General features: G+C 39.0%; 1 pseudogene; it reads right to left on the reverse strand.

Moving 5' to 3' along the window:
* Window positions 1-39,202: 39,202 nt before the first annotated feature.
* Window positions 39,203-230,978, reverse strand: LOC134738988 (double homeobox protein 4C-like; annotated as a pseudogene).
* Between the last annotated feature and the right edge of the window lie 57,380 nt (window positions 230,979-288,358).

Here is a 288,358-nt window from a genome sequence, read left to right on the forward strand (position 1 = left end):
ATCTGTAGAAGACTATAGATAACAATGGCACCTTGACAAGATTTTGTCTTCCAGTCCATAAACACATGATGTCTTTTCATTTATTTGTGTCATCTTTAATACTTTCATGCCATGTTTATAGTTTTTGTTGTACAGGTTTTTCATTTCCTTGGTTAAATGGGTTTTTAAGTATTTTATTCTTTTGATGCTATCATACAGGATACTGTTGTCTTGATTTCTTCTTCAGATAGTTTATTGTTATTGTAGAAATACAACTGATTTTTGTGTATTATTTTGTATCATGCAGCTTTGCTGAATTTTATTTATTGCATCTGAAAGTTTATTTCACAGAAACTAAAAGATTTTTAATATATAAAGTTATGTCATCTGCAAACAGATAATTTTACTTTCTAAAAAAATTGGAATATCTTTAATTATTATACTCACCTTACGGTTTTAACTAACTAGAACCTTCAGTACTATATTAAATAGAAGTAGTAAAAGCAGGCATCCTTGTTTTTGCTCTTAGGGTAAAAGCTTTCAGTCTTTCACCAGGTTAGCTGTGTTTTTTTCTTTTGTTTTGTTTTTTGTATAGCATTATGTTAAGGTGTTTTCTTTCTTTTTATAGTGTATATTTTATCATGAATGTGGGTTAAATTTTGACAAATGATATTTCTTCTTTGATTAAGATGATGACATGAGGGTTTTTTCCTTCTTTATGTTAATGTGATATTATGCTGATTTTCATGTGTTGGAACATACTTTTATTTCAGGAGTCAGTTATACTCATTCATAGTGTATAATCCTTTTAATGTACTGCTAAGATTGAGTTCCTGGTATTTCGTTGAGGATTTTTGCATCAGCGTTTATAAGGGATGTTTGTTTGTAGTTTTCTTATGGTGCCTTTGTCTGGCTTGGTGTCAGGGTAATACTGGACTCATAGAATAAGTTAGAAAAAATTATCTCCTCTTCAAAGTTCTGAAAAAGTGGTGTTAATTCTGCTTTAAACATTGGGTAGAATTCAACAGTGAAGCCCTCTGCTCCAGGCTTTTCTTTGTTGCTGGGTTTTTGATTACTGATGCAATCTTCCTGCTGAATCTCCTTGCTGAATAGGTTTAGGTTTATTCAACTTTTCTGATTCAGTCTTAGTAGGTTATTTCTAGGAATTTGTTCATTTTATTTAGACTATTCAATTTTTTAATGTATAGTTCCTTATGGTACTCTCCTACATCCCTTTTTTACTCCAAAAATTTGTTAGTAATGTACCCATTTTATTTTTGAGTTTAGTAATTTGAATATTGCCTTTTTTTCTTAGTCAATCTAGATAAAATTTTGTCAGTTTTGATCTTTTTCAGAGAACAAACTAGGTTTTGTAGAGTTTTGATATTGTTTTTCTATTCTCTATTTCACTTGTTTCCACTGTTATCTTTATCATTTTTTAAATTTTGCTAGCTTTTAGTAGTCCCTCTTTAATAGTCCCTCTTTTTCCCTCTGTTTTTAGTTCCTTAGGATTAAAGTTGTTGATTCGGTATCTTATTTTTTATAATCACTTATAGCTATAAATTTTTCCCTTATGGTACTGTTTTTGATGTATTTCTTAACTTTTGGGATTTCATGTTTTTAATTGTCTCTAGATATTTTCTATTTTCTCTTGTGATTTCTTCTTTTATCCATCCTTGAGTGTTTCATACCTATATTTTTAGACATAAAATGTGTTACCTACAAAATTTTCTTGATTTGTTAGTTTTATTTGTTGTAAGTTTTTATTTCAGAATTAAATGTGTGTATCAACATTTGTTATGTTCTCATAAACTTTGTAATACCTGGAGATTCCTGGTCCACATATGTAAGTCTCTACATGAATGTTATTTTGAAGCATTTAACCTTCTGTTTTAATATTTCAAAGGTCTAAATGAAATTGAGATTTTGGTTTCTGAGATGAAATCATGGTAGGTGACTGAGAAATGCTTAAAAATTAGCCAGAACTTAAAATTAAGTTGAAGTTTACCTTCAACATTCAACCTGAATAAGTCACCCTGTATTGCTGCAATAAAGAATAAGTCTTTAATGGTATAAAAGGAAACTTCAAAGAATGTTTTTCTTTCCCCAGTTGACATATAAATTAAAAGATGTAAAAAATTTTTATGGCCTCATGCATTTTTTATTTTAGAATTCCAACTTTTTCTGGTTAAAATTTTTCCAAACATATTCCTGTGTATTTGAAAGACAATTTTTTAGTTGAAATGCTTAAGCAGTTAAATAAGGCCATGAAAGTTTCTTGAACTTGTGGGAATCCATGAGAAAATCTGACATTATGTTCTATTCTCTTGGAAGGTAGAAATATCGTTTGACTTCTGTTTTGCTGACAAGAAATGTCCTGAGCAAGACTACCTGGGCCAATGACCTCACACATGGAAAACGTTGGAACTCATCTGTTTCCAATCTGCTTTTTTCCAAAAATTAGGGAAGTTCAGTTTTCCCTTCGATACTCTCTGTTACTACAAATCCCAATGCCAGGGCTGTCCTGCTACTACAAGTGACAATGACAAATATAGGCCTGAAGAAAGATGAACTGATGGCATTCCCAGCTTATTACCTCTCCTTGGGGGCCTTATCTCACGTACATGGATTCAACTCATAGACTCAGCTGGGTGAGGATCTATTATTCAGCTACATTAGAAGTGACTGCTTAAGACTCAGGTGTGTGGTGAAATGAGGCAGAATTTTCTCAATGAAGAGTTAGGATAATTTTCTCTTCAGAATTACCATCTTACTATCACCAAATCATAGCTAAAATGGGGAAATTATTCAAGAAGAAATAGAAATGTAATCTTATGAGGACATAAATTTAGAGATTTGTTGAGAGCACTTCATAATTTTATGGTGTTCTCTTTGAGCTGAGATTATTGTTGACTTTTCATTATAATGTATTAGCTGTTCTAGACTTTATGTATTTATGTAAAGTTTTCTTTGTTGTACTTTATGTTCTGTGATACATGGGCAGACCATGCAGGTTTGTTACATAGTTATACAAGTGCCATGGTGGTTTGCTGCTCCTATCAACCCGTCATCTACATAGGTATTTCTCTTAACGCTATTCCTCCTCTAGCTTCCCACCCCACGACAGGCCCCAGTGTGTGATGTTCCCCTCCCTGTGTCCATGTGTCCTCATTGTTCAACTCCCATTTATGAGTGGGAAAATACAGTGTTTGGTATTCTTTTCTTTTTTCTTTTTCTTTCTCTCTCTCTCTCTCTCTCTTTTTTTGAGACAATGTTTCAAGCTTGTTGCCCAGGTTGGAGTGTAATGGCATGATCTCGGCTCAACCCAGCCTCTGCATCCTGGGTTCAAGCGATTCTCCTGCCTCAGCCTCCCAAGTAGCTATGATTACAGGTATGTGCCAACATGCCTGGCTAATTGTTTGTATTTTTAGTAGAGACGGGTTTTCTCCATGTTGGTCAGGCTGATCTCAAACTCACCTCCTCAGCCTCCCAAAGTTCGGAGACTACAGGCATGAGTCACTCCTCCTGGCCTGGTTTTCTTTTCTTGTGTTAGTTTGCTGAGAATGATGGTTTCCAGCTTCATCCATGTCCCTGGAAAAGACATAAATGCATAGTATTCCATGGTGTATATGTGCCACATTTTCTTTATCCAGTTTATCATTAATGGGCATTTGGGTTGGTTCCAAGTCTTTGCTATTGTGAATAGCGCTGAAATAAACATGCAGTGCTGAAATAAACATAAAGTGCATGTGTCTTTATAGTATAATAATTTATAATGCTTTGGGTATATACCCTATAATGGGATTGCTGGGTCAAATGTTATTTATGGTTCTATATCTTTGAGGAATTTTCACACTGTCTTCCACAATGACTGAACTAATTTACACTCCTACCAACAGTGTAAAAGCATTCCTATTTCTCCACAGCCTCATCAGCATCTGCTGTTTCCTGACTTTAACAATCGCCATTCTAACTGGCGTGAGATGGTATCTCATTGTGGTTTTGATTTGCATTCATCTAATGACCAGTGATGATGAGCTTTTTTTCATGTTTGTTGGCCGCATAAATGTCTTCTTTTGAGAAGTGTCTGCTTGTTTCCTTTGGCCACTTTTTGATGGGGCTTTTTTTTTTCCTTGTAAATTTGTTTAAGTTCTTTGTAGATTCTGGATATTAGCCCTTTGTCAGACAGATAGATTGCAAAAATATTCTCCCAATCTGTAGGTTGTCTGTTCACGCTGATGATAGTTTATTTTGCTGTGCAAAAGCTCTTTAGTTTAATTAGATCCCATTTGTCAATTTGGGCTTTTGTTGCCATTGCTTTTGGTGTTTTAGTCACAAAGTCTTTGTCCATGCCTATGTCCTGAATGGTATTGCCTAGGTTTTCTTCAATGGTTTTTATGGTTTTAGGTCTTATGTTCAAGTCTTTATTCCATCTTGAGTTATTTTTTGTGTAAGGTATAAGGAAGAAGTCCAGTTTCAGTTTCTGCATATGGCTAACCAGTTTTCCCAACATGATTTATTAAATAAGGAATCATTTCCCCATTGCTTGTGTTTGTCAGATTTGTCAAAGATCAGATAGTTGTATGTGTATGGTCTTATTTCAGAGTTCTCTATTCTGTTTCATTGGTTGTTTTTGTACCAGTAACATGTTGTTTTGGTTACTCTAGCATTATAGTGTAGTTTGAAGTTGGGTAGTGTAATGCTTCCAGCTTTGTTCTTTTTGCTTAGAATTGCCTTGGCTATTTGGGGTCTTTTTTGGTTCATGAGAATTTAAAAATACTTTCTTCTAATTCTGTGAAGAATTTCATTGGTAGTTTAATGGGAATAGCATTGAATTCTTTTATAAATTACTTTGGGCAGTATGGACATTTTCAGGAATGAATTCTTCCCTATCTATGATCGTGGAATGATTCTCCATTTGTTTGTGCCCTATCTGACTTCTCTGAGCAGTGGTTTGTAGTCCTCCTTGAAGAGGTTCTTCACTTTTCTTGTTAGCTGTATTCCTATGTGTTTTATTCTTTTTGTAGCAATTGTGAATGAATTTCATTCACGATTTGGCTCTCTACTTGCCTATTGTTTGTTTATAGGAATACTAGCAATTTTTGCGCACTGATTTTGTATCCTGAGATTCTGTTGATGTGGTTTATCAGCTTAAGAAGCTCTTGGGCTGAGATGATCGGGTTTTCTAGATATAGGATCATGCCATCTGCAAACAAAGATAATTTGACTTCATCTCTTCCTATTTAAATACATTTATTTCTTTCTCCTGCCTGATTGCCCTGGCCAGAAATTCCAGTACTACGTTGAATAGGAGTGGTGAGAGAGGCCATGCTTTTCTTGTGTCAGTTTTCAAGGGGAACGCTTCCAGCTTTTGCTCACTCAGTATGATATTGGCTGTGGGTCTGTCATATATGGCTCTTATTATTTTGAGTAGTGATCTTTCAATACCTAGCTTATTGAGAGTTTTTAACATGAAGGGATGTTGAATTTTACTGAAGGCCTTTCCTGCATCTATTGAGATAACCGTGTTGTTTTTGTGTTTAGTTCTGTTTATGTGATGAATTACATTTATAGATTTGCCTGTGTTGAACCGACTTTGTATCCCAGGGATGAAGCCGTCTTGATCATGGTGGGTCAAGTTACCCTTATCAGTCTTAAGTTCAGTCTGTTTACATAATCTCGTATTTCTTGAAGGTTTTGTTGCTCTTTCTTTTTTATTCTTCTTTCTCTATACTTCTCTTCCTGTCTTATATCAGACAGATAGTTTTGAAGCTCTGAGATTCTTTCCTCCACTTGGCCTATTCTGTGAGTGATAGTTGTGGTTGTGTTGTGAAGTTCTCATGTTGTGTTTTTCAGCTCCATCATGTCAGTTATGTTCCTCTCTAAACTGAATATTCTGGTTATCAGCTACTGTGTTCTTTTATGATTTTTAGCTACATGCATTAAGTTAGAACGTGCTCCCTCAGCTCAGAGAAATTTGTTATTACCCACTTCCTAAAGCCTAGTTTTGTCAATTCAGCCATCTCAGCCTCGGGTCAGTTCTGTGCCCTTGCTTGGGAGGTGTTGTTGTCATTTAGAGGAGAAGAGGCATTCTGCCTTTTTGAGTTTTCAGCATTTTTGTGTTGATGCTTTCTCTTCTTTGTGGGCTTATCTACCTTTGATCTTTGACGTTGCTGACTTTGTACAGAGTTTTTCATGGGGTCGTTTTGTTGATGATGTTGTTGTTGTTTTCTGTTTGTTTTTAACAGTCAGACCTCTCTTCCCTAGGGCTAGGGCTGCTGTGGTTTTTGGGGGTCCACTGTGGACACTAGTCACATCAGTCTCTCCTGCACCTGGAGATATCACCAGTGAAGGCTGTAAAACAACAAAGATGGCAACCTGTTCCTTCCTCTGGGAGCACCAGTCCAAGGGATTACTGACTTGATGCCAGCTGGAACCCTCCTGTAGGAGGTGTCTGGAGACCCCGGTTGGGAGGTCTCACCCAGTCAGGAGGAGCAGGATCAGCGACTGCTTAAAGAAGCAGTCTGGCTGACCTTTGGCAGAGCAAGTGTGTTGTTCTGACCCCCAGGACTCTCCAGAGCCAGCAGGCTGGAAAAGTTCAGTTGGCTGAAATGGAGAGACAGCAACTACCCCTCTCCCTGTGGACTTCATCCCAGGGAAAAATTAGAGTTCTGTCCATAGAACTCTGGCTGGAGTTGCTAAAATTCTATGGGGAGGCCCTGTCCAGTGAGGAGGGATGGATTTTGGTCTCACTTAAAGAAGCAGCCTGGCCACGATCAGTCACAACAGCTGTACTATGTTATAGGGGACTCTTCCTGTTCCCTGGTGCCAGCAGGCTAGAGTGGTCAACTCAAACCAAAGATAGAGCAGCTGCCTCTCTCCCTGCAAACTCGGTCCTCCTCTGGCTTTCTCCAGCCTGCTGCGACTGGCCAGCTGGAATTCCAAGCCAATGGGTATAGTGAGGTGCTGTGGGAGTGGGGCCTCAGAATGATGTCACCTGGCTCCCTGGATTCATCCCCCTTCCTAAGGGAATGCAGAGATGTATCTCCCGCTTTGCTGGAATTCTCGGGGCAGAGTATGCAAAATTCCTGGGTTTCCATGCATGCCCCAGTAAGCCAGCAAGCACTCTGCTGAGACTCCACACAGCTTTTGCTTCAGGCCCAAGGCCGTGGTGGCTGAGCTCATGAAGGGACTTCCTGGTTTGCAGGTTACAAAAATCCATTGCAGAAGCATGGTTTCCCGGGCAGAGTCACACAATTACTCATAGCCTCCCTTGCCTGGGAGTGAGGGCTCAGCTAGCTCCGTGCCACACCTGGGTGGATCATTGACTCACTTGCTTTTCCTGACTCTCTGTGAGTCGAGCTGTCTGCCTAGTCAGTCCCAATGCAAGAACCTGAATACCTCAATTGAAGGTGCTGAATTCACTCACAGTTTTCATTGCTCTCTGTGAAAGCCACGGGCCACAGCTGCTTCTAATCGGCCAGCTTGGCCCCATCTAAAGTATGATTTTGCAATACATGGGATGTTTTAAGTACGTAACAATAATGATATTTATTACAAATGTATTTTGTCTCAATGTGATACACAAATTGCTAATAAATCAATTCTTTTTTGGTTACCACAAAGCTATCTGGAAATGTAACGTCTGCCATTTATAAAATTTTTGTAGTGATAATAGAACTTTACTTGAAGGAAAGCTGGCAATATGCATCAAGACTTCAAGCACTGGCAGTGAATTTGTAGAATTTGAAGTGTTACTCACATCTTGTTACTGGGATTATAAATTAGTACAAACTATATCAATTGTGATTAAACAATATATACCAAAATTATAAATGGAAACACCCTCTGATTCAGCAATTTCGTTTCCAGAAACTTACCCTACAGACATACTCATGATGCCTGGAATTATGTATGAATGGGAGAAAGTATTATACCATCTTTTTAATTAACAAAAGTCTAGAAATCACCTTAATGTTTATCAATCACATTAATGATTATCACCTTACTGTTTATTGAAATTATGGTTATTCATATGATAGAATACTATGCAGCTATTTGAAAAAATAAATTTTAAAAGGATGCTCAAAAATGATGTCCAAGATATGTTACAAAGTAATAATTCTGGGTGCAGAGGCAATTGTGTGATATGCCTCCATTCCTATAAAATCAGAATGTATATAAATTCATAGAGTATCTCTATTAACTTGTAACTGTTACAAAATTCAAAGTTAATGCAAGCAAGGCCTTTCTTTTTTAATGCTAAGACTCCAAGGAACTGCACAACATTTGAGAATTTCCAACACATGCCAATCTACCTTTGATCCTACAGATTTTAGGAAATGAAGCTCTTGAAAAATCAAGCATTAATATTCCTAGCTACAGTTGTTTGGGACATCATAATTAGAATGATCCATTCTTTGAAAGTCTGTAAAATTTGCTCATACAATCATCTGGGCCTTGTCCTTCCTTTGTGAAAGATTTTATTTTACTAGAGGTTTTATGTTCTTCATGTTATAATACTTCTTAGGTTTTCTATTTCTTCTTGATTTTTGAGTCAATTTTGGTACCACTTACCACCCCACAGGGTGCTTGGGCTCAGAACACATCAGTCAAAGAAAGAGAGAAGAAAGGAAGGCAGGAAGGAGGAAGGAAGAAAGGAAGGAAAGAAGGGGGCAAAGAAGGAAAGAGAGAAGGAAGGAAAGAATGAGAGAAGGAAGGATGGAGGGAGAGAAAGATGGAGAGAGACAGAAAGAAAGAGAGAGGGAAATGAGAGAGAAAGAAGGAAGGAGGGAGAGAAACAGGGAAATGGAAAGAAGGAAAGAAACAAGGAAGCAGGGAGGGAGAGAAAGAAGAAAGCAGAGGAAGGAAGAAAGGAAGGAATGAGGGACGGAAGGAAGGGAGAGAGAGAGGGAGGGAGGGAAAGAAAGAGAGAAAGTTGAAAGGTGGAGATGGGAAGAGAAGAGGAGCCAGCCACAGGCTACAGGCTCTTTGTTCACTCTTTTAGTTGACCCAGGCAGTTCTGCTTTTTAAATATTCCACCTTCTGCCATGAGTTACACTGTTCAATATTCATTCCTCAGAGCATTCAAAGGTCTATGTGTGCCCTGCCATGATGGAGCATGGCTTCAGCTCCCAAACAAAACTCTCAGCCAAAATATTCATGACTGGTCCCTCCCATATACTCATCAATCCCCCATGTACGGTCTGCATTTGTCCCCCAGAGCTCAATTGTTGGAAACTTAATCCTCTATGTGACAGTGTTGAGACGTGGGGCCTAATAAGAGTGATTGGTTTATGAGATTCTGTCCCCATGCATGGATTAATGTCACTATCTCAGGAATAGGTTAGTTATCTTGGAGGTAGGTTAGTTACCTTGGGAGTGGGCTTGTGTAAAAAGCAAGTTCAGCCCCTTTTGCTCTCTTTCTTTCTCCAAGTCTTGCTCAGCTGCCTTCAGCCATGAGATAACACAGCAAGAAGGCCCTCACCAGATGCAGAGCCCTCATCCTTGGACTTCCTAGCCTCCAGAACTCTAAGAAATAAATTTCTTTTCTTTATAGATTCTCTAGTGTATGGTATTCTGTTATAGCAGCACAAAATGGGTTAAGATGTCCCATTACAGGGAGAGTGCTGTATCCACAGGTTTGAGATCATTGACTTAGGAATTGGAGTCTTATACAACATCCCTATGGGAGTTGGCCTCCATATTCCCTAACTTCCAGGAATCTCAAATGGTTATCTCAGAACAAAATATAGCCCAGATATTTTGCATTTGGCAATATTGCCCACTTTTCTACAACTTTATCATGGCAGCTTTGATGTGATCACTTCTATGATCCCTGAAAGGATATGAGTCCAAGATCCTGCAAGGTTACAATCCAAGGATAGAAGAGCCTAGAAAAGAGTCCCATCACCTAGGTGATCAGTGCAGCGATATGTCACAAAGCCCCCGTAGGCAGAGCCTAGACAAGAGTTACATCACCTGGGTGACAGGCAAACAACAATGGCAACTTATTTTCATCCCCACTTCAGTCTTTGAGGTTAGACAGACCTGGATTCAAATCCAAGCTCCACCCCTCGCTGTGTGACCTTGCTCATGCTCCTAACGTCTCTGAGACTTGACTCTTCATTTGTGAAATGAGGATGAAGCCCCTTCTCTCAAGGGCTGTGGCAAGGATGAAATGAGTCATGCATTCATCAGGACAGGTGACGCAGTGTGACAAAAAAGCCCCCAAACCTCAGTGGCTTCAACAGCAAAGTTGACTTCTTTTCTTTTTTTTTTTTTCAGGGTGTGGGGTGCGGTGGATGGAATCTCGCTGTGTCGCCCATGCTGGAGTTCAGTGGTGCAATCTCAGCTCACTTCAAACTCCACCTCCTGAGTTCAAGAGATTCTCCTGCCTCAGCCTCCTGAGTAGCTGGGGCTACAGGCGCCTGCCACCACACCCGGCTAATTTTTTTGTATTTTTAGTAGAGACTGGATTTCACTATCTTAGTCAAATGGTCTTGATTACCTGACCTTATGATCTGCCCACCTCAGCCTCTCAAGGTGCTGGGATTACAGGTGTGAGCCACCGCACCCGGCCTTGACTTCTCAATTAATTTCACATCCATCATGGGTCAACAAGGGGGCTCTGGTGGTCGTAGTCATTCAGAGACTCAAACAGATAGACCTTATCCCAGAAGATGCTCCCACAGTTCCAGAAACAGAGCAAAGAAAACACAATCAGCCATGAACCACTTCTTAAATCCCCTGCCCGGAAGGGATACACATTTCATCTGTCAGAGCTGTTGCCCAAAATGTCTCAGGTGGCCGGACACAGTGGCTCACATCTGCAATCTCAGCCTTTTGGGAGGCATAGGCGGGCAGATATCCTGATGTCAGGAGTTGAAGACCAGTCTGACCAACATGGAGAAACCCTATCTCTACCAATAATACGAAAGTTTGCCGGTCATTGTGGTGGGTGCCTGTTAGCCCCAGCTACTCTGGAAGCTGAGGCAGAAGAATCACTTGGACCTGGGAGGCAGAGATTTCAATGAGCTGAGACCAGGCCACTGCACCCCAGCCTGAGTGACAGAGTGAGACTTCATCTCAAAAAAAAAATAAAAGTCTCAGGCTGTGTCTGAACTAGGAAGGTAGAAAGAATAGTCCTTTCAGTTGCCCCAAACCATCGAAACAAAGATGCAGATCGTTGATGTAAAATTACAATTAGTTCCTACTCACTCCTTTTCAGCTTCTCTTCGTTGCTATGAGCCAGCGTCTCCAGTGTCAGTTTTCAGTCTGTTGCCTCCCAGCTCCTAGTGCACGTTTCAATAAGTGCACTGTGATAAACTGGGAAACACCGTTCAATATACCCTCTGGAAATGAACATTCTGCAGGCATCTAGGTAGAGGATGGAGAGACTGCAGGGGTCAAGAGCTCTCTGGCTGGGCCTTGATCATGTTCAAGCCCCAACCACAGACCTAGGCATGGTCCCTCAGCCACCTTGTAGCCTTGGCTTGCAATATCTTGACATGGAAACCAAAACGCAGCAGGGACCATGTGATCAGAAAGTTCCTGAAATTTTCCCAGACCCCCTATAGTACCCCTTGTGCAATCTGCACACAGTGACCTGTATTCTAGAGGATGCACACAGAACTGCCATTTCTTCTGCCAGACACTGCGGGACTCACGCATTCTGGAGGCTTCCTTCCCTACAAAGGCAGCCAGACTCCCGCCATGCATCCCTGCACCAGCGATTCACGGCCAGCTCCCTCACCTGCACTCCAGTGGCTCGTGGCCAGCTCCCTCACCTGCCCCAACGGCTCATGGCCTGCTCCCTCCCCTGCACAACAGCGGTTCATGGCCAGCTCCCTCCCCTGCATTCCAGCAGCTCACGGCTGGCTCCCTCACCTGCACCAGTGGCTGACAGCAGGCTCCCACACCTGCACTCCAGTGGGTGGCCTAGTGCTTGTGCAAAAGCTGCTGACGAGCTCCAGCCTGCCCAAATCCACAAACGTCTCATATGTGGTGGCTGAACCATATTTTATGACGTCCGAACACCTTTGAAATCTGTACTTCCTTGGGTGCCTCCCTCTGCACTAGGGCACAAGGCAGAGTTGCTTTATGTCTTACGGTGACTCTTTTATCATAGTTGCAATCCTTTATACTACACTTCCCCTTTAGACACACTATGTGGTTTCTATCTCTTGATGGAACCCAGGCTGCTACACAACTTAACCCATGCAATTGCACTTCATTGGTTCTTCACCATTGGCCCAAGCTCATGCTCCACCACCCCTCTCTGCCCCCTGGCTTTCTTTCCTTAAGTGAAATCCCTAAACGCCCTCTTTGTGCTCAAAGCTTACCTGCTCTTCCTTCCCTATATTCTTGTCCAGACACAAAAATCTGATGCTCTGGCAAATGCAGAATTGGGGAGAAGGCAGGGGAATCATTTATCCTCCTTTAGGTAAGCACTGAGGGTTATGTCATTCCATTGTGTGAGGAATAAATAAATGGGGCATAGAGAGCTGCCATGATTTGCCTAGACCAATGAAGTTGTCATGGCTGAAGTGGAACAAAGATTTAGGTGTCCCGAATATCAGTCCAGCTCCTATGCCTTCAGCACATGCCATGGAGGGAGTCACCAAGGGACCCCACTTATGCTGAGCACTCAGGGGTACCCAGGTTCTGAGAGTGGGGATGTGACAGGCTGAGTTGACTCAGTCCAGTCCTCCTACACCAAATAAGGATGGAAACCCTCACCTAATAGAGAGGGAACAAAGCCAGGAACTATTAAGAGGCTGATGCCTGGAAGGCCTGGGAAGAATGACAGGGAGATTGGAGCAGAACAGAGGCCCTAAATGGGGACAAGGGGAAGGAAGTGGCCTCAGTGGCCAAATGGCACCTGCCCAATGCACAGAGGCTGGAGACTTGAGTTCCATCTAGTCCTTATCAACTACAATCATTCTGCCCTATGGCTCAACGAGTCCTGGAGAAAATGTGTTTTCTGCAGTCTGGGGAGGTGAGAATAAAACAATTCAGCCTTAAGAAGTTGAAAGCCCAGGAAATCATAGCACGTGGAGATGAGATTCATATGTAAACTTCCTGCCCTTGACTTCTGGTTTGGCCACGTGACTCACTTTGGCCAGTGGATGTGGTAAAGTGGTAGTCTGCCCATTCTCAGCCTGGGTGGTGAGCTAAGAGACATTCACATTTCCCTTTGTTCTTTGCACTCCTGCCATTGCCATGAGAAGAAGGCACCCTGGCAGGCCCCAAACCCAGGAGGATCAGAGACACTTGGAGCAGATCCAGCTCAGCCACCACAGTTCGAGCTGAAACCTCCCAAGAAACCCATGCCCATGAGTGAGAAATGGTGACCTATGGTCGTAGGCCTCTGAGTTGTGGGGTTATTTGTTACAAAACGAGAGTTAACTAATAGAGATTTCTACCTCATATCCCTATGAATCAAAGAACAAAGGAAATAAAACGTGAAAAGCAGATTTCCAATTTTTAGAAGAAAACAGAGGACAGATCTTATGACACTAAGCAGAGAAAAGCTTTTTTTAATATGACACAAAACACAGACACCATAAAAGAAATTACTGATAAATTCAATCGTATTAAATGTAGAAGCTTTGATGTGACAAAAGAGGCAATGAATAAAGTTAAAAGACAAAGACAGTGCATGATATGGTTTGGCTGTGTGTCCCCACCCAAATCTCATCTTGAATTGTCCTCCCATAATTCTCCTGTGTCGTGTGAGGGACCTGGTGGGAGATAATTGGAATCATGGGGGCGGCTCCCCCATACTGTTCTCCTGGTAGTGAATAAGTCTCATGAGAACTGACAGTTTTATCAGGGGGTTCCACTTTTGCATCGTCCTCATTTTTCTCTGGCCAACGCCATGTAAGAAGTGCCTTTCAGCTCCCACCATGATTCTGAGGCCTCTTCAGTCATGTGGAACTGTAAGTCCAATTAAACCTCTTTTTCTTCCCAGTCTGGGGTATCTCTTTATTGGCAGTGTGAAAATGGACTAATATAGTGCACCAAAAGGGAAAACATATTTGTAAGGTATTTGGCCAAAAAAGCATTGATATCCAGATCATTAAAATCAAAATTGGCCAGACGTGGTGAGTCATGCCTGTAATCCCAGCACTTTGGGAAGCTGAGGCAGGTGGATCACCTGAGGTCGGGAGTTCGAGACCAGTCTGACCAACGTGGAGAAACCCTGTCTCTACTAAAAATACAAAATTAGCCAGGCGTGGTGGCACTTACCTGTAATCCCAGCTACTCAGTAGGCTGAGGCAGGAGAATAACTTGAACCCAGGAGGCAGAAGTCGTGGTGAGTTGCAATCATGCCATTGCACTCCCACCTAGGCATCAAGTGCAAAACAGCATCTAAAAAAAAAAAAAAAAAAGCACTTACAAGTCAGCAAGGAGAAGCCAAAGACCCAACAGACATATGGGACAGGAGCAATTCACAGAGGAGGAGACCCGAAAGGCTGGGAAAATCAAGGCAGACATTCAGCTGCACAGCAAAATCCACAAACAATATCAGAAAGTGCGATAACAAATATTGACGAAGATGAGTGAAGACGGATGTGCGCACTGCTGGCGAGGGTCATAGTGAGGTCTCCAGCCCCAAGGTCATCTGGCTGTGCTTCCTAGGAAGAAAGGGCTGACAACAGACCTGTCCCAAGACTCCAAGCCTCACCAGGTTGTGTGCAGGCCTTGGACCAGAACATCAGCATCACCTTGGGGTGGGGGTTGCAAGGGGGGTCGCTCGTCCTCTCCTCACCAGAAATGCAGAATTCTAGATTCATCTGGAAGACATAGTTGAAGGGAAAAGCAACTTTCAGGAGAGTATGTACGGACTGATATTTGTATAAAATTGCAAAAACAGACCAAAGAGCACTATCTATTCTTCATGGACAGGCACACTAGGTATTAAACATGGATGTAAAGACACACATTGACTTCAGGATAGTGGGGAAGGAGGCGGTAACTGGCTTAGAAAAGGGACATATAACTCGAGAGTCAGCATAAACAAGGCTGAATCCGTAGTTTTCTTCCCTTAAACTCTGGAGCAAACGCATCCAAAAGCTGCCACGTTTGAATTTTAACTGGGAGGTACATGAAAGTTTGATGTCATTATCCTCTACATAGTCCTGTGTGTTTATAATATTGAGCCATATTTTTTAAACAATTGACACAGCATGAAAGGAAGCTTGCCTACATGGTAACAATGGTTATCTTTAGGTAGCAGAATTCAAGACTGCTTATTTTTCTTTTTTTCCTACTTGTATATTATCTCTATTTCCCTGTGTGAGGATTTAAGACTGTTGTGATGAAAAGGCTAGTATCCTAACTCCATGCATCATAAGCACACACCATGCCCTGGCTGGCAGGATGGGGAGGAGGGAGCATGTCTGTTCACCTGGCCAGCCCTGGGAAACTCTGCAGAGAAAGACACAGACACTTTCTCTCTGCAGCCAAAGAGTTAAGAAGGCTTGATGTGAAATGAATTATTCCAGGGGAGCTAAATCCCAGCCTTATCTAATTCTGTATCCTGAGGCTGATTAATTTCAACTCTAAAATAAAATAAACATCATCTTTAAATAGGGATTAAATACTCAGCTGGGTCCTTATTTGAACAAACTGACATACATTTTATGGTATGGATTCAGGGGGCCTGTGGTGGGGCGAGGGGTATCTGTGGGGATGCTCTCTGAGCTAAGGTGAGAAAATCGCCAGTGCTCCTGGATTCCGGAGTGCATTCACGTTTAGCTTCTTGTCTGGATGCCTGCAGAAAACCAAAGAGCCACCCTGTGGCAGGATCTTCACACAGGAATTGGGCTTGTGCCCTGTGTCCCTGAGGGAGAAGGGATTAGTGGAGGGAGTAGGTGAAGATTTTGGAGGAAGCCCCTGATGTTCTTAGAAAACAGTAGGAAAGAGATACCCTTGCCTGGGCATTGTTCCCAAATAGGAGACAAGAGCATCAACTAAAAACAGAGACTCCCAGCTCCCTCCATGGTCCCTGAGTTCAGAAGGGTACCCATGGAGGTGGGGCAACTAAAAAATTGAGTGTGCTATCTGACATGTGCCTGGAGGGACCCACGAACCTGAATCAGGCATGAGAGTGGGCAGCTGGTGGATTCTTCCAGGCTGGCAGCACAAAGCCAGGCCGAAGTCCCAAGAACAAGCCATGTCTGCAGAGGCCTCTACTGCATCCCTGCCTCATGGGCACAATGTCACAGGACAGAATTACATCATGTGGGAGACCATGGGCAGTGTGGGTGTCATAATGGAGCTGGACCCAGAAGGTCCCAGACCCAAGTACATCTATGTCTTTGCTATAGTCAATGTTTTTGTGCCCCTAAAATCCGAGTGTTGAAACCTAACCCCTGATAGGTTAGGTTTGAATTAGGAGGCAAAGACTTTAGGAAGTGATTTAATCATGAAAGCAAAGACCCCATGAATGGGATAAGTGGCCTTGTAAAAGGGAACCAAGGGAGCTTGTTCTCTCCTTCCACCATGTGAGGACACAGCTAGGAGGTGCCCTGCATAAGGAACAGGCCCTCAACAGACACCCAATCTGCCACTACCTTGACCTTCCACTTGCCAGCATCCAGACCTATGAGATATATATTTCTGCTGCTTATAAGCCCCCTAGGCTAAGGTATTTTGTTACGGTAGCCCAAATGGAATAAGAGAGCCTCTGACCATCTTGAGCAACTCACTTATCTGCTGAACTCTCCACAGATTTAACTGTGATGAAATCCCTTCAATAGATGTATATTGAATACTTACTTTGTATAAGGACACACTGTGTTATTAGATAGGGTGTAAAACAATTCACAGTTCCCCAGGGGTAGGTACTGACATAACTGAAGAGCAAACCCAAGTTGCTGTGGCCAATGGGGGAAGGGGTGGGTGTCAGAGAAGAAGAGAACATGCTAGAGTCCCTGTCTGCAGCAATATTAGAACGTCTAATGGATGGTTCCCAAAGTGGTGACTTCTCATCTTCTTACAAAAACTCATAGTTGTCCCTGTGTAAAGTCTTCCCATAAATGCAGAACAGCTGAGAATATGCAGATCACAAAAGAGAAGAGGACAGAGAGAGCACATTCTTGGCATCAGCAACCACGGACTTCTTGCAGAAAGGAAAGCATTTCTCCTGGATCCCTGGGTAGCAGATAAACGTACAGAAATACATTTGTTGGCTATTTTGTTCATGGACATTGAACATTTGCAGACTGGGAGGCTGAGAATCTTCTCCAACTAGATGGTGTGGGACGTGGAAGTACAGGAAGGGATCAAAGTAGGAGGAAAACAGAGCAATGAGAAGGGAGCTCTCAGCATGACCAATACAGAGACCTGTGTCTCTCCTACCAACATTACGAGCTAATGTATAATGATTGCAGGTCTGCAAAAGGCAGGGTTTCCATATCACATGTGGCAAGTTCTGATGACTACCCTGTGTGACAGGTATTGTTGTCAGAGGTAGAGAGTTGCTAAATAACCACACGCAACTGGTGGAATGCCGGAGAGTTTGTTTTAATTGGTCATCTTCCTGTTTGCTTTCTATTTGTCCCATCTGTAGTTTGTTGTCCTTTTCCTCTTTCTCTGACTTCTTTTGAATTTGTTGAGTATTTTTATTTCATTTAATCTTCTTTGTTGGCCTTTTACATATAACTATTTTTGCTTGGTTTGGTTTTGAGCTTTAATCATTACTCTATGGTTTATGGTATATCATATGGTTTGGATCTGCGTCCCTACCCAAATCTCATGTGGAAATCTAATCCCCAATGCCAAACGTGGGGACTGCAGGGATGTGATTGCATCATGGAGCCAGTTTCTCATGGTTTAACACCATCCCCGCTTGGTACCACATAGCAAGTGAGTTTTCACAAGATCTGGTTGTTTAATAGTGTGTGGCAACTCCTCCTCTCTCTCATCCTCCTGCTCCAGTCACATAAGATGTGCCCGCTTCCCCTTTGCCTTCTGTCATGATTGTAAGCTCCCTGAGGCCTCCCCAGAAGCCAAGCAGATGACAGAATCACGTTTCCTGTACAGCCTGCAGAACTGTGAGCCAATTAAACCTCTTTTCATCATAAATTCCCCAGTCTCAGACTTTTTTTTTTTTTTTGAGACGTAGTCTCACTCTGTCGCCCAGGCTGCAGTGCAGTGGTGCGATCTTGGCTCACTGCAACCTCTGCCTCCCTGGTTCAAGTGATTCTGCTACCTCAGCCTCCCAAGTGGCTTAGCTGGAACTACAGGCATATGCCACCAAGCCCACCTAATATTTTTTGTATTTTTAGTAGAGACAGGGTTTCACCATGTTGGCCAGGATGGTCTCAATCTCTTGAATTCATAATACACCTGCCTCAGCCTCCCAAAGTGCTGGGATTACAGGCATAAACCACCATGCCTAGCCCCAGTCTCAGACATCTCTTTTTTTTTTAGTTTATTTATTATTTTTTAAAATTATTATTATACTTTAAGTTTTAGGGTACACGTGCACAATGTGCAAGTCTGTTACATATGAATACATGTGTCATGTTGGTGTGCTGCACCCATTAACTCGTCATTTAGCATTAGGTATGTTTCCTAATGCCATTACTCCCCCCTTCCCCCAACCCACAACAGTCCCCGGTGTGTGATGTCCCCCTTCCTGTGTCCATGTGTTCTCATTGTTCAATTCCTACCTATGAGTGAGAACGTGGAGTTTCCTTTTTTATCCTTGCGATAGTTTGCTCAGAATGATGGTTTCCAGCTTTATCCATGTCTCTACAATAGACATGAACTCAACATTTTTTATGGCTGCATAGTATTCCATGGTGTATATGTGCCACATTCTCTTAATCCAGTCTATCATTGTTGGACATTTGTGTTGACTCCAAGTCTTTGCTATTGGGAATAGCATGGCAATAAACATAAGTGTGCATGTGTCTTTATAGCAGCATGATTTATAATCCTTTGGGTATACACCCAGTAATGGGATGGCTGGGTCAAATGGTATTTCTAGAAGAATTGCCACCCTGACTTCCACAATGGTTGAGCTAGTTTACAGTCCCTCCAACAGCATAAAAGTGTTCCTATTTCTCCGCATCCTCTCCAGCGCCTGTTGTTTCCTGACTTTTTAATGATCTCCATTCTAACTGGTGTGAGATGGTATCTCATTGTGGTTTTGATTTGCATTTCTCTGATGGCCAGTGATGATGAGCATTTTTCCATGTGTTTTTTTGCTGCATAAATGTCTTATTTTGAGAAGTGTCAGACATTTCTTTATAACTGTTCAAGAACTGACTAATACAGTATATGTTTTTAACTTAGCATTGGCTGCCATCTACATTATACCACTTCACATAGCGGATAAGAACCTTAAAACAGTGCCCATTCATTTCCCTCTTTTTGGGTTTTGTGTTATTGTTTTCATGCATTTTACTTCTATATGTGCTCTAAACTCACATTAATTTGTTATCATTTTTTGCCTTAGACAGTCAATTATCTTTTAAAAAAGCTTTTTATTTTTTATTTTATTTATTTATTTTTTTGAACAGGCAACCTACAAAATGGGAGAAAATTTTTGCAACCTACTCATCTGACAAAGGGCTAATATCCAGAATCTACAATGAACCCCAACAAATTTACAAGAAAAAAACAAACAACCCCATCAAAAAGTGGGCGAAGGACATGAACAGACACTTCTCAAAAGAAGACATTTATGCAGCCAAAAAACACAGGAAAAAATGCTCACCATCACTGGCCATCAGAGAAATGCAAATCAAAACCACAATGAGATACCATCTCACAGCAGTTAGAATGGCAATCATTAAAAAGTCAGGAAACAACAGGTGCTGGAGAGGATGTGGAGAAATAGGAACACTTTTACACTGTTGGTGGGACTGTAAACTAGTTCAACCCTTGTGGAAGTCAGTGTGGCGATTCCTCAAGGACCTAGAACTAGAAATTCCATTTGACCCAGCCATCCCATTACTGGGTATATACCCAAAGGACTATAAATCATGCTCCTATAAAGACACATGCACATGTATGTTTATTGCAGCATTATTCACAATAGCAAAGACTTGGAACCAACCCAAATGTCCAACAATGATAGTCTGGATTAAGAAAATGTGGCACTTATACACCATGGAATACTATGCAGCCATAAAAAATGACGAGTTCATGTCCTTTGTAGGGACATGGATGAAATTGGAAATCATCATTCTCAGTAAACTATCGCAAGAACAAAAAACCAAACACCGCATATTCTCACTCATAGGTGGGAATTGAACAATGAGAACACATGGTCACTGGAAGGGGAACATCACACTTCGGGGACTGTTGTGGGGTGGGGGGAGGGGGGAGGGATAGCATTGGGAGATATACCTAATGCTAGATGACGAGTTGGTGGGTGCAGCGCACCAGCATGGCACATGTATACATATGTAACTTACCTGCACGTTGCGCACATGTACCATAGAGCCTAAAGTATAATAATAATAATAATAATAATAATAATAAAGAAAAAAATGCTTTTTAATGTTGCATTTTTGCTCAAACATTTGCCATCTCAGGTGCTCTACATTCTTTGGTGTACATCTAGACTTCTATCTGGTTTCACTTTCCCTCTGCCTGAAGGATTTCCTTTAATATTCCTTGCAGTGAGGACTTGCTGGTAATGTATTCTTCAAGCTTTTCAATGTCTGAAAGTCTTTACTGCACTATCATCTTTGAAAGATATTTTTGCTGGGTGTAGAATTCTATACTGACAATCGTTTTATCCTTAAGTATTTTATAGAAGTCACTCTACAATCCTTTGGTTTGCATTGTTTCTGTTTTTTTTTTTTTTTTTTTTTTGAGACAGGGTCTCACTCTGTCACCCAGGCTGCAGCGCAGTGTCATGATTTCAGCTCACTGAAACTTTTACTTCCTGGTTTCAAGCAATCCTCTCACCCCAGCCTCCCAAGTAGCTGGGACTAAAGGCATGCGCCACCACAGCCAGCTAATTTTTTCATTTTATGTAGAGGCCAGGTTTTGCCATATTGCCCAGGCTGGTCTAGAACTCCTGGGCTCAAGTGATCATCCTGCCTTGGCCTCCCAAAGTGCTGGGATAACAGGCATGCGCCAACACATCTGGCATTGTGTTGTTTCTAACCAGAATCTGCCATCTTTTTTTTTTTTTTTTTTTTTTCTTGAGACAGAATCTCGCTCTGTTGCCCAGGCTGGAGTGCAATAGCACCATATCAGCTCACTGCAACCTCTGCCTCACAGGGTCAAGCGATTCTCGCTGCCTCAGCCTCCTGAGTACCTGCGGTTACAGATGCATGTCACCATGCCCTGCTAATTTTTGTGTGTTTAGTAGAGACGGGGTTTTCCCATGTTGCCCAGGGTGGTCTTGAACTCCTAGGCTAAAGTGATCATCCTGCCTCAGCCTCCCAAAGTGCTGGGATTACAGGTGTGAGCCACCATGCTCAGCCCATTTTCATCCTTGTTCCTCTCTGTATAATGTCCTTTTCCCTTTGGTAACTTTTCAGATTTTCTTTTTGTCACTGGTTTGGGGCAATTTGATTATGATGTGCTTCAGTGTGTCATCCTCATGTCTCTTGTGCTAAGGGTCCATTGGTTCTTAGATCTCTGGGATTACAGTTTTTCTCAAATTTAAAATTTTTCAGCCACAGTTTTTTCAAATATTTTTTCTCCTACTCCGCCCCACCTTCTTCAGGAACTGCAATTACACATATATTAGTCCTGTTGGTGCTGATTTTCTGTTCAATTTTTTCCATTATTTTCTCCATGTTCCATTTTTGATAGTTTCTACTGCTACATCTTCCAGTTGACTAATCCTTTTTTGTATAACATCTACTCTATTTTAAATGCCATTTAGTATATTTTTCATCTCAGACATTGTATTTTTCATCTCTAGAAGTTCAAGCTGGGTCTTCCATGTCTCTACTTCCATGTTGTAGCTTCCCTTTACTTTCTTATTGTGGAATGTTATCATTACAATAACTGTTTTAATATCGTTGCCTACTAATTCCATCTTATTTGCAATTTCTGCATCTATTGATCAAGTTTTCTTCTCATTATTGAGACATTTCCTTTTTCTTCACATGCCTGGTAATTTTCAGCTGGATGGCAGACAACATGAAATATATCTTATTGTGTGTTGGTTATTTTTGGGTTCCTATAAATATTATTGAGCTATGTTCTAAGATGCAGTTAAATTATCTGGAAAGATTTTGGTTCTTTGAGGGTTTTCTTTTAGGTCTTGTTATTTAGGACCTTAGCAGCCTCGGCCTAGATCTAATCTTTCACACTGCTGAGGCAATTCTTTTCTGAGTGTTCCATCCAATCGTCCGGGAAGTATAAGATTTGTCCGCTGTTGCTGGTGGGAACACCAAATATGCCTGGTTCCGTGGGAGGTTCAATCATTGTTCTTTCTGTTTCCTTCAGGTATTTTTTCCCCCAGACTTGTAGTTTACACACATACATGTGCTGATCTGTATCTAACTGAAGACTCTGGAGCGTTTTCATTTTGTGACTTTGTCCTTTTCATGCCCTGCATACTCTGCCCTGCAGAGTTTATCTGAGCTTCTTTGGTCTCCCTGGACTCCGAGGTTATCTCCTCAACTCAGGACCATCACCAGGCTCAGCATGGGTTCTCCCTCCCTGAGCTGTGGCCAAGAAATGGTCTCCACTCCCTGATTCCCTTCTGTTCACCGCACCTGGGCAGTCCAGAGTCACGAGAAACCCTAGGCCATGTGGCAGAATGCCCACTATCCCCACTTCACCACACTGTACTCTCTCCATCCAGTGCTAGCTGCAGCCATGCTGTCTCACAGTCCAGAATGCTAGCCATAGACCAGGCTTTCTGCAGTGCCTTGGCTGGGGCCCACAGATAAGGATGGCCAAGCAGTGCTCCCAGAAACCAACAGATGCCAACAATCGGTTTTACATCCGCCAGGCACTGAGAATCTCTGGACACCAGAAGTGTCCTCTGTTGCCAGAGCTGAACTCTCAGGTGAAGACTCCAGAAGGCCCTGAAATGTGGGCAGGCTCCCATCATTGTCTATCTGTGGCCACAAGGACAAAGACTCTTTCCAGGGCTGGTGAGATGTCCAGCACACGTGGGACTCTGGAAAGCCCCTTTTCAACTTTATGCCTTAGCTGGGCTCTCCATTTACCTCATGCCAGGCAGTGCACATTATGGGGGACACCACTGGGTCCTGGGATGAGAATGGCAGTTGGCATGTGAGCTAGGATTGAGAGCCCACTGCTGTCTTCCCCCACCAGGCAGTGGGCCTGTTACCATCTCTGGCTTCTGTCCCCTTACCAGCCTCCTCTGCTACAATTGCATTTCTGGCAGTCAGAGGATCAGGGAAGCACTGGCAGTTGAGGACCATGTGGAGAACCTCTACTGGCCAAGCATTCCCAACCTGACATCAGAACAGGAGTACAGCAGTGCTGAGGTGAACTTGACAGGGAACTTTGAGACCATGAAGGCAGCCAACACTTCCAACTTACGACAACCTGCCTCTCCCATAGATTTATTGTAGACCAACTCAACCATCTCCATGTCAACAAGAAATGGTCCTCACTCTAAGCCATCACCCTTGGATTTAGATCATGGGGCTCTCCTCTCTTTAGTATGGAAATGAAAAGCTTCAATTTCCACAAAAATGTAAGGTTTGGGGCTACAGCCTTATTAAAACAAAGAAATATGAGCATAGTGGTCTATAGATGGAATATCTGGGGCTCTACACAAACTGCTACTTCAAAGTATGATCACTGTCTTTTTGTCTGTTTCTTTAGCGTGGTAGGAAAATATCAGAAATTTCCTTGGTCATAGGGAATATAAACCATAGTTTGAACAAAAGCAGCAATAAAGCTACAAACTATTTTTTGGTGAATTTGTTTAAGTATAAGATAGCTGATTGGGGCTTTATCATGTAATGCTAGTTTGCTTAGTTTTCATTAAGTTTGTTAAACTTGAATTGTGATAAATATATGGCTGATTCATATTGTAATTAAACTGCACATTGACATAAACTATACATTAAAAGTTGCTGCACATTGTCATCCAAAATAATACTTAGTTAAAACCAAAAATACTATAAACCAATGTCAATGAACCTACCCTAAAATAAAAATACAATTAACATGGAATTGCAAAACTAGAATGGGAGAAACATTTACCCATAAAATCTTGTTTGGAACATTGATATAACACTAGAAAATATTTTTTCTAAATAACTACAATGTTCAACTGTGACTGTGCATCTGTGAAGACCAGGCATTTTGAATCATTGCCCTGTAGTGTGTGGCAGTACAATTTTACAGAAATACACTACAATAATTAATGAAATTCTCTAATGGGAAGATTTTAATGAATAAGTATTTACACTATAAATATTTATAATATTGGTGCTATTATTTCACAAAATAAAAAAGCTGTATTACAGCCTTTAAAAGCAAATAATAGCCTTACATTTCTAAATAAAGAAAAAATATAAATTTTATGAAATATTGTTAAAAGTAATTGATAAAATAAAAATTGGGGCACAAATTACATTATAGTTTGGATAGAGGTTGAAAAAAGTGAATGAAAGTTTTAAGGAGCCCTTTTTGCCTGCACTAAACTTAATCTTATAGGAGAACATTATAATATATATAGGGTTCCTACTGGCTATCTAATTTACTTTTCACACAATGTATAAATCCTAGCCTATTGGTCTTAATATTTGAACCTAAAATAACACAAAAACATACAAGAGAACAAAATTAGGAAGAAATGTATGGAGACAGTGACATTATCAAGGTGGTGGAATAGGAGGTCCCTACTTTTGTATTCTCCTGCAGCAATAAAAACTAGTCAGCCATCCATCAACCAAAGTAACTTTATGAGAGATCCAGGCACAGTGGCTCTTGACAGTAATCTCCATTCAGGAGCCTGAGGTGGGAGGACTGCCAGGCCAGGAGTTCAAGAACAGCCTGGGCAATATAGTGAGCTTTGGGATAAAGGGCATTATGAAACCTTGCTAAAACCCAAGATCGAAAAGTGTCATTTTGAGAAGGCAGGCCCTTTGGTTAATAAGGTGTCATATTATCCAAAGCAATCTGTAAGTTAACTCAAATCCTTATCAAAATCCCTGTCCCACTTTTTATAGTAATAGAAAATGTAAGCCTACAATGTAGGCTGAATGGCCAAGCCAATCATGAGGAATAAGAAAAAAGCTGGGGACGTCATACTTCTGACTCACACAAAACAGTTCAAAAATCACTGTTTGTAGATAAACTGAGGAAACCGTTCTAGGTACTCAGTGGGAGCCACACTCACCCACACATCTGCTATTAGGCCCAGCAGAACCTGCCCTAGTGCCTGCTCCACAGAACAAAGCCCTGAAGACAATCCAGCCTGCCAAAAAACATGACAGAACTCACAACCACACGTGCTCCTGGCAACAAACCCACTAAAAGTAAAACTCACTTCAGATTCGGCAGCCACCTTGTGACGCAGCTACAAGACTTTTTACTGCAAACCCAGTAAAGATCTCATCAGCCTTGAGACCCAACAGATGAAGATCTTTACCTACTAAAAGCAGTTTATAAAAATGAAAAGAGGTGGCTGGGCACTGTGGCCGAAACCTGTAATCCCAGCATTTTGGGAGGCCAAAGTCAGGCGTTCAAGACCAGCCTGGACAAGATGGCGAAACACTGTCCCTACTAAAAATACAAAAATTAACCAGGCATGGTGGTTGGCGCCTGTAATCCCAGCTACTCGGGATGCTGAGGCAGAGAATTGCTTGAACCCAGTAGGTGAAGATTGCAGTGAGCCAAGATCGTGCCACAGCACTCCAGCCTGGGTGACAAAGCGAGACTCCATCTGAAAAACAAAATAACAACAACAAAAAAATGAAAAAAGGTGTTTTCTAATTCAAATGCACAAACACCAATGCAAGTCTATATTATGACCATTCTAACGGTTGTATTTTAACATAGAACTGGAAGTCCAACATAGACTAATTAAGTCCTACGTCAAAAAATTGAGCAAGAAAAGCTAAAAGATCCAAATTGAAAAGAAGAAATAACGTCACTGTTTATAGATGACATAATATTATATATAAAAAACATAAATAATACATTTAAATAGTGCATTTAGTGCATCTGTATATAAATAGTGCATCTAATAAATGCACTCAGTAAAGAAGCAGAATATACAATTAACATACAAATATCAGTTTTGCTTCTATATGCTAGCAACAAACCAATAAAAAAGAAAAAAAATCTCATTTACAATAGCAACAAAAAAATAGATTTCTCAGCAGTAAATTTAACCAGTGTGGTGAAAGATCTTTACAATAAAAAATAAAATATATTGATGAAAAAAATTAAAAAAACACAAATAAATGTAAATATATTGCATGTTTATGGATTAGAAGAATATTGTCTAAGAGCCACATTATCCAAAGCAATCTGTAGATTAATTCAACTTCCTATCAAAATTCCTGTGCCACTTTTTACAGTAATACAAAATAAATTCTGCAATGTATATAAAACTATAAGAAATATTGAAAGGCCAAAGCAATCATGAGGAATAAAACGAAAACTGGGGACATTATACTTTATTATTTCAAACTACATTTCAAGACTACAGTAATCATAATAGAATGGTAAGTTTATAGGAACCCACACAAAAACCAATGGAACAGAATACAGAGCCCAGAAGTAAAACTATGCATCTAAAGTTAATCTTTGACTAGGGCCCTATGAATAAGCAATACAAAAAGTGTAGCCTTTTCAATACTTAGTGCTGGGAAAACTGGATACTCAGAAGCACAATGATAAAACTTGATCATATTTCTTACGCCAGACACAAAAATTGACTTGAATTTAATACATAAATCCTTAAAAGAAAATCTTTAAAAAAGCATATGAAAAGCCTCCATGATACCGGCCTTGGCAATTTTTTTAAATATGATATCAAAATTATAGCAATAAAACCAGACATAAAGCTGCAGTGTATTAAACAATTGTGCACAGCAAAAAATAAGAAAACAATTAAGGTGGGATAAAATATTTGCAAACCATATATGATAAGAGGATAGTATTCAAAATACAGCAGAAACTCATACAAATCAGAAACTAAACAATAATAATTATAATACCCAACTAAAAAATAGGCAAAAGACTAAACATTATTTTTTAATATTATTATACTTTAACTTTTAGGGTACATGTGCACAACGTGCAAGTTTGTTACATATGTATACATGTGCCATGTTGTTGTGCTGCACCCATTAACTCGTCATTTAGCATTAGGAATATCTCCTAATGCCATCCCTCCCCCCTTCCACCATCCCACAACCGTCCCCAGTGTGTGATGTTCCCCTTCCTCTGTCCATGTGTTCTCATTGTTCAATTCCCACCTATGAGTGAGAACATGCGGTGTTTGGTTTTTTGTCCTTGAGATAGTTTGCTGAGAATGATGGTTTCCAGATTCATCCATGTCCCTACAAAGGACATGAACTCATCGTTTTTCATGTCTGCCTAGTACTCCATGGTGTATATGTGCCACATTTTCTTAACCCACTGTATCATTGTTGGACATTCTGTTGGTTCCAAGTCTTTGCTATTGTGAATAGTGCTGCAATAAACATACGTGTGCATGTGTCTTTATAGCAGCATGATTTACAATCCTTTGAGTATATACCCAGTAATGGGATTGCTGGGTCAAAAGGTATTTCTAGTTCTAGATCCCTGAGGAAACGCCACACTGCCTTCCACAATGGTGGAACTAGTTTACGGTCTCACCAGCAGTGTGAAAGTGTTCCTATTTCTCCACATCCTCTCCAGCACCTGTTGTTTCCTAACTTTTTAATGATCGCCATTCTAACTGGCGTGAGATGGTATCTCATTGTGGTTTTGATTTGCATTTCTCTGATGGCCAGTGATGATGACCTTTTTTTCATCTGTTTTTTGGATGCATACACATCTTCTTTTGAGAAGTGTCTGTTCATATCCTTCACCCACTTTTTGATGGGTTGTTTGTTTTTTTCTTGTAAATTTGTTTGCGTTCGTTGTAGATTCTGGATATTAGCCCTTTGTCAGATGAGTAGATTGCAAAAATTTTCTCCCATTCTGTAGGTTGCCTGTTCACTCTGATGGTGGTTTCTTTTGCTCTACAGAAGCTGTTTGGTTTAATTAGATCCTGTTTGCCAATTTTGGCCTCTGTTGTCATTCATTTTGGTGTTTTAGACATGAGGACCTTGCCCATGCCTATGTCCTGAATGGTATTGCCTAAGTTTTCCCCTAGTGTTATTATGGTTTTAAGTCTAACATGTAAGTCTTTAATCCATCTTGAATTAATTTTTGTATAAGGTGTAAAGAAGGGATCAATTTTCAGCTTTCTACATATGTCTAGCTAGTTTTCCCAGCACCATTTGTTAAATAGGGAATACTTTCCCCATTGCTTGTTTTTCTCAGGTTTGTCAAAGATCAGATAGTTGTAGATATGCGGCATTATGAGGGCTCTATTCTGTTCCATTGGTCTATATCTCTGTTTTGGTACCAGTACCATGCTGTTTTGGTGACTGTAGACTTGTAGTATGGTTTGAAGTCAGGCAGTGTGATGCCTCCAGCTTTGTTCTTTTGGCTTAGGATTGACTTGGTGATGCGGGCTCTTTTTTGGTTCCATATGGCCTTTAAAGTAGTTTTTTCTAATACTGTGAAGAAAGTCACTATTAGCTTGATGGGGATGGCATTGAATCTATAAATTACCTTGGGCAGTATGGCAATTTTCACAATATTTGTTCTTCCTACCCATGAGCATGGAATGTTCTTCCATTCTTTGTATCCTATTTTATTTCATTGAGCAGTGGTTTGTAGTTCCCCTTGAAGAGGTCCTTCCTATCCCTTGTAAGTTGGATTCCTAGGTATTTTATTCTCTTCGAATCAATTGTGAATGGGAGTTCACTCATGATTTGGTTCTCTGTTTGTTTGTTATTGGTGTATAAGAATGCTTGTGATTTTTGCACATCGATTTTGTATCCTGAGACTTTGCTGAAGTTGCTTATCAGCTTAAGGAAGTTTTGGGCTGAGATGATGGGGTTTTCTGGATATACAATCATGTCATCTGAAAACAGGGACTGTGTGACTTCCTCTTTTCCTAATTGAATGCCTTTTATTCCCTTCTTCTGCCTGATTGCCCTGGCCAGAACTTCCAACTCTATGTTGAATAGGAGTGGTGAGAGAGGGCATCCCTGTCTTGTGCCAGTTTTCAAAGGGAATGCTTCCAGTTTTTGTCCATTCAGTATGATATTGGCTGTGGGTTTGTCATAGTTAGCTCTTGTTATTTTGAGAAAAGTCCCAACAATACCTAATTTATTGAGAGTTCTTAGCATGAAATGTTGAATTTTTTTCAAAGGTCTTTTCTGCATCTATTGAGATAATCAAGTGGTTTTTGTCTTTCGTTCTGTTTATATGCTAGATTTTGTTTATTGATTTTCGTATGTTGAACCAGCCTTGTATCCCCAAAGATGAAGCCAACTTGATCATGGTAGATAAGGTTTTTGACATGTTGCTGGATTTGGTTTGCCAGTATTTTATTGAGGATTTTTTCATCAATGTTCATCAAGGGTATTGGTCTAAAATTCTCTTCTTTCGTTGTGTCTCTGCCCGGCTTTAGTAACAGGATGATGCTGGCCTCATAAAATGAGTTAGGGAGGATTCCCTCTTTTTTATTGATTGGAATCATTTCAGAAGGAATGGTACGAGCTCCTCCTTGTACGTCTGGTAGAATTCGGCTGTGAATCCATCTGGTCCTGGACTTTTTTTGGTTGGTAAGCTATTAATTATTGCCTCAATTTCAGAGCCTTTTATTGGTGTATTCAGAGATTCCACTTCTTCCTGGTTTAGTCTTGGGAGGGTGTATGTGTCCAGGAATTTATCCATTTCCTCTAGATTTTCTAGTTTATTTATGTGGAGGTGTTTATAGTATTCTCTGATGCTAGTTTGTATTTCTGTGGGATCCATGGTGATATCCCCTTTGTCATTTTTTTTTTTTGCGTCTATTTGATTTTTCTCTCTTTTCTTCTTTATTAGTCTTGCTAGTGGTATATCAATTTTGTTGATCTTTTCAAAAAACCAGCTCCTGGATTCATTAATTTTTTGAAGGGTTTTTTGTGTCTCTATTTCCTTCAGTTCTGCTCTGATTTTAGTTACTTCTTGCCTTCCACCAGCTTTTGAATGTGTTTACTCTTGTTTCTCTAGTTCTTTCAATTGTGATGTTAGGGTGTCAATTTTAGATCTTTCTTGCTTTCTCTTGTGGGAATTTAGTGCTATAAATTTCCCTCTACACACTGCTTTGAAGGTGTCCCAGAGATTCTGGTATGTTGTGTCTCGGTTCTTGTTGGTTTCAAAGAACATCTTTATTTCTGCCTTCATATCGTTAAATACCCAGTAGTCATTCAGGAGCAGGTTATTCAGTTTCCATGTAGTTGAGCGGTTTTGAGTGAGTTTCTTAATCCTGAGTTCTAGTTTGATTGCACTGTGGTCTGAGAGACAGTTTGTTATGATTTCCGTTCTTTTACATTTGCTGAGGAGTGCTTTACTTCCAACTATGTGGTCAATTTTGGAATAGGTGTGGTGTGGTGCTGAAAATAATGTATATTCTGTTAATTTGGGGTGGAGAGTTCTGTAATTGCCTATGAGGTCCGCTTGGTGCAGAGCTGAGTTCAATTCCTAGGTATCCTTGTTAACTTTCTGTCTCGTTGATCTGTCTAATGTTGACAATGGGGTGTTAAAATCTCCCATTATTATTGTGTGGGAGTGTAAGTCTCTTTGTAGGTCACTAAGGACTTGCTTTATGAATCTGGGTACTCCTGTATTGGGTGCATATATATTTAGGATAGTTAGCTCTTCTTTTTGAATTGATCCCTTTACCATTATGTAATGGCCTTCTTTGTCTCTTTTGATCTTTGTTGTTTTAAAGTCTGTTTTATCAGAGACTAGGATTGCAACCCCTGCCTTTTTTGTTTTCCATTTGTTTGGTAGATCTTCCTCTATCCCTTTATTTTGAGCCTATGTGTGTCTCTGCACGTGAGATTGGTTTCCTGAATACAGCACACTGATTGGTCTTCACTCTTTTCCAATTTGGCAGTCTGTTCCTTTTAATTCAAGAATTTAGCCCATTTACATTTAAGTTTAGTATTGTTAAGTGTGAACTTGAGCCTATCATTATGATGTTAGCTGGTTATTTTGCTCGTTAGTTGATGCAGTTTCTTCCTAGCCTGGATGGTCTTTACAATTTGGCATGTTTTTTCAGTGACTGTTACCGGTTGTTCCTTTCCATGTTTAGTGCTTCCTTCAGGAGCTCTTTTACGGCATTTCTGGTGCTGACAAAATCTCTCAGCATTTGCCTGTCTGTAAAGGATTTTATTTCTCCTTCACTTCTGAAGCTTAGTTTGGCTGGATATGACATTCTGGGTCCAAATTCTTTTCTTTAAGAATGTTGACCATTGGCCTCCACTCTCTTCTTTCCTATAGAGTTTCTGCTACCAGATCTGCTGTTAGTCTGATATGCTTCCGTTTGTGGGTAATCCGACCTTTCTGGCTGCCCTTAACATTTTTTCCTTCATTTCAACTTTGGTGAATCTGATAATGTTGTGTCTTAAAGTTCACTTCTCGAGGAGTATCTTTGTGGTGTTCTCTGTATTTCCTGAATTTGAATGTTGGCCTGCCTTGCTTGATTTGGGAATTTCTCCTGTATAATATCCTGCTGATTGTTTTGCAACTTGTTTCAATTCTCCCCGTCACCTTCAGGTCCACCAATTAGACGTAGATTTGGTCTTTACACATTGTCCCATATTTCTTGGAGGCTTTGTTCGTTTCTTTTTATTCTTTTTTCTCTACACTTCTCTTCATGCTTCATTCCATTCATTTCATCTTCTATCGCTGATACCATTTCTTCCAGTTGATGGCGTTGGTTACGGAGGCTTGTTTATTCATCACGTAGTTCTGGTGTCATGGTTTTCAGCTCCATCAGGTCCTTTAAGGACTTCTCTGCATTGGTTATTCTAGTTATCCATTTGTCTAATTTTTTTTCAAAGTTTTTATCTTCTTTGCCATTGGTTTGAACTTCCTCCTTTAGCTTGGAGTAGTTTGATCTTCTGAAGTCTTCCTCTGTCAACTCGTCAAAGTCATTCTCTATCCAGCTACGTTCCATTGCTGGTGAAAAGCTGCGTTCCTTTGAAGGAGGAGAGGTGCTATGATTTTTAGAGTTTCCAGTTTTTCTGCTCTTTTTTTCCTCATCTTTGTGGTTTTATCTACCTTTGGTCTTTGATGATGGTGATGTACAGATGGGCTTTTGGTGTGGATGTCCTTTCTGTTTGTTAGTTTTCCTTCTAACAGTCAGGACCCTCAGTTGCAGGTCTGTTGGAGTTTACTGGAGGTCCACCCCAGACCCTGTTTGCCTGGGTATTGGCAGTGGTAGTTGCAGAAAAACGGATATTGTTGAACCAAAAATGCTGCTGCCTGATCTTTCCCCTGGAAGTTTTGTCTCAGAGGAGTACCTGGCCGTGTGAGGTGTCAGTCCAACCCTACTGGGGGGTGCCTCCCAATTAGGCTACTCAGGGGTCTCAGACCCACTTGAAGAGGCAATCTTCCCATTCTCAGATCTTAAGCTGCATGCTAGGAGAATGACTACTCTCTTCAAAGCTGTGGGACAGGGACATTAATATCTGCAGAGGTTATTGCTGTCTTTTGTTTGTCTGTGCCCTGCTTCCAGAGGGGGAGCCTACAGAGGCAGGCAGACCTCCTTGAGCTGTGGTGGGCTCCACCCAGTTCGAGATTCCCAGCCACATTGTTTACCTACTCAAGCTTGAGCAATGGCAGGCACACCTCCCACAGCCTCACTGCCACCTTGCAGTTTGATCTCAGACTGCTGTGCTAGCAATGAGCGAGGTTCTGTGGGCATAGGAACCTCTGAGCCAGGTGCAGGATATAATCTCCTGGTGTGATATTTGTGAAGCCCATTGGAAAAGTGCAGTATTAGGGTGGGAATGACCCAATTTTCCAGGTGCCATCTGTCTCCCCTTTCTTTGACTAGGAAAGGGAATTCCCTGACCCCTTGCAGTTCCCAGGTGACACGATGCCTCACCCTGCTTTGGTTTATGTGTGGCGCACTGTACCCACTGTCCAGTACCCACTGACCAGCACTCCCCAGTGAGATGAGCCTGGTACCTTAGTTGGAAATGCAGAAATCACCCATCTTCTGCGTCACTCAAGCTGGGATCTGTAGACTGGAGCTGTTCCTATTTAGCCATCTTGGCTCCACCGAGCAAGACTAAATATTTTTTACAAACATATTCAAATGTCCAACAGGTGTGTAGAAATATGCTAAACATTACCATTCATGAGAAAATTGCAAATCAAAAGATATCACTTTACAGCAGTTGGAATGGCTAATATCAAAAAAAGAAATATGACAAGTGTTAACAAGGATGTGACAAAATATTTCTGTACAGTCTTAATGAGTTGTAAATTGGAAGAGTCATTATGAAAATTAGTATGCAGGTTATTTTAAAAAATTGAACTATCATACAATCCCGAAATTCCACTTCTGTCTATAAACAAAATAAAATCAGCATCTCAAAAATAATCTGCACCCCTGTATTCAATGAAGCGTTATTCACAACTGTCAAGGGTAGTTTTTTTTTTTTAAATGACTTATCTGTAGATGATGAATGGATAAGGAAAATGTGGTATAAATAGACAACCACATATTATTCACCCATAAAAAAGAATGAAATTCTGCTATTTCAACAACATGAATGGACCTGAGTACATTATGCTACACAAAATAAGTTGGGCACAGAAAAACAAACAGTGTATGTTCTCACTTAAATTGAGAATTTAAAAAGCCTGAACTCACAGAAGCTGAGAGTACAATGGTAAAGACCAGGCCTGGAGGTAGAAAAAATGATAAGGTGTTCAAACAGTACAAACTTTCAGTTATAAGATAAATAAGTTTTGGTGGTCTAATGTATAGCTTTAAAATGTAGTTAATAACAGTGTTTTTTATGCTTAGAATTTGCTACAACAGTAGGAGACCTCAAATGCTCTCACTGCAAAATCATAACCATGTGAGGTGACATAACTTTTCATCAACTTAATTGTATTAAACATTTTACAATATATATACCTATCAAATTATTATAATGTAGTCAAAACATAATTATGCAATTTTTATTGGTCAAAAAATTAGTGTTATGTACACATGCATATATTCACATAAGTGTGTACATACACATATATAAAACATATACGTATATATCAATTACATAAGTTGTTATGTATATACTTGTGTGTGTTTATATATATATATATATATATACACATACATATCAATGACAAAATCCTAGTAAGCTTCAAACTAAACAAGAGAAAATTATAAAATGATAACTATTTAAAAATCAGGAAACAAATGGGTATTTAATACATGCTCAGCAATATTCTAAGTTACTCAATGGCAAAGTACATGTTTTAAATGTAGAAAGTAGATACATTAAACCATATTACAGTTTAGGAATTATGGCACAGAGTGTTTACAGTTTTAGCCTCAATATATACCAAAAACTTAAAATTTTGAAGTAAAATAACATTAGGTTTTATTATATGGGGCAGATGCTTAGTGTTCTGATAAAATTATTGAGTATGAATTTCCGTAGAATCACATTTGAAACCTTCACAGGATATGAAATTATAAAGCAGAAAACATATGACACCTGGATGTGGTGTCTCTGCAATTTCTAAACCAAATCCCAATATCTCCACTACTCTTACACATTTTAGACAAGATTCAAAATGGAAATTAGAAAATGTTTAACATAGAGTTCCTTAAAAATCACAGATGGTCCCATGTCCTCAAAAGCAATAAAAGAGCAAGCAGTCAGGTCCTCCAGTCACTTGCAAGCCATGCAAAGGGTTTGATTTTCTTTGTAACTTAGATGAATGATCATTGAAGTGGAAGTCCAGTCCTAGAAAATTGAAGAGCATGGGGCAGAAGATGTTTGTCTCTAATGAAAGCAAGAGAAAGAATTCAGGGCTTCTCAGAAAAGATTTCCATTGGAGCATAACTTCGCAAACCACACTTTAAGATCTGGCTTTCTCCTTGACCTTTGGATATCTCATCCGTGTCATCTGCCTTATTCACTCCCACCTCTTTGGATGTTTGGCTACTATCTCCTGTCTCCTCACACTCTGGGGCTTTTTCTTTTTCTCAATGTAGGTGATCAAGTTTAGCTTAGAGAACAGCGAAGGACTCTGTATTAGAAAAAGTAATATGACTTATGCTGTGATTTTCCAATTACTACTTAGTCCTGTGCTCAGTGGAAAAAAACAGAACATTATAAAAGAGTCTAAAAATGTAATACCAAATACTATTTCCTCACAGAGAAATTATGATATTTAAAAACTTTTCTAAATTTCTGGGTCCTTAGCTCCACGACCCAGTGCTGCTGAATCAAAACTTGGTGGTGGTTGTCTGGCCATGGGGACTCACACCTCTGATCCCAGCACTTTGAGAAGCCAAGGCAGGCATATCACTTAAGCCCAGGAGTTTGAGGCCAGCCTGGGCAACATGGCGAGACCTAGTCTACGGGTTGAGGGTGGTGAGGAGGGGGAAAGGTGATGGTAATGCGAGGTGGTAATGCGATTATAAGGTGTGGGCAATCATATTTTGTGCCTGTAAATTTGTGCAGTTACCACTAATCTAAAATTAAGGATACATATCAGCTGAAGAAAGAAAAATATTTATGTCGAGATGAAACCTCCTCGTGGGGATCCGCAGCTGCAATACCGCCAGGGGGCAACATCCCACCTCTTCCGCCTGGCTACAGCCCCACCAGGAGCCCGGCTCCAGCCGGGGCGCTGTGGCAGGTAGTAGACCCTGAAGGCACAGGCTAGGGTTTACTGCCCTCTGCGTTGTCTTCCCACTCCCCGGACCCCAGGCAATTCAATTCATTGATCAAGCGCCACTGCAACCATCCAAGCTGGGGCAGCGGGTCCCAGAGTCGCTAGCCAAGACCTCCGCTCCAGAACACGTGGGCTGCTTTCCCTGAGGGAAGGACATTGTCTTTACCAGCCACGAAGAAATCCGTCCGTGTGCACCCTATTTCCCATTGCCACTGACTTTGTGTAAACTCTAGTCCTCAGGACACGAGAGAGACCCAGGCCTGACCACATGGACATGCTCAGTGTCACTGCTTCCACCAGATGGACGGGTGCACTCTACAAATCTCAGGGACCACCACACCAAGGAGACAGAAGGACCCTACGAAATGCATCCCCAAAGCAACCAACCAATCCAAGAAAAAAAAAAATCACGTCTCAGGGCTCCATTGGTTTTCCCGCTTGGGCAGTCCTGACCCCCTGTTCTAGCCTGGCCCAAGCACCCTCCACCTCACCCCGGCCTGCTCAAAGGTGCCCTGTCTACCTGAGCAGAGCCTCCCTCTCCAAGGCTCTGTCTCTCTTGCTCTACAACTCCCTCACCATCTCCCTTTCTCTATTTCCCCCTCCACCTCTCACTCTTCTGTCACCTTCTGTCTCTCTCCTCCTCCACCTTTCTCTCTCTCCCCACATTCCTATCTCTCCATCCCAGTCTCCCTAGCTCTCTTTCAAGCTGTGTCTGTGTCTTTGTCTGTATGTCCTTGTGTGTGTGTCCGAGTGTGTGCTTGTGTGCCTGTGCACGTGCACCTATGTGTATCTGTGTGTGTGTCGTGGTGGGTTTGCTCGTACTGTTGGTGTGGTGTGTCTGGGTATCCGTCAGCCCCTCTTTCCCGGGATCAGGCTGCTGGGGCTCTAGTGCCACCTGGAGCAAAGCAGGGCCTTCTAGTCCCGTTGGCCACAGGCGGGTCCTCTTCGGGACAAGCGATGATGGTGTGGGCATTGTGAGAAAAACGGCTGAGCAGGCTGTTCGACCCTGGGCAGCCCTGGCGGCTCTGGGTGTGTGGGGCAAGAGCGGGCCTTGCAGGACGGGCAGCGAGGGATCCAAAACAATTTTTCCGCGGTAAGGCAGAGGACCAGAGGGGATCCCAGGACTGTGGGCCTTGAGCCCTAACGCCTCCAAATACACCCTCTCCTGAGCCGGACCCATGTGTTGTAATCTTGGGACCTCGTGAGCCAGTGGAAGGCCTGGAGTGTCAGTGAAAGGGAGGCCGCCTGGTGGGCCTGGAGCCAGGGCAGGGGACTGTGGCATCACAGCCTGACAACGGATTCCTGTTTCCTGCAACATGGGGAGTCTCCAAAATGGCCTGTTTGGAAACTGGAAAGGAGAGCAAAGACACGATGCCGCCTTTCCACGCTTCGCTGGAGGTTTCTGTGTCCCCACAGAGCTCGGGAAACAAACAGTCAACATGGTCATGCTTTCGGGGGCCAGAGGCCAGTGAGCAACAGACCACTTTGCAGAGGGCAAAGGAACGTGGAATCCGGAATCATGGTTCACTCGGCTTGAGTGTGACTCCTGTGTGGATGGGAGTATCTGCCTCGCACTCTGTTGCAGGCTTAGCGTGGGGATATGTCATCTGTGAACCATGTGGATGAAAAACATACAACCATTCGAGTCTCAGCTCTGCTCTTTCAGGAATTCGCTCATTCCTTGGGAGGCGGAATTCGTCTGAATCGCTCCCAGTTGATGTAACCCAGGCTGGTAATCCTGAGGGCCGGTGAGGGCACTGTCGGCCTACGCGGCCTTTGGCCGAGCACTCAGCCTGCACTGGGCACCCAACATTTTCCCGGAGTTCGAGGTGCTGCTGGTCCTGGAGGCAGAAGACGGCTTTTCTCTTTGCCTTCCTTTCTCTGTTTCTTGCTTCTTTTCTCCCTCTGTCCATCCTTCCCTCTATTCTTCCTTCTCTCCCTCTCTCCCTCCCTCCCTCTGTTCTTCTCTCCTTCCCTCTCTCCGTCTATCCATACCTCCCTTTCTCCCTCCTTCCCTCCCTCCCTTTTTCTCTTTTACTTTCCTTCCCTCCCTCCATCCCTTCCAAGGTCCCTCCGTTCATCCGCCCTTTCCTCCCTCTGTCACTCCCACTCACTTTGTCTCCATTCCTTTCCCCATCTCTGGCTGGCTTCCATCCCGCCTAGAAAGGGCAGAACCACAGGTTGTGAGAGATCTCGAGGTCTACATTTAGTTGCCAGGCACTCCACATGATGCCGGGGAAGATGGCAGTGCACGGGTGGGTGAGTGATGGTGGAGCAGGGAGGCTGTGGAGTTGAGCTGCAGAAAGGAGAGCAGGCCTGGCCGCTGCCCCGGCCGGTGTTTCCCAGGGTGGAGATCTCCGCCTACACAACTGAAGAACGCGAGGGCGGGGGGAGTATACGGTGTGGGGGGGCTGGGGAAGGGAGGAGAGCCCTGCCTGGGCTGGTCCCAAACCCTAGCTGGCTGCCTGCGGACCCACGCATGCACAGTAGACGGCCCATCTCTGAGTACCTGTGCTGGCTCTGAAATCCCTGAGATGCTCAGGAAAGAATGACAGCCCTCCTTTCTGTGGAGTCTCTCGCTGGACCTGGACTCAGGGATCCTAGACAAGTCAGCTGGAAGGGAAGACACAGGTCTCCATACCGAGCCAGAGATTCACTGCAAAAGAAGGGCCAGCCCCCTGCCCCCATCCTGTCCCAACCCCGCATCCTAAAGCTCCTCCAGCTGAGCCCAGTGTTCTTCCTGGCTGACGAGTGGTTACAGAAAAGTGGGATCTTCCACGTCCTTCAACTCCCCCAATGGCTCTGTTGCTAGGAAAGGATGTGCCTTTTGCTGAAATTCTGGGGTCGACAGGAGCTCATATAACAGGGTGGATGTGAGTGCAGATGAATGCTTCAGCTCCTGTAGTGGTTGGGAGGGTGCCTGGATGGCTTACATCTGCTTCTGACATGCAGAGGTCTCCACGGGCGTCAGCTGTGGAGGTAGATGTGCCTCGGCTTCGTGTCCCCAAGTGCCCTGGCGACCTGGAGACCCTGGCCCCAGCCCCAATATGGACTCACTTGGGACGTGTGCGGTACAAGCACACCTTGCTCCTGTGACTCAGCCTGAGTGGCTCAAGTTGTCCCACTGAGCAGGCACCCAGAAGGCCGCCTTGCTGTGGGTCCTGGTACCCCTGCCATCTGTTTGACTCAACGTGAGCAGCCCAAGCTGTCCCATTGAGCACACACCCAGAAAGACACAGTAGTGCGGATCCTGGTCCCCCTGCCATCAGTTTGGGTGCGGAGGTCTTCCAGGTGTCTGAGGGTGGGACAGCGCCACTTCTGAAGAAGGCAGGGCAGCAAACCCAAAATCTCCGTGTGCCACGGCAGGTTGGGAGATTCCTTCTGCATGTGAAGCCTCACTGGGCTGCAGCAGAGGGGCGAGCCTTGCTGTCTGACTCAAGAAAGCCCCCTGTTCCCTACGCCCTGGTGGGGATGAATGTGACAAAGGAGGGAGGGTGGCACCTTGGTGGGCCATGTTGCACAGGCTGCCTGCATGCACGGGTTCCCTGCCACCCTGGCCTGGATGCCTGAACTTTCGATTCTGACACGAAAACTGAATCCTGGACTCTAAAAGGCAGGTCTCTCTGGCCAGTTCGGGTAAGGGTTCTGCTCAAAGCATGCTGGCAGGGCATCTATTTTGTTCAGGTTACAAACGAGTCTCCTTTGCTGTCCTCGTCCTCAGGCTTCCGGAGGGAAGGGGCTGTCAGAAGGTGTTGGGAGAGCTATCGCGAGGGCACCTGGCCAGAATGTCATGGACAGACATGGGCAGAGAGTGGCTGGTGGCTCCCACGTGCCTCTGTTGGCCTTTGTGCTGCACACAGGCCAGTCAGGAGTCCAATCCCGCCAGTGGCCCTTATAAAGACCCACCAGCTTCACCCCTTCACGAATATGCATGAGCACCTAAGGGCCATGGGTAATCCTCCCTCTGAAGCCAGAAACCACAGACCAGGGCCTTGTGTGGTAGGTGAAGGTGGGGCCAGATCAGCCGGGAAAGGGGGGCTTCCGGGGCTGGCTCTCTGAGTTCTCCAGAATTCTACAGAAACTGGAAGTTTCTCTCTGGGCTCACACACGATTTCAGGGAGAAACCACCTTGGAAGCGTGGCGTGTAGAACTGAACCTCCATGATATCTTGAGTTTTCCATGCCCACTCCATGAAGGCAGCAATGCTTGTGGGTGTCGCTGTTGCCGTGATAGTCTCACACAGGCAGGTGTGTGGATCTCATTTATTTTCGTTTTTTTAAATTTTCATTTCTTATTTCTACCTCTTAAAGTCAACAATAAAGTCACAAGTGCAAAATGAATGCATTTAAAAATATAAAAATACATTTCAGTTACAAGAAGTATGCAATGATCACGAAAATCTACTGTACACTTTGCCAAAGTCAAAGAATGAAAGACAATACGGAAAAGCCTATCTTCAAATATATTCTTAACAAAAACTCTCTCCTACATAGTAAAAGCATCATCTAAACAGCAGTTCCAACAGAGAAAAAAAAAAAAAAAAAGCAGGGTAGATGGGACAGACAACTTTCCCCAGGTTTTCCAGATAAATACGTGTGGTCACCAGGAATTCAAGGTAACTTCAAAAGCCACATTTAATTCAGAATAAAGTGAACATTTCTGACAGATGACAACAGTATGATACTGATTTTTTTCTTTCCTAGATACAAATGATATGGGACATTTCTTAACCGTTTACTAATCATCTAAGAATAACTGTAGAAATAACCCCAGTTCCACCATCCTAGCCACTGGTATAAAACAAATAACCTTCCATTGATACTGTCTTTCACATAACTAAAATATCCTCAGTTACTTGGAACAATTTCATGTTTACACATGATCACAAACACTTGTTTTCAGATGTTGTGGAATTACTGGGGCTGAGATTTTTGAAACTGTATCTGAATCTTAGCAGACAGATAATAATCCTTTCACTATACATTGATTGGGCTTCCTTAAACTGATCTGAGCAACTACTGTAATAATAATCCTGGTGGTAATCCATGATACTCTCAAATTATTCCCTTTAAGAAATATATAATCCATGTAACTCTAGCAAATATATTACATTGCACACTTTCTTAATAAGGAATGGCTGTTTTCAGGCCTTATTAGGAAAACAAACAAACAAACAACGGCAGTTACTACCTGTTTTTTATCACTGATAAGCTACAAGAAAGCTCAAATATGGACAGTTTAATTGTGTGATATTAAGTAAAAAATGAAAACCATTATAATTTTACCAAAAGAAACATAAAAAATATGGGAAGAAGTCAAATGAGCATGGCATGAGTCCCAAAGATTACATTATGATTCTGAACAGGATTTTCCAAAAAAAAAAAAAAGCTATCTACATACAATTTCTGTGAATATTTCTTGTACTAGAAAGATCCAAAGCAAATGTAGGCTCAGCCCTACCTTGTCAAGGATGAATATTCAGGGAAACTAGAAGTTCCATCTGCTAAAGTGCATCTGCTGACCAGGTCTACCATGGCCCTTCTACTTACAGACATCTAAGAAAGTGGCCTCACTCATGCTCATTCACTCGTTCTGTGGCCTATCAAGAGTCACACATAACGATGATTTTGCTTTTCTAAAAAAAACAAATACTTTATACAGTGAACTATAGAAAAAACATTTCTAAATATAATTTAAAATTCTAGAGAGTGGGGGCAGCCAACATGGAGGAATAGGTACAGCTGAGGTCTACAGCTCCCAGTGTGAGTGACACAGAAGATGGGTGATTTCCGAATTTCCATCTGAGGTACCGGTTTCATCTCACTAGGGAGTGCCAGACAGTGGGCACAGGACAGTGGGTAGAGTGCACCGTGTGTGAGCCGAAGCAGGGCTAGGCATTGCCTCATATGGGAAGTGCAAGGGGTCAGGGAGTTCCCTTTCCTAGTCAAAGGAAGGAGTGACAGACAGCACCTGGAAAATCGGTTCACTCCCACCCTAATACTGCACTTTTCTGACAGGCTTAAAAAACGGCTCACCAGGAGATTATATCCTGCACCTGGCTCAGAGGGTCCTACACCCATGGAGTCTCGCTGATTTCTAGCACAGCAGTCTGAGATCAAACTGCAAGGCAGCAGTGAGGCTGGGGGAGGGGTGCCGCCATTGCTCAGGTTCGCTTAGATAAACAAAGCAGACGGGAAACTCGAACTGGGTTGAGACAACAACAGCTCAAGGAGGTCTGCCTGCCTCTGTAGGCTCCACCTCTGGGGGCAGGGCACAGACAAACAAAAAGACAGCAGTAACCTCTGCAGACTTAAATATCCCTGTCTGACAGCTTTGAAGAGAGCAATGGTTCTCCCAGCATGCAGATGGAGATCTGAGAACAGGCAGACTGCCTCCTTAAGTGGGTCTCTGATCCCTGACCTCCAAGCAGCCTAAGTGTGAGGCACCCCACAGTAGGTGCAGACTGACACCTCACACGGCCGGCTACTCCTCTGAGGCAAAACTTCCAGAGGAACGATCAGACAGCAGCATTCGCGGTTCATGAAAATCCGCTGTTCTGCAGCCACTGTTGCTGTTATAAAGGCAAACAGAGTCTGGAGTGGACCTCTAGCAAACTCCAACAGACCTGCAGCTGAGGGTCCCGTCTGACAGAAGGAAAACTAACAAACATAAAGGACATCCACACCAAAAACCCATCTGTACATCACCATCATCAAAGACCAAAAGTAGATAAAACCAAAAAGATGGGGAAAAAACAGAGCAGAAAAACTGAAAATTCTAAAAAGCAGAGTGCCTCTCCTCCTCCAGAGGAACACAGTTCCTCACCAGTAATGGAAAAAATCTGGACAGAGAATGATTTTGATGAGTTGAGAGAAGAAGTCTTCATATGATCAAACTACTCCGAGCTACAGGACGAAATTCAAACCAAAGGCAAATAAGTTAAAAAACTTTGAAAAAAATTTAGACGAATGTATAACTAGAATAAACAATACAGAGAAGTGCTTAAAGGAGCTGATGGAGCTGAAATTCAAGGCTCAAGAACTAGGTGAAGAATGCAGAAGTCCCAGGAGCCGATGCAATCAACTGGAAGAAAGGGTATCAGTGATGGAAGATGAAATGAATGAAATGAAGCGAGAATGGAAGTTTAGAGAAAAAATAATAAAAAGAAACAAACAAACCCTCCAAGAAATATGGGACTATGTGGAAAGACCAAATCTACATCTGATTGGTGTACCTGAAAGTGACGGGGAGAATGGAACCAAGTTGGAAAACACTCTGCAGGATATTTTCCAAGAGAACTTCCCCAATCTATCAAGGCAGGCCAACATTCAGATTCAGGAAATACAGATAACACTGCAAAGATACTCCTCGAGAAGAGCAACTCCAAGACACATAATTTTCAGATGCACCAAAGATGAAATGAAGGAAAAAATGTTAAGGGCAGCCAGAGAGAAAGGTCGGGTTATGCACAAAGGGAAGTCCATCAGACTAACAGCAGATCTGTCAGCATAAACTCCACAAGCCAGAAGAGAGTGGGGGCCAATATTCCTCATTCTTAAAGAAAAGAATTTTCAACCCAGAATGTCATATCCAGGCAAACTAAGCTTCGTAAGTGAAGGAGAAATAAAATACATTACAGAGAAGTAAATGCTGAGGGATTTTTGTCACCACCAGACCTGCCCTAAAAGAGCTCCTGAACGAAGCACTAAACATGGAAAGGAACAACCAGTACCAGCAACTGCAAAATCATGCCAAATTGTAAAGACCATCGAGGCTAGGAAGAAACTGCATCAACTAACGAGCAAAATAACCAGCTAACATCATAATGACAAGAACAAATTCACAGATAACCATATAACTTTCAATGTAAATGGACTAAATGCTCCAATTAAAAGACAGAGACTGGCAAATTGGATAAAGAGTGATGACCCATCAGGGTGTTGTATTCAGGAAACCTATGTCACGTGCAGAGACACACATAAGCTCAAAATAAAAGGATGGAGGAAGATCTACCAAGCAGATGGAAAACAAGAAAAGGCAGGGGTTGCAATCCTACTCTCTGATAAAACAGACTTTAAAACAACAAAGATCAAAAGAGACAAAGAAGCTCATTACATAATGGTAAAGGGATCAATTAAAAAAGAAGAGCTAACTATCCTAAATATATATGCACCCAATACAGGAGCACTCAGATTCATAAAGCAAGTCCTGATTTACTTACAAAGAGACTTAGACTCCCACACAATAATAATGGGAGACTTTAACACTCCACTGTCAACATTAGACAGATCAATGAGACAGAAAGTCGACAAGGATACCTAGGAATTGAACTCAGCTCTGCACCAAGCGGACCTAATAGACATCTACAGAACTCTCCACCCCAAATCAACAGAATATACATTATTTTCAGCACCACACCACACATATTCTAAAATTGACCACATAGTTGGAAGTAAAGCTCTCCTCAGCAAATGTAAAAAAGAGAAATCATAACAACCGGTCTCTCAGACCACAGTGCAATTAAACTAGAACTCAGGATTAAGAAACTCACTCAAAACCACTCAACTACATGGAAACTGAACAACCTGCTCCTGAATGACTACTGGGTACATAATGAAATGAAGGCAGAAATGAAGATGTTCTTTGAAACCAACGAAAACAAAGACACAACATACCAGAATCTCTGGGACACATTCAAAGCAGTGTATAGGGAAATTTATAGCACTAAATGCCCACAGGAGAAAGCAGAAAAGATCCAAAATTGACACCCTAACATCAAGATTAAAAGAACTAGAAAAGCAAGAGCAAACACATTCAAAAGCTAGCGGAAGGCAAGAAATAAGTAAAATCAGAGCAGAACTGAAGGAAATAGAGAAACAAAAATCCTTCAAAAAATCAATGAATCCAGGAGCTGGTTTTTTGAAAACATCAATAAAATTGATAGACCGCTAGCAAGACTAATAAAGAAGAAAATAGAGAAGAATCAAAAAGGCGTAATAAAAAATGATAAAGGGGTTATCATCTCCGATCCCACAGAAATACAAACTACCATCAGAGAATACTACAAACACCTCTATGCAAATAAACTAGAAAATCTATTAGAAATGGATAAATTCCTCGACACATACACCCTCCCAAGACTAAACCAGGAAGAAGTTGAATCTCTGAATAGACCAATAATAGGCTCTGAAATTGAGGAAAAATCAATAGCTTACCAACCAGAAAGAGTCCAGGACCAGATGGATTCACAGCCGAATTCTACCAGAGGTACAAGGAGGAACTGGTACCATTCCTTCTGAAACTATTCCAATCAATAGAAAAAGAGGGAATCCTACCAAACTCATTTTATGAGGCCTGCATCATCGTGATACCAAAGCTGGGCAGAGACACAACCAAAAAAGAGAATTTTAGACCAATATCCTTGATGAATATTTATGCAAAACTCCTCAATATAATACTGGCAAACCAAATATAGCAGCACATCAAAAAGCTTATCCACCATGATCAAGTTGGCTTCATCCCTGGGATGCAAGCCTGGTTCAATATACACAAATGAATAAATGTAATCCAGCTTATAAACACAACGAAAGACAAAAACCACATGATTATCTCAATAGATGCAGAAAAGGCCTTTGACAAAATTCAACAACCCTCCATGATAAAAACTCTCAATAAATTAGGTATTGATGGGGTATATCTCAAAATAATAAGAGCTATCAATGACAAACCCACAGCCAATATCATACTGAATGGGCAAAAACTGGAAGCATTCCCTTTGAAAACTAACAGAAGACAGGGATGCCCTCTCTCACCACTCCTATTCAACATAGTGTTGGAAGTTCTGGCCAGGGCAATGAGGCAGGAGAAGGAAATAAAGGGTATTCAATTAGGAAAAGAGGAAGTCAAACTGTCCCTGTTTGCAGATGACACGATTGTATATCTAGAAAACCCCACTTTCTCATTCCAAAATCTCCTTAAGCTGTTAAGCAACTTCAGCAAAGTCTCAGGATACAAAATCAATGTACAAAAATCACAAGCATTCTTATACACCAATAAAAGACAAACAGAGAGCCAAATCATGAGTGAACTCCCATTCACAATTGCTTCAAAGAGAATAAAATACCTAGGAATCCAACTTACAAGGGATGTGATGGACCTCTTCAAGGAGAACTATAAACCACAGCTCAATGAAATAAAAGAGGATACAAACAAATGGAAGAACATTCCAAGCTCATGGTTAGGAAGAATAAGTATCGTGAAAATTGCCATACTGCCCAAGGTAATTTATAGATTCAATGCCATCACCATCAAGCTAACAATGACTTTCTTCACGGAATTGGAAAATCTAGTTTACAGTTCATATGGAACCAAAAAAGAGCCCACATCGCCAAGTCAATCCTAAGCCAAAAGAACAAAGCTGGAGGCATCACGCTATCTGACTTCAAACCATACTACAAGCCTACAGTAACCAAAACAGCATGGTACTGGTACCAAAACAGAGATGCAGATCAATGGAACAGAACAGAGACCTCAGAAATAACACCGCATATCTACAACCATCTGATCTTTGACAAACCTGAGAAAAACAAGCAATGGGGAAAGGATTCCCTATTTAATAAATGGTTCTGAGAAAACTGGCTAACCACATGTAGAAAGCTGAATCTGGATCCCTTCATTACACCTTATACAAAAAAATAATTCAAGATGGATTAAAGACTTAAACTTTAGACCTAAAACCATAAAAACCCTAGAAGAAAACCTAGGCATTACCATTCAGGACACAGGCATGAGCAAGGACTTCATGTCTAAAACACCAAAAGCAATGGCAACAAAAGCCAAAATTGACAAATGGGATCTAATTAAACTAAAGAGCTTCTTCACAGAAAAAGAAACTACCATCAGAGTGAGCAAGCAACCTACAAAATGGGAGAAAATTTTCGCAACCTACTCATCTGACAAAGGGCTAATATCCAGAATCTACAATGAACTCAAACAAATTTACAAGAAAAAAACAAACAATCCCATCAAAAAGTGGGTGAAAGACATGAACAGATACTTCTCAAAAGAAGACATTCATGCAGCCAAAAAACACAAGAAAAAATGCTCACCATCACTGGCCATCAGAGAAATGCAAATCAAAAACACAATGAGATACCATCTCACACCAGTTAGAATGGCGATCATTAAAAAGTCAGGAAACAACAGGTGCTGGAGAGGATGTGGAGAAATAGGAACACTTTCACACTGTTGGTGGGACTGTAAACTAGTTCAACCATTGTGGAAGTCAGTGTGGCGATTCGTCAGGGATCTAGAACTAGAAATACCATTTGACCCAGCCATCCCATTACTGGGTATATACCCAAAGGACTATAAATCATGCTGCTATAAAGACCCATGCACACGTATGTTTATTGTGGCACTATTCGCAATAGCAAAGACTTGGAACCAACCCAAATGTCCAACAATCATATACTGGATTAAGCAAATGTGGCACATATACACCATGGAATACAATGCAGTCATAAAAAATGATGAGTTCATGTCCTTTGTAGGGTCATGGATGAAATTGGAAATCATCATTCTCAGTTAGCTATCGCAAGGACAAAAATCCAAACACCACATGTTCTCACTCATAAGTGGGAACTGAACAATGAGAACACAGGGACACAGGAAGGTGAACATCACACTCTGGGGACTGTCGTAGGGTGGGCGGAGGGTGGAGGGATAACTTTAGAAGATTTACCTACTTGTAAATGACGAGTTAATGACTACAGCACACCAGCATGACAAATGTATACATATGTAACTAACCTGCACATTGTGCACATGTACGCTAAAACTTAGAGTATAATAAAAATAAAAAAAATTCTAGAGAGTTAAGATAACCTCATTTTTAAAAATACTGAAATTGTAAAGGGTCCATATAAAAAGCTGCATTAAGTACATACTTCCTATTTTAATAATTCACTTGCTTTGCTCTTAAAATCTGTGTGAGAGAAGTCAATATTTTACTCATGTCTTTTGGAAAGAGATTCAAAAGCAAAAGTAGCAGTGCTGTAAAATTTCATGAAGTTTTTGGGACTTTTAAAATCTAAATTATTCAATATTTTGTATTGTTATTCCACTCATATATTGCCCGGAATATATATACAGCAACACAGCAACAGTGATTGCAACAAAAGTAAGGTAAATAGGTCTACAATCATTTGATTTCCTTATTAGATAAATGAAGTTTTCATAGAGGAAATGCAAATTCAGATCAGGTTACATAAGCTTAACTATTATTTAACCCTTATATAAAATTAAATCTAACACTCACCACTACAAATCTGTAAGGAATCACTGTCAGGAATCTATAGGACTTGGCTTGTATTTACATTCGACCCACACTTAGAAATTTCATAAATGATGAGATGCAGGCCAAGGGGATTCCTCAAAGGGCTCCACCCAAAAGGAAAAGAAATAGTTAAACAGAGAATTACCACTTATGTATTTGTGGGTAATCAGCTTATTCTTCAGCCTCTAGACAGTGAGGAGGATGAAAAAATGGAAGAAGATAGCAAAGAAGAGGAAGAAAAAGATCACAGTGAAGCGATGAAGCCAGAGGAGCCACCTCAAAGTTTTCTGAGTGAAAAAAATCATGAAACTGCCCCTCCCTGAATCTTTAAAAGCTAACTTGACATATTTTAGAGACAAATAACTGAGATCAAGAAGAAAGAATGCCTACTGATAATTCCTTTAGTCCTCAAAATGAAGCATTTGTGAGGAGTTAAAAGAATTATTTCTTTCATCAGAGCAAATTATAGTGGAAAAAATATCACTTGTTACTCTCAGTAACTTAAATTATGTATTGAGTGAATAAAAGAATCCCTTTTATAAAATCTATTTTTCTTTAAATCTCGGAAAACTGTTGTTTTAGCTCAAAGTGATTTCAAAATGGAATGCAACAGTAGTCAAGACTTGTGTACCACAAATTCTTTTCTGATTCCTTACGAATCTCGTTCATTTTCATGTAGAAAACGAGAGCGAAACTACAGAGAAAAGAAACGCCCGGTGCATCACGGCCTGACGATGGTTTCCTGTTTCGTAAGAAATGGGGAGTCTCCACTATGACCTGTTTCCAAAGAGGAAACTGGAAAGGAGAGCGAAAACACAATGCTGCTTTTCCACTATTCTCTGGAGGTTTCTGTGTCCCCACAGAGCTCGGGAAACAAACAGTCAAAATGGTCACGCTTTCGGGGGCTAGAGACACATGAGCAAAAGGTCCCCTTGCAGAAGACAAAGGAACGTGGAACCCGAAGCCATGCTTCAGTCGGCCTGAGTGTGACTCCTGTGTGGGCGGGACTATCCACCTCGCACTCCGTTGCAGGCTCAACGTGGGGCTATCTCATCTGTGAACGATGTGGATGAAAAATGGACAATCACCCGAATCTCGGCTCATTGCTCCCTGGGTAATTCGCTTATTCCTTTGGAGACGAAATTCGTCTGAATCGCTCCCAGATGAAGTAACCCAGGCTGGCGATCCAGAGGGCCGGTGAGAGCCCCGCAGGCCGACGCGGCTGTGGGCCGAGCACTTAGCCTGCCCTGGGCACCCAACATCTTCCCGGAGTGCAAGATCCTGCTGGTCCTGGAGGAAGAAGACCGCTTTTCTCTCTGCCTTCCCCCCTTTGTTTCTTGCTCCCACCCTCCCTCCCTCTTTCCCTCCGTCCCTCCCTCAGTTCCTCCCTTCCTCCCTCCCTCCCTCCTTCCCTCTCTCCCTCCTATCCTTCCAAAACTTCCAAGGTCCCTGGGTCCATCCGTTCTTTTCTCCCTCCATCGCTCCTTCCCTCTCTGTCTCCGTTCCTCTCCCCATATCTGCCTGAGTTCCCTCCCGCGTATAAAGGGCAGCACCCCAGTTTGCGTGGGGTCTCGGGTCTGCATTTAGCTATCAGGCACTCCACGGTGAAGCCGAGGAAGCTGGCTGGGCAAGGGTAGGCGAGTGACGGTGTGGCAGGGAGACAGAGGTGGCGAGACGCGGAAAGAAGAGTAGGCTTGGCACCTGCCCAGGCCAGTGTTTCCCGGGATGGAGGTCTCCGCCCGCCCCACTGAAGAACGCGGCGGGTGCACAAGAGGGAAGGGATGAGAGCTCTGCCTGAGCTGGTTAGAAAACGTAGGCTGCTGCCTGCTCACCCGCGCATGAGCAGTAGACACTCCATCTCCCGGTACCTGGACGGGCCCTGGGATCCCCAGGATGCTCAAGAAAGAATGACAGCCCTCCTCTTAGTGGAGTCTCTCATGGGACCTGGAACTCAGCGATCCTAGGCAGGTCAGCTGGAAGGGAAGACACGCCTCTCCATACCGAGTCAGAGGTTCACCACGAAAGAGAGGCGGCCGCCCTGCCCCCACCCCGCCCCCACCCCGCTTCCTAAAGCTTCTCCAGCAGAGCCCGGTGTTCTTCCTGGCTGAGGAGTGGTTCCAGCGGAATGGGCTCTTCCACTTCCTTCAGCTTCCCCAGTGGCGCCGGGCCTAGGAAAGGTTGTGCCTTTTGCTGAAACTCTGGGGTTGACAGGAGCTTATCTAACAAGCTGGAGGTGAGTGTAGAAGAGTGCCCCGGCTCCCGGAGCGGTTGAGAGGTGCCTGGATGGCTTGCATCTGTGCTTGATGCGGAGGAGTCCGGGGTCGCTAGCTTCGGAGGTGGAGGTGCCCCATCTTTGGTTTCCCACCCCGCCCTGGCGACCTGGGGCTCCAGACCCACCGCGGACTCCGGTGGGACGTGGGTGGTGCAAACACACCTTGCCCCTGTGACTCAGCTTGAGGGGGCCCAAGCTGTCCCACTGAGCACACGCCCAGCAGGCTGCCGTGCTGGGATCCTCGTCCTCCTGGCATTTGTTGGGGTGTGGAGGCCACCGAGGTGTCTGAGGGTGAGACAGTCCTACTTCCAGAGGAGCCAGGGCAGTGAACACAAAAATTCCCACGTGCAATGGCAGGTTGAGAGATTCCTTCTGCCTGCACAGCCTGGCTGGGCTGGAGCGGGGGGACGGCCCTTGCTACCTGGCTCACGAAAGCCCCCTGTGGGAGAGCCCCAGGCATGCAGGGCGTGTGTGGTGCAGAAAGTCCCGTTCCCCACGCAGAGATGTGGGTGAACTCGATTGAGGAGGGATGAGGATGACACCCACTGGGGGTGTTAATTAGTAACCACAGTGGCCTCAAAGAGCTCAAATGGAAGGAAGAATTGCACGTCTCTCACTTTAAGTAAAAAGCTAGAAATGATTAAGCTTACTGAAGATGTAAAATTTTCATCGCTAGAGAGACGTCAACACATGGCTTCAAAACTTCAAAGGATGGGCTGACTGTCTTTGAGGACCACTGCAGTTGGTGGCTTTAAGTTACAGCCAATGCTCATTGACCACTCTGAAAATCTCAGGGCTCTTAAGAATTATTCAAAATCTATTCTTTCTGTGCTCTAGAAATGGAATATCACAGTCTGAGTGACAACATAACTGTTAACAGTATGGTTTACTGAATATTTTAATCCCACTATTGAGACCTACTGCTCAGAAAAAAAAAAAAAAACACGAGTCCTTTAAAGGGATTGCTGCTTGGCCTGGTGCAGTGGCTAACACCTATAATCCCTGCACTTTGGGAGGCCGAGGTGGTTGGATCGCCTGAGGTCAGAAGTTGGAGACCAGCCTGGCGAAATTTATGAAACCCCATGTCTAATAAAAATACAAAAAAATTAGCTGGGCCTGGTGGTGGTACTTGTAATTTCAGCTACTTGGGAGGCTGACACAGAAGAATGGCTTGGACCCTGGAGGCGGAAGTTGCAGTGAGCCAAGACCACGCCACTGCCCTCCATCCTGGGCAACAATAGGGAAACTATATAAAGGAGAAAAAAAAGGAAAGAAAAGAAAAAAGGAAAAAAGATTGCTGCTTATTAATAATTCTCCTAGCTACCCAGAAGCTTAGATGGAGATGTACTTGGAAATTAATGTTATGTTCATGGCTGCTAATACAATATCTATCCTTCAGCCTGTGGATCAAAGAGTGGTTTTGACTTTCAAGTGTTTTTATTAAATAATAAATGCATTTTGTAAAGGTATAGCTGTCATAGATAGTAATTTCTTTGATGAGTCTGGATAAACTGAATTGAAAACCTTTTGGAAAGGTTTCACCATTAATCCCTTCATGATATTTCAAACTCCTCCTGTGAATCACAAATGTCCTTAAAAGCAAATGCCATTAAGGACATTTGTGTTTGATGGGAGGAGGTTGAAATATCAACATTAAAAGGAGTTTTGAAGAAGTTGATTCCAGCCCTCATGGATGACTTTGAGGGCTCAGGATGTCAGTGGAAGAAGTCCCTACAGATGTGGTAGAAATTGCACGACAATCAGAATTAGAATTAGGGCCTTAAGATGAGATTAAATTGCTGTAAACTCATAATGAAACTTGAACAAGTGGCGAGTTGCTTGTTATGGATGAGCAAAGAAAATATTTTCTTGAGATGGAATCTACTCCAGGTGGAGATGCTATGAACATTGTTGAAATAATAACAAAGGATTTAGAATATTCCATAAACCTAGTGGATAAAGCAGCAGCAGGGTTTGAGAGGGTTTACTCCAATTTTGAAGGAAGTTCTACTGTGGAAAAAATGTTATCAAACAGCATCACATGCTATAGGGAAATCTTTTGTGAAAGGAACAAACTTCATTGTTTTAAGAAATTGACACAGGTACCCAAACTTCAGCATCCCCCATACTGATCAGTCAGCAGCCATCAACATAGAGGCAAGACCCTCACTGTAGAGAAAAGAAAGAGAGATCAGACTGTTACTGTGTCTATATAGAAAGAAAAGACATAAGAGACTCCATTTTGAAAAAGACTTGTACTTTAAACAATTGCTTTGGTGAAATGTTGTTAATTTGTAGCTTTGCCCCAGCCGCTTTGCCCCTGCCACTTTGCCCCAGCCACTCAGACCCAACCTGGAGCTCACAAAAGCATGCGTTGTATGAAATCAAGGTTTAAGGGATCTAGGGCTGTGCAGGACGTGCCTTGTTAACAAAATGTTTACAAGCAGTATACTTGGTAAAAGTCATCGCCATTCTCTAATCTTAATAAGCGAGGGGCAAAATGCACTGCAGAAAGCCGCAGGGACCTCTGCCCTTGAAAGCGGGATATTGTCCAAGGTTTCTCCCCATGTGAAAGTCTGAAATATGACCTCATGGGATGAGAAAGACGTGACTGTCCCGCAGCCCGACACCCGTTAAGGGTCTGTGCTGAGGTGGATTAGTAAAAGAGGAAAGCCTCTTGCAGTTGAGATAGAGGAAGGCCACTGTCTCCTGGTTGCCCCTGGGAACTGAATGTCTCAGTATAAAACCCGATTGTACATTTATTCAATTCTGAGATAGGAGAAAATCCGCCCTATGATGGGAGGGCAGACATGTTTGCAGTAATGTGCTTTGTTATTCTTTACTCCACTGAGATGTTTGGGTGGAGAGAAACATAAATCTGGCTTACGTGCACGTCCAGTCATAGTACCTTCCCTTGAACTTAATTGACATAGATTATTTTGCTCACATGTTTTTTGCTGACCTTCTCCTTATTATCACCCTGCTCTCCTACTACATTCCTTTTTGCTGAAATAATGAAAATAATAAGCAATAAAAACTTCTCCTTATTATCACCCTGCTCTCCTACTACATTCCTTTTCGCTCAAATAATGAAAATAATAAGCAATAAAAACTGAGGGAACTCAGAGGCCGGTGCCTGTGCAGGTCCTTGGTATGCTGAGTGCTGGTCCCCTGGGCTTACTAGTGCTTCTCTATACTTTGTCTCTGTGTCTTAATTATTTTCTCAGTCTCTCGTCCCACTTGACTAGAAATACCCACAAGTGTGGAGGAGCAGGCTGCCCCTTCACTCACCAGCAAAAAGATTATGACTTGGTAAGGTTCAGATATTCATTAGTATTTTTCAGCAATGAGATATTTTAAGTTAAGGTATGTACATGGATTTTTAGACATAATGTGATTACTAATTAATTAATTAATAATTATTGAATACTCATTAGACTACAACACAGTTTAAGCACAACTTTTATAAGTACTGGGAAACAAAATGTTTATGTGACTAATTTGATTGTAACATTTGCCTTATTGTGGTTGTCTGGAACCAAACCTACACTATCTCTGAGTATTCTTGAAAGTTTTTGGTTGTTCTTTGTTTTGAGAAGGGGTTTCTCTCTGTCACCCAGGCCAGAGTGCAGTGGTATGATCATAGCTCACTGCAGCCTCAAACTGCTGGGTGAAGTGATTGTTCTACCACAGCCTCCTGAGTAGCTGGGACTACAGGCATGCAGCACTATGCTTGGATATATATATATATTTTTTTGAGATGGAGTCTCGCTCTTTAGCCCAGGCCAGAGTGTAGTGGCTCTATCTCGGCTCACTGCAAGTTGTGCTTCCCGGGTTCATACCATCCTCCTGCCTCAGCCTCCCGAGTAGCTGGGACTACAGACGCCCACACCAGGCCCAGCTAATTTTCTGTATTTTTAGTAGAGATGGGGTTTCACCGTGTTAGCCAGGATGGTCTCGATCTCCTGACCTCGTGATCCACCTGCCTCAGCCTCCCAAAGTGCTGGGATGACAGGAATGAGCCACCGCGCCCGACCTGTCTTTTCTTTCTAGTGGCACAAGCCCCATGGAGTGTGGTGCGTCTGATCTACGATGCTTTTGAACAGTGTAGAAAGTGTTGCTGTCTGTATTTAATTTTTTCCTACATGTATGGCCACGATCGATCACAAGATCAATAAGCCCTTCTCCTTATTCTACTTCCCTTTCTAGCAATGGAGAACATTGATTGGATTTTTCCTGCCTACAGGCAGGAATGAGTCTGCCGTTTTCTTTTTTAAACCCGAGGGGACTGAGCCTGAGGGCTTGGAGCGCGGCCACCCTCCCCCAACCCCCAACTGGTGATTGTGGTGGTGGTGGTGGTGGTTTTGTGTTCCAGCTTCTGTTCTGTTGTTGTTGTTGCTGCTGCTGCTGCTGATGCTGTCGTCGTTGTTTTGGTATTTTACAGACTTAGGGGGTGTACCTGCTTGTTTGTTAGATCAGCATACTACTGCCTCCGGATGTAGAAGTGGACCTCCAGTGTATCCGATACCCACGTGGCAAACGTTGTCTCTGACGGGCGATTTATTCATCCCTCATCCCCCTGTTGTTCTCCTCCTCCCTTTTGGAGTGTCTTTTATTTCCATCTTGATGACCTTGTGCGTACTCACTGTTTACCTCCCACTTTTAAGCAGAAGGCAGTTCACTGGGTACATACTTGCTTCCAGCTCTATCCATGTTGTGGGAAAAGACGTGAAATCACTCTTTTTTGTGCCTACACCATTACAGAATTTTAACTTTCTTGGTGATTGTTTTTCTTTTTTCTTTTCTTTTCTTTCCCCCTCCTCCCCCTTTTTTTTCATTTTTTTCAGCTGGGCTCTCCTACTTGTGTTGCTCAGTTGATCAGGTTGGTCTCCTGGCCTTGACACTTCTCCCATCACATCCACCACCTGGTTGTTGAAATGAGCATCTCTTGTAAAATGGAAAAGACAAAAAAAAAAAAGAGAAAGACAAAAATATGGGGTGAACGTTTCTCTTGCCGCCTCCCAGGGTGTACCTTGGAACCGATAGGAGGGAGGGAGCTTGCCTGGGTGGGTTTTCTGTGCTAAATCCTCCCGGGGACCTCCTTCCCTCTCCCCCTTGTCCCTGCTTCTCCCCCAGCCAAGGCTCCCACCGCCGCTGTGGGATTTTCCGTGGGAGAGGTATGGGAGAGGACTGATGCACCTTCCAGATCTATATCCTGCCAGACGTCTCTGGCTCAGCGTCCCCCACCGGCTGCCTGCCACCTTCCAGGGAGCTCTGAGGCTGATGCCCCGCCCCCGTTCATGTCCCACCACCCTCCCCTGGCGGGCCGTTGCCTGGTGACCCCAAGGGAACTGCGATGACGCTTTCTTTTTTCTTTTTTTAAAATTTTATTATTATTATACTTTAAGTTTTAGGGTACATGTGCACAACGTACAGGTTTTTTACATATGTATACGTGTGCCATGTTGTTGTGCTGCACCCATTAACTCGTCATTTAGAATTACGTATATCTCCTAATGCTGTCCTTCCCCCCTTCCCCCACCTCACAACAGTCCCTGGTGTGTGATGTTCCCCTTCCTGTGTCCATGTGTTCTCATTGTTCAATTCCCACCTATGAGTGAAAACATGCGGTGTTTGGTTTTTTGTCCTTGCGATAGTTTGCTGAGAATGATGGTTTCCAGTTTCATCCATGTCTCTACAAATGACATTAACTCATCATTTTTTATGACTGCATAGTATTCCATGGTGTCGAATCCTCCAGTGAAGACTTCCACCAGATTCCCTGGGTGGGCCGGATGGGATGAGACTGGACCACCCCGTACCATGCTGTTCTTGGGGATATGTTGACATACAGGGTGGACTGGCAGCCCCAGCATTGTAAAGGGTGTCCAGGTATGGAAATGTCACATAGGATGTCCTCCGTCCTGTCAGCCTGCCTTCAGCTTCCTCAGGCATGAAGACAACTTCCCATCAGAACCTCTTTTCTTTCCTTTCTCCACCACACACATGAGACGCATGAGAGGGAGAAACAGCTCAATAGGTACTGCTGACCTTCATTTGTGGAGTCTTCAGTCATCTACACACAGACAGGTGAATAGGCAGGTACCCAAATCAAACACCATTTCCGCGTCCTCATGGTGGGATTGGTCTCTCTCTCTCTCTCACACACACACACAATTTCCACATCTAGCTCACAAACCACACTAATTTACTGTTTTCACAGTACGCAGTCTGAGTAAAACCCACCCCACACTCCACCCGGCGGTTGACAAAACTCCTTCTCTACAATTTATAAAAAAGATCATCTGGGCTGGGCACAGTGGCTCACGCCTGTCATTCCAGCACTTTGGGAGGCCAAGGTGGGTTGATCACTTGAGGCCAGGAATTCAAGACCAGGCTGGCCAACATAGTGAAACCCCATCTCTATGAAAAATAGAACAATTACCAGTTCTGGTGGCATAGACTTGTAATCACAACTACTCAGGAGACTGAGGCAGGCGAGTTGCTTGAATTAGGGAGGCCGAAGTTGCAGTGAGCTGACATCCTGCCATGGCAATTATTGAGACTGAGCGAGACTCTGTCTCAATAATAATTATAATATTATTATAAGATTAGTTTTGCGTGGTAATACCTGCATGTAGTCTCAGCTACTCGGGAGGCTGAGGTAAGGAGAAGAACACTTGAGGCCCCACAGGTCGAGGCTTCAGTCAGCTGTATCCTGGGCAGTCACCAGTCAAGGAGATATGCCCCTCCCCGTTTTCTTTTCTTTTCTTTTTCTTCTCTTTTCTTCTCTCTTCTTCTCCTTCCCTCCCTCCCTCCCTCTCTCCCTCTCTTTCTTTCTTTCTTTCTTCCTTCCTTCCTTCCTTCCTTTCCTGCCTGACTGCCCTCCTGCCTTTCTTCTTTCCTCCCTTCCTCCCTTTCTTCTTTCCTCCTGCCTCAGCCTTCCAAAGTGCCGGGATTACTGGCATGAGGCACCATGCCTGCTTGGCCTAAAGAGACACCCTTTGAAAGTAAGACACAGACAGCGCCTTCCAGTGATCTGATTGATTCATTGACTGATTTAGAGGCAGCGTCTCACTCTGTCACCCTGGCAGTGGTGCCATCATAACTCACTCACTGCAGCATGGATGCTCCTGGACTCAAGTGATCCTTCCACCTCAGCCTCCAGAGTAGAGTACCTGGGACCACAGGCATGCGCCACTGTGCCTAGATAATTTTTATTTATTTATTTATTTTATTTCCCGAGACAGAGTTTCTCTCTGGTTGCCCAGACTGGAGTGCAATGGCTTGATCTTGGCCCACCACAACCTCTGCCTCCTGGGTTCAAGCAATTCTCCTGCGTCAGCCTCCCCAGCAGCTGGGACTGCAGGCATGCGCCACCACGTCTGGCTGATTTTGTATTTTTAGTGCAGACGGGGCTTCTCCATGTTGGTCAGGCTGGTCTTGAACTCCCGACCTCAGGTGATCCGCCCTCCCCAGCCTCCCGAAGTGCTGGGATGGCAGGCATGAGCCACCGAGCCTGGCCTTCATTTTTCAATGTTTTTCCACAGACAGGGTCTCATCATTTTGTTGCAACCCTCCTGACCCAGTGCCTCAAAGTGCTGGCGTGACAGGTGTGAGCCACTGCGCCTGGACTCCGGGGAATGATTCACGACCATGACCACTGTACTGATTCTTTCTTTCTTTTTTCTTTCTTTCTTTCTTTCTTTCTTTCTTTCTTTCTTTCTTTCTTTCTTTTCTTTCTTTCTTTCTTTCTTTCTTTCTTTCTTTCTTTCTTTCTTTTCTTTCTTTCTTTCTTTCATTGATGATTTTTTTATTATTGGTTGATTGATTGATTGATTTTGAGATGGAGTCTCACTCTGGGCGAGGTGAGGCAAGGCGAGGTGCAATGCTTTGGAAGCCGCAGCACCGCCTTCTAAAGCCCCATTCAAATGCACAAAGCCCTATTGACTTCCTGGACTTGGAGCTGATGCCTTCCATTGCCTGGGGTTTCTCTCCATTCAGAAGTTTTACAGGCAAAACCCCACCCAGAGGCTGGCTACGGCTGAGGATTACGGGATGTGGTGGGGCTGGAAACTCTTTCTCCCATTGTTGCAAGCTCAGCCAAGATATCCCCTGACCCCCATCGCTTGCTCACCCTTTGAGATCCCCTCCCTCCACCACCTTGGAGGCTGACCTCTTACTTTAATTTCTGTCTTTCTTCCTTTCCTGCTTTTGAGGAGTGTGTGCAGGAATGAGGGTGTGTAGGGGGAGGGGGTGTGGGGTGGGGACAGAGGGGAACGTCCTAAGGGTCGATTTAGTGTCATGCCTCTTTCACCGCCACCACCGAAGATGAAAGCAACAATCAGTTAAATACCGCGTGTTCTCATCCATAAGTGGGAACTTATAGATGAAAGTTCTGCGTGGGCAGAACGAGGGACACGAGGGACGCGGGAGCCTACTTGAGGGAGGACGGGTGGACAGAGAGACAGCTTCAGGAGAAACCAAAACAAAATGAAACATGAAAACTGTCGAGTACTGCGCTCAGTGTCTGGGTGATGAAATCATCTGCACACTGAACTTCATATCAGAAGTTTACCTACGTAACAATCTTGCACGTGTATGCTTGAACAAGAAATGAAAGTTAGAGGAGAAAGAGAGAGAGAGGGAGAGAAGGAAAGAGAGAGAGAGAGAAGTGAAACGAAACACCACCTCCTTGACCTGAGTCGGGGGTTTCCGGCCTTTTGGGGGAACATTCAGCGACAATGTAGTATTTGGGCCTGTTCTTTCTTTTTTTCTTCGTTTCTTTTTTTTGGACTGAGTCTCTCTCACTCTGTCACCCAGGCTGCGGTGCAGTGGCGCTCTCTTGGCTCACTGAAACCTCTGCTTTCCGGGTTCCAGTGATTCTTCTTCGGTAGCTGGGATTACAGACGCGCACCATGACAGACGGCTAATTTTTCTATTTTTAGTGGAGATGGTGTTTCTCCATGTTGGCCGCATTGGTATTGAACTCCTGACCTGAAGTGATTTGCCCTCCTGGTCCTCCCAAAGTGCTGCGACGACAGGTCTGAGCCGCAGGGATTTAAGCCTTTAAAAGTGCCGGCCCTGCAACCTTTCGCTGCGGCCCTTACACTCAGAATGACGTGTCCTCTCTGCCATGGGTTGACTCTTTGCGTCCCCTATGCCATTGCACTCTAGCCTGGGCAGCAAGAGCGAAACTCCGTCCCCCCACCTTCCCGTGCAAAAAATAAATAAGTAAATAAGTAAATAAATAAATAAATAAAATATCTACACATGACCTATAAGTGCGTGTTCCCATGAGTGATTTCTAATAAATGGCACTGTACACTGAAAGTAGTGGCTCACGTCTGTCATCCCAGCACTTTGGGAGGCCGAGTTGGGTGGGTCACGAGGTCAGGAGTTGAAGACCAGCCTAGCCAACATGGTGAAACACCCTCTGTACTGAAAATACGAAACTGAGTCGGGCGCGGTGGGGCAGGCACCTGTAATCCCAGCTACTCGGGAGGTTGAGGCAGGATAATCACTTGAACCTGGCAGGCAGAGGTTGCAGTGACCCGGGATGGCGCCACTGCACTACAGCCTGGATGACAGAGTGAGATTTGGTCTCTAAATAAATAAATAGAAAGAAAGAAAGAAAAGAAAAGAAAGAAAAGAAAAGAGAAGAGAAGAAAACAAAAAAAGAAAAGAAAAGAAAAGAAAACCAGAAAAGAAAGAGAAAATGAAAGAAAAGGCACTATATCACTACTCGGCTAGGACCTTCTCTATTTCTGTGTTTCTCTCTGTCTCTCTCTGTCTGTCTTTGTCTTTCTCTATCTGTCTCTTTCTCTGTCTCTTTCTTTCTCTCTATCTCTGTCTCTCTCTCTCTGCCTGTCTCACTGTGTCTGTCTTCTGTCCAACTTTCTTTCTCTGCCTGTCTATCTCTCTCTGTCTCCCTCCCTGTCTGTTTCTCTCTCTCTGTCTCTCTCTTTCTGTCTGTTTCTCTCTATCTCTGTCTGTCTCTGTTTCTCTCTGTCTGTCTCTGTCTGTCTCTGTTTTTGTCTTTCTATCTCTCTCTTTCTTTTTCTGAGTCTCTCTGTCTGTCTCTTTCACTCTCTCTCTCTCTGTGCCTATCTTGTCTTACTGTCTTTCTCTACCCGTCTGTCTCTCTTTCTGTCTGTCCCTCTTCCTCCCTTTCTGTCTCTCTCCCTCTCTCTCTCACTCTCTGTCTGTCAGTCTCCCTTTCTGTCTGTTTCAGTCTCTCTGTCTCATCTCTGTCAGTCTCTCTTTCTGTCTGTCTCTCTCTGCCTGTCTCTCTCACTGTGTCTGTCTTCTGTCTTGCTCTCTTTCTCTGCCTGTCTGTCTCTCTCTCTGCCTGCCTTTCTGTTCTCTCTCGCTCTGTCTCTCTTTCTGTCTGTTTCTCTCTGTCTGTCTCTGCCTGTCTCTTTCTCTGTCTGTCTGTCTCTCTCTCCCTTTTTTTTTTTCACATCGAGTCTCACTGTGTTGCCAACACTAGAGTGCAGTGGCACCATCTCGGCTCACTGCAAACTCCACCTCCCAGGTTCACGCCATTCTCCTGCCTCAGCCTCCCGAGTAATTGGGACTATAGGCGCCTGCCACCAAGCCCGACTAATTTTTTGTATTTTTAGTAAAGACGGGATTTCACCGAGTTAGCCAGTATGGTCTCGATCTCCTGACCTCGTGATCCACCCGCCTCAGCCTCCCAAAGTGCTGGGATGACAGGAATGAGCCACCACACCCGGCCTGTCTCTCTCTTTCTTTCTTTCCTCTCTCTATCTCTCTCTCTGTGCCTATCTTCTGTCTTACTCTCTTCTCTGCCTGTCGGTCTCTCTCTCTCTGTCTGTCTCTCTCCCTCCCTGTCTTTCTCTCTCTCTCTGTCTCTCTCACTCTCACTCTCTCTGTCTCTCTCTCTTGCTGTTTCTCTCTGTCCATCTCTGTCTCTCTCTTTCTCTGTCTGTCTCTCTCTTTCTTTCTCTCTGTATCTGTCTCTCTCTCCCTCTGCCTGTCTCTCTCACTGTGTCTCTCTTCTGTCTTACTCTCTGTCTCTGCCTGCCTGTCTCTCTCTCCCCCCTCTTTCTGTTTCTCTCTATATATCTCTCACTCTCTCCCTCTATCTCTGTCTGTTTCTCTCTGTCTCTGTCTTTCTCTCTCTGTCTCTGTCTCTCTCCCTCCCTGTCTGTCTGTTTCTGTCTCTTTCTCTATCTCTGTCTCTCTCTTTCTGTTTCTCTCTGTCCATCTCTGTCTCTCTCTGTCTGTCTCTTTCTCTGTCTGTATCTCTTTCTCTCTGTCTCTTTCTCTCTCTCTGCCTGTCTCTCTCACTGTGTCTGTCTTCTGTCTTACTCTCTTTCTCTGCCTGTCTGTCTGTCTCTCTCTCCCTCCCTTTCTCTCTCTCTCTGTCTCTCTCTTTCTCTTTCTCTCTGTCTGTCTCTGTGTGTCTGTCTGTTTCTCTCTTTCTCTGTCTCTCTCTCTGTTTCCTCTCCGTCTGTTTCTGTCTGTCTGTCTCTCTCTCTGTCTCTCTCCCTCCCTGTCTGTTTCTCTATGTCTCTGTCTCTGTCTCTTTCTCTTTCTGTCTGTTTCTCTCTGTCTCTCTCTGTCCATCTCTGTCTTTCTATGTCTGTCTCTTTCTCTGTCAGTCTGTCAGACCCCTCATGATGGAGAGGGCCCTGCCCCTTCCACGAAAGTGAGAAGGGCCTGCTTAGAGAGGCCGAGAGGAATCCAGACAGACGGTCCTTGCTATGCTTCATCACTCGGTGTATGACTCTGGGAGGTCAAGGTCGGGTCCCCACTTGGATGGAAGGGGCATTTTCAGACTTTTCTCTCTGTCACGTGTGGCGTCCCTACTTCTCGTATTTCCGTGATAAGCTCCTCGACTCAAAAATACATGGTTAAGGCCGGGCGTGGTGGCTCACGTCTGTCATCCCAGAACTTCCGGAGGCCGAGGTGGGGGATCACTTGAGGTTGGGAGTTCGAGACCAGCCTTGCCACCACGGTAAAACCCCGTCTCTACAAGAAATACTAAACTGAGTAGGGCATGGCGGGGTATGCACCTGTAATGCCAGCTACTCAGGAGGCTGAGGTGGGAGAATCACTTGAACCTGGGAGGCGGAGACTGCAGTGAGCCGAGATCGTGCCACTGCACTACAGCCCGGGCTGTAGAGTGAGTAGGACTCTGTCTCTAAACAAACAAATAAATAAATAAATAAATAAATAAATAAATAAATAAATGCATTCTTTTCCATGCTGACTGACACTTGCAGGCATCGGCTGTCTTCGGGCATCATCTAGCGGCCACTGTTATTGAAAGTCTAGGTGATATGGAGGGAGGTCTTGCTTACTTCACTAAGCGTGGGCAACAGGTTTCTCTCTCTCCCTTCTGGAGGTCCCGCCCTCTCTCCCTGGTTGCCTAGGGAACCTCCGCCCTGGCGGGGACCTATTGTTCTTTTATCAGCGCTTTAGTTTTCTTTGTGTGTTGGTTTCTTTCATGCGCATAGACTCCTCTACTTGGGTTTTAGGAGGGGTCACTTTAATTTTCAAGTCGCCCCCCAGCTCCCCTCACTACCCACGTCCCTTTACCTTCATTTAGTGAGTCAGTTAGGCGGGTTCCCACCAAACCCCCCACCCCCCGCCTCCCAACACCCTGCTTGGAAACCTTCCGGAGCCACCCTGATGTGCCTCCCTCTTCTTTCCCCTTCCCCCACCCCTTACCGGCAATCTCATTCTTGCCAGGCTGACATTTGCAACGGTGGTCATCAGGCCTCACTCAGTGGCCACCGTTTTTGAAGATGGGGGTGGCACGGTCCCACTTCCCTGGAGGGAGCTCAGACCAATGGCATAGCCCTTGACCCACGTGGGCAAGTGGGCGGGCCAGCTGTTGTGGGGTTTTTCCCCCCACTTCCCTCCTCAGGCCTCCCTCCCTAGGAAAGCTTCACCCTGGCTGGGTCTCCATCACCTTATAACATGATGTTTTAGTTTCTCCGCCCTCCAGCCAGTATAGTTTCACAATGGGAATGGCGTCACAGCTCTAGTCTGGGCGTTCTTAGTATTTGCCCATAATAGAAACGTTTTCTGAAAACTAATACTTTGCTCACTTAAGATTTCCAGGGATGGTGCCTTGGCCCGTGTTTGTTGTTTTGTTTTGTTTTGTTCTTGTTTTTCCTTTTTCGTATGTATTTCTTTTCAGGTGAAGTAGAAATCCCTAATTTTCAGGAAGACGTATCTTTTCCCCAAGACATGTTAGCTGCTGTTTTCTCCTGTTGTTAACTAGCGCTTTTGTGAATCTCTCAACGTGTAGTGAGAGCCGGTTGATGTTTACTTCAGAACATCTTATTTTCTAGAAATCCATAAGCGAATGCTGCTGCTGCTCTTGTTGCTGTTGTTGTTGTTTTCAAATCACACTCCGGCCACCCTTTACGGAATCAAAAGCGTTATAAAATATGTGTATTTATTTCCTGACCACGTCATTCCTCCTCCTCTCTCTGTCTCTCTGTCTCTCTTTCTCTGTCTCTCTCTCTCTCTCTGCCTGTCTGTCTATTTTTCTCTCTCTCTCTTTGCCTGTCTCTCTCACTGTGTCTGTCTTCTCTCTTACTCCCTTTCTTTGCCTTTCTGTCTCTCTCTCTCTGCCTGTCTGTCTCTCTCTCTCCCTGTCTGTCTGTTTCTCTCTGTCTGTCTCTGTTTTTATCTCTGTCTGTCTCTTTCTTTCTCTCTGTCTCTCTGTCTCTGTGCGTCTCTCTCTCTCTGCCTGTCTCTCTCATGGTGTTTGTCTTCTTTCTTTCTTTCTCTGCCTGCCTCTCTCTCTCTCTCTTTCTCTCTCTCTGTTTCTCTCTGTCCGTCTCGCCTTTTCTGTCTGTCTCTTTGTCTGTCTGTATCTCTCTTTCTTTCTTTGTCTCACTGTCTCTGTCTCTCTATCTGTCTCTCTCACTGTGTCTGTCTTCTGTCTTATTCTCTTTCTCTGCCTGTCTGTCAGTATCTCTCTCTTTCTCTCCCTGTCTGTCTCTCTCTCTCCCTGTCTGTCTGTTTTTTTCTCTCTCTTTGCCTGTCTGTCTCTCTGTCTCTGTCTCTCTGTCTCTCTCTCTCTGTGTCTGTCTTCTGTCTTACTGTCTTTATCTTCCTGTCTGTCTGTCTCTCTCTCCTTATCTGTTTCTCTCTGTCTCTGTCTCTGTCTGTCTCTCTCTCTGTCTGTTTTTGTCTCTCCCTCTGTCTGTCTCTTTCTCTCTCTGTCTCTTTCCCTCTGTCTGTCTCTCTCTTTCTTTCTCTCTGTCTCTCCAACTGTCTCTGTCTCTGTGTGTGTGTGTGTCTGCTTTCTGTGTTACTCTCTTTCTCTGCCTGTCTGGCTGCCTGTCAGTCTGTCTCTCTCTCTGTCTATCTCTCTCTCTTTCTGTCTCTGTCTGTCTTTCAGTTTCTTTCTGTCTCTTTCCATCTGTGTCTTTCTCTGTGTCTTTATCTCTCTGTCTCTCTCTGTCTTTCTCTTTTTGTGTATCTTTGTGTCTCTCTGTCTGTCTCTCTGTCTCTGTCTCTGTGTCTCTCTCTCTCTCTTGCTCACTCACTCTCTGGCTCTCTCTATCTCCTGCCTTCTCTTTCTTGGCAAAATAAGTTCAAGTACATCTAATTTAATTCATTACCACGGCCTGAATTCTTAACTTTAGACATCCCAGATTTGATCTCCTTACAAAATGCTGTACAGAACTGGAGAGTTGATTTCTGGACTTTGATACCTCATAGATACTACATATTAATAAAGATCCAACCCTAAAATCTGGGGTTGCATCTAGCTCAACTGTCTCAAAAAATCATACCTCTGTTCACCTAGGATGCTGGGAGGGTTTTCTCAATGTGCATCTGCTCATGTCCTTCATGACCTATGACCAAACCCTGTCCGTTCTGTCTGAAATATGTATCTGCAAACACTTCTCTCCATTTCCACAACTACCCATGGCCCATTGTGGAACCACTGCCTCTTTGAAAAAAAATCCCAGAAGTGGCTTTAGCTTTTTGGCTAGGAGGTCTAAACCTGCTGAGAACTTTCCTGCCCAGGATTCTGTGTGAAAAAAAGTGCTTCTGCTGGGAGCTGGGATCCTCGGGACCATGCTTGCTAGCACTGGATGAGTCTCTGGAAGGAAGCACGGGACTCCACAAAGCTGACCTGTCCCACTGAGGTCAAATGGATACGTCTGCATTGGCCCGAGACCTCCAACTTACATACTGTCACCAACCGTTACCTTCAGCATCCTTGTGAGCCTGCCCAAGGCCCCGACTGCGGGGAGACTCTTGGGAGCCCGGCCTTCCTCGTCTAAAGTCCAAAGGGATGGTGACTTCCACCCACAAGATCCCCACTGAACTGCAGAGATGTGGAGCGTAGGTCAGAGAGGGAACCAGGAGGGGAGATGTCCTGACAGGCAATGAGTTCCCTAGGCTCTGGCCACCCCACCCACGTCCCACGTACTGGGCACCCACGGGACAACACCACTTTTTCCCCTTCTCTCTCCACAGCCGCCACAACCCCACCGCACAACCCAGGCACACACGCTGGAGGTTACAAAACCACACGGCCTGAATAGAGCCTGATGGAGTGAGAGCTCATTTCACGAAGCGGGGGCGTGGTTTGGGGTGGGGTGGGGTGGGGGTTGGGGGTCTGTAGAGAGCCTGATTCTCCCTCGTGGGTGGCTACAGGATACAAATGAATATCGCTTCTTGGGCGGAGGGGCTTCTTTAGGCCGTCACGTTTGTGGGACTGTCTCTCAAACCCTTCCTTGAGGCCACAAAATAGATTCCATCCCACCCATCAACGTTTCCCTGGGTGCTGGATGTATCCTGTCAAGAGACCTGAGCCTGACACGTTTAGTTAAACAACTTTATTGGCTTTCTGTGTTTGTTTGCTTCTGAGACGGAGTCTTGCTCTGTCCCCCCATGGCTGGAGTACAGTGGTGTGATCACAGCTCACTGCAACCTCTGTCTCCTGGGTTAGAGTGATTCTCCTGCCTCAGCACCACCACGCCTGGCTCATTTTTTTATTTTTAGTAGACACGGGATTTGACTCTGTTTCATTGGTTTTCACTGGAGATTCTAGATTTGAGTCACACCTCATTGTGTGCCATATAATGACTTCTTTTTTTTTTTTAAGCACAAAATATCTGCTTTATTTGAGTGGCTTTGTATATCGTTATAATTGTGTTATAGATGAAGAAAAGGTATTAAATGATAGTGAAAGTGAAAAGAAAAGAAAGACTATCTATTTTGTAGATAGAATAAAGTTGCTCAGTATTTAGAGTTACCTAAATGCGTCAGCATTTAAACTCCTCCTACTAAAAGCATGCCAGTCTGAATAATCCTCCTTTAAATACAATTTTTGATATGGTTAAGGTTTTTAAGAATATGACTCCTGCAGAATAGCTGGACAGACAATACACATTTAAAAAAGAACAGCACAAGGATCCACCAGACTTGGGAAAAAATCAAAAACAACACAAGCCTTATGAAGAACTGAGTTCTTAAAATATTATGGAGAACATAGTTATTGGAAGAGATGGCAATATTGGCAAGTTGATTGTTACATTGGTCAGCAATAGCTAGCACTATTTTTTTTGGCAATCTTTCAGGCACTGCAACTACTACTGCAAAATGATATATAATCCATTAAACAACATAATCACAAATCAAAAGAAATTTTAGTAATATAATGCTTCAGATTTAGAAGCAAATCAAGTGTTAAAACCCAATTGCTATAATAACTAACCCCAAAGATAACCGTATCTGACAAAAAAGCTTCTGCAGAGTTACTACTTCAGAATTATACTTTCTCTTGATATTTATTTTATTTTATTTTATTTTATTTTATTTTTATTTTATTTTTTTCTTGAGACGGCGTCTCACTCTGTTGCCCAGGCTGGAGTGCAATGGCATAATCTTGGCTCATTGCAACCTCCACTTCCCAGGTTCAAGTGATTATCCTTCCTCAGCCTCCTGAGTAGCTGGGACTACAGGCGCCTGCCACCATGCCCAGCTAATTTTTATACTTTTAATATAGGCGGTGTTTCACCATATGGTCTCGAACTCTTGACGTTGTGATCTGCCCGACTTGGCCTCCCAAAGTGCTGGGATGACAGGCATGAGCCACCATGCCTGGCCTTCTCTTGATATTTAAACTTTTAAGTCAGTCCAGAGAAATACAATAAATGTCAACAGTAAGTATGGTGTTGAGGCAGAAGTAGAACCAAACTTTTTCATATGTTATCCAGTTGATAACAATATGACCTGGGTAGTAATTTCCTATGTGTCTACTTATACACAAATACAAAAAAGTAAAACAGAGATACTGCTAAATAAAGGATACATTAAGTTCTTAATAGTAACTCAATAAACTGGAACGTTGTCAAAAAGCAACTAGTGAACTTTTTCAGTGTTTTTTTCTATTATCCAATAAGTGAATTATGCTATTCCTTTCCAATTTCCCAAGCACTTTTTGTCCCAATCACCAATTTTGTGTTCGAAGAAAAAGTAACAAATCAAGTAACAAAACTAAACAAGCAAACAAACAAAACACAACTACAGTATCTGCAAAAGTTTTGTAGAAGACTGAAACTGTTGAGTATAAGCATCACGTATTCTATTATCATTAGTTAACTGAAGAGTTTGTTAAAGACATACATTTCATAAAAAAAGTTAGTTTGAAGTTATTGACCAGTATGTACCATTCTTAAGTATTAGTAACAAAGTTCATGACAATAAAAAGCTATCTAACAAGAAAAATCAGTGACTACCAGCACCATCAACAAGACTTTGTCTTTACAATTCATTACCACTTACCATGCAGTGCAATGTCTAGGATTGACTCTGATAGCATTTCGAAAACAAGCTAACACTTTGTCCAATTCTTCAGTTAAGACAAACTCTCGCCCTAATAAAGTATAGGCATAAGAATAATTTGGATCCACTTGGATAGCTGTCTGGAAGAATTTAAGTGCAATATCGTGTTCCTGTTGCAGACTGAAACAGTTCCCTGCAGCACACCAGGCCTCTGGCGAATTTTTATCCATGTCTGTTAAGTCTTTTGACAGAAATGAAAGAGCGACATCTTTTTGAAGATGCCAAAGTGTTGTAGAGTAGATTTCCATGCCTTTGACTCTATAATTCTCAATTCTTCTAACCTCTGAGAATATTCTTTCAGCTTGCATGTACTCTGAAAGTTCAAAATAGGACCTTCCAATTTGGCACAGTACCCAACCAGTATTGTAGTGGTGAGAAGGTAGATGGCTCAAAATATTTTTAGCTTCTTTGCAGTGGTATGAACATAAAGCTAAATAACCTTTCCCCCTTTCACGAAGAAGGCTCATCAAGCCTTCTGCTGCTGCTTTTTTAGATTAAAAGCCTGAATCTGAGGTGTGATTGTGGATATTTCCTCTTCTGAATTGATGGAAGAGTCCAATTTTGTAATTTCCAGGTTGTCATTTATATTAGATTGAGTTATTCCTCCTTTATTAGTTTTACTTTTTGTTTTTCTGTTTAGGATTTTAGGTGGAAACTTCATTTTTAATTTCTTCCTATTCTCCTTGGTTGTGGAACTGTCACTAGTAAAGAGTCATGAACTTCTTCGATGCAGTGCATTTGGGGGAGATGTCATAGTGGGGCTCATTACCTGAGGTGTTGTAGTTATTTATGGACCAGAACTTTCTGTTAGTGGAAGAATTGGAGTTACCTCTTGGCTATTTCCACTCTGTGAGAAGACAGACTTTGTTCCAGTTTGGCCAATTCTGGCAACAGACTTTTTTGAAGGGGCTCTGGTGGATGGCACATCAATTACAGAAGGTGTATTAGTGTAGTTTTGTAAATAAGATCCATCTCCAGGACTTGGGGTTTCTAATGGCAAAATCCCAAAACGTGGGGTAAATGGACTAAGAGCTGCTGGTCCTGTTAATAAACTTCGACCAGTGTTTGGTTTATTTTGAACCTGTTTAGATAATATGGAAGTTCCTCTTCCCAGTGGGACAGTTTCAGGTGAAATTACAGCTGAATCAATAAAAGACACTGGGGAATCTGTATTCAAGGAGTACTTTGAATTGGAAGATTCTAAATTGACTCTGTTTAATTCAGTTGTGTCCTGGGGTGTTTCCATAAGAATGGTCTCAGGTTGTCTGTGACATAAACTGTGATTAGGTACTTGTGTTGTGCAAGAGTTGGGCAGACAGTTGCTAAAGCTCTGTAAAGATGTGAATTTAAATGTTTGGTCAGGATCTGGCTTTTCACCTATTTCACATAATGATTCAAAGGGATACCAGAGGAAAGGATTTAAACTAAGCCTCTTTTGGTAACAATCTTTTCCTTTAGCAAGCCGATCTGTCTTGCAATATACACGTCCCAACAATGGAAGGGGAAAGCAAACTGAATCACCAAACTCAGTAACAATATCATCATGGCTTTTCTGTTTATTAAACGCTCCCCCAGATAAGATTTGTTCCCAGTCTGCAAGCTTACTGAGATCAACACAACATTTTGCAAGCAGGTATTTGTATTGTGGTGTAGGACAACTGTGTCTTTTCAAGAGTCTATATGCTTTATAGGCCTTTCCTGGGAGGTAAGAACAGGTCGCCATTAAAAACAAGGCTTCTTCTGAGTGTACTTCTGCATAAAGGCGTTCTGTGAGGAAAACCCCATCTCGGTAAGCATAGTGGTTTAGTGCTTGCCATATAGCAGCCTGGACGGGTTCCTGCAGCACTGTCATCCTCTAGGCAAAGGCACAATTTCTGCAGTGCCTTAGGAAAACCCCACCCCATCCACCCCCCTCCCCCCTGTAGCGGCTCCAGCCCGGCCAGCCTCGTCTCATTTAAATTCACCAGTTACCGGGGGAATGGGGTGGCCAAGCCAGAATGACTTCTTTATCTGGCTGACTCTGGAAAGCCTGGCCCCTTGTGATCCATTGCAAAGCGAAAGTCACCTTATGTTTGGGAAACAGATCCACTCCCAAGTTCAGTGGAGGGATGTGGCATGTAGGACGAAGGTGTCTCTTCCTTCTGATTTGGTCTGCACAGCGGAGCCTAGGGCTGGAGTCCTCTCTGTGAGGACTGCTGACTCCCTCTACCTTGGGTTCCATCGGCCCCACCCTGGGACATGGGCCTTGGCAGATTCTGGACCTTCCTGGCCATTAAGTTGCTGTCAGAAACCCCATCTCGTGTTCCGATGCCCCGAATAACTGTGGCTCGTGCCTCTCTGGAAACATTGGAAATCTCTCCTCTACACATGGTCACCTAAAACCCCAGGAGCTCGGGACACACGTCTGCCATCCACCTCACTGCTTTCGGGAGAGAATGCTGAGAGTCTCTTGCCAACTCTCTCTTGAGTTGAGTTCTTCATGGGTGTGTGGTTAAGACGTAGTGAGACCAGATGTATTAACTCAGGCCGGGTGCTGGTGGCTCACGCCTGTAACCCCAACACTTTGGGAGGCTGAGGCTGTAGGATCCCTTGAGGAATCGCCTAACCCTCGGGAGGTTGAGGCTGCAGTGTGTGAGCCATAATGGTGTAATTTGTATCCAGCAGTTTTCTAAACAGTCATTTTGTAGAATCTGCAAAAAGATATTTCTGAGCCCATTGAGGCCTATGGTGAAAAGGGAAATATTTTCAAATAAAAAGAAAACGGAAGCTTTCTGAGAAACTTCTTTTTGATGTGTGTATTCATCTCACAGTGTTGAAACTTTTTTTTATTGAGCAGTTTGGAAACAGTCTTTTTGTAAAATCTGGAAAGGGATATTTCTTAGCCATTTGAGACTTAACGTGAAAAAGAGATATCTTCACATAAAAACTAGACAGAAGCATTCTGAGAAAGTTCTTTCTGATGCATGCATTCATCTCACAGATTTGAACCTTTCTTTTCTTTGAGCAGTTTGGAAACAGTCTTTTTTTAAAATATGCAAATGGATATTTGTGAGCCCTTCACAGCCTATGATGAAACAGGAAGCACCTTGACATAAAAACTAGACAGAATATTTCTGAGAAAATGCTTTGCAATGTGTGCTTTCATCTCACAGACTTGAACTTTTCTTTTGATTGAGCAGTTTCAAAACAGTCTTTTTGTAGAATCCACAAATGGATATTTGCAGCTCTTTTAGGCCTATGGTGAAAAAGGAAATATTTTCACAAAAACACAAAAAGAAGCTTTCTGAGAATCTTCTTTGTGATGCCTGGATTCATATCACAGAGCAGAACCTTTCTTTTGATTGAGCAGATTGGAAACAGTATTTTTGTACAATCTGCAAATGGATATTTCTGAGCCATTTGATGCCTGTAGTGAAAAAGAATTATCTTCACATAAAAACTAGACAGAATCATTCCGAGAAACTTCTTCCTTATGTGTGCATTCATCTCACAGAGTTGAACATTTCTTTTCATGGAGCAGTTTGGAAACAGTCTTTTTGTAGTATCTGCAGAGGGATATTTGTGAATGGTTTAAGGACTATGGTGAAAAAGGAAATATCTTCACATAAAAACTAGACAGAAGCATTCTGAGAAACTTCTTTTTTATGTGTGCATTCATCTCACACAGATGAATCTTTCTTTTCATTGAGCAGTATGGAAAGAGTCTTTTGGTTCAACCTGCAAAGGGATATTTCTGAGCAGTTTGAGGCCTATGGTGAAAAAGTAATATCTTCACATAAAATCTAGACAGAAGCATTCTGAGAAACTTCTTTTTTATGTGTGCATTCACCTCACAGGGTTGAAACTTTCATTTCATTGAGAAGTTCAGAAACACTCTTTTTGTAGAATCTGAAAGGGATATTTTTGAGTCCATTGAGGCCTGTGGTGAAATAGGGAATATCGTTGCATAAAAACTAGACAGAAGCTTTGTGAGAAACTTCTTTGTGATGTGTGCTGTCATCTCACAGAGTTGAACCTTTGTTTTGATAGAGCAGCTTGGAAACAGTATTTTTGTGGAATCTGCAAATGGATGTTTGGAGTGCTTTGAGGCCTATGGTGAAAAAAGGAAATATCTTCACATTAAAACAAGACAGAAGCATTCTGAGAAACTTATTTGTGATGCGTGCATTCATCTCACGTTGTTGAGCCTATCTTTTGATTTAGTAGATTGGAAACAGTCCTTTTGTTGTATCTGCAGAGGGATATTTGTGAACGGTTTGAGGCCTATGGTGAAAAAGGAAATACCTTCACATACAAAGTAGACAGAAGCATTCTGGGAAACTTCTCTGTGATGTGTGCATTCAACTCATGGAGGTGAACCTTTCTTTAGATTGAGCAGTTTGGAAACAGTTCTTTTTTAGAATCTGCAAAGGGATATTTCTGAGCCCATTGAGGCCTAGGATGAAAAAGAAATATCTTCACATAAAACTGGATAGATGCATTCTGAGAAACTTCTTTGCAATGTGTCCATTCACTTCACAGAGTTGAACCTTTCTTTGGATTGGGCAGTTTGGAAACAGTCTTTTTGAAGAATCTGCAAAAAAAATTTGTGAGCTCTTTATGGCCTACGGTGAAATAGGAAATATCTTCACATAAAAACTAGACAGAAGCTTTCTGAGAAACTACTTTGTGATGTGTGCTTTCATCTCACAGAGTTGAACCTTTCTTTTGAATGAGCAGTTTGGAAAAACTCTTTTTGTAGAGTCTGTAAATGGATATTTGGAGCACTTTGAGGCCCATGGTGAAAAAGGAAATATCTTCACATGAAAACCAGACAGGAGCATTCTGAGAAACTTCTTTGTGATGGGTGTATTCATCTCACAGAGTTGAACATTTCTTTGGATGCAGCAGTTTGGAAACAGTCTTTTTGTAGTATCTGCAGGGGGATATTCATGAGTAGTTTATGACATATGGTTGAAAAGGTTATATCTTCACAAAAAAAAACTCGACAGATCCGTTATGAGAAACTTCTTTGAGATGTATGCATTCAACTCACAGAGTTGAACATTTCTTTGGATTAAGCAGTTTTCTAAACAGTCCTTTTGTAGAATCTGCAAAGGGATATTTCTGAGCCCATTGAGGCCTATGGTGAAAAAGGATATATCTTCACATGAATGCTAAACAGAAGCTTTCTGAGAAACTTCTTTCTGATGTATGCATTCATCTCACAGTGTTGAAACTTTCTTTTGATTGAGCAGTTTGGAAACAGTCTTTTTGTACAAGCTGCAAAGGGATATTTCTGAGCCATTTGAGGCCTATGGTGAAAGAGAAATATCTTCACATAAAAACTAGTCAAAAACATTCTGAAAAATTTCTTTGTGATGTGTGCATTCATCACACATATTTGAACCTCTCTATTGATTGAGTAGTTTGGAAACAGTCTTTTTTTAGAATATGCAAAAGGATATTTGTGAGCCTTTTCAGGCCTATGGTGAAATAGGGAAAATCTTCAAATAAAAACTGGACAGAAGCTTTCTGAGAAACTTATTTGTCATGTGTGCCTTCATCTCACAGAGTTGAACTTTTCTTTTGATTGAGCAGGTTGGAAACAGTCTTTTTGTAGAATCTGCAAATGGATATTTGCAAAGTTTTATGCCTATGGTGAACAGGAAATATTTTCACATAAAAACTAGACAGAAGCATTCTGAGAAACTTCTTTATGATGTGTGCATTCATGTCACAGGGTTGAAACTTTCCTTGGATTCAGCAGTTTGGAAAGAGTCCTTTTGAAGTATCTGCAAAGGGATATTTGTGAGCCCATTGAGGCCTATGGTGAAATAGGAAATATCTTCACATAAAAACTAGACAAAAGCTTTCTGAAAATCTTCTTTGTACTGTGTGCTTTCACCTCAAAGAGTTGAAACTCTCTTTTGATTGAGCAGTTTGGAAACACTCTTTTTGTAGAATCTGCAAAGGGATATTTGGAGTGCTTTGAGGCCTATGGTGAAAAAGGAAATATCTGCACATAAAAACTAGACATAAACTTCTGAGAAACTTCTTTGTGATGCATGCTTTCATCTCAGATTTGGACCTTCCTTTTCATTGAGCAGTTTGGCAACAAGTCATCTTGTAGAATCTGCAAAGGGATATTTGTGAGCAGTTTGAGGCCTATGGTGAGAAATTAAATATCTTCACATAATACCTAAACAGAAGTATTTTGAGAAAACTCTTTGTGATGTTTGCATTCATATCACTGAGTTGAAACTTCCTATTCATTGAGCAGTGTGGAAACATACTTTTTGTGCAATCTGCAAAGGAATATCTGTTTGCAGTTTGAGACCTATGGTGAAAAAGTAATATCTTCACATAAAAACAAGACAGAAGCATTCTGAGAAACTAATTTTTTATGTGTGCATTCATCTCACAGAATTGAACCTTTCCTTTGATGAAGCAGTTCGGAAAGAGTTTTCTGTAGAATCTGAAAAGGGATAGTTGTGATCCCTTTGAGGACTAAGGTGAAATAGGAAATATCTTCACATAAAAACTAGACAGAAACTTTCTGAGAAACTTCTTTGTGACGTGGGCTTTCATCTTAAAGATTTGAACCTTTATTTTGATTGAGCAGTTTGGAAAGACTCTTTTTCTAGTATCTGCAGAGGGCTATTAATGAGCAGACTGAGGCCTATAGTGAAAAAGGAAATGGCTTCTCAAAAAAACTAGACAGAAACATTATGAGAGACTTCTATGTAATGTGTGCATTCATCTCACCAAGTTAAGATTTCTTTTGATAGAGCTGTTTGGAAACACTCTTTTTTTGTAGAATCTGCAAAGGTATACTTCTGAGCCCTTTGAGGCCTATTTTGAAATATGAAATATCTTCACATATAAACTAGACAGAAGGTTTCTAAGAAACTTCTTTGTGATGTGTGCTTTCACCTCACAGAGCTGAACTTTTCTTTTGATTGAGCAGATTGGAAACACTCTTTTTGTAGAATCTGAAGTGGATATTTGGAGTGCTTTGAGTCCCATGGTGAAAAAGGAAATGTCTTCACCAAAAACTAAACAGAAGTTTTCTGAGAAACTTCTTTGGGATGTGTGCATTCATCCCACACATTTGAACCGTTCTTTTGATTGCTATGGTGAAAAAGGAAACTTCCTCACACAAAACTATACAAAAGCATTCTGAGAAACTTCTTTGTGATGTGTGCTTTCATCTCACAGAGTTTAACCTTTCTTTTCATTGTGCAGTTTGGAAACAGTCTTTTTGTAGAATCTGCAAAGGGATGTTTGTGAGCAGTTTGAGGTCTATGGTGAGAAAGGAAATACCTTCACATAAAAACCAGACAGAAGCTTTTTGAGAAACTTCTTTGTGATGTTTGCATTCATCTCCCAGAGTTGAATCTTCCTTTTCATTGAGCTGTTTAGAAACAGTCTTTTTGCACAATCTGTAAAGGGATATTTCTGAGTGGTTTGGGGCCTATGGTGAAAGAAATATCTTCACATAAAAATCAGACAGAAGCATTCCGGGAAACTTCTCTGTGATGTGTGCATTCATCCCACAGATTTGAAACTTTCATTTCATTCAGTAGTTTGGAAAGAGCCTTTTCATAGAATCTGCAAAGGGATATTTCTGAGCCCTTTGAGACCTATGGTGAAATAGGAAATATCTTCACATAAAAACTAGACAGAAGATTTTTGAGAAACTTCTTTGTGATGTTTGCAAACCTTCTTTTTGATTGAGCAGTTTGGAAACAGTTCTTTTGTAGAATCTGCAAAGGGATATTTCTGAGCCCTTTGAGTCCTATAGTGAAATAGAAAATGTCTTCACATAATAACTAGACAGAAGGATTCTGAGAAACTTCTTTGTGATGTGTGCTTTCATTTCACAGAGTTGAACGTTTCCTTTGATTGAGCAGTTTGGAAACACTCTTTTTGTAGAATCGGTAAATGGATATTTGGAGCGCTTTGAGGCATAAGGTGAAAAAGGAAGTATCTGTACCTAAAAACTAGACAGAAACTTTCTGAGAAACTTCTTTGTGATGCGTGCTTTCATCTCACAGATTTGAACATTACTTTTCATTGAGCAGTTTGGGAACAAGTCATTGTATAGAATCTGCAAGTGTATATTTGTGAGCGGTTTGATGCCTATGCTGAAAAACTAAATATTCACGTAAAAACCAGACAGAAGCTTTTAGAGATAACTTTTTGTGATGTTTGCATTCATATCAAAGAGTTGAACCTTTCTGTTCTTTGAAGAGTTTGGAAACATTCTTTTTGTGCAATCTGCAAAGGAATATTTCTGAGTGGTTTCAGGCCTGTGGTGAAAAAGAAATATCTTCACATGAAAACTAGACAGAAGCATTCTGAGAAACTTCTTTTTTATCTGTGCATTCACCTCACGGAGTTGATCCTTTCTTTTCATTGAGCAGTTTGGAAACAGTCTTCTTGTAGTATCTGCAAAGGGATAGTTGTGATCCCCTTTAGGCCTATGGAGAAATAGGAAATATCTTCACATAAATACTAGACAGAATCTTTCTGAGAAACTTCTTTGTGATGTGTGCTTTCATCCTACACAGTTGAGCCTTTCTTTTGATTGATCACTTTGGAAACAGTCTTTTTGAAGAGTCTACAAATGGATATTTGGAGAGCTTTGAGGCCTAAGGTCAAAAAGGAAATATATTCACATAAAAACTAGACAGAATCATTTTGAGAAACTTCTTTGTGATGTGAGCTTTCATTTCAGAGAGTTGAATCTTTCTTTTGTTTGAGCAGTTTGGAAATAGTCTTTTTGTAGAATCTGCAAAGGGATATTTCTGAGCAATTTGAGGTCTATGGTGAAAACGAAATATCTGTACATTAAAAGTAGACAGAAGCATCTGAAAAACTTCTTTGTGATGTGTCCATTCATGTCACAGAGTTGAACATTTCTTTTGATTGAGCAGTTTGGAAACAGTCGTATTGTAGAATCTGCAAAGAGATATTTGTGAGCTCTTTATGGCCTGTGATGAAATACGAAATATCTCCACATAAAGACTAGACATAAGATTTCTGAGAAACTTCTCTGTGATGTGTGCTTTATTCTCACAGTACTGAACCTTTCTTTTGATTGAGCAGTTTGGAAAGTCTTTTTGTAGAATCTGCTAATGGATATTTGGAGCTATTTGAGGCCCATGGTGAAAAAGGAAGAATCTTCACATAAAAACTAGACAGAAGATTTCTGAGAAACTTCTTTGTGATGTGTGAATTCACATCACAGAATTCAACTTTTATTTCGATTGAGCAGTTTGGAAACAGTCTTTTGTAGAAGCTGCAAAGGGAAATTTCTTAGCCTTTTGTGGCTTATGGTGAAAAAGAAATATCTTCACATAAAAACTAGACAGAAGCTTTCTGAGAAACTACTTTGTGACGTGTCCATTCATCTCACAGAGTTAAACCTTTCTTTTGATTTAGCAGTTTGGAACATGTATTTTCTTAGAATCTGCAAATGGATATTTGTGAGCCCCATATGGCCTATGTTGAAATATGAAATATCTTCACATAAAAACTAGATAGAAGCTTTCTGAGAAACTTCTTTGTGATGTGCACTTTCCTCTCACAGAGTTGAACCTTTCTTTTTATGGGGTGGTTTGGAAACAGTCTTTTTGTAGAATCTGCAAATGGATATTTGGAGCGTTTTGAGGCCTATAGAGGAAAAGGAAATATCTTCACATAAAAACTAGACAGTAGATTTTTGAGAAAACTATTTGTGACATTTCCATTCATCTCTAATAGTTGACCATTTCTTTTCATTGAGCAGTTTGGAAACGTCTTTTTGTACAAACTGCAAAGGGATATTTCAGAGTGGTTTGAGGCCAATGGTGAAAAATAAATATCTTCACATGAAAACTAGACAGAAGCATTTTGAGAAACTTCTTTGTGATGTGTGCATTCATCTCACAAATTTGAACGTTTCTTTTGATTTAGCAATTTGGAGAAAGTCTCTTGGAAGTATAAGCGGAGCTATATTTGTGAGCAGTTTAAGGCCTATTGTGCAAAAGGAAATACCTTCATATAAAAAGTAAACAGAAGCTTTTTGAGAAACTTCTTTGTGATGTGTGCTTTCGTCTCACAAAGTTTCACCTTTCTTTTGATTAAGAAGTATGGAAACATTCTTTTTGTAGAATCTGCAAATGGATATTTGGAACAATTTGGGTCCTATGGTGAAAAAGGGAATATGTTCACATAAAAACTAGACAGAAGAATTCTGAGAAACTTCTTTGTGATGAGTCCATTCATCTCACAGAGTTGAAATTTTCTTTGATGGACCAGTTTGGAAACAGTCTTTTTGTAGTATCTGCAGAGGGATATTTTTGAGTGGTTTATAGACTATAGTGAAAAAGGAAATATCTTCACATAATAACTAGACAGAAGCATTTTGGGAAACTTCTTTGTGATATGTGCATTCATCTCACAAGGTCGAACGTTTCTTTTGATTTAGCAATTTGGAGAAAGTCTCTTGGAAGTATAAGCGGAGTTATATTTGTGAGCAGTTTAAGGCCCATGGTGCCAAAGGAAATACCTTCATATAAAAAGTAGACAGAAGCTTTCTGAGAAACTTCTTTGTGATGTGTGCTTTCATCTCACAGAGTTGCACCTATCTTTTGATTGAGCAGTTTGGAAACATTCTTTTTGTAGGATCTGCAAATGGATATTTGGAGCAATTTGAGTCCTACAGTGAAAAAGGAAATATGTTCACATAAAAACTAGACAGAAGAATTCTGAGAAACTACTTTGTGATGGGTCCATTCATCTCACAGAGTTGAAACTTTCTTTGATGGACCAGTTTGGAAATAGTCTTTTTGTAGTATCTGCAGAGGGATATTTTTCAGCAGTTTAAAGACTATGGTGAAAAAGGAAATATCTTCACATAATAACTAGACAGAAGTATTCTGAGAAACTTCTTTGTGATGTGTGCATTCATCTCACAGAGTTGAACCTTTCTTTTGATTGAGCACTTTGGAAACAGTCTTTTTGTAGAAACTTCAAAGGAATATTACTGAGCCCTTTATGGCCTCAGGTGAAATGGAAATATCTTCACTTACAAACTAGAGAAAAGCTGTCTGAGTAACTTCATTTTTATGTGTGCTTTCATCTCAGAGAGTTAAAAATTAGTTTTGATTGATCAGTTTGGAAACAGTCTTTTTGTAGAATCTGCAAATGGATATTTGGATCACGTTGAGGCCTATGTTGAGAAAGGAAATATCTTCACATAAAAACACGACAGAAGATTTCTGAGAAACTTCTTTGTTATATGTGCATTCATCTCACAGGGTTGAACCTTTCTTTTGATTGAGCAGTTTGGAAACAGTCTTTTTGTAGAATCTACAAAGGCATACTTCTGAACGGTTTTATGCCTATGGTGAAAAAGAAATATCTTCACATAAAAACTAGACAGAAGCATTATGAGAAATTAATTTATTATTTGTGCATTCATCTCACAGAGTTGAAATTTTCTTTTCATGGAGCAGTTCAAAAACTGTCTTTTTTGTAGAGTCTACAAAGGGATATTTGTGAACCCTTTGAGGCTTATATTGAAATAGAAAATATCTTCACAAAACAAGTAGACAGAAGCATTATGGGAAACTTCTTTGTGATGTGTGCTTTCATCTCTCAGATTTGAATCTATCTTTTCATTGAACAGTTTGGAAACTCTCTTTTTGTAGATTCTGCAAAAGGATATTTGGAGGGCTTTGAGGCCTATGGTGAAAAAGGAAATATTTTCACTTAAAAACTAAACAGAAGCTTTCTGAAAAACTTCTTTGTGATGTGCATATTCATGTCACAGAGTTGAACCTTTCTTTTCATTGAGCAGTTTGGAAACCATCTTTTCATACAATCTGCAAAGGGATATTTCTGAGTGGTTTGAGGTCTACAGTGAAAAAGAAATATCTTAGCATAAAAACTACACAGAGGCATTCTGAGAAACTTCTTTTTCATGTGTGCATTCATCTCCCAGAGTTGAACATTTCTTTTCATTGAGAAGTTCAGAAACAGTCTTTCTGTAGACTCTGCGAAAGGATATATGTGAACCCATTGACAGCCATGGTGAAATAGGAAATATCTTCACAGAAAAACTAGACAGAAGCATTCTGAGAAACTTCTTTGTGATGTTTGCATTCATCTCACAGAGTTGAAACTTTCTTTTGATTGATCCGTTTGGAAACAGTCTTTTTGAAAAATCTGCAAATGGATATTTGGAGCGCTTTGTGGCCTGTGGTGAAAAACTAAATATCTTCACATAAAATCTAGTGAGAAACTTTCTGAAGAACGTCTTTGTGATGTGTGCTTTTATCCCACAGAGTTGAACTTTCTTTTCATTGAGCAGTTTGGAAGCAGTCTTTTTGTATAATATGCAGAGGGATATTTGGGAGCGGTTTAAGGCCTATGGTGAAAAAGTAAATATCTTCACATAAAAACTAGACAGAAGCATTCTGAGAAAGTTCTTTGTGATGTGTACATTCATCACACAGAGTTGAAAATTTCTTTTGATTGAGAAGTTTGGAAACAGTCTTTATGTCCAATCTGCAAAGGGATATTTCTTAGATGTTTGAGGCCTATGGTGAAAGAAATATCTTCACATAAAAACTAGACAGAAGCTTTCTGAGAAACTGCTTTGTGATGCATCCATTAGTCTCATACAGTTGAAATTTTCTTTTGGTGGAGCAGTTTGGAAAGAGTCTTTTTGTAGATTCTGTAAAGGGATATTTGTTATCCCTTTATGGCCTAAGGTGAAATAGGAAATATCTTCCCATGAAAACTAGACAGAAGCTTTCTGAGAAACTTATTTGTGATGTGTGATTTCGCCTCACAGAGTTGAAACTTTCCTTTGTTAGAGCAGTTTGGAAAGAGGCCTTTTGTAGGATCTGCAAAGAGATATTTTTGAGCCCACTGAAGCATATGGTGAAAAAGGAAATATCTTCATATTAAAACTAGAAAGAAACCATCTGAGAAACTTGTTTGTGATGTGCACTTTCATTTCACATGTTGAACGTTTCCTTTGATTGAGCAGTTTGGAAAGAGTCTCTTTGGACAATCTGCAAAGGCATATTTCTAAGCCCATTGAGGCCTTTGTTGAAATATGAAATATCTTCACATAAAAACTAGACAGAAGCTTTCTGAGAAACTTCTTTTTGATGAGTGCTTGCAGAGTTGAACCTTTCTTTTGATTGAGCAGTTTGGAAACGGTCTTTTTGTAATATCTGCAGAGGGATATTTGTGAGCAGTTTAAGGCCTATGATGAAAAAGGAAATATCTTCACATAAAAATTAGACAGAAGCATTCTGAGAAACTGCTTTGTGATGTTTGCATTCATCTCACAGAGTCTAATCTTTCTTTTGATTGAGCAGTTTGGAAACACTCTTTTTGCAGAATCTGCAAATGGATATTTGGAGTCCTTTGAGGTCTATGGTGAAAAAGGAAATATCTTCACATAAAAACTAAACAGAAGCGTTCTGAGAAACGTCTTTGTGATGTGTGCATTCATCTCAGTGTTGAACCTTTGTTTTGACTGAGCAGTTTGGAAACTGTCTTTTTGTACAATCTGCAACAGGATATTTCTGAGTGGTTTGAGGCCTACGGTGAAAAAGAAATGTCTTCACATAATAACTAAACAGATGAACTTTGAGAAACTTCTTTGTGATGTGTCCATTCCTTGCAGAGGGTTGAACTTTTCTTTTCATCGATCAGTTCAGAAACCATCTTACTGTAGAATCTGCAAAGGGATATTTGTCAGCCCTTTGAGGCCTAAGGTGAAATAGGAAATATCTTCACATAAAAACTAGACAGAACATTCTGAGAAACTTTCTTATGATGTGTGCTTTCTTCTCACAGAGTAGAAGCTTTGTTTTTATTGAGCAGATTGGAAACAGTCTTTTTGTAGTATCTGCAGTGGGATATATCTGAGCGTTTTGAGCCCTATGGAGATAAAGAAATATCTTCACATAAAAAATAGACAGAAGCATTCTGAGAAACTTATTTCTGACGTGTGTATTAATCTCACACAGTAGAACCTTATGAATGCACAATTCAGAAACAGTCTTTTTGTACTATCTGCAGAGGGATATTTGTGTGCAGTTTGCAGCTTATGGTGAAAAAGTAAATATCTTCACAGAAAACTAGACAGAAGCATTCTGATAAACTTCCTTATGACGTGTGCTTTCTTCTCACAGAGTAGAAGCTTTCTTTTGATTGATCAGTTTGGAAGCAGTCTTTTTGTAGAATGTGCAAAGGGATATTTTTGAGCCCTTTGAGGCCTATGGCAAAATAGGAAGTATCCTCATATGAAAACTAGACAGAAACTTTTTGAGAAACTTCTTTGTGATTTTTTCCATTCATCTGATAGAGTTGAACCTTACTATTCATAGAGCAGTTTGGGGACGGTATTTTTGTGGAATCTGCAAAGGGATAGTTTTGATCCCTTTGAGGACTATGGTGAAATAGGGAATAACTTCACATAAAAACTATACAGAAGCATTCCTAGAAAGTTTTTTTGTGATGTGTGCATTTATCCCAAAGAGCTTAACCTTTCTTTTGATTGAGCAATTGGAAACAGTATTTTTTTGGAATCTGCAAAGGGCCCTTTGAGGCCTATGGTGGAATAGGAAATATCTTCACATAAAAACTAGACATAAGTTTTATGCGAAACAACTTTGTGATGTGTGCTTTCATCTCACAGAGTTGAACTTTTCTTTTGATTGAGCAGTTGGGAAACAGTCTGTTTGTGGAATCTGCAAAGGGATTTTTTTTCTTATTTTTTATTTTTATATTTATTTTTATTTTATTATTATTATAATTAAAGTTTTAGGGTACATGTGCACAATGTGCAGGTTAGCTACATATGTATATATGTGCCATGCTGAGGTTTTGCACCCATTAACTTGTCATTTAGCATTAGGTATATCTCCTAATGCTATCCCTCATCCCTCCCCACATCCCACAACAGTCCCCAGAGTGTGATGTTCCCCTTCCTGTGTCCACGTGTTCTCATTGTTCAGTTCCCACCTATGAGTGAGAATATGCGGTGTTTGGTTTTTTGTTCTTGCGATAGTTTACTGAGAAAGATGATTTCCAATTTCATCCATGTCCCTACAAAGACATGAACTCATCATTTTTTATGGCTGCATAGCTTCAAGGAGAATAAAATACCTAGGAATCCAACTTACAAGGGACATGAAGGACCTCTTCAAGGAGAAATACAAACCACTGCTCAATGAAATAAAAAAGGATACAAAGAAATTTAAGAACATTCCTTGCTTATGGGTAGGAAGAATCAATATCATGAAAATGGCCATACTGCCCAAGGTAATTTATAGATTCAATGCCATCCCCATCAAGCTACCAATGACTTTCTTCACAGAATTTTAAAGGGATATTTGAGAGCGCTTTGAGGCCTATGGTGAAACAGGAAATATCTTCATATAAAAACTAGACAGAGGCTTTCAGAGAAACTCCTTTGTGGTGTGTTCATTCATTTCAGAGAGTTGAACCATTCTTTGGATTGAGCAGTTTGGAAACAGTCTTTTTGTATAATCTGCAAATGGATATTTTGTGGGCTTTGAGGCCTATGGTGAAAAAGGAAATATCTTCACATGAAAACTAGACAGACGCTTTCTGAGAAACTTTTTTGTGATGTTTGCATTCACCTCACAGAGTTGAAACTTTCTTTTCATTGAGTAGTTAGGAAATAGTGTTTTTGTTCAATATGCAAAGGGATATTTCTGAGTGGTTTGAGCCCTATGGTGAAAAAGAAATATCTTCACATGAAACCTAGATAGAAGCATTCTGAGAAACGTATTTGTGATGTGTTCATTTATCTCACAGTGTTGAAACCTTCTTTAGACAGAGGAGCTTGGAAAAGGTCTTTTTATAAAATCTGCAAAGGGATATTTGCGAGCACTTTGAGGCCTACAGTGAAATAGGAAATATCTTCACACAAAAACTAGACAGAAGCATTCTCATAAACTTCTTTGTGATGTGTGTGCTCATCTCATGGAGTTAAAACTTGCTTTTGACTGAGCAGTTTGGAAACAGTCTTTTTTTAGAATATGCATAGGGATATTTGTGAACCCATTGAGGCTTATGGTGAAATAGGAAATAGCTTCACATAAAAACTAGATAGAAGCTTTCTGAGAAACTTCTTTGGGATGTGTGGTTTCCTCTCACAGAGTTGAACCTTTCTTTTGATTAAGCAGTTGGGAAACAGTTTTTTGTAGAATCCAGAAAGGGATGTTTGTGAGCCCTTTGAGGTTTATGGTGAAACAGGAAATATCTTCACATAAAAAGTAGACAGAAGCTTTCTCAGAAACTTCTTTGTGATGTGTGCATTCATCTCACACAGTTGAACTTTCCTTTGATTTAGCAGTTTAGAAGCAGTATTTTTGTAGAATCTGTAAGTGGATATTTGCAGTGCTTTGAGGCCTATGGTGAAAAAGAAATAACTTCCCATAAAAATTAGACAAAAGATTTCTAAGAAAATTCTTTGTGATGTGTGCATTCATATCATGGAGTTGAACCTTTGTTTTGATTTTGAGCAGTTTGGAAACAGTCTATTCATAGAATATGCAAATGGATGTTTGTAGCACTTTGAGGCAAGTGGTGAAAAAATTCCTCTCACAGAGTTTAAACTTTCTTTTGACTGAGCAGTTTTGAAACAGTCTATTTGTAGAATCTGCAAGGGCAATTCTGATCACTTTGAGGCCTATTCTGAAAAAGGAAATATCTACACATAAAATTAGACAAAAGCTTTCTAAGAAATTTTTGTGATGTGTGCTTTCATATCACAGAGTTGAGACTTTCTTTTGATTGAGCAGTTTGGAAACAATCTTTTTGTGGAATCTGCAAATGGATATTTGGAAGGATTTGAGGCCTATGGAGAAAAAGGAAATATCGTCACATAAAAACAAGACCGAAACATTCCGAGAAACTTCTAGGGATGTGTGCTTTCGTCTCACACAGTTGAAGGTTTCTTTTCATTGAGCAGTTTGCAAACAGTCTTTTTGTAGAATCTGCAAAGGGATATTTGTGAGCAGTTTGAGGCCTATGGTGAAAAAGGTAATATCTTCACATAAAAACTAGACCAAGGCATTCTGAGAAACTTCTTTGTAATGTTTTCATTCACGTCACAGAATTGAAGTTTCTTTTCATTGAGCAGTTTGGAACAGTCTCTTTGTGCGATCTGCAAAGGGATATTTCTAAGTGGTTTGAAGCCTATGCTGAGAAAGAAATATCTTCACATAAAAACCAGACAGAAGCATTCTGAGAATCTCCTTTGTGATGTGTGCATTCATCTTACAGATTTAAACATTTCTTTTGATTGAGGAGTTTGGAAAAAGTCTTTTTGTATAATCTGCAAAGGGATGTTTGTGAGCCCTTTGAGGCCTGTGGTGAAAAAGGAACTATCTTCACATAAAAACTAGACACATATTTCTGAGAAACTTCTTTGAGATGTGCACTTTCATCTCACAGAGTTGAAACTTTCTTTTGATTGAGCAGTTTGGAAAAAGTCTTTTAGTAGAATGTGCAATTGGATATTTGGAGCGCTTTGAGGCCTATGTTGAACAAGGAAATATCTTCACATAAAAACTGGACAGAATATTTCTGAGAACCTTGTTTGTGATGTGTGCATTCATCACACAGAGCTGAATGTTTCTTTTGATTGAGCAGTTTGTAAACAGTCTTTTTAAAGATTCTGCCAAAGGATATTTGTGAGCCCTTTCAGGCTTATGGTGAAAAAGGAAATATCCACTAATAAAATCTGGACAGAATCTTTCTGTGACACTTCTTTGTGATGCACACATTCAACTCACAGAGTTTAACCATTATTTTCATTGAGCAGTTTGGAAACAGTCTTTTTGTAGAATCTTCAAAGGGATATTTTTAAGTGATTTATGGCTTAAAGTGAAAAAGGGAATATCAACAAATAAAATCTAGACAGAAGCTTACTGAGACACTTTTTTGTGATGTGAGCATTCATCTCACAGAGTTGAAACTTTCTTTTGATTGAGCAGTTTGTAAATTGTCTTTCTGTAGAATCTGCAAAGGGATATTTTTAAGCAGTTTATAGCTTATGGAGAAAAAGGAAATATCCACAAATAAAATCTAGACAGAAGATTTCTGAGACACTTTTTTTTTGATGTGAGCATTCATATCACAGTGTTGAAACTTACTTTTGATTGAACAGTTTGTAAAGTGTCTTTTTGGAAAATCTGCAAAGGGATATTTCTGAGTGGTTTGAGGCCAAAGGTGAGAAAGTAAATATATTCAGGTAAAAACTAGACAGAATCTTTCTGAGAAACTTCTTTGTGATGTCAGCATGCATCTCACAGTTTGGAACTGATCTTTAGATTGAGCAGTTAGGAAACAGTCTTTTTGTAAAATCTGCAAAGGGACATTTGTGAAAGCTTTGAGGCTAATGGTGAAAAAGGAAATACATTCACATAAAAACTAGACAGAAGCTTTCTGAGAAACCTCTATTTGATGTGTGCATTCATCTCAAGAGTTGAACCTTTCTTTTAATTGAGCTGTTTGGAAAGAGTCTTTTGTAGATCTATAAATGGATATTTGTGAGCGGTTTGAGCCCTATGGTGAGAAGGGAAATGTCTACAAATACATACTAGAAAGAATCTTCCTGAGAAACTTCTTTGTGATGTTTGCATTCATCTCATGGAGTTGAACCTTTCTTTTGATTGAGCAGTTTGGAAACAGTCTTTTTGTAGAATCTTCAAAATGATATTTGTGAACGATTTGAGGCTTATGTTGAAAAAGGAAATATCTTCACATAAAAAATAGACAGAAACTTTCTGAGAAGCTTTTTTGTGATGTGTGCATTCATCTCACAGATTTCAACATTGCTGTTGATTGAGCAGTTTGCAAACGGTCTTTTTGTAGATTCTGTAAAGGGATATTTGTGAGCAGTTTGAGGCTTATGGTGAAAAAGGAAATATCTACAAATAAAATGTACACAGAAACTTTCTGAGAAACTTCTTTGTCATGTGTGCATTCATTTCACAGAGTTGAATTTTCTTTTGATTGAGCAGTTTGGAAACCATCTTTTTGGAGCATCTCCAAAGGGATATTTGTGAGTGTCTTAAGGCATATGGTGAGAAAGTAAATATATTCACATAAAAACTAGACAGAATATTTCTGAGAAACTTCTTTGTGGTGTGTGCCTTCGTGTCACAGAGTTGAACCATTCTCTTGATTGAGCAGTTTGGAAACAGTCTTTTTGTAGAATCTGCAAATGGATATTTGTGAGTGATAGGAGGCCTATGGTGACAAAGGAAATATCTTCACATAAAAACCAGACAGAAGATTTCTGAGAAACCTCTTTGTGATGTGTGCATTCATCTCTCAGAGTTGAACCTTTCTATTCATTGAGCAGTTTGGAAACACACTTTTTGTAGAATCTGAAAACTGATAGTTCTGAAGGTTTTGAAGCTTATGGTGAAAAAGCAAATATCATCCCATAACAACTAGACAGAAGCTTTCTGAGAAACTTCTTTGTGATGTGTGCATTTACCTCAAAGATATGAACCTGCCTTTTGATTGAGAAGTTTGGAAACCGTCTTCTTGTAGAATCTGAAGAGAGACATTTGAGAGAGCTTTGAGGTCTATGGTGAAAAAGGAAATATCTTCACTTAAAAACTAGATAGAAGCTTTCTGAGAAACTTTTTTGTAATGTGTTCATTCTTCTCACGAGTTGAACCTTCTTTTGATAGAACAGTTTGGAAACAATCTTTTTGTAGAATCTGCAAGTGGATATTTGGAGCGCTTTGGGGCCCATGGTGGAAAAGGAAATATCTTCATATAAAAACTAGAGAGAAGCTTTCTGAGAAACTTCTTTGTGATGTGTGCATTCAATTCACAGAGTTGAACCTTTCTTTTGATTGAGCAATTTAGAAACAGTCTATTTGTAGAATCTGCAAAGTGATATTTGTGAACACTTTGATACAGTGAAAAAGGAAATATCTTCAAATGAAAAATAGACAGAAGGTTTCTGATAAACTTCTTGGTGATATATGCATTCATCAAACAGAGTTTTACCTTTCTTTTGATTGAGCAATTTGTAAATAGTCTTTTTGAAGTATCTGCAAAAGTATATTTGTGGGCAGTTTGAGGCCCATGGTGAGAAAAGAAATATATTCACAGAAAGGTTGACAGAAGCTTTCTGACAAACTTCTTTGAGATGTGTACATTTGTCTCACAGAGTTGAACCCTTCTTTTGATTGAGAAGTTTTGAATCAATCTTTTTGTAGGATCTGCAAAGGGATAATTGCGATCCATTTTTGGCCTACAGTGAAAAAGGAAATGTCTTCACATAAAAACTAGACAAAAGTATTCTAAGAAACTTCTTTGTAATGTGTGCATTCATCTCACAGAGTGGAACCTTTCTTCTGATTGAGCAGTTTGGAAGCAGGCTTTTTGAATAATCTGCATAGGTATATATGTAGGAGGTTTGACATCTATGGTGAAAAATGAAATATCTTCACATAAAAACTAGACAGGATCTTTCTGAGAATCTTCTTTGTGATGTGTGTGTTCATCACACAGAGTTGAAACTTTCTTTTGATTGAGCAGTTTGTAAACAGTCTTTTTGTAGATTCTGCCAAAGGATTTTTGTGAGCCCTTTCAGGCTTATTGTGAAAAAGGAAATATCCACTAATAAAATCTGGACAGAATCTTTCTGTGAAACTTCTTTGTGATGGGTGCATTCATCTCATGGGTTTGAACCTTTCTTTTGATTGGGCATTTTGGAAACAGTCTTTTGATAGAATCTGCAAAGAGATATTTCTGGGTGCTTTGAGGCATATGGTGAAAAAGGGAATATATGCACATGAAAACTAAACAGAATCTTTCTGAGAAACTTCCTTGGTGTGTATGCATTCATCTCACAGATTTGAAGGTTCCTTTTGATTCAGAATTTTGGGAGCAGTCTTTTTATAGAATCTGCATAGGTATATTTGTGAAAATGTTGGGGCATATGGTGAAAAAGGTAATGTATTCACAAAAAAACTATAGAGAAGCATTCTGAGAAACTTCTTTGTGATGTGTGCATTCATCTCACAGAGTTGAACCTGTCTTTTGATTGAGCTGTTTGGAAACGTCTCTTTGGAGAATCTGCAAAAATATATTTGTGAGCAGTTTGAGGCCTAAGGTGAAAAAGGAAATATCCACAAATAAAAGCTAGAAAGAAGCTTTCTCTGAAACTTCTTTGTGCTGTGTGCATTCATCTCACAGGGTTGAACCTTTGTTTTGATTGAGCAGTTTGAGAGCTTTTTGTATAATCTGCAAAGTGGTATTTGTGAACAATATGAGGTTTATGGTGAAAAAAGAAACATCTTCACAGAAAAACTAGACAGAAATTTTCTGAGAAACTTCTTTGTGATGTGTGCATTCATCTCACAGAGTTGAAGCTTCCTTTTGATTGATCCATTTGGAAGCATTCTTTTTGTAGAATCTGCATAGTGATATTTGTGAACCCTTTGAGGCCTATGGTGAAAAAGGAAATATCTTCATACAAAAACTAGACAGAAGCATTCTGAGAAACTTCGCTGTGTTGTGTGCTTTCATCTCACTGAGTTGAACCTTTGTTTTCATCGAGCTGTTTGAAAACTGTCTTTATGTAGAATCTGCATAGGGACATTTGTGAGCGATTTGAGGCCTATGGTGAAAAAGGAAATATATTCACATAAAAATTAGACAGCAGCATTCTGAGAAACTTCTTTGGGATGTGTGCATTCAGCTCACAGTGTTGAACCCCTATTCAGATTGAGCAGGTTGGAAACAGTGTTTCCATAGGATCTGCAAAGGGATATCTGTGAGCCCTTTGAGGCCTATGGTGAAAAAGGAAATAGCCACAAATAATATCTAGACAGAAGCTCTCTGAGAAACTTCTTTGTGATGTGTGCATTCATCTCACAGAGTTGAATCTTCCTTTTGATTGAGTAGTTTGGAAACAGTCTTTTGTAGAATCTGCATAGGGATATTTGTGAGCCCATTGAGGCCTATGTTGAAAAAGGAATTATCTTCACATGAAAACTAGACAGAAGCTTTTTGAGAAACTTTTTTGTGATGTGTGTGTTCATCTCACAGAGTTGAACCTCTCTTTTGATTGAGTAGTTTGGAAAAAGTCTTTTTTAGAAACTGCAAGGAATATTTGTGAGCAATTTGAAACCTATGGTGAAAAAGGAATTATCTACAAATAAAATCTAAACAGAAGCTTTCTGAGAAACTTCTTTGTGATATGTGCATTCATCTCACATAGTTGACCTTTTGTTTTGATTGAGAAGTTTTTAAATAGTCTTTTTGTACAATCTGCAAAGAGATATCTGTGAATGCTCTCAGGCTTATGGTGGAAAAGGAAATATCTTCACCTAAACCTATAAAAATGATTTCTGAGAAACTTCTTTAGGATGTGTGCATTCATCTCACATAGTTGAACATTGATTTTGATTCACCAGTTCAAAAACAGTATTTTTGTAGAATCTGTAAGGAGACATTTTTGAGCTCTTTGAGGCCTATCGTGTAAAAGGAAATATCTTTACATAAAAACTATACAGAAGCTTTCAAAGAAACTTCTCTGAGATGTGTGCATTCATCTCACAGAGTTGAACCTTTGTTTTGATTGAGCAGTTTGGGAACAGTCTTTTTGTATAATCTGTAAAGGGATATTTGAAGGCGTTTTGAGGCATATGGTGAAAAAGGAAATACCTTCACATAAAAAGTAGACAGAAGCAATCTGAGAAACTTCCTTGTGATGTATGCATTCATCTCAAAGAGTTGAAACTTTCTTTTGACTTATCAGGTTGGAAACAGTCTTTTTGTAGAATGTGCAGAGGGATATTTATGGGTGGTTTGAGTTCTGCAGTGAAAAAGGAAATATTTTCACATAAAACCAAGAGAGAAGCATTCTGAGAAACTTCTTCATGATGTGCGCATTCCTCTCAGAGAGTTGAACCTTTCTTTCATTGGGCAGTTTGGAAACCGTCTTTTTGTAGAATCTGCAAAGTGATATGTTTCAGTGGTTTGAGTCCTATGGTGAAAACGGAAATATCGAAAAATGAAACGTAGACAGCAGCTTTCCAAAAAACTTCTTTGTGATGCGTGCATTCCTCTCACAGGGTTGAAACTTTCTTTTGATTGAGCAGTTTGGAAACAGTCTTTTCATAGAACCTGCAAAGTGATATTTGTGAAGGCTTTGAGGCTTATGGTGAGAAAGGAAATATCTTCACATAAAAACTAGACTCATGTTTTCTGGGAAACTTCTTTGTGATGGGTGTATGCATCTCAAAGAGTTGAATCTTTCTTTTGATTGAGCAGTTTGGAAAGAGTCTTTTTGGAGAATCTGCAAAGGGATGTTTTTGAGTGGTTTGAGTCATGTGGTGAAAAAGGAAATATCTTCATATAAAAACTAGACAGAAGTATTCTGAGAAACCACTTTGTGATGTGTGCATTCATCTCACAGAGTTGAATTTTCTTTCATTGAGTAGTTTGGAAGCAGTCTTTTTGTGGAATATGCAAAGGGATATTTGTGAGCTTTTTGAGGCCTGTTGTGAAAAAGGAAATATCCACAAATAAAATCTAGACAGAAGCCTTGTGAGAAAATTCTTTGTGATGTGTGCATTCATCACACAGAGTTGAACCTTTCTTTTGATTGAGCAGTTTGGAAACAGTCGTTTTGTAGAATCTACAAAGGGTTTTTTATGAGCAGTTTGAGGCCTATGGTGAAAAAAGGAGTATCGACAAACAAGAACTAGATAGAAACTTTCTGAGAAACTTCTCTGTGATGTGTGCATTCATCTCACAGAGTAGAAAGCTTTCTTTGATTGAGCAGTTTGGAAACAATCTTTTTGTAGAATCTGCAAAGGGACGTATGTAGGTGATTTCAGGTCTATGGTGAAAATGGAAATATCCTCACATAAAAACTAGACAGAAATTTTCTGAGAAAATTCTTTGTGATGTGCTCATTCTTTTCACAGATTTGAAGTGTTCTTTTCATTGACCAGTTTGGATAGAGTCTTCTTGTAGAACATGCTTTGTGATATTTTTGAGCTCTTTGAAGCCTATGGTGAAAAAAGAAATATCTTCACACAAAAACTAGACAGAAGCTTTCTGAGATACTTCATTGTGATGTGTGCATTCATTCCGAAGAGTTGAAATTGTCTTTGGATTGAGCAGTTTTGAAACAGTCCTTTTGTAGAATGTACAAAGGGATATTTGGGATCCCTTTTTGGCCTATGGTGAAAAAGGAAATGTCTACACATAAAAACTAGACAGAAGCATTCTATGAAATTTCTTTTTGATGTGTGCTTTCTTCTCACAGCTTTGAACCTTTCTTTAGATAGTGCAGGTTGGAAAATGTTTTTGTAGAATCTGCAAAGTGATAATTTGAATGCTTTGAGACTTATGGTGAAAAAGGAAATACCTTCAAATAAAAACTGGACAGAAGCTTTCTGAGAAACTTCTTTGTGATGTGTGCATTCATCTCAAAAATTTGAAGCTTTTTTTTTGGTTGAGCAGTTTGGGAACAGTCTTTTTGTAAATTCTGTAAAGGGATACTTGTGAGCACTTTGAGGCCTATATTGACAAAGGAAACATCATCAAATAAAAACTAGACAGAAGCTTTCTGAGAAGCTTCTTTGTGATGTGTGCATTCACCTCACAGAGTTGAACCTTTCTTTTGATTGAATAGTTTGGAAACAGTCTTTTTGTAGAATCTGCAAAGGGTTATTTATGAGTGGTTTGAGGCCTATGGTGAAAAAGGGAGTATCAACAAATAAAAAGTAGACAGAAACTTTCTGAGAAACTTCTCTGTGATGTGTGCATTCATCTCGCAGAGTGGAAACTTTCTTTGAGCCGTTTGGAAACAGTCTTTTTGTAGAATCTGCAAAGGGATATATATAGGCAGTTTGAGGTCTATGGTGAAAAGGGAAACATCTTCACATAAAAACTAACTGCTCAATGGGATGAAACTTTTACTTCTGTGTGATGAATGCACATGTCAGAAAGGAGTTACTCAGAAAATTTCTTTATACTATTTATGTGAAGATATTTCCTTTTTCACCATATGCCTCAACGTGCTCCCAGATATCCCTTTGCAAATTCTATGAAAAGAATGTTTCCAAACTGCTCAATAAACAGAGTGGTTCAACACTGTGAGACGAATGTGCACATCACAAAGAAGTTTCTCAGAAAACCTCCTTCTCGTTTTTATGTGAAGATATTCCCTTTTTGAACATAGTCCTCAACGCGCTCCCAAATATACCTTTGCAGAATCTAAAAAAAGACTTTCCAAACTGCTCAATCAAAAGAAAGTTTCAACTCTGTTAGATGAATGCACACATCAGAAAGTAGTTTCCCAGCAAGCTTCTCACTAGTTTTTATGTGAAGAGAATCCCTTTTTCAATGTGGGCCTCAAAGCACTCAAAAATATTCCTTTGTAGACTCTAGAATAACAGAGTTTACAAACTTCTCAATGAAAAGAAATGTTTACCTCTGTGAGATGAATACACATATCTTAAAGCAGCTTCTCAGAATGCTTCTTTCTGGTTTTTATGTGAAGATAATTCTTTTTTCACAATAGGCCTCAATGCGCTCCTAAATATCCCTTTGCAGTTTGTACAAAAAGACTGTTTTCAAACTGCTCAATCTGAAGAATGTTTCAACTCTGTGAGATGAATGCACACATCATGAAGAAGTTTCTCTGAAACTTTCTTTATAGTTTTTCTGTGAAGATATTTCCTTTTTCACCATAGGCCTCACCTCAAAGCCCTCACAAATGTCCCTTTGCAGATTCTACAAAAAGACTGTTTCCAAACCGCTCAATAAAAAGAATTACTGAACACTGTGAGATGAATGCCCACATCTCAAAGAAGTTTCTCAGAAACCTTCAGTCTAGTTTTTATGTGAATATATTTCCTTTTTCACCATAGGCCTCAAAGCGCTCCAAATATCCATTTGCAGATTCTACAGAAAGACTGTTTCCAAACTGCTCAACCAAAGCAAAGGTTTAACTCTGTGTGATGAATGCACACATCAAAAGGAAGTTTCTCAGAATGCTTCTGTCTAGATTTTAAGTGAAGATACTTGCTTTTTCACCATTGGCCTCAAAGTACTCACAAATATCCCTTTACAGATTCTACAAAAATACTTTTACCAAATTGCTCAATCAAAAGAAAGGTTCAACTCTGTGAGATGTATGCACACCACAAAGAGGTTTCTCAGAAAGCTTCTCTCTAGTTTTTATGTGAAGATATTTCCTTTTTCACCATAGGCCTCAAAAGGTTCACAAATATCCCTTTGCAGATTCTACAAAAAGACTCTTCACACACTGCTCAATCAAAAGAATGTTTCAACTCTGTGAGATGAATGCTCACATCACCAGAATGTTTCTCAGAAAGCTTCTGTGAAGTTTTTATGTGAATATATTTCCTTTTTCACCATATGCTTCAAAGGGCTCATAAATATCCCTTTGGAGATTTTACAAGAAAAGAGTTTCAAATCTTCTCAATGAAAAGAAACAGAAACATCTGGGAGATGAGTGCACATATCACAAAGCAGTTTCTCAGAAACATTCTGTCTAGTTTTCATGTGAAGGTATTTCCTTTTTCACCACTGGATGCAAAGTGCTCAAAATTGTTCCTTTGCAGATTCTACAAAAAGTCTGTTTCCACACTGCTCATCAAAAGAAAGCTTCAACTCTGTGAGATGAATGCACATTTCAAAAAGAAGTTTCTCAGAAAGCTTCTATTAAGTTTTTATGTGAATATTTCCTTTTAAACCTTAGGCCTCAATGCCCTCACAAATATCTCTTTGCAGATTCTGCAAAAATACTGTTTCCAAACTGCTCAATAAAAATAATTATTGAACTTTGTGAGATGAATGCACACACGTCAAAAATTTCTCAGAAACCTTCAGTCTAGTTTTTATGTGAATATATTTCCTTTTTCACCATAGGCCTCAAAGTGCTCCAAATAGCCTTTTGCAGGTTCTACAGAAAGACTGTTTCCAAACGGCTCAAAGAAAAGAAAGTTTCAAATCTGTGAGACGAATGCACACATCACTAAGAAGTTTTGCAAGAGGCTTCTGTGTAATTTTTATATGAAGACATTTCCTTTTTCACCATAGGCCTCCATCTGCTCACAAATATCCCTTAGCAGATTTTACAAGAACAGAATTTCCAGACTGATCAAAGAAAACAAATGTTTTCCTCTGTGAGATGAATGCACACATCACAAAACTCTTTCTCGGAAACCTTCTTTATACTTTTAATGTGATGATATTTCTTTTTTCTCCCTAGGACTCAAAGCGCTCAAAAATATCCCTTTGCAGATTCTACAAAAAGATTGTTTCCAAACTGCTCAATCAAAAAAATAGTTCAACTCCATGAGATGAATGCATACATCACAAAGAACTTTATCAGAAACCTTCTTTATAGTTTTTATGTGAAGGTATTTCCTTTTTCACCATAAGCCTCAAAGTGCTCAGCAATATCCCTTTGCAGATTCTGCAAAAAGACGTCTTCCCAACTGCTCAACCAAATAAATGTTTGAACTCTGTGAGATGGATGCACACATCACAAAGAGGTTTCTCAGAAATTTTCTGTCCATTGTTTATGTGAAGATATTTCCTTTTTCACCATAGCACTCAAAGTCCTGAAAAATATACCTTGCAGATTCTACAAAAAGGCAGTTTCCAGACTCCTCAATCAAAATAATGGTTGAACTCTGTGAGATGATTGCACACATCACAAAGAAGCCACTAAGAACTCTTCCGTCTAGTTTTTATGTGAAGATATTTTCTTTTTCACCGTAGGCCTCAAAGCACTCACAAATATCCCTTTGCAGATTCTACAAGAACAGAGTTTCCAGACTAATCAGATAAAATAAACATTTACCTCTGTGAGATCGATGCACACATCACAAAGCTGTTTCTAAGAAACCTTCTTTATACCTTTTATATGAATACATTTCCTTTTTTACCATTGGCGTCAAAATGCTCATAAATATCCCTTTGCAGATTCCACAAACAGATAGTTTCCATACTGCTCAATCAAAAGTAAGTTTCATCTTTGTGAGATGAATTCCCACATCACAAAGACGTTTCTCAGAAAGCCTCTCTCTAATTTTTATGTGAAGATATTTCTTTTTTCACCATAAGCCTCAAAGGACTCATAAATATCCCTTTGCCAACTCTACAAGAAGAGTTTCCAGACTGACCAGAGAAAAGAAAATTTTACCTCTGTGAGATGAATGCTTACATCACAAAGCTGTTTCTGAGAAACCTTGTTTATACTTTTTATGTGAATATATTTCCTTTTTCACCATAGGCCTCAAAGCACTCATAAATATCCCTTTGCAGATTCTACAAAAAGATTGTTTCCAAACTGTTCAATCAAAAGAATGGTTGAGCTCTATGAGATGAATGCACACATCACAAAGAAGTTTCTTGGGAAGCTTCTGTCCAGTTTTTATGTGAAGATATTTCCTATTTCATCATAAGCCTCAAAGTTCTCAAAAATATGCCTTTACAGATTCTGCAAAAATACTGTATCCAAATTGCTCAATCCAATGAAAGGTTCAAATCTGTGAGATGAATGCACACATCACAAGGAGGTTTCTCAGAAAACTTCTCTCTAGTTTTCATGTGAAAATATTTCCTTTTTCACCATAGGCATCAAAGCATCACAAATATCCCTTTGCAGATTCTACCAAAATACTGTTTACAAACTGCTCAATCAAAAGGATGTTTCAATTCTGTGAGATGAATTCTCGCATCTCCAAGTTGTTTCACAGAAAACTTCTGTCCAGTTTTTACATGAAGATAATTCCTTTTTCACCATAGGCCTCAAAGCACTGACAAATATCCCTTTGCAGATTTTACAAGAGCAGAATTTCCAATCTGCTCAATGAAGAGAAATGGTTAACCCTGTGGGATGATATCACACATCAAAAAGCAGTTTCTCTGAAATATTCTGTCTAGTATTTATGTAAAGATAATTCCTTTTTCAACATAGGACACAAAGTGCTAACTAATAACCATTTGGAAATTCTACAAAATACTGCTTCCAAACTGCTCATCAAAAGAAAGGTTCACCTCTCTGGGATGAATACGTATATCAAAAAGATGTTTCTCATAAAGCTTCTATCTTGTTTTTATGTGAATGTGTTTCCTTTTTCACCACGGGCCTCAAAGTGCTCAAAAGTATCCCTTTGCAGATCCTAAAAAAAGACTGTTTCCAAACTGCTGAGTCAAAGGAATGGTTCAACTCTGTGAGATGAATGCACACATCACAAAGAGGTTGTTCACAAACCTTCTTTATAGTTTTTATGTGAAGATATTTCCTTTTAACCACAGACCTCAAAGCGCTCACAAATATACCTTTGCAGATTCTACAAACAGACGGTTTCCCAACTGCTCAATCAAAAGAATTGTTGAAATCTGTGAGATGAATGCATACATTACAAGGCAGTTTCTCAGAATTCTTTAGTCTAGTTTTTATGTGGACATATTTTCTCTTTCACCATAGGCCTCAAAGTGCTCAGATATATCCCTTTACAGATTCCACAAAGAGATGTTTCCAAACTGCTCAATCAAAAGAAAGTTTCAATTCTGTGAGATGAATGCACACATCACTAAGAAGTTTCTCAGTAGGTTTCTGTCTAGTTTTTATGTGAAGACAATTCTTTTTCACCATAAGGCTCTATGCACTCACAAATATCCCTTAGCAGATTCTAAAAAAACAGAGTTTCCCAACTGATAAAAGAAAAGAATCATTTACATCTGTGAGATGAATGAAGACATCACAAAACAGTTTCTTAGAAACCTTCTTTATAGTTTTCTTTGAAGATGCTTCTTTTTCTGCATAGGCCTCAAAGTGCTCAAAAATATCCATTTGCAGATTCTGTAAAAATGCCATTTCCAAACTGCTCAATCAAAAGAGAGATTCAACTCTGTGAGATGAATGCACATATCTCAAAGAAGTATCTGAGAAACTTTCTTTTTACTTTGTATGTGAAGATATTTCCTTTGTCAACATAGGCCTCAAAGTGCTCAAAAATACCCCTTTTCAGATTGTACAAGAAGAGATTTTCCAGACTGAACAGAGAAAATAAACCGTTACCTCTGTGAGATGAATGCACACATCACAAGGCTGTTTTTAGGAAACCTGCTTTACAGTTCTTATGTGAAGATATGTCCTTTTCCACCATAGGCCTCACAGCACTCCAAATATCCACTTGCAGATTCTACAAAAAGAGTGTTTCAAAAATGTTCAATCAAAGGAAAGGTTCAACTCTGTGAGATGAATGCAGACAACAGAAAGAAGTTTCTCAGAATCCTTCTTTCTAATTTCTATGTTAAGGTATTTCCTTTTCCACCATAGGCATCAAAGTGCTCTAAATATCCACATGCAGATACTACAAAAAGTCTGTTCCAAACTGCTCAATCAAAAGTGTGGTTTAACTCTGTGAGATGAATACACACATCACTAAGAAGTTTCTCAGAATACTTCTGCCTAGTTTTTATATGAAGATATTTCCTTTTTCAAAAAAGGCCTCTAATAACAACAAATATCCACTTACAGATTCAACAAAAAGAGTATTTCAAAACTGGTCAATAAAAAGAAAGTTTGAACTCGGTGAGATGAATGCACACATCACAAAGCAGTTTCTCAGAATGCTTCTGTCGAGTTTCTATGTAAAGATATTTCCTTTTCCACTGGAATCTGCAAAGCGCTCGAAATATCCAATTTCAATACCATAAAAAGAGTGTTTCAAAACTGCTAAATCAAAAGAAATGTTCAAATCTGTGAGAGAAATGCACACATCACAAAGAAATTTCTCAGAATGCTTTTGTCCAATTTTTACGTGAAGATTTTTCCTTTTCCACCACAGGCCTTAAAGCACTCCAAATATTGATTTGCAGATACTACAAAATGACTATTTCCAAACTGCTCTAACAAAACAGTTGTTGAACTCTGTGAGTTGAATGAACACATCAGAAAGAAGTTTCTCAGAATGCTTCTGTCTAGTTTTTATGTGAAGATATTTCCTTTTCCATCGTAGGCCACCAATCGCTCCAAATATCCACTTGCAGATTCTACAAAAAGAATGTTTCAAAACTGCATTATCAAAAGAAAGGTTCAACTCTGTGAGATGAATGCAAACATCACAAAGAAGTTTTTCAGAATGCTTCTGTCTAATTTTTATGTTAAGGTACTTCCTTTTCCACTGTAGGCCTCAAAGCACTCCAAATGTCCACCTGCAGATTCTACAAAAAGAGTGTTTCAAAACTACTCAATCAAAAGAATGCTTCAAGTCTGTGAGAAAAATGTATCCATCACAATGAAGTTTCTCAGAATGCTTCTGTCTAGTTTTTATGTGAAGATATTTCCTTTTGAACGTAGGCCTCAAAGTGCTGCAATATCCAATTGCAGATTCTACAAAAAGAGTGTTTCAAAATTGCTGAATCAAAGGAAACGTTCAACGTGGTGAGTTGAATGCACCCATCAAAAAGAAGGTTCTCAGAATGTTTCTGTCTAATTTTTATGTGAAGATATTTCCTTTTCCAGAAGAGGCTGCAAAGCTCTCCAAATATCCACTTGAAGATTCTACAGAAAGAGTGTTTTGAAACTGTTCAATGAAAAGAAAGTTCCAACTCTGTGGGATGAATGCACACATCACACAGAAGTTTCTCAGAATGCTTCAGTCTAGCTTTTGTGTGAAGATATTTCCTTTTCCATCATTGGCCACAAAGCGCTCCAAATATCCACATGCAGATACTACAAAAAGATTGTTTCCAAACTGCTCAATCAAAGGAGTCTTTCAACTCCCCCAGATGAATGCACACATCACTAAGAAGTTTCTCAGAATGCTTCTGCCTAGTTTTTATGTGAAGATACTTCCTTTTCAAATATAGTCCTCTAAGCGTTCCAAACATACATTTGTAGATACTACAAAAAGAAAGTTTCCAACTGCTCAATCAAAAGATTGGTTCAACTCTGTGAGTTGAATGCACACACCTCAAAGATGTTTCTCAGAATGCTTCTCTCTAGTTTTTATGTAAAGATATTTCCTTTTCCACCAGAGGCTGCAAAGAACTCCAAATATCCATTTGCCAATTCTGCAAAAAACTGTTTCCAAACTGCTCAATCAAAAGTAAGTTTCAGCTCTGTAAGAAGAAGGTACACATTGCAAAGAAATCTCTCAGAAAGTTTCTGTCTATTTTTTATGTGAAATTATGTTCGGTTTCCCTAGAGGCCACAAAGGGCTCCAAAATATCCCTTTGCAGATTCTGGAAAACAACTTATTTGAAACTTTTCAAAATAAAGAAAGGTTCAGCTCTGTGAGATGAATGCACACATCACAAAGAAGTTTATCTGAATGCTTCTGTCTAGTTTTTACGTGAAGATATTTCCTTTTCAACTATAAGGTGCAAAGCACTCCAACTATCCACTTGCAGATTCTATAAAAAGAGTGTTTCAAAACTTCTCAATAAAAAGAAAGTTTCAACTCTGTGAGATGAACACACACAACACAAGGAGGTTTCTCAGAAAGTTTCTGTCTAGTTTTTATGTGAAGATATTTCCTATTGTCGCAGAGGCCTCAACAGGTTCACAAATGTCCCTTTGCAGATTGTACAAAACGACTGTTTCCAAACTGCTCCATCAAAAGAAAGGTTTACGTCTGTGATATGAATGTACACATCACAAAGAAGTTTCTCAGAATGCTTCTGTCTAGTTTTAATGTGAAGATATTTCTCTTTCCACTGTAGTCTGCAAAGCCCTCCAAATATCCACTTGCAAATTCTACAAAAGGAACGTTTCCAAACTGCTCAATCAAAAGAAAGATTCAATTCTGTGAGATGAACACACAAGTCACAGGAAGTTACTCAGAATGCTTCTGTCTAGTTTTTACGTGAAGTTATTTCTTTTCCACTATAGGCTACAAAGCGCTCCAAATATACACGTGCAGATTCTATTAAAAGAGGGTTTCCAAACTGCTCAATCAAAAAAAAAAGGTTGAATTCGGTGAGATTAATGCAAAAATCACAGAGAAGTTTCTCAGAATGCTTCTGTCTAGGTTTTAGGTGAAGATATATCCTTTCCTCTGTAGGTCCCAAGTACTACAAATATCCACTTGTAGATACTACAAGAAGAGTGTTTCAAAACTACTCAATCAAAAGAAAGGTTCAGCACTGTGAAATGAATGCACACATAAAAAAGAAGTTCCTCAGAATGCTTCTGTCAAGTTTTTATATGAATATATTTCCTTTTTCAACGTATGCCTCAAAGCATGCCAAATATCCATTTGCAGATAGTACAGAAAGACAGTTTCCAAACTGCTCAATCAAAAGAAAGGTTCAAATCTGTGAGATGAATGCACACATTGGAAGGTCGTTTCTCAGAATGTTTCTGTCTAGTTCTTATCTGAAGATATTTCCTATTTCCCCAGAGGCTTCAGTGGTCTGACAAATATCCCTCTACAGAGTCTACAAAACGACTGTTTCCAAACTACTCAATCAATACAAAGGTTCAAGTCTGTTAAATGAATGCACACTTCAAAAAGAAGTTTCTCAGAATGCTTCTGTCTATTTTTTATGTGAAGATATTTCTTTTTCACCATAGGTCTCAAAGCGCTCCAAATATCCACTTGCAGATTCTACGAAAAGACTGATTCCAAAGTGCCCAATCAAAAGAAAGTTTCAACACTGTGAGATTAAAGCACACATCAGAAATAATTTTCTCAGAAATTTTCTGTTTAGTTTTCATGTGAAGATATTTCCTATTACCCCATAGGCTTCAAAGGGCTCACAAATACCCCTTTGCAGATTCTACAAAACGACTGGTTCCAAACAGTTCAATCAAAAGAAAGTTCAACTCTGTGAGATGAATGCACACATCACAAAGAAGTTTCTTAGAATGCTTCTGTCTAGTTTCTGTGTGAACATATCACCTTTTTGACTATAGGTCACAAAGCGCTCCAAATATCCACTTGCAGATTCTACAAAAAGAGTTTTTCAAAGCTGCTCAATCAAAAGAAAGGTTCAACTCTGTGAGATGAATGCACACATCACAAAGAAGTTTCTCAGAATGCTTCTTTCTAGTTTTTATGTGAAGATATTTCCTTTTCCACTGTAAGAAACAAAGGGCTCCAAATACCCACTTACAGATTCTACAAAAACAGTATATCCAAACTGCTCAATTGACAGTAAGGTTCAACTCTGAGATATGAATGCACGCATCACAAAGTAGTTTCTCAGAATGCTTCTGTCTAGTTTTTATGTAAAGATATATTCCTTCCCACCACAGGTGGCAAAGCACTCAAAATATCCACTTGCAGAATCTACAAAAAGAGTGTTTCAAAACTGCTCTGTCAAAAGAAAGCTTCATCTCTGTTAGTAGAATGCAGACATCAAAAAGAAGTTTCTCAGAATGCTTCTGTGTAGTTTTTATGGGAAAATATTTCCTTTTCCACCATAGGCCTCAAAGCGCTCTAAAAATCCCCTTGCAGGTTTTACAAAAAGAGTGTTGCAAAAGTGCTCAATAAAAAGAAAGGTTCAACTCTGTGAGATGACTGCACACATCACAAAGAAGTTTCTCAGAATGCTTCCTTCTAGTTTTTATGTGAATATATTTCTTTTCCACCATAAGCCGCAAAGCGCTCCAAATATCCACTTGCACATTCTACAAAAAGAGTGTTTCAAAACTGATCAATCAAAAGATAAATTCAACTCTGTGAGATGAATGCACACATCACAAAGAAGTTTGTCAGAATTCTTCTGTCTCTTTTTTATGTGAAGATATTACCTTTTTCAACATAGGTCTCAAAGTACTCTAAATATCCAATTGCAGTTTCTACAAAAACAGTGTTTCACAACTGCTCAATCAAAAGAAAGGTTCAACACTGTGAGGTGAATGCACACATCACAAAGAAGTTTCTTAGATTGCTTCCGTGTACTTCGTATGTGAAGATATGTCTTTTCCACCATAGGCCTCAAAGCACTCCAAGTATTCACTTGCAGATTGTACAAAAAGAGTGTTTCAACAATGGTCAATTATAAGAAAGATTCAACTCTGTGAGATGAATGCAAACATCACAAAGAAGTTTCTCAGAATGCTCCTGCTTAGTTTTTATGTGAAGATATTTCCTTTTCCACCATAGGCCCCATGGCTAACCAAACATCCCCTTGCAGATCCTACAAAAGGACTGTTTCAAAACTGCTCAATCAAAAGAAGGGTTCAGCTCTGTGACATGAATGCACACATCAAAAAGAAGTTTCTCAGAATGCTTCTGTCAAGTTTTTATATGAAGATACTTCCTTTTCCACCATAGGCCTCAAAGCGCTCCAAATATCCATCTGCAGATTCTACAAGAAGAGTGCTTCAAAACTGCTTAATCAAAAGATAGTTTCAACCCTGTGAGTTAAATACACACATCACAAATAAGTTTCTCAGAATGCTTCTTTCTGGTATTTATGTGAAGATATGTCATTTTCCACTATAGGCCTCAATCTCCTCCAAATATCCGTTGGCAGATACCACAAAAAGAGTGTTTCAAAACTCCTCAATCAAAAGAAATGTTCAACTCTGTGAATTGAATGCACACATCAAAAGGGAGTTTTTCAGAATGCTTCTGTTTAGTTTTTCTGAAGATATTTCCTTTTCCACCATAGGTCCCAAAGATCTGCAAACATAAACAGGCAGATTCTGCAAAAGTGTGTTTCAAAACTGCTCAATCAAAAGAAAGTTTTAACTCTGTGAGTTGAATACACTCATCACAAATAAGTTTCTCAGAATGCTTCTGTCTAGTATTTATGTGAAGATATGTCCTTTTCCACCGTATGCCTGAGTCCGCACAAAATATACATTTGAAGATGCTACAAAAAGAGCGTTTCAAAACTGATCAATCAAAGGAAAGGTTCCATTCTGTGAGTTGAATGCACACATCACAAAGAAGTTTCTCAGATTCTTTCTGAGTAGTTTTTATGTGAAGATATTTCCTTTTCCATCATAGGCCCCAAAGTGCTCCAAACATCCAAAGGCAGATTCAACAAAAAGAGTGTTTCAAAACTGTCCTACCAAAAGAAATCTTCAACTCTGTGAGATGAACACACACATCAGTAAGAAGTTTCTCAAAATGCTTCTGTCTAATTTTTATATGAAGACATATCCTTTTCCACCATTGACCTCAAGGTGCTCCAAATATCCACATGCAGATTCTACAAATAGAGTGTTTAAAAACTGCTCAGTCAAAAGGAAGGTTAAATTCTGTGAGATGAACGCACGCATCACAAAAAAATTTCTTAGAATACTTCTGTCTAGTTTTTATGTGAAGATAATTGCTTTTCCTCCATGGGCCTGAAATGCTCCAAATATCCAATTGCAGATTCTACAAAAAGAGTGTTTTAAAACTGCTCAATCAAAAGAAAGGTTCAACACTGTGAGATCAATGCACACATCACAAAGAAGTTTCTCAGAATGTTTCTGTCTTGTTTTTATGTGAAGTTATTTCCTTTTCTACTGCAGGACTCAAAGCGATCCGTATATGCACTTTCAGATTCTACAAAAAGAGTGTTTCAAAACTGCTCAATCAAAAGAAAGTTTCAACTCTGTGAGATGAATGTACACATCACAAAGAACTTTCTCAGAATGCTTTTGTCTAGTTTTTACGTGAAGATATTTCCTTTTGCAACATAGGCCTCAAAGTGCTCCAATCACCACTTGCAGATTCTACAAAAAGAGTGCTTCAAAACTGCTTAATTAATAGAAAGGTTCAACTGTGTGAGATGAATGCACACATCACAAAGTAGTTTCTCTGAATGCTCCTGTCAAGTATTTATGTGAAGATATTCCTTTTCCAGTAAATGTTGCATATCATGCAAAATATCCACTTGCAGATTCAACAAAAACTGTGTTTTAAAACTGCTCAATCAAAATAAAGGTTCAACCTTGTGGGTTGAATGCACACATCACAAAGAACTTTCTCAGAAAGCTTCAGTTTAGTTTTCACGTGAAGACATTTCCTTTTCCACCATAGACCTCAAAGCACTCCAAATATCCACTTGCAGATTGTAGAAAAACAGTGTTTCAACACTGCTCAATTAAAAAAAAGATTCAACACTGAGAGATGAATGCAAATATCACAAAGAAGTTTCTCAGAATTCTCATGTTTAGTTTTTATGGGACGATATTTCCTTTTTCACCATAGGCCCTAAGGGGCTCCAAACATCCACTTGTGGATTGTACAAAAGGACTGTTTCAAAACTGCTCAATCAAAAGAAAGTTTCAACTCTGTGAGATGAATGCACACATCACAAAAAAGTTTCTCAGAATGCTTCTGTCAAGTTTTTACGTGAAAATATTTCCTTTTCCACCATAGGCCTCAATCCACTCCAAATATCCATTTGCAGATACTACATAAAGACTGTTTCAAAACTGGTCAATCAAAAGAAAGTTTCAACTCTGTGAGTTGAATGTGAACAGCACAAAGAAGTTTCTCAGATTACTACTGTGTAGTTTTTATTTGAAGATGTTTCCTTTTCCTCCATAGGCCCCAATGCACTCCAAACATCCACCTGCAGATTCTACAAAAAGAGTGTTTCAAAACTGCTCTATCAGAAGAAAGGTTCAACTCTATGAGATGAACGCAAACATCACAAAGAAGTTTCTCAGAATGCTTCTGTCTAATTTTTATGTGAAGATATTTCCTTTTCCACCAAAGGGCTCAAAGTGCTCCAAATATCCACTTGCAGATTCTAAAAAAACAGTGTTTCAAAACTGCTCAATAAATAGAAATGGTCAACTCTTTGGGATGAATGCACACAATAAAAAGAAGTTTCCCAGACTGCTTCTCTCTGATCTTTATATGAAGATATTTCCTTTTTCAGCATTGACCTCAGAGATCTTCAAATATCCACTTGCAGATTCTTCAAATAGATAGTTTAAAAACTGCTCAATCAAAAGAAATGTTCGACTCTGTGAGATGAAGGCAAATATCACATAGATGTTTGTCCAAATGCTTTTGTCTAGTTTTCATGTGAAGATATTTCCGTTTCCAACATAGGTCTGAAAGCTCTCCAAATATCCACTTGCAGATTGTACAAAAAGAATGTTTCAAAAATGCTGAATAAAAAGAAATTTTCAAGTCAGTGAGATGAATGCACACATCAAAAAGAAGTTTCTCAGAATGCTTCTGTCCAGTTTTTATGTGAAGATATTTCTTTTTCCACCTTAGGCCGCAAAGTGCTCCTCATATCCACTTGCAGAGTCTACAAAAAATGTGTTTCAAAACTGCTCAAACAAAATAAAGTTTCAACTCTGTGAGTTGAAACCAGACATCACAAAGTAGTTTCTCAGAATGTTTCTGTCTTGTTTTTATGAGAAGATTTTTCCTTTTCCACAATAGTCCATAAAGTGCTCCAAATATCCACTTGCAGATTCTACAAAAGGAGTGATTCAAAACTGCTCAATCAAAAGAAAGATTCAACTCTGAGAGATGAATGCACACATGGCAAAGTAGTTTCTTAGAATGATTCTGTCTAGTTTATTGGGAAGATAATTCCTTTTCCACCATAAGCCCCAAAGGGCTCCAAATATCCACTTTCAGATTGCACAAAAAGTGTGTTTCAAAACTGCTCAATCAAAAGAAAGGTTGAACTCTGTGAAATGAATGCACACATCACAAAGAAGCTACTCAGAATGCTTCTGTCTAGCTTTTATGTGACGGTATTTCCTTTTCCACCAGAGGCCTGAAATTACTCAAAATATCTGCTTGCAGGTACTACAAAAAGAGTGTTTCAAAACTGCTCAAACAAAAGAAAGGTTCAACTCTCTGAGATGAATGCACACATCACAAAGAAATTTGTCAGAATGCTTCTCTCTAATTTTTATGTGAAAATATTTTCTTCTCCACCATAGGCCTCAAAGCACTCCAAATATCCACTTGCAGATTCAACAAAAAGAGTGTTTGAAAACTTCTCAATCAAAAGAGAGGTTGAAATCTGTGAGATGAATGCATACATGACAAAGAAGTTTCACAGAGTGCTTTTGTCTACCTTTTATTTGAAGAAATTTCCTTTTCCAACATAGGCCACAAAACGCTCCAAATATACAGTTGCAGACTCTAAAGAAAGAGTGTCTCAAGCTCCTCAATCTAAAGAAAGGTTCAACTCTGTGAGTTGAATGCACTCATCAGAAAGATATTTCTTATAATGCTTCTGTGTCATTTTTAAGTGAAGATATTTCCTTTTCTACCATAGGCCTCAAAGCACTCCAAATATCCACTTGCAGATTCTACAAAAAGAGGTTTCAAAACTGCTCAATCAAAAGAAAGGTTCAACACTGTAAGATGAATGCACACATCACAAAGGAGTATCTCAGAATGCTTCTGTGTAGTTTTTATGTGAAGACATTTCCTTTTCCACCATAGGACTCAAAGAACTCTAAGTCTCCAATTGCAGATTCTACAAATAGAGTGTTTAAAAGCTGCTCAATCAAAAGAAAGTTTGAACTGTGTGAGACGAAAGTGCACATCATGGAGAAGTTTCTCAGATTCTTCTGTGAAGTTTTTATGTGAAGATATTTCTTTTCCACCATAGGCCTCAAAGCGCTCCAAATATCCATTTACAGATTCCACAAAAAGAGTGTTTCAAAACTGTTCAATGAAAAGAGAGGTTCAATTCTGTGAGATGAATGCACACATCACAAAGAGGTTTTTCAGAATGCTTCTGCCTAGATTTTATGTGAAGATAGTTCCTTTTCCACAATAGTGTACAAAGCGCTCCAAATACACATTTGCAGATTCTGCAAAAAGAGTTTTTCAAAACCGCTCAATCAAAAGAAAGGTTCACCTCTGTGAGATGAATGCACACATCACAAAGAAGTTTCTCAGAAAGCTTCTGTGTAGTTTTTATGTGAAGATATTTCATTTTCCACAATTGGCCCCAAAGCGTTCCAAATATCCCCAGCAGATTCTATAAAGAGTGTTTCAAAACTGCTCAGTCAAAAGAAATCTTCAACTCTGTGAGATAAACACACACATCACAGAGCAGATTCTCAGAATGTTTCTAATTTTTGTGTGAAGATATTTCCTTTTCCACCATAGGTCTCAATGCCCTCAAAATATCCACTTGCAAATTCTACAAAAAGAGTATTTCAAAACTGCTCAATCAAAAGAAAGGCTCAACTCCATGAGATGAATGAACACATCACAAAGAAGTTTCTCAGAATGCTTCTGTCTAGTTTTTATGTGAAGATATTTCCTTTTCCACCATAGGCCTCAGAGCACTCCAATTATCAACTTGCAGATTCTACAAAAAGAGTGTTTCAAAACTGCTCAATCAAAAGAATCGTTTAAATCTGTGAGATGAATGCACACATCACAAAGAAGTTTCTCAGAATGCTTCTGTCTAATTATCATGTGAAGATATTTCCCTTTCCACTAGAGGCCGCAAAGAACTCGAAATATCCACTTGCAGGTTCTACAAAAAGAGTGTTTCAAATCTGCTCAATCAAATTAAAGGTTGAGCCTGGAGAGATGAATGCACACATCACAAAGTTGTGTCTCAGAATGCTTCTGTCTGGTGTTTATGTGAAGATATTTCTTTTGCACCTTAGGCCCCTATCTATTTGCAGATTCTACAAAAAGAGTGTTTCAAAACTGCTGTATCTAAAGCAGTGTTCAACATTGTGAGATGAATGCACACATCACAAAGAAATTTCTCAGAATGCCTCTGTCTTGTTTTTAAGTGAAGATGTTTCCTTTTCCATCGTAGGCCTCAAATCGATCCAAATATCCACTTGCAGACCCTCCAAAAAGAGTGTTTGAAAACTGCTCTATCAAAAGAAAGTTTCAACTCTGTGAGATGAAGGCACACATCACAATGAAGTTTCTCAGAATGCTTCTGTTTAGCTTTTAAATGAAGATATTTCCTTTTCCACCAAAGACCTCAAAGCATTTGAAATTCCACTTGCAGATTCTACAAAGGAGTGTTTCAAAACTATTGAATCAAAAGAAAATTTCAACTTTGTGAGATGAATGCACACATTATAAAGAGGTTTCTCAGAATGCTTCTGTCTAGTTTTTATGTTAAAATATTTCCTTTTTCACCATAGGCTGCAAATCTCTCCAAATATCCACTTGCAGTTTCTACAAAAAGTGTGTTTCTAAACTGCTCAATCAAAAGAAAGGTTCAACTCTGTGAGTTGAATGCACATATAACTAAGAAGTTTCTCAGAACACTTTTGTCTAGTTTCTGTGTGAAGTTATTTCCTTTTCCACCATACGCCACAAATCGCTAAAAATATCAAGTTGCAGATTCTACAAAAAGAGTGTTTCAAAACTGCTCAATCAAAAGTAAGGTTCAACTCTGTGAGATGAATGCAAACATCACAAAGAAGTCTCTCAGAATGCTTCTGTCTAGTTTTTATGTAAAGATATTTCCTTTTTCACCATGGGCTGCAAAGCACCCCAAATACCCACATGCAGAATCCATAAAAAGAGGGTTTCAAAACTCCTCTATATATAGAAAGGTTCTACTCTGTGAGATGAATGCACACATCACTAAGATGTTTCTCAGAATACTTCTATCTAGTTTTTATGTGAAGATATTACCTTTTCCACCTTAGGCCTCAAAACGCTCCAAATATCCACTTGCAGATTCTACAAAAATAGTGTTTCAAAACTGCTCAATCAAAAGTAAGGTTCCACTCTGTGCGATGAATGCACACATCACAAACAAGGTTCTGTGAATGCTTCTGTCTAGTTTTTATGTTAAGGTATTTATTTTCCACCTTAGCACTCAAAGCACTGCAAATAAGCTCTTTCAGACTCTACAAAAGGAGTGTTTCAAAACTGCTCAATCAAAAGAAAGGTTCAACTCTGTGAGATGAATGTGCACGTCACAAAGAAGTTTCTCAGAATGCTTCTTTGTAGTATTTATGTGAAGATATTTTGTTTTCCACTAGAGGCCACAAAGTGCTCCAAATATCCACTTGCAGATTCTACAAAAAGAGTGTTTCAAAACTGCTCACCCTAAAGAAAGTTTCAACTCTATGAATTGAATGCACACTTCACAAAGAAGTTTCTCAGAATGCTTCTGTCTAGTTTTTATGTGAAGATATTTCCTTTTCCACCATAGGACTCAAAGCGCTCCAAGTATCCAGTTTCAGAAACTACCAAAACATTGTCTCCATACTGCTCAATCAAAATAATGGTTCAACTGTGTCAGCTGAATACACACATCACAAGGAAATTTCTCAGAATGCTTCTGTCTTGTTTTTATGTGAGGATATTTCCTTTTCCACCATAGACCTCAAAGCCCTCCAAGTATCCACCTGCAGATTCTATAAAAAGAGTGTTTCAATACTGCTTAAACAAAAGAAAAGTTCAACTGTGTGAGATGAATGTATACATTAAAGCCAGCTTCTCAGAAAGCCTCTGTCAAGTTTTTATATGAAGGTATTTCCCTTTCCACTGTAGGCCTCAAATCTCTCCAAATATCCACTTGCAGATTCTACAGAAAGTGTGCTTCAAAACTGCTCAATCAAAAGAATGTTTCAACTCTGTGAGTTGAATGCGCACATCAGAAAGAAGTTTCTCAGATTACTTCTGTGTAGTTTTTATGTGAAGATGTTTCCTTTTCCACCATAGGCCCCAATGCGCTCCAGACATCCACTTGCAGATTTTACAAAAAGAGTGTTTCAAAACTGCTCAATCAAAAAAAAGGTTCAACTCTGTGAGATGAACGCAAACATCACAAAGATATTTCTCAGAATGCTTCTGTCTAATTTTTATGTGAAGATATTTCCTTTTCCACCAAAGGGCTCAAAGAGCTCCAAATATCCACTTGCAGTATCTATGAAAAAGGATTTCAAAAGTGCTCAATCAAAAGAAAGTTTCATCTCTGTGAATTGAATGCACGCATCACAAAGAAGTTTCTCAGAATTCTTCTGTCTAGTTTTTATGTGAAGATATTTCATTTTCCTCTATAGGCCTCAAAGCACCACAAATAACCATTTGCATATACTACAAAAATACTGTTTACAAACTGCTAAATCAAAAGAAAGTTTCAACCCTGTGAGTGAATGCACACATCACGAAGAAGTTTCTCAGATTTCTTCTGTCTAGTTTTTATGTGAAGATATTTCTTTTTCCACCATAGGTTTCAAAGCTCTCCAAGTATCCAATTGTGGATTCTACAAAAAGAGTGTTTCAAAAGTCCTCAAACCAAAGAAATATTGAATTCTTTCACAGGAATGCAGACATCACATGGTATTTTCTCAGAATGCTTCTGTCTAGTGTTTATGTGATGTTATTTCCTTTTCCACCATGGGCCTCAAAGTGCTCCAAATAACCTCTTGCGGATTCGCCCAAAAGAGTGTTTCAAAACTGCTCTGTCAAAAGAAAGGTTTACCTCTGTGAGATGAATGCTCACATCACAGAGAAGTTTCTCAGAATGCCTCTATCTAGTTTTTATTTGAAGATATTTCCTTTCCCACCATAGGCCTCAAAGCTCTCCAAATATCCATTTGCAGATACTACAAAAGACTGTTTCCAAATTGTGCAATCAAAGGAAACGTTCAACTATGTGAGTTGAATGCACACATCACAACGAAGTTTCTCAGAATGCTTCTGTCTAGTTTTTATGTGAAGATATTTCTTTTTCCACTCTATGCTTCAAAGCACTCCAAATATCCAATTGCAGATACTACCAAAAGACTGTTTCCAAACTGCTCAATCAAAAGAAATGTTCAACTCTGTGAGATGAATACACACGTCACAAAGAAGTTTTTCAGAATGCTTGTGTCTAGTTTTTAAGTGAAGATATTTCCTTTTCCATCCTAGGCCTCAATGCACTCCAAATATCCACTAGCAGATTCCACAAAAAGAGTGCTTCAAAACTGCTGAATCAAAAGAAAGTTTAAACTACGTGAGATGAATGCACATATCGCAAAGAAGTTACACTGAATGCTTCTGTGTAGTTTTTATGTGAAGATATTTCCTTTTCCACTATAGGTCGCAAAGCTGTCCAAATATCCACTTGCAGATTCTACAAAAACAGTGTCTCAACTGCTCAATAAAAAGAAAGTTTCAAATCTGTGAGATGAATGCACACATCACAAAGAAATTTCTCTGAATCCTTCTGTCTAGTTTTTATGTGAAGATATTTCCTTTTAAACTGTAGGCCTCAAAGCACTCCAAATATCCATTTGCAGATACTACAAAAAGACTGTTTTCAAACTGCTCAATAAAAGGAAAAGTTCAACTCTGTGAGTTGAATGCTCACATCAAAAAGAAGTTTCTCTGAATGCTTCTGTGTAGTTTTAATGTGAAGATATTTCCTTTTCCACTATAGGCTGCAAAGCACTCCAAATAGCCACTTGCAGATTCTAGAAGAGTATATCAAAACTGCTCAATCAAATGAAAGGTTCAACTCTGTGCGTTGAATGCACACATCATGAAGAAGTTTCTCAGAATGCTTGTGTCTAGTTTTTATGCGAAGATATTTCCTTTTCCACCATAGGCCACATAGTGCTCCAAATATCCAATTGCAGATTTTGCAAAAGGAGTTGTTCAAAACTGCTCAATCAAAAGAAAGTTTCAGCTGTGTGAGATGAATGCAAACATCACAAGGAAGTTTCTCAGAAGGCTTCTGTCTAGTTTTTATGTGAAGATATTTCCTTCTCCACCATAGGCCTCAAAGCGCTCCAAATATCAAGTTGCAGATTCTACAAAAAGAGTGTTTAAAAACTGCTCAATCAAAAGAAAAGTTCAACACTGTGATTTGAATGCACACATCAAAAAGTAGTTTCTATGGTTTTAGGTCTAACGTTTAAGTCTTTAATCCATCTTGAATTAATTTTTGTATAAGGTGTAAGGAAGGGATCCATTTTCAGCTTTCTACATATGGCTAGCCAGTTTTCCCAGCACCATTTATTAAGTAGGCAATCCTTTCAGCTTTGCTTGTTTTTCTCAGATTTGTCAATGGTCAGATATTTGTAGATATGCAGTGTTATTTCTGAGGACTCTCTTCTGTTCCATTGATCTATATCTCTGTTTTAGTACCAGTACCATGCTGTTTTGGTTACTGTAGCCTTGTAGTATGAAGTCAGGTTGCATGATGCCTCCAGCTTTGTTCTTTTGGCTTAGGATTGACTTGGCGATGCAGGATCTTTTTTGATTCCATGTGAACTTTAAAGTAGATTTCTCCAATTCTGTGAAGAAAGTCTTTGGTAGCTTGATGGGGATGGCATTGAATCTATAAATTTCCTTGGGCAATATGGCCATTTTCACGATATTGATTCTTCCTACCCATGAGCATGGAATGATATTCCATTTCTTTGTTTCCTCTTTTATTTCATTAAGCAGTGGTTTGTAGTTCTCCTTGAAGAGTTCCTTCATGTCCCTTTTAAGTTGGATTCCTATGTATTTTATTCTGTTTTAAGCAATTGTGAATGGGAATTCACTCATGATTTGGCTCTCTGTTTGTTTGTTATTGGTGTATAAGAATGCTTGTGATTTTTGTACATTGATTTTGTATCCTGAGACTTTGCTGAATTTGCTTGTCAGCTTAAGGAGATATTGGGCTGTGAGAATGGGGTTTTCTAGATATACAATCATGTCTTCTGCAAACAGGGTAATTTGACTTCCTCTTTTCCTAATTGAATACCCTTTATTTCCTTCTCCTGACTAATTGCCCTGGCCAGAACTTCCAACACTATGTTGAATAGGAGTGGTGAGAGAGGGCATCCATGTCTCGTGCCAGTATTCAAAGAGAATGCTTTCAGTTTTTGCCCATTCAGTATGATATTGGCTGTGGGTTTGTCATAGATAGCTCTTATTATTTTGAGATACGTCCCATCAATACCTAATTTATTGAAAGTTTTTAGCAGGAAGGGTTGTTGAATTTTGTCAAAGGCCTTTTCTGCATTTACTGAGATAATCACGTGGTTTTTGTCTTCGGTTCTGTTTATATGCTGAATTACATTTATTGATTTGTGTATATTGAACCAGCCTTGCATCCCAGGGATGAAGCCCACTTGATCATGGTGGATAAGCTTTTTGATGTGTTGCTGGATTCTGTTTGCCAGTATTTTATTGAGGATTTCTGCATCAATGTTCATCTAGGATATTGGTCTAAAATTCTGTTATTTTGTTCTGTCTCTGCCAAGCTTTGTTATTAGGATGATGCTGGCCTCATAAAATGAGTTAGGGAGGATTTCCTCTTTTTCTATTGAATGGAATAGGTTCAGAAGGAATGGTACCAGTTCCTCCTTTTACCTCTGGTAGAATTCGGCTGTGAATCCAAATCATAAAAACCCTAGATGATAACCTAGCCATTACCATTCAGGATATAGGCATGGGCAGGGACTTCATGTCTAAAACACCAAAAGCAATTGCAACAAATGTCAAATTTGACAAATGGGATCTAACTAAACTAAATAGCTTCTACAGAGCAAAAGAAACTACCATTACAGTGAACTGGCAACCTACAAAATGGGAGATAATTTTCACAACATGCTCATCTGAGAAAGGGCTAATATCCAGAATCTACAATGAACTAAAACAAATTTACAAGATAAAAAGAAACAACCCCATCAAAAAGTGGTCAAAGGACATGAACAGACACTTCTCAAAAGAAGACATTTACGCAGCCAAAAAACGTGAAAAAATGCTCACCATCACTGACCATCAGAGAAATGCAAATCAAAACCACAATGAGATACCATCTCACACCAGTTAGAATGGCATTCATTAAAAGGTCAGGAAACAACAGGTGCTGGAGAGGATGTGGAGAAATAGGAACACTTTTACACTGTTGGTGGGACTGTAAATGGATTCGACAATTGTGGAAGTCAGTGTGGCTATTCCTCAGGGATCTAGAACTAGAAATACCATTTGACCCAGCCATCCCATTACTGGGTATATATGCAAACGAATATAAATCATGCTGCTATAAAGACACATGCACACATATATGTTTATTGTGGAACTATTCACAATAGCAAAGACTTGAGACCAACTGAAATGTCCAACAGTAATAGACTGGATTAAGAAAATGTGGCATATATACACCATGGAATACTATGTAGCCATAAAAAATGATGAGTTCATGCCCTTTGCAGGGACATGGATGAAATTGGAAATCATAATTCTCAGTAAACTATTGAAAGGACAAAAAACCAAACACCGCATGTTCTCACTTATAGGTGGAAATTGAACAATGAGAACACAAGGACGCAGGAAGGGGAACATCACACTCTGGGGACTGCTGCGTGGTGGAAGGAGGGTGGAGGGATAGCATTAGGAGATATACCTAATGCTGAATGAGGACTTAATGCGGGCAGCACACCAGCATGGCACATGTATACATATGTAACTAATCTGCACATTGTGCACATCTACCATAAATCTTAAAGTACAATAAAAAAAAGAAGTTTCTCAGAATGCATCTGTCTACTTTTTATGTGAAGACATTTCCTATTCCACCCAAGGCCTCAAAGCACTCCAAATATCCACATGCAGATCATAGAAAAAGAGTGTTTAAAAACTGCTCAATCAAAATAGAAGTTCAAATCTATGAGATGAATGCACACATCACAAAGAAGTTTCTCAGAATGCTTCTGTCTAGTTTTTATGTGAAGATATCTCCTTTTCCAATATAGGCCTTAAAGCGCTCCAAATATCCATTTGCAGATACTACAAAAAGATTGTTTCCAAACTGCTGAATGAAAAGAAATGCTCAACTCTGTGAGTTGAGTGCACATATACAAAGAAGTTTCTCAGGATGCTTCTGTCTAGTTTTTATGTGAAGATATTTCCTAGCCCAACAAAGATCTCATAGCATTCAAAATATCCAGTTGACGATTCTACAAAAAGAGTGTTTCAAAACTGCTCATTCAAAAGAAAGGTTCAACTCTGGAAGATGTATGCACACATCACAAAGAAGTTTCTCCAAATGGTTCTGTCTAGTTTTTATGTGAAGATACTTCCTTTTCCACCATAGGCCACAAAGTGCTCTGAATATCCACTTGCAGTTTCCACAAAAAAAAGTGTTTCCATACTGCTCAATCAAAAGAAAATTTAAACTCCACAAGATTAAGGCACACATCACAAAGAAGTTTTTCAGAAAGCTTCTGTGTAGTTTTTATGTGAAGATATTTCCTTTTCCACAATAGGCCTCAAAGCACTTCAAATGTCCACTTGCGGATACTACAAAAAAGTTTTTCAAAACTACTCAATCAAAAGAATGGTTCAACTCTGTGGGATGAATGAATACATCACAAAGAAGTTTCTCTGAATGCTTCTGTGTAATTTTTATGTGAAGATATTTCCCTTTCCACCATAGGCCTCAAAGCGCTCAAAATATCCACTTGGAAGTTCTACAAAAAGAGTGTTTCAAAACTGCTTAATCAAATGAAAGTTACAACTCTGTGAGATGAATGCACACAACACAGGAAGTTTCTCAGAATGATTTTGTGTAGTTTTATTTGAAGACAAATCCTTTTCCACAGTATACCTCCAAGCGCTCCAAATATCCACTTGGGGATTCTGCAAAAAGAGCGTTTAAAAACTGCTCCACAAAAAGAAAGTTTCAACTCTGTGAGATGAATGCACACATCAAAAAGAAGTTTCTCAGAAAGCTTCTGTGTTGTTTTTATGTGAAGATATTTCCTTTTCCACCATAGGCTGCAAATGGCTCAAATATCCACTTGTAGATTTTGCAAAAAAAGAGTTTCAAAACTACACTATCAAAAGTTAGTTTCAACTTGTGAGTTGAATGCTCACATTACAAAGAAGATTCTCAGAATTTTTGCGTGTAGTTTTTTGTGAAGATATTTCCTTTTCCACAATAGGCCTCAATGTGCTCCAAATATTGACTCGCAGATTCTACAAAAAGAGTGTTTCAAAGCTGCTCAATCGAAAGAAAAGTTCCACTCTGTGAGATGAATGCACACATCACAAAGGAATTTCTTATAATGCTTCTGTGTAGTTTTCATGTGAAGATATTTCCTCTTCCACAATGGGCCTCAAAGAGCTCCAAATATCCACTTCTGGATTCTGCAAAATAATGTTTCAAAACTGCTCAATCAAATGAAAGGCTGAACTCCGTGAGATGAATGCCCACATCACAAAGATGTTTTTCAGAATGTTTCTGTAGAGTTTTCATTGGAAAATATTTCCTTTTCCACCATAGGCTGCAAAGGGTTCCAAATATCCACTTGCAGATTCTACAAAAAGAGAGTTTCAAAACTGCCCTGTCAAAAGATAAATTCAACTCTGTGAGTTGAATGCAAACATCTCAAAACTGTTTCTCAGTATGCTTCTTTGTAGTTATTCTGTGAAGATATTTCCTTATCCATCATAAGCCTCAAAGCGCACCAAATATCCACTTGCAGATTCTACAGAAAGAGTGTTTCAAAACTGCTCAATCAAAAGAAAAGTTCAACTCTGTCAGATGAATGCACACATCACAAAGATGTCTCTCAGGATGCTTCTGTGTAGGTTTATGTGAATATATTTCCTTTTCCACAACAGGTATTTAAGCATTCCAAATATTCACTTGCAGATTCTACAAAAAGAGTGTTTATAAACTGCCCAATCAAAAGAAAAATTCAACTCTTGGAGATGAATGCACATATAAAAAGGGGTTTCTCAGAATGCTTCTGTGTTGCTTTTATGTAAGGAAATTTCCTTTTCCACCATAGGCCTCTAAGTGCTCAAAATATCCACCTGCAGATTCTACAAAAAGAGTGTTTCAAAACTGCTTAATCAAAAGAAAAGTTCAACTCTGTGAAATGAATGCACACATCACAAGGAAGTTACTCAGAATGTTTCTTTGTAGTTTTTATGTGAAGATATTTATTGTTCCACAATATTACTCAAAGCGCTTCAAATATCCACTTGCAGATACTAAAAAAAGAGTGTTACAAAACTGCTACATCAAAAGAAAAGATCAACTCTGTGAGAAGAATACACACATCACAAAGAAGTTTCTCAGAATGCTTCTGTGTAGTTTATATGTGAAGATATTTCTGTTTCCACCATAGGCCTCAAAGTGCTCCAAATATCTACTTGCAGATTATACAAAAACAGTGTTTCAAAACTGATCAATCAAAAGAAAACTTCAACTCTGTGGATGAATGCACATCTCACAAGGAAGTTTCTCAGAATGCTTCTGTGTAGTTTTTATGTGAAGATATTTCCTTTTCCACAGTAGGCCTCAAAGCCCTTCAAATATCCACTTGCAGATTCTATAAAAAGGATGTTTCAAAACTGCTCAATCAAAACAAAGTTTCAACTCTGTGAGATGAATGCACACATCACAAAGAATTTTCTCAGAATGGCTCTCTGTAATTTTTATTTGAAGATATTTCCTTTTCCACAATAGAACTCAAAGAACTCCAAATATACTTTTGCGGATCCTACATAAAGAGGGTTTCCAAATTCCTCAATCAAAGGAAACGTTCAACTCTGTGAGATGAATGTTGATATCATGAAGAAGTTTCTCAGAATGCTTCTGTGTAGTTTTTATGTGAAGATATTACCTTTTCACGTTAGGCCTCAAACTGCTCCAAATATCCTCTTGCAGATTCTACAAAGAGAGTGTTTCAAAACTTCTCAGTCGAAAGAAACGTTCAACCCTGTTAGATGAAGGCACACATCACACAGAAGTTTCTCAGAATGCTTCTGTGTAATTTTTATGTGAATATATTTCCTTTTCCCTATAGGCCTCAAATCCCTCCAAATATCCACTTGCACACTCTACATAGAGTGTTTCCAAAATGGTCAATCAAAAGGAAGGTTTAACTCAGTGAGATAAATGCACACATCACAAAGAAGTTTCTCAGAATGCTTCTGTGTAGTTTTTATGGAAGATAATTCCCTTCCAAAATAGGCCACAAGGGCTCTAGTTATCCACTTGCAGATTCTACAAAAAGAAAGATTCAAAGCTGCTCAATTAAAAGAAAGTTTCAGTTCTGTGTGATGAAGGCACACATCACAACAAGTTTCTCAGAATGCTTCTGTGTAGTTTTTATGAGTAGATAATTCCTTTTCTACAATAAGCTTCAAAGCACTCCAAATATCCACTTGCAAACTCTACAAAAAGATTGTTTCAAAACTGCTCAATCAAAAGAAAGATTTAACTCTGTGAGGCAAATGCACACATCACAAAGAAGTTTCTGAGAATGCTTCCATGTAGCTTTTATGGGAAGATATTTCCTTTTCCACTGTAGGCCTCAAATTGCTTAAAATATCCCCTTCCAGATTGTATAAAATGAGTGCTTCAAAACTGCTCAATCAAAAGAAAATTTCAACTCTCTGAGATGAATGTACACATCACAAAGGAGTTTCTCAGAATGCTTCTGTGTGGTTTTTATGTGAAGATATTTCAATTTCCGAAATAGTCCGCATAGGGCTCCAAATATCCTCTTGCAGATTCTACAAAAAGAGAGATTCAAAACTGCTTAATCAAAAGATAGGTTCAACAATGTGAGTTGATTGCACACATCACAAAGAAGTTTCTCAGAATCATTCTGTGTAGTTTCTGTGTGAAGATATTTCCTTTTAGACAATAGGCATCAAAGTGCTCCAAGTATCCAGTTGCACATTCTACAAAAAGAGTGTTTCCAAACTGCTGAATCAAAAGAAAGGTTCAACTCAGTGAGATTAATGCACACATATCAAAGAAGTTTCTCAGAATGCTTCTGTGTAGTTTTTATAGGAAGATATTTCCTTTTCGGCAATAGGCCTCAAAGAGCTGCAAATATCCACTGGCAGATTCTACAAAAAGAGTGTTTGAAAACTGCTCATCAGAAGAAAATTAGAACTCTGTGAGATGAAGGCATAGATCACAAAGGTGATCTCCTTTTTCACCGTAGGTCACAAAGGTCTCCAAATATCCTCTTGCAGATTATACAAAAAACAGAGTTTCAAAACTGTTCATTCAAAAGATAGGTTCAACTCCATCAATTGAATGCGCCCATCACAAAGAAGTTTCTCTGAATGCTTCTGTGTAGCTTTTGTGTGAAGATATTTCCTTTTCCAACATAGGCCTCAAAGCGCTCCTAATATCCACGTGCATATTCTCCAAAAAGAGTGTTTCCAAACTGCCTAATCAAAAGAAAGTTTCAATTCTGTGAGATTAGTGCACACATTGAAAATAAGTTTCTCAGAATGCTTCTGTACAGTTTTTATGTGAAAATATTTCCTTTTCCAAAACAGGCCACAAAGCGCTCCAAAAATTCACTTGCAGATTCTGCAAGAAGGGTGTTTCAAAACTGCTCAATCAAAAGAAAGATTGAACTCTGTGAGATGAATACACACATCATAAAGTAGTTTCTGAGAATGCTTCTGTGTAGTTTTTATGTGAAGATATTTCCTTTTCCACCATAGGCCGCAGAGCGCTCCAAATATCCAATTACAGATTCTACAAAAAGAGAGTTTCAAATCTGCTCTATGAAAAGATAGGTTCAACCCTGTGAGTTGAATTTACACATCACAGAGAAGTTTCTCAGTATGCTTCTGTGTAGTTTTTTGGGGAACTTATTTCCTTTTCCACAATAGGCTAGAAAGGGCTCCAAATATTCCCCTGCAGTCCTTCAAAAAGAGAGTTTCAAAACTGCTCTATCAAAAGCTAGGTTCAACTCTGAGAGTTGAATGCACTCATCAAAAAGAAGTTTCTCAGAATGCTTCTGTGTAGTTTTTATGTGAAGATATTTCTTTTTCCAACATGGGCCTGATAGCACTCCAAATGTCCACTTGCAGATTCTACAAAAAGAGTGTTTCAAAACTGCTCAATCAAAATAAATGTTCAACTCTGTGAGATGAATGGACACATCACAAAGAAGTTTCTCAGAATGCTTCTGTGTAGTTTTTATGTGAAGATATTTCCTTTTCCATAATAGGCCTCCAAGCCCACCAAATATACATGTGAAAGTTTTCCAAAAACATTGTTTCAAAACAGCTCAGTTTAAAAAGTTCAACACTGTGAGATTAATGCACACATCATGAAGAAGTTTCTGAGAATGCTTCTGTATCGCTTTTAAGTAAAGATATTACCTTTTCAACCATAATCCTCAAAGCGCTTCAAATATCCACTTGCAGATTCTATAAAAATAGTGTTTCCAAACTGCTTATTCAAAAGAAAGGTTCAACTCTGTGATATGAATGCACACGCCACAAAGAAGTTTCTCAGAATGCTTCTGTGTATTTTCTTTGTGAAAATATTTCCTTTTCCAAAATAGGCTGCAAAGGGCTGCAAATATCCTCCTGCAGATTCTACAAAAAGAGAGATTCAAAACAGCTGAATCAAAAGGTAGGTTCAACTCCGTGATATGAATGCATACATCACAAAAGTGTTTCTAAGCATGCTTCTGTGTAGTGTTTATGTGAATATATTTCTTTTTTCATCATAGGCCACAAAGCGTTCCAAATATGCACTTGTAGATTCTACAACAAGAGTGTTTCAAAGCTGCTCAATCAAAAGAAAGGTTCAACTGTGTGAGATGAATGCACAGATCACAAAGAAGTTTCTCAGAATGCTTCTGTGTAGTTTTTATGTGAAGATATTTCCTTTTCTACGATAGGTGTAAAAGCACTCCAAATATGCACATGCACATTCTACAAAAAGAATGTTTCAAAACTGCTGAGTCAAAAGAAAGGTTCAACTCTGCGAGATGAATGCACACATCACAAAGAAGTTTCTCAGAATGCTTCTGTGTAGTTTTTATGTGAAGATATTTCCCTTTCCAAAATAGGCTGCAAAGGACACCAAATATCTACTTGCAGATCCTACAAAAAGAGTGATTCAAAACTGCTCAATCGAAAGATAGTTTCAACTATTTGAGTTGAATGCAAACATCACAAAGAAGTTTCTGAGAATGCTACTGTGTAGTTTTTATGTGAAGACATTTCCGTTTCTACTATAGGACTCAAAGCACTTCAAATATCCACTTGCAGATTCTACAGAAAGAGTGTTTCCAAACTGCTCAATCAAAAGAAAGGTTCAACTCTGTAAGATGAATGCACACATCACAAAGAACTTTCTCAGAATGCTTCTGTGTAGTTTTTATGTAAAGATATCTCCTTTTCCACAATAGGCCACAAAGGGCTCCAAATATCCACATGCAGATCCTACAAAAAGACAGTTTCAAAACTGCTCAATCAGAAGAAAGTTTCAAAAAGAAGTTTCTCAGAATATTTCTGTGTTGTTTTTATTTAAAGATATTTCCTTTTCCACCATAGGCTGCAAAGGGCTTCAAATACCCACATACAGATCCTGCAAAAAGAGAGATTCAAAACTTCTCTATCAAAAGATAGGTTCAACTCTATGAGTTGAATGCAAATATACCAAAGAAGTTTCTCAGAATGCTTCTGTGTAGTTTTTATATGAAGATATTTGTTTTTCCACAGTAGTCCACAAAGGGCTCAAAATATCCACATGTAGATTCTGCATAAAGAGAGATTCAAAACAGCTCAATCAAAAGATAGGATCAACTCTGTGAGATGAATGCACACATCACAAAGAAGTTTCTCAGAATGTTTCTGTGTAGTTCTTCTTTGAAGGTACTTCCTTTTCCACCATAGGTCAAAAGGGGCTCCAAATATCCATATGCACATTCTGCAAAAAGGGAGATTCAAAACTGCTCAATCAAAAGATAGGTTCAGCTCTGTGAGTTGAATGCACACATCACAAAGAAGTTTCTCAGAATACTTCTGTGTAGTTTTTATGTGAACGTATTTGATTTTCCACATTAGGCATCACAGCACTCCAAATATCCACTTGCAGATTCTACAAAGAGAGATTCAAAAGTGCTCAATGAGAAGATAAGTTCAACTCTGAGAGTTGAATGCACACTTCACATAAAGTTTCTCAGAATGCTTCAGTGTAGTTTTTACATGAAGATATTTCCTTTTCCACAATAGGCCTCAAAGCTCTCCAAACAGCCACGTGCAGATTCTGAAAAAAGAGAGATTCAATACTGCTCAACTGCTCAATCAAAAGATAGGTTCAACTCTGTGAGTTCAGTGCACACATCCCAAAGTAGTTTCTCAGAATGCTTCTGTGTAGATTTTATGAGAACATATTTGATTTTCCTCAGTAGGCTTCACAGCACTCCAAATATCCACTTGCAGAGTCTACAAAAAGAGAGATTCTAAACAGTAAAATCAAAAGATAGGTTCAACTCCGTGACTTGAATGTATACATCACGAAGATGTTGCTGAGAATGCTTCTGGGTAGTTTTTATCGGAAGATATGTCCTTTTACACCATAGGGTGCAAAGGGCTCCAAATATCCACTTGTAGATTGTATAAAAAGAGTGTTTCAAAACTGCTCAATGAAAAGATAAGTCCAACTCTGTGAGTTGAATGTAGACATCAAAGGAGATTCTCATAATGATTCTGTATAGTTTTTATGAGAACATATTTAATTTTCCACAGTAGGCCTCACAGCACTCCAAATATCCACTTGCAGATTCTAAAAAAGAGAGATTCTAAACTGCTCAATCAAAAGATAGGTTCAACCCTTTGAGTTGAATGCACACATCACAAAGAAGTTTCTCAGAATGCTTCTGTGTAGTCGTTAGGTGAACATATTTGATTTTCCACAGTAGACCTCACAGCACTCCAAATATCCACTTGCAGATACTACAAAAAGAGAGATTAAAAACTGCCCCATCAAAAGATAGGTTCAACACAGTGAGTTGAATGCACACATCACGAAGAAGTTTCTGAGAATGCTCCTGTGTAATTTTTATTTGAAGATATTTCCTTTTCCACCATAGGCCTCAGAGGGCTCCAAATATCCACTTGCAGATTCTCCAAAAAGAGAGATTCAAAACTGCTCATTCAAAAGATAGGTTCAACTCTGTTAGTTGAAAGCATACATCACAAAGAAGTTTCTCTTAATGCTTCTGTGTAGTTTTTATTTGAAGATATTTCCTTTTCCACCATAGGGCGTAAATGGCTCCAAATATCCACTTGCAGATTCTACAAAAAGAGAAATCCAAAACTGCTCAATGAGAAGACAATTTCAATTCCATGAGTTGAATGCACACGTCGCAAAGAAGTTTCTCAGAATGCTTCTGTGTAGTCGTTAGGTGAAGATATTTGATTTTCCACAGTAGACCTCACAGCACTCCAAATATCCACTTGCAGATACTACAAAAAGAGAGATTAAAAACTGCCCCATCAAAAGATAGGTTCAACACAGTGAGTTGAATGCACACATCATGAAGAAGTTTCTGAGAATGCTCCTGTGTAATTTTTATTTGAAGATATTTCCTTTTCCACCATAGGCCACAAAGGGCTCCAAATATCCACTTGCAGATTCTCCAAAAAGAGAGATTCAAAACTGTTCATTCAAAAGATAGGTTCAACTCTGTTAGTTGAAACCATACATCACAAAGAAGTTTCTCTTAATGCTTCTGTGTAGTTTTTATTTGAAGATATTTCCTTTTCCACCATAGGGCGTAAATGGCTCCAAATATCCACTTGCAGATTCTACAAAAAGAGAAATCCAAAACTGCTCAATGAGAAGACAATTTCAATTCTGTGAGTTGAATGCACACGTCACAAAGAAGTTTCTCAGAATCTTTCTGTGTAGTTTTTGTGTGAAGATATTTCCTTTTTCCACAATAGGCCTCAAAGCTCTCCAAGCATCCACTTGAAGATTCTGAAAATGAGAGATTCAAAACTGCTCAATCAAAAGATAGGTTCAACTCTATGAGTTCAATGCACATCTCACAAATGAGTTTCTCAGAATGCTTCTGTGTAGTTTTTATTTGAAGATATTCCCTTTTCCACAATAGGCCTCCAAGATCTCTGAACATCCACTTGTAATTTCTACAAAAAGAGAGATTCAAAACTGCTCAATCAAAAGATTGGTTCATCTCTGTGTGTTCAATGCACACATCACAAAGGAGTTTGTCAGAAGGCTTCTCTGTAGTTTTTATGTGAACATATTTGATTTTCCAGTTAGCCTCACAGTGCTCCAAATATCCACTTGCAAATTCTACAAAAAGAGAGACTCAAAACTGCTCAATCAAAAGATAGATTCAACACTCTTTGTTGAATGCACACATAATGAAGAAGTTTTTGAGAAAGCTTCTGTTAATTTTGTTATTTGAAGATATTTCCTTTTCCACCATGGGCAAAAAGCACACAAAATACCACTTGCAGGTTCTATAAAAAGTGTGAACTGAAGATAGCCGAATAGGAAAAGCTCTGGTCTAAAGCTCCCAGCATGAGCTATGCAAAAGACAGGTGATTTCTGCATTTCCATCTGAGGTAACAGGTTCATCTCACTAGGAGTTCCAGACAGTGGCCGCAGGTCAGTGGATGCGCTCACCGTGCGTGAACTGAAGAAGCGCAAGGCATTGCCTCACTCGGGAAGTACAAGGGGTCAGGGAGTTCCCTTTCCTACTCGAAGAAAGGGGTGACAGAGGGCACCTGGAAAATCGGGTCACTCCAACCCGAATACTGTGCTTTTCTGAAGGGCTTAAAAAACGGTGCACCAGGAGATTGTATCCTGCACCTGGCTCAGAGGGTCCTACACCTGCGGAGTCTCACTGATTGCTAGCACAGCAGTCTGAGATCAAACTGCAAGGCGGCAGCAAGGCTGAGGGAGGGGCGCCCGCCATTGCCCAGGCTTGCTTAGGTAAATAAAGCAGCTGAGAAGCTCGAACTAGGTGGAGCCCACCACAGCTCAAGGAGGCCTGCCTGCCTCTGTAGGCTCCACCTCTGGGGGCAGGGCACAGACTAACAAAAAGAGAGCAGTAACGTCTGCAGACTTAAATGTCCCCGTCTGACAGCTTTGAAGAGAGCAGTTGTTCTCCCAGCACGCAGCTGGACATCTGAGAATTGGCAGACTACCTCCTCAAGTGGGTCCCTGACCCCTGACACCCGAGCAGCCTAAGAGGGAGGCACCCCCTGTAGGGGCAGACTGACACCTCACACGGCCGGCTGGGTACTCCAACAGACCTGCAGCTGAGGGTCCTGTCAGTTAGTAGGAAAACTAACAAACTGAAAGGACATCCACACCAAAAACCCATCTGTACATCACCATCATCAAAGACCAAAATTAGAAAAAAACAAAAAGATGGGGTAAAGCAGAGCAGAAAAACTGGAAACTCTAAAAAGCACAGCACCTCTCCTCCTCCAAAGGAACGCAGTTCCTCACCAGCAACGGATAAAAGCTGGATGGAGAATGACCTTGATGAGCTGAGAGAAGAAGTCTTCAGACAATCAAATTACTCTGAGCTATGGGAGGATATTCAAACCAAAGGCAAAGAAGATGAAAACTGAAAAAAATTTAGAAGAATGTATAACTAGAATAACCAATACAGAGAAGTGCTTAAAGGAGCTGATGGAGCTGAAAACCAAGGCTTGAGAACTACGTGAAGAATGCAGAAGCCTCAGGAGCCGATGTGATCAAATGGAAGAAAGGATATCAGTGATGGAAGATGAAATTAATGAAATGAAGCAAGAAGGGAAGTTTAGAGAAAAAAGAATAAAAAGAAACGAGCAAAGCCTCCAAGAAATATGGGACTCTGTTAAAAGACCTAATCTATGTCTGATTGGTGTACCTGAAAGTGACGGGGAGAATGGAACCAAGTTGGAAAACACTCTGCGGGATATTATCCAGGAGAACTTCCACAATCTAGCAAGGCAGGCCAACATTCAGATTCAGGAAATATGGAGAATGCCACAAAGATACTCCTCGAGAAGAGCAACTCCAAGACACATAACTGTCAGATTCACCAAAGTTGAAATGGAGGAAAAAATGTTAAGGGCAGCCAGAGAGAAAGGTCGGGTTACCGTCAAAGGGAAGCCCATCAGACTAACAGTGGATCTCTCAGCAGAAATTCTATAAGCCAGAAGAGAGTAGGGGCCAATATTCAACATTCTTAAAGAAAAGAATTTTCAACCCAGAATTTAATATCCAGCCAAGCTAAGATTCATAAGTGAAGGAGAAATAAAATACTTTACAGACAAGCAAATGCTGAGAGATTTTGTCACCACCAGGCCTGCCCTAAAAGAGCTCCTGAAGGAAGCGCTAAACATGGAAAGGCACAACCGGTACCAGCTGCTGCAAAATCATGCCAAAATGTAAAGACCATGGAGACTAGGAAGAGACTGCATCAACTATCACACAAAATAACCAGCTAACATCATAATGATAGGATCAAATTCATACATAACAATATTAACTTTAAATGTAAATTGACTAAATGCTCCAATTAAAAGACACAGACTGGCAAATTGGATAAAGAGTCAAGACCCATCAGTGTGCTGTATTCAGGAAACCCACCTCACGTGCAGAGACACACATAGCCTCAAAATAAAAGGATGCAGGAAGATCTACCAAGCAAATGGAAAACAAAAAAAGGCATGGGTTGCAATCCTAGTCTCTGATAAAACAGACTTTAAACCAACAAAGATCAAAAGAGACAAAGAAGGCCATTACATAATGGTAAAGGGATCAATTCAACAAGAAGAGCTAACTATCCTAAATATATATGCACCCAATACAGGAGCACCCAGAATCATAAAGCAAGTCCTGAGTGACCTACAAAGAGACTTAGACTCCCACACATTAATAAAGGGAGACTTCAACACTCCACTGTCAACATTAGACAGATCAATGGGACAGAAAGTCAACAAGGACACCCAGGAATTGAACCCAGCTCTGCACCAAGAGGACCTAATAGACATCTACAGAACTCTCCACCCCAAATCAACAGAATATACATTATTTTCAGCAACACACTGCACCTATTCCAAAATTGACAACATAGTTGGAAGTAAAGCTCTCCTCAGTAAATGTAAAAGAACAGAAATTATAACAAACTATCTCTCAGTTCACAGTGCAATCAAGCTAGAACTCAGGATTAAGAATCTCACTCAAAACCGCTCAACTACATGGAAACTGAACAACCTGCTCCTGAATGACTACTGGATACATAACGAAATGAAGGCAGAAATAAAGATGTTCTTTGAAACCAACGAGAACCAAGACACAACATACCAGAATCTCTGGGATGCATTCAAAGCAGTGTGTAGAGGGAAATTTATAGCACTAAATGCCCACAACAGAAAGCAGGAAAGATACAAAATTGACACCCTAACATCATAATTAAAAGAACTAGAAAAGCAAGAGCAAACACATTCAAAAGCTAGCAGAAGGCAAGAAATAACTAAAATCAGAGCAGAACTGAAGGTAATAGAGACACAAAAAACCCTTCAAAAAATTAATCAATCCAGGAGCTGGTTTCTTGAAAGGATCAACAAAATTGAAAGACCGCTAGCAAGATTAATAAAGAAAAAAAGAGAGAAGAATCAAATAGATGCAATAAAAAATGATAAAGGGGATATCACCACCGATCCCTCAGAAATACAAACTACCATCAGAGAATACTACAAACACATCTATGCAAATAAACTAGAAAATCTAGAAGAAATGGATAAATTCCATGACACATACACTCTCCGAAGACTAAACAAGGAAGAAGATGAATCTCTGAATAGACCAATAACAGGAGCTGAAATTGTGGCAATAATCAATAGCTTACCAACCGAAAAAAGTCAAGGACCAGATGGATTCACAGCCGATTTCTACCAGAGGTACAAGGAAGAGCTGGTACTATTCCTTCTGAAAATATTCCAATCAATAGTAAAAGAGGGAATCCTCCCTAACTCATTGTATGAGGCCAGCATCATCCTGATATCAAAGCCGGGCAAAGACACAACCAAAAAAGAGAATTTTAGACCAATATCCTGGATGAACATTGACGCAAAAATCCTCAATAAAATACTGGCAAATCGAATCCAGCAGCACATCAAAAAGCTTATCCACCATGATTAAGTGGGCTTCATCACTGGGATGCAGGGCTGTTTCAATATACCCAAATCAATAAATGTAATCCAGTATATAATCAGAACCACAGACAAAAACCACATGATTATCTCAATAGATGCAGAAAATGCCTGTGACAAAATTCAGCAACACTTCATGCTAAAAACTCTCAATAAATTAGGTATTGTTGGGGCGTATCTCAAAATAATAAGAGCTATCTATGACAAACCCACAGCCAATATCATACTGAATGGGCAAAAACTGAAAGCATTCTCTTTGAAAACTGGCACAAGACAGGGATGCCCTCTCTCACCACTCCTATTCAACATAGTGTTGGAAGTTCTGGCCAGGGCAATTAGGCAGGAGAAGGAAATAAAGGGTATTCAATTAGGAAAAGAGGAAGTCAAATTGTCCCTGTTTGCAGACGACATGATTGTATATCTAGAAAACCCCATTGTCTCAGCCCAAAATCTCCTTAAGCTGATAAGCAATTTCAGCAAAGTCTCAGGATACAAAATCAATGTACAAAAATCACAAGCATTCTTACACACCAACAACAGACAAACAGAGAGCCAAATCATGAGTGAACTCCCATTCACAATTGCTTCAAAGGGAATAAAATACCTAGGAATCCATCTTACAAGGGAAGTGAAGGACCTCTTCAAGGAGAACTACAAACCACTACTCAAGGATATAAAAGAGGATACAAACAAATGGAAGAACATTCCATGCTCATGGGTGGGAAGAATCAATATCCTGAAAATGGCCATACTGCCCAAGGCACTTTACAGATTCAATGCCATCCCCATCAAGCTACCAATGACTTTCTTCACAGAATTGGAAAAAACTACTTCAAAGTTCATATGGAACCAAAAAAGAGCCACATCACCAAGTCAATCTTAAGCCAAAAGAACAAAGCTGGAGGCATCACACTACCTGACTTCAAACTATACTACAAGTCTACAGTTACCAAAAGAGCATGGTACTGGTACGACAACAGAGATATAGATCAATGGAACAGAACAGAGCCCTCAGAAATAACGCCACATATCTACATCTATCTGATCTTTGACAAACCTGAGAAAAACAAGCAATGGGGAAAGGATTCCCTATTTAATAAATGGTGCTGGGAAACTGGCTAGCCATATGTAGAAAGCTGAAACTGGATCCCTTCCTTACACTTTATACAAAAATCAATTCAAGATGGATTAAAGACTTAAATATTAGACCTAAAACCATAAAAACCCTAGAAGAAAACCTAGGCATTACCAATCAGGACATAGGCATGGGCAAGGGCTTCATATCTAAAACACCAAAAGCAATGGCAAAAAAAGCCAAAATTGACAAATTGGATCTAATTAAACTAAAGAGCTTCTGCACAGCAAAAGAAACTACCATCAGAGAGAACAGGCAACCTAGAAAATGGGAGAAAATTTTCGCAACTTACTCATCTGACAAAGGGCTAATATCCAGAATCTACAATGAACTCCAACAAATTTACAAGAAAAAATCAAACAACCCCATCAAAAAGTGGGCGAAGGACATGAACAGACACTTCTCAAAAGAAGACATGTATGCAGTCAAAAAACACATGAAAAAATGTTCACCATCACTGGCCATCAGAGAAATGCAAATCAAAACCACAATGAGATACCATCTCACACCAGTTAGAATGGCAATCCTTAAAAAGTCAGGAAACAACAGGTGTTGGAGAGGTTGTGGAGAAATAGGAACACTTTTACACAGTTGGTGGGACTCTAAACTAGTTCAACCATTGTGGAAGTCAGTGTGGCAATTCCTCAGGGATCTAGAACTAGAAATTCCGTTTGACCCACCCACCCCATTACTGGGTATATACCCAAAGTACTATATGGGTACTTTATGCATGCTGCTATAAAGACACATGCACACGTAAGCAACCCAAATGTCCAACAATGATTGACTGGATTAAGAAAATGTGGCACATATACACCACGGAATCCTATACAGCCATATACAATGATGAGTTCATGTCCTTTGTAGGAACATGGATGAAATTGGAAATCATCATTCTCAGTAAACTATCGCAAGAACCAAAAACCAATCACTGCATATTTTCACTCATAGGTGGGAATTGAACAATGAGAACACACGGATACAGGAAGGGGATCGTCACACTCTGGGGACTGTTGTGGTGTGGGGGGAGGGGAGAGGGACAGCATTGGGAGATATACCTAATGCTAGGTGAGTAGTTAGTGGGTGCAGCGCACCAGCATGGCACATGTATACATATTTAACTAACCTGCACATTGTGCACATGTACACTAAAACCTAAAGTATAATAATAATAAATTAATTAATTAAAAAAAGTGTGAAGTGCTGAATCATGAGATAGCTTCAAACTTGTGAGATGAATGCACACATCACAGAGAAGTTTCTCACAATGTTTCTGTGTAGTTTTTTTTTTGAAGATATTTCCTTTTCCAGCGTAGGCCACAAAGGGCTCCCAATATCCACTAGCAGATTCTGCAAAAAGAGAGACTCAAAACTGCTCAATCAAAAGATAGGTTCAACACTGTGAGTTGAATTCACACATCCCAAAGGAGTTTCTCAGAATTCTTCTGTGTAATTTTTATGCGAAGGTATTTGGTTTTCCACCGTAGGCCTCAAAGGGCTTTAAATAGCCACCTGCAGATTCTACAAAAAGAGAGATTCAAAACTGCTCAATCACAAGATAGTTTCAACGCTTTGAGTTGAATGCATACATCACAAAGATGTTTCTCTGAATGCTTCTATGTTGCTTTTATTGGAAGATATATTTTTTCTATCCACTTGCAGATTCTACAAACAGGGAGATTCAAATCAGCTCAATGAGAAGATAAGTTCAACACTGAGTTTTGAATTCACACCTCACAAAGAAGTTTCTCAGAATACTTCTGTTTAGTATTTAAGTGAAGATATTTCCTTTTCCACAATAGGCTTCGAAGCTCTCCAAACATCCACTTGCTGATTCTGCAAAAAGAGATTGAAAACTGTTCAATAAAATGGTAGGTTCAATTCAGTGAGTTTAATGCAAACATCACAAAGGAGTTTTTCAGAATGCTTCTGTGTACTTTTTCTGTGAACATATTTGATTTTCCTCAGAAGGCCTCACAGCACTCCAAATATCCACTTGTAGATTCTACGAAAAGAGAGATTCAAAACAACTTAATCAAAAATTAGGTTCAACTCTGTGAGTTGAACGCACACATCAGGAAGAAGTTTCTGAGAATGCTTCTGTGTAGGTTTTATTTAAAGATATTTCCTTTTCCACCACAGAGTGCAAAGGGCTCCAAATATACACTTGCAGATTCTACAAAAAGAGAGATTCTAACCTGCTCAATCAAATGATATTTTCAACTCTGTGAGTTGAATGCACACATCACAAAACCTTTCTCAGAAGTCTTCTAAGTAATTTTTATGTGAAGATATTGCCTTTTCCACAATAGACCTCAAAGGGCTGCAATTATCTACTTGCAGATTCTACAAAAAGGATGTTTCAATACTGCTCAATCAAAACAAACTTTCAACTCTGTGAGATGAATGTATACATCATAAAGTAGTTTTTCAGAATGCTTCTATCTGGTTTTTATGGGAAGATATTCCCTTTTCCACAACAGGCCTCAAATAGCTGCAAATATCCACTTGCAGTTTCTACAAAAAGAGAGTTTCAAAACTGCTCAATCGAAAGAAAAGTTCAGCTCTGTGAGATGAATGCACACATCACAAAGAAGTTTCTCAGAATGATTCTGTGTAGTTTTTATCTGAAGATATTTGCTTTTCCACAGTAGGCCTCAAAGTGCTCCAAATATCCACTTGCAGATTATACAAAAAGATTGTTTCAAAACTTCTCAATCAGAAGATAGGTTCAACCCTGTGAGATGATGGCACACATCCCAAAGAAGATTCTCAGAATGTTTCTGTGTAGTTTTTATTTGAAGATATTTCCTTTTCAACCACAGGCCGCAATGGGCTCCAAATATCCACTTGCAGATTCTGCAAAAAGAGAGATTCAAAACTTCTCAATCAAAAGATAAGTTGAACCCTATGAGATGAATGCACACATGCCAAAGAAATTTCTCAGAATTCTTCTGTGTAGTTTTTATGTGAAGATATTTGGTTTTCCACAGTAGGCCTCAAGGGGCTCCAAATATCCACCTGCAGATTCTGCAAAAAGAGTTTCTAAACTACTCAATCAAAAGAAAGGTTCAACTCTGTGAGTTGAATGCACACATCAGAAAGAAGTTTCTCAGAATGCTTCCGTCTACTTTTTATGTGAAGATATTTCCTTTTCCACAATAGGTCAAAAAGGGCTCTAATTATCCACTTGCAGATTCTACAAAAAGAGTGTATCAAAACTGCTCAATCAAAAGAAAAGTTCAACTCTGAGATGAGTGCACACATCACAAAAGAGTTTCTCAGAATGCTTCTGTGTAGTTTTTATCTGAAGATACTGGCTTTTCCATGGTAGGCCTCCAAGCACTCCAAATATCCCCTTGCAGATACTACAAAAAAAGTGTTTGAAAACTGATCAATCATAAGATATGTTCAACCCTGTGAGATGAATGCACATATCAGGAAGTAGTTTCTCAGAATGTTTCTGTGTAGTTTTTATTTGAAGATATTTCCTTTTCCACCATTGGCTGCAAAAGGCTCCAAATATCCACTTGCAGATTCTGCAAAAAGAGAGATTCAAAACTGCTCCATGAAAGAAAGTTTAAAATCTGGGAGTTGAATGCACACATCTCAAAATAGTTTCTCAGAATGCTTCTGTGTAGTATTCATGTGAAGATGATTGCTTTTCCACCATTGGCCTCAAAGTGCTCCAAATATCCAACGGCAAATTCTGCAAAAAGGGAGATTCAAAACTCATCAATCAAAAGATAAGTTCATTTCTGTGAGATGAATGCATACATTACAAAGAATTTTCTCTGAATACTTCTGTGTCGATTTTATTTGAAGATATTACCTTTTCCACCATAGGGCGCAAAGCGCTCCAAATATCCACTTGTAGATTCTACAAAAAGAGAGATTCGAAACAGCTCAATGAGAAGATAATTTCAACTCTGTGAGCCGAATGCACACATCGCAAAGAGCTTTCTTAGAATGCTTCTGTATTGTTTTTATGTGAAGATACAGCTTTTTCCACAATAGGCCTCATAGCTCTCCAAACATCCACTTGCAGATTCTGCAAAAAGAGAGATTCAAAACTGCTCAATCAAAAGAAAATTTCAGCTCTGTGAGTTGAATGCACACATCACAAACAGGTTTCTCAGAATGCTTCTGTGTAGTTTTTATGTGAGCATATTTGATTTTCTACAGTGGGCCTCACAACGCTCCAAATATCCACTTGCAGATTCTACAAAAAGAGAGATTCAAAACTGCTCAATCAAAACATAGATTCAACTCTGTGAGTTGAATCTACACATCACAAAGAAGTTTCTCAGAATGCTTCTGAGTAGTTTTTATATGAAGATATTTCCTTTTCTGCAATAGGCTTCAAAGGTCTCCAATTATCCACTTGCAGATTCTACAAAAAGAGTGTTTCAAAACTGCTAAATCAAAAGAAAGGTTCAACTCTGTGAAACGAAAGCACACATCACAAGGAAGTTTCTCTGTATGCTTCTGTGTAGCTTTTATTTGAAGATATTTCCTTTTCCACCACAGGGTGCAAAGGGCTCCAAATTTCCACTTGCATATTCCACAAAAAGAGAGACTCAAAACTGCTCAATGAGAAGATAAGTTTAACTCTGTGAGTTGAATGGACACCTCACAAAGGAGTTTCTCAGAATGCTTCCATGTAGTTTTTTTGTGAAGATATATCCTTTTACACAATAGGCCTCAAAGATCCCCAAACATCCACTTGCAGATTCTGCAAAAGGAGAGATTTAAAACTGCTCAATCAAACGATAGGTTCAACACTTTGAGATGAATGAACACATCAGAAAAAGTTTCTCAGAATGCTTCTGTGTAGCTTTTCTGTGAACATGTTTGATTTTCCAAAGCAGGCCTCACAACGCTCCAAATATCCACTTGCAGATTCTACAAATAGAGCGATTTGAAACTGCTCAATGTGAAGATAAGTTCAACTCTGTGAGTTGAATGCACGCCTCACAAAGAAGTTTCTTAGAATGCTTCTTTTTAGTTTGTATGTGAAGATATTTCCTTTTCAACAATTGGCCTCAAAGCTCTCCATACATCCACTTGCAGATTCTGCAAAAAGAGAGATTAAAAACTGCTCAATCAAAAGATAGGTTCGACTCTGTGAGTTGAATGCACACATCACAAAGGAGTTTATCAGAATGCTTCTGTGTAATTTTTATGTGAATATATTTGATTTTCCCTAGAAGCCCTCACAGCACTCCAAATATCCACTTGCAGACTCCACAAAAAGAATGTTTCAAAACTGCTCAATCATAAGATAGGTTCAACCTTGTGAGATGAATACACATCACAAAGAAGTTTCTCAGAATGCTTTTGAGTAGTTCTTATTTGAAGAAATTTCCTGTTCCACAATAGGCTACAAAGGGCTCCAAATATCCACATGCAGATCCTGCAAAAAGAGAGATTCAAAACTGCTCAATCAAAAGATAAGTTCAACTCTGTAATTTGAGTGCTCACATCCCAAAGAAGTTTCTCAGAATGCTTCTGTGTAGTTTTTATGTGAAGATATTTCCATTTCCACAATAGGCCTCAAAACTCTCCAAACATCCACTTGTAGATTTTGCAAAAAGAGAGATTCAAAACAGCTCATTCAAAAGAGAGGTTCAAATATGTGAACTGAATGCACACATCCCAGAGAAGTTTCTCAGAATGCTTCTGTGTGGTTTTTAGCTGAAGATATTTGCCTTTCCATGGTAGGCCTGAAAGCGATCCAAATATCCACTTGCAGATTCCACAAAAAGAGTGTTTCAAAACTGCTCAATCATGAAATAGGTTCAACCTTGTGAGATGAATGCACACATTACAAATAAGTTTCTCTGACTGCTTCTGTGTAGTTTTTATGTGAAGATATTTCCTTTTCCACAATAGGCCTCAAAGGGCTCCAAATATCCACTTGTAGATTCTAAAAATGAGTGATTCAAAACTGCTCAATCAAAAGATATTTTGAACTCTGTCAGTTGAATGCATACATCACAAATAAGTTTCTCAGAACGCTTCTGAGTAGTTTTTATGGTAAGATATTTCCTTTTCCACAATAGGACTCAAAGGGCTCCAATTATCCACTTGCAAATACTAGAAAAAGAATGTTTATAAACGGATCAATAAAAAGAAAGTTTCAACTCTCTGAGACGAATGCACACATCAATGAGAAGTTTCTCAGAATGCTTCTGTGTAGTTTTTATGTGAAAATATTTCCTTTTCCACAATAGTCCTCAATAGGCTCCAAATATCCACTTGCAGATTTTACTAAAACAGTGTTTCAAAACTGCTCAATCAAAAGAAAGTTTCAATTCTGTGAAATGAATGCACGCATCACAAAGAGTTTTCCAGAATGCTTCTGTGTAGTTTTTATCTGAAGATATTTGCTTTTCCACAGTAAGCCTCAAAGCGTTCCGAATATCAACTTGCAGATTTTACAAAAAGAGTGTTTCAAAACTGCTCAATCGTAAGATAGGTTCAACCCTGTGAGATGAATGCACACATCACAAAGAAGTTTCTGAGACTATTTCTTTGTAGTTTTTATTTGAAGATATTTCCTTTTCCACCTTAGGCTGCAAAGGGCTCCAAATACCCACTAACAGATTCTGCAAAAAGAGAGATTAAAAACTGCTCAATCAAAGCATAGATTCAACTCTGTGATTTGAATGCAGACATCCTAAAGAAGATTCTCAGAATGTTTCTGGTTAGTTTTAATTTGAAATATTTGCTTTTCCACAGTAAAGCTCAAAGGGCTCAAATTATCCACTTGCAGATTCTGCAAAAAGAGTGTTTCAAAACTGCTCAATCAAAATAAATTCTCAGCTCTGTGAGAAGAGTGCACACATCACAAAGAAGTTTCTCAGAATGCTTCTGTGTAGTTTTTATGTGAAGATATTTCCTTTTCCATAATAAGCTTCAAAGCTCTGCAAACATCCACTTGCAGATTCTTCAGATTCTTCAAAAAGAGAGATTCAAAACTGCTCAATCAAAAGATGGCTCAATCCTGTGAGTTGAATGCAGACATCACAAAGAAGTTTCTCAGAATGCTTCTGTGAAGTTTCTATGTGAACATATTTGATTTTCCACCGTAGGCCTCACCGAGGTCCAAATATCCACTTGCAGTTTCTACAGTAAGAGAGATTCAAAACTGGTCAATCAAAAGATAGGTTCAACTCTGTGAGTTGAATTCACACATCAAGAAAAAGTGTCTGAAAATGCTTCTGTGTACTTTTTATTTGAAGATATTTCCTTTCCCACCATAGGGCACAAAGGAATCCAAATACGCACTTGCAGATTCTATAAAAAGTGAGATTCAAAACTGTTCAATCAAAACATAGGTTCAACTCTGTGAGTTGAATGCACACATCACGAAAAAGTTTCTGGGTTTATTTGGAGATATTTCCTTTTCCACCATAGGGTGCAAAGGGCTCCAATTATCCACTTGTAGATTCTACAAAAAGAGTGTTTCAAAACAGCTGAATCAAAAGGAATGTTCAACTCTGTGAGATGAATGCACACATCACAAATAAGTTTCTCTGACTGCTTCTGTGTAGTTTTTATGTGAAGATATTTCCTTTTCCACAATAGACCTCAAAGGGCTCCAAATATCCCCTTGCAGATTCTACAAAAATAGTGTTTCAAAACTCCTCAATCGAAAGAAAAGTTCAAATTTGTGAGATGAATGTACACATCACAAAGTAGTTTCTCAGAATGCTTCTGTGTAGTTTTTATCTGAAGATATTTGCTTTTCCAAGGTAGGCCTGAAAGCGCACCTAATATCCACACGCAGATTCTGTAAAAGGAGTGTTTCAAAACTCCTCAATCATAAGATAGGTTGAACCCTATCAGACGAATGCACACATCACAAAGAAGGTTCTCTGAATGTTTCTGTGTAGTTTTTAATTGAAGATATTTTCTTTTCCACCATGGGACCCAATGGACTCCAAATATCCTCTTCCAGATTCTGCAAATAGAGAGATTCAAAACTGCTCAATCAAAAGATAGTTTCAACTCTGTGAGTTGAATGCACACGTCCCAAAGCAGTTTCTCAGAATGCTTCTGTGTAGTTTTTATGTGAAGAGATTTCTTTTCCACAGTAGGCCTCAAAAGGCTCCAAATATCCACCTGCATATTCTGCAAAAGGAGAGATTCAAAACTGCTCTATCAAAAGATAGGTTCAACTCTGAGTGTTGATTGCATACATCCAAAGAAGTTTCTCTAAATAGTACTGTGTAGTTTTTATTTGAAGATATTTCCTTTTCCACTATGGGGTGCCAAGGTCTCCAAAAATCCACTTGCCGATTCTACAAAAAGAGAGATTCAAAACTGCTCAATGAAAATATGGGTTCAGCCCTGTTAGTTGAATGCCTACATAACAAAGAAGTTTCTCTGAATTCTTCTGTGTAGTTTTCATTTGAACATATTTCCTTTTCCACCGTAGGTCACAATGGGCTCCAAATATCCACATGCAGATTCTATAAAAAGAGAGACGCAAAACTGCTCAATTGGAAGATAAGTTCAACTCTGTGAGTTAAATGCACACCTCAAAAAGAAGTTTCTCAGAATGCTTCTGTGTAGTTTTTATGTGAAGATATTTCCTTTTCCACAATAGTCCTCAAAGCCTTCTAAACATCCACCTGCAGATTGTGCAAAAAGAGACATTCAAAACTGCTCAATCAAAAGATAGGTTCAATTCTGTGAGCTGAATGCATACATCACAAAGTTTCTCTGCATGCTTCTGTGTAACGTTTATTTGAAGATATTTCCTTTTCCACCATAGGGTCCAAAGGTCTCCAAATATCCATGTGCAGATTCTACAAAGAGAGAGATTCTAAAATGCTCAATCAAAAGATAGATTCAACTCTGTGAGTTAAATGTACACATCACAAAGAAGTTTCTTAGAATGCTTCTGAGTAGTTTTTATCTGAAGATATTCCCTTTTCCACAATAGGCCTCATAGGGCTCAAATTATCCACTTGCAGATTCTAGGAAAAGATTGTTTCAAAACTGCTCAATCAAAACAAAGTTTCAACTCAGTGAGATGAGTGGACACATTAGAAAGAGGTTTTTCAGAATGCTTCTGTGTAGTTTTCATCTGAAGATATTTGGTTTTCCACGGTAGGCCTCAAAGGGCTCCAAATATTCACTTTCAGATTCTACAAAAAGAGTGTTTCAAAACTTCTCAATGATAAGATCAGTTCAACCCTGTGAGATGAGTGCACTCCTCAAAAAGATTCTCAGAATGTTTCTGTGCAGTTTTTATTTGAAGATATATCCATTTCCACCATAGGCCGCAAAGGGCTCCAAATATCCTCTTGCAGATTCTGCAAAAGAGAGATTCAAAACTGCTCAATCAAAAGAAAGTTTCAACTCTGTGAGTTGATTGCATACATCCCAAAGAAGTTTTTCTGAATGCTTCTGTGTAGTTTTTATGAGAAGATATTTGCTTTTCCACAATAGGCCTCAAATGTCTCCAAATATCCACCTGCAGATTCTGCACAAAGAGTGATTCAAAATGGCTAAATCAAAAGACAGGTTCAGCTCTATGAGTTCAATGCATACATCACAAGGAACATTCTCTGAATGATTTTCTGTACTTTTTATTTGAAGATATTTCCTTTTCCACCATATGGCACAAAGGGCTCCAAATATCCACTTGCAGATCCTCCAAAAAGAGAGATCCAAAACTGCTCAATGGGAACATAAGATCAACTGTGTGGTTTGAATGTACACCTTGCAAAGAAGTTTCTCAGAATGTTTCTGTGCAGTTTTTATGTGAATATATTTCCTTTTCCACAAAGCCTCAAAGCTCTCCAAACATCCACTTGCAGATTCTCCAAAAAGAGAGATTCAATACTTCTCAATCAAAAGATTGGTTCAACTCTGTGAGTTGAATGCACACATCATAAAGAAGTTTCTCAGAATGCTTCTGTGTGGTTTTATTGGAAAGTATTTTATTTTCCACAGTAAGAGTCACAGCGCTCCAAATATCCACTTGCAGATTCTATGAACAGAGAAATCCAAATGGCTCAATAGAAAGGTAGGTACAACTCATTGAGTTGAATGCACACATCACGAAAAGTTTCTTAGAATGCTTCTGAGTAGTTTTCATTTGAAGATATTTCCTTTTCCACAGTAGGTTGCAAAGGGCTCAAAATATCCACTTGTTGATCCTTCAAAAGGAGATTCAAAACTGCTCAATGAGAAGATAAGTTCAACTCTGTGAATTGAATGCACACATTTCAAAGAAGTTTCTGAGAATGCTTCTGTGTAGTTTTTATTTGAAGTTATTTCCTTTTCCATCACAGGGCACAAAGTGCTCTAAATATCCACTTGCAGATTCTACAAAAAGAGAGATTCTAAACTGCTCCATCAAAAGATAGATTCAACTCTGTGAGTTGAATGCAAACATCACAAAGAAGTTTCTCAAAATGATTCTGAGTAGTTTTTATGTGAAGATATTTCCTATTCCACAGCAGGCCTCAAAGGGCTTCAATTATCCACTTGCAGATTCTACGAAAAGAGTGTGTCAAAACTGCTCAATCAAAAGAAAGTTTCAATTCTGTGAGATGAATGCACACATCACAAAGAAGTTTCTCAGAATGCTTCTGTGCGGTTTTCATGTGAAGAGATTTCCTTTTCCACCATAGGCAACAAAGGACTGCAAATATTCACTTGCAGCTTCTACAAAAAGAGTGTTCCAAAACTGCTCAATCAAAAGAAAGTTTCAACTCTGTGAGATGAATGCACGCATCCCAAGAAGTTTCTCAGAATTCTTCTGTGTAGTTTTTGTCTGAAGATATTTGTTTTTCCACTGTGGGCCTCATAGCGCTCTAAATATCCACTTGCAGACTGTACAAAAAGACTGTTTCAAAACTGCTTAAGCGTAAGTTAGCTTCAACCCTGTGAGATGAATGCACCTATCTCAATGAAGTTTCTCCGAAAGTTTCTGTGTAGTTTTTATTTGAAGATATTTCCTTTTCCACCATAGGCCACAAAGGGCTAAAAATATCCACTTGCAGATTCTGGAAGAGACAGATTAAAAACTGCTCAATCTAAAGATGGGTTCAACTCTGGGAGTTGAGTGCACGCATCACAAAGAAGTTTCTCAGAATCATTCTGTGTAGTTTTTATGTGAAGTTATTTGCTTTTCTACTATAAGCCTCAAAGGGCTCCAAATATCCACCTGCAGATTCTAAAAAAAGAGAGATTCAAAACTACTCAATCAAAAGACAGGTTCAACACTGTGAGCTGAATGCACACATCTCAAAGTAGTTTCTCTGATTGTTTCTATGTAGTTTTTATTTGAAGATATTTCCTTTTCCACCATATTATGCAAAGGGCTCCAAATATCCACTTGCAGATGCTACAAAATGAGAGATTCAAAACTTCTCAATGAGAAGATAAGTTCAACTCTATGAGTTCAACGCACAGCTCACAAAGAAGTTTACAGAATGCTTCTGTGTAGTGTTTATGTGAAGATATTTCCTTTTCCACAGTAAGATTCAGAGCTCTCCAAACACCCACTTGCAGATTCTGCAAAAAGGGAGATTCAAAACTGCTCAATAAAAAGATAGGCTCAATTCTTTGAGTTGAATGTACACATCCCAAAGCAGTTTCTCAGAATACTTCTGTGTTGTTTTTATATGAAGATATTTCCTTTTCCATCATAGAGGTCAAAGAGCACCAAATATCCACTTGCAGTTTCTAAAAAAAGAGTGTTTCAAAACTGCTCCATTAAAAGAAAGTTACAACTCTGTGAGTTGAATGCACACATCACAAAGCAGTTTCTGAGAATTCTTCTGACCAGATTTTATGTGAAGATAATTCCCTTTCCACGAAGGCCTCAAATCGCTTCAAAAGTCCACTTGCATATTCTACAAAAGGAGTGTTTCAAAACTGCTCAATGAAAAGTTATGTTCAACTCTGTGAGTTGAAAGCACACATCCAAAGAATTTTCTGAGAATGCTTCTGTTTAGTTTTATGTGAAGATAATCCCATATCCAATGAAGGCCTCAAAGCGGTCCAAATATCCACTTGCAGATCCTACAAAAAGAGTGTTTCACAACTTCTCTATGAATAGGTATGTTCAACTTTGTGAGTTGAATGCAAACATAACAAATAAGTTTCTGAGAATGCTTCTGTCTAGTTTTTATAAGAAGATATTACCTTTTCCACCATAGCCCTCAAAGCACTACAAATGTACATTTGCAGATTCTACAAAAAGAGTGTTTAAAAAGTGCTCTATCAAAAGAAATGTTCAACTCTCTGAGTTGAATGCACACATCACAAAGTAGTTTCTAACAATGCTTCTGTCTAGTTTTTATTCCAAGATATTTCCGTTTCCAATGAGGGCTTCAAAGGGCTTCAAATTTCCACTTGCAGATTCTACAAAAACAGAATTTCAAAACTGCTCTATGAAAAGTTATGTTCAACTCTGTGAGTTGAATGCACACAACAGAAATAAGTTTCTGAGAATGCTTCTGTCTAGATTTTATGTGAAGATATTTCCTTTTCAACCGAAGTCCTGAAAGTGCTCAAAATGTCAACTTGGAGATCCTACAAAAAGTTTATTTCAAAACTGCTCTATCAAAAGGAAGGCTCAACTCTGTGAGTTTACTGCAATCAAAACAAAGAAGTTTCTGAGAATGCTTCTGTCTAGTTTATATGTGAAGATATTCCCGTTTCCAACAAAGGCTTCAAAGCAACCCATGTAACCAATTGCAGATTTTACAAAAAGAGTATTTCAAAACTGCTCTATCAAAAGGAAGGTTCAACTATGTGAGTTGAATGCACACATCACAATGAAGTTTCTGAGAATGCTTCTGTCTAGTTTTAATGTGAAGATATTTCCTTTTCCACTGAAGGCCTCAAAGCTCTCCAAATGTCTACTTGAAGATTCTACAAAAAGAGAGTTTCAAAACTGCTCTACTAAAAGGAAGGTTCAATTCCATGAGTTGAATGCACCCATTACAAGGAAGTTTCTGATAGTGCTTCTGTCTAAATTTTATGTGAAGATACTTCCTTTTCCACCATAGGACTCAAAGCGCTCCAAATATCCACTTGCAGACTCTGCAAAAACTGTATCAAAACTGCTCTATGTAAGGGAATTTTCAATTCTGTGAGCTGAATGCGCACATCCCAAAGAAGTTTCTGAGAATGCTTCTGTCTAGTTTTTGTGTGTAGATATTCTCGTTTACAACGAAGACCTCAAATCAGTCCAAATATCCACTTGCAGTTTCCTCAAAAACAGCGTTTCCCAGCTGCTCTACGAAACGGTGTGTTCAACTCGGTGAGTTGAATGCAAACATCACAAAGAAGTTTCAGAAAATGCTTCTTTCTGGTTTTAATTTGAATATATTTCCTTTTACACCAAAGCCCTAAAAGTGCTACAAATGTCCTCATTCAAATTCTACAAAAAGAGTGTTCCAAAGCTGCTTTATTAAAAGACAAGTTCAAACCTGTGAGTTGAATGCACACATCACAACGTTGTTTTTGAGAATGCTTCTGTCTAATTTTTATTTGAAGATACTCCCATTTCCAACGAAGGCTTCAAAGCACTCCAAATATTCATTTGCAGATTCTACAAAAAGAGTGTTTCAAAAGTGCTCTATCAAAATGTAGGTTCAATACTGTCAGGTGAATGCACATATCACAGAGAAGTTTCGGAGAATGCTTCTGTTCAGTTTTTCTGTAAAGATATTTCCATCTCTACAACAGGCCTAAAAGTGCTCCAAATATCCACTTGCAGACCCTACAAAACGAGTGTTTCAAAACTGCTCTATCAAAAGGAAGATTCAAATCTGTGCGTTAACTGCACACATCACAAAGAAGTTTCTGACAATGTTTCTGTCTAGTTTTTATGTTTAGATATTCCAGTTTCCAAAGAAGCCCCTAAGTTTCCAAAGAAGTCCTAAGTTTCCAAAGAAGTCCTAATATGCCCTTGCAGATTCTACAAAAAGAGCGTTTTAAAACTGCTCCATGAAAAATTATGTTCTGCTCTGTGAGTTGAATGCACACATCACAATGTTGTTTCTGAGAATGCTTCTGTCTAGTTTTTATGTGAAGATTTTCCTGTTTCCAATGAAGGCATCAAAGCGGTCCAAATATCCAGTTGCAGATTCTACAAATAGAGTATTACAAAACTGCTCCATGAAAATTTATGTTCAACTCTGTGAGTTGAATGCACACATCAAAAAAATTTTCTGAGAATGCTTCTGTCTAGTTTTTATGTGAAGATATTTCCTTTTCTAAAAAAGGCCTCAAAACGCTCAAAATGTCCACTTGCAGAATCTATTAAAAAGCATCCCAAAACTGCTCTATCAACAGAAAGGTTCAACTCTGTGAGTTGCATGCACACATCCCAAAGAAGTTTTTGAGAATGCTTCTGTCTAATTTTTTTGTGAAGATATTTCCTTTTCTACCATAGGTCTCAAAGAGCTCCAAATATACACCTGCAGACTCTACAAAAAGAGTGTTTCAAAACTGCTCTATCAAAAGGAAGGCTGAACTCTGTGAGTTGAATGCACACATCACAAAGTAGTTTCTGAGAATGTTTCTGTTTAGTTTCTATTTGAAGATATACCCGTTTCCAACAAAGACACCAAAACGGTTTAAATATCCCCTTTCAAATTGTACAAAAAGAGAGTTTCAAAACTGCTCTATCAAAAGGAAGGTTTAACTCTGTGAGTTGAATGCACACATCACAAAGAAATTCTGAGAATGCTTCTGTCTAGCTTTTTGTGAAGATAATTCCTTTTTCACTGAAGGCCTCAAAGCACTCCAAATGTCCTCTTGTGTATTCTACAAAAAAAGTGTTTCAAAACTCCTCTATCAAAAGGAAGGTTCAACTCTGTGAGTTGAATGCACACATCACAAGTAAGTTTCTGAGAATGTCTCTTTGTAGTTTTTATGTGAACATATTCCCGTTTCCAACGAAGGTCTCAAAGTGCTCCGAATATCCACTTACAGATTCTACAAAAAGATTGTTTCAAAACTGCTCAATGAAAAGTTATGTTGAACTCTGTGAGTTCAATGCACACATCACAAAGAAGTTTCTGAGAATGCTTCTGTCTAGTTTTTATGTGAAGATATTTCCTTTTCTAGCATAGGCCACAAAGCTCTCCAAATATCCACTTTCAGATTCTACAAAAAGAGTGTTTCAAAACTGCTCTATCAAAAGGAAGGTTCAACTCGGTGGGTTGAATGCACACATCACAAACCAGTTTCTGAGAATGCTTCTGTGTAGTTTTTATGTGAGGATATTTCCTTTTCCATCATAGGACTCAAAGCCCTCCAAATATCAACTTGCAGATTCTACAATAACAGTGTTTCAAAACAGCTCTATCTAAAGGAAGGTTCAACTCTGTCAGTTGAATGCCTACAACACAAAGAAGTTTCTGTGACTGCTTCAGTCTAGTTTTTATTTGAAGATATTTCCTTTTCCACTGAAGGCCTCAAAGTGATCAAATGTACACTTGCAGATTCTACAAAAAATGGTTTCAAAGCTGCTCTATGAAAAGTTATGTTCAACTCTGTGAGCCGAATGCACATATCAAAAAGAAGTTTCTGATAATGCTTCTGTTTAATTTTCTTTGAAGATATTTCATTTTCCACCATAGCCCACGAAGCGCTACAAATGTCCATTTGCAGATTTGACAAAAAGAGTGTATCAAAACTGATCTATGAAAGGTAACTTTCAGCTATGTAAGTTGAATGAACACATCAAAAAGCAGTTTTTGAGAATGGTTCTGTCTTGTTTTTAGTGGAAGATATTCCCGTTTCCAATGAAGGTTTCAAAGTGCTGCAAATGTCCAATTGCAGATTCTACAAAAAGAAAGTTTCAAAGCTGCTCTATCAAAAGGAAGATTCAACTCTGTGAGTTCAATGCACACATCACAAAGAAGTTTCTGAGAATGCTATTGTCTAGTTTTTATGTGGAGATATTTCCTTTTCCACCGAATGTCTCTAAGTGCTGCAAATATCCCTAGCAGAATCTACACAAAAAGTGTTTCAAAACTGCTCTATAAAATGGAAGGTACAATTCTGTGAGTTGAATGTGCACATCACAAAGAGGTTTCTGAGAATGCTTCTGTCTAGTTCTTATGTGAAGATATTTCCCTTTCCAACAAAGGCTTCAAAACGGTCCAAATATCCCCTTGCAGATTCTACAAAAAGAGTGTTTCAATCTGCTCTATCAAAAGTAAGGTTGAATTCTGTGAATTTAATGCACACACCACAAAGAAGTTTCTGAGAATGTGTCTCTCTAGTTTTTATGTGCAGATATTCCCGTCTCCAATGAAGGCCTCAAAGGAGTGCAAATATCCACTTGCAGATTCTACAAAAAGAGTGTTTCAAAACTGCTTTATGAAAACCTATGTTCAACTCTGTGAGTTGAAGGCACACATCACAAAGAAGTTTCTGAGAATGCTTTTGGGGAATTTTTAGGTGAAGATATTTCCGTTTCCAATGAAAGCCTCAAATCAGTCCAAATATCCACTTGCAGGTCCTTCAAAAACAGTGTTTCACAAATGTTCTATGAAAAGTTATATTCAACCATGTGAGTTGAATGCACACATCTCAACGAAGTTTCTGAGAATGTTTCTGTCTAGTTTTTATGTGAAGTTATTTCTTTTACTAACATAAACCTCAAAGCACTCCAAATATCCACTTGTAGATTCTACAAAAACATTGTTTCAAAACTGCTCTATCAAAAGGAAAGCTCAACTCCGTAAGTTGAATGTGCAAACCACAAAGGGCTTTCTGAGAACGCTTCTGTCTAGTTTTTATTTGAAGATATTCGTGATACCAAAGAAGGCTTCAAACCTTTCCAAATGTCCACTTGCAGATTGTACAAAAAGAGTGTTTCAAAACTGCTGTATCAAAAGGAATGTTCAACTCTGTGAGTTGAATGCACACATCAAAACGTAGTTTGAAAGAATGCTTCTGTCTAATTTTTATATGAAGATATTTCTTTTTCCACTGAAGTCCTCAAAGCACTCCGAATGTCCACTGGCAGGATCTACAAAAAACTGTTTCAAAACTGCTCTATCAAAAGGAAGGATCAAATCTGTGAGTTGAATGACGTCATCAGAAAGAAGTTTCTGAGAATATTTCTGTCCAGTTTTTTATGTGCAGATATTCCTGTTTTCAACGAAGGGCTCAAATCGGTTCAAATATCCCCTTGCAGATTCTACAAAAAGAGGGTTTAAAAACTGCTCTATCAAACGTAAGTTTCAACTCTGTGAGTTGAATGCACATATCACAAAGAAGTTTCTCAGAATGCTTCTGTCTAGTTTTTATGTGAAGATATACCCGTTTCCAACGAAGTCCTCAAATTGGCCCAAATATCCACTTGCAGATTCTTCAAAAAGCGTGTTTCACAACTGCTCTACGAAAAGGTATTCTCAATTCTGTGAGTTGAATGCACACATCACAAAGGAGTTTGTGAGAATGTTTCCGCTTAGATTTTTATGAAGATATTCCCCTTTCCAACGAAGGAATGCAACTGGTCCAAATACGACGTTGCAGATTCTACAAAAACAGTGTCTCAAAACTGCTTTATCAAAAGGAAGGTTCAACTCTGTGAGTTGAATGCACACATCACAAAGACATTTCTGAGAATGCTTCTGTCTAGTATTTGTGTGAAGATATTCTCATTTCCAATAAGGGCCTCAAATTGGCCCAAATATCCACTTTCAGGTTCTTCAAAAAGCGTGTTTCACAACTGCTCCATGAAAAGATATTCTCAACTCTGTGAGTTGAATGCACACATCACAAAGTAGTTTGTGAGAATGTTTCTGCTTAGATTTTTGTGAAGATATTCCCCTTTCCAATGAAGGAACGCAATCGGTCCAAATATCGCTTTGCAGATTCTACAAAAACAGTGTCTCAAAACTGCTCTATCAAAAGGCAGGTTCAACTCTGTGAGTTGAATGCACGCATCACAAAGACATTTCTGAGAATGCTTCTGTCTAGTTTTTATGTGAAGATATTCCCGTTTCCAATGAGGGCCTCAAATTGGTCCAAGTATACAGTTGCAGGTTCTTCAAAAACAGTGTTTCACAACTGCTTTATGAAGAGGAATGTTCAACTCTGTGGGTTCAATGCAAAAATCACAAAGAAGTTTCTTAGAACATTTCTGTCTAGTTTTAATTTGAAGATATTTCCTATCCCACCATAGCCCTCAAAGCGCTACAATTGTCCACATGCAGATTCTGTAAAAAGAGTTTTTCGAAACTGCTCTATCAAAAGAAAGGTTCAACTCGGTGAGTTGAATGCACACATCACAAAGTAGTTTATGAGAATGCTTCTGTCTATTTTTTATTTGAAGATATTCCGGATTCCAGCAAAGGAACCATAGCGTTCAAAATATCCACTTGCAGATTCTACAAAAAGGGAGTTTCAAAACTGCTCTATCAAAAGGAAGGTAAAACTCTGTGAGTAGAATGCACATTTCACAAAGCAGTTTCTGAGAATGCTTCCCTCAATTTTTTATGTGAAGAAATTCTCGTTACCAAAAAAGGCCTCAAATCAGTCCACATATCCCCTTGCGGACTCTACAAAAAGAGTGTTTCAAAACTACTCTATGAAAAGGTATGTTCACCTCTGTGAACAGAATGTACACATCACAAATAAGTTTCTGAGAATGCTTCTGTCTAGTTTTTATGTGAAGATATTTCCTTTTCCACAGAAGGCCTCAAGGCGCTCCAAATGTCCACTTGCAGATTCTACAAACGAAGTGTTTTGAAACTGCTCAATCAAAAGGAATGCTAAAATCTGTGAGTTGAATGCACACATCACAAAGAAGTTTCTGAGAATGCTTCTGTCTAGTTTTTATGTGAATGTATATGCGTTTCGAATGAAGGCCTCAAAATGGTGCAAACATCATCCTGCAGTTTATACAAAAAGAGTGTTTCATAACTGCTCTATCAAAAGGAAAGTTTAACTCTGTGAGAAGAATGCACACATCACAATGCAGTTTTTGAGAATGCTTCTGTCTAGTTTATATTTGAAGATATTCCCGTTTCCAAGGAAGGATTCAAAGTGCTCCAAATATCCACTTGCAGATTCTACAAAAAGAGATTTTCAAGCCTGCTCTATCAAAAGGAAGTTTCAGCTCAGTAAATTGAATGCACACATCACAAAGAAGTTTCTGAGAATGCTTCTGTCTAGTGTTTATGTGAAGATATTTCCTGTTCCACTGAACGCCTCAAAGTGCTCCAAATGTCCACTTGCAGATTCTACAAAAAGAGTGTTTCAAAGCTGCTCTATTAAAAATTATGTTGAACTCTGTGAGTTAAATGCACACATCGCAAAGAAGTTTCTGATAATGCTTCTGTCTACTTTTTATGTGGATATTTCATATTCCACCGAATTCCTAAAAGTGCTCCAATTGTCCACTTGCAGATTCTATAAAAAGAGTGTTTCAAAACTGCTCTATGAAAAGTTATGTTCAAATCTATGAGTTGAATGCACACATCACAAAGCAGTTTCTGAGAATGCTTCTGTCTAGTTTTTATGTGAAGATCTACTCGTTTCCAAGGAAGGCCTCAAATAGGTCTAAATATCCCCTTGTAGAATCTACGAAAAGAGTTTTTCAAAACTGCTGTATCTAAAGGAAGGTTCAACACTGTAAGTTGAATGCACACATCACAAAGAAGTTTCTGAGAACGCTTCTGTCTTGTTTTATTTGAAGACATTTCCTTTTCCACCATAATCCACAAAATGCTCTGAATATCCACTTGTAAATTCCACAAAAAGATTGCTTAAAACTGTTCTATCAAAAAGAAGGCTGTACACTGTGAGTTGAATGCACACATCACAAAGTAGTTTCTGAAAATGAATCTGTTTAGTTTTTATTTGTAAATACTCACGATTCCAAAGAATGCTTCAAAGCACTCCAAATATCCACTTGCAGATTCTCCAAAAGGAGTGCTGTAAAAGTGCTCTATCAGAAGGAAAGTTCAACTCTGTGAGTAGAAAGCACACATCAAGGAGAAGTTCCTGAGAATGCTGTTGTGTAGTTTTTAATTGAAGTTATTTCCTTTTCTATCACAGGCCTCAAAGCACTCCAAATATCCACTTGCGGATTATACAAAAAGAGTGTTTCAAAACTGTTCTATCAAAAAGAAGGTTCAACTCTGTGAGTTGAATGCACACATCAAAAAGAAGTTTCTGAGAATGCTTCCGTCTAGTTTTTATGAGAAGATATTTCCTTTTCTTCCATAGGCCTCAAAGCACTCCAAATATCCACTTGCAGATTCTAGAAAAAGAGTGTTCCAAAACTGTTCTATGAAACATTATGTTCAATTCTGTGAGTGGAATGCACACATCTCACAGATGTTTCTGAGAATGCTTCTGTCTAGTTTTTATGTGAAGATATACCCGTTTCCAAAGAAGGCCTCAATTTGGTCCAAATATCCACTTGCAGGTTCTTAGAAAGCATGTTTCACAACTGCTCTATGAAAAGATTTGTTCACCTCTGTGAGTTCAATGCAAACATCACAAAGAAGTTTCTGAGAATGCTTTGTCTAGTTTTTATGTGAAGATATTTCCTTTTCTACCATACGCCTCAAAGCAGTGCAAATATCCACTTGCCGATTCTACAAAAAGAGTGTTTCAAAACTGCTCTATCAAAAGGAAGGCTCAACTCCGTGAGTTGAATGCACACACCAAAAATTAGTTTCTGAAAATTCTTCTATCTAGATTTTATTTCAAGATATACCCGTTTCCAATGAAAGCTTCAAAGCACTCCACATATCCACTTGCAGATTGTACAAAAAGAGTGTTTCAAAACTGCTCGATGAATCGTTATGTTCAACTCTGTGAGTTGAATGCACACATCACAAAGAAGTTTCTTAGGATACTTCTGTCTAGTTTTTATATGAAGATATTTCCTTTTAAACTGAAGGCCTCAAAGCACTCCAAATCTCCAAGTGTCCTCTTGCAGATTCTGCAAAAAAAAGTTTTTCAAAACTGTTCTATGAAAAGGAAGATTCATCTCAGTGAGTTGAATGCTCACATAACAAAATAGTTTCTGAGAATGCTTCTGTGTACTTTTACGTGAAGATATTCCTGTTTCTGATGAAGGCCTCAAAACGATCCAAATATCCCATTGCAGATTCTAGGAAAAGAGTGTTTCAAAAGTGTTCTATCAAGAGGAAAGTTCAACTCTGTGAGTTGAAAGCACACATCACAAAGAAGTCTCTGATAATGCTTCTGTCTAATTTTTATGTGAAGATATTCCCGTTTCCAACAAAGGCCTCAAAGCGGACCAAATTTCCACTTGCAGATTCTACAAAAAGAGTGTTTCAAAACTGCTCTATGAAAAGGAAGGTTCACCTCTGTGAGTTGAATGCACACATGACAAAATCTTTTCTCAGAATGCTTCTGTCTAGTTTTTATGTGAAGCTATTCTGGATTCCATTGAAGGCCTCAAATCGGTCTATCCCCTTGCAGAATCTGCAAAAACAGTGTCTCAAAACTCCTCTATCAAAAGGAAGGATCAACTCTGTCAGTTGAATGCACACATCACAAAAAATTTCTGAGAATTCTTCTTTCTTGTTTTTATGTGCAGGTACTCCCATTGACAAAGAAGGCCACAAAGCGTTCCAAGTATTCACTAGCAGATTCCACAAAAAGACAGTTTCAAAACTGCTCTATGAAAAGATATGTACAATACTATGAGTTGAACGCACACATCACAAAGAAGTTTCTGAGTATGCTTCTGTGTAGTTTTTATTTGATGATATTTCCTTTTCCACTATAGCCCAAAATCGCTAAAAGTGTCCATTTGCAGATTCTAAAAAAGAGTCTTTCAAAAATGCTCTTTAAAAAGATAGTTCAACTCCTTGAGCTGAATGCACACATCACAAAGAAGTTTCTGAGAATGCTTCTATCTACTTTTTATGTGAAGAAATTCTCGTTTCAAACGAAGGCCTCAAATCGTTCCAAAATTCCACTTGCAGAAGCTAGAAAAAGAGTGTTTCAAAACAGCTCTATAAAAAGTTATGTTCAACTCTGTGAGTTGAATTCAAACATCACAAAGAAGTTTATGAGAATGCATCTGTCTAGTTATTATGTGAAGACATTTCCTTTTGTACCATAGGCCACAATGTGCTCCAAATATCCACCCACAGATACTTCAAAAAGAGTGTTTCAAAACTATTCTATCACAAGGAAGGCTCAACTCTGTGGGTTAAATGCACACATCACAAAGTAGTTTCTGAGAATGCTTCTGTCTAGTTTTCATTTGAAGATATTCCCGTTCCCAATGAAGGCTTCAAAGCGCTCCAAATATCCACTTGCAGATTCTACAAAAAGAGTCTTTCAAAACTGCTGTATCAAAAGGAAAGTTCAACACTGTTAGTAGAATGCACACATCACAAAGGAGTTTCTGAGATTGTTTCTGTCTAGTTTTTAAATGAAGATATTTCCTTTTCTACCATAAGCCTCCAAGCGCTCCAAATATCCAATTTCAGATAATACAAAAAGAGTGATTCAAAACTGGTCTATCAAAACAAAGCTTCAACTCTGTGATTTGAATGCACACATCACAAAGATGTTTCTGAGAATGTCTTTGTCTAGTTTTTCAGTGAAGACAGTTCCTTTTCTAGCATAGGCCTCAAAACGGTCCATATGTCCCCTTACAGATTCTAGAAAAAGAGTGCTTCATAACTGCTTTATCAAACGGAAGGTTTAACTCTGTGAGTTGTATGCACACATCTTCAAGAATTTTCTGAGAATGCTTCTGTCTAGTTTTTATGTGAAGAAATTCCCGTTTCAAATGAAAGCCTCAAATCGGTGAAATATACCCTTGCAGATTCTACAAAAAGAGTGTTTCAAAACTGCTCTATCAAAAGGAATGTTCAACTCTGTGAGATGAATGCACAGATCACAAAGTAGTTTCTGAGAATGCTTCTGTCTATTTTTTATGTGCAGATATTCCTGTTTCCAATGAAGGCCTAAAAGCGTTCCAATTATCCACTTGCAGATTCTAAAAAAAGAGGGTTTCAGAAGTGTTCTATGAAAAGTTATGTTCAACTCTGTGAGTTGAATGCACACGTCACAAAGAAGTTTCTGAGAATGATTCTCTCTAGTTTTTATGTGAAGATATTTCCTTTTCCACTGAAGGCCTGAAATCGCTCGAAATGTCCACTTGCACATTCCCAAAAAAAAAAAAAAAAAAAAGATTTCAAAGCTACTCTAGCAAAAGGAAGGTTCAACTGTTTAAGTTGAATGCACAAATCAAAAAGTAGTTGCTAACAATGCTTCTGTCTAGTTTTTATGTGGAGATATTCCTGTTTCCATCGAAGGCCTCAAATTGGTCCAAATATCCCCTTGCAGATTCTACAAAAAGACTGTTTCAAAACTGCTCTATGAAAAGTTATGTTCAATTCTGTGAGTTGAATGCACACATCACAAAGAAGTTTCTGGGAATGCTTCTGTCTAATTTTTATGGGAAGATATTCCCGTTTCCAATGAATGAATCAAACCGTCCAAATATCCACTTGCAGATTCTACAGAAAGAGTGTTTCAAAACTGTCCTTTGAAAACTTATGTTCTACTCTGTGAGTTGAATGCACACATCACAAAGAAGTTTCTGAGAATGTTTATGTCTAGTTTTTATGTGAAGATTTTCCCGATTACAACGAAGGTATCAAATTGGTAAAATTATCCACTTGCAGGATTTCAAAAAGAGTGTTTCACAACTGCTCTATGAAAAGGCATGTTCAACTCTGTGAGGTGAATGCAAATATCACAAAGAAGTTTCTGTGAATGCTTCCGTCTAGTTTTTATTTGAAGATATTTCAATTTCCACCATAGCCCTCAAAGCGATACAAATGTCCATTTGTAGATTCTACAAAAAGAGTGTTTCAAAGCTGCTCTATCAAAGGAAATGTTCATCTCTGTGAGTTGAATGCACACATCACAAAGTAGTTTCTGAGAATGCTTCCGATTTTATTTGAACACATTCCCGTTTCCAATGAAGGCTTCAAAGCTCTCCAAGTATCCAATTGCAGATACTACAAAAAGAGTGTTTCAAAACTGCCCTATCAAAAGGAAGATTCAACTCTGGGAGTTGAATGCACACAACACAAAGAAGTTTCTGATAATGCTTCTGTCTAGTTTTTATGTGAAGATATTTCCTTTTCCAATGAAGTCCTCTAAGCACTCCAGTTGTCTACTTCCAGATTCTACAAAAAATGTGTTTCAAAACTGCTCTATGAAAAGCATGGTTCAACTCTGTGAGTTGAATGCACAGATCACAGAGAAGTTTCTGAGATTGCTTCTGTCTAGTTTTATGTGAAGATGTTGCCTTTTCCACCAAAGACCTCAAAGTACTCCAAAAGTCCACTTGCAAATTCCATAAAAAAAGGTTTCAAACTGCTCTATCAAAAGGAAGTTTCAGCTCTGTGAGCTGAATGCACACATCACAAAGAAGTTTCTGACAGTGCTCAGGTCTTGTTTTTATCTGAAGATATTCCCGTTTGCAACGAAAGCCTCCAATCAGTCCAAATATCCCCTTTCAGATTCTACAAAAAGAGTGTTTCAAAACTGCTCTATGAATAGTTATGTTCAACTCCATGAGTTGAATGCAAACATCACAAAGTAGTTTCTGAGAATCCTTCTGTGTAGTTTATATGTGAAGATGTTCCCGTTTTCAATGAAGGCCTCAAATCATTCCAAATATCCACTTGCAGGTCCTTCAAAAAGAGTATTCAACAACTGCACTAAGAAAATGTATGTTCAACTCTGTGAGTTGAATGCAAACATTCCAAAGTTGTTTCTGAGAATTTTTCTGTGTAGTTTTTGGTTGAAGATATTTCCTTTTCCACGATAGCCCTCAAGGTGCTACAAATGTCCTCTTTCAGATTCTACAAAAAAGAGAGTTTCTAAACTGCTCTATCAAAAGAAAGGTTCAACTCTGTGAGTTGAATGGCCATATCACAAAGTTGTTTCTGAGAGTGCTTCAGTCTAGTTTTTATTTGAAGATATTCCCGTTTCAAACGAAGGCTTCAAAGCCCTCTAAATATCCGCTTGCAGATTCTACAAAAAAATTGTTTCAAAACTACTCTATCAAAAGGAAGATTCAACTCGGTGAGTTGAATTCACACTTCACAAAGAAGTTTCTGAGAATGCTTCTGTCTAGTGTTCATGTGAAGATATTTCCTTTTCCACCAGCGGACTCAAAGTGATCCAAATGTCCACTTTCAGATACCACAAAAAAACTGTATCTAAACGACTCTATCAAAAGGAAGGTTCAACTCTGTAAGTTGAATGCACACAAAAGAAAGAACTTTCTGAGAATGCTCAGTCTAGTTTTTACGTGAAGATATTTCCTTTTCCACTGAAGGCCTCAAAGCGCTCCAATTGTCCACATTCACATTCCACAAAAAAATGTTTCAAAACTGCTCTATCAAAATGAAGGTTTAACTCTTTGAGTTGAATGCACACATCACAAATAAGTTTCTGACAATGCTTTTGTCTAGTTTTTATGTGACAATATTCAAGTTTCCAACGAAGGCCTCAAATCAGTCCAAATATCCCCTTACAGATTCTACAAAAAGACTGTTTCAAAACTGCTCTATGAAAAGTTATGTTCAAATCTGTGAGTTGAATGCACCCATCACAAAGAAGTTTCTGAGAATGCTTCTGTGTAGTTTTTATGGGAAGATAATTCCGTTTCTAATGTAGCCCTGAAACGGTACAAATATCCACTTGTGGATTATACAAAAAGAGTGTTTCAAAACTGCACCATGAAAACTTATGTTCTGCTCCGTGAATTGAAAGCATACATCACAAAGAAATTACTGATAACGATTCTGTCCAGTTTTTAAGTGAAGATATTCCTGTTTTTAATGAGGGCCCCAAATCGGTCCAAATATCCACTTGCAGGTTCTTCAAAAAGAGTGTTTCACTACTGCTCTATCAAAAGGAATGTTCAACTCTATGAGTTGAATGCAAACATCTCAAAGAAGTTTCTGAGAATGCTTCTGTCTGGTTTTTATTGGAAGATATTTCTTTTTCCACCACAGCCCTCAAAGTCCTACAAATTGTCCTCTTTCAGATTCTACAAAAAGAGTGTTTCAAAACTGCTCTATGAAAAGAAAGGTACAACTCTGTGAGTTGAATGCATGCATCACCAAAAAGTTTCTAAGAATGCTTCAGTCAAGTATTTATGTGAAGATATTTCCCTTTCCACCGAAGGTCTCAAAGCTCTCAAACTGTCCAATTGCAGATTCTACACAAAATGTTTCAAAGCTGCTCTATCAAAAGGAAGTTTCAAATCTGTCAGTTGAAGTCACACACGAAAAAGAAGTTTCTGAGAATGCTTCTGTCTAATTTTTATGTGAAGATATTCCCGTTTCCAATGAAGGCGTCAAAGAGGTCTAAATATCCACTTGCAGATTCCACAGAAAGTGTGTTTCGAAACTGCTCTATGAAAAGTTACGTTGACCTCTGTGAGGGGAATGCACATATCTGAAAGAAGTTTTTGAGAATGCTTCTGTCTAGTTTTTCTGTGAAGATATTCCTGTTTCCAATGAAGGCCTCAAATCTGTCCAAATAACCACTTGCAGGTTCTTAAAAAAGAGTGTTTCACTACTGCTCTATGAAAAGATATGTTCAACTCTGTGCGTTGCATGAAAACATCGCAAAGAAGTTTCTGAGAATTATTCTGTCTAGTTTTTATGTGAAGATATTTCTTTTTACACCAGAGCCCTCAAAAAGCTGCAAATGTCCACTTGCAGATTCTACAAAAAGAGCGTTTCAAAACTACTCTATCATAAGAAGGGTTCAACTCTGTGAGTTGAATATACATATCACAAAGTAGTTTCTGAGAATGCTTCTGTCTTGTTTTTATTTGAAGATATTCCTGTTTCCAATGAAGGATTCAAAGAGCTCCAAATATCCACTTCCATATTCTGCAAAAAGAGTGTTTCAAAACTGCTCTATCAAAAGGAAGACTCAAATCATTGAGTTGAATGCACACATCGCAGAGATGTTTCTGATAATGTTCCTGTCTAGTTTGTATGTGAAGATATTTCCTTTTCCACCAAAGTCCTTAAAGCGCTCCAAATGTCCTCTTGCAGAATCTACAGAAAGTAGGTTTCAAAACTGATATAGCAAAAGGAAGGTTCAACTCTGTGAGTTGAGTGCACATATCACAGAGAAATTTCTAAGAATGCTTCTTTCCAGCTTTTATGTGAAGATATTCCAGTTTCCAAAGAAGGCTTCAAATATGTCCAAATATCCCCTTGCAGATCCTACAAAAACATTGTTTCAAAACTGCTCTATCAAAAGAAAAGTTCAACTCTGTGAATTGAATGAACACATCACAAAGACGTTTATGAGAATGCTTCTGTCTAGTTTTTATGTGAAGATATTCCGTTTCCAACAAAGGCCTGAAATCATTTCAAATTTCCACTTGCAGGTATCTCAAAAAGAGTGTTTCACAAGTCCTCTATTAAAAGGTATGTTCAACTCTGTCAGTTGAATGCAAACATCACAAGGATATCTCTGAGAATGCTTCTGTCTAGTTTTTATTTGAAGATATTTCATTTTCCAACATAGCCCTCAAAGTACTACAAATGTCCATTGCAGATCCTAGAAAAACAGTGTTTTATACTGCTCTATCAAAAGGAAGGTTCAACTCTGTGAGTTGAATATGCACATCACAAAGAAGTTTCTGAGAATGCTTCAGTCTTGTTTTCATTTTAAGATATTTCCTTTTCCAATGAAGGAATCAAAGCGCTCCAAATATCCACTTGCAGATTTTACAAAAAGATTGTTTCAATACTGCTGATCAACAGGAAAGTTCAACTCAGTGAATTGAATGCACACATCACAAACCAGTTTCTGAAAATGCTTCTATCTAGTTTTTATGTGAAGACATTTCCTTTTCCTTAGAAGGCCTCAAAGTGCTCCCAATGTCCACTTGCATACTCTACAAAAAGAGTATTTCAAAACTGCTCTATCAAAAAGAAGGTTCAACTAGGTGAGTTGATTGCATACATCACAAAGAAGTTTCTGAGAAGGCTTCTGTCTAGTTTTAAGTGAAGATATTCCCGTTTCCAACGAATGCCTCAAATCAGTCCGAATATCCCCTTGCAGATTCTACAAAAAGAGTGTTTCAAAACTAATCTATCAAAAAGAAGCTTCAACTCTGTGAGTTGAATGCACACATTATAAAGATGTTTCTGACAATGCTTCTGTCTAGTTTTTATTTGATGATATTTACTTTTGGAGCACTGGCCTCAAAGCACTCCAAATATTCACGTGCAGATTCTATAAAAAGAGTGTTCCAAAACTGCTCTATCAAAAAAGTTCAAATTTGTTAGTTGAATGCACTCATCAAAAAGAAGTTTCTTAGAATGCGTCTGTCTAGTTTTTAGGTGAAGATATTTACTTTTAGAGCATTGACCTCAAAGCACTCCAAATATTAACTTGCAGATTCTACAAAAATAGTGTTTCAAAACTGCTCTATCAAAAGGAAGGTTCAACTCTTTGAATTCAATGTAGACATCACAAAGAAGTTTCTAAGAATGCTTCTGTCTAGTTTTTAAGTGAAAATATTTCCTTTTCCAGCATAGGCCTCAAAGTGCTCCAAATATCCACTTGCAGATTCTAGAAAAAGAGTGTTTCACAACTTCTCTAGCAAACGGAATGTTCAGCACTGTGAATTGAATGCACTCATCACAAAGAAGTTTCTGAGAATGCTTCTCTATTGTTTTTATGTGAGGATATTCCCTTTTCCAGCTTAGGCTTCAAAGTGCTCTAAGTATTCACACGCAAATACTACAAAAAGAGTGTTTCAAAGCTGCTGTATCAAAAGGACGGTTTAACTCTATATGTTGAATGCACACGTCACAAATAAATTTTTGAGAATGTTTCTATCTTGTTTTTATGTGAAGATATTTCCTTTTCCAGCATAGTCTTCAAAGCACTTCATATATACACGTGCAGATCCTCTAAAAACAGTGTTTCAAAACTGCTCTATCAAAAGACAAGTTCAACTCTGGGAGTTGAATGCACCCATCACAAAGAAGTTTGAGAAAACGCTTCTCTCTAGTTTTTAAGTGAAGATATTTCCTTTTCCAGCATAGGCCTCAAAGCGCTCCAAATAACCAATTGAAAATTCTACCAAAAAGGTGTTTCAGAACTGCTCTATAAAACAGAAGGTACAAGTCTGTGAGTTGAAAACACACACCAAAAATTAGTTTCTGAGAAGGCTACCATCTAGTTTCTATATGAAGATATTTCCTTTTCCGCCAGAGGCACAATCGCTCCAAATATCCACCTGCAGATTCTACAAAAAGAGTGTTTCAAAACTGCTCTATCAAAAGGAAGGTTCAACTCTATGACTTCAATGTAGACATCACAAAGAAGTTTTTGAGATTGCTTCTGTCTAGTTTTTATATGGAGATGTTTCCTTTTCCAGCATGGGCCTCCAAGCGCTCCCAATATTGACTTGGAGATTCTGCAAAAAGATTGTTTCAAAACTGCTCTAGCAAAAGGAAGATTCAACTCTGCATGTTGAATGCACACAGAACAAAGAAGTTTGTGAGAATGCTGCTGTCTAGTTTTTATGTGAATATAATTCCTTTTCCAGCATTGGCCTCAAAACACTCCAAATATCTACTTGCAGATTCTACAAAAAGAGTGTTTCAAAACTGCTCTATAAAAACAAAGGTTTAACTTTGTTAGTTGAATGCACACATCAAAAAGAAGTTTCTTAGAATGCTTCGGTCTAGTTTTTAGGTGAAGATATTCCCTTTTCCAGCATAGGCCTCAAAGCGCTCCAAATATCCACTTGCAGATTCTATAAGAAGAGTGTTTCCCAACTGCTCTTTCCAAAGGAAGCTTCAAGTCTGTGAGTTGAATGCACTCATCACAAAGAAGTTTGTGAGAATGCTGCTGTCTAGTTTTTATGTGAATATAATTCCTTTTCCAGCATTGGCCTCAAAACACTCCAAATATCCACTTGCAGATTCTACAAAAAGAGTGTTTCAAAACTGCTCTATAAAAACAAAGGTTTAACTTTGTTAGTTGAATGCACACATCAAAAAGAAGTTTCTTAGAATGCTTCGGTCTAGTTTTTAGGTGAAGATATTCCCCTTTCCAGCATAGGCCTCAAAGCGCTCCAAATATTCACTTGCAGATTCTACAAAAATAGTGTTTCTAAATTGCTGTATCAAAAGGAAGGTTCAACTCTGTGAATTGAATGGAGTCATCACAAAGTAATTTCTCAGAATGCTTCTATATAGTTTTTAAGTGAAGATATTTCCTTTTCCAGCGTAGGCCTTGAAGTGCTCCAAATATCCACCTGCAGATTCTAGAAAAAGAGTGTTTCAAAACTGCTCTATCAAAAGGAATGTTCAGCACTGTGAATTGAATGCACACATCACAAAGAAGTTTCTGAAAATGCTTCTCTCTTGTTTGTATGTGAGAATATTCCCTTTTCCAGCTTAGGCCTCAAAGCGCTCCAAATATCCACTTGCAGATTCTGCCAAAAGAGTGTTTCAAAACTGCTGTATAAATAGGGTGGTTCAGCTCTGTGAGTTGAACGCGTACATCACAAAGAAGTTTCTGAAAATGCAGCTCTCTAGTTTTTATGTGAAGATATTTCCTTTTCCAGCTTAGGCCTCAAAGTGCTCTAAGTATTCACATGCAACTTCTTAAAAAAGAGTGTTTCAAAGCTGCTGTATCAAAAGGACGGTTTAACTCTATAAGTTGAATGCACTTGTCACAAAGAAATTTTTGAGAATGCTTCTGTCTTGTTTTTATGTGAAGATATTTCCTTTTCCAGCATAGTCCTCAAAGCTCTCCATATATACACTTGCAGATCCTCTAAAATCAGTGTTTCAAAACTGCTCTATCAAAAGAAAAGTTCAATTCCGGGAGTTGAATGCACACAACACAAAGAAGTTTGTGAAAACATTTCCTTCTTGTTTTTATGTGAAGATAGTTCCTTTTCCAGCATAGGCCTCAAAGCGCTGTAAATAACCAATTGAAAATTCTACAAAAAAGGTGTTTCAAAACTGCTCTACAAAACAGAATGTACAAGTCTGTGAGTTGAAAGCACACACCACAAATTAGTTTCTGAGACCGCTTCCATCTAGTTTCTATATGAAGATATTTCCTTTTCCACCAGAGGCCGCAATCCCTCCAAATATCCACTTGCAGATTCTACAAGAGTGTTTGAAAACTGCTCTATCAAAAGGAAGGTTCAACTGTATGAATTGACTGCACATATCACAAAGAAGTTTCTGAGAATGCTTCTGTCTAGTTTTTTATGTGAAGATGTTTCCTTTTACAGCATAGGCCTTAAAGGGCTTCAAATATTCATTTGCCGATTCTACAAAAAGAGGGTTTCAAAACTGCTCTTTCAAAAGGAAGGTTCAACTCTGTGAGCTGAATGCACACATCAAAAAGAAGTTATTGACAATGCTTCTCTCTACTTTTTATGGGAAGTTATTTCCTTTTCCAGCATAGGCCTCAAAGCGCTCCACATATATACTTGCAAATTCTGCAAAAAGAGTGTTTCAAAATTGCTCTATCAAAAGAAAGGATCAACTCGGTGAGTTGAATGCACGCATCATGAAGAAGTTTCTGAGAATGCTTCTGTCTAGTTTTTATGTGAAGATATTTCCTTTTCCAGGTTTGGCCTCAAATTGCTCCAAATATCCACTTGCAGATTCTAAAAAAAGAGTGTTTCAAAACTGCTCTATCAAATGAAGTTTCAACTCTATAACTTGAATGTAGACATCACAAAGAAGTTTCTGAGAATGCTTCTGTCTAGTTTTTATATGAACCTGTTCCCTTTTCCAGAATACGCCTCTAAGCGCTCAAAATATTGACTTGGAGATTCTGAAAAAAGATTGTTTCAAAACTGCTCTATCAAAAAGAAGGTTCAACTCTGTGTGTTGAATGCGCACAGAACAAAGGAGTTTGTGAGAATGCTGCTGTCTAGTTTTTATGTGAATATAATTCCTTTTCCAGCATTGGTCGCAAAGCGATCCAAATATCCACTTACAGATTCTACAAAAAGAGTGTTTCAAAACTATTCTATCAAAAGGAAGGTTCAACTCTGTGAATTGAATGCACACATCTCATGGATGTTTCTAATAATGCTTCTGTCTAGTCTTTAGTTGAAGATATTTCCTTTTACAGCATTGGCCTCAAAGCGCTCAAAATAACCACTTGCAGATTCTGCAAAAAGAGTGCTTCAAACCTGCTCTATCAAAAGGATGTTTCAGCTCTGTGAATTGAATGCACACATCACAAAAAAGTTTATGAGAATGCTTCTGTCTAGTTTCTATGTGAAGATATTTCCATTTCCAGCATAGACCTTAAAGGGCTTCAAATATCCACTTGCAGATACTACAAAAAGACTGTTTCAAAACTGCTCTATCAAAAAGAATGTTCAACTCTGTGAGTTGAATGCACACATCAAAAAGAAGTTTCTGAGAATCCTTCTGTCTAGTTTTTATGTGAAGATATTCCCTTTTCCAGCTTAGAACTCAAAGCACTCCAAATATCCACTTGCAGATTCCACAAAATGAGTGTTTCAAAACTGCTCTATCAATAAAAGGGTTCAACTCCGTGAGTTGAATGCATATATCCAAATAAGTTTCTGAGAATGCTACTATCTACTTTTTTATGTGAAGAGATTTCCTTTTCCAGCTTAGACTTTAAACTGCTCGCAATATTCACATGGAGATTATACAAAAAGAGTGTTTCAAACTGCTCTATCAAAAGGAACGTTCAACTCAGTGTGTTGAAAGCACACATAACAAAGAATTTCGTGAGAATGCTTCTGCCTAGTTTTTGTGAAGATATTTCCTTTTTCAGCATTGACCTCAAAGCACTCCGTATATGCACTTGCAGATTCTCCAAAAATACTGTTTCAAAACTGCTCTATCAAAGGGAAAGTTCAACTCTGTAGTTGAATGCACACATCTCAATGATGTTTCTGAAAACACTTCTCTCTAATTTTTTTGTGAAGATATTTCCTTTTCCATCATTGGCATCTAAGGGATCCAAGTATCCACTTGGATAATCTACAAAAACAGTGTTCCAAAACTGCTCTATCAAAAGGATTGTTCAACTCGGTGAGTTGAAGCCACATATCACAAAGAAGTTTCTGAGAATGCTTCTGTATAATTTTTATGTGAAGATATTTCCTTTTCCAGCATATGCCTTAAAGCGCTGCAAATAACCACTTGCAATTTCTACAAAAAGAGTCTTTCTAAACTGCTCTATCAAAAGGAAGGTACAAATCAGGAAGTTGAAAGCATGCATCACAAATTAGTTTCTGAGAAAACTTCTGTTTAGTTTTTAAATGAACATATTTCCTTTTCCCCCAGATTCTGTAATCACTCCAAATATCCACTTGCGTATTTGAAAAAAAAAAGAGTGTTTCAAAACTGCTCTATCAAAAGGAAGGTTCAACTCTGTGAGCTGAAGGCACACATCACAAAGAAGTTTCTGAGAACGCTTCTGTCTAGTTTTTAGGTGAAGATATTTCCTTTTCAAGCATTCTCCTTAAAGGACTCCAAATGTCCACTTGCAGATTCTATAAAAAGAGTGTTTCAAAACTGCACTATCAAAAGGAAGGTTCAACTCTATGAAATGAATTCAGACATCACAAAGAAGTTTCTGAGAATGCTGCTGTCTAGTTTTTATGTGAAGATATTTCCTTTTCCAGCACAGGCCTCAAGGTGCTGAAAATATTCTCTTGCAGATTCTACAAAAAGAGTGTTTCAAAACTGCTCTATCAAAAGGAAGGTTCAACTCTGTGTGTTGAAAGCACACACACATCACAAATAAGTTTCTGAGAATGCTTCTCTCTAGTTTCTATGTGAAGATATTTCCTTTTCCAAGCACAGGCCTCAAAGCGTTCCAAATATCCACTTGCAGATCCTTCAAAAATAGTATTTCAAAACTGGTCTAACACCACAAAGAAGTTTCTGAGTATACTTCTGTCTAGTTCTTATGGAAAAATATTTCCTTTTACAGCATAGGCCTCAAGATGCCCCTAGTATCCAGTAGCAGATTCTACAAAAAAAGTGCTTCCAAACTGCACTATCAAAAGGAAAGTTGAACTCTGTGAGTTGAATGCACACATCACAAAGAAGTTTCTGAGAATGCTTCTCTTTTGTTTTTATGTGAAGATATTGCCTTTTCCAGCTTAGGATTCAAAGCACTCCAACTATCCTCTTGCAGATACTACAAAAAGAGTGTTTCAAAACTTCACTATACAAAGGACGATTCAACTTTGAGAGTTGAACGCATACATCACAAAGAAGATTCTGAAACCACTTCTCTTCAGTTTTTATGTGAAGATATTTCCTTTTCCAGCATAGGCATCAAAGACATCCAAATATCCAATTGCAGAATCTAAAAAAGAGTGTCTCAAAACTGGTCTATCAAAAGGAATGTTCAACTCTGTGAGCTGAAGGCACACATCACAAAGAAGTTTCTGAGAACGCTTCTGTCTAGTTTTTATGTGAAGATATTTGTTTTTCCTGCATAGGCCTCAAAGTGCTGCAAATAACCAACTGCAAATTCTACAAAAAGAGTCTTTCAAAACAGCTGTAAGGAAAGGAAGGTACAAGTCTGTGATTTGAAAGCACACATCACTAATTAGTTTCTGAGAATGCTTCTGTCTAGTTTTTATATGAAGATATTTCTTTTTCCCCCAGAGGCCACAGTCGCTCCAAATATCCACTTGTAGATTCTACAAAAAGAGTGTTTCAAAACTGCTTTATCAGAAAGAAGGTTCAACTCTGTGAATTTAATGCACACATCACAAAGAAGTTTCTGATAATATTTCTGTATAGTTTTTATGTGAAGATATTTCCTTTTCCAGCATAGGCCTTCAAGGGCTTCAAATATCCAGTTGCAGATTATGCAAAAAGAGTGTTTCAAAACTGTTCTATCAAAAGGATGGTACAACTTTGTGAGTCGAATGCACGCAGCAAAATGAAGTTTCTGAGAATACATCTCTCTACTTTTTATGGAAAGATATATCCTTTTCCAGCATAGGCCTCAAACCGCTCCAAATATCCTCTTACAGATTCTGCAAAAACAGTGTTTCAAAACTGCTCTATCAAAAGGAGGTTTCAAAAGTGAAAGTTGATTGCACATACCACAAAGAATTTTCTGAGAATGCTTCTCTCTACTTTTTATAGGCAGATATTTCCTTTTCCAGCATAGGCCTATTCACTCCAAATATCCACTTGCAGATTCTAGAAAAAGAGTGTTTCAAAACTGCTCTATCAAAAGGAAGGTTCAACTCTGTGTGCTGAATGCACACATTGCCAAGAAGTTTCTGAGAATGCTTCTGTCTAGTTTTTAAGTAAAGATATTTCCTTTTCCACCGAAGGCCTCAAAGCACCCGAAATGTCCACTTGCAGATTCTACAGAAAGTGTTTCAAAACTGCTGTATCAAAAGTAAAGTTCAAGTCTGTGAGTTGAATGCAAATTTCACAATGAAGTTTCTCAGAATTCTTCTTTCTAGTTTTTTTTGAAGTTATTTCATTTTCCACCACAGCCCTCAAAGCTCTACAAATGTCCACTTGCAGATTCTAAAAGCAGAGTGTTTCAAATTTTTTCTATCAAAAGAAATGGTCTACTCTTTGAGTTGCATGCACACATCACAAAGTAGTTTCTGAGAATGCTTCTGCCTTGTTTTTATTTGAAGATATTTTCATTTCCAATGAAGGCTTTGAAGCGCTCAAAATATACACTTGCTGATTCTACAAAAAGAGTGTTTCAAAACTGCTCTATCAAAAGGAAGGTTCATCTCAGTGAGTTGAATGCACACATCAGAAGGTACTTTCTGAGGATGCTTCTGTCTATTTTTTATTTGAAGATATTGTTTCCAGCAAATGCTTCATAGTGCTCGAAATATCCACTTGTAGATTCTACAAAAAGAGTGTTTCAAAACTGCTCTATCAAAAGGAAGGTTCATATCGGTGTGTTGAATGCACACATCTCCAAGAAGTTTCTGAGAATGCTTCTGTCTAGTTTTTATGTGAAGATATTTCCTTTTCCACCGAAGGCCTCCTAGTGCCCCAAATGTCCACTTGCAGATTCTACAAAAAAAGTGTTTAAAAACTGCTCTATCAAAAGGAAGTTTCAAGTCTGTGAGTTGAATGCAAATATCACAAAGAAGTTTCTCAGAATGCTTCTGTTTAATTTTTATTTGAAGTTATTTCATTTTCCACCACAGCCCTCAAAGCTCTACAAATGTCCACTTGCAGATTCTAAAAGCAGAGTGTTTCAAATTTGTTCTATCAAAAGAAATGTTCTACTCTTTGAGTTGCATGCATACATCAAAAAGTAGTTTCTGGGAATGCTTCTGTCTTGTTTTTATTTGAAGATATTTTCATTTCCAATGAAGGCTTTGAAGCGCTCAAAATATACACTTGCTGATTCTACAAAAAGAGTGTTTCAAAACTGGTCTATCAAAAGGAAGGTTCAACTCAGTGAGTTGAATGGACACATCAAAAAAGAAGTTATGAGAATGCTTCTGTCTAGTTTTTATGTGAAGATATTTTCTTTTGTACCGTTGGTCTGAAAGCGCTCCAAATAACCACCTGCAGTTTCTACAAAAAGAGTGTTTCAAAACTGCTCTATCAAAAGGAAGGCTCAACTCTGTGAGTTGAATGCACTCATGATGAAGAAGCTTCTGAGAATGCTTCTGTCTAGTTTCTATTTGAAGATATGCACGTTTCCAAAGAAGTCCCAAAACTGTCCAAATATCCCACTGCAAATTGTACAAAAAGAGAGTTTCAAATCTGCTCTATAAAAGGGAAGCTTCAGCTCTGAGAGTTGAATGCACACATCTCAAAGAAGTTTCTGAGAAAGCTTCTGCACAGTTTTTATGTGAAGATATTCCCGTTTCCAACAAAGGCCTCAAATCGGTCTAAATATCCCCTTGCAGATTCTACAAAAAGAGTGTTTCAAAACTGCTCTATAAAAAGGAACGTTCAGCTTTGTGAGTTGAATGTGCACATCAGAAATAAGTTTCTGAGAATGCTTCTGTCTAGTTTTTATGAGAAGATATTTCCTTTTCCACCGAAGGCCTCAAAGTGCCTAAAATGTCCTCTTGCAGGTTCTAAAAAAAAGCTGTTTCAAAACTGCTGTATCAAAAGGAATGTTCAAGTCTGTGAGTTGAATGCACACATCAAAAGGAATTTCTGAGAATGCTTCTGTCCAGTTTTTATGTGAAGATATTCCCGTTTCCAACAAAGACCTCAAAACGCTACAAATATCCCCTTGCAGATTCTACAAAAAGAGTGGTTCAAAACTGCTCTATCGAAAGGAAGTTTCAACTCTGCAAGTAGAATGCACACATCACAAAGTAGTTTCTGAGAATGCTTCAGTGCAGTTTTTATGTGAAGATATTCCCGTTTCCAATGAACACCACTACACGGTCCAAATATCCCCTTGCAGATTATACAAAAAGAGGGTTTCAAAACTGCTCTATCAAAAGGAAGGTTCAACTCCATGAGTTGAATGCACACATCACAAAGTAATTTCTGAGAATGCTTCTGTGTAGTTTTTATGTGAAGATATTGCCGTTTCCAAAGATGGTGTCAATTCAGTCTAAATATCCACTTGCACGTTCTTCAAAAAGAGTGTTTCAGAACTGCTCTGTGAAAAGGTATGTTCAACTCTGTGAGTTGAAAGCAAACATCACAAAGAAGTTTCTGAGAATGCTTCTGTCTAGATTTATTTTGAAGATATTTCCTTTCCACCATAGCCCTCAATGCACTACAAATGTCCACTTGCAGATTCCACAAAAAGAGTGTTTCAAAACTACTCTCTCAAAAGAAAAGTTCATCTCTGTGAGTTGAATACACACATCACACAGTAGTTTCTGAGAATTGTTCTGTCTAGCTTTTATTTGAAGATATTCCCTTCTCCAACTAAAGCTTCAAAGTGCTTCAAGTATCCAATTGCAGATTTCACAAAAAGAGTCTTCCAAAACTGCTATATCAAGAGGAAAGTTGAACTCTGTGGGTTGAATGCACACATTACAAAGAAGTTTCTGTCTAGTTTTTATGTGAAGATATTTCCTTTTCCAATGTAGGCCTCAAAGCACTCCAAATGTTCTCTTGTAGATTCTACAAAAAAGGTGTTTCAAAACTGGTCTATCCAAAGGAAGGTTCATATCTGTGAGTTCAATTCACACATCACAAGGAATTTTCTGAGAATGCTTCTGTCCAATTTTTATGTGAAGATATTCCCATTTCCAATGAAGGCCTCAAAACGCTCCAAATATCCCCTTGCAGGTTCTACAAAAAGAGTGTTCAAAACTACTCTATTGAAAGGAAGTTTCAATTATGTGAGTAGAATGCACACATCACAAATTAGTTTCTGAGTATACTTCCGTCTAGTTTTTATTCGAAATTATTCCCATTACTAATTAAGGCCTCAAAGCAGTCCATATATCCAGTTGCAAATTCTACAAAAAGAGTGTTTCAAAACTCTTCAATCAGAAGAAAGGTTCAACACTGTGAGTTAAACCCCCACATCACAATGAAGTTTCTGAGAATGCTTCTGTCTAGTTTTTATGTGAAGACATTCCCGTTTACAATGAAGGCCTCAAATAGGTCAAATATCCAATTGCAGATTGTACAAAAAGAGTATTTCAATAGTGCTCTACCAAAAGGATGGTTCAACCCTTTGAGCTAAATGCACACATCACAAACAAGCTTCTGAGAATGCTTCTGTCAAGTTTTTATGTGAAGATATTCCCTTTTCCAATAAAAGCCTCAAATTGGTCCACTTCTCCCCTTGCAGATTCTACAAAAACAGTGTTCAAAACTGCTGTATGAAAAGTTATGTTCAATTATGTGAGTTGAATGCACACATCACAAAGATGTTTCTGAGAATGTTTCTGTCTAGTTTTTATGTGAAGATATTCCCTTTTCCAGCATAGGCCTCAAATCGCTCCAAATATCCAATTGCAGATTGTACAGAAAGGGTGTTTCAAAACAGCTCTATCAAAAGGAAGGTTCAACTCTGTGAGTTGAATGCATTCATCACAAAGAAGTTTCCAAAAATGCTTCTATCCAGTTTTTATGTGAAGATATTTCCTTTTTCAGCAAAGGCCTCAAAGTGCTCCAAATATCTACTTGCAGATTCTACAAAAAGAGTGTTTCAAAACTGCTCTATCAAAAATAAAGTTCAACTCTGTGAGCTGAATGCACTCATCACAAAGAAGTTTCTGAGAATGTTTCTGTCTACTTTTAATGTGAAGGTATTGCCTTTTTCACCATTGGCCTCAATGCGCTCCTAATATCCACGTGCAGACTCTACAAAAAGAGTGTTTCAAAGCTGTCCTATCAAAAGGAAGGTTCAGCACTGTGAGTTGAATGCACCCATCACAAAGTAGTTTCTGATAATGCTTCTGTATAGTTTTTATGTGATGAAATTTCCTTTTCCAGCATAAGTCTGAAAGCGCTCCAAATATCCATTTGTAGATTCTCCATAAGGGGTTTTTTAAAACTGTTCGATCAAAAGGGAAAGTTCAAATCTGTGAGTTGAATGCACTCTTCACAAAAAGTTTCTGAGAATGCTTCTGTCTAGTTTTTTGTGAAGATATTTCCTATTCCAGCATAGGCCTCAAAACGCTCCAAATATCCACTTGCAGATTCTACTAAGAGAGTGTTTCAAATCTGTTCTACCAAAAGGAAGGTTCAACACCATGAGTTGAATGCAGTCATCACAAATAAGTTTCTGAGAACGTTTCTGTCTTGTTTGTATGTGAAGATATTTCTATTTCCATCATAGGCCTCAAATCGCTCCAAATATCCAATTGCAGATTGTACAGAAAGGGTGTTTCAAAACAGTTGTATCAAAAGGAATTTTCAACTCTGTAAGTTGAATGCAGACATCACATAGAACTTTCGGAGAATGAACTTTCGGAGAATGCTTCTGTCTACTTATCATGTGAAGATATTTCGTTTTCAAGCATAGGCCTCATATCGCTCTAAATATCCACTTGCAGATTCTACAAAAAGGGTGTTTCAAAACTATTCTATCAAAAGGTAGTTCCAATCCTGTGAGTTGAATTTATGAAGCACACAGAAGTTTCTGAGAATGCTTCTGTCTAGTTTTTATGTGAAGATATTCCCTTTTCCAGCATTGGCCTCACATCGCTCCAAATATCCACTTGCAGATTCTACAAAAAGCGTGTTTCAAAACTGCCCTATCAAAAGGAAGGTTCAACACTGTGAGTTGAATGCACACATCACAAACAAGTTTCTGAGAATGCTTCTGTCTTGTTTTTATGTGAAGATATTTCGTTTTCCTGCATAGGCCTCAAAGCGCTCCACATATACCCTTGCAAATACTACAAAAAGAGTGTTTCAAAACTGCTCTATCAAAAGGAAGGTTCACGTCTGTGAGTTGAATGCACACATAAGAAACGTTTCTGAGAATGCTTCAATCTAGTTTTTATGTGAATTTATTTCCTTTTCCAGCATAGGCCTCAAAGCACTCCAAATATCCACTTGCAGATTCAACAAAAAGAGTGTTTCAAAACTCTTCTATCAAAAGGAAGGTTCAACTTTTTAAGTTGAATGTACTCATCAAAAAGAAGATTCTGAGAATGCTTCAGTCTTGTTTGTATGTGAAGATATTTCTATTTCCATCATAAGCCTCAAATCGCTCCAAATATCCAATTGTAGATTGTACAGAAAGGGTGTTTCAAAACAGCTCTATCAAAAGAAATGTTCAACTCTGTAAGTTGAATGCACATATCACAAAGAACTTTCTGAGAATGCTTCTGTCTACTTATCATGTGAAGATATTTCGTTTTCAACCCTAGCCCTCAAATCACTCTAAATATCCACTTGCAGATTCTACAAAAAGAGTGATTCAAAACTATTCTATCAAAAGGAAGTTTCAGGTCTGTGAGTTGAATTTATGAGGCACAGAGAAGTTTCTGAGAATGCTTCTGTCTAGTTTTATGTGAAGATATTCCCTTTTCCAGCATTGGCGTCACATTGCTCCAAATATCCACTTGCAGATTCTACAAAAAGGGTGTTTCAAAACTGCTCTATCAAAAGGAAGGTTCAACACTGTGAGTTGAATGCACACATCACAAACAAGTTTCTGAGAATGCTTCTGTCTTGTTTTTATGTGAAGATATTTCGTTTCCCTGCATAGGCCTCAAAGCGCTCCACATATACCCTTGCAAATTCTACAAAAAGAGTGTTTCAAAACTGCTCTATCAAAAGGGAGGTTCACGTCTGTGAGTTGAGTGCACACATAAGAAAGACGTTTCTGAGAATGCTTCAATCTAGTTTTTATGTGAATTCATTTCCTTTTCCAGCATAGGCCTCAAAGCGCTCCAAATATCCACTTGCAGATTCCACAAAAAGAGTGTTTCAAAGCTGTCCTATCAAAAAGAAGGTTCAACACTGTGAGTTGGATGCACCCATCACAAAGTAGTTTCTGATAATGCTTCTGCCTAATTTTTATGTGATGAGATTTCCTTTTCCAGCATAGGTCAAAAAGTACTCCAAATATCCATTTGTAGATTCTCCATAAGGGGTTTTTTAAAACTGTTCGATCAAGAGGGAAAGTTCAAATCTGTGAGTTGAATGCACTCTTCACAAAAAGTTTCTGAGAATGCTTCTGTCTATTTATGTGAAGATATTCCCATTTCCAGCATAGGCATCAAAGCGCTCCAAGTATCCACTTCCACAATCTACAAAGAGAGAGTATCTAAACTGTTCTATCAAAAGGAAGGTTCAACACTATCAGTTGAATGCACTCATCACAGAGAAGTTACTGAGAATGCTTCTGTCTAATTTATAAGTGAAGATATTTCCTTTTCCATCATAGGCCTGAAATCGCTCCAAATATCCACTTGCAGATTCTACAACAATAGTGTTTCAAAACTGTTCTATCAACAGGAAGGTTCAACTATGTGAGTTGAATGCACTCACCACTAAAAAGTCTCTGAGAATTCTTCTGTCTAGTTTTTATGTGAAGATATTTCCTTTTCCAGCACAGCGCTCAAACGCCCCAAATATAAAATTGCAGATACTACAAAAAGAGTGTTTCAAAACTGAACTATCAAAAGGAATGTTCAAGACTGTGAGTTGAATTCATAAAGAACAGGGAAGTTTCTGACAATGCTTCTGTCTAATTATTATGGGAAAATATCTCCTTTTCCAGCATAGGCCTCAAGTGCTCCAAATATCCACTTGCCGATACTACAGAATGGGTGTTTCAAAACTGCTGTATCAAAAGGAAGGTTCCACACGGTGAGTTGAATGCATACATCACAAAGAAGTTTCTGAGAATGCTTCTGTCTACTTTTTATGTGAAGATATATCCTTTTCCAGCATAGGCCTCAAATTTTTCCAAACATCCACTTGCAGATTCTACAAAAAGAGTGTTTCAAAATTGCTCAATCAAAAGATGGTTCAAGTCTTTGAGTTGAATGCACTCATCTCAAAGAAGTTTCTGAAATTGCTTCTGTCTAATTTTTCTGTGAAGATATTTCCTTTTCCAGCATAGGCCAGAAAGTGCTCCAAATATCCACTTGCAGATTCTACAAAAAGTGTGTTTGAAAACTGCTCTATCAAAGGAAACTTCAAGTCTGTGAGTTGAATTCATGAAGCACAGGGAAGTTTCTTAGAATGCTTCTGTCTAGTTTTTATGTGAAGATATTCCCTTTTCCAGCACAGGCCAGAAAATGCTCCAAATATCCACTTGCAGATTCTATAAAAAGTGTGTTTCAAAACTACTCTATCAAAAGGAAAGTTCAAGTCTGTAAGTTGAATTCATAAAGCACAAGGAAATTTCTTAGAATGCTTCTGTCAAGTTTTTATGGGAAGATATTTCCTTTTCCATCATAGGCCTCAAAGCGATCCAAATATCCACTTTCAGATTCTACAAAAAGGGTGTTTCAAAACTTCTCTACCTAAAGGAAGGTTCAACTCTGTGAGTTGAGTGCACACATCACAAAGAAGTTTCTGAGAATGCTTCTGTCTAGTTTTTATGTGAAGACACTTCCTTTTCCAGCATAGGCCTCAAAGCGCTGCAAATATCCAATTGCAGATACCACAAAAGGAGTGTTTCAAAACGGCTTTATCACAAGGAAAGTTGAAGTCTGTCCGTTGAATGCTCTCATCATGAAGGAGTTTCTGAGAATGCTTCAGCTTAATTTCTATATGAAGACGTTACCTTTTCCAGCATAGACCTCAAAGCGTTCCAAATATCCACTTGCAGTTTCTTCAGTAAGAGTGTTTCAAAACTGCTCTATCAAAAGGATGGTTCAATTCTGTGAGATAAACGCATAATGCACAGGATGTTTCTGATAATGCTTCTGTCTTGATTTTATGTGAAGGTATTCCCTTTTACAGCATAGGCCTCAAAGCACTCCAAATATCCACTTGCAGATTCTACAAAAAGAGTGTTTCAAAACTGCACTATCAAAAGGAAGGTTCAAGTCTGTGAGTTGAATTCATAAAGCACAGGGTAGTTTCTGAGAATGTTTCTATCTAGTTCTTATGTGAAGATATTTCCTTTTCCAACATAGGCCTCAAAGCGCTCCAAATATACACTTGCAGATCCCATAAAAAGGGTGTTTCAAAACTGCTCTATCAAAAGGAAGGTTCAACACTGTTAGTTGAATGTGCACATCACAAAGAAGTTTCTGAGAATGCTTCTGTCTAGTTTTTATGTGAACATATTTCCTTTTCCAGCATAGTCTCCAAAGCTCTGCAAATATACACTTGCAAATTCTACAAAAAGAATGTTTCAAAACTGTTCTCTCAAAAGGAAGGTTCAACTCTGTGAGTTGAATGCACTCATTGCAGAAAATTTTCTGAGAATGTTTCTGTCTTGTTTTTATGTGATAATATTTCCTTTTCCAACATCGGCCTCTAAGTACTCCACATATCCACTTGCAGATTCTACAAAAAGAGTATTTCAAAACTGCTCTATGGAAAGGAAGGTCCAAGTCTGTGAGTTTAATGCACTCATCAAAAGATGTTTCTCAGAATGCTTCTGTCTAGTTTTTATGTGAAGATATTTCCTTTTCCAGCATTGGCCTCAAAGCGCTCCAAATATCCACTTGCAGATTCTACAAAGAGAGTTTTCCAAAACTGTTCTACCAAAATGAAGGTTCAACTCTGTGAGTTGAATGCACACATCACAAAGAAGTTTCAGAGAAAGCTTCTACTTAATTTTTGTAAGAAGATGTTTCCTTTTCCAGCATAGGCCTCAAAGTGCTCCAAACATGCACTTGCAGATTCTACAAAGGAGTGTTTCAAAACTGCTCTATCAAAAGTTAGGTTCAAGTCTGTGAGTTGAATGGACCCATCACAGATACTTCCTTTTCCATCATAGACCTCAAAGCACTCTATATATCCACCTGCAGATTCTTTAAAAAGAGGGTTTCAAAACTGTTCTATTAAAGAGAGGGTTCAACTCTGTGGGTTGAAAGCACTCATAACAAAGAATTTGATGAGAATACTTCTGTCTAGTTTTTATGTGAAGATATTTAATTTTCCAGCATAGGCCTCAAAGCGTTCCAAATATCCACTTGCAGACTCTACAAAAAGAGTGTTTCAAAACCGCTCTAACAAAAGCAAGGTTAAAGTCTGGGAGTTGAATGCACTCATCACAAAGAAGTTTCTCAGAATGCTTCTGCTTATTTTTTATGTGAAGATATTTCCATTTCCAGCATAGACCTCAGAGTGCTCCAAATATCCACTTGCAGATTGTACAAAAACAGTGTTTCAAAACTGTTCTTTAAAAAGGAAGGTTCAGCTCTGTGAGTTGATTGCACTTATCACAGAGAAGTTTCTGAGAATGCTTCTGTCTAGTTTTTGTGTGAAGATATTTCCTTTTCCATCATAGGCCCCAAAGTGCTCCAAATATCCAGTTCCAGATTCTACAAAAAGAGTGTTTCAAAACTTTTCTATCAAAACGAAGTTTCAACTCTGTGAGTTGAAAGCACTCATCACAAAGAATTTTGTGAGAATGCTTCAGACTAGTTTTCATGTGAAGATATTTCCTTTTCCAGCATAGGCCTCAATGTGCTCAAAATATCCACTTGCAGATTCTAGAAAAAGAGTGCTTCAAAACTGTTCTATCAAAAGGAAGGTTCAAATTTGTGAGTTAAATGCACTTATCACAAGGTAGTTTCTGAGAATTCTTCCGACTATTTTTAATTTGAAGGTGTTTCCATTTCCAGCATAGGCCTCAAAGCGCTCCAATTATCCACTTGCAGATACTACAAAAAAAGTGTTTCAAAACTGCTCTATCAAAAGGAAGGTTCAAGTCTGTGAGTTGAATGCACTCATCACAAAGGAGTTTCGGAGAATGCTTCTGTCTATTTTTTATGTGAAGATATATCCTTTTAAAGTGTACACCTAAAAGCGCTCCAAATACCCACTTGCAGATTCTACAAAGAGAGTGTTTCAAATCTGTTATATCAAAAGGAAGGTTCGACTCTGTGAGTTGAATGCACTCATCATAGAGAAGTTTCTGAGAATGCTTCTGTCTGGTTTTTATGTGAAGATATTACCATTTCCATCATAGGTCTCAATGCACTCCAGTTATTCATTTGCAGATTCTGCAAAAAGAGTATTTCAAAACTGTTCTATCAAAGGGAAGGTTCAACTCCATGAGTTGAATGCGCACATCACAAAGAAGTTTCTGAGAATGCTTCTGTCTAGTTTTTATGTGAAGATACTTACTTTTCCAGCCTAGGCCTCAAAGCGCTCCAAATATTCACTTCCAGATGCTACAAAAAGAGTGTTTCAAAACTGCTCTATGAAAAGCAAGGTTCAAATCTGTTAGTTGAATGCACTCATCATAAAGAAGTTTCTGAGAATGTTTCTGCTTAGTTTTTATTTGAAAATATTTGCCTTTCCAGCGTAGGCCTCACAGCACTCCAAATATCCACTTGCAGAGTGTTCAAAAGAGTGTTTCAAAACTGTTCTGTCAAAAGGAAGGTTCAACTCTATGAGTTGAATGCAGTCGTCACAGAGAAGTTTCTGAGAATTCTTCTGTCTAGCTTTTATGAGAAGGTATTTCCTTTTCCATCATAAGCCCCAAAATTTTCCAAATATCCACTTGCAGATTCTACAAAAAGAGTGTTTCAAAACTCCTCTATCAAAAGGAAGGTTCAAGCCAGTAAGTTGAATGAACACATCCCAAAGTAGTTTCTGAGAATGCTTCAATCAAGTTTTTATGTGAAGTTATTTCCTTTTCCATCACAGGCCTCAAAGCCCTCCAATATCAACTTGCAGATTCTACAAAAAGAGTGTTTCAAAACTGTTCTATCAAAGGAAGGTGGAATTCTGTGAGTTGAATGCGCACATCACAAAAACTTTCTGAGAATGCCTCTGTCTAGTGTTTACGTGAAGATATTTCCTTTTGCAAGATAGGCCTCAAATCGCTCCAAATGTCCACATGCAGATTCTATAAAAAGTGTGTTTCAAAACTTCTCTATCAAAAGGAAGGTTCTACTCTGTGAGTTGAAATCATAAAGCACAGAGAAGCTTCTGAGAATTCTTCTGTCTAGTTTTTATGTGTAGATATTCCCTTTTCCAGCACTAGCCTCAAACATTCAAAAATATCCACGTGCAGATTCCAAAAAAAGCGTGTTTCATAACTGCTCTTTCAAAAGGAAGGTTCAACTCTGTGAATTGAATACACACATCACAAAGAGGTTTCTGAGAATGCTTCTATCTTGTTTTTTTATGAAGGTATTTCCTTTTCCAGCATAGGCCTCAAAGCGCTCCAAATATCCACTTGCAGTTACTACAAAAACAGTGTTTCAAAACTGCTCAATCAAAAGGAAGGTTCAAGTCTGTGTGTTGAATTCCTAAAGCACAGGGAAGTTTCTGAGTATGCTTCTGTCCAGTTTTTATGTGAAGATATTCCCTTTTCCAGCCTAGGACTCAAAGTGCTAAAATTATCCACCTGCAGATTCTACAAAATGGTGTTTCAAAACTGCTTTATCAAAAGGCAGTTTCAAGTCTGTGAGTTGAAGACACACATCACAAAGATGTTTTTCAGAATGTTTCAATATAGTTTTTATGTGAAGTTATTTCTTACTGCAGCATAGGCGTCAAGCGCTCCAAATATCCACTTGCAGTTTCCACAAAAAGATTGTTTCCAAACTGTTCTATCAAAAGGAAGTTTCAACCCTGTGAGTTGGATGCACTCATCACAAAGTAGTTTCTGAGAATGCTTCTGTCTAGTTTTTAGGTGAAGATATTTCCTTTTCTAGCATAGGCCTCAAAGCCCTCCAAACATCCACTTGCAGATTCTATAAAAAGTGTGTTTCAAAACTAGTCTATCGAAAGGAAGTTTCAACTCTGTTGGTTGAATGCACTCATCCCACAGAAGTTTCTGAGAATGTTTCTGTCTAGTTTTTAGGGGAAGCTATTTCCTTTTTCATCATAGGCCTCAAATCGCTCCAAATATCCAATTGCAGATTCTACAAAAAGAGTGTTTCAAAACTGCTCTATCAAAAGGAAGTTTCAAGAGTGTGAGCTGAATGCATAAAGCACAGGGAAGTCTCTGAGAATGCTTCTGTCTAGTTCTTATGTTCAGATATTCCCTTTTTGCAGCATAGGCCTCAAATCGCTCCAAATATACACTTGCAAATTCTACAAACAGAGTGTTTCATAACTGTTCTATCAAAATGAAAGTTCAACCCTGTGAGTTGAAGGCACTCATCACAAAGAAATTTCTGAGAATTCTTCTGTCTAGTTTTTATATGAAGATATTTCCTTTTCCAGCATAGACCTCAAAATGCTCCAAATATCCACTTGCAGATACTACAAAAAGACTGTTTCAAAACTGTTCCATCAAAAGGAAAGTTCAACTCGGTGAGTTAAACGCACACATCACAAAGAAATTTCTGAGAATGCTTTTGTCTAATTTTTCTGTGAGGATATTTCCTTTTCCATCATAGGCCACAAAGCGCTCCAAATATGCACTTGCAGTTTCTACAAAAAGAGTGTTTCAAATCTGATCTTTCAAAAAGAAGGTTCAAGAGTGTGAGTTGAATGCACAAAGTGCAGGGAAGTTTCTCAGAATGCTTCTGTCTAGTTTTTATATGAAGATATTCCTTTTTCCAGCATAGGCCTCAATGAGCTCCAAATAATCTCTTGTAGATTCTTCAAAGAGAGTGTTTCATAACTGACTCATCACAGAGAAGTTTCTGAGAATGCTTCCATCTAGGTATTATGTGAAGATATTTCCTTTTCCAGCATGGGCCCCAAAGCGCTCCAAATATCCACTTGCAGATTCTAAAAAAAGAGTGTTTCAAAACTGTTCCATCAAAGGAAAGGTTCAACTTTGTGAGCTGAATGCATTCATCCCAAAGAAGTTTCAGAGAATGCTTTTGTCTAGTTTTTATGTGAGGATATTTCCTTTTCCAGCATAGGCCTCAAAGCACTCCAAATATCCACTTGCAGATGCTACAAAAAGAGTGTTTAAAATCTGCTCTTTGAAAAGGAAGTTTCAAGTCTGTGAGTTGACTGCATAAACCACAGGGAAGTTTCTGAGAATGCTTCTATCTAGTTTTTATGTGAAGATATCCCCTTTTTCACCATAGGCCTCAAATCGCTCTAAATATCCACTTGCAGAGTCTACAAAAAGGATGTTTCAATACTGCTCTATCAAAAGGAAGGTTCAAGCCTGTGAATTGAATGCGTAAGGCACAAGGAAGTCTCTGAGAATGCTTCTGTCTAGTTCTTATGTTCAGATATTCCCTTTTTGCAGAATAGGCCTCAAATCGCTCCAAATATCTACTTGGAAATTCTACAAACAGAGTGTTTCAAAACTGTTCTTTCAAAAGGAAAGTTCTACCCTGTGAGTTGAATGCACTCATCACAAAGAAATTTCTGAGAATGCTTCTGTCTAGTTTTTATGTGAAGATATTCCCTTTCCCAGCATAGGCCTCAAATTGCTCCAAATATCCACTTGTAGATTCTATAAAAAGAGTGTTTCAAAACTGCTCTATCAAAAGGAATGTTCAAGTCTCTGAGTTGAATGCACTCATCACAGAAATGTTTCTGAGAATGATTCTGCTTAGTTTTTATTGGAAGATATTCCCTTTTCCATCATAGGCCTCTATGCACTCCAAATAATCTATTGTAGATTCTACAAAGAGAGTGATTCAAAACTGTTCTACCAAAAGGAAGGTTGAACTCAGTGAGTTGAATGCACTCATCACAGAGAAGTGTCTGAGAATGCTTCTGTCTAATTTTTATGTGAAGATATTTCCTTTTCCAGCATAGGTCTCAAAGCACTCCAAATATCCACTTGCAGATACTACAAAAAGAGTGTTTCAAAACTGTTCTATCAAAAGGCAGGTTCAACTCTGTTAGCTGAATGCATTCATCACAAAAAATGTTTCTGAGAATGATTCTGCCTACTTTTTAGGGAAGATATTCCCTTTTCCATCATAGGCCTCAATGTGCTCCAAATAATCTATTGTAGATTCTACAAAGAGAGTGATTCAAAACTGTTCTACGAAAAGGAAGGTTGAACTCTGTGAGTTGAATTCACTCATCACAGAGAAGGGTCTGAGAATGCTTCTGTCTAATTTTTATGTGAAGATATTTCCTTTTCCAGTATAGGTCTCAAAGCACTCCATATATCCACTTGCAGATTCTACAAAAAGAGTGTTTCAAAACTGTTCTATCAAAAGGAAGGTTCAACTCTGTAAGCTGAATGCATTCATCACAAGGAAGTTTTGGAGAATGCTTTTATCTAGTTTTTCTGTGAGGATATATCCTTTTCCAGCATAGGCCTCAAAGTGCTCCAAATATCCACTTGCAATTTCTACAAAAAGAGTTTTTCAAATCTGCTCTTTCAAAAGGAAGGTTTAAGTCTGTGAGTTGAATGCATAAAGCACACTGAAGTTTCTGAGAATGCTTCCGTCTAGTTTTTATGTGAAGATATTCCCTTTTACACCACAGGCCTCAAATCGCTCCAAATATCCACTTGCAGATTCTACAAAAAGTGTGTTTCAAAACTGCTCTATCAAAAGGAAGTTTCTAGTCTGTTAGATGAATGCATGCATCACAAAGAAGTTTCAGAGAATGCTTCTGTCTAGTTTTTATGTGAAGATATTTCCTTTTCCAGATTAGGCCTCAAAGCACACCAAATATCCACTTGCACATTCTACAAAAGGAGTTTTTCAAAACTGCTCCATCAAAAAGAAAGTTCAAGTCTGTGAGTACAATGCGCTCATCATAGAGATGTTTCTGAGAATGCTTCTGTATAGTTTTTATGTGAAGATATTTCCTTTTACAGCGTAGGCCTCATAGCGCTCCAAATATCCACTTGCAGATTCTACAAAAAGAGTGTGTCAAAACTGCTATATCAAAAGGAAGGTTTAAGTCTTTGAGTTGAATGCACTCATCACTAAGAACTTTGTGAGTATGATTCTGCTTAGTTTTTATGAGAACATATTTCCATTTCCAGCATAGGCCTCAAAGCACACGAAGTATCCATATTCAGATTCTACAAAGAGAGTGTTACAAAACAGTTCTAAAAAAAGGAAGTTTCAACTCTATGGGTTGAATGCACTCATCACAAAGACATTTCTGAGAATGCTTCTGTCTAGTTTTTAGGTGAAGATATTCCCTTTTTCATCATAGGCCTCAAATCGCTCCAAATATCCAATTGCAGATTCTACAAAAAGAGTGTTTCAAAACTGCTCTATCGAAAGGAAGGTTCAAGTCTGTGAGTTGAATGCATGAAGCACTGGGAAGTTTCAGGGAATGCTTCTGTCTAGCTTTTATGTGAAGATTTCTCTTTTTGCAGCATAGGCCTCAAATCGCTCCAAATACCCACTTGCAGATTCTACAAAAAGAATGTTACAAAACTATTCTATCAAAAGAAAAGTCCAACCCTGTAAGTTGAATGCACTCATCACACAGAAATTTCTGAGAATGCTTCTGTCTAGTTTTGATGTGAAGATATTCCCTTTTCCAGCATAGACCTCAAAGCGCTCCAAATATCCACTTGCAGATTCTACAAAACGAGTGTTTCAAAACTACTCTATCAAAAGGAAGGTTCAAGTCTGTGAGTTGAATGCACTCATCACAAAAATATTTCTGAGGATGATTCTGCTTAGTTTTCATGGGAAGATACTTTCTTTTCCAGCATAGGCCTCAATGAGCTCCAAATAATCTCTTGTAGATTCTACAAAGAGAGTGTTTCATAACTGTTCTACCAAAAGGAAGGTTGAACTCTGTGAGTTGAATGCACTCATCACAGAGAAGTTTCTGTGAATGCTTCCGTCTAGTTATTATGTGAAGATATTTCCTTTTCCAGCATAGGCCTCAAAGCGCTCCAAATATCCACTTGCAGATTCTACAAAAAGAGTGTTTCAAAAGTGTTCCATCAAAGTGAAGGTTCAACTCTGTGAGGTGAATGCATTCATCACAAAGAAGTTTCGGAGAATGCTTTTGTCTACTTTTTATGTGGGGATATTTCCTTTTCCTGCATAGGCCTCAAAGCACTCCAAATATCCACTTGCAGTTTCTACAAAAACAGTGTATCAAATCTGCTCTTTCAAAAGGAAGTTTTAAGTCTGTGAGTTGAATGTGTAAGGCACAGGGAAGTTTCTGAGAATGCTTCTAACTAGTTTTTATGCGAAGATATCCCCTTTTTCACCATAGGCCTCAAATCGCTCCAAATATCCACTTGCAGATTCTACAAAAAGGGTGTTTCAAAACTGCTCTATCAAAAGGAAGGTTCTACTCTGTTAGTTTAATGCACACATCACAAAGAAGATACGGAGAATACTTCTGTCCAGTTTTTATGTGAAGATATTTCCTTTTCCAGCTTAGCCCTCAAATCGCACCAAATATACACTTGCATATTCTACAAAAAAACTGTTTCAAAACTGCTCTATCAAAAGGAAATTTAAAGTCTGTGAGTACAATGCACTCATCACAAAGAAGTTTCTGAGCATGCTTCTGTCTAGTATTTATATGAAGAAATTTCCTTTTCGAGCATAGGCCTCAAAGCATTCTAAATATCCACTTGCAGATTCTACAAAAAGAGTGTTTCAAAACTGTTCAATCAAAAGGTTGGTTCAACTCTGTGAGTTGAACTCACTCATCACAATGAGGTTTCTGAGAATACTTCCGTCTAGGTTTTATGTGAAGATATTTCCTTTTCCATCATAAGCTTCAAAGAGCTCCTAATATCCACTTTCAGATACTAGTAAAAGAGTGTTTCACAACTGTTCTATCAAAAGGAAGGTTCAAACCTGTGAGCTGAATGCATTCATCAAAAAGTAGTTTCTGAGAAGGCCTCTGTCCAATTTTAATATGAAGATGTTTCTTTTTGCAGCACAGTCCTCAAAGCGCTCCAAAAATCCACTTGCAGATTCTACAAAAAGAGTGTTTCAAAACTGCGCTATCAAAAGGAAGGTTCAAATCTGTGAGTTGAAATCATAAAACACAGAGAAGTTTCTGAGAATGCCTCTGTCTTGTTTTTATGTATACATATTTCCTTTTCCAGCACTGGCCTCAAAGCACCAAAAATATCCACCTGCAGATCCTACAAAAAGGGTGTCTCATAACTGCTCTTTCAAAAGCAGCGTTCAACTCTGTGAGTTGAATGAACACATCACAAAGAAGTTTCTGAGAATACTTCTGTCTAGTTTTTATGTGATGGTATTTCCTTTTCCTGCATAGGCCTCAAAGTGCTCCAAATATTCACTTCCAGATTCTACAAAAAGTGTGTTTCCAAACTGTTCTATCAAAAGGAAGTTTCAAGTCTGTGAGTTGAATTCATAAAGCACAGGGAAGTTTCTGAGATTGCTTCTGTCCGGGTTTTATGTGAAGATATACCCTTTTCCAGGCTAGGCCTCAAAGTGCTAAATCTATCCACTTGCAGATTCTACAATATGGTGTTCCAAAACTGCTTTATCAAGAGGAAGTTTCAATTCTGTGAGTTGAAGGCACACATCACAAAGATGTTTTTGAGAAAGCTTCAACATAGTTTTTATGTGAAGTTATTTCTTACTCCATCATAGGCCTCAAGCGATCCAAATATCCACTTGCAGATTCTACAAGAAGATTGTGTCACAATTGTTCTATCAAAAGGAAGTTTCAACCCTGTGAGTTGAATGCACTCATCACAAATAAGTTTCTGAGAATGCTTCTGTCTAGTTTTTAGGTGAAGATATTTTCTTTTCCAGCATAGGCCTCAATGCCCTCCAAACATCCAACTGCAGATTCTACAAAAAGTGTGTTTCAAAACTAGTCTATCAGAAGGAGGGTTCAACTCTGTTGGTTGAATGCACTCATCCCACAGAAGTTTCTGAGAATGTTTCTGTCTAGTTTTTAGGTGAAGATATTTCCTTTTTCATCATAGGCCTAAAATCGCTCCAAATATCCACTTGCAGATTCTACAAAAAGAGTGGTTCAAAACTGCTCTATCAAAAGGAAGGTTCAAGCCTGTGATTTGAATGCATAAAGCTAAGGGAAGTCTCTGAGAATGTTTCTGTTTAGTTCTTAAGTTAAGATATTCTCTTTATGCAACACAGGCCACAAATCTCTCCAAATATCCACTTGCAAATTCTACAAACAGAGTGCTTCAAAACTGTTCTATCAAAAGACAAGTTCAAACCTGTGAGTTGAATGCACTCATCACAAAGAAATTTCTGAGAATGCTTCTGTCTAGTTTTTATGTGAAGATATTTCCTTTTCCAGCATAGGCCTCAAATTGCTCCAAATATCTACTTTCAGATTCTACAAAAAAAGTGTTTCAAAACTGTTCTATCAAAAGGAAGGTTCAACTCTTTGAGTTGAATGCACTCATCCCAAAGTAATTTCTGTGAATGCTTCTGTCTAGTTTTTATATGAAGATATTTCCTTTTCCATCTTTGACCTCAAAGTGCTCGAAATACCCACTTGCAGAATCTACACAAAGAGTGTTTAAAAACTGCCCTATCAAAAGGAATGTTCAAGTCTGTGAGTTCAATGCACTCATCACAAAAATGTTTCTGAGAATGATTCCGCTTAGTTTTTATGGGAAGATACTTCCTTTTCCAGCATAGGCCTCAATGCACTCCAAATAATCTCTTGTAGATTCTACAAAGAGAGTGATTCAAAACTGTCCTACCAAAAGGAAGGTTGAACTCTGTGAGTTGAATGCGCTCATTACAGAGAAGTGTCTGAGAATGCTTCCATCTTGTTTTTATGTGAAGATATTTTCTTTTCCAGAATAGGCCTCAAAGCGCTCCAAATATCACTTGCAGATTTGACAAAAAGAGTGTTTCCAAACTATTCTATCAAAAGGAATGTTCAAGTCTGTGAGTTGAATGCACTCATCACAAAAATGTTTCTGAGAATGATTCTACTTAGTTTTTATGGGAAGATACTTCCTTTTCCAGCATAGGCCTCAATGCACTCCAAATAATCTCTTGTAGATTCTACAAAGAGAGTGATTCAAAACTGTTCTATCAAAAGGAAGGTTGAAATCTGTGAGTTGAATGCACACATTACAGAGAAGTGTCTGAGAATGCTTCCGTCTTGTTTTTATGTGAAGATATTTTCTTTTCCAGCATAGGCCTCAAAGCGCTCCAAATATCCACTTGCAGATTTGACAAAAAGAGTGTTTCCAAACTGTTCTATCAAAAGGAACGTTCAAATCTTTGAATTGAATGCACTCATCACACAGAAATTTCTGTGAATGCTTCTGTCTAGTTTTATGTGAAGATATTTCCTTTTCCATCATAGGCCTCAAAGTGCTCCAAATATCCACTTGCAGATTCTACAAAAAGAGTGTTTCAAAACTGCTCTATCAAAAAGAAGGTTCATGTCTGTGAGTCGAATGCACTAATCACAAAAAAGTATCTCAGAATGATTCTGCTTATTTTTTTATGGGAAGATACTTCTTTTCCCAGCATAGGCCTCAATATGCTCCAAATGATCCCTTGTAGATTCTACAAAGAGAATGTTTCATAACTGTTCTACAAAAAGGAAGGTTGAACTCTGTGAGTTGAATGCACTCATCACAGAGAAGTGTCTGACAACGCTTCCGTCTAGTTTTTATGTGAAGATATCCCCTTTTCCAGCATAGGCCTCAAATCTCTCTAAATATCCACTTGCAGATTCTATAAAAAGGGTGTTTCAAAACTGTTCCTTCAAAAGGAAGGTTCAACTCTGTGAGCTGAATGCATTCATCATAAAAAGTTTCAGAGAATGCTTTTGTCTAGTTTTTATGTGAGGATATTTCTTTTTCCAGCATAGGCCTCAAAGCGCTCCAAATATCCACTTGCAGTTTCTACAAAAACAGTGTTTCAAATCTGCTCTTTCAGAAGGAAGTTTCAAGTCTGTATGTTGAACGCATAAAGCACAGAGAAGTTTCTGAGAATGCTTCTATCTAGTTTTTAGGTGAAGATATCCCCTTTTTCAGCATAGGCCTCAAATCTCTCCAAATATCGACTTGCAGATTCTACAAAAAGGGTGTTTCAAAACTGCACTATCAAAAGGAAGGTCCTACTTTGTTTTTTGAATGCACACACCACAAAGAGGTTTTGGAGAATGTTTCTGTCTAGTTTTTACCTGAAGATATTTCCTTTTGCTGCTTAGGCCTCAAAGCACACAAAATATCCACCTGCAGATTCTACAAAAAGAGTGTTTCAAAACTGCTCTTTCAAAAGGAAAGTTAAAGTCTGTAAGTTGAATGCACTCATCACAAAGAAGTTTCTGAGAATGCTTCTGTCTAGTTTTTATGGGAAGATATTTCCTTTTCCAGTGTGGGCCCCCTAACACTCCAAATATCCTCTTGCATATTCTAGAAAAAGAGTGTTTCAAAACTGCTCTACCAAAAGGAAGGTTCAACACGGTGAGTAGAATGTACACATCAGAAAAAGTTTCTGAGAATGCTTCTGTCTAGTATTTATGTGAAGATAATTCCTTTTCCAGCATAGGCCTCAAAGCGCTCCAAATAAACACTTGCGGAATCTCCAAAAACAGTGTTTCAAAACTGTTCTGTCAAAAGGAAGGTTCAACTCTGTGAGAAGAATGCACTCATCACAAAGAAGTTTTTGAGAATGCTTCAGTCTAGTTATTATGGGAAGAAATTTCCTTTTCCAACATAGGCATCAAAGCGCTCAAATATCCCATTGCAGATTCTACAAAAAGAGTGTTTCAAAAGTGTTCTATCAAAGGAAGGTTCAACTCTGGGAGTAGAATGCACTCGTCACAAAGAAGTTTCTGAGAATGCTTCGGTCTAGTTTTCATGGGAAGATATTTCCTTTTCAAACATAGGAATCAAAGCGCTTCAAATAAACACTTGCAGATTTTTCAAAAAGAGTGTTTCTAAACTGTTTTATCAAAGGGAAGGTTCAACTATGTGAGTACAATGCAATGGAATGGAATGGATTGGAATCTCCAATCCACTCTACACTCTTTTTGTAGAATCTGCAAGTGTTTATTTAGAGCTCTTTGAGGCCTATGTTGGAAAAGGAGTGTTTCAAAACTGCGCTTTCAAAAGGAAGCTTCCTCTCTGTGACTTGAATGCATAAAGTACAGGGAAGTTTCTGAGAATGCTTCCATCTAGTTTTTATGTGAAGATATTTCCTTTTCCAGTGTTGGCCTCTTAACACTCCATATATACAGTTGCAGATCCTACTGAAAGAGTGTTTCAAAACAGCTATTTCAAAAGGAAGCTTCAACTCCATCAGTTGAATGTGCACATCACAAAGAAGTTTCTGAGAATGCTTCTGTCTAGTTTTCAGGTGAAGATATTTCATTTCCCAGCAAAGGCATTAAAATGCTCAAAATATCCACTTGCAGATTCTACAAAAAGAGTGTTTTCAAAACTGCTATTTCAAAAGGAAAGTTAAAGTTTGTGAGTTGAATGCACTCATCACAAAGAAGTTTCTGAGAATGCTTCTGTCTAGTTTTTATGGGAAGATATTTCGTTTTCCAGCATAGACCTCACATTCCTGAAAACTTCCAGTAGCAAATACTACAAAAAGAGTGTTTCAGAACTCTGCTTTCAAAAGGAAGGTTCCTTTCTGTGACTTGAATGCATAAAGCACAGGGAAGTTTCTGAGAATGCTTCTATCTAGTTTTTATGTGAAGATATTTCCTTTTCAGGCGTAGACCTCAAAGCGTTCCAAATGTCGACTTGCAGATTCTACGAAAAGAGATTTTCAAAACTGTTCTATCAAAAGGAATGTTCAACTATGAGGGTTGAATGCAGAAAGCACAGGGAAGTTTCTGAGAATGCTTCTGTCTATTTTTTCTGTGAAGATATTTCATTTTCCAACAGAGTCCTCAAAGCCCTCCAAATAAACAGTTGCAGATCCTACAAAAGGAGTATTTCAAAACTGTTCTATCAAAAGGAACGTTCAACTCTGTGAGTTGAATGAACTCTTCACTAAGAAGTTTCTAAGAATGTTTCTGTCTAGTTTTTATGTGAAGATACTTCCTTTTCCAGTGTTGACATCTTAGCACTCCAAATATCCACTTGCAGATTCTACTGAAAGAGTGTTTCAAAACAGCTATATCAAAAGGAAGCTTGAACTCTGTGTGTTGAATGCGCACATCACAAAGATGATTCTTAGAATGCTTCTATCTAGTTTTTATGTGAAGATATTTCCTTTTCCAGCATAGGCCTCAAAGCGTTCCAAATGTTGACTTGCAGATTCTACGAAAAGAGATTTTCAAAACTGTTCTACCAAAAGGAAGGTTCAACTATGTGGGTTGAATGCAGAAAGCACAGGGAAGATTCTGAGAATACTTCTATCTAGTTTTTATGTGAAGATATTTCCTTTTCCAACATAGGCCTCAAAGCGCTCCAAATAAACATTTGCAGATCCTACAAAAGGAGTGTTTCAAACTGTTCTATCGAAAGGAACGTTCAACTCTGTGAGTTGAATGCACTCATCATGAAGAAGTTTCTGATAATGCTGCTGCCTAGTTTTTATGTGATGATATTACGTTTTCCAGCATTGGCATAAGAGCCCTCCAAATATCGACTTACAGATGCTACTAAAAGAGTGTTTCAAAACTGCTCTATCAAAAGGAAAGTTCAACTGTGTGAGTTGCATGCACTCATCACACAGAAGGTTTTGAGAATGCTTCTATCTCGTTTTTATGTGAAGATATATCCTTTTCCATCATAGGCCTCAAAGAGCTCCAAATAAACACTTGCAGATCCTACAAAAGGAGTGTTTCAAAACTGTTCTATCAAAAGGAAGGTTCAAGTCCGTGAGTTGAATGCACTCATCACACAGAAGTTCCTGAGAATGCTTCTGTCTAGGGTTTCTGTGAAGATATTTCCTTTTGCAGCATAGGCCTCAAATCACTCCAAATATCCACTTGCAGAATATACAAAAGGCTGTTTCCAAACTGCTCTATCAAAAGGCAGGTTCAACTCTGTGAGTTGAATGCACACATCACAAAGAAGTTTCTGAGAATGCTTCTGTGTAGTTTTCAGGTGAAGATATTTCATTTCCCAGCAAAGGCCTCAAATCGCTCATAATATCCACTCGCAGATTCTACAAAAAGAGTGTTTCACAGCTGCTCTTTCAAAATGAAGGTTCAAGTGTGTGAGTTGAATGTGCTCATCACAAAGAAGTTTCTGACAACGCTTCTGTGTAGTTTTTATGGGAAGACATTTCCTTTTCAAACATAGGCCTCAAAGCTCTAAAAATAAACATTTGCAGATCCTACAAAAGGAGTGTTTCAAACTGTTCTATCGAAAGGAACGTTCAACTCTGTGTGTTGAATGCACTCAGCATGAAGAAGTTTCTGATAATGCTTCTGCCTAGTTTTTATGTGATGATATTTCGTTTTCCATCATTGCCATAAGATCCCTCCAAATATGGACTTTCAGATGCTACTAAAAGAGTGTTTCAAAACTGCTCTATCAAAAGGAAAGTTCAAGGGTGTGAGTTGAATGCACTCATCACACAGAAGGTTCTGAGAATGCTTCTGTCTAGTTTTTATGGGAAGATATTTCGTTTTCCAGCATAGGCCTTAAATCGCTCCAAACACCCACTAGAAAATACTACAAAAAGAGTGTTTCAAAACTCCGCTTTAAAAAGGAAGGTTCCTCTCAGTGACTTGAATGCATACAGCACAGGGATGTTTCTAAGAATGCTTCCGTCTAGTTTTTATGTGAAGATATTTCCTTTTCCAGTGTTGGCCTCTTAGCCCTCCAAATATCCACTTGCAGATTCTACTAAAAGAGTGTTTCAAAACAGCTATATCAAAAGGAAGCTTGAACTCTGTGAGTTGAATGTGCACATCCAAAGAAGTTTCTGAGAATGCTTCTATCTAGTTTTTATGTGAAGATGTTTCCTTTTCCAGCATACGCAACAAATCGCTCCAAATATCCACTTGCAGACTCCACAAAAAGAGTGTTTCAAAACTGTTCTATCAAAAGGAAGGTTCAACACTGTGAGTAGGATGCACATATTACAAAGAAGTTTCTGACAATGGTTCTATCTAGATTTCACCTGAATGTATTTCCTTTTCCACTAGATGCCGCAATCACACCAAATATCCACTTGCAGTTTCCACAACAAGAGTGTTGCAGAACTGCTCTATGAAAAGGAAGGTTCAACTCTATGAGTTCAATCCCCAAATGACAAAGAAGTTTCTGAGAATGCTTCTGTCTAGGGTTTATGTGGAGATATTTCCTTTTGCAACATAGGTCTCATATCGCTCAAATTATCCACTTGCAGAATTTCAAAAAGGCTGTTTCCAAACTACTCTATCAAAAGGCAGGTTCAATTCTGTGAGTTGAATGCACAATTCACAAAGAAGTTTCTGAGAATGCTTCTGTCTAGTTTTTAAGGGAAGATATTTCGTTTTCCAGCATAGGCCTCAAATCGCTCCAAACATTTACTAGCAAATTCAACAAAAAGAGTGTTTCAAAACTGCGCTTTCAAAAGGATGGTTCCTCTCTGGAACTTGAATGCATAAAGCCAGGGACGTTTCTGATAATGCTTCCGTCTAGTTTTTATGTGAAGATATTTCCTTTTCTAGTGTTGGCCTCTTAGCACTCCAAATATCCACTTGCAGATTCTACTGAAAGAGTGTTTCAAAACAGCTATATCAAAAGAAAGCTTCAACTCTGTGAGTTGAATGCGCACATCACCAAGAAGTTTCTGAGAATGCTTCTACCTAGTTTTTATGTGAAGATATTTCCTTTTCCAGCATAGGCCTCAAAGCGTTCCAAATGTCGACTTCCAGATTCTATGAAAAGAGATTTCCAAAACTGTTCTATCAAAAGGAAGGTTCAGCTATGTGGGTTGAATGCAGAAAGCAAAGGGAAGTCTCTGAGAATGCTTCTGTCTAGTTTTCATGTGAAGATATTTCCCTTTCCCACATAGGCCTCAAAGCGCTCCAAATAAACACTTGCAGATTCTACAAAAGCAGTGTTTCAAAACTGTTCTATCAAAACGAAGGTTCAAGTCCGTGAGTTGAATGTACTCATCACACAGAAGTTCCTGAGCATGCTTCTGACTAGGGTTTCTGTGAAGATATTTCCTTTTGCAGCATAGGCCTCAAATCGCTCCAAATATCCACTTGCAGATTTTACAAAAACGCTGTTCCCAAACTGCTCTATGAAAAGGCAGGTTCAACTCTGTGAGTTGAATGCACACATCACAAAGAAATTTCTGAGAATGCTTCTGTTTACTTTTCAGGTGAAGATATTTCATTTCCCAGCAAAGGCCTCAAAACCCTCAAAATATCCACTTGCAGATTCTACAAAAAGAGTGTTTCAAATTGCTCTTTCAAAATGAAGGTTCAAGTCTGTGAGTTGAATGCACTTATCACAAAGAACTTTCTGAGAATGCTTCTCTCTGGTTTTTATGGGAAGCTATTTCGTTTTCCAGCATAGGCCTCAAATCGCTTCAAACATCCACTAGAAAGTTCCAGAAAAAGAGTGTTTCAAAACTGTGCTTTCAAAAGGAAGGTTCCGCTCTGTGACTTGAATGCATAAAGCATAGGGAAGTTTCTGAGAATGCTTCCTTCTAGTTTTTATGTCAAGATATTTCCTTTTCCAGTGTTTCCCTCTTAGCACTCCAAATATCCCCTTGCAGATGCTCCTGAAAGAGTGTTCCAAGACAACTATATCAAAAGGAAGCTTCAACTCTGTGAGTTGAATGCGCACATCTCAAAGAAGTTTCTGAGAATGCTTCTATCTAGTTTTTATGTGAAGATGTTTCCCTTTCCAGCATAGGCTTCAAAGCGCTCCAAATATCCACTTGCAGACTCCACAAAAAGAGTGTTTCAAAACTGTTCTATCAAAACGAAGGTTCAACTCTGTGAGTAGAATGCACACATCATAAAGGAGTTTCTGAGAACGGTTCTATCTAGTTTTCATCTGAATGTATTTCATTTTCCACTAGATGCCACAATCGCACCAAATAACCACTTGCAGTTTCCGCAACAAGAGTGTTGCAAAACTGCTCTATGAAAGGGAAGGTTCAACCCTTTGACTTCCATCCCCAAATGACAAAGAAGTTCCTGAGAATGCTTCTGTCTAGGGTTTATGTGGAGATATTTCTTTTGCACCAGAGTTCTCAAATCGCTCCAAATATTCACTTGCAGATTTTACAAAAAGGCTGTCTCCAAACTACTCTATCAAAAGGCAGGTTCAACTCCGTGAGTTGAATGCACACAGCACAAATAAGTTTCTGAGAATGCTTCTGTCTAGTTTCTATGGGAAGATATTTCGTTTTCCAGCATAGGCCTCAAATCGCTCCAAACATCCACTACCAAATTCTACAAAAAGAGTATTTCAAAACTGCGCTTTCAAAAGGAAGGTTCCTCTCTGTGACTTGAATGCACAAAGCACAGGGAAGTTCCTGAGAATGCTTCCGTATAGTTTTTATGTGAAGATATTTCCTTTTCCAGTGTTGGCCTCTTAGCCCTCTGAATATCCACTTGCAGATTGTACTGAAAGAGTGTTTCAAAACAGCTATATCGAAAGGAAGCTTCAACTCTGCGAGTTGAATGCGCACATCACAAAGAAGTTTCTGAGAATGCTTCTATCTAGTTTTTATGTGAAGATATTTCCTTTTCCAGCATAGGCCTCAAAGCGTTCCAAACGTCGACTTGCAGATTCTACAAAAAGAGATTTTCAAAACTGCTCTATCAAAAGGAAGGTTCAACTATGTGGGATGAATGCAGAAAGCACAGGGAAGTCTCTGAGAATGCTTCTGTCTGGTTTTTAAGTGAAGATATTTCCTTTTCCAACATAGGCCTCAAGACGCTCCAAATAAACAGTTGCAGATCCTACAAAAGGAGTGTTTCAAAACTGTTCTATAAAAAGGAATGTTCAACTTTGTGAGTTGAATGCACTCATCACGAAGAAGTTTCTGAAAATGCTTCTGCCTAGTTTTTATGTGATAATATTTAGTTTTCCAGCATTGGCATAAAAGCCCTCCAAATATTCACTTACAGATGCTACTAAAAGAGTGTTTCAAAACTGCTCTATCAAAAGGAAAGTTCAAGTGTGTGAGTTGAAAGCACTCATCACACAGAAGTTTCTAAGAATGCTTCTGTCTCGTTTTTAATGTGAAGATATTTCCTTTTCCCTCCTAGGCCGCAAAGTGCTCCAAATAAACACTTGCAGATTCTACAAAAGGAGTGTTTCATAACTGTTCTATCAGAAGGAAGGTTCAAGTCCGTGAGTTGAATGCACTCATCACACAAAAGTTCCTGAGAATGCTTCTGTCTAGGGTTTCTGTGAAGATATTTCCTTTTGCAGCATAGGCTTCAAATCGCTCCAAATATCCACTTGCAGATTTTTAAAAAAGGCTGTTTCCAAACTGCTCTATCAAAAGGCAGGTTTAACTCTATGAGTTAAATGCACACATCAAAAACAAGTTTCTGAGAATGCTTCTGTGTAGTTTTCAGGTGAAGCTATTTCATTTCCCAGCAAAGGCCTCAAAACGCTCAGAATATCCACTTGCAGATTCTACAAAAAGAGTGTTTCAAAACTGCTCTTTCAAAATGAAGGTTCAAGTCTGTGAGTTGAATGCACTCATCACAAAGAAGTTTCTAAGAATGCTTCTGTCTAGTTTTTATGGGAAGATATTTCGTTTTCCAGCATAGGACTCAAATCGCTCCAAACATCCACTAGCAAATTCTACAAGAAGAGTGTTTCAAAACTGCGCTTTCAATGGGAAGGTTCCTCTCTGTGACTTGAATGCGTAAACACAGGGAAGTTTCTGAGAATGTATCTGTCTAGTTTTTATGTGAAGATATTTCCTTTTCCAGTGTTGGCCTCTTAGCTCTCCAAATATCCACTTGAAGATTCTACTAAAAGAGTGTTTCAAAACAGCTATATGAAAAGGAAGCTTCAACTCTCTGAGTTGAATGGGCACATCAAAAAGACGTTTCTGAGAATGCTTCTATCTAGTTTTTATGTGAAGATATTTCCTTTTCCAGCTTAGGCTTCAAAGCGTTCCAAATGTCGACTTGTAGATTCTACGAAAAGATTGTTTCACAACTGTTGTATCAAAAGGAAGGTTCAACTATGTGATTTGAATGCAGAAAGCACAGGGAAGTTTCTGAGAATGCTTCTGTCTAGTTTTAACGTGAAGATATTACCTTTTCCAACATAGGCCTCAAAATGCTCCAAATAAACAGTTGCAAATCCTGCAAAAGGAGTGTTTCAAAACTGTTCTATCAAAAGGAACGTTCAAGTCTGTGAGTTGAATGCACTCATCAGGAAGAAGTTTCTGAGAATTCTTCTGCCTAGTTTTTATGTGATGATATTTCGTTTTCCAGAAATGGCATAAAATCTCTCCAAATATCCATTTACAGATGCTACTAAAAGAGAGTTACAAAACTGCTCTATCAAAAGGAAATTTCAAGTGTGTCAGTTGAGTGCACTCATCACACAGAAGTTTCTGAGAATGCTTCTGTCTCGTTTTAATGTGAAGATATTTCCTCTTCCATCATAGGCCTCAAAGCACTCCAAATAAACACTTGCAGATACTACAAAAGGAGTGTTTCAAAACTGTTATATCAAAAGGAAGGTTCAAGTCTGTGAGTTGAATGCACTCATCACACAGAAGTTCCTGAGAAGGCTTCTGTCTAGGGTTTCTGCGAAGATATTTCCTTTTGCAGCATAGGCCTCAAATCGCTCCAAATATCCACTTGCAGATTTTACAAAAAGGCTTTTTCCAAACTGCTCTATCAAAAGGCAGGTTCATCTCTGTGAGTTGAATGCACACATCACAAAGAAGTTTCTCAGAATGCTTCTGTGTAGTTTTCACGTGAAGATATTTCGTTTCCCAGCAAAGGCCTCAAAACGCTCAAAATGTAGACTTGCAGATTCTACAAAAAGAGTGTTTCACAACTGCTCTTTCAAAATGAAGGTGCAAGTCTGTGAGTTGAATGCACACAGCACAAAGAAGTTTCTGAGAATGCTTCTGTCTAGTTTTTATGGGAAGCTATTTCGTTTTCCAGCATAGGCCTCAAATCGCTCCAAACATCCACTAGCAAATTCTACAAAAAGAGTGTTTCAAAACTGCACTTTCAAAGGGAAGGTTCCTCTCTGTGACTTGAGTGCATAAAGCACAGGGAAGTTTCTGAGAATTCTTCTGTCTAGTTTTTATGTGAAGATATTTCCTTTTCCAGTGTTGGCCTCTTAACACTCCAAATATCCACTTGAAGATTCTACTAAAAGAGTGTTTCAAAACAGCTATATCAAAAGGAAGCTTCAACACTGTGAGTTCAATCCGCTCATCGCAAAGAAATTTCTGGGAATGCTTCTATCTAGTTTTTATGTTAAGATATTTCCCTTTCCAGCATAGGCTTCAAAGCCCTCCCAATATCCACTTGCAGACTCCACAAAAAGTGTTTCAAAACAGCTATATCAAAAGGAAGCTTCAACTCCGTGAGTAGAATGCACACATCACAAAAACTTTCTCAGAACAAATCTATATGGTTTTCATCTGAATGTATTTGCTTTTCCACTAGATGCAGCAAACGCACCAAATGTCCACTTGCAGTTTCCACAACAAGAGTGTTGCAGAACTGCTCTATGAAAAGGAAGGTCCAACTCTGTGAGTTCAATCCCCAAATGACAAAGAAGTTTCTGAGAATGCTTCTATCTAGGGTTTATGTGGAGATATTGCTTTTTGCAGCATAGGTCTCAAATCACTCCAAATATCTACTTGCAGATATTACAAAAAGGCTGTCTCCAAACTACTCTATCAAAAGGCAGGTTCAACTCTGTGAGTTGAATGCACACAGCATTAAGAACTTTCTGAGAATACTTCTGTCTAGTTTTTATGGGAAGATATTTCGTTTTCCAGCATAGGCCTCAAATCGCTCCAAACATCCACTAGCAAATTCTACAAAAAGAGTGTTTCAAAACTGTGCTTTCATAAGGAAGGTTCCTCTCTGTAACTTGAATGTATAAAGCACAGGGAAGTTTCTGAGAATGCTTCCGTCTAGTTTTTATGTGAAGATATTTCCTTTCCCAGTGTTGGCCTCTTAACACTCCAAATATCCACTTGAAGATTCTACTAAAAGAGTGTTTCAAAACAGCTGTATCAAAAGGAAGCTTCAACTCTGTGAGTTGAATGTGCACATCACAAAGAAGTTTCTGGGAATGCTTCTATCTAGTTTTTATGTGAAGATATTTCCTTTTCCAGCATAGGCCTCAAACCGTTCCAAATGTCGACTTACAGATTCCATGAAAACAGATTTTCAAAACTGTTCTATCAAAAGGAAGGTTCAACTATGTGGGTTGAATGCAGAAAGCACAGGAAAGTTTCTGAGAATGCTTCTGTCTAGTTTTTCTGTGAAGAAATTTCCTTTTCCAACATAGGCCTCAAAACGCTCCAAATAAACAGCTGCAGATCGTACAAAAGGAGTGTTTCAAAACTGTTCTATCAAAAGGAACGTTCAAGTCTGTGAGTTGAATGCACTCATCAGGAAGAAGTTTCTGAAAATGCTTCTGCCTAGTTTTTATGTGATAATATTTAGTTTTCCAGCATTGGCATAAAAGATGTCCAAATATCCACTTACAGATGCTACAAAAAGAGTGTTTCAAAACTACTATATCAAAAGGAAAGTTCAAGTGTGTGAACTGAATGCACTCATCACACAGAAGTTTCTGAGAATGCTTCTGTCTCGTTTTTGTGGGAAGATATTTCCTTTTCCATCATAGGCCTCAAAGCGCTCCAAATAAACACTTGCAGATTCTACAAAAGGAGTGTTTCATAACTGTTCTATCAGAAGGAAGGTTCAAGTCCGTGAGTTGAATGCACTCATCACACAAAAGTTCCTGAGAATGCTTCTGTCTAGGGTTTCTGTGAAGATATTTCCTTTTGCAGCATAGGCCTCAAATCGCTCCAAATATCCACTTGCAGATTTTAAAAAAAGGCTGTTTCCAAACTGCTCTATCAAAAGGCAGGTTTAACTCTATGAGTTGAATGCACACAACAAAAACAAGTTTCTGAGAATGCTTCTGTGTAGTTTTCAGGTGAAGCTATTTCATTTCCCAGCAAAGGCCTCAAAACGCTCAGAATATCCACTTGCAGATTCTACAAAAAGAGTGTTTCAAAACTGCTCTTTCAAAATGAAGGTTCAATTCTGTGAGTTGAATGCACTCATCACAAAGAAGTTTCTGAGAATCCTTCTGTCTAGTTTTTATGGGAAGATATTTCGTTTTCCAGCATAGGCCTCAAATCGCTCCAAACAACCACTAGCAAATTCTACAAAACAAGTGTTTCAAAACTGCGCTTTCAAAAGGAAGGTTCTTCTCCGTGACTTAAATGCATAAAGCAAAGGGAAGTTTCTTAGAATGCTTCCGCCTAGTTTTTATGTGAAGATATTTCCTTTTCCAGTGTTGGCCTCTTAACACTACAAATGTCCACTTGAAGATTCTTCTAAAAGAGTGTTTCAAAACAGCTATATAAAAAGGAAGCTTCAACTCTGTGAGTTGAGTGCACATCACAGAGAAGTTTCTGAGAATGCTTCTATCTAGTTTTTATATGAAGACATTTCCTTTTCCAGCATAGGCCTCAAAGCATTCCAAATGTCGACTTGCAGATTCTAGGAAAAGAGATTTTCAAAACTGTTCTATCAAAAGGAACGTTCAACTATGTGAGTTGAATGCAGAAACACAGAGAGGTTTCTGAGAATGCTTCTGTCTAGTTTTTATGTGAAGATATTTCCTTTTCCAACATAGGCCTCAAAGCCCTCCAAATAAACAGCTGTAGATCCTACAAAAGAAGTCTTTCAAAACTGTTTTATCAAATGTAACTTTCAACTCTGTGAGTTGAATGCACTCATCACAAAGAAGTTTGTGAGAATGCTTCTGCCTAGATTTTATGTGATGATATTTCATTTATCAGCATTGGCATAAAAGCCCTCCAAATATCCACTTACAGATGCTACCAAAAGAGTGTTTCAAAACTGCTCTATCAAAAGGAAATTTCAAGTGTGTGAGTTGAATGCACTTATCACACAGAAGTTTCTGAGAATGCTTCTGTCTCGTTTTTCTGTGAAGAATTTCCTTTTCCATCATAGGCCTCAAAGAGCTCCAAATAAACACTTGCAGTTTCTACAAAAGGAGTGTTTCAAAACTGTTCTATCAAAAGGAAGATTCAAGTCCGTGAGTTGAATGCACTCATCACACAGAAGTTCCTGAGACAGTCTAGGGTTTCTGTGAAGATATTTCCTTTTGCAGCATAGGCCTGAAATAGCTCCGATTATCCACTTGCAGATTTTACAAAAAGGCTGTTTCCAAACTGCTGTATCAAAAGGCAGGTTGAACTCTGTGAGTTGAATGCACACATCACAAAGAAGTTTCTGAGAATGCTTCTGTGTAGTTTTCAGGTGAAGATATTTCATTTCCCAGCAAAGGCCTCAAGACGCTCAAAATATCCACTTGCATATTCTACAAAAAGACTGTTTCAAAACTGCTCTTTCAAAACGAAGGTTGAAGTCTGTGAGTTGAATGCACTCATCACAAAGAAGTTTCTGAGAATGCTTCTATCTAGTTTTTATGGGAAGATATTTCGTTTTCCAGCATAGGACTCAAATCACTCCAAACATCCGCTAGCAAATTCTACAAAACAAGTGTTTCAAAACTGCGCTTTCAAAGGAAGGTTCTTCTCCGTGACTTAAACGCATAAAGTAAAGGGAAGTTTCTGAGAATGCTTCCACCTAGTTTTTATGTGAAGTTATTTCCTTTTCCAGTGTTGGCCTCTTAACACAAAAAGTGTCCACTTGAAGATTCTACTAAAAGAGTGTTTCAAAACAGCTATATAAAAAGGAAGCTTCAACTCTGTGAGTTGAATGCACACATCACAGAGAAGTTTCTGAGAATGCTTCTATCTAGTTTTTATGTGAAGACATTTCCTTTTCCAGCATAGGCCTCAAAGCGTTCCAAATGTCGACTTGCAGATTCTAGGAAAAGAGATTTTCAAAACTGTTCTATCAAAAGGAACGTTCAACTATGTGAGTTGAATGCAGAAACACAGGGAGGTTTCTGAGAATGCTTCTGTCTAGTTTTTATGTGAAGATATTTCCTTTTCCAACATAGGCCTCAAAGCCCTCCAAATAAACAGCTGCAGATACTACAAAAGAAGTCCTTCAAAACTCTTCTATCAAACGGAACGTTCAACTCTGTGAGTTGAATGCACTCATCACGAAGAAGTTTGTGAGAGTGCTTCTGCCTAGATTTTATGTGATGATATTTCGTTTTCCAGCATTGGCATAAAAGCCCTCCAAATATTCACTTACAGATGCTACCAAAAGAGTGTTTCAAAACTGCTCTATCAAAAGGAAATTTCAAGTGAGTGAGTTGAATGCACTCATCACACAGAAGTTTCTGAGAATGCTTCTGTCTCGTTTTTCTGTGAAGAATTTCCTTTTCCATCATAGGCCTCAAAGAGCTCCAAATAAACACTTGCAGTTTCTACAAAAGGAGTGTTTCAAAACTGTTCTATCAAAAGGAAGATTCAAGTCCGTGAGTTGAATGCACTCATCATGCAGAAGTTCCTGAGACTGTCTAGGGTTTCTGTGAAGATATTTCCTTTTGCAGCATAGGCCTGAAATAGCTCCAAATATCCACTTGCAGATTTTACAAAAAGGCTGTTTCCAAACTGCTATATCAAAAGGCAGGTTCAACTCTGTGAGTTGAACGCACACATCACAAAGAAGTTTCTGAGACTGCTTCTGTGTAGTTTTCAGGTGAAGATATTTCATTTCCCAGCAAAGGCCTCAAAACACTCAAAATATCCACTTGCATATTCTACAAAAAGACTGTTTCAAAACTGCTCTTTCAAAATGAAGGTTCAAGTCTGTGAGTTGAATGCACTCATCACAAAGAGGTTTCTGAGAACGCTTCTGTCCAGTTTTTATGGGAAGATATTTCGTTTTCCAGCATAGGCCTCAAATCGCTCCAAACGTCCACTAGCAAATTCTACAAAAAGAGTGTTTCAAAACTGCGCTTTCAAAAGGAAGGTTCCTCTCTGTGACTTGAATGCATAAAGCACAGGGAAGTTTCTGAGAGTGCTCCCATCTCGTTTTTATGTGAAGATATTTCCTTTTCTAGTGTTGGCCACTTAGCAGTCCAAATATCCACTTGCAGATTCTACTGAAAGAGTGTTTCAAAAGAGCTGTATCAAAATGAAGCTTCAACTCTGTGAGTTGAATGCGCGCATCTCAAAGAAGTTTCTGAGAATGCTTCTATCTAGTTTTTATGTGAAGATGTTTCCTTTTCCACCATAGGCTTCAAAGCACTACAAATATCCATTTGCAGACTCCACAAAAAGAGAGTTTCAAAACTCTTCTAGCAAAAGGAAGGTTCAACCCTGTGAGTAGAATGCACACATCACAAAGAAGTTTCTCAGAACGGTTCAATCTAGTTTTTATCTGAATATATTTCCTTTTCTGCTAGATGCCGCAATCGCACCAAATATCCACTTGCAGTTTCCACAACAAGAGTGTTGCAGAACGGCCCAAGAAAAGGAATGTTCAACTCTATGAGTTCAATCCCTAAAAGACAAAGAAGTTTCTGAGAATGCTCCTGTCTAGAAAATATCTTCACATAAAAATTTCTTTGTGATGAGTGCATTCCACATTCCATTCCATTCCATTCCATTCCACATTCCATTCCTTTCCATTCCATTCCACATTCCATTCCATTCCATTTCATATTCCATTCGATTGCATTGCACATTCCGTTATACATTCCATTCCATTCCATACCCAATTCCATTCCACATTCCATTCCACTCCACATTCCATTCCACATTCCATTCCACATTCCATTCCATTTCATTCCATTCCATACCCAATTCCATTCCACATTCCATTCCACTCCACATTCCATTCCACATTCCATTCCACATTCCATTCCATTCCATTCCATTCCATTTCACATTCCATTCGATTCCATTCCACATTCCATTATACATTCCATTAAATTCCATTCCACATTCCATTCCATTCCATTCCATTCCACTCCACATTCCATTCCACATTCCATTCCATTCCATTCCAATCAATTACATTCCACTTTCCATACCACATTCCATTCCATTCCAGTCCACATTTCATTCCACATTCCATTCCTCATTCCATTCATCATTCCTATCCATTTCATTCATTTCCACATTTTATTCGGCATTCCATTCTATTCCACATTCCCTTCTGCATTCCATTAAATTCCACATATAATTCCACATTCCATTCCGCATTCCATTCCATACCACATACCATTCCACATTCCATTCCATTCCATTCCATTGCATTCCACGTTTCATTCTAATCCATTACACTTTCCATTCCACGTTCCATTCCACATTCCATTCCACATTCTATTCCACATGCCATTCCATTCCATTCCACGTTCCATTAACCATTCCATTCCAATCCATTCCACATTGCAGTCCACATTCCATTCCACATCCCAGTTCGCATTCCATTCCATTCCATTCCATTCCATTCCACATGCCATTCCATTCCATTCCAAATTCCATTCCATTCCATTTCACATTCCATTTCATTTCATTCCATTCCACATTCTGTTGCATTCCACATCCCATTTCATTCCATTCCACATTCCATAACAATACATTCCATTACATTCCGCATTCCGTTCCTTTCCATTTCCTTCCACTTCCTATTCCAGTCCACATTCCGTTCCATTCCATAACACATTACATTCCATTCCATTCCGTTCCATTCCACATTCTTTTCCATTCAATTCTAGATTTCATTCCAATTCACTCCATTCCACATTCTATTCCATTCCAGAATCCATTTCATTCCACATTCTATTCCACATTCTATTAGACATTCCATTCCATTCCACATTCCACTTCATTCCATTAAATATTCCACTCCACATTCCATTCCATTCCACCTTCCGTTCCATTCCATTCCACATTCCTTTGCACATTCCATTCCATTCCATTGAACGTTCCATTCCACGATCCATTTAACATTGCATTGCACATTGCATTCCAAGTTCCATTCCACGTTCCATACCATTCCATTCCATGTTCCATTCCACATTCCACTCCACATTCCATTCCACGTTCCATTCCACATTCCATTCCACGTTCCTTTTCACGTTCCATTCCAAGTTCCTTTACACGTTCCATTCTTTCCATACACTTTCCATTTCCATTCCATACACTTTCCATTCCACATTCCATTTCATTCCATTGCCCTTTCCATTCCACATTCCATTCCACATTCCATTCCACATTCCATTGCGTTCCATTCCACATGCCATTTCTCATTCCATTCCACATCCCATTGCATTCCATTCCACGTTCCATTCCACATTGCATTCCATTACAGTCCATGTTCCATTCCACAATCCATTCCATTCCATTTAAACAATCCATTCCATTGCATTCCACCTTCCATTCCACATTCCATTCCATTCCCTCCCACATTCCATTCCATTCCATTACACATTCCATTACAAATTCCATTCCACATTCCATTCCATTCCATTAAACATTCCACTACACATTCCATTCCACATTCCATTCCATTCCATTCTATTTCACATTCCATTCCACTATATTCCATACTCCATTCCACATTCCATTCGATGTTCCATTCTATTCCTTTCCACGTTCCATTCCACATTCCATTCCATTCCATTCCACATTACAAAACTTTCCATTCCATTCCATTCCGCATTCCATTCCGTTCCATTCCATGATCTATCCCACATTAAATTCCAATCCATTCCACATTCCAGTCCACATTCCATTCCATTCCATTCCACATTCCATTGCACTCCATTCCACATTCCATTCCACATTCCTTTCCATTCCATTCCACATTGCATTCCACGTTACATTCTGTTCCATTCTGCATTCCATTCCACATTCCAATCCATTCCATTCCATCTTCCATCCCATTCTGTTCCACCTTCCATTCCACCTTCCATTCCACGTTCATTTCCACGTCCATTCAACGATCCATTCCGTTCCATTCCACGTTCCATTCCACGTTCCATTCCACGTTCCATTCCACATTTCATTCCACATTCCATTAAACATTCCATTCCACATTCCTTTCCATTCCTTTGCACAGTGCATACCATTGCAGTCCACACTCCTTTCCACATTCCATTGCATTCCATTGAACATTCCATTCCACTTTCCAATACACATTCCATTCGACGTTCCATTCCACTTTCCATTCAATGTTCCATTCCACGATCCATTCCATGTTCCATTCCATAATCCATTCCATTCCATTCCACGTTCCATTCCACATTCCATTCCACATTCCATTCCCCGTTTCATTCCATTGCACTACACATTCCATTCCACATTCCATTCCAATGCATAAAATATTCCATTCCACATTCCATTCCACCTTCCGTTCCACATTCCATTCCATTCCATTCTACGTTCCATTCCATGTTCCATTCTACTTTCCATTCCATTCCATTCCACTTTCCATTCAATTCCATTTTACCTTCCATTCTACTTTCCATTAGACGTTCCGTTCCATTCCATTCCACGTTCCAGTCTTCGTTCCATTAGAGATTCCATTCCACGTTCCATTCCACGTTCCAATCCATTCCATTCCACTTTAAATTCCATATTCCATTCTATTCCATTCCACATTCCATTCCATTCCAGTCAACATACCATTCCATTCCATTCCACGTGCCATTCCACGTTCCATTCTGCGTTCCAATCCACATTCCATTCCACGTTCCATTCCATTCCATTCCACTTTCCATTCCACATTGCATTACATTCCATTCCACTTCCCATTCCACATTATATTTCACATTCCATTCCACCTTCCATTCCATTGCACTCCATTCCATTCCACATTCCATTCCATTACATTCCGCTTTCCATTCCGTTCTATTCAACATGCCACTCCACATTCCATTCCACATTCTATTCCACATTCTTTTCCACATTCCAGACCACATTCCATTCCATTCCACTTTCCATTCCACATTCCATTTCATTCCATTCTACATTCTATTCCACATACCATTCCACATTGCATTCCACATTCCATTCCAAATTCCCATCCACATTGCATTCCATTCCATTCCACATTCCATTCAAAATTCCATTCCATTCAATTCCACATTCTATTCCACATTGCATTCCACATTCCATTCCATTCCATTTCACATTCCACTGGACATTCCATTCCATTCCTTTCCATTCCACATTTCATTCCACATTCCATTCCATTATATTCCACATTGCATTCCGCATTCCATTCCACATAACCTTCCTCATTCCATTCCATTCCATTCCACATTCCATTCCAAATTCCATTCCATTCCATTTCACATTCCATTACACATTCCAATCCACATTCCATTCCATTCCATTCCACATTACAAACAGCGTTACATTCCAATCCATTCCACATTCCATTACACATTCCCTTCCACATACCATTCCAATCCATTCCACTTTCCATTCTACTTTCCATTAGACATTCCGTTCCATGCCATTCCACATCCCATTCCACATTCCACTCCATTCCATTTCACATTCCATTACACATTCCTTTCATTTCCATTCTACTTTCTATTACACATTCCATTCCTTACCATTCCAAATTGCATTCCTCATTCCATTCCGTTCCATTCCACGTTCCATTCCATTCCATTCCACAATCCATTGCATTCTATTCAACATTCCATTCCATTCCATTCCACGTACAATTCCACTTTTCGTTCCATGTTTCATTCCAGATTGAATTCCACATTCCATTCCATTCCATTCCACGTTCGATTCCATATTTCATTCCATTCTGTTCTGCCTTCCATTCCACATTCCATTTCACATTACATTCCAACTTCCAATCTATTGCATTCCATTCCATTCTAAATTCCATTCCACGTTCTATTCCATTCCATTCCACGTTTCATTCCACCATCCATTAAACATTCCATTCAACTTTCCATTTGACGTTCCATTGCATTCCATTACACGTTCCCTTAAAACATCCATTCCACATTCCTTTCCTTTCCATACCATTTCAGTCAATATTCCATTCCATTCCATTCCACATTCCATTCCACATTTCATTCCACTTTCTATTCCACATTCCATTCAACATTCCAATCCACGTTCCATTCCATTCCATTAAATGTTCCATACCACGATACATTCCACATTCCATTACACGTTCCATTCCATTCCATTACACATTCCATTCCACTTTCCATTCCATTCCATTTCACGTTCCATTCCACATTCCATTCCACCTTCCATTCCATATTCCATTCCACATTCCATTCCACCTTCCATTCCACATTCTATTCCATTTTCCATTCCAACTTTCAATCCAAATTCCATTCCACTTTCCATTCCATTCCATTCCATGCTCCATTCCACATTCCATTCCATTCCATTGCACTTTCCATTCCACATTCCATTACACATCCCATTCCACATTCCATAACGTTCCATTCCACATTCCATTCCATTTTCCATTTCACATTCCATTCCTCATTCCAATACATTCCTTTCTATTTTCCATTCCACATTCCATTGCACCTTCCATTCGGTTTATTCCACATTCCATTCCACATTCTTTCCACTTTCCATTCCACATTGCATTCCATTCCATTCCTTTCAACATTCCACTCCACATTCCATTGCACATTACATTCCACATTGCATTCAATTCCATTCCACTTTCCATTCCACATTCCATTCCACATTCCCTTCCACATTCCCTTCCACATTCTTTAGAATTCCATTCCAAGTTCCGTTCCACATTCCATTCCACATTCCATTCCATTCCATTCCATTCCATTCCACATTACAATCTATTCCATTCCTTTCCGTTCCACATTCCATTCCAGGTTCCATTTGATTCCATTCCACATTCCATTCCATTCCATTTCGCCTTCCATTCCGCATTCCATTCCACATTCCATTCATCATTCCATTCCACATTCCATTGCATATTACATTTCGTTCCATTCCACATTCCATTGCACATTCCATTCCAGATTCCTTTCCATTACATTCCACATTCCTTTGTGCATTCCATTCCATTACGCATTGCATTCCATATTCCATTCAATTTCATTCCACATTCCATTCCATTCCACTACATATTCCATTCCATTCCACATTCCATTGCATTCCATTCCACATTCCGTTCCATTTCATTCCACATTCCATTCCATTCAATTGCACATTCCTTTGTATTCAATGGCACATTAAATTCCACATTCCATACATTTCCATTCTAAATTCCTTTCCATTCCACTGCATTCCATACCTCATTCCATTCCATTCCATTTCACATTCCATTCCATTCCATTCCACATTCCATTCCTTTCCATTCCATTCCACATTCCATTCCAAATTCCATTCCTTTCCATTCCATTCCACATTCCACTCCACATACCATTCTACATTCCATTTCATTCCATTCCACATTCCTTTTCACATCCCATGCCATTCCATTCCACATTCCATTCCATTACATTCTGAATTCCATTCCACATTCCATATTCCATTACATTCTGAATCCATTCCACATTCCACATTCCATTCCTTTATATTCCACATTCCATTCCATTTCATTCCACATTCCATTCCACTTTCCATTCCACGTTCCATTACACGATCCCGTCAATTCCATTCCACATTCCATACCATTCCATTGCATTTCTTTCTGGATTCCATTCCATTCCATTCCACATTCTATTCCACTTTCCATTCCATTCCATTGCAAGTTCCATTCCATTCCATTCCACATTCCATTTGTTTCCTTTCCACATTTCATTCCTTATTCCACTCCACGTTCCATTCCACGTTCCATTCCACGTTCCATTCCACATTCCATTCTGCATTCCATTCCACATTCCCTTCCAAATTCTATTAAATTCCATTCCACATTCGAGGCCACATTCCATTCCATTCCATTCCACATTCCATTCCATTACATTCCACATTCCATTCCAACTTCCATTATATGTTCCATTCCATTCAATTCCACATTCATTTCCACTTTCCATTGGACGTTCCATTCCACTTTCTATTCCCGTTACATTCCATTCCATTCCACGTTCCTTTCCACATTTCATTCCATTGCATTCCAAGTTCCATTCCATTCCATTCCGTGTTCCATTCCACTTTCCATTGCATGTTCCATTCCATTCCATTCCACGTTCCATTCCATTCAATTCCACGTTCCATTTCATTCCATTCCAGTTTCCATTCCACGTTCCATTTCTTTCCATTCCTCGTTCCATTCCACATTCCATTTCACATTCCATTCCACCTTCCATTCCATTCCAATCCTATCCATTCCACATTCCATTCCATTTCATTCCACTTCCCTTTCCATTCAATTCCACATTGCATACTATTCCATTACATTCCATTCCTCTGCATTAAATTCCATATTCCATTCCATACCTTTCCTCATTCCATTCCATTCCATTCCATTCCATATTCCTTAAATTAAATTCCACATTCCATTCCATTCCATATTCCTTAAATTAAATTCCACATTCCATTCCATTCCATTGCATTCCACATTCCACTCTATTCCAATCCTTTCCATTCCACATTCCATTCCACATTCCATTCCACATTCCATTTTCTTTCATTCCACCTGCGATTCTATTCCATTCCACATTCCATTCCATGTTCCATTCCACTTTCCATTCCACTTTCCATTCCATTCCATTCCACATTCCATATCACTCCATTCCATTCAAATCCTGATTCCTTTCCATTCCATTTCACATTCTATTCCACATTGCATTCCACTAGATTCCACAATCCATTCCATTCGATTCCACATTCCATTCCACATTGCCTTGCAATCCATTCCACATTCCACTCCACACTCCATTACACATTCCATTCCAATGTATTCCATGTTCCATTTCACGTTCCATTCCGCAGTCCATTTCACATTCCTTTCTACGTTCCTTTCCATTCCATTCCACGTTCCAATCAACTTTCCATTCCTTTCCTATCCACGTTCCGTTCCACGTTGCATTGCATATTCCATTACAGATTCCATTCCACATTCCATTCCACGTTCCATTCCATGTTCCATTCCATTCCATTGAACTTTCCATTCCACATTCCATTTCATCCCATTCCACGTTAAATTCCATTCCATTCCACGTTCCTTTCCATATTCCATTCCACATTCCATTCCATTACATTCCGCATCCCATTCGACTTTCCATTCTATTCCATTCCACTTTCCATTCCACATTCCATTCCATTCAATACCACATTCCATTCCAATTTCCATTCCATTCCATTCCACATTCCATTCCACATTCCATTCCATTCCATTCCACTTTGCATTCCATTTCAATCCACATTCCATTCCACATTCCATTCCATTTCATTCCACATTCCGTTCCATTACATTCCACATTCATTCTATTACAGTCCACATTCCATTCCATTCCATTTCACTTTCCATTCCATTCCAGATTGCATACCATTCCATTCCACATTCCATTTCATTCCACATTCCATTCCATTCCATTAGACTTTCCATTCCATTCCGTTCCACATTCGATTCCTTTCCATTCCATTCCATTCCACATTCCATTCCATTCCACATTCCATTCCATTCCAGATTACATTCCATTCCACATTCTATTCCTTTCCACATTCAATTCAATTCCACATTCCATTCCATTCCATTCCGTACCACATTCCATTCCATTCCACATTCCATTCCATTCCACTTTCCATTCCGTTCTACATTGCATTCCATTCCACATTCTGTTCCATTCCATATTGCATTCCATTCAATTCCATTCCACTTTCCATCCCATTCCACATTGCATTCCATTCCATTCCGTATTCCATTCCATTCCACATTCCATTCCACTCCACATTCCATTCCATTTCATCCCATTCCACGTTCCATTCCATTCCAATCCACCTTCCATTCCATTCCATTCCACGTTCCATTCCATTATATTCCACCATCCATTCCCTTCCCTTCCACATTCCATTCCATTCAATTCCACATTCCTTTCCACATTCTATTCCATTATATTCCACGTTCCATTCTATTCTATTCCCTTCCACATTCCATTCCTTTACACATTCATTTCCACAATCCATTCCATTCCATTCCACAGTCCATTCCTCATTCCATTCCGTTTCATTCCACATTCCATTCCATTCCATTCCCCAACCCATTCCATTCCACCTTCCATTCCACTCCACATTCCATTCCATTCCATTCTAATACAAGTTCCATTACATTCCAGTCCACCTTCCATTCCATTCCGGTCCACGTTCCATTCCATTCCATTCCACGTTCCATTCCATGTTCCTTTGAATTCCATTCCACGTTCCATTCCATTCATATGCACATTTCATTCCATTCCATTCCACATTCCTTTCCATTCCATTCCACATTCCATTCCACATTCCATTCCATTACATTCCGCATCCCATTCCACTTTCCATTCTATTCCATTCCACTATCCATTCCACATTCCATTCCATTCCATACCACATTCCATTTCACTTTCCATTCCATTCCATTCCACATTCCATTCCATTCCACATTCCATTCCATTCCACATTACAGTTTCCATTCCTCGTTCCATTCCACTTTGCATTTCACGTTCCATTCCACGTTCCATTCTTTCCATTCTACATTCTATCCCACGTTCCATTACATTCCGTTCCACATTCCATTCCACATTCCATTGCATTCCATTCCACCTTCCCTTGCATTGCATTCCACATTCCATTCCACATTGCGTTCCATTCCTTTCCACATTCCATTCCAGATTCCATTCCATTCCATTCGACATTCCATTCCACATACCGTTCCTTTCCGTTTAACATTCCATTCCACGATTCATTCCTTTCCATTCCACATTCCATTCCACGTTACATTCTATTACATAACACATTCCTTTCCACATTCCATTCCACATTCCATACCATTTGTTTCCATTCCAAATTCCATACCATTTCAGTACATATTACTATACATTCCATTTCACATTGCATTCCATTCCACATTCCATTCTATTCCATTGTGCTCCGTTCCATTCAACATAGCATTCCACATTCCATTCCATTCCTTTCCACATTCCATTACATTCCATTCCACTTTCCATGCTATTCTATTCCACATTCCATTCCAAACCATTCCATTCCATTCCACATTCCCTTCCATTCCATTCCACATTTCATTCCATTCCATTCCACATTCCATTCCATTCCATTCCACATTGGATTCCATTCCATTCCACAATCCATTCCATTCCAGTTTGTATTGCATTCCATTCCACATTCCATTTCATTCCACTTTCTATTTCATTCCATTCCATTCCATTCCATTCCACATTCCATTCCACATTCCATTCCATTCCATCCCACATTCCATTCCATTCCATTCCACATTCCATTCCATTCCATTCCACATTCCAGAACATTGCATTCCACATTGCATTCCATTCCATTCCATTCTACCTTCCATTCCATTCCATTCCACATTCCATTCCATTCCATTACACATTTCATTCCATACCATTCCAAATTCTAATCCAAGCCATTCCACATTTCATTACATATTCCATTCAATTCCATTCCTTTCCATTTTCCATTTCATTCCATTCCCCCTTCCGTTCCATTCCATTCCACTTTCCATTCCATTATATTCCACGTTTCATTCTACTCTGTTCCATTCCACATTCCATTCTGTTTCATTACACATTCCTTTCCTCATTTAATTCCATTCCACATTCCATTGCATGATATTCAGCGTTCCATTCTATTCCATTCCATTCTGCATTCCATTCCATTCCATTCCCCATTCCTTTCCTCAATCCCTTCCATTCAATTTCACATTGCATTCCAATCCATTCCACATTCCATTCCATACCACATTCCATTTCATTCCATTCCACCTTTCATTCCATTCCATTCCATATTCCTTTCAAAATTCCATTTCATTCCATTCCACATTCCACTCCATTCCATTGTACATTCCATTCCACATTCCATTACACTTTCCATTTCATTCCATTCCACATTCCATTCCATTACAAATTACGTTGCATTCCATTCCACATTCCATTCCACTGCATTATCAATTACATTCCATTCGATTCTACATTCCATTTCATTCCGCATTCCATTCCATTCCATTCCTCATTCCATTCTGTTCCAAATTCCATTCAATTCCATGCAACTTTCTATTACAATTTCCATTCCATTCCCTTCCATTACACATTCCATTCTATTCCATTCCACATTCCTTTCCATGCCATTGCACATTCCGTTCCACTTTCCATTCCATTTCATTCCAAATTCCATTCCATTCTAGTACATTCCAGTCCACATTCCATTCCATTGCATTGCATTCTTGATTCCATTCCATTGCATTCCGCATTCCTTTCCATTCCACTCCACATTCCATTCCATTCCATTCTACGTTCTATCCCACATTCCATTCCAATCCATTCCGCATTTCATTCCACATTTCATAGCATTCCATCCCACCTTCCCATGCATTCCATTCCACATTCCATTCCATATTACTTTGCATTCCATTCCACATTCCATTCCATTCCTTTCCACATTCCATTACATTCCATTCCATTCCGTTGCATTCCACATTGCATTGCACATTCCATTCCATTCTTTTCCACATTCCATTCCATTCCATTCCATTTTCCATGCCATTCTATTCCATTCCATTCCATATTCGCTTCCATTCCATTCCTCATTCCATTCCATCCCATTCCTTTCCACATTGCATTCCATTCCACATTCTATTCCATTTCATTCCACATTACACTTTCCATTCAACGTTCCATTCCATGTTCCATTCCACTTTCCATTCCACGTTCCACTCCACGTTCCATTCCACTTTCCATTCTACGTTCTATCCCACGTTCCATTCCATTCCATTCCACATTCCATTCCACATTCCACTGCATTCAATTCCACCTTCCCTTGCATTCCCTTCCACATTCCATTCCACATTTTGTTCCATTCCCTTCCACATTCCATTCCACATTCCATGTTCCATTCCACATTCCGTTCCTTTCCATTTCAAATTCCATTCCACGTTCTATTCCTTTCCATGCCACATTCCATTCCACGTTCCATTCCATTACATAACACAATCCTTACCACATTCCATTCCACATTCCATTCCATTCGATTTCATTCCACATTCCATTCCACTCCATTCCATATTCCTTTACATTCCATTCCGCATTCCCTTCCATTCCATTCCACATTCCCTTCCATTCCATTCCATATACATTTCCATTCCATTCCTTTCCGTTCCATTCCACATAGCATTGCACATTCCATTCCATACCTTTCCGCATTACATACCATTCCTTTCCACTTTCCATGCCATTTCATTCCACATTTCTTTCCATTCCATTCCTTTCCATTCCACATTCACTTCCATTCCATTCCTCATTCCCTTCCATTCCTTTCCACATTCTATTCCATTGCATTCCACATTCGATTCCATTCCATTCCACATTCCATTCCATTCCAGATTGCTTTCCATTCCATTCCACATTCCATTTCATTCTACTTTCCTTTCCATTCCATTCCATTCCATTCCATTCCACATTCCATTCCATATTACATTTCTTTCCTTTACACATTCCACTCTATTCCATTCCACATTCCATTCGATTCCATTCCGTTCCACATTCCATTCCATTCCATTCCATTCCACATTCCATTCCATTCCATTCCAGATTGCATTCCATTCCATTCCACATTCCATTCCATTCCATTCCACATTCCATTCCATTCCTCATTCCATTCCATTCCAAACCCTTGCTTTCCATTCCATTCCATGTACAATTCCATTCCGTTCCATGTTCCATTCCATTCCATTCCAATTTCCATTCCATTCCATACCACATTCCATTCCATTCAATTCCACATTGCATTCCACATTCAATTCTATTCCATTCCATTCTACCTTCCATTCCATATTCCATTCCATTCCATTCCACATTCCATTAAACTTTCCATTCCATTCCATTGCATTCCAGTCCATATTCCATTCCATTCCATCCCGTTCCACATTCCATTCCATTCTATTCCATCCCACATTCCATTCAATTCTATTCCATGTTACATTCCTCTTTCTATTCCACTACATTCCACATTCCATTCAGCAATGCATTCCATTCCATTCTACATTCCATTCCACATTCCTTTAAATTCCATTCCACATTCCATTCTACAATGCTTTCCATTCCATTCTATGTTCCATTCCACATTCCGTTTATTTCCATTCCACATTGCATTAAATTCCAATCCATGTTCCATTGCATTTCATTTCACTTTCCATTCCATCCAATTCCATTACATTACATTCCACATTCCATTCTTTTGCATTCCACATTTCATTACTTTCCATTCCACTTTCCTTTTCATTCCTTTCCTTTCCATTCAACATTCCATTCCACATTGCTTTCCATTCCATTCCACTTTCCTTTCCACATTTCATTCTATTCCATTCCACATTCCATTCCACATCCCATTCCATTCCATTCTACATTCCATTCCACATTCCATTCCATTACATTGCACATTCCATATTCCATTCCACGTTCCATTCAACGTTCCATTCCATTTCATTCCACGTTGCCTTCCACTTTCAATTCCATCCCATTCTTCGTTCCATTCCACGTTCCATTAAATTCCATTCCACGTTCCATTCCACGTTCCCTTCCATTCCATTTCCCATTCTATTCTCTGTTCCATTCCATCATATTCCAAGTTCCATTCCAAATTCCATTCCATTCCCTTACATTCAACATCCCATTCCGTTCCATTCCACATTGCATTCCATTCCTCATGCCATTCCACATTGCATTCCATTCCATTCTACATTCCATTCCACATTCCATTCCACATTCCCTTCAATTGCATACCACATTCCGTTCCTTTCCAATCCAGATTCCATTCCATTCTATTTCACATTCCATTCCATTCCATTCCACATTCGATTCCACGTTCAATTACATTCCATTCCACATTCCATTACACATTCCATTCCACAATCCATTTCATTCCATTCCACATTCCATTCCATTCCATTCCATATTCCATTCCATATTCCATTCCATTCCTCATGCCATTTCCCATTGCATTCCATTCCATTCTACATTCCATTCCACATTCCATTCCACATTCCCTTCCATTCCTTACACATTCCATTCCATTCCAATCCACATTCCATTCCATTCAATTCCACATCCTATTCCAGATTCCGTTCTTCAATCCATTTCATTCCATTCCACATTCCATTGCATTCCAATCCGCATTCATTTCCACATTCTGTTCCATTCCATTCAATTCCACATTCCATTTCATTCCGTTCCACCTTCCATTCCATTCCATTCCACATTCCATTCCATTCCATTCCCTTCCATTCCACATACCATTCCACATTCTATTTCACGTGCCATTCCCCGTTCCATTCTAGTTTCCACTCCATTTTACCTTCCACGTTGCATTCCACATTCCATTCCATTTCATTCCATATTCCATTATACATTCCATTCCATTCCATCACACTTTGCATACCACATTGCATTCCATTCCATTCCACATTCCATTCCATTCCAATCCACATTCTATTCCATTGCATTTCACTTTCAATTGCACATTCCATTCGTTTCCAATACACATTGCATTCACTTCCATTCCATTCCACGTTCCATTCCACTTTCCATTCCACTTTCCATTCCACTTTCTATTCAACATTCCATTCCACATTCTATTCCATTGCATACCACTTTCCATTCCACGTTCCATTCAATTTCATTCCACTTTCCATTGCATTCCATTCCACATTCTATTCTATTCCATTCTACATTCCATTCCATTCCCTTCCACATTGCATTCCACGTTCCATTCCATTCCATTCCACATTCGAATACATTGCATTCCAATCCACATTCCAATACATTGCATTCCACGTTCCATTCCACATTCCTTTCCATTCAATTCAATTCCACATTCTATTCAACAATCCATTCCATTCCATTCCACTTTCCGTTCCATTCTATTCCACATTCCATTGCCTTCCATCACACATAACGTTTCAAATTCCGTTCTATTCCATTCCACATTCCATTCATTTCCATCACACATTACATTCCAAATTCCTTAGCATTCCAGTACACGTTCCATTCCACGTTGCATTCCATTCCATCCCACATTCGATTCAATTTCATCACAAATTCCATTCCACATTCCATTCCACCTTCCATTCCATTCCATTCCACATTCCATTCCATTCCTTTTAACTTCCCATTCCATTCCATCACACATTCCATTACAAATTCCATTCCATTCCATTCTACATTCCATTTCATATTCCATTCCATTCCTTTCCACATTCCATTAAATTCTATTCCATATTGCATTGCATTCCATTCCTCATTACATTCCATTCCTTTCCAATTTCCATTCCACGTTCCATTCCACGTTCCATTCCATTCCACTCCACATTCCATATCACATTCCATTCCATTCCATTCCACATTCCATTCCATTCTGTTCCACATTGCATTCCATTTCATGCCACATTATATTCCATTCCTTTCCACGTTCCATTCCACGTTTCTTTCCACGTTCCTTTCCACGTTCCTTTCCACGTTCCATTCCACATTTCATTCTGTTCAATTTCATATTCCATTTCACATTCCATTCCATTCCATTCCAATGCACATTCCATTCCACTTTCCATTACATTCCATTACATTCCATTCCACGTTCGATTCCCTTCCATTCCACATTCCCTTCCATTCCATTCCATTCCACATTCCATTCCATTCCACTCCACGTTCCATTCCACTTTCCATTCCACGTTTCTTTCCATTCCATTCCACATTCCAATCCAAATTCCATTACACATTCCTCTCCATTCCTTTTTACATTCCATTCTGCATTCCATTCCATTGCATTCCATATTCCATTCAATTCCATTCCAAATTCCATTCCATTTAACATTCCATTCCATTCCACATTCCATTCCATTCCATTCCTGTCTATATTCCATTCCATTCCAGTCCACGTCCCTTTCCTTTATATTTCACATTCCATTCCATTCCATTCCCTTCCACATTCCAATCCATTCCACTCCACATTCCATTGCTTTACATTCCATCTTCCATTCCATTCCATTCCATTCCATTCCATTTCACATTCCGTTCAAATCCATTCCATTCTGCATTTCAATCCATTCCATTCCTTTCCATTCCACATTCCATTCCACATTCCATTCTACATTCCGTTGCTTTCCATTCCATTCCATTTCACATTCCATTCCATTCAATTCCACATTCCATTCCATTCCATTCCATTCCAATGCATGTTCGATTCCTTTCCATTTCACGTTCCATTCCACACTCCATTCCATTCCATTCCCTTCCATTCCACATTCCATTCCATTTCATTCCATATTCCATTCCACATTCCATACCACCTTCCATTCTATTATATTCCACACTCCATTCTACATTCCTGTCAAAATTCCAATCCTTTCCATTCCACATTCCATTGCACGTTCCTTTCCATTCCATTCCACATTTCATTCCACATTCCATAACATTCCATTACACGTTCCATTCCACGTTCCATTCCATTCCATTCCACATTGCATTACATTTAACTCAACATTCCATTCTATTCCATTCCTCATTCCATTCCACTCCATTCCATTCCCCATTCCATTTCACTCATTCCACATTCCATTCCATTCCATTCCACATTCCTTTCCATTCCATTCTAATCCTTTCCACATTCCATTCCATTCCGTTCCATTCCACTTTCAATTCCACGTTCCATTCCACTTTCCATTCCTCATTCCATTTCACATTGCATACCAAATTCCATTCCATTGCATTCCAAATTCTATTTCCTTTTATTCCATATTACATTTCATTCCATTCCATTCCACATTCCATTCCAGTTTCCATTCCATTCCATTCCAAAATCCATTCCACATTTCATTCCATTCCATTCCATTCCATTCCATGACACATTCCATTGCATTCCCTTCCATTCCATTACTCATTCCATTCCACATTCCATTCCAAAATCCATTCCACTTTCAATTCCATTCCATTTCATTCCATTCCATTCCACATTCCATTCAATTCCATTACACATTCCATTGCATTCCATTTAATTCCATTTCACATTCCATTCCATATTTCATTCCATTCCATTCCACAATCCTTTACTCATTCCAGTCCATTCCTTTCAACTCCACTCCATTCCACATTACATTCCACATTTTATTCCACAATCCATTCCACATTCCATTCCATTCCATTCCACATTCCATTCTATTCAATTCCACATTCCATTCCTTTCCATTCCACATTCCATTCCTCATTCCCCTCCATTCCATTCCACATTCCATTCCTCATTACATTCAATTCCATTCCACATTCCACTCCATTCCATTACATTCCACATTCCATTCCATTCCATTCCATTCCACATCCCACACCCTTCCATTCCACATTGCACTCCATTCCATTCCATTCCACATTCCATTCCATTCCATTCCTCATTCCATTCCACTTTCCTTTCCTCATTCCATTCCATTCCACTCCACATTCGATTCTTTTCCGTTCCACATTCCATTGCACATTCCATTGCATTCGTTTCCACATTACTCTCCATTCCATACCATTCCACATTCCAATCCATTGCATTCAACATTCCATTCCACCTTCCACTTCATTCATTTCCACATTCCATTCCACAATCCTTGCCATATTCCATTCCGTTCCATTCCAGATTCCACTCCATTCAATTCCAAACAACATTCCCTTCCATTCCGTTCCACATTCCGTTGCATAGAATTCATAGTCCATTCCATTTTATTCCACTTTCCATTCCATTCTATTCCACGTTCCATTACACATTACATTCCACTTTCCATTCCATTCCATTCCACATTCCATTCCACATTTCAAGCCATTGCATTCCACATTCCATTCTAAGTTCCATTCCATTCCATTCCACATTCCATTCCATTATATTCCATATTCCATTCCATTACATTTCATATTCCATTCCATTCCATTACACATTCAATTCCACTCCATTCCACTTTCCAATCCATTCCATTCCACATTCCATTCCATTCCATTCTACGTTCCATTCCACTTCCCATTCCATTTTCCACTCCACGTTCCATTCCACTTTCCACTCCACGTTCCATTCCATTAAATTCCATGTTCAATTTTATGTTCCATTCCACTTTCCATTCCACGTTCCCTTCCACGTTGCATTCCACATTCCTTTCCACGGTCCATTCCACGTTCCCTTCCACGTTCCACTCCACGTTCCATTCCACATTCCATTCTACTTTCCATTCCATTCCTTTCCATTCCATTCCACATTCCATTCCATTCCATTCCATTCCTCAATCCACTCCATTCCATTCCAAATTCCATTACACATTCCATTCCATTCCATTTCAAATTCCATTCCATTCTATTCCACCTTCCACTACATTCCATTCCACTCCACATTCCATTCCATTCAATTCCATTCCAGATTCCTTTCCATGACATTTCACATTCCGTTGCATTGCATTCTACATTCAATTCCACATTCAATTCCATTCATTCCTTTCCATTCCATTCCAATTTCCATTCCGTATTCCATTCCATTCCATTCCACATTCCATTCCATTCCATTCCACATTCCTTTCCATATTTAGTTCCTTTCCATTCCATTCTATTCCACATTCCATTCCATTCCATTCCTTTCTAAATTCCAATCCATTCCATTCCACATTCCATTCCATTCCATTTCACATTCCCTTCCATTCCATTCCATATCCCATTCTGTTCCATTCCTTTCCATTCCATTCCACATTTTATTCCATTGCATTCCATTCCACATTCAATTACACTCCATTCCATTCCAGATTTCTTTCCATTCCATACCACATACCATTCCATTCCCTTCCATTTTACATTCCACATTCTTTTCCATTCCATTCCACATTCCGTTCCACTCCATTCCATTCAAATCCACATTCCATTCCATTCCATTACAAATTCCATTCCATTCCATTACACATTCAATTCCAGTCCATACCACATTCCAATCAATTCCATTACATACTATTCCATTCCACATTCCATTCCATTACTTTCCTTTCCAAAATGCATCCCTTTCCATTCCTCTTTCCATTCCATACCATTCCATTCCACATTCCATTCCCCTCCATTTCATATTCCACTCCATTCCTTTCCACATTCCCTTCCACTTTGCATTCCATTCCTTTCCACATTCCATTCATTTCCATTTCTCATTGCATTCCATATTCCTTTCCATTCCATTTCACATTCCATTCAATTATATTCCAAAATCCGTTCCATATTCCATTCCATTCCATTCCACATTGCACTCCACATTCCATTCCATTCCATTCCACATTCCATTCAATTCCTTTCCATTCCTTTCCATTACTTTCCATTCCACATTCCCTTCCTTTCCCTTCCATTCATCAATGCACTCCATTCCATTCCACATTCCATTCCATTCCATTCCAAACCATTTCAAAGTCCATTCCATAACATTCCGTTCCATTCCACATTCCGTTCCATTCCATTCCACATTCCTTTCCATTCCATTCCACGTTTTATACCCCGTTCCATTCCACGTTCCTTTCCATTCCATTCCACATTCCATTCCACATTCCATTCCATTCCATTTTAAATTCCATTCCTTTCCATTCCACTTTCCATTCCATTTCATTCCACATTCCATTCCATTCCTTTTCGCATTCCTTTCCTTTCCATTCCACATTACTTTCCATATTCCATTCCATTCCATTCCATTCCACATTCCATTCCATGTTCTCTTCCACGTTCCATTCCATTCCATTCCAGTTTCCATTCCACATTCCCTTCCATTACTTTTCACATTCCATTCCATTCCATTCCACATTCCATTCCACATTCAATTCCATTCCATTCCACATTCCATTCCATTCCATTCCATTCCACATTCATTTCCATTACATTCCACTTTCCATTCCGCAATCCCTTCCATTCCATTCCGTTCCATTCCATTCCATTCCATTCCATTCCATTCCATTCTATTCCTTTCCATTCCATTAAACATTCCATTGCATTCCATTCCACTCCAAATTCCATTCCATTCCATACCACATTCCATTCCACATTCCATTCTACATTTCATTCCATTCCATTCCACATTCTATTCAATTCCATTCCACATTCCATTCCACATTCCATTCTACATTCCCTTTCATTCCTTTCCACTTTCCATTCAATTCCATTCCACATTCCTTTCCTTTCCATTCCACGTTCCATTCCTGACTGAATTCCATTCCATTCCACATTCCATTCCATTCCAAACTTTCCACATTCTATTCCATTCCTTTTTGCATTGCATTCCATTCCATTCCACATTCCATTCCATTACTTCTCACATTTCATTCCATTCTATTTCACTTTGCATTCCACATTCCATTCCATTCAATTCCACATTCCATTCCACTTTCCATTACACATTCCATTTCTTTCCATTCCACATTCCATTTCACATTCCATTCCTTTCCATTGCATTCCATTCCAAATTCCATTCTATTCCCTTCCACATTCAATTCCATTCTATTCCACATTCCATTCCATTCCATTCAATTACATTACTTTCCTTTCCACATTCCACTCCATCCCATTCCATTCCACATTCCATTCCTTTCCATAGTCTATTCTGCTCCATTCCACATTCCATTCCTTTGCATTCCACATTCCATTCCATTTAATTCCACATTCCATTCCACGTTCCATTCCTTTCCATTCCACATTGCTTTTCACATTCCATTTCTTTCCATACCATGTTCCATTCCATTCCATTCCACATTCCAATGCATTTTATTCCGCATTCCATTCCATTCTTTTCCATTGCATTCCATTCCACATTCCATTCCATTCAATTACATTCCGTAATCCATTCCATTCCATTCCACATTCGATTCCATTCTATTCCACTTTACATTCCTTTCCATTTTACATTCCTTTCCTTTCCATTCCATGTTCTATTCCATTGCTTTCCAAATTCCATTGAATTCCACTGCACATTCCATTCCATTTCATTTTCCATTAAATTCCATTCCTTTCCAACTCACATTCAATTCCAATACGTTTCATATGCCATTGCTTTCCATTCCAAATTACATTCCACATTGCATTCCACATTCCATTCTACCTACCATTCCACATTCCATTCCATTCCATTCCACGTTCCACTCCATTACATTCCATTCCAAATTCCATTCAATTCCATTCCATTCCATTCCATATTCCCTTCCATTCCATTCCTCTTTATATTCCACATTCCACTCCATTCCAGTCTGCATTCCATTTCATTCCTTTACACATTCCATTACATTCCATTTCATGTTCCATTGCACATTCCACTCCATTTTCTTCCGCATTCCATTCTATTCCATTCCAAAATTCATTCCATTCCACAATGCATTCCATTCCATTCCACGTTCCATTCCCTTCCATTGCTTTCCACATTCCATACCACATTCCTTTCCATTCCAGTCCACATTCCATTCAATTCCATTCCATTCCTCATTCCATTCCATTCCATTCAACACTCCATTCCGTTCCATTCCTCAATCCATTCCGTTCCTTTCCACATTCCATTCCATTCCATTCCACGTTCCATTCCACATTCCAGTCCATTCCTTTCCACATTCCATTCATTTCCTTTCCACATTCCATTCCATTCCATTCCACATAGCATTCCACATTACAATCCATTCCTTTGCACTTTCCATTCCTTTCAATTCCTTTCCTTTCCACATTGCAGTCCATTCCATTCCATTCCACATTGCATTGCATTCCATTCCACTTTCCATCCCATTCATTTCCTTTCCATTCCATTCCACATTCCATTCCATTCCATTCTATTCTGTTCCTAATTTCATTCCACATTCCATTCCCTTCCATTCCATTCTATTCCACTTTCCATTCCACATTCCATTCGATTCCACATTGCATTCCACATTCCATTCTACATTGCATTCCACATTCCACTCCATTCCATTCCATTGGACATTCCATTCCATTCCATTCCATTCCACATTTCTTTCCATATTCCATTTCATTCATTGCGCATTTCATTCCACGTTCTATTCCACATTGCATTCCAAGCTCCAATAAATTCTATTCCCTATTCCATTCCACATTCCATTCCATTAAATTCCACTTTCCATTACACATTCCATTCCATTCCTTTCCGTATTCTTCTCCATTCCATTGCATTCCTCATTCCACTAATTTCCATTACACATTCAGTTCCACCTTCCACTTCATTCCTTTGCACATTCCATTCCACATTCCATTCCACATTCCATTCCACATTCCATTCCGTTCCATTCCACATTCCATTCAATTCCATTCCATACCGCATTCCATCTCATTCCATTCCACATTCCATTCCATTCCATTTCCATTTAAATTTCATTCCAATCCATTCCATTCTACATTCCTTTGCATTGCATTCCACATTCCATTCCATTCCATTCCACGTTCCATTCCATTCCATTCCACGTTCAATTCCATTACATTCCACGTTCCATTCCACATACTATTTCACATTCCATTCCACTTTCGATTCCATTCAATTCCACATTCCATTCCATTAAATTCCACATTAATTTCCTCATTCCTATTCATTACATTCCACATTTCATTCAACATTACATTCCATTCCACATTCCACTCTATTCCATTCCGCATTCCATTCCACATTCCACTCATCATTCCACTTCATTCCATTCCACATTCCATTACCCATTGCATTCCACATTCCATTCCGTTCCATTCCACGTTCCATTCCACATTCCAGTCCATTCCTTTCCACATTCCATTCATTTCCTTTCCACATTCCATTCCATTCCATTCCACATACCATTCCACATTACAATCCATTCCTTTGCACTTTCCATTCCTTTCAATTCCTTTCCTTTCCACATTGCAGTCCATTCCATTCCATTCCACATTGCATTGCATTCCATTCCACTTTAAATCCCATTCATTTCCTTTCCATTCCATTCCACATTCCATTCCATTCCATTCTATTCTGTTCCTAATTTCATTCCACATTCCATTCCCTTCCATTCCATTCTATTCCACTTTCCATTCCACATTCCATTCGATTCCACATTGCATTCCACATTCCATTCTACATTGCATTCCACATTCCACTCCATTCCATTCCATTGGACATTCCATTCCATTCCACATTTCTTTCCATATTCCATTTCATTCATTGCGCATTTCATTCCACGTTCTATTCCACATTGCATTCCAAGCTCCAATAAATTCTATTCCCTATTCCATTCCACATTCCATTCCATTAAATTCCACTTTCCATTACACATTCCATTCCATTCCTTTCTGTATTCTTCTCCATTCCATTGCATTCCTCATTCCACTAATTTCCATTACACATTCAGTTCCACCTTCCACTTCATTCCTTTGCACATTCCATTCCACATTCCATTCCACATTCCATTCCGTTCCATTCCACATTCCATTCAATTCCATTCCATACCGCATTCCATCTCATTCCATTCCACATTCCATTCCATTCCATTTCCATTTAAATTTCATTCCAATCCATTCCATTCTACATTCCTTTGCATTGCATTCCACATTCCATTCCATTCCATTCCATTCCACGTTCCATTCCATTCCATTCCACGTTCAATTCCATTACATTCCACGTTCCATTCCACATACTATTTCACATTCCATTCCACTTTCGATTCCATTCAATTCCACATTCCATTCCATTAAATTCCACATTAATTTCCTCATTCCTATTCATTACATTCCACATTTCATTCAACATTACATTCCATTCCACATTCCACTCTATTCCATTCCGCATTCCATTTCACATTCCACTCATCATTCCACTTCATTCCATTCCACATTCCATTACCCATTGCATTCTACATTCCTTTCCATGCCATTCCACTTTACACTCCATTCCATTCCATTCCATTCCAAGTTCCATTCCAGATTCCATTCCACTTTCCATTCCACATTCCATTATAGGTTCCATTCCTTTCTATTTCACATTCCATTCCACATTCCATTCCATTCCACGTTCCATTCCACATTCCATTCCATTCCATTATACATTGCCCTCCATTACATTCAATTCCACTTTCCATTAGATTCCTTTACACTTCCCATTCCTTTCCATTCCACGTTCCTTTCCATTCCGTTCCATGTTCCTTTCCACATTCCAATCCATTCCATTCAACATTCCATCCCACATTCATTATGTTCCATTCTACATTCCATTCCATTCCATTCCAATTTCCTTTCCATTCCAATCCACATTCCGTTCCATTCCATTCCATTCCGCGTTCCATTCCATTCCATTCCACATTAAATTCAAATTTCCGTTCCATTCCATTCAACATTCCTTTCCACATTCAATTCCATTGCATTCCACATGCCATTCCTCTGTCCATTCCATTCCAATCCAGATTCTATTCCAAATTCCATTCCATTCCATTCAAAATTCAACTCCACTTTCCACTCCATTCCATTCCACATTGCATTCCACATTCCATTCCATTCCATTGCAAATTTTATTCCATTCAGTTTAATTCCAATCCACATTACATTCCATTCCATTCCTCATTAAATTCCATTCCATTCAATTCCATAGCAAATTCTATTCCATTCCATTTCTTTCCACATTCCTTTACACGTTCTATTCCACATTCCATTCCATTCCATTCCACAATCCATTCCCTTCCATTCCACATTCCTTTCCTTTCCATTCCATAACACATTCCATTCTATTCCATTCCACATTCCATTAAATTCCATTCAACATTCCATTCCATTCCATTACACATTCCATTCCACAATCCATTCCATTCGATTCCACATTACATTACATTCTGTTCCACATTACATTCCACATTCCATTCCATATTGCATTCCATTTCATTCAATTCCACATTACATTCCACATTCCATTCTATTTTGCATTCCATTTCATTCCAAGTTCCATTCCACGTTCCATTCCACGTTCCATTCCATTTCATTTCACATTCCATTCCATTCCATTCCACATTCCATTCCATTTCACCACGCGTTCCTTTCCACTTTCCATTCCATTCCATTCCACATTCCCTTTCACTCCATACCACATTCCTTTGCACATTCCTTTCAATTCCATTCCACGTTCCATTCCATTCCATATTCCATTCCATTAAACATTCCATTCCATTGCATTCCATTCAACTTTCCATTCTACATTCCATTCCATGCCATTCCACATTCCATTCCATCCAATTCCACACTCCATTCCATTCCAGTCCACATTCCTTTCCATTCCATACCATTCCAATTTCCTTTCCAATCCATTCCACATTCCATACCTTCCATTCCACATTCCATTGCATTCCGTTGCATTCCACATTCCATTCCAGTCCAGTCCACATTCAGTTCCATTCCATTGCATTCCGAATTCCATTCCATTGCATTTTACATTCCACTCCATATTCCATTCCATTCCACATTCCATTCAACATACCATTCCTTTCCATTCCCCATTCCATTCCATTCCAAATTCCATTTCTTGCCATTCCACACTCCGTTCCACTCCACAGTCTATTGCATTCCACTCCATTCCAGTCCATATTCAATTCCATTCCATTCCAGTCCACATTGCATTCCATTCCTTTCCATTCCACATTCCTTTCCATTCCGTTCCATTCCATTCCACATTCCATTCCACATTCCATTCTATTTCATTCCACGTTCCATTCCACATTCCATTCCGTTCCATTCAACATTCCATCCCATTTCATTCCACTTTCCATTCCATTTCATTCCACATTCCTTTCCATTCCATTCCACATTAAATTCCGCATTTCATTCCATTCCATTCCGCATTCCACTGCACATTCCATTTCACGTTCAATTCCACTTTCCATTCCACGTTCCATTCCGCATTCCATTCCATTCCATTCCACATTGCATTCCATTCTATTCCACATTCCATTCTAATTTCCGTTCCATTCCATTCTACATTCCATTCTATTCCATTACACGTTATATTGCATTCCATTCCACATTCCATCCCACTTTCCATTTCATTCCATTCCAAATTCCATTCCATTCCACATTCCATTACACATTCCATTCCATTGCATTCCAAATTCCATTCCATTCCAATTTCCTTTCCATTCCATTCCACATTCCATTCCATTCCATTGCATTCCACATTCCATGATATTCCATTGGACATTCCATTCCAAATTCCAAGCAATTACATTCCATTCCACATTCTATTCCATTCCATTCCACATTCCCTTAAACTTTGAAATAAATTCCAACCCACATTCCTTTGCAAATTCCATTCCATTCCATTCCACATTCCATTCCATTCCACAATCCATTCCTTTGCAATCCCCATTCCGTTGCATTCCATTCCATTCCACATTCCATTCCTTTCCAGTCCACAATCCATTCCTTTCCGTTTCATTCCACATTCCATTCCATTCCATTCCACATTCTATTCCACATTCCATTCCGTTATAATCCACACTCCATTCCACTCAATTTCACATTCGATTACATTCAATTCCACATTCCATTCCATTCCATTCAAGTCCAAATTTCATTCCATTCAATTCCACGTTTGATTCCATTCAATTCCACTTTCGATTCCATTCCATTCCTTTCAAGTCCACATTCTATTTCACATTCCATTCCATTACATTCCAAGCCACAGTCCTTTCGTTTCCATTCCATTCCACATTCCATTCCATTCCATTTCATATTCTATTCGATGTTCAATTCCACGTTCCATTGCATTCAATTCCACTTTCCATTCCACGTTCCATTCCACATTCCATTCCATGATCCACTCCACGTTCCATTACATATTCCATTCCACATTCGATTACATATTCCACTCCATTCCACTCTACATTCCATTGCAAATTCTGTTCCACATTCCATTCCACATTCAATCCCATTCCATTCCATATTCCATTCCACATACCATTCCATTCCTTTCCCTTCCATTCCACATTCCTTTCCACATTCCATTCCACGTTCCATTCCACGTTCCATTCCCCTTTCCTTTCCACATTTCATTCCATTCAATTCCATTCCTTTCACATTCCATTCCTCTTTCCATTCCATTGCATTACACGTTCCATTCCACTCCATTTCACATTCCATTCCATTACATTCAACATTACATTACATTCCACATTCCATTTCTTTTCCCATTCCATTCCATTTGATTCCATTCCATTAAAGTTTCCATTCCTTTCCATTCCACATTCCATTCCATTCCATTCCATATTGCATTCCACATTCCATTTCATTCCATTCCGTTCCATTCCACATTCCATTCGACCTTCTACTCCACATATCATTCCATTCCATTCCACATTCCATTCCATTCAAATACACTTTCCATTCCATTTCATTTCACTTACCATCCCATTCCATTCCATTCCATATTCCATTCCTTTCTATTCCACATTCAATTACATGTTCCATTCAACGTTTTACTCAACGGTCCATTCCACATTCCATTCCTCATTCACTTCCACATTAAATTCCACATTCCATTCCCTTCCATTCCTCATTCCATTCCACATTCCATTCCATTCTACTTTCCATTCCACTTTCCATTCCATTCCACATTCCATTAAATTCCATTCCGTTCCACGTCCCATTCCACATTGCATTCCATGAAATTTCACATTCCATTCAATTCCATTCCATTCCACATTCCATTCCATGATCCACTCCACGATCCATTACACATTCCATTCAACATTCTATTACATATTCCATTCCATTCCACTCTACATTCCATTGCAAATTCCATTCCACATTTCATTCCACTTTCAATCCCATTCCATTCCACATTGCATTCCACATTCCATTCCATTCAATTCCCTTCCATTCCACATTCCTTTCCACGTTCCATTCCACGTTCCATTCCACGTTCAATTCCACGTTCCATTCCACATTTTATTCCATTCCATTCCATTCCTTTCACATTCCATTCCGCTTTCCATTCCATTGCATTGCACATGCCATTCCATTGCATTTCACATTCCACTCCATTACATTCAACATTACATTACATTCCACATTCCATTCCTTTTCCCATTCCATTCCATTCAATTCCACATTCCATTCGATTCCATTCCTATCCAGTTTCCATTCCTTTCCATGCCACATTCCATTCCATTCCATTCCACATTGCATTCCGCATTCCATTTCATTCCATTCCATTCCATTCGGCATTCCAGTTGACATTCTATTCCACATTTCATTACATTCCATTCCACATTCCATTCCATTCAAATCCACTTTCCATTCCATTTCATTTCACATACCATTCCATTCCATCCCGTTCCATATGCCTTTCCTTTCTATTCCACATTCCATTCCACGTTCCATTCCACGTTCTACTCAACGGTCTATTCCACTTTCCATTCCTCATTCCATTCCACATTTCATTCCACATTCCATTCCCTTCCATTCCACATTCCATTCCACGTTCCATTCCGTTCCAATTTCCATTCCATTCCACATTACATTCCATTCCATTCCATTCCAAATTCCATTCCATTCCTTTCCACATACCATTCCATTTCATTCCAATTTACATTCCATTCCACATTCAATTCCATACCACTTTCCTTTCCTCATTTCATTCCACATTCCATTCCACATTCCATTCCATTCCATTCCACATTCCATTCTACTTGCCATTCCATTCCTTTCCTCATTCCATTCCACATTCGTTTCCATATTCCATTCCATTCCACGTCTCATTCCACATTCCATTCCACTTTCCCTTCCACATTCCATTCCATTCCTTTCCACGTTCCATTCCACATTACATTCCATTCGATTTCACATTCCATTCCATTTAATTCCGCTTTCCATTCCACATTCCGTTCCATTCCATTCCACAATCCATTCCTTTAAAGTGCACATTCCATTCCATTCAATTCCACATTCCTTTCCACATTCCATTCTATTCCATTCCACATTCCATTCCACATTAAATTCCATTTCATTCCATTAAACATTCCATTCCATTCCATTCCACTTTCCATTAGAGATAACATTCAATTCCACATTCCATTCCATTCTATTTCATTCCATTCCATTCCACGTTCCATTCCAATTTCCATTCCATTCCATTCCATTAGATTCCACAATCCATTCCAGTCCATTTCATATTCCATTCCATTCCATTCCACATTGCATACCATCCCATTCCATATTCCATTCCATTCCATTCCACATTCCATGCCATTGTATTCCATTTCATTCCTTTCCACGTTCCATTCCACCTTCCATTCCATTTCATTCCATTAGATTCCAAAATGCATTCCATTCCATTCTATATTCCATTCCATTCCATATTCCATTCCATTCCATATTCCATTCCATTCTATATTCCATTCCATTCCATATTCCATTCCATTCCATATTCCATTCCATATTCCATTCCATTCCATATTCCATTCCATATTCCATTTAATTCCATTCCATTGCATTCCATTCCACATTCTATTCCATTCCATTCCATTCCACATTGCATTCCATTCCATTCCATTCCATATTCGCTTCCTTTAAATTCCATTCCTTTCCAAATTTCCTTCCATTCCATTCAACATTCCATTCCATTCCATACCACATTCCAATGCATTCCTTTCCATTCCATTCCGTTACACATTCCATTACTTTCCATTCCTCATTCCATTCCATTCCACATTCGATTGCATTCCGTTTCATATTCCTTTCCATTCCATTCCACATTCCATTCCACATTGCCTTCCATTCCATTCCACGTTCCATTCCTTTCCATTTCACATTGCATTCCGTATTCCATTCCATTCCATTCCACGTTGCATTCAATTCCATTCCATTACTTTAAATTCCACATTCCATTTCATTCCATTCCATTCCGCATTCCATTCCATTCCATTCAATTCCATTCGATTCCATTCCAGATTCCATTCCATTAATTTCCATTCCATTCCATTCCAGATTCCATTCCCTTCCATTATATTCTGTAATCCACTCCATTCCATTCCACATTCCGTTCCCTTCCATTCCATTCCATTTCAAATTGCATTCCATTCGTTTCCATTCCTTTCCACTTTCCATTCCATTCCATTCCACATTCCATTCCATCCCATTCCACATTCTATTCCATTTTACATTCCATTCCACATTCGATTCCATTCCATTGCACATTCCATTCTATTCCATTCCACATTCAATTCCATTCGTTTTCCCATTCCTTTGCATTCCATTCCACATTCAATTCCACATATCTTTACATTCCGTTCCACATTCCATTCCGTGTTCCCGTGCGTTGAATTCCATTCCGTTCCATTCCATTCCATTCCCTTCCTTTCCGTTGAATTCCACATTCGATTGCATTCCTTTCCATTCCACATTATATTCCATTCCATTCTATTCCATTCCGTATTCCGTTCCATTCTATTCCATTCCATTCCACAATCCTTTCCATTCCATTCCACATTCCATTACATTACATACCACATTTCTTTCCACATTCCATTCCATTCCATTCCACATTCCATTCGACTTTCCATTCCTTTCCATTCCACATTCCACTCAATTCCATTCCATATTCCATTCCATATTCCATTTCACATTCCATTCCATTCGTTTCCATTGCAATTCACATTCCATTCCATTCCATTCCACATTCCATTCCGTTCCACATTCTACTCCATTTCACATTCCATTGCACATTCCATTCCATTCCATTTCACCCTACATTCCATTCCATTCCACATTCCATTCTAATCCATTGCACACTCCTTTCTACATTACATTAGACATGGCATTAATTTCCTTTCGACATTCGATTCCACATTCCATTCCGCATTCCATTACAAATTCCATTCCAAATTCCTTTCCATTCCATTTAACATTCCATTCCGCATCTCATTTTATTCCTTTTCACATTCCATTCCATATTCCATTCCATTCCATTCCGTATTACATTCGATTCCATTCCGCATTACTTTCCATTCCATTACGTTCAATTCCCCATTCTATTCCATTCTATTCTTTTCTACATTCCGTGTCATTCCATTACACATTTCATTTCTTTAAATTCCATTCCATTCCACATTCCATTCCAATCCGTTCCATTACATTCCATTCCAAATTCCATTCCACATTCCATTCCATTGCATTCCATTCCACTCCACTTTCCATTCCACATTCCATTCCATTCCACATTGCATAACACATTCCTTTCTACATTCCATTTCAAATTCCACTCCATTCCATTCTACATTCCATTCCACATTCCACTCCATCCCATTCCATTCCACATTTCATTCCATTCCATCCGTCTTTGTTTCCATTTTCCATTCCATTCATTACACATTCCATTCCACATTCCTTTCCAGGTTCCATTCCACGTTCCATTAATTCCATTTCACATTCCATTCCATTCCATTCCACATTCTATTCCGCATTCCATTCCACTCCTTTCCACATTCCTCTCCATTCCATACTATTTCACATTCCACTCCATTCCATTCAAAAATCCATTCCACATTCCACTACATTCCTTTCTACTTTGCATTCCGCATTCCATCCCACATTCCGTTCCACTTTCCATTCCCTTCCCTTCCACTTTCCATTCTATTCCATTCCATTCCGCATTCCATTCCATTCGATTCTACGTTCCATTCAATTGCATTTCAATTTCCATTTAATTGCATTCCATTCCATTCCACATTGCTTTGCATTCCATTCCACACTCCATTCCATTCCATTCCATGTTACATTCCATTCCATTCGATGTTGCATTCCACATTCGATTCCACATTCCATTCCACTTTCCATTCCATTCCATTCCACGTTGCTCTCCATTCCATTCCATTCCACATTCCACTCCATTGCATTCCACATTCCATTCCATCCAATTCCAAATTACATTCCACATTCCATTCCACTTTGTATTCCACATTCCATTCTCGGTTCCATTCCTTTCCATTTCATATTCTATTCCACTTTCCATTTCATTCCATTCCTCATTCCATTCCACATTCCATTCAATTCACTTCCACATTCCATTTCTATACATTCCACCTTCCATTCCATTGCATTCCACCTTCCATTTCATTACATTCCACATTGCATTCCTTTCCATTTCACTTTCCATTCCACGTTCTATTCCACTTTCCACTCCATGGTCCATTCCTTTCCATTCCAAGTTCCACTCCACATTCCATTCTACCTTCTGTTCCATTCCATTCCGCATTATATTCCATTCCAAATTCCATTCTACATTACATTAGATTCCATTCCACATTCCACTCAATTCTATTCTACATTCCACTCCACATTCCACTCTATGTTCCATTACACTTCATACCACATTGCTTTCAATTTCATTCGACATTCCATTCCATTCCGTTCTACATTCCAGGCCTTTCATTTTCACTTTCCATTCCATTAAATTCCACATTCAATTCCACATTCCATTCCATTCCATTCCCTTCCACATTCCCTTCCATTCCATTCCACATTACATTCCATTACTTTTCACATTCCATCCCATTCCATTACACATTCCATTCCATTCTACAATCCGTTGCATTCCATTCCACATTCCATTCTCCATTCCCTTACATTCCATTCCATTCCATTCCATTCCATGGCAATACACATTCCATTCCATTCCATTCCATTCCACAATCTATTCCATTTCATTCCATTCAATATTCCTTTCCATTCCATTCCATTAATTTCTGCAATCCATTCCATTCCATTCCACATTCCATTCCATTCCTTTTCATTTTCCATTCCACTTCATTCCACTTTCCATTCCATATTCCATTCCATTCCATTCCACATTCCTTTGCATTCCATTCCCCATTCCATTATCCATTCGCTTCCTCTCCATTCGATTCCATTGCATTCCTCATTCGTTTCCATTCCATTCCACACCACATTTCTTTCCATTCCATTCCATTGCATATTCCACTCCATTCCATTCCCTATTCCATTCCATTCCATTCCATTCCATTCTAAAATACATTCCAATTCATTCCATATTCTATTCCATTCCATACCACATTCCATTCCATTCCATTCCACATTCCATTCTACATTCCATTCCATTCTATTCCACCTTCCATCCAATTCCATTCCACATTCCATTCCAGTTTCCATTCCAAATTCCATTCCACATTCCATTCCACATTCCATTCAATTGCATTCCACATTCCATTCCACATTCCATTCTACATTTCATTCCATTCCATACTACATTGCATTCATTTCCATTCCAAATTCCATTCCATTCCACATTCCATTCCATTCCATTCCACGTTCCAATTCTCATTCAATTCCATTCCATTCCATTCCGTTCCATTGCATTACTATTTCCATTCCATTACATTCCATGCCACAATCCATTCCATTCCATTCCATATTCCAATCCATTCCATTCCATTCAATGCCACAATCCATTCCATTCCATTCCTTTTCACTTTCCATTCCAATGCATTCCACTTTTCATTCCACATTCCATTCCATTCCATTCCATTCCACATTCCATTCCATTCCATTCCATTCTGCATTTCTTTCGAATCCATTCCACATTCCATTCTCCATTCCCTTCCATTCCATTCCATTCCATTCGATTCTTTTGCATTCCTCATTCTTTCCATTCCATTCCATTCCATTTGATTCCATTGCATGCCACATTCCTTTCCATTCCATTCCATTCCACAATCCATTCCTTTCCATTCCGTTCCATATTCCATTCCATAAAATTTCATATTCTATTCTATTCCATTCCATTCCATTCTACAACCCATTCCAATCCTTTCCATATTCCATTCAATTCTATACCACATTCCTTTCCACATTCCATTCCATTCCATTCCACATATCATTCTACATTCCATTCCATTCCGCATTCCATTCCACAATTCTTTCCATTACATTCCACATTCAATTCAATTCCATTCCACATTCCAATCCATTGCATTTCATATTCCATTCCATTCCTTTCCATTCCAGTCCACATTCCATTCCATTTCACATTTCATTCCATTCAATTCCACATTCCATTCCAAATTACCTTCCATTCCATTGCACATTTCATTCCATTCCTTTCCACATTCGATTCCACATTCCATTCCACATTCCATTCCAAATTCCATTCCATTACATTTCACATTCCATTCCAGATTTCATTCCAATCCATTCCACATTCCGTTCCATTCCATTCAATCCCATTCAACATTCCGCTTCATTCCATTCCGCATTCCATTAAAATCCATTTCTTTCCATTCCAATCCAAATTCCATTCCACAGTCCATTCCATTCCACTGCACATTGCGTTCCATGTTCCATTCCACATTCCAATCCACGTTCCATTCCATTCCATTCCACATTCCTTTCCACATTCCATTCCAATCCAGGCCACATTCCATTCCACATTCCACTCCATTGCTTTCCACGTTCAATTTCATTCCATTCCACATTCCATTCCACATTCCACTCCATTCCTTTACACATCCCATTCCACATCCCATTCCATATCCCATTCCATATCCCATTCCACATTCCATTCCACATTCCATTCCATTCCATTCCATATTCCACTCCATTCCATTCCACATTCCACTCCATTCCATTCCACATTGCATTCCATTCCATTCCACATTCCTTTGCATTCCACTCCATTCCATTCCACATTCCATTACGTTACGTTCCACATTCCTTTCCATTCCATTCCACAACCTATTCCATTCTATTCCATTCGAAATTCCATTCCATTCAATTCTGCATTCCATTCCATTCCATTCCGAATTCCATTCAAATTCCCTTCCATTCCTTTCCACATTCCAATCTTTCCGTTTCATTCCATTCCACATTACATTCCACATTCTCTTCCACTCCATTCCACATTCCATTCCTTTCCATTCCATTCCATTCTATATTCAATTCAATTCCATTCCACATTCCATTCCTTTCCATTCCACATTCAATTGCATTACATTCCATATTCCATTCCATTCCATTCCATTCCATTACACATTCCATTCCATTCCATACTTCTACACATTCCATTTCATTGCATTGCACATTCAATTCCTTTCCATTCCATTCCATTCCACATACCATTCCATTCCATTAAATTCCACATTCCACTTCATTGCATTCCTTTCCATTCCACATTGCATTAAACATTCCATCGCATTCCACATTCCATTCCACAATCCATTCCAATCCATTTCACACTCCATTCCATTCCTTTCCGTTCCACTTTTCTATTCCACTTTCCATTCCATTCCACATCCCATTCCACATTCCATTCCATTCCATTCCACCTACCCTTCCACATTCCATTCTTTTCCATTCCACATTCCATTCCATTCCAATCCATATTCCATTACATTCCATTCCAATCCATATTCCATTCCTTTCCATTCCATGTTGCATTCCATTCCTTTCCACGTTGCACTCCATTCCATCCCACATTCCATTCCAAATTCAATTCCATTCTATTCCACCTTCCATTCCACATTCTTTTCCATTCCATTTCACATTCCATTCCAATTTCCATTCCATTCCATTCCACGGTTCACTGCACATTCCCTTCCATTCCATTCCAGTCAACACTCCATTCCATTCCAATCCATTCCACATTCCATTCCATTCCATTCGATTCCACTTTTCATTCCACATATCATTCCATTCCATTCCGCATTCCATTCCATATAGCATTCCACATTCTTTTCCACATTCTTTCCATTGCATTCCACATTCCATTCCACATTCCATTCCATATTCCAGTCCATTCAATTCCACATTCCATTCCATTCCAGATTCCATTACAAATTCCATTCCATTGCATTCCACATACCGTTCCACATTCCACTCCATTTCATTCCACATTCCTTTCAACATTCCATTCCATTCCATTCCACATTGCATTCCACATTATGTTCCATTCCATTCCACATTCCATTCCACATTGCATTCCATTCCATTCTATTCCACATTCCATTCCACATTCCATTCCATTGCATTGCACATTCCGTTCCACAATACACTCCATTCCATTCCGCATTCCATTCCACATTCCATTCAACAATCCATTCCACATTCCATTCCATTCAACATTCCATTGCACATTCCATTCCATTCCATTTCACATTCCATTCCATATTCCATTCTACATTCCATTCCATTCCATTCCACATTCCGTTCCACATTCCATTCCACATTCCATTCTACATTCCATGCTACATTACCTTCGAATCCAGTTTCCATTCCATATTCCAATCCATTCCATTGCACATTCCATTCCATATTCCATTTTACTTTCAATTCCACATTCCATTCCATTCCACAATCCATTCCACATTCCATTGCATTCCATTCCACATTGCATTCGACATTCCTTTCCACGTTCCATTTAACCTTACATTCCACGTTCCTTTCCACGTTCCATTCCACGCTCCATTCCATGTTCCATTGCATGCCATTCGACATTTCATTCCACATTCCATTGCACATAATTCCACATTCCTTTCCACCTTACATTAAACGTTCCATTCCACGTTCCATTCCATACCATTCCACATTCCATTAAACATTAAATTGCAGTGCATTCCACATTCCATTCCATTCCATTCCACATTCCATTCCACATTGCATTCCATTCCATTCCATTCCACATTCCATTCCACATTCCATTCCATTGCATTGCACATTCCATTCCACAATACACTCCATTCGATTCCGCATTCCATTCCACATTCCATTCAACCACCATTCCACATTCCATTCCATTCAACATTCCATTGCACTTTCCATTCCATTCCATTTCACATTCCATTCCATATTCCATTCTACATTCCATTCCATTCCATTCCACATTCTGTTCCACATTCCATTCCACATTCCATTCTACATTCCATTCTACTTTACCTTCGAATCCAGATTCCATTCCATATTCCATTCCATTCCAATGCACATTCCATTCCATATTCCATTTTACTTTCAATTCCACATTCCTTTCCATACCACAATCCATTCCACATTCCATTGCATTCCATTCCACATTGCATTCGACATTCCTTTCCACGTTCCATTCCACCTTCCATTCCACGTTCCTTTCCACGTTCCATTCCACGCTCCATTCCAAGTTCCATTGCATGCCATTCGACATTTCATTCCACATACCATTGCACATAATTCCACATTCCTTTCCACCTTACATTAAACGTTCCATTCCACGTTCCATTCCATACCATTCCACATTCCATTAAACGTTAAATTGCGTTGCATTCCACATTCCATTCCATTCCACATTCCATTCCACCTTCCACTCCATTCCATTCCACATTCCCGTCCACATTCCACTCCATTCCATTCCATATTCCATTCTTCATTTCTTTCCACATTCCATTCCATTCCACATTCCCGTCCATATTCCACTCCATTCCATTCCATATTCCATTCTTCATTTCTTTCCACATTCCATTCCATTCCATTCCACTTTCCACTCCATTCCATTCCACGTTCCATTCCACATTCTATTCCACATTCAATTGCACTCCATTACACTCTCCTCATCATTCCATTCCATTCCACTTTCCATTCCATTCCATTTCTATTTCCATTCCATTCCGTTCAATTCCATTCCAGATTCCATTCCAATCAATTCCACATTCCATTTCAAATTCCATTCCATTCCATTCAATTCCGTTCCGCATTCCATTCCAATCCATTCCAGATTCCATTCCATTCCATTACGTTGCATTCCAAATTTCATTTCACATTCCATTCCATTCCGTTGCATATTGCATTCCTTGTTCCATTCTAGGTTCCATTCCACGTTCCATTCCATTCCATTCCTCATTTCATTCCACATTCCATTCCACATTCCATTCCGCATTCCACTCCATTCCATTCCACATTCCCGTCCACATTCCACTCCATTCCATTCCATATTCCATTCTACATTCCTTTCCATATTCCATTCCATTCCATTCCACATTCCACTCAATTCCATTCCACTCCGCATGGCATTCCATTCCATTCCACATTGAATTCCATTCCATTTCATATGCTATTCCATTCCACATTTCATTCTATTCCACATTCCATTCCATTCCATGCCACATTCCATTCTATTCCATTCCATTCCACCTTCCATTCCATGTTCCATTCCACTATCTATTCCACGTTCCATTACACATTCCATTCCATTCCATTCCACGCTTCATTCCACAATCCATTCCACAATTCAATGCAATCCATTCCACATTCCATACGAAATTGCTTTACATTCCATTCCATTCCAATTTCCACTCCATTCCATTCCACCTTCCATTCCACATTCTATTCCACATTCCATTGCATTCCTTTCCATCCTCCTCATCATTCCATTCCATTCCACATTCCATTCCATTCCATTTAAATTTCCATTCCATTCCGTTCAATTCCATTCCACATTCCATTCCAATCAATTTCACATTCCATTTCAAATTCCATTCCATTTCATTCAATTCCGTTTCACATTACATTCCAATGCTTTCCAGATTCCATTTCATTAGATTACATTACATTCCAAATTCCATTCCACATTCCATTCCATTCCGTTGCATATTGCATTCTTTGTTCCATTCTAGGTTCCATTCCACGTTCCATTCCATTCCATTCCTCATTTCATTCCACATTCCATTCCATTCCATTCCACATTCCATTCCACATTCCATTCCATTCCTTTCCATGTTCCATTTCATTCCATTCCACATTCCATTCGACATTCCACTCCATTCCATTTTACATTCCATTCCACATTTCTTTCCACATTCCATTCCATTCCACATTCCATTCCATTCGATTCCATTCCATTCCACATCAGTTCCATTCCACTCCATTCCATTCCACATTCCATTACATTCCATTACTTTCCAATTCACATTCCATTCCATTCAATTCCACATTCAATTTCATTCTATTTCAATCCAAATTCAGTTACATTCCATTCCACATTCTATTCCATTCCATTCCATATCCCATTCCAAATTTGCTTCCATTCCATTCCACAATATTTTCTAATTTTCCTTACATTCGCTTCCACATTCCATTCCATTCAATTCAATTCCTCATTCCTTTCCACTTTCCACTAAACGTTCCATTCCACGTTCCATTCCATTCCATTCCACATTTCATTAAATTCCAGACTTTTCCACATTCCATTTCATTCCATTCCTTTCCATTCCACATTGTATTCAACATTCCATTGCATTCCACATTCCGTTCCACATTACATTTCCTTCCATATCAAACTCATTTCCATTCCATTTCATTCCACCTTTCATTCTATTACACATTCCATTCCAGTCCACATTCCATTCCAGATTCTGTACCATCCATTCCACATTCCGTTCCAGATTCCATTCCAATCCATTCCACATTCCATTCTATTCCATTACACATTGCATTCCATTCCACTTTACTTTGCATTCCCTTTCATTCCACATTCCATTCAAAATTCAATTCAATTCCATTCCACATTCCATGCGATTCCATTCTTCATTCCATTCCACATTCCTTTCCACATTCCATCCCATTCCATTGCATATTCTATTCCCTTCCATTCCACATTAAATTCCATTCCTTCCACATTCCATTCCACATTCCATTCCATTCCATTCCACATTCCATTCCATTCCATCCCGCATTCCTATCCACATTCCATTTGATTCCATTCCACATAAAATTCCACATTCCGTTCCATTCCATTCCACATTCCATTCCACATTCCATTTCATTCCATTCCACATTCCATTGCACATTCCATTCCATTCCATTCCACTTTCCATTCAATTGCATTCCACATTCCATTCCAGAATCCACTCCATTGCATTCCACATTCCATTCCGCATTCCATTCTACAGTCCGTTACATATTCCATTATATTCCACATTCCATTGCACATTCCATTCCATTCCATTCCACATTCCATTCCGTATTCCTTTCCACATTCCATTCCATTACATTCCACATTCCATTGCATATTTCGTTCTACATTGCATTCCACCTTCCATTCCATTCGACATTCCATTTCAAATTTCATTGCATTCCATTCCGCATTCCATTCCACATTCCATTCCACGTTGCATTCTACTTTCCATTCCATGTTCCTTTCCCCCTTCCATTCCACGTTCCATTCCACATTCCATTCCACATTCCATTCCACATTCCATTGCATTCCATTACACATTCCATTCCACATTCCGTTCCACGTTCCATTCCACGTTCCATTCCATGTTCCTTCCCACGTTCCATTCCACTTTCCATTCCACATTCCATTCCATTCCATTCCACTTTCCATTCGATTCCATTTCATATTCCAGTCCATTCCACATTTTATTCCATTCCACATTCCATTCCATTCCATGCCACATTCCATTAGATTCCATTCCACTCCACCTTCCACTCCAGGTTCAATTCCACGTTCTATTCCAAATTCCATTACACATTCCATTCCATTACTTTCCACGCTCCATTCCACACTCCATTTCAGATTTTATTGCAATCCATTGCACATTCCATTCGAAATTCCATTACATTCCATTTTATTCCATATTCCATTCCATTCCATTCCACATTCCATTCCACATTCCATTGCATTCCATTCCAATTTCCTCTTTATTCCATTGCATTCCACATTCCATTCCATTGAATTTCAAATTGCATTCCATTCCATTCAATTTCATTCCACATTCCATTCCAATCCATTCCATGTTCCATTTCAAATTCCATTCCATTCCACTCAATTCTATTCCATTCCATTCTATTCCATTCAATTCCATTCCGTTCCAGTCCATTACATTTCAAATTCAATTCCACATTCCATTCCAATCCATTGCACATTGCCTTCCATGTTCCAATCCAGGTTCCATTCTACGTTGCATTCCACTCCATTCCAGATTTCATTCAACATTCCATTCCATTCCATTCCATATTCCTTTCCACGTTCCATTCTTTTCCATTCCACATTCCATTACGTTCTATTCCACTTTCCATTCCATTCCATTCAACATTCCATTCCATTCCATTCCGTGTTCCATTCCACATTCCATTCCATTCCATTCCACATTCCATTCCATTCCTTTCCACATTCCATTCCACATACCATCCTATTCCACTCCACATTCCATTCCATTCCATTCCACATTCCATTCCAGATAATATTCCATTCCACATTCACTTCCATTCCATTGCACATTCGATTCCATTGCTTTCCACATTTAGTTCAATTCCATTGCACGTTCCATTCCAATCCATTCCAGTTTCCATTCCATTTAATTCTAGGTTCCGTTCCACTTTCCTTTCCACGTCCCATTCCTCATTCCATTCCACATTCCATTCCATTACATTCCAAATTCCATTCCAGATTCCATTCCATTTCATTCCACATTCCATTCCATTCCATTCCATTCCACATTCCATTCCATTCCATTCCAAGGTCCATTCTATTTCATTCCGCATCCCATTCCATTCCATTCCACATTGCATTCCATTCCATTCCACGTTCCATTCCATTCCATTCCACGTTCCATTCCACATTCCCTTCCATTCCATTCCAAATTCCATTCTATTCAATTCCAGGTTCCATTCCATACTCCATTCCATTACATTCCACATTGCATTCTGTATTCCTTTCCACATTCAATTCCATATTCCATTCCATTCCATTACACTTTCCATTCCATTCCATTGCCTTCCATTCCACATTCCATTACATTCCATTACACATAAAATTCCATTCCATTCCCTTCCATTCCACGTTCCATTCCATTCCATTTCACCTTCCTTTCCATGTTCCATTCCAGTTTTCCTTCCACTTTCCATTACACTTTCCATTCCACGTTTCATTCCACATTCCATTCCACGTTACATTCCACTCCACGATCCATTCCACATTCCATTCCACGTTCCCTTCCACTTTCCGTTCCATGTTCCTTTCCAGGTTGCATTCCAGGTTCCATTCTACATTCCATTCCATTCAACATTCCATTCCACATTCCATTACATTACATTGCACCTTCCATTCCATTCCATTCCACATTCCATTTCATTCCATTAAACATTCCACTCCATTTTCCATTCCACGTTCCATTTCCCATTCCATTCTATTTTCCATTCCATTGCATTCCTCATTCCATTCCATATTCCATTCCATTCCATTCCATGTTCCATTCCACATTCCTTTCCACATTCCATTCCACTTTCCATTCCATTCCTTTCCACATTACATTGCATTCTAATACGCAATCCATTCCACATTCCATTTCATTCCATTCCACGTCCCATTCCACATTCCATTTCACCTTCCACTCCATTCCATTCCACATTCCATTCCACATTCCACATCATTCCACTCCACATTCCATTCCTTTCCTTTCCATTCCAATTTCCATTCCATTCCAATCCACATTCCGTTCCATTCCATTCCGCGTTCCATTCCATTGTATTCCACGTTCCTTTCCATTGAATGCCACGTTCCATTCCATTCTGTTTCGCATTCCATTCCGTTCCACATTCTATTCCAGATTCCATTCCATTCCATTCCATTCCACATTAAATTCAAATTTCCATTCCATTCCATCCAGCATTCCTTTCCACATTCCATTCCATTGCATTCCACATGCCATTCCTTTGTCCATTCCATTCCAATCCAGATTCTATTCCAAATTCCATTCCATTCCATTCAACATTCAATTCCACTTTCCATTCCATTCCATTCCACATTGCATTCCACATTCCATTCCATTCCATTGCACATTTTATTCCATTCCATTTAATTCCAATTCACATTACATTCCATTAAATTCCACATTAAATTCCATTCCATTCCATTCTGTAGCAAATTCTATTCCATTCCATTTCATTCCACATTCCTTTACACGTTCAACTCCACATTCCATTCCATTTCATTCCACAATCAATTCCCTTCCATTCCACATTCCTTTCCTTTCCATTCCATAACACATTCGATTCTATTCCATTCCACATTCCATTAAATTCCATTCGACATTCCATTCCATTCCATTACACATTCCATTCCACAATCCGTTCCATTCGATTCCACATTACATTCCATTCTGTTCCACATTACATTCCACATTACATTCCACATTCCATTCCATTTCGCAATCCTTTGCATTCCACGTTCCATTGCACGTTCCATGCCACGTTCCATTCCACGCTCCAATCCATTTCATTCCACATTCAATTCCATTCCATTCCACATTTCATTCCATTTCCCTCCGCATTCCTTTCCACTTTGCATTCCATTCCATTACACATTCCCTTTCACTCCATACCACATTACTTTGCACATTCCTTTCAATTCCATTCCACGTTCCATTCCATTCCATATTCCATTCCATTCCACATTCCATTCCATTGCATTCCATTCAACTTTCCATTCTACATTCCATTCCATGCCATTCCACATTCCATTCCATTCCATTCCACACTCCATTCCATTCCAGTCCACATTCCATTCCATTCCATTCCATTCCAATTTCCTTTCCAATGCATTCCACATTCCATACCTTTCCATTCCACATTCCATTGCATTCCTTTGAATTCCACTTTCCATTTCATTCCCGTCCACATACAGTTCCATTTCATTGTATTCCGAATTCCATTCCATTGCATTTTACATGCCATTCCATATTCCATTCCATTCCACTTTCCATTCAACATACCATTCCTTTCCATTCCACATTCCATTCCATTCCATATTCCATTCCTTGCCATTCCACACTCCGTTCCATTCCACAGTCCATTGCATTCCACTCCATTCCAGTCCATATTCAATTCCATTCCATTCCAGTCCACATAGCATTCCATTCCTTTCCATTCCACATTCCTTTCCATTCCATTCCATTCCATTCCACATTCCATTCCACATTCCATTCTATTTCATTCCACGTTCCATTCCACATTCCATTCCGTTCCATTCAACATTCCATCCCATTTCTTTCCACTTTCCATTCCATTTCATTCCACATTCAATTCCATTCCATTCCACATTCCATTCCACATTCCATTCCACATTCCATTCCATTTCCCTCCGCATTCCTTTCCACTTTCCATTCCATTCCACATTCTCTTTCACTCCATACCACATTACTTTGCACATTCCTTTCAATTCCATTCCACGTTCCATTCCATTCCATATTCCATTCCATTCCACATTCCATTCCATTGCATTCCATTCAACTTTCCATTCTACATTCCATTCCATGCCATTCCACATTCCATTCCATTCCATTCCACACTCCATTCCATTCCAGTCCACATTCCATTCCATTCCATTCCATTCCAATTTCCTTTCCAATGCATTCCACATTCCATACCTTTCCATTCCACATTCCATTGCATTCCGTTGAATTCCACATTCCATTCCAGTCAACATTCAGTTCCATTTCATTGTATTCCGAATTCCATTCCATTGCATTTTACATGCCATTCCATATTCCATTCCATTCCACTTTCCATTCAACATACCATTCCTTTCCATTCCACATTCCATTCCATTCCATATTCCATTCCTTGCCATTCCACACTCCGTTCCATTCCACAGTCCATTGCATTCCACTCCATTCCAGTCCATATTCAATTCCATTCCATTCCAGTCCACATTGCATTCCATTCCTTTCCGTTCCACATTCCTTTCCATTCCATTCCGTTTCATTCCTCATTCCATTCCACATTCCATTCTATTTCATTCCACGTTCCATTCCAAATTCCATTCCGTTCCATTCAACATTCCATCCCATTTCATTCCACTTTCCATTCCATTTCATTCCACATTCCTTTCCATTCCATTCCACATTAAATTCCGCATTGCATTCCATTCCATTCCGCATTCCACTGCACATTCCATTTCACGTTCAATTCCACGTTCCATTCCACGTTCCATTCCACGTTCCATTCCATTCCATTCTGTATTCCATTTCATTCCATTGCATTCAACAGTCCATTCCACATTCCATTCCATTCCATTCCACATTGCAATCTATTCCATTCCACATTCCATTCCACATTCCATTCCATTCCATTCCATTCTCCATTCCACATTCCATTCCACACTCCATTACACATTCCATTCCATTCCATTACACATTCCATTCCACTTTCCACTCCGTTACATTCCACTTTCTGCTCCAAATTCCATTCCATTCCTTTCCACATTCAGTTCCACTTTCCATTCCATTCCACATTACATTCCATTCCATTCCAAATCCCTTTCCATTCCATTCAACATTCCATTGCAAATTCCAATCCGTTACTTTCAACATTCCATTCGACATTGCATTCCATTCCACATTGCATTCCATTCCATTCCACATTCCTTTACACACTGCATTCCATTCCATTCCACTTTCCATTCCACTTTCCTTTCCAAGTTCCATTCCATTCCATTCCACATTCCATTCCATTCCATTCCATATTCCATTCCATTCCATTCCTTTCCATTCTACATTACATTCAACATTCCATTCCATTCCATTCCACTTTCCATTCCACCTTCCATTCCATGTCCCATACCACGTTTCATTCTACGTTCCATTCCACATTCCATTCCATTCCATATTCCATTCCACATTCCATTCGATTCCTCATTCCATTCCATTCCATTCCACATTCCATTCCATTCCATTCCTTTCCACATTCCGTTCCATTCCATTCCACATTCCATTCCATTCCATTCCACTCCACATTCCATTCCATACCATTTCTCATTCCATTCCATTCATTTCCATTACACTTTCCATTCCATTATATTCTACAATCCATTCCACATTCCATTCCATTCCATTCCACATTCCATTCCACATTCCATTTAACATTCCATTCCACATTCCATTCCATTCCATTCCACATACCATTCCACATTCCATTCTACATTGCGTTCCACATTCCATGCATACCACATTCCATTCCACACTCTATACCATTACATTCCACGTTCAACTCCACATTCCATTCCATTGCATTCCTCATTCTATTCCATTTCATTCCATGTCCCATTCCACATTCCATTCCACATTCCATTCCATTCCATTCCACCTTCCATTCCAAATTGCATTCCATTCTACTCCAGATTTCATTCCATTACATTCCACGTTCCAAGCCATTACATTCCATTCCATTCCATTCCACATTCCATTCCATTCCATTACACCTTTCATTCCATTCCATTCCACATTGCATTCCATTTCATTCCACATTCTATTCCACGTTGCATTCCACTTTACACTCCACGTTCCATTTTATTCTATTCCACATTCCATTCCTCATTCCATTCCATTCCATTCTACATTCCATTCCAAATTCCATTCCATTCCATTCCACATTCCATTCCACATTCCATTCAATTCCATTCCACTTTCCTCTCCAAATTCCCTTCCATTCCTTACCACATTCGATTAAACATTCCATTCCATTCCATTTCCCATTACCTTCCCTTCCATTCCACATTCCTCTTTATGCCATTCCACATCCCATTCCATTCCATACTTCATTCCATTGCAAATTCCATTCCTTTCAATTCCACATTCTATTCCACATTCCATTGCATTCCATACCACATAACATTCAATATTCCATTCCACATTCCATTCCACATTCCATTCCATTCCACATTCCAATCCTTTCCATTCCACTTTCCATTCCATTCGATTTCACATTCCTTTCCCTTCCATTCCACATTCCATTCATGTCCATTCCACATTCCATTCAATTCCATTCCACATTCCATTACATTTCATTCCGCATTCCTTTCCATTCCGTTCCACATTCTATTCCACGTTCCACTCCACGTTTCATTCCACATTCAATTACAAGCTGCATTCCATTTCATTCCACTTTCCATTCCACTTTGCATTCCACGATCCATTCCACGTTCCCTTTTACGTTCCATTCCATTCCATTCCACATTCCATTCCACATTCCATTCTACGTTACATGGCATTCCTATCCACATTCCATTCCATTCCATTCCACATTCATTTTAATTACACTCCACATTCCATTGTGCACTCCCTTCCATTCCATTCCATTCCAATCCATTCGACATTTCATTCCATTCCATACCACATTCCATTCCACATTTCATTCCATTCCATACCACATTCCATTCCACAGTCCATTCGATTCCATTCCAGATTCCATTCTACATTCAATTCCATTCCATTCTACATTCCATTCAGTTCCATTCCACATTCCATTCCACGTTACTTTCTAGATTCCATTCAGTTCCGTTCCGCATTCCATTCCATTTCATTCCACGTTCCCATTCTACATTCCATTCCATTACATTCCACATTCCATTCAATACCATTCGACATACCATTCCATTTCATTCCGTTCCATTTCATTCCATTCCATTCCATATTCCATTCCATTCCATTCCATTCTGCACATTCCATTCAATATTCCTTTCCATTCAATTCCATTCTGCAATCCATTTTATTCCATTCCACATTCAATTCCATTCCATTCCTTGCCATTCCATTACATTCCTCATTCCATTCCACATTCCTTTTCACATTCCCTTCTGCATTCCATTCCACATTCCATTAAATTCCATTCACTTTCCACTCCATTCTATTGCTTTCCAAATTCCATTCCATTAAATTTCACATCCCATTCCTTACCATTCCACATACTATACCAATCCATCCCATTCCATTCCATACCACATTCCATTCCAATCCATTCCATTCCATTCCACTTTGCATTCCATATTCCATTCCATTCCATTCCATTCCACATTCTATTCCATTGCATTCTATTCCATACTATTTTCCATTCCATCCCATTCCACATGCCATTCCATTCCATTCCACATTCCATTAAATTCGATTCCACATTCCATTCCATTCCATTTCACATTCCATTCCATTCCTTTTCACATTCCATTCCATTGCATTCCATTCCACATTCCGTTACATTGCATTCCACATTGCATTCTGAATTCCCTTCCATTCCATTCCATTCCACATTCCATTCCATTCCATACCACATTCCATTCCACATTCCTTTCCATGCCATTGCACATTCCATTCTACTTTCCATTCCATTCCATTCCACATTCCGTTAAATTCCATTGCACATTCCATTCCACATTACAATCTACATTCCATTCCATTCCAATCCACATTCCATTCAATTCCATTCCACATTCCATTCCACATTCGATTCTACATTCCATTCCATGCCCTTCCACATTCCGTTTCATTCCATTCCACTTTCCAATCCTCATTCAATTCCATTCCACTCGACATTCCATTCCATTCCATTGCACATTCCGTTCCATTACATTCCACCTTCCATTCCACATTCGATTCCATTCCTTTCCACATTCCTCTCCATTCCATACCATTCCACATTCCACTCGATTCCATTCCACATTCCACTTCATTACTTTCCACATTCCATTCCACTTTCCATTCCGTTCCATTCCACATTTCATTACATTCCATTTCATTCCAATTTCCATTCCATTCTATTTCAATTGCCATTTAATTCCATTCCATTACTTTCTACATTCTGTTGCATTCCATTCCACATTCCATTCCATTCCATTTCATTTTCCATTCCTTTCCATACCACATTCCATTCCACATTCCATTACATTCTCTTGCATATTCCATTCTACATTCAATTTCTTTGCATTCCACATTCCATTCAATTCCATTCCACATTCCATTCCATTCCATTCCACGTTAAAATCTTCATTTAATTCCATTACATTCCATATTTCATTAAATTCCATTCCACATTCTATTCCATTCCATTCCACCTTCCATTCCATTCCTTTTCACTTTCCATTCCATTACATTCCACATTCCATTCCGTATTCCATTGCATTAAATATCAAATTCCTTTCCATTCCATTCCACATTCTATTCCATTCCTTTTCACATTCCACTCAATTCCATTTCACATTCCATTCCACATTCCATTCCATTCCATTCCACATTCCATTCAATTCCATTCCACATTCCATTCCACTTTCCATTCCATTCCATTCCACGTTAAAATCTTCATTTAATTCCATTCCATTCCATATTTCATTACATTCCATTCCACATTCTATTCCATTCCATTCCACCTTCCATTCCATTCCTTCTCACTTTCCATTCCATTCCATTCCAAATTCCATTCCGTATTCCATTCCATTCCATATCACATTCCTTTCCATTCCATTCCACATTCTATTCCATTCCTTTTTACATTCCACTCAATTCCATTTCACATTCCATTCCACATTCCATTCCATTCCATTCCACATTCCATTCCTTTCCATTCCACATTCCATTCCATTCAATTCCATTCCACATTGCTTTCCATTCCATTGCATTCCATTCCACATTCCTTTCCACTCCATTCCTCATTCCATTCTCCATTCCCTTCCATTCCATTCCATTCCATTGCATTCCACATTCCATTCCATTTCATTCAATTCCACATTCCGTTCCATTCCATTCCATTCCATTCCATGTTCCATTCCATTCTCTTCTATTTTCCATTCCATTAAATTCCATTCTACAATCCATTCCATTCCATACCACAATCCATTCCATATTCCATTCCATTCCACAATGCATTCCACATTACATTCCATTCCATTCCACATTCCATTCCACATTCCATTCCATTCCATTCTGCATTCCTTTCCATTCCATACCACCTTCCTTTGCATTCCATTCCACATTGCATTCCACATTCCATTTCATTCCATTCCACATTCCATTCCATTCCATTCCACATTCCATTCCAAATTCCATTCCATTCCACTAAATATTCCATTCCATTACATTCCACTTTCCAATCTATTACAATCCATTCCATCCCACATTCCATTCTGTTCCATTACACCTTTCATTCCATTCCATTCCACATTGCATTCCACTTCATTCCAAGTTCCATTCCACGTTCCATTCCACTTTACACTCCAACTTCCATTTCATTCCATTCCACATTCCATTCCAAGTTCCATTCCACATTCTATTCCATGCCATTCCACATTCAATTTAATTCCATTCGATTTCACATTCCATTCCATTCCATTCAATTTCACATTCCATTTCACATTGCATGGTATTCGATTCCACACTCCATTCCATTCCATTCCTCATTCCATTCAATTCCATTCCATTCCACATTCCATTCCATTCCATTCCATTCCACATTCCATTCCACACAATTCCACATTCCATTCCTTTCAATTCCACATTCCATTGCATTCCATTCCACATTCCATTCCACATTCCATTTGACGTTGCATTCTTTTCCTTTCCATTTCCATTCGACATTCCAGTTCTTCCATTCCTTTCCTTTCCACATTCCATTCCATTCCACTCCACGTTACATTGAAATACATTCCACATTCCATTGCATTTCATTCCACATTCCAGTCCATTCTTTTCCATTCCGTTCCATTACACATTCCATTCCATTCCATTCCATTCCGCGTTCCGATCCATTCAATTCCATCTTCCATTCCACTCCATTCCACTTTCCATTCCCCATTGCTTTCAATTCCATTTCACATTCCGTTCCATTCCATTCCATTTCACTTTCCATTCCATTCCATCCCATTTCACGTTTCTTTCCACATTCCATTGCATTCCATTCCTGATTCCATTCGATACCATTCCCTTCCACATTCCTTTCTATTCCATTCCATTCCACATTCCATTCCATTCCATTCCACATACCATTCCTTTGCATTCCATATTCCATTGCATTCCATGCCACATTGCATTCCACATTCCATTCCGCGTTGCATTCTTTTCCATTCGCGTATCCATTTCGCATTCCAGTCCTTTGCATTCCATTCCATTCCATATTCCATTCCTTTCCATTCCATTCCATTCCTCATTACATGCAATTGCATTCCACATTGCATTCCACATTCCATTCTGTTCCATTCCACATTCCATTCCATACTCCATTCCACAGTCAATTACTTTCCAGTCCACATTCTACTCAATTACATTTCACTTTCCATTCCATTCCATTCCATTCCACACTGCATTCCGTTCCATTCCAAATTCCATTATATTCCATTGCACTTTCCTTTCCACTCCATCCCACATTCTGTTCCCTTCCATTCCACGTTACATTCCACATTCGACTCTGCATTCCATTCCATTCCATTCCATTACATTCCACATTCCCTTCCACCTTCCATTCTATTCCATTCCATTGCATTCCAGATTCCTTTCCATTCCATTTCATCTTCCATTCCTCATTCTATTTCATTCCATTCCACATTTCTTTCCACATTCCATTCCATTCCATTCCACATTCGTTTCTGCATTCCATTCCATTCCTCCATTTTTCCTTCCATCCCACATTACATTCCTTTCCTCCATTACACATTCCATTCCATTCCTCCATTGCACATTCCATTCCATTCCATTCCCCATTCAATTCCAATCCATTCCATATTCCATTAGATTCCATTCCATTCCACTTTCCATTCCAATCCATTCCGCATTCCATTCCATTTCATTTCAAATTCCTTTCCATTCCATTCCATTCCACATTTAATTCAACATTCTATTCCATTCCATTCCATTCCAAATTACATTCAACTTTCCATTCCATTCCATTCCGCATTCCATTGCCAGTTCCATTTCACGTTCCGTTCCAGTTAAATTACATTTTCCATTACACCTTCCATTCTATTCCATTCAAAATTCCATTCCATTCCATTCCATTCCACATTCCATTCCACGCTCCATTCTATTCCATTCCACCTTCCATTCAATTCCATTGAAAATTTCATTCTATTCCATTCCATATCCCATTCCATTCCACATTCCATTCCATTCAATTCCACATTCCATTCCATGTTATATTCCATTCCATTCCACATTCCATTCCATTCAATTCCACATTCCATTCCATGTTACATTCCATTCCATTCCACATTCCATTCCATTCCATTCCACATTCCCTGTCATTCCATTCCATATTCCATTCCATTCCATTTCAAATTCCATTCCATTCCATTCCGTTCCATTCCATTCCACATTCAATTACACATTCCATTCCATTCCATTACACATTCCATTCCATTCCATTTCAATCCACACTACATTAAACATTCCATTACACATTCCATTCCATTCCATTCCGCATTCCGTTGCACTTTTCATTTCACGTTCCATTCTACGTTAAATTCCACATTCCATTCAACGTTCCATTCCATTCCATTCAACATTCCATTCCATTCTATATTCCATTCCGTTCCATTCCACATTCCATTCCAAATTCCATTCTATTCCATTCCACATTCCATTCCATTCAACATACCATTCTACATTCCATTCCATGACATTTCACATTCCATTCCATTCCACATTCCATTCCATTCCATTCCATTCCATATTCCATTACATTACATTGTATTCCACATTCCATTCCTTTGCATTCCATTCCACGATCCATTCCTTTAATTTCCATTCCACGTTCCATTCCACATTCCATTCCACATTCCATTCCGTTCCATTGCATTCCACGTTCCATTCCACATTCCGTTCCATTCCATTCCACATTCCATTCCATTCCATTCCATTACATTCCACATTCCATTCCATTCCATTCCATTCCTTTTCACATTCCAATCCAATTTCCATTCCACATTCCATTTCACATTCCATTCCATTCCACTTTCCATTCCATTCCTTTCCACATTCAATTACATTACATTACACATTCTTTTCCATTCCATTACATTACATATTCCTTTCCATTCCATTCCACATTACATTCCGCATTCCCTTCCATTCCACTCCATTCGATTCCTTTGAATTCAACATTCCATTCCATTCCACTCTATTCCACATTCCATTTTATTTCATTCCAGTCCACATTCCAATCCATTCCATTCCATTACACATTTCATTAAATTCCATTCCACTCCAAATTCCATTCCATTGCATTACACTTTCCATTCCATTCAATTCCACATTCTATTCCATTCCTTTCCATTCCATTCCATTCCACATTTCTTTCCATTCCACTTGTGATTCCACATTCCATTGTACATTACATTCCACATTCCATTCCATTCCATTGCACTTTCCACTCCATTCCATTCCATTCCACCTCCCATTCCATTCAATTTCACATCCGATACCATTCCATTCCTCATTCCATTCCATTCCATTTCCGATCGAATCCATTCTATTCTGCTTTCCATTGCACATTCCATTCCATTCCATTCCACATTCTATTATATTCCTTTCCATTCCGCATTCCACTCCTTTCCATTCCTCATTCCTTTCCACATTCCGTTGCATTCTATTCCAATTTTCATTCCATTTCATTCCACATTCCATTCCATTCCATTGTTTTCCATTACATTCCTTTACACATTGCATTCCATTCCATTCCATTCCGCATTCCATTCCACTCCATTCCATTCCTTTCCATTCCAATTTCCACTTCATTCCAATTCAACTTCCACTCCATTCCATTCCACATTCCATTGCATTCCACTCCACATTCCATTGCATTCCATTCCATTTCGCAGTCCATTCCACTCCATTCCACATTCCATTCCACTTTCCAATCCACGTTACTTTCCATTTCATACCACATTCCCTTCGATTCCATTCCATTCCAAATTCCAATGAATTCCATTCCACATTCCATTCAATTCCATTTCACGTTGCATCCCATTCCATTCCATACCTGTGCACATTCCATTCCGTTATGTACCACATTCCATTCCATTCCACATTCCATTCTACATTCAATTCCACATTCCATTCCATACCATTCCACTTTCCACTCTATTCCATTCCATTCCACCTTCCATTCCATTTCACATCCTATTCCATTCCATTCCACATTCCATTCCATTCCATTCCATTCCGTTTCACATTACTTTCCATTCCATTCCACACTCCATTCCAATTTCCATTCCACATTTCATTTGATTCCATTCCATTCCATTTCACATTACATTTCCCATTCCATTCCATTCCGTTTCATATTCGATTCATTTCCATTCCACTTTCCATTACACATTAAATTCCCTTCCATTTCACATTCCTTTCCATTCCTTTCCACATTCCTTTCCACATTCCCTTCCATTCCATTCCACATTCAATTCGATTCCATTCCAATCAATTCCACATTCCATTCCACAGTCCATTCCACGTTCCATTCCACGTTCCTTTCCACTTTCCATTCTACGTTCCATTCCACGATCCATTCCACGTTCCTTTCCATTAAATTCCTCATTCCATTCCACTTTCCATTCCATTCCATTCCACATCCCATGCCATTCCTTTCCACATTCCAGTCTGTTCCTTTTCACATTCCATTCCATTCCATTCCACATTCCTTTTAATTCCTTTTCACATTCCATTCCAATCCATTTCACAATCCATTCTACATTACATTCCATTCATTTCCACATTCCGTTCTTTCCATTCCGTTCTACATTCTTTCCATTCCAGTCCACATTCCATTCCACATTCTCTTCCTTTCCATTCGATACGATTCCATTCCATTCCATTCCAATGCATTGCCTTCCACACTCCTTTCCATTCCATTCCATTCCACATTCCATTCCATTCCATTCATTTCCATATTCCATTCCGTTCCATTCCATTCCATTCCACAATCCATTCCATTCCATTCCACTTTCCTATCCATTACATACCACATTGCACTTCACATTCCATTCCATTCCATTCCACATTCCTTTCTGTATTCCAAACCATTCCATTAAACATTCCATTCAGTTCCATTCCACATTCCTTTCCACATTCCTTACCACATTCCATTCTACATTCCATTACTTTCCATTCTACATTCCATTCAATTCCATTCCACATTCCTTTCCATTCCGTTTAACATTCCATTCCATTCCTTTCCATTCCAGTTCATGTTCCATTCCATTCCATTCCACATTCCATTCCATTCCATTCCATTCCATTTCACATTCCCTTCCACATTCCATTCCATTCCACAGTCCATTACATTTCATTACGTTCCATTCCATTGTTTTCCACAATCCATTCCATTCCATTCCACATTCCTTTCCACATTCTTTCCATTCCAGTCCTCCTTCCATTCCTTTCCATTCCATTACATTCCACATCCCATTCCATTCCATTCCATTCCACGTTCCGTTCCATTCCTTTCCATTCCGCGATCCATTCCCTTCCAATACACGTTCCGTTCCATTACATTCCACTTTCCATTCAACATTCCTTTCCATTCCATTCCAAATTCCATTGAATTCCATTCAGCATTCCATTACAATCCATTTCACTTTCCATTCCATTCGGTTTAATTCCTGTCCACACTCCATTCCATTACATTTAACTTTCCATTCCATTCCATTCTGCATTGCATTCCATATTCCATTGAATTTGATTTCACTTTCTGCTCCATTCCATTCCATTCCATCTTCCATTCCATTCCATTTAACATACCATTGCATTCCATTCCGTTTCACATGCCATTCCATTCCATTCCATTTCACATGGCATTCCAGTCTGATCCACATTACATTTCATTCCATTCCACATTCCATTCTATTCCATTCAATTTCACATTCCATTCCTTTCCATTCCACCTTCCATTCCACATATCATTCCATTCCATTCCACATTGCATTCCACATTCCATTCTATATTCAATTCCACATTCCATTCCATTCCATTCCACTTTCCACTCCATTCCTTTCCATTCCATTACAACTGGCACTCCATTCCATTGCACATTCCATTCCATTCCGTTCCATTTCACATTCCATTCCATTCCATTTCACATTGCATTCCTCATTCCATTCCATTCCATTTATTATTCCATTCCATTCCATTCCACATATCATTCCACATTCCATTGCATTCCATTCCATTAAACGTTCCATTCGATTCCATTCCATTCCATTCCACATTCCATTCCACAGTCCATTCCACGATCGATTACACATTCCTTTACACTTTCCATTCCACGTTCCATTCCACGAGCCATTCCACGTTCCATTCCATTCCATTCCGCATTCCATTCCATTCCTTTTCACATTCCATTGCATACCACATTCCATTCCATTCCTTTTCACATTCCATTCCATTCCATTCCACATTCCATTCAACATTCCATTCCATTCCATTCCACATTCCATTCCTTTCTCTTCCATTCCACTTTCCTTTCCAATTCATTCCAAATTCCATTCCGCATTCCCTTCCCTTCCATTCCCTTCCCTTCCATTCCATTCCATTCCAATCCATTGCAACCCACATTCCATGCCATTCCATTCCAGTCCACATTCCATTCCATTACATTCCATTCCATATTCCATTCCATTCCTTTCCGTTCCAAAATCCATTCCATTCCATTTCACTTTCCTTTCCATTCCATATCACATTCTGTTCCACATTCCATTCCATTCCACATTCCTTTCTACATTCCATTCCATTCCATTCCACATTCCATTCTGTATTCCATTCCACGTTCCATTCATTTCCATTACACGTTCCATTCCTTTCCACTTTCCATTCCATTCATTTCCATTCCATTGCGCATTTCATTCCACATTACATTCCATTCCATTCCACATTCCATTCGATTCCATTCCATTCCATTCCACATTCCATTCCATTTCTTTCCACATTCCATTCTATTCCCTTCAACATTCCATTTCATTGGTTTCCATTCCATTCCAATGGACATTCCATTCCATTTCTTTCCACAGTCCATTCCACTCCATTCCACGTTCCGTTCCATTCCATTCCACTTTCCATTCCATTCCATTCCACTTTCCATTCCACATTCCTTTGCTTTCCATTCCACATTCCATTCCATTCCCTTCCAAATTCCATTGAATTGCATTCTACATTACATTACATTCCATTTCACATTCCATTCCACATTCCATTCCATTCCTTCATATTCCAGTTGATATTCCATTCCGTTACATTCCACATACCATTCCATTCCATTCCTCATTCCATTCCAATCCATTCCATTCCATTCCACATTCCATTCCATTCCTTTGCATTCCATTCCATTTCACATTGCATTCCATTCCATTCCACGTTCCATTCCACGTTCTATTCCACGTTTCATTCAATGTTACACTACACGTTACATTCCATTCCATTCCACGTTTCATTCCACGTTCCATTCCACTTACCATTCCACATTCCATTCCACGTTCCATTCAACTTTCCATTCCACATTCCATTCCAATCCATTCCACATTTCATTCCATTCCATTCCACGATCCATTCCACATTCCTTTCACGTTCCATTCAATGTTCCATTCCACGTTCCTTTCCATTCCTTTCCACATTTCATTACACATTGCATTCCATTCCATTTCACATTCCATTCCACATTCCATTCTAATTTCCATTCCACAGTCCTTTCCATTCCATTCCACATTCCATTCCATTCCTTTTCACTTTCCGTTCCATTCCAATCCACATTCCACACCATTTCTTTTCACATTCCTTTCCATTCCATTCCATTCCATTCTCTTCCAGTCCATATTCGGTTCCATTCCATTCCACATACAATTTCATTCCATTCCACATTCCTTTTCAATCCATTCCTTTCCATTCCACATTCCGTTCCATTCCACATTGCATTACACATTCCATTCCATTCCTTTCCATTCCACCTTCCCTTCCATTCCAATCCACATTGCATTCCATTCCATTCCACGTTTCATTCCACTTTGCATTCCACGTTCTAGTCCACGTTTCATTCAACATTCCACTGCACGTTACATTATATTCCATTACACCTTAAATTGCATTTCATTCCACATTCCATTCCGTTGCATTCTACATTCCATTCCATTGCTTTCCACATTCCATTCCATTCCATTCCGCATTTCATTCCATTCAATTCCACTTTCCATTCCACATTCCTTTCTATTCCACTTTCCATTCCACATTCCATTCCATTCCATTTCACATTCCATTCCATTCGATTTCTTTCCACATTCCATTTCATGGCATTACGCATTTCATTTCTTTCCAATACATTCCATTCAACATTCCGTTTCATTCCATTCCACTCCATTCCATTCCACATTCCATTCCATTCCATTCCTTTCAACATTCCATTCCACATTCCATTCCACATTCCATTCCATATTCCTTTCTATTCCACAGTCCATTACACATGCCATTCCATTACATTCCACTTTCCACTCCACATCCGTTCCATTCCATTGCACTTTCTATTCCACGTTCCATTCCATTCAAGTCCACAATCCATTCCTCATTGCATTCCACTCCATTCCACATTCCATTCCACATTCTTTTTCAGGTTCCACTCAACGTTCCATTCCATTAATTTCCACATTCCACATTCCTTTCCATTGCATTCCACATTCCATTCCACATTCCAATCCATTACATTCCACATTCCTCTCCATTCCATTCCACTTTCCACTCCATTCTATTCCACATTCCATTCCAAATTCCTTTCCATTCCCTTCCACATTCTACGCTATTCTATTCCATTCCAAATTCCATTCCATTCCATTCCACATGCCATTCCATTCCATTCCACATTCCATTGCATTCCATTTAAAATTCAATTCCATTGCACTTTGCAATCCATTCCATTCAACTTTCCATTCAATTTCATTCCATTCCACGTTCCATTTTACGATCCATTCCATGTGCCATTCCACGTTCCATTCCACATTCCCTTCCAATTCATTTCACATTCCATTCCTCATTCAATTACTTTCCATTCCATTCCACTTTCCACTGCTATCCTTTCCACATTCCATTACACGTTGATTTCCACCTTCCAATTGTACTTCCATTTCACATTACATTCCAATCCACCCTCCACTTCTGTGCTTTCCATTCCACAATCCTTTCATTTGGATTCCACATTCCAATCCATTCCATTTCAAATTCCATTCCATTCCATTCAATTCCATTCCACATTCCATTCCACATTCCATTCCATTCCATTAAATTCTGCATTTCATTAAATTCCATTCCACATTCCATTCCATGTTCCATTCCACGTTCCATTCCACGTTCCATTCCATTCCCTTCCTCATTCCATTCCACATTTCAATCCATTACATTCCACTTTCCATTCCACATTCCATTCCATTGCATTAAATTCAACATTCCATTCCATTCCATTCCACATTCCATTCCACTTCACATTCCATTCCCTTTCATTCCACATTCCATTACATTCCATTTCAAATTCCCTTGCACTCCTTTTCAAATTCCGCTCCATTCCATTCAATTTCATCACACATTCCATTCCATTCCATTCCACATTCCATTCCGTTCCATTCCATTCCACATTTCATTCCATTGCATTCCACATTCCATTCCATGTTCCATTCTACGTTCCATTCCACGTTTCATTCCATTCTATTCCTTATTCCATTCCATTCCATTCCACATGCAATCCCTCTCTTTCCTCATTCCATTCCATTCCATTCCACATTCCACTTTACGTTCCACTCCACTTTCCATTCCACGTTCCATTCCATTCCATTCCTCATTCCATTACACAATCTACTCCATATCATTCCACTTTCCGTTCCACATTCCATTCCATTCCAGTCCACATTCCTTTCCATTCAATTGTACACTCCACTCCATTCCATTCCACACTCCATTCCATATTCCACTACATTCCGTTCCACATTCCATTCCACATTCCATTCCATTCCTCTTTCCATTCTATTCCAATCCACATTCCATTACACATTCCTTTCCATTCCTTTCCACATGCATTCCATTCCATTCTATTCCACATTGCAATCCATTCAATTCCACGTTTCATTCCAATCCATTTCACATTCAATTCCATTCCATTTCATTCCACTTTCAATTCCATTCTATTCCACATTCCATTCCATTCCATTCCATTTAAAATTCAATTCCAATCCATTCCATTTCATATTCAGTTCCAATCCATTCCCTTCCACATTTGATTCCATTCTCTTGCGCATTCCATTCCATTCCATTCCATTCCACATTCCATTCCATTCCATTGCACATTCCATTCCACATTCAATTCCACGATCCATTCCATGTTCAATTTCAGATTCCTTTCCACTTTCCATTCCACGTTCCATTCGTCAGTCCGTTCCACGTTCCAATGCATTCCATTCCACATTCAATTCCAAATACCATTCCATTCCATCCCAATTTCCGTTCCACATTCCATTACATTCAATTCCACTTTTCATTCCATTCCATTTAACATTCCTTTCCATTCCATTCCAATTTCCATTCTGCACACCCTTCTTTTCCATTCCACATTCCATTCCATTCCATTGCATTCCATTCGATTCTACATTCCATTCCATTCCATTCCATATTCCATTCCAGATTCCATTCCACATTCCATTCAATTCCATTCCACATTCCATTTCATTCCTTTCAAATTACATTCCATTCCAATCCACATTCCATTCCACGTTCCATTCCATTCCATTCCACATTACATTGCATTCCTTTCCATTCGCCATTACTATCCATTCCATTCCACATTCAATTCCGCATTCCCTTCATTCCAATCCATTCCATTCCATTACATTACACATTCCATTCCACATTCCATTCCACATTCCACTCCGCATTCCATTACATTCCATTTCATATTCCATTCCACATTCCCTTCATTCCATTTCCGTCCATTCCATTACTTTACATTCCACATTACATTCCACATTCCATTCAATTCCATTCCGCATTACATTACATTCTGTTTCTCATTCATTTCCATTCCTTTCCATTCCAGTCCACTTTCCATTCCATTAGATTCCACATTCCGTTCTATTCCCTTCCACGTTCCATTCCACAATCCATTCCATTCCATTGCACTTTCCATTACATACCATTCCGCATTGCATTCCATTCCATTCCAGATTACATTCCACATTCCATTCCACATTGCTTTCCATTCCATTCCCTATTCCTTTCCACATTCCATTCCACTTTCCATTCGAAATTGCATTCCATTCCATTCCACATTTCATTCTGCATTCCATTCAAATCCATTTCAGATTGCATTTCAAATTCCATTCCATTCCATTCCACGTTCAATTGCTTACCATTCCACATTCCATTCCATTCCATTCCCCATTCCATTCCATTCCATTCCGTATTCCATTCCATTCCATTCCACATTCCATTCCATTCCATTCCACATTCCTTTCCATTCCATTCCATTCTATTCCATATTCCATTCCACATTCCTTTCCATTCCATTTTTCATTCCACATTCCATTGCATTCCATTTCACATTCCATTCCATTCCTTTCCTTTCCAACTTCCATTTCATTCCATTACACATTCCACTCCTTTCCATTCCATTCCATTCCACATTCCATTCTATTCTATTCCATTCCATTCAATTGCACATTCCATTCCATTCCATTCCATTACACATTCCATTTCACATTCTTTTCTATTCGACATTCCATTCCACATTGCATTGCATTCCATTCAACTCTCCAATCCACGCTCCATTCCATTCCATTCCACGTTCCATTTAACGTTCACTTCTACGTTCCATTACACATTCCATTCCACTTTCCTATCCATTCCATTCCACATTCCATTCCACATTCCGTTCCACGTTCCATTCCAGGTTCCATTCCACGTTCCTTTCCACGTTCCATTACACGTTTCATTCCATGTTCCATTCCACTCCATTCCACTTTCCAGTCCGCATTCCATTCCATGATTCATTCCACTTTGCATTCCACGTTCCATTCCATTCCATTCCACATTCCATTCCACACTGCATTCCACTCCATTCCACATTCCATTCCACATTCTATTCCACGTTCCATTCCACGTTCCATTCCATTCCTTTCACATTCCTTTCCACATTCCATTCCATTCCATTACAGATTCCATTCCACATTCCATTCAACTGCATTCCACATTCCATTCCACGTTCCACTTCAATCCATTCCACATTCCACACCATTCCATTCCACATTCCGTTACACATTCCACTTCATTCCATTCCACATTCCTTTCCCTTCCATTCCACATTCCACTGTATTCCATTCCACTTTCCATTCCTCATTGCATTCCACATTCCATTATAAATTCCATTCTACATTCCATTCCATTCCATTACACCTTAGACTTCATTCCATTCCAGTCCGCATTCCATTCCATCCCATTCAACATTCCATTCCATTCCATTTCAAATTCCTTTCCATTCCATTCCACATTTCATTCCATTCCATTCCATTCTATTCCTTTCAATTAGATTTCTTTCAACATTGCATTCCATTCCTCTCCATTCCATAACACATTCCATTCCATTTGATTCCATTCCATATTCCATTCCATTCCATTCCATATTCCATTCCTTTCCATTCCACATTCCATTCCATTCCATTCCAATTTCCATTCCACTTTCCCATCCATTGCATTCCACATTCCATTCCTTTCCATTCCATTGCATTCCAAATTCCCTTCCATTCCATTCCACATTCCAATGCATTCCATTTCACATTCAATTCCAATCCATTCCACATTGCATTCCATTACATTCCATTCTACATTCCATTGCATTCCATTCCACCTTCCTTTCCATTTCTTTCCATTCCATTAAATTCCACATTCCATTCCATTCCATTCCTCAATCCATTCCATTTCATTCTATATTGCTTTCCATTCCATTCCAATTTAGATTGAATTCCATTCCACATTCCATTCCATTCCATTCCTTTTCACGTTCCATTCCATTTCGCTCCGGTACATATTCCAAACCATTACATTCAAAATTCCACTCCATTCCATTCCACATTCCATTCCATGTTCCACTCCACATTCCATTCTACAATGCATTCCACATTCCATTCCATTCCATTCCACATTCCACTCCATTCCATTCCATTCCTTTCCATTCGAATTTCCATTCAGTTTCATTCCACATTTCAATCCACATTCCATTCCATTCTATTCCATATTCCATTCCATTCCATTCCACGTATCACTCCATTCCATTCCATGTTCCTTTCCACGTTCCACTCCATTCCATTCCATTTCCATTTCACATTCCATTCCTTTCCAGTGCACGTTCCATTCTATTCTATTCCACGTTCCATTGCGTTCCATTCCACGTTCCATTCCACGTTCTTTCCATTCCATTCCCTGTTCCATTGCACATTCCATTTCATTCTATTCCATTCCATTCCATTCCATTCCATTCCATTCCACATTCCATTCTGCAATCCACTCCATTCCATTCCATTCCATTCCATTCCATTCCATTCCATTCCGCAATCCGCTCCATTCCATTCCATTCCATTACACTTTCCATTCCATTCAATTCCATTCCATTCCACATTGCATTCCATATTCTATTCAACGTTCTATTACATTCCATTTCACATTCCATTCCACATTCGTTTCCATTGAATTCCAGATTCAATTCCACCTTCCACTCCATTCCGTTCCACATTCCATTCCACATTCCATTCCATTCCATTCCACATTCCATTCCACTTTCCATTCCACATTCTATTGCACATTGCATTCCATTCCATTCCACATTCCACTACATTCCATTCCACATTTCACTCCATTCCATTCCACATTCCATTGCACATTCCATTCCATATTCCATTGCACATTCCATTGCACCTTCCATTCCACATTCCCTTCCATTCAATTCCACATTCCACTCCATTCCATTACATTCCACATTCCATTGCATATTCCATTCCACATTCCATTCCACCTTGCATTCCAATCCATTCCACAGTCCCTTCCATTCCATTCCACATTCCACTCAATTCCATTCCATTCCACATTCCATTCCATTCCATTCCGTTTCGAATTGTATTCCTTTCCATCCCATTCCATTAAACATTCCATTCCATTCCATTCCACATTCCATTCCATTCCATTCCATTCCACGATCCATTATACGTTCCATTCCACGTTACTTTCCATTCCATTCCACATTCCATTCCACATTCCTTTCCATTCCATTCCACATTCCATTCCATTCCATTCGTCATTCCATTCCATTTCTATTCACATTCCATTCCATTCCACTCCTCATTCTGTTCAACATTCTATTCCATTGCATTCCACTTCCTTTCCATTCCATTCCACATTCCATTCCATTCCATTCCACATTCTATACTATTTCTTTTCACATTCCATTCCATTCCACCCCACATTCCATTCCACATTCTATTCCATTCCATTTCACATTCCATTCCACATTCCCTTCAATTCCATTCCACATCCCATTCCTTATTCCATTCCATTCCATTCCATTCCATTCCATTGAATTCCACATTCCATTCCCTTGCATTCCATTCCATTCTACCTTCCATTCCATTCCATTCCATTCCACATTCCATTCCAATCCACATTCCTTTGCATTCCATTCCACATTGCATTCCATTCCATTCCACGTTCCATTTCATGTTACTTTCCACCTTCCTTTGAACGTTCCATTCCTGGTTCCTCTCCACGTTCCATTCAATTCCATTCCATTCCATGTTCCATTCCACGTTCCATTCCACGTTCCATTCCATTTTCCCTTCCACTTTCCATTCCAATTTGCATTCTACGTTCCATTCCACTTTCCATTCCACATTCCATTCCATTCCACATTCCATTCCACATTCCATTCCACGTTCCATTCCACGTTCCGTTCCACTTTTCCTTCCACGTTTCTTTCCACGTTCCATTCCATTCCATTCCACAATACATTCCCCATTCCATTCCATATTGCATTCCATTCCATTCCATGATGCATTCGATTCCATTTCCCTTTCCATTCCAAATTCCATTCCATTCCTTTCCATGCCACTTTACATTCCATTCCATTCCACATTCCCTTCCATTACATTCCATTCCATTCCACATTCCATTCCACTTTCCATTCCATTCCATTCCACATTTCATTCTACATTCCCTTCCATTCCATTCCACATTGCATTCTACGGTCGAGTCCATAATGCATTCCATGTTCCTTTCCACTTTCCATTCCACGTTCCGTTCCACGATCCATTCCACGTTCCATTCCATTCCTTTCCACATTCAATTCCAAATTCCATTCCATTCCTTTCCACATTTCTTTCCATTCCACTACATTCCATTGCATTCCATTCTATTCCACTTTGCATTCAATTCCACATTCCATTCCACATTCCATTCGATTCCTTTCCAGATTCCGTTCCACATTCCATTCCACGTTCCATTTCACGATCCATTCCATGTTCCTTTCCACGTTGCATTCCATGTTCTATTCCAGTTTCCATTCCATTCCATTCCACATTCACTTCCATGTTCCATTCCACTCCATTCCACATTCCATTCCACGTTCCATTCACCTTTCCATTCCACGTTCCATTCCATTCCATTCAAATCCTTTCCACATTCCATTCCACGTTCCTTTCCAGGATCCATTCCACGTTCTTTTCTACTTTCCATTACACGTTTCATTCCATGTTCCTTTCCATAACATTCCACTTTCCATTCCGCATTCCATTCCACATTCCATTCCACTTTGCATTCCACATTCCATTCCATTCCTTTCCACATTCCATTCCACATAGCATTCCATTGCATTCCACATTCCATTCCACGTTCCATTCCACTCCATTCAACACTGCAATCCATTCCTTTCCACTTTCCTTTCCACATTCCACACCGTTCCATTCCACATTCCATTCCATTACATTCCACATTCCAGTGAATTTCATGCCACATTCCATTCCACATTGCACTCCTTATTCCATTCCAAATTCCATTCCCAATCCATTCCATTTTATTCCACCTTCTATCTCATTCCTTTCCATTACACATTCCATTCCACTCCATTCCACATTGCATTCCGTCCCATTCCATTCCACATTTCAATCCATTCCATTCCATTCCCCTTTCCATTCCATGTTCCATTTGATGTTTCATTCCACGTTCCATTCCATTCCATTCCACATTTCATTCCATTCCATTCCAAATGATATTCCACTCCTTTCCACATTCCATTCCATTCCATTCCATTCCATTCCACATTCCATTCCACATTCCATACCATTCCATTCCACATTCCATTTCATTCCATTCCACATTCCATTCCACATCCCATTCCACGTTCCATTCCACTTTCCATTCCACTTTCCATCCCATTCCATTCCACATTCCATTCCATATTCCATTCAATTCCATTCCACATTCCATTCCATTCCACATTCCATTCCATTCAATTTCACATTCCATTCCACATTCCATTCCATTCCATTCCAATTTCCATTCCATTGTATTCCATTCCACTTTAGACCGCATTCAATTCCACATTACATTCCGTAGTGCATTCCATTCCTTTCCATTCCATTCCTCTTTCCATTCCACCTTCCATTCCATTTCATTCCACTTTCCATTACATTCAATTCCACGTTCAATTCTACGTTGCTTTCCATGTTCCATTCCACTTTCCATTCCATTACTTTCCACATTGCATTCCACTTTCCTTTCCATAATATTCCACTTTCCATTTCACATTCCCTTCCATTCCATTACATATTCCACTCCATTGCTTTCTACTTTGCTTTCCACATTCCATTTCACATTCCATTCCATTCCATTCCACATTCCATTCCTTTCAATTCCATTCCATATTCAATTCCAATCCATACCACATTCAATTCCTTTCCATTCCATTCCACATTCCATTCCATTGCATTCCACGTTCGATTAACTTTCTATTCCACGTTCCATTCCATATTCCATTCCACTTTCGATTTCATTCATTTCCACATTCCATTACATTCAATCCCAACTCCATTCCACTCCTTTTCACATTCGTTTACATGCCATTTCAAATTGCATTCTATTCCATTCCAAATTCCATTCCATTCCATTCCACTTTCCATTCCACGTTCCATTCCACGTACCTTTCCAAGTTTCATTCCACTTTCCATTCCATTCCATTCCACAATCCATTCCACATTCCATTATACTACACATTCAATTACACATTCCATTCCTTTCCATTCTATTCCAATTCCCGTTCCACATTCCATTCCATTCCAGGCCACATTCAATTCCATTCCTTTCCATTCCACTTACCACTGCATTCCATTCCAAATTCCTTTCCACATTCCATTCCATATTCCTGTCCACATTCCATTCCATTCCATTGCACCCTCCACTTCTTTCCATTCCATTCCATTCCATATTCCATTCCATTCCATTCCACATTCCATTCCATTCCATTACCCATTCCATTCCACCCCATTTTCAATACCGTTCCATCCAATTCCACATTCCATTTCACATTCCATTCCATTCCAATCTGTTCCATAACATTCCATTCCACATTCCATTACCTTCCATTCCACATTCCTTTCCACGTTCCATTCCACGTTCCATTCCACATTCCATTCCACTCTCCATTCCATTCCATTCCACATTCCAATCCATTCCATTCCACATTACATTCCATTCTATTCCACATTCCGTTCCACATTCCTTTCAATTCCATTCCACATTCCAATCAAATTCACATTCCATTCCATTCAATTTTGCATTAAATTCCACATTCCATTCCATTCCATTCCATTCCATTGCACATTCCACTGCATTCCATTCCACATTTCATTCCACATTCAATTCCACATTCCATTCCGTTCCATTGCACCTTGTACCTCATTCCATTCCATTCAACATTACATTGAATTCCATTCCCCATTCCATTCAATAGCATTGCACGTTCCATTCCATGCCATTTCCAACTCCACTCCATTCCGTTCCACGTGACATTCCACATTCTATTCTATTCCATTCCATTCCATAACATTACATTCCACATTCCATCCCTTTCCATTCCACATTCCAATCCACACTGCATTCCATTCCTTTCCACATTCCATTCCACATTCCTCTCAATTCCATTCCATTTCACATTCCTACACATTCCATTCCAAATCCCATTCCCTTCCATTCCACATTCCTTTCCACATTTCATTGCATGTTCTATTCCACGTTGCATTCCTTTCCAATCCACAAACCATTTCACTTTCCATTCCATTTTATTCCACATTCCATTCCGCATTCCATTCCATTCCATTCCATTTCTGATTCCATTCCATTTCTGATTCCATTCCATTCCATTGCATTTCACATTCCATTCCATTCCATTACACGTTCCTTTCCTTTCCATTCCTTTCCACATTCCATTCCATTCCATTACACATTCCATTCCGTTCTCTTCCGCATTTCATTACATTCCATTTCATGCCATTCCACATTCCGTTCCATTCTATTCTACATTCCATTCCATAGCATTCCATTCCGCTTTCCATTCCATTCCATTCAATGTTACATTCCACGTTCCATTCCATGTATTATTCCACTTTCCATTCCACTTTCTATTAAATTCCTTTCTACATTCCATGCCACATTACCTTCCACATTCCATTCCATTCCATTCCACATTCCATTCCACATTCCATTCCACATTGCATTCCATTCGATTCTATTCCACATTCCACTCCAATCCATTCCACATTCCATTCAACATTCCATTCGATATTACATTCCATTCCATTCCACCTTCCAGTACTTTCCATTCCGTTCTACATACCATTCAATTCCATTCCACCTTCCATTTGGTTCCATTGCAAATTCCTTTCAAGGCAATTTCACATTCCGTTCCATTCCATTCCACATTCCATTCCACATTGCATTCCATGTCATTCCATTCCATTCCATTCCATATTCTTTTCCATTCCATTCCACATTCTGTTGCCTTCCATTCCACATTCCATTCCATTACATTCCACATTGCATTCCCTTCCATTCCACGTTCCACTTCACACTCTATTCCACATCCTATTCCACCTTCCTTTCCATTCCATTTCACATGCCGTTCCATTCCATTACACATTCCATTCCACATTTCTTTCCATTCCGTTCCACTTTCAACTCCATTCCATTCCATTCCACATTACAATCCATTCCATTCCACATTCCATTCCACAATCCACTTCATTCCTTTCCACATTCCATTCACAATCCATTCCATATTCCTTTCCACATTCCATTCCATTCCATTCCACTTTCCACTCATTTCCATTCCATTCCATTCCAAATTCCATTCCATTCCATTCCACATTCCTTTCCACATTCCATTCCAAATTCTATTCCACTTTGCATTCGTTTCCATTCCACAATGCATTCCACATTCCATTCCATTGCATTCCACATTTCATTCCACATCCCACTCCATTCCATTCCACATTCCTTTCCAAATTCCATTCGATTGCATTCCTCTTTCCATTATACATTCCATTCCATTCCATTACACATTCCGTTCCATTCCATTCCACCTTCCATTCCATTCCATTCCGCGTTGCATTCCATCCCATTACCCGTTCCATTCCACTTTCTACAGAGCGTTCCATGGCTTTTCATACCACCTTCCTTTCCACCTTCCATTCCACGTTCCACTCCACGTTCCATTCCACATTCCATTCCACGTTCCATTCCACGTTCCATTCCATGGTGCATTCCACGTTCCTTTCCACATTCCATTCTACTTTCCATTCCACATTCCATTCCACGTTCCATTCCATGGTGCATTCCACGTTCCTTTCCACATTCCATTCTACTTTCCATTCCACTTTCCTTTCCTTTCCATTCCACATTCCATTCCACATTCCATTCCATTCCATTCCACATTCCATTCCATTCCATTCCACACTTCCTTCCACGTTCCATTTCATTCCTTTCCATATTCCATTCTAGATTCCATTCCACATTTGTTTCCACTCCTTTCTCCATTCGATTCCACATTCCATTCCATGCCAATCCATTCCACATTCCATAACACATTCCATTCCATATTCCATTCCATTCCATTACACATTCCATTTCATTCAATTCCACATTCCATTCCATTCCTTTCCACACATTTCCATTCCACATTTCATTCCATTCCACATTCCATTGCACATTCCGTTCTAGATTTCATTCCACATTCCATTCTTCATTCCTTTCCACATTCCATTACATTCCATTTCATATCCAATTTCATTCCATTGCACATTCCATTCCATTCCATTCCATTTAATTTCACATTCAATTCCATTCCATTCTGCATTGCATTCCACATTACATTGCATTCCATTTCACTTTCCATTCCATTCCATTTCATATTCAATTCCATTCCATTCCATTCCATTTCTCATTGCATTCCACAATCCATTCCATTCCATTTCACATTCCATTTCATTCCATTCCACATTCCATTCCACATTCCATTTCATTCCATTCCGCATTCCATTACATTCATTTCTCATTCCTTTCCATTCCGTTCCGCATTCCATTCCATATTCCATTCCTTTCCATTCCTCATTTCATACAATTCCATTCCATTCCACATTCCATTCCATTCCATTCCACATTCTATTCCACATTCCCATAAATTCCGTTCCATTCCATTCCTTTCCATTCTATTCCATTGCATTCCATATTCCATTCCAGTCTTTTGCAGGTTCCATTCCACGTTCCATTCTACATTTCATTCCACATTCCATTACACATCCCATTCCACATTCCGTTGCAATCCATTCCACATTCCATTCCATTCCATTCCTTTCCATTCCAAATTCCATTCGATTGCATTCCTCATTCCATTCCACATTCCATTCCATTCCATTACACATTCTGTTCCATTCCTTTCCACCTTCCATTCCATTCCATTGCTCGCTGCATTCCATCCCATTCCACGTTCCATTCCACTTTCTACAGAGCGTTCCATGGCTTTTCATAACACCTTCCTTTCCACCTTCCATTCCACGTTCCACTCCACGTTCCATTCCACATTCCATTCCACGTTCCATTCCATGGTGCATTCCACGTTCCTTTCCACATTCCATTCTGCTTTCCATTCCACGTTACATTCCACGTTCCATTTCATGTTGCATTCCACGTTCCTTTCCACATTGCATTCTACTTTCCATTCCACTTTCCTTTCCTTTCCATTCCACATTCCATTCCATATTCCATGCCATTCCATTCCACACTTCCTTCCACGTTCCATTTCATTCCTTTCCATATTCCATTCCAGATTCCATTCCACATTTGTTTGCACTCCTTTCTCCTTTCGATTCCACATTCCATTCCATTCCAATCCATTGACATTCCATAACACATTCCATTTCATTCAATTCCACATTCCATTCCATTACTTTCCATACATTTCCATTCCACATTTCATTCCATTCCACATTCCATTGCACTTTCCATTCTACATTTCATTCCACATTCCATTCTTCATTCCTTTCCACATTCCATTACATTCCATTTCATATCCGATTTCATTCCATTCCACATTCCATTCCATTCCATTCCATTCAATTTCACATTCAATTCCATTCCATTCTGCATTCCATTCCACATTACACTCCATTCCTTTCCATTTCACTTTCCATTCCATTCCATTTCATATTCAATTCCATTCCATTCCATTCCGTTTCTCATTGCATTCCACAATCCATTCCATTCCATTTCACATTCCATTTCATTCCATTACACATTCCATTCCACATTCCATTTCATTCCATTCCGCATTCCATTCCATTCATTTCTCATTCCTTTCCATTCCGTTCCGCATTCCATTCCATATTCTCTTCCTTTCCATTCCTCATTTCATACAATTCCATTACATTCCACATTCCATTCCATTCCATTCCACATTCCATTCCACATTCCCATAAATTCCATTCCATTCCATTCCTTTCCATTCTATTCCATTGTATTCCATATTCCATTCCATTCTTTTGCACGTTCCATTCCACTTTCCATTCCACATTTCATTCCACATTCCATTACACATCCCATTCCACATTCCATTGCAATCCATTCCACATTCCATACCACATTCCATTCCACATTCCATTCCATTCCATTCCTTTCCATTCCAAATTCCATTCCACATTACACCCAACGTTCTATTCCACATTCCATTCCATGTTCCAATCCATTCCATTCCACATTACATTGCACATTCCATTTCATTCCATACCACATTCCACTCCATTACTTTCCACATTCCAATAATTTCCTCATTCCCTTCCACTTTCCATTGCACATTCCATTCCATTCCATTTTACGTTCCATTCCACATTCCATTCCACATTCCATTCCACTTTCTATTCGATTCCATTCCACATTCCATTCCACACTTCACTCAACATTCCATTCCACATTCCATTCCGTTCCTCGCCACATTCCATTCCATATTTCTTTCCATAATACATTCCATTCCATTTCACTTTCCATTCCACATTCTATTCCACATTTCATTCCACATTCCATTCCATTCTACATGCCATTACATTCCATTCCACATTCCATTCCGCGTTCCATTCCACGTTCCAATCAGCGTTCCTTTCCACGATCCACTCTATTCCATTCCATGTTCCATTCCACATTACATTACATACCATTCCTCTTTCTTTCCACAATCCATTCCACATTCCATTCCACATTTCATTCAGTTCCATTCCGCATTCCATTGCACATTCCATTCCATTCCATTCCACATTCCATTCCATTACTTTCCAAATTCCAATAATTTCCACATTCCCTTCCACGTTCCATTCCACATTCCATTCCATTCCATTTTTCGTTCCATTCCACATTCCATTCCACTTTCCATTCTGCTTTCCATTCCGTTCCATTCCACATTAAGTTCCACATTTCACTCAACATTCCATTCCACATTCCATTCCCTTCCTCTCCACATTCCATTCCACATTCCATTCCACGTTTGATTCCGCATATTAGTGCACTCCATTCCACATTCGATTCCACATTCTATTCCTCATTTCATTCCACATTCCATTCCATTCCATTCTACATACCATTCCATTCCATTCCACATTCCATTCAAAGTTCCATTCCACGTTCCATTCCACGTTCCATTTAAAGTTCTATTCCATGTTCCATTCTATTCCATTCCATGTTCCATTCCACATTACATTGCGTACAATTCCACATTCTTTCCACAATCCTTTCCACATTCCATTCCACATGGCATTCTGTTCCAATCACATTCCATTCCACATTACGTTCCACATTGCATTCCATTCCATTCCTTTCCATTCCAAATTGCATTCCACATTACACTCCACGTTCCATTCCACATTCCATTCCATGTTTCATTAAGTTCCATTCCATATTCCATTCCATTCCATTCCATGTTGCATTCCATATTCCATTACATTCCCTTCTACATTCCATTCCATTCAATTCCACATTCCATTCCACGTTCCATTCCACATTCCATTCCTTGTTCCATTTCACTTTCCATTCCATTCTATTCCACGTTGCATTCCAGGATCCATTCCACGTTCCATTAAATGATCCATTTCTTTCCGTTACACATTCCATTCCACATTTCATTCCACATTCCATACTATGTTCCATTCCACGTTAAATTCCGCATTCCATTCCACTTTCCATTCCATTAAATTTCACGTTCCATTCCACGTTCCATTCCATTCCATTCTATTACCTTGCATTCCATTCCACATTCCATTCCCTTCCATTCTATCTGCAATTTCACATTCCCTCCCATTCCATTCCATTCAACTTTCCATTCCACTTTCCACTCCATTCCATTCCATTCTATTCCATCCATTCCACATTCTATTCTATTCCATTCCACATTCTATTCCACATTCCATTCCACGTTCCATTCCACTTTCAATTCCACGTTCCATTACACATTGCATTCCACATTTAATTCAACATTCCAATCGAAATTCCTTTCCATTCCGTTCCAGATACCTTTCTACATCCCATTTCATTCCATTCCACGTTGCATTCCATTCCACTCCACGTTCCATTGCACATTCCATTCAACTCCATTCCACATTCCATTCCACATTCCATTCCACATTCCATTCAATTCCAATCCACGTTCCATTCCACATTCCCTTCCACATTCAACTCCACATTCCATTCCGTTCTATCCCACATTCAATTCCACATTCCATTCCACATTCCTTTCCATTCCATTGCACATTCAATTCCACATTCTATTCCTTTGCATTCCACATTGCGTTCCACAATCCATTCCACATTCCTTTCCATTCCATTTGACATTGCATTCAAGATTCCTTCCCATTCCGTTCCACATTGCATTCCATTACATTCCTCATTCCATTCCCCATTCTTTCCACATTCCATTCCCTGTTGCATTCCATTAAATTCCACATTCCATTTCACATTCCATTCCACGTTCCACTCCACATTCCATTTCACATTCCAATCCAGGTTTCATTCCATTCTATTCCACATTTCATTCCATTCCATTCCACATTCCATTCAACATTCCATTCCATTCCATTCCACATTTCATTCCACATTACTTCCCATATTTCATTTCACATTCCATTCCATTCCACATTCCATTACATGTTCCATTTGATTCTATTCCACGTTCCATTCCATGTTCCATTCCACATTCCATTCCACATTACAATCCACCTTCCATTCCACAATAAATTCCATTACATTACATTCTGTTCCAGATTCCATTCCACTTCCCATTCCACATTCCATTCCACATTTCGTTCCATTCCCTTCCACATTTCTTTCCACATTCCAATCCATTCCATTCCACATTCCATTCCACATTCAATTTCGCGTTCCATTCCAGATTTCATTCCACATTGCATTTCATATTCCATTATACATTGTATTCCATATTCCATTCCACATTGTATTCCCTTCCATTACACATTCCATTCTGCATTCCATTCCATTCCATTACACATTCAATTGCATTCCATTTCCGATTACATTCCATTCAATTCTACTTTCCATTCTATGTTTCAATCCAAGTTCCAATCAGTTCCATTCCACGTTCCATTCCACATTGCATTCCATTCTTTTCCACTTTCCTTTCTACATTCCATTCCACCTTCCATTCCGTTACATTCCACTTTCCATTCCATTCCATTCCACGTTCCATTCCATTCCATTCCACATTCCATTACATGTTCCATTCCATTCCACTGCAGGTTGCATTGCACGTTCCATTCCAATTTCCAAACCTCATTCCATTTCACATTCTATTCCAATCAATTTCACATTCCATTCCACGTTCAACTCTATTCCGTTCCACATTCCATTCCACATTCTATTCCATTCCATCCACATTCCATTCCACATTTCATTCTTTTCCATTCCAATCCCTTCCAAATTCCATTTCAAATTCCATTCCATTCCATTCATTTCCATTCCACATTCCATTCCAAGCCATTCCACATTCCATTCCCTTACATTCTAAATACCATTCCACATTCCATTCCATTCCATTGCACATTGCATTCCATGTTCCATTCCAGGTTCCTTTCAACGTTCCATTACATTCCATTCCACATTTGATTCCACTTTCCATTCCATTCGATTCCACATTCCATTCCACATTCCATTCCATTCCTTCCCACGTTCGATTTCCTTCCATTCCACATTCAAATTGACATTCCACTCCATTCCATTCCACATTCCATTCCACATTCCGTTGCATTCCATTCCACATTCCATTCCATTCATTTGCACATTCCACTCCATTCCATTCCATTCCACATTCCATTCCATTCCATTCCACATTCCATTCCATTCCATTCCACATTCTGTTCCATTCCACCCCATTCCTTTCCGCATTCCATTCCATTACATTCCACATTCCATTCCATTCCATTCCACATTCCATTACAAATTCCCTTCCATTCCATTCCGCATGCCATTGCTTTCCATTCCATTCCATTCCACATTATATTTCACATTCCCTTCCATTCCATTCCACATTTCATTCCTAATTCCATTCCTTTCAATTCCACATTCTATTCTAATCCATTCCACATTCGGTTCCGTACCATTTTCCATTCAATTCCATATTCCATTCCATTTCATTCCATTCCACGTTCCATTCCATTCCATTCCATATTCCATTCCACATTCCATTTCATTCCACTCCACATTCCACTCCATTCCATTCCACATTCCATTCCACATTCCATTCCACTTTCCATTTCATTCCATTCCACTTTCCAATCCACATTTCATTCCATTAAAAATTACGTTACATTCCATTCCACATTCCATTCCACTCCATTCCACATTCCATTATATTCAATTCCACATTCCATTCCATTCCACATTCCATTCCATTCCATTCCTCATTCCATTCCATTCCAAATTCCATTCAATTAAATTCATCATTCCATTACAAATTCCGCTCCATTCCCTTCCATTCCACATTCCATTCTGTTCCATTCCATCTTCCTTTCCGTGCCATTCCGCATTCCATTCCACTTTCCATTCCATTCCATTCCACATTCCTTTCCATGCCATTCCACATTCCATTCCACTTTCCATTCCTTTTCCTTCCAAATTCCATCCCATTCCAATCCATTCCAGTCCAAATTCCATTCCATTGCATTGCATTCCACGTTTCGTTGCATTTCATTCTGCTTTCATTTCCATTCCCTTCCACATTCCATTCCATTCCACCTCCCATTCCATTCCGTTTAACTTTCCATTCCATGTTCTATTATGAGTTGCATTCCACATCCTATGCCATTTCATTCCACCTTCCATTCAAATCCGTTCCTCTCCACATGCCATTCCACATTCCATTCCATTCCATTCCACATTCTATTCCATTCCATTCCACATTAGACTTTCCATTCGTCGTTCCATTCCACTTTGCATTCCACGTTCCATTCCACGTTCCATTACTTTCCATTCTACTTTCTATCCCACGTTCCATTACATTCCGTTCCACATTCCATTCCACATTCCATTGCATTCCATTCCACCTTCCCTTGCATTGAATTCCACATTCCATTCCACATTACGTTGCATTCCTTTCCACATTCCATTCCAGATTCCATTCCATTCCATTCGACATTCCTTTCCACATAACGTTCCTTTCTGTTTAACATTCCATTTTACGATTCATTCCTTTCCATTCCACATTCCATTCCACGTTACATTCTATTACATAACACATTCCTTTGCACATTCCATTCCACATTCCATACCATTTGATTCCATTCCAAATTCCGTACCATTCCAGTACATATTGCTATCCATTCCATTCCACATTCCATTCCATTCCACATTCCATTCCATTCCATTGTCTTCCGTTCCATTCCACATAGCATTCCACATTCCATTCCATTCCTTTCCACATTCCATTCCACTTTCCATGCTATTCTGTTCCACATTCCATTTCAATCCATTCCATTCCATTCCACATTCCCTTCGACATTCTACTCCACATATCATTACATTCCATTCCACATTCCATTCCATTCAAATCCACTTTCCATTCCATTTGATTTCACTTACCATTCCATTCCATTCCATTCCATATTCCATTCCTTTCTATTCCACATTCCATTACATGTTCCATTCAACGTTCTACTCAATGGTCCATTCCACTTTCCATTCCTCATTCCCTCCCACATTAAATTCCACATGCCATTCCCTTCCATTCCACATTCCATTCCACATTCCATTCCATTCTACTTTCCATTCCATTCCACATTCCATTAAATTCCATTCCGTCCCACGTTCCATTCCACATTGCATTCCATGAAATTTCACATTGCATTCCATTCCATTCCACATTCCATTCCATGATCCACTCCATGATCCATTACACATTCCATTCAACATTCTATTACATATTCCATTCCATTCCACTCTACATTCCATTGCAAATTCCATTCCACATTTCATTCCACATTCAATCCCATTCCATTCCACATTGCATTCCACATTCCATTCCATTCAATTCCCTTCCATTCCACATTCCTTTCCACGTTCCATTCCACGTTCAATTCCACGTTCCATTCCACGTTCCATTCCACGTTCCATTCCACAATGTATTCCATTCCATTCCATTCCTTTCACATTCCATTCCGCTTTCCATTCCATTGCATTGCACATGCCATTCCATTGCATTTCACATTCCACTCCATTACATTCAACATTACATGACATTCCACATTCCATTCCTTTTCCCATTCCATTCCATTCAATTCCACATTCCATTCGAATCCATTCCATTCCGGTTTCCATTCCTTTCCATTCCACATTCCATTCCATTCCATTCCACATTGCATTCCACATTCCATTTCATTCCATTCCATTCCATTCCGCATTCCATTCGACATTCTATTCCACATTTCATTACATTCCATTCCACATTCCATTCCATTCAAATCGACTTTCCATTCCATTTCTTTTCACATACCATTCCATTCCATCCCATTCCATATTCCTTTCCTTTGTATTCCACATTCCATTCCACGTTCCATTCCACGTTCTACTCAATGGTCTATTCCACTTTCCATTCCTCATTCCATTCCACATTTCATTCCACATTCCATTCCCTTCCATTCCACCTTCCATTCCACGTTTCATTCCATTCCAATTTCCATTCCATTCCACATTCCATTCCATTCCAAATTCCATTCCATTCCTTTCCACATACCATTCCATTTCATTCCACTTTACATTCCATTCCACATTCAATTCCATACCACTTTCCTTTCCTCATTTAACTCCACATTCCATTCCACATTCCATTCCATTCCATTCCACATTCCATTCTACTTGCATTCCATTCCTTTCCACATTCCATTCCACATTCCTTTCCATATTCCATTCCATTCCACGTCTCATTCCACATTCCATTCCACTTTCCCTTCCACATTCCATTCCATTCCTTTCCACGTTCCATTCCACATAACATTCCATTCTATTTCACATTCCATTCCATTTAATTCCGCTTTCCATTCCACATTCCGTTCCATTCCATTCCACAATCCATTCCTTTAAAGTCCACATTCCATTCCATTCAATTCCACATTCCTTTCCACATTCCATTCTATTCCATTCCACATTCCATTCCACATTAAATTCCATTCCATTCCATTCCACATTCCATTCCATTCCACTTTACATTAGAGATAACATTCAATTCCACATTCCATTCCATTCCATTCCACGTTCCATTCCATTCTATCCCATTCCATTCCTTTCCACGTTCCATTCCAAGTTCCGTTCCATTCCAAATTCCATTCCATTCCATTCCATTAGATTCCACAATTCATTCCACTCCATTTCATATTCCATTCCATTCCATATTCCATTCCATTCCATATTCCATTCCATTCCATTCCACATTCCATACCATCCCATTCCATATTCCATTCCATTCCATTCCACATTCCATACCATTTTATTCCATTCCATTCCTTTCCATGTTCCATTCCACGTTCGATTCCATTTCATTCCATTAGACTCCACAATGCTTTCCATTCCAATCCATATTCCATTCCATTCCATATTCCATTCCATTCCATATTCCATTCCATTCCATATTCCATTCCATTCCATATTCCATTCCATTCCATTCCACATTCCATTCCATATTCCATTCCATTCCATTCCATTCCATTCCATTCCACATTCTGTTCCATTCCATTCCATTCCACATTGCATTCCATTCCATTCCAAATTCCCTTCCATTCCATTCCATTCCTTTCCAAATTCCCTTCCATTCCATTCAACATTCCATTCCATTCCTTACCACATTCTAATGCATTCCTTCCCATTCCATTCCATTACACATTCCATTACTTTCCATTCCTCCTTCCATTCCATTCCACATTCGATTGCATTCCATTTCATATTCCTTTCCATTCCATTCCTCATTCCATTCCAAATTGCCTTCCATTGCATTCCACGTTCCATTCCTTTCCATTTCACATTGCATTCCGTATTCCATTCCATTCCATTTCACATTCCATTCCATTCTTTTCCACTATCCATTCCACTTTCCATTCCATTCCATTCCTCGTTGCATTCCATTCCATGCCATTACATTAAATTCCACATTCCATTCTATTCCATTCCATTCCACATTCCATTCCATTCCATTCGATTCCATTCCATTCCATTCTAGATTCCATTCCCTTCCATCATATTCTGCAATCCACTCCATTCCATTCCACATTCCAATACCTTCCATTCCATTCCATTTCAAATTGCATTCCATTCGTTTCCATTCCTTTCCACTTTCCATTCCATTCCATTCCACATTCCATTCCATTCCATTCTACATTCTATTCCATTTTACATTCCATTCCGCTTTCCATTCCATTCCATTGCACATTCCATTCTATTCCATTCCACATTCAATTCCATTCGTTTTCCCATTCCTTTCCATTCCATTCCACATTCCATTCCACATATCTTTACATTCCATTCCACATTCCATTCCGTGTTCCCGTCCGTTGAATTCCATTCCATTCCATTCCATTCCGTTCCTTTCCTTTCCATTGAATTCCACATTCGATTGCATTCCTTTCCATTCCACATTATATTCCATTCCATTCCATTCCATTCCATATTCCGTTCCATTCCAATCCATTCCATTCCACAATCCATTCCATTCCATTCCACATTCCATTCCATTCCATTCCACATTCCATTCGCCTTTCCGTTCCTTTCCATTCCACATTCAACACAATTCCATTCCATATTCCATTCCATATTCCATTTCACATTCCATTCCATTCGTTTCCATTGCAATTCACATTCCATTCAATTCCATTCCACATTCCATTCCATTCCGCTCCACATTCTATTCCATTTCACATTCCATTGCACATTCCATTGCATTCCATTTCACCCTACATTCCATTTGATTCCACATTCCATTCTAATCCATTGCACACTCCATTCAACATTACATTGGACATGGCATTACTTTCCTTTCGACATTCGATTCCACATTCCATTCGGCATTCCATCCCAGATTCCATTCCAAATTCCTTTCCATTCCATTCAACATTCCATTCCGCATCCCATTTTATTCCTTTTCACATTCCATTCCATATTCCATTCCATTATATTCCGCATTACATTCGATTCAATTCCACATTCCATTCCATTCCATTATGTTCAATTCCACGTTCTATTCCATTCTATTCATTTCCACTTTCCGTGTCATTCCATTACACATTTCATTTCTTTAAATTCCATTCCATTCCACATTCCATTCCAATCCGTTCCATTATATTCCATTCCACATTCCATTCCATTCCATTCCACTCCTCTTTCCATTCCACATTCCATTCCATTCCACATTGAATAACACATTCCTTTCTACATTCGATTCCAAATTCCACTCCATTCCATTCTACATTCCATTCCACATTCCACTCCATTCCATTCCATTCCACATTCCATTCCATTCCATCCATCTTTGCTTTCCATTTTCCATTCCATTCATTTCACATTCCATTCCACATTCCATTCCACGTTCCATTCCACGTTACATTAAATTCCATTCCACATTTCATTCCATTCCATTCCACATTCTATTCCGCATTAAATTCCATTCCTTTCTACATTCCTCTCCATTCCATACAATTTCACTTTCCACTCCATTGCATTCCACAAGCCATTCCACATTCCACTTCATTCCTTTCCACTTTGCATTCCGCATTCCATTCCACATTGCGTTCCACATTCCATTCCCTTCCCTTCCACTTTCAATTCTATTCCATTCCATTCCGCATTCCATTCCATTCGATTCCACGTTCCATTCAATTGCATTTCAATTTCCATTTCATTACATTCCATTCCAGTCCACATTGCTTTGCATTCCATTCCACATTCCATTCCATTCCACATTCCATTCCATTCCATTCCATGTTACATTCCATTCCATTCGATATTGCATTCCACATTCGATTCCACATTCCGTTCCACTTTCCATTCCATTCCATTCCACGTTGCACTCCATTCCATTCCATTCCACATTCCCCTCCATTGCATTCCACATTCCATTCCAAACAATTCCAAATTACATTCCACATTCCATTCCACTTTCTATTCCACATTCCTTTCTCGGTTCCATTCCTTTCCATTTCACATTCTATTCCGCTTTCCATTTCATTCCATTCCTCATTCCATTCCACATTCCATTCCATTCACTTCCACATTCCATTTCTATACATTCCACCTTCCATTCCATTGCATTCCACCTTCCATTTCATTCCATTCCATTCCACATTGCATTCCTTTCCATTTCACTTTCCATTCCACGTTGCATTCCAAGCTCAACTCCATGTTCCATTACTTTCCATTCCAAGTTCAACTCCACGTTCCATTCCACCTTCTGTTCCATTCCATTCCGCATTACATTCCATTCCAAATTCCATTCTACATTACATTAGATTCCATTCCACATTCCACTCAATTCCATTCTACATTCCACTCCACATTCCATTCTATGTTCCATTACATTCCATACCACATTGCATTCAATTTCATTCGACATTCCATTCCATTCCGTTCTACATTCCAGGCCTTTCATTTTCACTTTCCATTCCATTAAATTCCACATTCGATTCCACATTCCATTCCATTCCATTCCCTTCCACATTCCCTTCCATTCCATTCCACATTACATTCCATTACTTTTCACATTCCATCCCATTCCATTCCACATTCCATTCCATTCTAGAATCCGTTGAATTCCATTCCACATTCCATTCTCCATTCCCTTCCATTCCATTCCATTCCATTCCATTCCATGGCATTACACATTCCATTCCATTCCAATCCATACCACAATCTATTCCATTCCATTCCATTCAATATTCCTTTCCATTCCATTCCATTAATTTCTACAATCCATTCCATTCCATTCCACATTCCATTCCATTCCTCTTCACTTTGCATTCCACTTCATTCCACTTTCCATTCCACATTCCTTTCCATTCCATTCCACATTCCTTTCCATTCCATTCCCCATTCCATTATCCATTCGCTTCCTCTCCATTCGATTCCATTGCATTCCTCATTCCTTTCCATTCCATTCCTCACCACATTTCATTCCATTCCATTCCATTGCATATTCCACTCCATTCCATTCCATATTCCATTCTATTCCATTCCCTTCCATTCTACATTTCATTCCAATCCATTCCATATTCTATTTCCATTGTACATTACATTGCATTCTATTCCACATTCCATCCAATTCCATTCCACATTCCATTCCACTTTCCATTTCAAATTCCATTCCACATTCCATTCCACATTCCATTCAATTGCATTCCGCATTCCATTCCACATTCCATTCTACATTTCATTCCATTCCATACTATATTGCATTCATTTCCATTCCACATTCCGTTCCATTCCATTCCACTTTCCATTTCTCATTCAATTCCATTCCATTCCACATTCCATTTCACTCCATTCCACATTCCATGCCGTTCATTTTCACTTTCCATTGCAATAAATTCCACATTCTATTCCACATTCCATTCCATTCCATTCCATTCCAAATTCCTTTCCATTCCTTTCCACAATTCATTCCATTCTTTTTCACATTCCATTCCTCTCCACATTCCATTCCACATTCCATTCCATTCCACATTCCTTTGCATTCCATTCCACATTCCATTCTCCGTTCCCTTCCATTCCATTCCATTCCATTGCATTACTCCTTCCATTCCATTACATTCCATTCCACAATCCATTCCATTCCATTCCATTCCATTCCATTCCATTGCATTACTCCTTCCATTCCATTACATTCCATTCCACAATCCATTCCATTCCATTCCATTCCATATTCCAATCCATTCCATTCCATTCAATTCCACAATCCATTCCATTCCATTCTTTTTCACTTTCCATTCCAATGCATTCCACTTTTCATTCCACATTCCATTCCATTCCATTCCACATTCCATTCCATTCCATTCCATTCCGCATTTCTTTCGATTCCATTCCACATTCCATTCTCCATTCCCTTCCATTCCGTTCCACTGCATTCGATTCTTTTCCATTCCTCATGCTTTCCATTCCATTCCATTCCATTTGATTCCATTTCATGCCACATTCCTTTCCATTCCATTCCATTCCACATTACAATCCTTTCCATTCCGTTCCATATTCCATTCCATTCAATTTCATATTCTATTCTATTCCATTCCATTCCCTTCTACAATCCATTCCATTCCATTCCATATTCCATTCAATTCCATACCACATTCCTTTCCACATTCCATTCCATTCCATTCCATTCTGCATTCCATTCCACAATTCTTTCCATTACATTCCACATTCAATTCAATTCCATTCCACATTCCAATCCATTGCATTTCATATTCCATTCCATTCCTTTCCATTCCAGTCCACATTCCATTCCATTCCACATTTCATTCCATTCAATTCCACATTCCATTCCAAATTTCATTCCAGTCCATTGCACATTACATTCCATTCCTTTCCACATTCGATTCCACATTCCATTCCACATTCCTTTCCAAATTCCATTCCATTACATTTCACATTCCATTCCAGATTTCATTCCAATCCATTCCACATTCCGTTCCATACCATTCAATTCCATTTCACATTCCGTTTCATTCCATTCCGCATTCCATTAAAATCCATTCGATTCCATTCCAATCCAAATTCCATTCCACAGTCCATTCCATTCCACTGCACATTGCGTTACATGTTCCATTCCACTTTCCAATCCACGTTCCATTCCATTCCATTCCACATTCCATTCCACATTCCATTCCAATCCATGCCACATTCCATTCCACATTCCACTCCATTGCTTTCCACGTTCAATTTCATTCCATTCTACATTCCATTCCACATTCCACTCCATTCCTTTCCACATCCCATTCCACATCCCTTTCCACATTCCATTCCACATTCGATTCCATTCCATTCCATATTCCACTCCATTCCATTCCTCATTCCACACCATTCCATTCCATTCCACATTTCATTCCATTCCATTCCACATTCCTTTGCATTCCACTCCATTCCAATCCACATTCCATTACGTTACATTCCACATTCCATTCCTTTCCATTCCACAACCTATTCCATTCTATTCCATTCCAAATTCCATTCCATTCAATTCCGCATTCCATTCCATTCCATTCTGAATTCCATTCAAATTCCCTTCCATTCCTTTCCACATTCCAATCTTTCCATTCCATTCCATTCCACATTACATTCCACATTCACTTCCACTCCATTCCACATTACATTCCTTTCCATTCCATTCCATTCTATATTCCATTCAGTTCCATTCCACATTCCATTCCTTTCCATTCCAAATTCAATTGCATTACATTCCGTATTCCATTCCATTCCATTCCATTCTGTTACACATTCCATTCCATTCCATACTTCTACACATTCCATTTCATTCCATTGCACATTCCATTCCTTTCCATTCCATTCCATTCCACATACCTTTCCATTCCATTAAATTCCACATTCCGTTTCATTGCATTCCTTTCCATTTCACATTGCATTAAACATTCCATCGCATTCCACATTCCATTCCACAATCCATTCCAATCCATTTCACACTCCAATCCATTCCTTTCCATTCCACTTTTCTATTCCACATTCCATTCCATTCCACATCCCATTCCACATTCCATTCCATTCCATTACACCTACCCTTCCACATTCCATTCTTTTCCATTCCACATTCCATCCCATTCCAATCCATCTTCCATTCCATTCCATTCCAATGCATATTCCATTCCATTCCATTCCATGTTGCATTCCATTCCATTCAACGTTGCACTCCATTCCATTCCACATTCCATTCCAAATTCAATTCCATTCTATTCCACCTTCCATTCCATATTCTTTTCCATTCCATTCCACATTCCATTCCAATTTCCATTCCATTCCATTCCACAGTCCACTGCACATTCCCTTCCATTCCATTCCAGTCAACACTCCATTCCATTCCAATCCATTCCACATTCCATTCCATTCCATTCGATTCCACTTTTCATTCCACATGTCATTCCATTCCATTCCGCATTCCATTCCATATTGCATTCCACATTCTATTCCACATTCTTTCCATTATATTCCACATTCCATTCCACATTCCATTCCACATTCCATTCCATTCAGTTCCACATTCCATTCCATTCCATTCCAGATTCCATTACAAATTCCATTCCATTACATTCCACATACCCTTCCACTTTCCGCTCCATTTCATTACACATTCCTTTCAACATTCCATTCCATTCCATTCCACATTGCATTCCACATTATGTTCCATTCCACTCCACATTCCATTCCACATTGCATTCCATTCCATTCCATTCCACATTCCATTCCACATTCCATTCCATCGCATTGCACATTCCATTCCACAATACACTCCATTCCATTCCGCATTCCATTCCACATTCCATTCAACAATCCATTCCACTTCCATTCTATTCAACATTCCAATGCACATTCCATTCCATTCCATTTCACATTCCATTCCATATTCCATTCTACATTCCATTCCACATTCCGTTCCACATTCCATTCCACATTCCATTTTACATTCCATGCTACTTTACCTTCGAATCCAGATTCCATTCCATATTCCATTCCATTCCATTGCAAATTCCATTCCATATTCCATTTTACTTTCAATTCCACATTCCATTCCATTCCACAATCTATTCCACATTCCATTGCATTCCATTCCCCATTGCATTTGACATTCCTTTCCACGTTCCATTCCACCTTCCATTCCACGTTCCTTTCCAAGTTCCATTCCACTCTCCATTCCATGTTCCATTGCATGCCATTTGACATTTCATTCCACATTCCATTGCACATAATTCCACAATCCTTTCCACCTTACATTAAACGTTCCATTCCACGTTCCATTCCATACCATTCCACATTCCATTAAACGTTAAATTGCATTGCATTCCACATTCCACTCCATTCCACATTCCATTCCACATTCCACTCCATTCCATTCCACATTCCCGTCCACATTCCACTCCATTCCATTCCATATTCCATTCTTCATTTCTTTCCACATTCCATTCCATTCCATTCCACTTTCCACTCCAATCCATTCCACTTTCCATTCCACATTCTATTCCACATTCCATTGCATTCCATTACACTCTCCTCATCATTCCATTCCATTCCACTTTCCATTCCATTCCATTTCAATTTCCATTCCATTCCGTTCAATTCCATTCCACATTTCACTCCACTCCTTTCCACATTCCTTTCCACATTCCATAACATTCCATTCCAACTTCAATTCCACATTCCCTTCCATTCCATTCCATTCCACATTCGATTCCATTCCTTTACTTATACCATTCCGTTCCATTCCACATTCCGTTCCATTCCATTCCATTCCATTACACATTCCATTCAATTCCATTCCATTCCATTCCACTTTCCATTCGATTACAATCCACATTCCACTCCATTCAATTCACCATTCCATTGAATTCCATTCCACATTCCGTTCTATTTCAATCCTCTCCACATTTCATTCCATTCCATTGCACATTCTCTTCTATTCCATTCCACATTCCAATGCATTCCATTGCTCAATTTATTCCATTCTATTCCATTCCAATGCATACCATTGCTCATTCCATTCCATTCCATTCCATTCCACATTCCATACCATTCCATTGCATTACACATTCCATTCCTTTCCATTGAAAATTCCATTCCATTCCATTCCATTCCAAAATCCATTCCATTCCATTCCACCTTCCATTCCACGTTCCATTCCACATTCCATTACATTTCATTCTAATCCATTGCATTCCATTCCACATTCCATTCCATTCCATTCGACTCCACATTCCATTCCATTCCATTCCACATTCCATTTTATTCCTATCCAGACTACATTCCATTCCATTGCAAATTCCATTACATTCCTTTCAACATTCCATACCATTCCATGGCATTCCGCATTCCATTCCTTTCCATTACACATTCCTTTCCTTACCATTCCACGTTTCATTCCATTCTACTCCACATTCCATTCCATTCCATTCCACATTCCATTGCATTCCATTCCACATTCCATTGCATTCCATTCCACATTCCTTTCCACATCCCATTCCATGTTCCATTCCACGTTCCATTCAACGTTCCATTCCACTTTCCATTCCACGTTCTATTCCACAATCCAGTACATTCTATTCCACATTCCATTCCATTCCTCATTCCATTCCATTCAATTCCACTTTCCATTCCACATTC

Source organism: Pongo pygmaeus, chromosome 22 (assembly GCF_028885625.2).
Source record: "Pongo pygmaeus isolate AG05252 chromosome 22, NHGRI_mPonPyg2-v2.0_pri, whole genome shotgun sequence".
NCBI classification, from domain to species: Eukaryota; Metazoa; Chordata; class Mammalia; order Primates; family Hominidae; genus Pongo; species Pongo pygmaeus.